Consider the following 288,358-nt stretch of genomic DNA (forward strand, 5'->3'; position numbering starts at 1 on the left):
CTCTGAGCCTTCGCCGTCAATTACGTCCTCGAGGACGTTTCCCGAGGCCAGAATGACAGTGTCGTCAGTTTCACGGAGGGGATCTGGTATCTCTGGTGTCTCGAGGATCTTCACTGACAGGATCTCTGTCATGGTAGGTTGCCGCATTCCCGTGTCCCGATTCCTGTTTTCGTCTCCTTTCCCGGGGTTGACCTTGTTCGCGTTGCGGACCTCCCCTCTACTTCCACTGCTATTTTTAGCAACCACGCTCGGTTTCCGCGTGTCTCCTTTCTTCACTTTCTCCGGCAGAGGGGGGGGGAATACTTTCCTGATCGCGCCGGTGTTCTTCCCTGCGGGAGTGTCTATTTTTAGACTAGCAGTTGTTCCTGTCTTCGCTGCTGCTGGAGGGTCCGATATCTTTTTTCCCCTCTCGCTCGCCTTCTCTTGATTTACAGAGCGGGTGGGTATTTTAGGAGCCATGGGATGTCCGTCTAGGAATCTCGTGATTGCTTTCTTAACTCGGATCCAAACCTGTCCGATCCGAAGCGCTTGCTTCTTGATGTGCTGAGCTTTAGGTATCCCTTTATGCCACCATCGTACGATCTCCATCAGGGGTAATTTCATGGATAGCACAGCATCTTACTCAGCAATTCATTCGTCCGGTGCGGGAGAGGGAGAGGATGCGACCTCTCAGCACAACATTGCAGCGGCCATCTTGCCCCCCTGTAGTAGCAAGTATCCCACCAGGGGACGAGGCTTTATCACCAAGCCAAGAGACAGGGCCCAGCCTCGGATCACTATAGCACTGTGTCAATGTAAAAAGAAGACCCCCTCACTGTGTAGAACAAAAGTTAAGTGTGGGCTTCCAAACTGCAGCAGATGTTGAGGATTGTGGTGATGGGGTCCAAACCCCCCTCATCACAGTGACCAAAAGGTAAGTGTCATCATGGTCAACCCCCACCTATAAGGCTTATGTTGCCCATCACTACTGCCACCCCCACCCATAGGGCATATGTTGCCCATCACTACTGCCACCCCCACCCATAGGGGACCTGGTGCCCATCACTACTGCCACCCCCAGCCAGAGGTGACCTGTTGCCCATCACCCCTGCCAACCCCACTCATAGGGGACCTGGTGCCCATCACTACTGCCACGACCAGCCATAGGGGACCTGGTGCCCAGCACTACTGCCACCCCCACTCATAGGGCTTATGTTGCCCATCACTAGTGCCACCCCCACCCATAGGGGACCTGTTGCCCATCACCCCTGCCACCACCACTCATACGGGACCTGGTGCCCAGCACTACTGCCACCCACAGCCATAGGGGACCTAGTGCCCATCACTACTGCCACCCCCAGCCATAGGTGACCTGTTGCCCATCACCCCTGCCACCCCTACTCATAGGGGACCTGGCGCCCATCACTACTGCCAACCCCAGCCATAGGGGACCTGGTGCCCATCACTACTGCCACCCCCAGCCATAGGGCATATGTTGCCCATCACTACCTCCACCCCCAGCCATAGGGCTTATGTTGCCCATCACTACTGCCACCCCCACTCATAGGTTGAGTGATGCACCACACATCCATCATACTCCAATATTAGGTATGTCCGCATAATACATCCCACTAACATCATTACAACAGTGTGTAAACTGTGACAAATGCCCACAACAGTGATTATGACTTTGAAGATACAATGCAACTAACAGCACATGTGTGGCCAACAAATGAGTGTGCCCTACACATGGCAAGCATCACTATAGCACTGTGTCAATGTAAAAAGAAGACCCCCTCACTGTGTAGAACAAAAGTTAAGTGTGGGCTTCCAAACTGCAGCAGATGTTGAGGATTGTGGTGATGGGGTCTAAACCCCCCTCATCACAGTGACCAAAAGGTAAGTGTCATCATGGTCAACCCCCACCTATAGGGCTTATGTTGCCCATCACTACTGCCACCCCCACCCATAGGGCATTGTTGCCCATCACTATTGCCACCCCCACCCATAGGGGACCTGGTGCCCATCACTACTGCCACCCCCAGCCATAGGTGACCTGTTGCCCATCACCCCTGCCACCCCCACTCATAGGGGACCTGGTGCCCATCACTACTGCCACCCCCACTCATAGGGCTTATTTTACCCATCACTAGTGCCACCCCCACCCATAGGGGACCTGTTGCCCATCACCCCTGCCACCCCCACTCATAAGGGACCTGGTGCCCAGCACTACTGCCACCCACAGCCATAGGGGACCTAGTGCCCATCACTACTGCCACCCCCAGCCATAGGTGACCTGTTGCCCATCACCCCTGCCACCCCTACTCATAGGGGACCTGGTGCCCATCACTACTGCCAACCCCAGCCATAGGGGACCTGGTGCCCATCACTACTGCCACCCCCAGCCATAGGGCATATGTTGCCCATCACTACCTCCACCCCCAGCCATAGGGCTTATGTTGCCCATCACTACTGCCACCCCCACTCATAGGTTAAGTGATGCACCACACATCCATCATACTCCAGTATTAGGTATGTCAGCAAAATACATCCCCCTAACATCATTACAACAGTGTGTAGTCTGTGACAAGTGCCCACAACAGTGATTATGACTTTGAACATACAATGCAACTAACGGCACATGTGTGACCAACAAATGAGTGTGCCCTACACAAGGCAAGCATCACTATAGCACTGTGTCAATGTAAAAAGAAGACCCCCTCACTGTGTAGAACAAAAGTTAAGTGTGGGCTTCCAAACTGCAGCAGATGTTGAGGATTGTGGTGATGGGGTCTAAACCCCCCTCATCACAGTGACCAAAAGGTAAGTGTCATCATGGTCAAAGCTCCCAATAACTAACAGCATGTATGATCCCTGCTCCCAACACATTAAACACTTCTGGGGCGAAGTAGTGGTTGTGTTCCATTCCCACAGAGATGTGGTGAGGCTAACAGTGCGGTGAAAACATAACACACTCTCTGCCATGTGCAGACAGGCACCACACATGGGGGCTGACAATGCATACAGTGTACAATGACACAAGAGCAGAAGTGACCATCACAAAGCAGACACACATCTCGAAAATAGACACACTAATCAAAACAACCTGTGTCGACTGTAGGTGTCAGCTCACAAACTCCCATTCCATGCCAGCAACCTAACAACCAGGATGAATGTGCACAATGATGTGATATGACTCACAGGGACAGCAGGGAAAATCACAGAAACAGCATCCAGACAATGGCCCATGACAGCAATACCAATGCACTGATGCAGATGCACAATCACAAACAGGCAACCTCACACTGCACATCTGACACAACATGTGTGTGTGTGTGTGTGTGTGTGTCTCAGTATCCCCAGGCAACTACACAACACATGAGGGGGGTTGAACAACAGTGAAACAGATGTGGACACAGTGCCATACAAAAGTAAACCATCATTGGGACACCCTTAGTGGGCAATCAGGCATTGTGAGATGAGAGGCAGCACAACAGACACATGTGACACATGCTGGAATTAACACCAACTAACACAGCAAGAGACTGAAACACAGCAGCATAACCCCCAGTGACCGGACATTCGGTTGACACAAGCATGCATGATACCTCCACTGGGATGACAAAGGCAGATGTCGTACAAACTGGGAAACCCAGACATGTGTCCTGTTCCTCAAACGTACATCACACATACACAAACACAAATCACTCAGCATGGCCCCTCATCCATGGACAAACGGGAGCTAGAGGACCATCCATGCAAACATTTACATCAGTCCACCCTCAACACCACACACCCTGAACTGCAACAATGTGCATCTGTGAAGCCCACATGGACAGGTGACATTGCACATGCACCCATGACAAACACAGGAATGTTGGGAGGAACTAATGTGCACAGACTCATCACACAAGGACAGTTTACAACCCTGGGGAATAACAGACATACTGCACAGTATGCGGTACCTGGCCATGACGTCAAAGCACACGTAACCTTCAGAATACCTGCCACAGTTCCAGGACAATGCAGAAGCCAAGGAGAACCACAAAGTACACATGCTGACACCTGCCAACATTGCGGCCATGAACCCGACAAGTGGCAGCAGTCACACACACATACACATGTCTAAATCACTGAAAGGTACCACGTAGGGAAAACTACATGATATTGTGAATAAACAAGTGCCTTGGGGAACCCTGACTGTGTCCCATCTGTGTCTGACAACATCATCACCACTCAGAACTGACAAATCCCAATGATGATACACCAATAAACAGTAGTGTGTCATGCACCCAGTACCACTCAGCAAGCATCAACAACAGGAACATATCAAGGGAACACTGCCTGTGTATGAAAAGGGATGTGGACACACACACATGCTCAAACGACACACTCCATGGGCCCAGGCTATGTCATGGGACAACACACTTACTTGATGGGCCCCAACTCCTGTGGAAGCCCAGCTGTGCCAAACATATTCACAGCACGTCTCACTCATGTCAGCAGAATACTTGGTCAGTCAGCCATCAGTTGAAGGCTCTGGTCACAATAGCCGGGGTACGTGAGTCTCCCCTAAGTCATCTGCACATACTCAAAACATATGTCTAGCAAGTTACTCAGAGGACCCAGTTGCTCCTATACCAATGATGCCCACACCTGTAGGTCCAGTGGTGATGCGCACAAAGTCTGTGAAATTGACAAATTGGACAATGGGAAGAACATCATATGTGCATGGGTGCAAGCCAGAGATGTGACCATGCAAATGAAATGTTCACAGAGATGTCCACAAATAGTTGATCATGACACACTCAGGTAGCTGCAAAGGAGGACATGGATACCCACCAGAATAGGATACATATCTCATGGACCACATGGAGTACCTCATATCAACACATCAGTATTCAACATTGGAAACCAAGCATTACAGGTGCAAGGGCATGTTAAACATCATCAACATAATGTACAGCTAAATCAAGTTCACAGGGATAAAGAAAAACGCTTTATTCAGTATATTAAAAGCTAAACGTCCGTTCAAACAAAAGGCCAATGGCCAGTCCATGTCCAAATGCCAAGGAGTGAACTAGAGTTTCCGTACTCCCGCAGGGTCGCATCAAACCCTGGTGGGACTCCAAGTTGAACGAGGAAGAGTGGTGCCGACCCCACGCATGCGCAGTGTCTCCGCAGGGTCCGTTCGTTGGTCTGACTGCTCGGCCGGTCGGCCCCGGAGAGCGGGGGAGAGCCAGTTGGTCCCCAGCACACGGGGCGCCGGAGAAGTGGAGCGGCCAGGCAGTAACTCTACTCTTGGAGACAGAGCAGTGGTAGCAACTGTATGAGGTTCTCTTTTCTTCGGCCTTTTCCTGGTCTTCCGGGATGATACGACCGTAGCAGCCTGCAACGAGGCAACGAGGCTGCAGTGAGGCGTGTATTACAATCTTGGCGTTTTTGGTGTTGTCAGCATGTGGAGTGGTTTCAAGGCAGCGGAGAGAGCGTAGGTTGCCTGCGGCCTCCGGCAGTGCTGTGACTGCCCTGTCTACAGACATGAGGTATCGGTGGCAAGGGTTGTGAGGCCAATGAGGGGCCGCGGAGCCAGCTGAAGCCGTCAGAAGACTCCCAGGGCAGGGGGACAAACAGAGCTGGTGATCTGTGGAAAACGCGCTGGCGACGGGCCAGCTATTATAGAGTTTGAGGAGCTAAGAGGAGCAAAGAGGACTGGGAGCCAGGACTGTGAGTGTGGAGTAGCGGCAGCAGCGGATTACCAGGCACTGCATTACTGCCACCAAGTCTGTGAGGCACGGTAGGACTTATTAGGGTGCTCCTCGAGTGGGGATTACTGCAGAGTGACATTGGTGACATTGGTGTAGGGGGAAGGGGGAAGGGACTGACCCCCAGATCACCGTGGGACTGCGAGGACCAGCGCGCAGTACGGCGTTCAATCTGCCACAGCGGGTCCTCTTCCCACCTCTATTTCCTTCTACTTAAACTCTATCTGATCCGCGCACGCGGGACGTGCGCGGGCGAAGCCAGGGCAGAGGGAGGGCCGCTTACGGCCGTCCAAGGACGATCTAGGCTGGGCTGAGCTATCTTATTTGATTTTAAGTTTTAATATTACACGGTGTCACTATATTATATATATACAGTTACAGTTTATACCCCTAACAATTGTTTATTGACTACTGTTGACCTGTCATTATGGCTTTACGGTCAGGGAAAAATAGATTGGTTACCTTGAATACAAACGCTGGTCTAGTTACGGGCACATTGGATCAGTTCTTCACAAGGACTACCAGAATTTTAGAGAAGGAAATAGCTCTTACAGAAAAGCGCCTGTCAATTGATATTTTGACGGGCAAGCGGTCCTCTTTGGGTACGATCGGGTTTGCTGTAACACCGGCCCATTGTAATGACCCGGCCCCTCTGGTATTCCAATCCCTTGCTCATCAGAGGAGGGGCCAGATGGTTTGGGCACCGGCTTTATGTTGAGTTCAAACTCACCTGGTTCTCTTTCCAGTGGCTTGAGCTGCAGGACCTCCACACCAATGTCTTCTACTCCTGCCCCCCGGTTAGAACAAGTACAAGATCAGGTGACGGGGGAGTAAATAAGAATTGTATTGTAACCTCTAAACTTGGGAAAAAGAAGAGAGGGGGAGGTCATAGGAAGGGTAGTGGCATGAGACTGAAAAAAAACCCAAAACTCCATCGATTCCCCACGGGTTGCGGTCCAGTCTCCTACCCCAAATGGTGTTCTAACTAACACTGTTCTACCTCTGAACCAACAGAATCCCAATGACGATCTTCTTGTCAAAATGGAATCACTAGTAAGTTCATTAACATTGCCCCTGATCAATCGAACGAAACTAATCAAAGTAAAATTAGATCAGTTAGAGTTAATGGCTAAAGGGAATACGTCAAAACTCGACGCGCTGATAAAAAGCATAGAAAGCAAGGATGTTAGAGTCCCTCCCACTGTACCCTCAGGAAATGTTAGGACTGCTGAAGCCGTTCATTCTGTGAGAAATGTAACTGCCATAGTCCAGAATATTCAATCAGCCACAGGGGAAAAAGGTGTAGCAATTAGAAAAGCTCAACGCACTGAGGTAGCCATGGTGGTTGACTCTAAACAGGCTCTTAATCCAAAGCAAATGGTCAGACAGTCTTTGAGTGATGTACCCCAGGGCAGAGAAGTGACAAGAAAGAGGCTCTCATGTGTAAATCTCCCCCCGGAATCTATGCCTTTAACCATTATCTTAACAGGGGTACCAGAAATTAGCCCAGAATCCCATGAATCAGATAGGGAATTTAAGAACAAAGTCATTTTTTGGCTTAGTAAGAATAGGAGATTACCCCTGGGTTCTAATACAGAGATCTTAGGTGTGAGGAGAGTGGCTTGGATAGGCCATAGTACTAAGGATCTCGAGGGAGATTGTATAATTGTTAACCTTAGAGATCCTTGGGGGGCTGTAGATTATATATGTAGGGAACCCAGGTTTGGTCAATCAGGAGATATCCAGTCAATAGGCCTACATTATTTTTACCCCTATGTGAATCCTGGTTTGCCACGTTTGTCACAGAATTCTGGTAGGGGCAGACTTTTTGGCAACAACAGATTGGATTGGGGAGTACAGTATCTACCGCTAAGAAATAGGTTTGACCCACTTATGGGATTGGAGGGGGTGGATTGACTCCGGAACGACTGCATCTCTAATAGCGGGGTTAGAGATACGGCTAGGGATATGGCTGTTAGCCCCAGAAGGAAAAACTCAGATGAAGCAGTTGGTCTTTGGGTAGAGACGGATAGCAATACAAGTCCATCTTCTAATCCGTTGATTGTCCCCATAGTGGTGTACAAGGGAGGGAGAGGAGAGGTTGAACAAATAGTAATGGCACCTTTGGGCACAGAAAATACTTATATGGCAGTAAACCAGAGTGGGAGAGATAAAAACAGACAATTAAAATTGGCACCTCTCGATGCAGTAATTAATCCTGTAGGAATAATTCAGGGTGAGAGCGATGTGAACCAGCCAAAACTAACAATATTCTTGGGGAAAGAAGATAGTCTGGCTGAGGGTTGCCCTTTTCGCTTGATCTCATGGAATATAGCTGGTTTCTCTCGGAGGCTGGAGGACCCGGTGTGGTTAAAATTCATCGAATCCTTTGATATAATTTGCCTCCAAGAAACCTGGAGTAGAGTGGACCATAGCTTGGACGGATATCAAATGTTTAATGTTCACGCTGAGCCCTCACATGCTGGAAGAGCTAAGGGTGGTCTTATGACAGCTATTTCTGTGAAGTATAATATGATAAAAACGGTTTCATTGGTGGAATCTCCTTGGTACCAAATGCTTATGATTAAGGATTTATTTCCAGTACCCCTGCTTCTAATAAATTGGTACTACAATATATATTGAAGCCCATGCTACATCGGTTATTGAAAAATTACAGGATGAGATTGTTTAAGTGACTAACATCGTATTTCCCCTTTTTATGATGTGGATAGGTGATTTTAATTGTGCTTTGTGTAAGTTTAGCGGGACTAGAGTCTGTGGCCTGGTAGATCTAAATGATCAGCCTTTGGCACATTTTAAGCACTCAAAACAAGGGGATGCTTTGAATAATATCATTATGATTAATGAACTTTGTGTCCTGAATATGCCTAGTTTTTCTAGACCATCGGGCATACCCACCTTTCAAGGTACAGGGGGCCAAATGAGCGTAATTGATTTTGCCATGGTCTCTAGCAGGTATACTCATCTTGTTAATGATTTTCAAATTGAAGTGAATCCTGCTAGCGACCATAATCCCTTAATCTTAAGCCTGAACCCCGTCCTGGAGAGAGTTCAGACCCCGGAACAGCCAATAAAATACAGCCAGAATCAAGGGGTCTCCTTAAGGTGGGATAAGGTAGATGTAAGGCAATTGGAGGTGGAGATTTTTAAGACAAATAAGGTAGGGATAGATGCTTGCTTAACCCACAACACCGAGCCAGATTTAATAATTAAGAACTTTGAGGCTCTTCTAGGCAATGTGGCATCCCACCTCATAAAAACCGTGGGGGGGAAAAAAGAATTTGGAAACAAATGCTTTGATGCTGAATGTTGCGCAGCACAATCAAGATTAACGAAGGCATTACATCAAGTACCACGGGATAGGGAGCTTGTTAGAAACTCTAGGAAAATGTATAGAGATGTCATCAATAGGCGAAAATCAGATTTAAGGACAAAGGCTTGGGAAGATTTAAGAAATGCGTCAGAATTGAGGGATAGCAGATTATTTTGGGAGGTAATAAACCGCCCATTTCTACAGAGTGAAGAAAAGGGCAATATGCTAGCGCATATACTGGAGGATACCTGGGAAGCACATTATGGAAGAATTTTTAATCCAAATGAGGTGACGTTGTCAACTCCTAATGAGGGGGTTGGCGATTTCCATTTGGAGTCAGCCCAAATGCTTAGCCTTTCACTCACTCTTTCAGAGGTAGAGGCTGCTTTAAGGAAGGGCACCATACTAAAGGCCCCAGGGCCCGATGCAGTCCCTTTAGATCTTTTTAAACACAACGTTGAGGTGTGGGCACCACTTTTATTAAATGTATTCAGAGCAATTGTGGTAGGCCGTATTCCAACTTCTTGGCAAGAGGCGGTAGTGGTACCAATCTTTGAAAAGGGTGACAAGGGTAATCCGCGCTGCTATAGACTGATATCATTAAGTTGATGGGAAGAGTGATACTGGCCCCTGGAAACATGGGCTGAGTCATCAGGTATTATCGTGGATTCCCAGTATGGGTTTAGGAGAGGTAAAGGAACCACAGAGCAGTGTCTTAATTTGGCTTTAATTATGGGTAAGTACATGAGGGCCAAGTATAGTTGTATTCACTTGGCCTTCATGGACTTATCCAGTGCCTTTGACACTGTATGTAGAGGTAAGTTGTGGCAAATGATGGAGACCATGGGGTTTGAAGAACCGTTGGTCATCCTGCTTCGCAGGCTGCATGCTGCCACAACAGTGAGGGTTCGATTTGGACCAGGTGGTGAGAAAACAAAATCTATCCCATCTACCGAAGGTGTTCGCCAAGGATGTATCCTGGCTCCTTTCTTATTCTTGGTGTACACCAATGGTCTAGAAAGTTTTCTGTTGAATAGCGGTGCAGACTTTCCCCAGGTAAATGGTAAACGGATACCGATGTTATCTTATGCAGATGACACGGTGCTAATGACCCTCACTGCCAACAGCATGCAAACTTGTTTGAATGACTTTGACATTTTTATGGAAGGATTAGATCTTAGGGTCAACTTATTTGGGGAATTTATTCAACAAAACGTTGAGTTGGAACCCTCTAATATCAGCTCGCGCTCAAAAGGCTACACAATCTATAGAGGCCCTTTTTCGTTTTTCCAACAAATTGGGTCAAAAGCCGATTGCAGAACTAAAAACTCTATATAAAGCAAAATGCCTCCCTGTTGCCACATACGGTGCAGGAGAGTGGGGGATACAAAATTGTGACAAGATCCAAGTTATGGAAAATAAATTTATAAAGCGCCTTTTATCTGTCCCATCTGGTACCTCAAATAGTTTCTGTCATACCGAGGTGGGTATTGATTTTGTGAGTGATATTATCCATGTCTCTCCTCTGTTGTTATGGAGTAAGGTTTGGCGGTCTGAAGAATTGAAACTCACAAAGGAAATCTTACAAGACTGCCTTAAGCTTGACTATTCTATGGAGATCCCATGGCTGTTATATGTAAGGGAAACCCTTTATAAGATTGGGTTGGAACATATATTTCAAAATCCCGAAATGGTTGGCAAGGAATCTAAGTTAATGATTAAAAAGGCTTATTGTACCAGGTTAGGTATGTTAGGAAATAGTGAGCTTGCACTATATAATAGGGGCAAGCTGCAGCAGCAGTTCTACCTATCGAATATTATGCATACTCAATGGCGTTTTTACTTGACAAGGTTTCGTCTTGGCTCTCTGCATTTTCTTTTTGCTTTCCCAAAACAAGGGGGGTAGTGTGAGAGACTACCCCCTTGTCCTTGTAATGATAAGGTTTCACAAAGCACTGTGCACCTCCTCCTCTTTTGTGCTTTGTATAAAGATCCAAGAAACCGGTTCATCAAGCCCGTTTTGTTAACCCTTGTATCCCGTTATTATAAAGAGGGTTTTGAGTATTTACTGTCCTTGTCAACTCCAGCTATATGTAGTGCTGTGCTTAGTTTTATTAGATCGGCACTCAGTATTAGAAATCGATATTGAACAGTATTATTATTGGAAACCTTCTGTAATAGACTATTATGTGGATTTGTACTTAAATGGAACGCACAAGCACTTTACAATATGTCTATATATGTGACCCTTTTAGTCTAAATGTATTGCAAATTTAATATGGATGAATAATTTTATGTAATCTTTTAAAACTGTGTATACGTTTATGATTCTATTTATGAATCGAAATAAAGTTTATTGAATCGAATCGAATCGAATCGAGTGACAAATGTCACACGTTGCTTGACTAACACTGCTAAGGACCGGGGTCATCCCCTCGGAAGGGCATACATGGGGGCAGGCCAGGCACCACACGGACAGGATCAGGGCGCAGCAGAAGGAGGCAGTGAAGAGGTGGTGGATGCAGGCAAGACACTTGCAACTGCAGTGGAGCTCACTGAAGTGCCGGGTGCAGCCACAACTGTGAGGCACAAGTCAGATGGGGTGGGTGCCGGCACAACTCCAGTGGGCAGGTCATATGGAATGGATTGGATCCCCACTGCAGTGACCAAGTCAGACGGGGTGGTTGTGGACTCCACTGCAGTGCCTACATCCATGGGAGCAGAATGGGGTGCAGGTGAGGTCGGCAGGACGGGGGGGGACACGGTCCCCACATCAGTGGCACTAACCGTCTGACCAGGTGTGGAGGAGGAAGTGGTAGGGGGGGAGGGCCTTAGCATTTTGGGGATGGTGTAACTGTGGGTGGGGGAACCCGGGGCAGGGAGTTGCAGGGGAACCTCTGGAGTGGTGGCCTGGGGGATGGAGGATGGAGACTTTGCCTTGGAGCTGCGTGGTGGCGGGGGGTCTTGCTCTTCCGGCTCCAGGGAGACTTGCGGGTGGGGGTCTCAGTCTGACTGCACCTGGGGGAGGGTGTCCGGGTGTGAGGGGCACTCCCCTCTGTGTGTGGGGACTTCCTCATCCCCTTGTAATCTGGATCTGCTGGGTCAGTGGGGAAGAGGCCAAGGTCACAGAGGAAGAGCTTCTGGAGAGATGGGGTTGCAGGTGAGGCAAGGGAAGGGGGCTGGGAGGGAGAGGTTTCGGAGGACTGCGGAGTTGTTGTGGATGACTTTGTGTGTGTTTGAAAACCCTCCCCTGTGAGTGTGGTATTAGTCCCCTGCGCTTGCTTGTGTGCACGTCTAGACCTTGGTTTGGGTGTTTGTGTGCTGCCCGTGTCTGTGGCTCTGTGAGAATGTGCAGGTGTTTGTGTGCTTGGGACAGGTAGGTTGCTAGGAATCGTGGGTGGTGCAGGGGTAGGAGGGGTACGGGACTGTTGGAGGAGGGACACTGCTGTCGTCAGGGAGGAGGCCATGGACTGATTGGTCCTCTGTAGGACAGACATGCCCGATGAAATGCCCTCCATGAACGACACCTGTTGTGTCAACAGACTTGTGTGTGCATGGTGGACCTTCAGCATCGACGTCTGCCCTACATGGATTTGTCTAAGTAAGTCCACAGACTCATCACTCAGGGCAGCAGGGGACACAGGGGCAGGGGGTGCGGTGCCTGGCACAATGGAGACATGCTCACGAACATGGGAGCCTACAGGGACCTCTGGGATGGAAGCCGATGGGAGGGTGGTGATGGTGGTGGTGGCGGGGACAGCCTCACTAGCTGGGGTTTGGTGGCTGCTGACAACCGCCTCTACAAGGGAGTCAACCTCAGATGACTCCTCTGTGTGGCTCCACCCCGCCCTCTGTGCCACTGGGTCCCCCCCGACTCCTCTCCTTCTGTCCCTGTCAGGCTCTATGGCTCCTCCTGGTCTGTGGAGCTATCCCCTCCTGTGGCCGTGGATGTATCTGGATAGGGATAAGTAAGAGAACAACATCAGTCACCTGCACTGACTGCACTCACCACAGTGAGTACATCCCATCACAGGGCAAGCCCTGGCATCATCAGCTGAACACAGCTCAAAGTGCCAACACTGTTTAGAATAAGCCAATTGTCATTCTCAACATCAACCATGGCACACAAAGACCTCCTTGACTTGCACACATATGTCTGTTGCATGTTGGATGCTAATACCCCAATGTTGCGACATGCATCACCCACACATTATTTGGACATGCAAGTGAACATGTAGGAGTATGTCACTATACACACAGCACATCTCTTGCTACTGACTCAGTGCAGGTGTCCGGATGAAGGGATGGGCAGAGACTCATTTCACATGTTTGTGATGCATGCCAGCAACACACACTATGATGTTCTCATGTCCTGATGGGCAATGCCACAATGGGGTGCATGGTGCACACTTGAACACAATGCAGGATCACTCATAGCAAGTTAAATGCCATGGCACTGGAATGCCTGGAAAGTCAGTCAACACTGTCTCTTGTCACAAGGGCAGGGCATCCAGACAACAACAATATGCACTGACTCACAATCCTAGCTCAGGGGTAAAGCTAATTCTGCAGATGACCGGCGCACTTGCCCATCCCCTGCAAACAACATATACAGGACCCAGAAGACCCCACATCATGCAAATCAGACATATGAGTCTCTGCAAACACAACTCCCTGTACATTAACACATCACAGTCTGCCATGCATGTAACCCAGCTGCATGAAGGACACAGTTGCATACACCATTGTGCGCTGTCAGATGATCACACACCTATATGTCACACAGGTCTTGTCTCTCACAGTCACATCTCAGATGTCCTGCTGACCCTCTGAATCATGGACACCCCAGTTGTACGTAACAACAAGCCATACCCTAATGACACAGAGGCAGACACCTGAGGGCACTTGTCACTAAGCACAACCTGTAATTTAATACACAGGAGTGGGATTACAGAGTGTTTCTAAATGCCCATGAGGAGGCATGACTGCCCGGGTCTCCATGAAACAGTGTTTGGCCTTGGACAGTAGTCAGGTGGCTAAGCAAGTGTGACATACTTGATATACATACTCCTAAGGCCCCACAATTGGAGTCCCCTGCTGCATGGATTTGTTTGGAATACCCCAGCCACAAGTGGCGAGTCAGACCAGCAATTGAAACACATATCAAGGGCACACACAGATCACATGTCAGATCCCAGGCATTGGGTAAACAATTGAACCACCCATGAAACACACAACAGAGTCATGGGAACAGATGCTGTCCGGTAGATGAAGCATAGCTGACTGCAGGGACAAAGTGCCCTAGTGACACAAGCAACAGACTGTAGGGGCCACACCTGTGGAACAGATGAGGAGGGTGCATCACACAATTGAGGGACCTGAGTATTGGACTACAAGACCTACGTAATGTGGAAGTGTGACCAGGTCAAACGACTGCAATTAGCATGTACACAGATTAGGCATGGACTTACCCCCTTCCTGCTGCTGTCTGGCCTTCAGCTGCCTGTCCAGGTCCGGGAAGACCACCGCCAGTATCCGGAGCATGTGGGGGGTCAGGGTCCGGTGTCCGCCCCTCCTGCGCAGAGGTGATAGTTTCAGCTGGACTCTAGCTATCCTTCGGGTCCAGCCACGAAGGTCCTGCCACCTCTTCTGGCAGTTGCGGATCCGGCGCTTGTAGACCCCCACCAAACGTACTACCCAGGCGATGGTGAGCCATATCTCCTGCTTCTGGTGGGCATCAACCTGTGAGGATGACAAAGTTAAAAGTACATTAACACACATGCCCCATATTTGTGCTGCACACATTTGGATATACATGTCATCATCACAACAGGAAATGAGTTATACAGGTAGTGCAACCATGGGGAAGGACAAATCACCTGCATGTCCGACATGTTAACAAATCCTGGATAGTTTAAGCTTGCACTAATGCACTTTAGCAGCAGGACACCTGTTCATTACATGTACCTACACACTTTGGGGGATGAAAGTAGTCAGTGAGAATGCTTGCCACTGGTGCACACACTGCTAGTACTGCTAGTCAGACAACATGCATAATTAGGAAGGCAATGGACTGCACACTCACCTGCTCCCCTGGTTTCCTATAGAGCTTGCTGTACTGTCGAAGGAGCCTGTACAGCAGGGCCTGAATCTCCTCCTCAGTGAAGGCTGGAGCCCTCTCCAGAGTATGTACCATAGCAGGAGCCAGAGGATGCAGAGACAGCAGCAGTGGTAGCAGGGATGTGGTCCAGTAGCATGTAGTGCAGGCAAGTGAGCTCCCTGGTGTCCAGCCAGCCCTATATCTGTGCTGCAGAGGCAGAATCTTTGCCATGTGTCCCAAGTGATAGGTCCAACACGGTTGCATTCTATGTCTCTGGCCAATCCATGGAAATGTACGACTCATACATGCCTTCCGCATCGTTCAAATCTTCACTTTCATGAAACACTTGAAATTACAACATTGTTGTAGGCATCCAACTGAATTTCCAGTGCACAGCTCATACAAGTTTTGAATCCGAATTCATCTCCATGACAGTCCAGAGCCAATGGGTGCGCCCGGCTCGGTCAACTGACTGTACAACACTTAGTTTGAAAATACACATGCACCCATCTCCATACGATTCAATGGCCAAGGCGTACGCCTGTCTCGGACCATGCTTGCTTGATGCGTATGCATGATAGTCACCCGTGTCGGACCTCATTGCACTCAATGGCAAAGCGTAAGCACAGCTCGGTCATGAACCGTGCAATGCGTACGCATTGTCATCCGCGTCGGACCTCATTGCATTCAATGGCAAGTGTACGCACGGCTCGGTCATGAACCATGCAATGCGTACGCATTGTCACCCGCGTCGGACCTCATTGCATTCAATGGCAAAGCGTACGCACGGCTCAGTCCTGAACCGTGCAATGCGTATGCATTGTGACCCGCGTTGGACCTCATTGCATTCAATGGAAAAGCGTACGCATGGCTTGGTCATGAACCGTGCAATGCGCACACATTGTCACCCGCGTCGGACCTCATTGATATGACTTTTCTACGGATTCAACACACAATTACTTGCCAGGGACACCTGTGCACACCTACCACACTACAGCATTGGCCACACAGTGTCCCATGGCATGTAAGGCTGCATTCCCTGGGTGTTTGGGGGGGGCCACATTTGGTTTGTTGGGTGGCACTTTTGTGCAGCCACTCCCAGGCTGTGCACGTGTACATGGGGGAAAAATCCTTTGTGTGTCATGCACATTACCACTGTAATGTACAATTGTACAGTAATGGGCATGAGTCACGGACATAGTTTCATGTTGGATATGTTTGGTGCATGTCACATACACCCTGAGTCCAGGGAGTGATGGCATGTACATCACAGTGAGACCTGTACCCACAATACTGATGTACACCCACAGTCGGTGTGCATGTTGTGTCTCAGATGTGTCTGATCAAATGTGCCCAATGGGTGAGTCTCCACGTCCATGTGGTATATGCATCAACCTTGATGGTGTGTTTGTGTCTAAGAGACGTACATGTAGGGCCTACAGGAACAACAGTGGCCACTACCTGTGGGACTTGCGCTTGCCTTGTGGTCTGTACGTGATACGCTATGTCCATGCCAGTGTCGATTTGGCAATACAGGGACCCTGGGTTTCTGCATGGCAAAGATCTGTGATGCCTGGGAGACATCAGGCCTCACTTGTCACTGTGGTGTGTGTTTGGAACGTCACAGCAGTTCATAGGTCGGGTGACACAGCTAGGTGATTGGCCATTGCACTACATGGGACTCATGTAGACATGTGGAATTGAGATGTGAGGTGATGGTCATGTAGGTGACATATGTGTCCATGCCCAACAGCACATACCTCAGTACATTGTGTAATGTCATGATCTATCATGTGATATTGAGCCTGGTCATGGCCACAGGGGTGGATGAACTGACAATCTTCCTTTGTGCATCTCTGTACTGCAGGGCACCAGCTGTCCATAGACCATTCCTAGACCTTGTGACCATGCAGGAACGTGACTGCATCAGACGGTACCGCTTCACTAGGCCACTGATTGAGGAGTTGGCGGAGCAGTTGGCGCCACATCTGCTTCCTGGCCGGACATACCCTACAGCACTGCCCCAGAGGTGAAGGTGATGGCAGCCCTGCACTTCTTTGCTACTGGTACCTTCCAGTACACTGTGGCTACTGCTGGTGGTATGTCGCAAACGATGTTTAGTCGGGTGCTACACGATGTCTTGGAGGGGATGTTGCATTTCTTAAACCTGTACATCAAGTTCCCGAGTCCAGCTGAACTCCCTGAAATAAAGGATGCCTTTTATACACTGGGGAGGATGCCGAACGTCATTGGATCTATTGATGGGACACATGTGACCCTGATACCACCACAGGCACATGAGCAGACATACCGGAACAGGAAGCACTACCACTCCATCAATGCTCTGGTGGTATGTCTTGCTGACATGTCTATCAGACATGTGTATGCACGGTTCCCTGGTTCGGCACACAATGCCTACATAATGAGGAGTAGTCGCATTGCACCGCTGATGTCATAGATGCTAGCTCTGCATGCATGGCTTGTCGGTGTGTACTGACTGTTTCTCATTGTGTGTGTAGGTGACTCCGGATACCCCAACATGCCGTGGTTGCTGACACCCCTCCGGAACCCTGTGACACCAGCCGAGATGCGCTACAATGAGGCACATGGTCAGCATCCTGAAAAGCCGCTTTCGCTGCCTGGACAAGACCAGAGGGGCCCTCCCATATGAGCCTGCAAAGGTGTGCAAAATAATCCTTGTATGCTGCATGCTACACAACATGGCAGTGCGGAAAGAGGTGCCTCTCATCCAGGATGGCGATGACGATGACAATGACCAACCTCTGGCACCTGTGGAGGATCCCGGCCTGGGCCAAGATGCCAGTGATGATGAGGGTGAACTTCTTCACCCGAATGTGAGTTTCCAGGGTTGTTATGTCAATGTATGGAGGTAGCCTGGAATGTGTTGTTGCTGCTCTGTTGCTGTCTGAGTACGTCTGTGTGGCACTTGACTGGATGAGTGCAGTGATGTGTCCATTCAGGTGGTGTGTACTTCACAATAGGGTAGTACTGCTAACTTGTTTTTGTGTAGGTTTCTTGTGACATGTTTTGTGCATGTGTATTGCCTTTCTCTCCTGTTCTGCTGTGCTTTTGACTGTGTCTTGTGTCTGTCCTTCCCAGAGTACTTTGCCTGTTGTTTGGTCAACACTGACTCCCAACACCCAGAATCCAACACCAGTGTGGAAGTTGTCAATTCCCATCAACTGATGTACCACACATCCCTGGACTTCAATTCTCCAACACTTTGTGAGCGTGTGTCCACTGTTACGTAGAATTACCTTGCAACTATTGTAAAATCAACATGTTGCTGATGTGTAATGAACCTGTGCTATGCTTTGTTATGTGCGTTGTCTGTCTTCCCACATCTGACTGACATCTGCTTACCTCACCTGTGGACTTGTTACCACTGACTGGGGTTGGTGTTGTGTCTGTGCATGCCAATGTGTTTCAGGTCACCATCATTGTGTGGGATGAGTAACACGGCCATGGTGAGTATGTGTTGTGGTGCCATAGTGGTGTGTCTCCCTCACATGTGTCATATCACCATGACTCACCTTACATTGGTCACATTGTTGCAGTATTTGACATGCACTGTGTTGTGTAGCAGATCGACATCTCCATGACACATGACAAGTTGGAATCACAACAGAGGCAAGTGTGGTGTAATGGTGAGTTTATTTTCAAACATGTGTGAGGAAAGTGCACAGGATGGTGGGTGTTGTACATTGGTTTTGGAATCCAAAGTTCACATTAGAGTTGGATGTGCTGGTAGATGAAATGTCCAGAGTAAAGTCCACAGTCATCTGGCACATTGGCCCAACATGAACCCTCCATGTCATGTGGGCGAGTTGAGGGCAATTGGACAAGGTGAACGTGTTGCGCACAAAGAACATTGTCCAGAACAGGTTTAGAGGCCCTGGGCGATGTGCTGGGACATCTGCCTCTCACATGTCCTTCTTCGGACGACCCCTCTTCTTTTTGGACGACCCCTCTTCTTTTTTGGGGGGGGGATCCTCTGGTGCAGGCCTCTGCGGTGCAGGGGACTATCCGCCAGAGTCCTCCTGCCTCCCTTGTGGCGCTGGCAGATGGTGTTGCAACAGATGTTGTGGCCACACAGGGAGGTTTGGACAGGTTTGTGTTGATCTGGCGGAGGCATTGGAGTATGTCCCGATGCACCGCAGTAAGGGCATCCCACTTTGCCTCCATGCGGGCATGGTGGGCAGCCTGCTCCTGGTGCATGTCCTTGAGAATCCCCACTACCTGGCCAAATCCTCCGGTGCTATCCTGTTACGCATCTATGATGCGTGCCAGGTGGGAGTCGTCATGCAGTCCAGACCCCTCTGCAAGGCACACCCTCTGCCTCCCACCCCTCCCAGCACCCCTATCCACACGGGCAGGACCAGCGGCGGGACACACAGGTGACACTGGGTCCCCTTGGGTGGTGTTGCTGGTGGTGTTTGCTGTAGCTTCCGGGGGGTCCTGTGTCCCTGTGCTGTGGGTGTTCAGTGGCCTTGGTCTGTCCGTGTTGGTGGGGGTGCCCTGTCCATTTCCAGATGCTGGAGGCGTGGGTATAGGGGGTGCAGATGTTGATGCTGCTGGTGCTGCATGATGACTCACACCGGAGGGGCCAGGTTGGTCGTCGTCATACGAAGAGGACAGAGACAGAGTCAAACCAGAGAGCTCAGTGTCTGCCAGAGTCTGGGACTGGGAATCCTCTTGATTTGGTGCTGGGTGCCCAGCACCACCTGTGTTTGGAAGAGACACACGATGTGAGTTATGTTTCTACATTCATCGATATTTCACAAACATGACATTTTCTACTTTACGAACAGATGCCTGCCTGCACACTGCTTTTTCCCAGCTTGTCACGGACAGAGTTTGATATTGTTGTTGCCCAGTTCCCAGCATGGCCTTGTGCTCCCCACAACAGAGCCCAGTGTCAGACATCCTGTCAGTCACTTCCCACTCCCTGTAGGGCGAGTATGGTTCAGTTAGAACTTGCTGGGCCATGTGGGTGGGTGTAGATTGTCTGTGACTGCAACTCCCATCATGCTCCTGGCTACACCCCCCTTACCAGCATGCCCATACTTCCTTCCTCTTGACTCTGCTTCCCTGTGAGGCGGTGTGACAGCAATGGCAAGATGGCTGACTGTGAAGTCATGGTGTTTGTTGTTGCCCAGTTCCCAGCATGGCCTTGTGCTCCCCACAACAGAGCCCAGTGTCAGACATCCTGTCAGTCCCTTCCCACTCCCTGTGGGGTGAGTATGGTTCAGTTAGAACTTGCTGGGCCATGTGGGTGGGTGTGGATTGTCTGTGACTGCGACTCCCATCATACTCTTGGCTACACCCCCCTTCCCAGCATGCCCATACTTCCTTCCTCTTGACTCTGCTTCCCTATGAGGGGGTGTGACAGCAATGGCAAGATGGCTGACTGTTAAATCCTGGTGTTTGTTTGGCTACAAGTCCAAAGAGAGCCCCTGTGCTTCACACAGCAGCACCCAGTATGGTGTTTCTTTTGCTGCTATTTCACAGAGGTGTGGGTCAATGCATTCTACCCAGTGAGTTGTGTGGAGTTTGTGTTGAGGGGTGTGTGTGTGTGTCTACATGCTGGTAAGTATGGTCAGAGCTGCCAGTCCTCCTTCCCACCCGGCCAGACATCCCACCATGAAACGTGCTTCCATTGTGGGGCGTGCAAGTTGTCTTTCAGGATGTCAGTCAGTGGTGTCCTGCTTCTGATTTGCGCACATGCCCTAGCAGGGCCTTGTGCTCCCCACAGCAGGAGCCAGTGTCAGCCATCTTGTCAGTCATTTTACACTCCCTGTGATGTGGGCATGTTTCAGAGAGGTCTTGATGAGCCAATCAGGAGGGGGAGCATTATCTGTGACTACAGGCCCCATCATGCTCTTGGATACACTCACTTCACCTGCATCCCGACAATTCCTTCCTGTCAGTCAGCTGCACTGTGAGGTAGTGTGTTTGCGGTGGCAAACTGTCTGGCAGTGTCTATTTAGATTTGTGCCACTGCCTTGCTCTATTTGTTTGTAGGTTGGTGCATGTCATGACACAGTTCCAAGTCACTATGAGATGGCAGGTATTGTGTTTGTCTGACTGGCATACACATCTTGGGATGATTATCTATTGGTTACTGTGGCTTTGCTTGCGGTGCATGGTTTCACTGTCCCCTTGCCACACAATCTTGGGTATGTTGTTTGTGTACTCACCAGACTCTGGTATGTCTGTTAGCCCATGGATGCTCTCTGGTGGTAGGATGTCCCGCACCTTCTCCTCCCAGGTCCTGAAGTAGACTGGTTTGGCAGGAGGGCCCCCGCCGGTGCACTGACTCAGGGCGTGATCTTTTCCGATGAGTTTCTTGATCCTCCTGCTCACGTCATAACACCTGTTCTGGATATCGTCCTTTGTGCGCCTTGCTGGTGCTTGAGCGTTCACCTTGTCCACAATCCTCGCTCACATCTTGGTTTTCTGTGACATGGGGGTCCTTTGGACCAATGTACCAAACAAATGTGGCTCTACTCTGATGATCTCGTCTACCAGCACTTCTAACTCACTATCTGTGAACTTTGGATTCTTCTTTGGGGGCATAGTGATGGGTGGTGGTGGTGAGGGATGTGTGTGAGAGGGTGCAAGTGAGGGTGGGTTGGTGTTGGTTTTGCTGGCTGTATGTGTGTGTGCTTTTGTATGAGGTGCTGATAGTGTGTGGGTTGTGTGATGGGTGAGTTGTGAGTGTGTCTGTGGTGGTTGCTGTGTAATGGTGTTTGCTGCTCGCTGTGTCTCCTGTTTGCAAGGGATGATGGTAGTGATTGTAGTCCTTTATATAGTTGGAGTTGTGGGTGTGTCTTTGTCCCAGATTTTTTTAATTTGATATTTATTGGTTTTGTCATTGCTTGTTTGGTCCTTTTTTTGTCTTTTTTCCTTTGGGTTTTGTAGGCATGAAGGAGACGTTCATCTGTCGGAAACAGATGCTGATGTTGGCTCGTGCGGGCTTCTCCGCCTCGTTTACACTGCCTATCTTCTGTGTTTCATACGTGTCAGTCGCGAAGGTCTCTATTGCTTGTGGGCCCGGTTGTCTGTGCGTGCCGGTCATGCGGCTTGGTCTGGTTTTACACACATTGCATCGTACTGCACGGATCGGACATCATGGGTACGGGTCAGTCAGGTTCATTCCGGGTTCGTGTCGGTCGGTGAAATTCGCGTCGGTTTTCCGGCCGGATCACTATTTTCCCTACGTCTCGGTTGTACGACTTGTATCCCGTACGTGTCGGTTGTAATTCACACGCGTTGCATCGTACTGCACGGGTCGTACGGCGCTGGTCGGTATTCGGTCTGGGTCCGTGTCAGTCAGTTCGTTCTGTGGCCGGAATCAGAATCGGCCACTTAGTGCCTCATTATGATGGTGGTCTGACCGGCTTTTGCAGTCCTGTCGCAGGCGGTCGCACTGCTGCGGTCTCATTGGAAGCAGTCATTCTGACCGCCGGATTACAATGCATGCAAATACGCAGAAATCCAACCATCGCAGTCCCTCCAACTCCACCAGGACATTTTTACTGCGGTGGTGTCAGACATGACCAATGGAGCAAGTTAGAGCGTGGACCGCCCTACGAACTGCCTGCCCAATTCTGATGCACCTTTCCGACAATCTGTCCATGGTGGTCCAACCACTTCATCAGAGCTGGCAGAAAGGGAGATATAGAATGGATGGCCGTAACTCATCTGTACACAGCTCATCATGTCTGATGCTGTCATGGAACCAATCACACATGTCCTGCCACTGCTGTACCTGCTTGATAACGCTCAAAATCGAGATCATCATGGAGGCAACCACTGGTAAGTGACACACATACCTGTGGACATATAGTCCTCAGCAAATTGATGGTCTGTCATGGATAAGCAGGGTCGAGGCATGGTCAGCACGAGTGGGGGTTGTGAGCAACCTGTGAACAAATATTCATTCACGGATATCTTGGCAATCAATATACATATCTGGAGAAGCAGGATATGAGAGGGCAGGAAGGAGCAGTGGAAAGAGCGAGTAGTGACAGTTGTGTAGCAGCCTATAAATTAGTCTGGGCCCTGCTGGTGCCTAGTATCGGCAAGTCACAAATGCAGGTGCTCAGACAAGTCCCATCTTACTCTCAATTTAGGCCCCCCATCCTCGGGGTGACAAAGTAATACATACTTAAATCAATAGAATTTGAAAAAGCATTTAAAAGAGTAAATATTCGACAACAGAAAATGTAATTAGGGGGATTAAGCAAAAGTAACGCTTCCGAGGAAGATCGTGCAGTTTAAGAAACATAGGCCTTAACAATTAACGGCAGTACATTAGGAAAGCAGGGCAAACAAAACATGCTTCTGATCTTGAAAACTATTTTGACAAAAGCTACAGATTTCAGAAGTTCCATACCATTTAGATGTTAGACAATTTAGGTGCAAAATATCCAAATGTAAGAGTGTCCAAAAACCTCTAATCCGATGTGGTATATTCCATTTGATATACAGTTGGACTTTTTTCATAGCAATGGTATCCTTTATCCTATGGAAGCCCCTTTCCTTAACACAAGCTTAGATATCCAAGTGAAAGCTGGGAGCTGATAAAGCCTGTTTTAAACAGGCCTTTTATTGGGAAGCAGAAAGTGAAATCACTATGCTTTGGTCAAGCCAGAGGTGGCCTAAGGCAACTTTGAAATTTGCGAAGAATAGAGTTTTTCTTTTTTCTCCATAAGAATTTCCTTTCTCATATAATAACTTACAGTGTCCCCTTCACCTTTCTCATGGCAAGGAGCCCACCGAACAATTCCACCAGACATTATGTATTGGTGTTTTTTTTATCCCAAATGTTAGCCTTAGGGCTGCCACTGATACTAAGTTGTTACAGGATATCAGTCTTCTCAAAATCTGCCCCTCTACCTTATTCAAAAAGCCCCATCTTGATGTATCTATGAGTTCCACTGCATACAATAGGGTAATGAGGATTTTGGTCTGATAAACAGATAGAAGATGAGAGAAGAGTCTTCTACTTGCAACATTATAAAATGCTCCCAATCCCCTAGCCTGAGACTGAGCGCTACATGCTATTCGAGATATGGTCAATATCACTCAAGTTGCTGTGCATAATTTCCCCAAAAGGATTAACAATTTCACCACTTCCAAATTTGTGTACCTAAATACAATGGATAATTGGCATATTTATTTTCGTGAATGCGGAGAATTTTGCTTTTGGAGGAATTAATTTTCAGAAAGTGTGCATCATTATAATTCTTCAATGCCCCTAATCGGCTATTAAGACATTCAGAGGTAAGGTCTAGGATCACTATATCGTCTGCATACAGAAGACATGATAATGGCTGTCCCCCAATGTTAGGTGTTAGGCCTGCACCGTGTAAGAGGGAATCAGGCAAATCAGAAATGTACAAGAAAAAGAGTAGCGAGGCCAGGAGACACCCCACTTTTTGTTAGAATCTTCCTGGAAAACCCGTGATCACCACCTAGTCGGACCTGGCTCAATGTAGCAGAGTGAAGGGCAATAATATAGTCGAATAAAGTTACAGGAATGGCGAGGTCAAGCAACTGCTTCCACAGCATTGGTTGATCCACCTTATGTGTTGAACACGGAGTTACCGAAAAACTCTGCACTCCGCAATGAAGTGGAGCTTTTTTGTTAACGTACTCAAAATGTCCTTTCACGTGTGTTGCAGTGACTTGCAGGCGCTCACCCATAAGATTTTATGAGTGAGCGCCAAGAGATTTGCTAGTCGGTTGCATGCTCCCACTAGCTTTTGCAGTCACCAACATGTCATTTTGGCACACCAGCGACTTCTGGTGAATATTTTCTGACATACATGATCCCAAACGTGCAGGATCTACCGCGGCTGCACTCTGGGGAAAATGCTCTCCTCGACTCGTGATGAAAATCCAGGGATGACACTAGAGGTTCTCCCTCTATACCTATTGAACCTGTAGTAAGGTGCGTGTATATCTTTCTCCTAATATTTTCTATTCTAAAATATTTTTCTTCCAAAATATTTGTCTCCTAACATTGATAAAATGTCACAATAGTATTGAGATTCCACACACTAATTGACTGCTTGCTGCCATTATTTGGTTTGTAGTTTTTGTCATACCAAGTATCTCAATAAAGTTTTTCAAAGTTCCTCTATGTGCCACACAACCGCCATTAGGACAACGCTTGTCTTTGTTTCACCCCTTTCACCATTTTTGTGCCTTTGCTATACCGTTGCCATTTATCAGTAGTTATCACTTTTTTGTTTCTGCGTATTTTAGAAGCCAAATCACTCAGAATGAAATATTTACCAGAAGTAGTCCAAGCGAATCCTTTCACAACAAGGTGCGCGGTCTAGTCTTTTTCCTTACCCTATCAAGGAGCACACAGCACGAACCGTGTGTTTAAATAGTTGCCTCTCCGTTGCTCCAGTAACATCTGAGCCTCGGGGAAGTACGGACAGGTCCACTGTGAGGGAGTAGCCTTGATGAAGTAAGTAGGGGCGTCCTGCCCATCTCAGGAATACGCTGACTATCGGATCGACCTGACCTCTTTTTCACACACTTCTCTACTTTTTGACCGCATTTGTAATGTTTGAATACAGGCCTCCCTCCTTTAAACTCCTCGATGGGCTCATGAGGCCTAATGATGGTCGCAATTTAAGTATGTAATTATTTTCAACACATGAATATACTGGTGACACCATATTGTATGTTTAATGTGTGTTTTGTCTTGTGTGTCTCATTTACCTGTGGGCATAGTTTGAAAAATATATTTCACCACCCCGAAATTATCACAACCTAAGGAATACCAGATGGACCTTAGGGTCGTGTATGTTTTTTAATCTCTTGTTTATCTTGATATCCTTGCAGGTCTTTTTTTATTCAACACAGACCAATTAGGTGCTGTATGTTTATTTTGTATTTTTATTAATATTTTTGTTAATATTGTGTTTATAATAACACTGGGAGTGGGAACATCATTTTCTCCTTTCTAGGTCCTGATGAAATGCCTTGGGGAGAGGCACGAAACCACTGAGGGAAACATTAGGTAATAAAACCTTAAGTTTTTCCAGGTGTCCCAAGATTTTAGCATACCTTTTTGGTGGTAAGAAATAAAATTGTGTTTATGGACCCACTAAACTGGTATTAACTTAAGTTTTTACTTTTGCATAAAAAACCCACTCCCTTCTGATTCACCATAAGCGGTTAGGTGTATAAGGACACCCCTAGATTTTACAAAATGAGTGCTCCCACGTATCCGTAGGTCATAGCGCGCCCCTGTCCATAGAGGGCAGGGATGGACCCTATGATGAAGCATGCCACCAAGGGGAATCCCAGGTGGGTGAGGGTTTTATGAAATAGAAACGTTTTTTCCTTTTCTGTTGTTTCTCTGCAAAGAAATAATAATTCTATCCCTTACTCCTCCTTCCTAAAGAGGGTACCTCTTTTGATGTTTTGTATTGATTCGTGGAGGATAAGTCCCTCGACTTCTTTACCTCTACTCTCCCTCTTGTGGTTTTGATTTTGAATGTGTGCTAGCCATCTGCCAAAAATGGAAGGTTCCCTGTGGGTCCTATTTTGCCAGAGGTTCTGTTTCAGCACTACATCAAGATATGCTGGAATTGCTGGAGCAAGCTTTGCAGTAGAGTGCTGTTCACACTATCCACCTAATGACAGACATGTGGACCAGTTGCCAAGCCACTAAATACATGTGCATCACTGCACACCGAATCTCTTTTGTGGGGGTTACAGAAACAATATTTGCACTTATTAGATTTTGAATGGTGCTCGGAAGCATGCAACAGCAGCAATGTTCTCCATGGAGATATCCTATACTGCTGCAAACATTTTGGAAGACTTTAACAACAAGGTTTTTAATTAGCTGTGACTAAGAGGGCATAACATTGGATTTGTTCCCATGGACAATAGAAGTAATGTAGCTAAGGCCATAGCCTATGGTGGCTATTGCAGGGTCCTATGTTTGGCGCACCGCATCAATATCATTGTACAGGACTTTCTCTAAAAAGAAGACCAAGTAAGAAACTAACTGACCACCTGAAGATTCAGTACTCATTTCAGCCATTCATTTAAAGCCCGGAAACAGCTCAGGGTCATTCATTGTGATAATAGAATGCCAGTTAAAGCACTAATACAGGAGGTGCCAAAACTTTGGAACTTAACTTATTACATGCTTGAACATCAATAAATATGTCATGCAAAGAGGGAATGGAACTGTGAAAGGCATGATCATTGAGATAGACCAATGGGGCCTAGTCAAATGTCTGACAGAGATGCTGCTTCCTTTTGAGGTGTTCACATGGAGGTCAGCAAGGAGGACAGTACCATGGCCAAGCTATCCCGTTGTTGCACATGTTACAGGAACAGCTAAAGGAGATGTCTGCAATGTACGCAGGGGTGGAGAGAAAAAAATGCACATGAGTTGGTGGAGAGATTAGTTCTTTGCTTATCTGTGAATGCAAGGGTGCAAAGAGAAATTGTTTCATCCAAACACTACATTTCTTAATTGATGGTTAAAACCATTACTGTTCACTCTCATTTCTTTTTCAGATGGGGATGTTACAAAATACAAAACATGGATATCTGAGAAAGCCAGTAAACTACAAAACGAACTGCTGGGAATTAGAGGCCCACTCCTCCAGGGCACAAGTTCTGTGGGTTAGCCTTCAAGTTCAGAGCTTGGGGGCAGTACTGTTGGCTCACAACAGCCAAAACCAACAACTAGAACAGCTGCAACAACAAGAACAGAAGCATCAGCCCCAAAATCGGCAACTGAATGTTTTTTTCTGGCCGGGCTTTCGTCCCGTGCAGAGGTGAAGGCAAAAGAGGTCGAGCAAGGTGGCGCACCAATGGCCATTGATCAGATGATCCAAGCCTATCTGGAAGACCAAACAGAGGTTTACCTTGATCAAAACTCATTGGTGTATTGATATGGGAAAGGCGCCAATGGCCAGTGCTTGCAGGCTGACAATAAACTATCTTGCTTACTCTGTAGCCAGTCTCTCACTGAGAGTGTTTGCAGTGCTACTGGTGCCATTGTCGCAGTGAGAAGGAACAGTCTCTTGACTCAAAATGTAGAGAGATTAAACTTGATTAAAATGAATCAGCACCTTATACCACTGCATTACTCAATACCTGAAGTATGACAGGAGGACGAGGGATACTCAAGTCATGGAAGTAGTGTGTTAGATGACCTACTTCTGGGCAAACCACCTAAGTTTGAGGACGAGCTTTACTTCCCTAACTTCTAGGTCTGGGCTAACAAACATAGAAATTTCTCTCTCTCTCTCTATTGTTGATCTGCTTTCTTTGATGCCCCCAAAAAGATAAAGCTAAATCAAATCAAATCAAATGAGCTTTATTCGGTAAGTTAATTTCAAACCATAAAAGCGTATACAATATTACATTTCGACATTAATACAATACAAAACATATAAATTAAAAAATAGTTAATAAACAATTTAAAAAGGATCTCATAAAGGCAGTACAGTTAGGATATGTGCAAAATAGCAATCTTTGGAGCGAGAAAGGTCAAATAGCATTTCTGATTAAATGTTCATAAGTTTAGCTCTCAGTATGTACAAATCTACAATCAAGATTTTAATTCTGTATGATATAAAAATAGATTGCGAAGTAATATAAAACAAAATATACAAAGCAATGAAATGTACATACAAAACCTCAAACATAGAAAAAGGTCAGATATTGTCGTGATGTATTGCGAGATCAAGGTTGAACAAGTTCATGACTCTTTGAAGCGGGAGGAAAAAAAATAAGAGATAACCCCCAGCTGCAATGTTAGGATGCTTTGGGGGATATATCCAAAACAACGTTTGGTATCTTATCATTACAGTACTCCAGCTTAACATCTATGCATGGTTAATTACTGTATGTTCAATGATATTTAAACACTATCGCTATTGTTAAGAGAGTCTAAAGCTATGCTATTACGACGTTTGATAAGATTTTTTAAAAAGGAAATGACATTTAAAATCATGCAATCATTATCGAGACATTGGAGAGCCATCAAAGCGGGACGGCATGCCCCAAATTTTCAGGATTGGAATTATCCATTTTCTTCTCAGGTCTTTATAAAATTTACAAAACAAAATAGCATGAATTGTTGATTGCTCAGAAATGGCGTCACATGGGCAGTTTGGTAAGTTTTTAGACCAATTATTAACAGATGGAAAGGTGACCAACCTACGAAAGATGTTCAATCGGAATCGGGTAAGAACAAATCTATCATAACCATTTTCAGTATTTTGTAAATACAATTGCATACCAAAGGAGGATGTTATCATAAGGTTAGAGCTGACAGACGATTTTGTAACTTCACTTGTAAATCTCAGCCTCTCCATATGGTGCAAACAAAATTTCTTAAATTCTTTCCCTGAGACGACTGACATGGAAAATGGGTTATTAAAATATTCAGGTTTTCCAATGTCTGTCATGAAGTCCCTCACATATCTAATCCATTCTATATCCATGAAATAATCCAGCTTAAGTGCATCCTGAAGCACTGACTGATTAAGATGATTGGTCTCTGATTTCCATATACGATGCCACAGGATCGCAGGTTGGATTTTTATGATATCTGTTAAATAGGGGGCTCCTATCTCAGCATGGCAGACATATTTAGATGTAGAGCCCGGCACAGCCAATAAATATCTAAAAAATGCAAAAGTGGCTCTCATAAAAAGTAGTTTTCTTGAAATAATTGCTTGGCCCCAAGAGCCCTTGTCGTCTATTAGTATCCCCAGATACGAGTAGGTAGATGTAATGGCCAGTTTGCTCCCATTTAGATATATATCCTTTCCTTTCTTATTGCCTTTGCCACAATTCATCACATAGGTTTTTGTGACATTTATCTTCAAATCAATGTCTTGCATAAAAATATTATAGGACTCCAATGCCCGCTCAACAGCCAATGGGGTCCTGGCTAAAATGACGGCATCATCCGCATAGAGCAATGCTGGTATGCGTCTGATGGCCGAGTTTTGTTGCACTTGGGGAACGTCCTGGCTTCCTTCCAATAAGGCCTTCTCAAGGCCATTTGTATAAAGGGTGAAAAGGAAGGGAGCCAGGATAGCTAGGGGAACATTATTTCATTTTATTTGTCTGTGTTTGTTTGACTAATTCAGCCACACTGTCTTCAACTTAGACACATTTTATTTATTACCGTATTGGAGTTGCAACAGTGTGCGGTGAAGAAGTCCCCCACCCGTTTCCCTCAAGGACATTGGAGATGCAAACGTATTTGTGCCTGCCTCCAGCCTAGGGGCGTGACTATCCTTTCCTAGTTTATTATTCCCATAGCCGGACTGCCCCATATTATTTAATTTAGACTGGCCAATGTCTGTTTCATGTACAATGGATGAGCAATGTACCACGGTGCCCACGCCTGAATTAGAAGAATAGGTAAATGGCATGCATAGCATGCTGAGTGATTGTGAGCGTGTTAAGATGATTCATGTGGTGGCAGGCAGTGACACTGGGAGTTTGTTTATCTGTAACTATTACGCTTAAATGTGTTTGTGATGATTTACAATGTTGGTGGCCTACCAACAGCTGATAATGTTTTCCCTGAAGGTGATTTTTTCCTTCCCCTTTGAAAGTTAGCAAGATTTGTACGTCAACGCTGGGTCCACAACACGCTGCTTTGATTTCTGCTTTATACTCCTCAAAGTGTCAGACCCAACCAGTACTTCATAACAGATAACACAAAACAAGCACAGATATAGTCTACACAAAAAAATTACTCAATGTTTCTCTTGTTGTGCATCAACAGCATTGTACTACAGGTCGATCAATTGTATTGGAGTCGGGAAACAGTCGAAAGGAAGATTTATACCTAATAGGGGTGAGGAGGATCAAGGATGATGTAAGGACTCAGAGCATGAGCGTGACTACTTTGAGATCTGCAACCAGAAGAAGGAAGTTTTCAGCTCCACTGAAACCAACCGATTTGGTGATGGCTTTAAAGAAACCTACCCAACTCTGTGGAGTGGTGGTGAGTGGTGACAGAGATGCAATGATTTTACTTGATTTGTAAAATGCAATGTTGCTGTGTGTTGTTGCTCAGTGCTGCCTGGCTCAAATTTAAAGCTAAGTGGTGGTTGGGTGGGGCCTGTTGTTGTAGGTAATTGGAGTCTTGAATGAGCATCACATTATGCACATGCTGTTAGGCTGCATATTATTTTTATGAATTATGATGATTAATTGACGATCGAGAAAATTGCAAGTTAGATCAGCCCTCTACCGATAGTTACATGCAGCCACTTTTGTGTGATTTTTGGTTGTTGTGAAATTACCCTCACCAGAATATTCACACAGTAGTCAAAAAATGAATGAGTGCAAAAAGTACTATTCTTCTCTTATTTGTTGCGCTGCCTCTAAGTCTTCTCGGTTCACCCCTTTTCCAATTTAACTCTTTCTTTCTCTTTGATTCTACAATATTATTTTAGTTTTTCAATTCGCAGGCCTTCTTACCCTGACCCAAAATGGAAAATCAACATAAAACTCACACTTACCTTACCAGACCGCATCCACCAGGCACTCAAGATTGACGGACAGACCAGGAGGAATACAGATGCAACTCCCAATTTGGCAATACAGTATAACTGTTTTCTTTTATAATCATTAGAACTGTGTGTGTTGTTTGTTTGACTCCTACATAACTTCTAATATTTCCTATCTTGCAAAGCTAGGTAACACAGGACATTTAGATATATAATGTACCTTGGGCTCTCTGGGGGCAGACAGCCAATTTGGTTTGGTTTGCATTTAAGTTACCTTTACTCATTCCTTCATTTCCTTTTCTTCCCATTACAGATTTATAATGATTGGCTGCTCATTGCCCGGATGAATGCTGTCCTAGTGTAGTGTTTATCTTTGTCAAACCTTTCCCCAAATCCCCCTTCCAGTCCATTTATCAAAAACCCCTAACCTTCTTCCCCTGGGCTGAGTGATTTGTTGAGGTGTAGCTTAATTTACACTATCAACACATCACACAATTGGTTGGGCAGATATGGTGAAAGCAACACCAACTCAGTTTAGGATCTTCCGTTTTACTGCTATTACTGAAACAATAGTCCACACTGGCACCATTTACCCACCCATGCATAAAAGAAGCTGATATTTTAGTTATAGAAGAACATCATTCATCAATATAATTATTCAGGCATTGTGTGTTGCATTAAACGCTTAACCAACAATAACCATGTCTTCCAGACTATAAGTCTTCCTCCTAATGAATCACAGTGCAAGACTAAGGGGCCGATTACGATGACATTTGGAAAGACTCCAAATGGGATTTGGATTCTCTGAATCCAATTTGGAATCTATGTTTCCGACCGAATCTGACACATTTCCGACTGACCAATTACGATGCAGGGAAATCATTCAGGTTGTCTGAATCGGTTCCGATCAGCATTCAGACAGCCCAAGTCATTCTGAGCCAAATCTTACAACTCTATGGACATGGTTTCCGGCCGAGCGATTACGATGGCCGATTCTGACAGAAGTTCAGAATCAGTCATCCTGACACAAAATAGCTGTCTGAATCTGACTTTGGGGGCCCATAGCAGGCCCCCCTTCACCCGGGGCCCTCCATTTGGGGCCTGTGGGGGTACCCATGTACCCTTCATTCCAACCATGCACAGTGCAGAAGGCACCATGAGGTGCCCACAAACAGGGTGCAAGGTTTTTCCCAAACACCCCTTTTTTTTAATGGGAGCCTGTGTTCTCATTCCGAACACAGGCTCCCATTGAACTCAAGGTGAGTCCAACTGAACGATGTGTGAAAGCATCGTAATTGGCTGGTCAGACTTGCAGAAACCGATTCGGACGGAAACAATTGCGAAACCGATTCGGTCAGAAGAGTTTTCGACCAAAATCGCAATCGCCCTAAAGAGTCACTTTTGTTTCCTCAAAATACTAGCTCACCAACCATTGCTCTGGCTAATTTTGTATTGTTTCTTGTTTGTTATTCTGCATCAGGTATTCTTTGTTGCGGACTAGTCTGGTCTCAAGTGTTTTATTATAAACACACTGTGATGGATATGCTTCGAATGATCTGCACTTCACTATGTATCCTCAAGTAGACATGTGCCGTTTTATCACAAACAATGTTTCTTAGCTTCGGGTGCATCCAAGATGTCAGATACCCATCCACCTTAGGTATCAAATTATCGGGCTCACCAAAGTAGCCCAGATACCATGTTAGAACAACAACATCAGAGCACACCTAATGATTGTTACTTTTATCCTAAACGCATTTAAGCGTCCCTGTGGTGCACGACACAGGGACGCAGACAGGCTAGCCGGAACTTTTCTAGTTCATGATGATACTTGTCATGATCTCGTGAGGACGTTTTTGCATTATTAAAATGAATGTTGCTCTTTTCAAACACTTCTGGTGAATGGTGATTCAGCATATTTTCATCCCAATTATCAAAATTAGACACTTGGATAATGGAAGCAGTGTTTAGAAAATACTATCCGTCAGATGTATGAATAATCTGGGGACACTATAAGTAAAGCATTGGATAGTAGAGAGCCTTGAGGAAGCCCGCTTGGGTGAAACGTGCGTCGGCTGCTGTGTTTATCTACAGAAATAAAGATTGAATTGGAATTACCTGACAACTGTGAATAATAATTTGGGACTTGGATGGTTGACATTACTTTTGAAATCCGTAACAGAAGACTTTGGATGATTCAGTGGATAGTGCTTTAATGCATTTAGGATAAAAGTAACAAACATTAGGTGTTCTCTGATGTTGTTGTTCTAACATGGTCTCAAGTGTTTGCAAAGCACACTAAATCAGTTTTTTTTTATTTCCATTTAGTTGCCTGGGATGAATAATCCTTCTGATTAAACACCTACACTTGGTGTTCACCTAGGTGTGAGTGTGTAGTATCCTAGTTTACTGTTCATGTTTATGTATGCCATTTTCCACCACATGCTCAGCCAGTGGTATGTTACTGTGATGATGTATTACGGAACGTTGGGAGTCTGTGAAAAAAAGCCACAGTTGAGAATCGGCTGAGCAGCATGCTGGCTGCTCCTGGTGGGCTAGATCAGGACCTGTACTGGACTTATCCATCTGATCTACATATCCTGTAACCATATTCAATAAATCATTCTAAACTACATCAACCTACGTGGACCTCGTTACTACAGATTGGAACCTGACTTCTGATTCCTGCACTGTTATTAGTGCACTAGCATGCTATTACTACCACCACGGCACCTTGGGAACCCTTGCAGCCCTCGCTTCTTTTATTCGGTAAGAGAAATATAGTTCTTTGTTCTACTAAGTTGTTGTAGGAAGGGCAATGGCAAACCCACAAACCCACTGTAGCGGTCAATATAGTTGCAGACTGCAGAAATAAGGAGTGTAGTATGGCAAAAGTACCACATAGGCATAGCACTTACCTAAGTGTTGTTGCACACTCTCAGCAAATGTTTTAAAAAAGTTGGGCTAAAAGGCAGCTTTGAAAAGTAAAACACCCCCAAAGATGTTGATTAGACATTAGAGGTAAGAAGGAACTAGATACAGTGCAGGATCTCCTCAAGGTGTTGATCCATTCTTCTCTGCCGGGCCTCCATGTACCCCTGCCTTGACAGGACGCGGCGCAGTAGGGTGCTGTCTGAGACTGAAAGGGGGGCAGCAATGTGTGGTCTTGGATAGCAGGCAGCTGCCTGCAGACTGCGGCACCAATGCTGTTGTTGGGATGTTGAAGGTGCTGGGGCCAGGCTGAGGCCCTGGGCTGAAGCCTCCTCCTGGGCCACCAGCAGCTGGTATTCAGCCAGCATTGCCTCCAGCCTCCACTGCCGCATCCAGGTTGCTGCATCTTGGTGCCCTGGTGACCAGGATCACCTAGAATGAAAAAAAGGACAAATTGTAAACAATGCTGTCACTCTGTGCCATAAAATTATGTAGTGGGTGGCATAGTAGTAGTATATTGATGGCCCTTAGGGCCATTAGATTTGATGTGATTAGAGTCACAGCCACCATTACCCGCTCTCATATAACTAAAGGCCAAAAGCTCTATCTGTTTGAAAGGAATTAAGGCAGAATAAATAAAGCAACACAACAGTTTGATAAAACTGCTATATTTTTACTTTTAAAGTATTTCCCCGTAAAGTGCTTAGATGGGTTTGGGCTTCATGAATTAGGCCCATTTGCCAATAAATGGTCTAGTTTTAGCTACAATAATAATGACTCTGATATGATCAGACGACTTTAATTTTCTTTTAGCATCCCTAGTCTGACCTTTTCATTAGCATATTTTTCATAGGAAATCATCCCACTACAAAGTAAACTGTTCATAGTGATAGGACCTTTCTCTCATTCTATTTGAGGTTTGGGAAGCCTAGTGGATCTTGGGTCAAGGTATTTAGATTATATCCTAATAGCTGGTCATACAAGCTGTGGACAGGGATTGCCAAACAAGAATCCTTGTGTTGCTATGTGCATGTTAATTTTGTTATCACCTCAGGTCAAGTTAATCTTTAACACTCTAAGCTAAAACCTGCATCTGTTTGAGGGAGTAGACGGTGGGAAAGCAATGTACTGCAATTCAGTCAGTGAAAGAATCAAGGAGTAGGTTATAGCTTTGGCACATCCGCCACTGACTATCCCATACACAGAAGTTAATCATATTACATTCTACATTCAGAATTGCATTGTTCTTCTAGTAATCTGAATCTTCACCCTTGGCTTTGATATGCACCATTTCAGCTTTACATTCTCTCATCCATTCTTTCGCCATAGAAAACTAGTCATCATTATCCGATTGAGTCATCCATACAAGCATAGCTTCAAACAAACCTTTCACCAGCATCCATTCCCCCATCCTGCTTTGCCTTCTCAAGCATTCTTTAGTTTCAACCATCCTTCACCCAGCCATGCAGATTGATTCCTATCATCATCACCTACCTAGCATCATTCATTTCACAGACTTATCCTTTCACTCATATATTATGTACACATCACCCATGCTTTCTCCTTCCTTCCTGGTTTGTCTTTCCCATCAAACTGCCATTTTTAAAATTCATTCATGGGGGGCGTGGCCAGCTGTCGAGCAGCGTAAATCCGCTCATTTATCCATAGTGATTACTGGCAACTTTCAGAGATTATATCCCCGGAATGTAGTGTTAGCTGGTCAATCCACTCCACTGCTGATACCAGCTGGCAGTGCCGGAAATCAACTTGACCACACACTCCACTATCGGCAGCGGTGTCTGCATGGGGGTAGGGGTGCGTTGGCCCCAGATGCGAGCAGTGGTTCTGTCCCCCGGATCATCGTCTGCGGAACAAGCGGCCATGCCAGCAACTGTCTGATTTTCACTGGGGTGGACCACCCACAAGTTCCCACTGACTACGGGCAGAGTGGCTTGGCAGTGGACGGGGCACGCACACTGCGGCAGCCTAAGCCCTCATAGCGGAGGCGGGGAGAGTCCATTACAGCCTGCGCCCCGCTGAAACGGTTGTATGCAGAACATCACCCCAGCTTGATCCATACGGGATCTGAGGGCTGCCGGTGCAGAGCCGGCCGTGACTGTGGCCCACTGTAAGTAGCAGAAAGGGGGCACCCAGTCGTTAGCTGTTTTTGAGGGTCGTGGCTGGAGCGGCCTGGAGGCCCTGGGCCTAAACCTTTGCTAGTGCGCATTGCACCCCCGTGCCTCACCCAGTGGCCGCCATAACTTCTGCCTCCCTGGGGGTTGCTTGAACAGTGAGGGCAGCATTGCTCTTGCTTCTCCTGGGCGCGGATCCCCTCATCGCAGCACACAGTCCATATTGTTTGCTGGCGCCAGGGAGTCAGGATAGTCAGAGCGGGGTAGGCACAGGATAGGTCGGTTACAGTGTGGGAGAGTGGGACCCCGCCCCCTGGAGTTGTGAAGGGGGTGACTGGGTGCTTCCTAATCTTGAGCAGCAGCTTACAACTTTGTGGGCCAGGCCTGGTGGCGCAGGCGACACTCTGGCATGTTCTAGCCCGATTTGCCCTCTCATTACTTGCTGCCTATACCGCCCCCATCAGTTTGAGTTGTCCAGTTGGGGCCAGAAGATTGGGTTACTACTCAGGCTGGTTGTGCTCAGTGGCCTTTTGGGGAGCTGTTGGTGGACTGGGGCTCTATCTCTCATCTCTGTTTTGGTCCCCTGTCATTGAGGGTGCGGGCCTGCAGACTTTGCTCTGGCCACGCACTGCCTACAGACACTGCATACAGCCCTGCATGCAAGTCTCGACCAAGCAGTCATCGTGCGCCAGGGGGCCGGCCGAGGCCCGGGGCCCCACCGAGGCCCATTGTGGCCAGGATTTTCAACTATAGGGACCGAGACATCATCCTGCTGGCAGCGCGGGTGGCACCCCCACTCAAATTTCTAAACAGCACAGTGACTTTCTTCCCGGACTTCACCCTCAAGGTGCAATGACAGCTAAGGAGCTTCATAAGATGGCGTCCGTGTGAGAGGTCGCTGTAGAGCCTGCTCCTGAGACCTGGGACCTTGCAAGATGCCCATATAGTATAACACTGGCTGTCAACCTCAAGATTCTAATCTCTAATCTTCTGCCGTCAGCTCTAACTCAACTGCCGGATCCTAAGACTCCCAGGCGATGACCACGTTCAGTGTTTGCCAGGATGACTGCGACGCGGCAAGAAGAGTGAAATGTGTAAAGTGAAATGTAAGCGGATACCTTTGCTTTTGCAGCCCTCTTCTATCATGTTTGATTGTGATTGATAACTGCTGAACATGAGCTGCTGAACATGAACTGTGTGTAATAGACTTTTTGCTCTGGGAGAAGAAGCTGAGGCTTGCCACATAAGGGGAAAAAAAAAGACGCGATTACGTGGCTTGTGTGTAAGATCCTCTAACTTCTTACAATCATCTATAACCTACCGGCTACCCCCGGATCCCTGACTTACTGCTTCCGTAGTGCTAGCAGAGTTTGCTGGCTATGTATGGCTCATTTATGGAAAGCGAGGAACGAAGATGCAACGAAGATGCAACGCGAAGCGAAGCCGGGATGTGATTGAAGCTTCTTCCTCGCGATTTCTGTTAATAGCTTCTGCCTTTCTGCCTCTCTGCTTCTCTGTCAATTTCTGTGCTCCGCTCCGCTGACCGCTGACCGCTGGTTGCTGTTGACTGACATCACCTGTCATCTGCAGACACGACTGCGGGGGATATGTAGGCGGGAGATCGTGTGAGACTGTGTCGTTGTCAAGGAGACGACGCATTTAATCCAGCACGCACGGGGGAGGCCAAAAAAAAAAATATATACACGAGGAAAAAAAAACAAGGGAAAGTAAGGGAAAGTAAGGAAAGTAAGGAAATACAAAAAAAAAAGAGAGAGCAAAAAAAAAACAAATATATACAGCACAACAGCACAACAGCACAACAGTAATTATATACCTGGAGTGAAAGGCACAAAAGGAGCAAAAAGGAGTAAAAAGGAGCAAAAAAAAAAAAGGATCAAAAGGAGCTGAACGTATGGGCTCTCTGGTGGTTGGCCTAAACTCTCAGGTGATCTATTTAGACCTACAACTGGGGAAAAACACAGGTCTTGTCATTAAATTTCTTTGGGCGAAAAGAGCGTATGCTGGACCCCCAAGGTTAATTAAAACAGCTATAAGATTTAAAGGTGGAGGTCTTGGGGCCAGAGGTCACGCAGCGCTGTTAGAAAATATAACGGAAATTACCATACAAATTTTGAACACAATCATGGAGAAAGATGTGGAAAAAGATAAAGAGAAAAACAATGATAGAACCAGTGACTCTGTTTCGCAAGATGCAACTCAAACTCAAAATCAGAATCAGACTGGGATAAAGAATGATACAACAACTGATACAACTGATACAACTGATACAAAAGCTAAAGCAAAGGCTCAGACCCAGGTTCAAGGAGGTGAGGCCGATCGAGAAAAACTGGAAATACAAGAAAATTATGAAAGAGAAGAGAACATAGAGGACTCAGAGGACCGGGACAGAGGAAATACTAAAGAGATCCTCAATTTACAAGGATCTCAGAAGATAAAAGGAACACAAAGACGACCCGAAAGCAGGGGTTACAAAGCAATGGAAAAAAACTACGAAAATAATGACGATGGCAAAATTAAAGATATCAAGTCTGATGGAAAAGATAGAAACATCGAGAATGGTCAGATTGAACAGAAACGGAATAAGGAAGCTGAGAAACTAAAAAAGAAAGCTAAGGAAAAACAGAGAGCAAAAGAGATAGAAAAGGAAAAGGAATTGGCAAGTAGTGAGAATCTTGACCTATTGGAGAAAAAGGCTAAAAGACTACAGACGATTAAAAACTAAAAGCTGTGGCTAATATAACTGGGCATTCAACAGGCTCCCAACCCAGATTTCAAATATATTCAGCCCCGCAATTAAAGAAAGACAGCAGAATGGCCCCTATAATGAAACTGTATCAATCACAATGGATCAACAAGGATTACAAAATAGGACCATGACTGCTGTAGATGAGGTTTTAGTCTCGGCAGAACATCTAGAACAGGGAAATATGCTGAAAGTGAAAGGCAGCACTACAGCAGAACTATCGAATATAAACCAACCTACGAAGGTGTATGCCTCGGCAGAAGTTTCCGATGGCTCTGAATCGGAGATCTATGAGACAGGAATATCAATTTCCAGTGAATACAGTGAATACAGCAAATCCAGTGAAGAGACCGATCTCGGCGAGAATCCTAGACAGGAGGAACTGGACAAAAAAGTACTTTTACCGACAGAAATCGGATCTAAAAATACTCTACTTTATGACTATATATCAACAAAGAAGACTGGGAGAAAAAGAAGCAAACCCAAAAGGCACCCAAATATAATTCAGGATGAAACAACAGATCCGGGGAGTAATCCAGAACAAAAAACAGCGAGAACCAAACTCTCACGCAAAAGTCCTCATCGCAAAACAAACGCAGAATCTGAAGAAATAAGAATATTTCTTTTGATAATCCGGATGACGATGAGCAGCTGAAGCATAGAGAACCTACACTGAGTGAAGTCTTCGAATCAATTAAAAATTTTCATCAAGATGTAAAGAAAGATAGTCAAAGAAACCATGTCGCTATTCAAAAATTGGAAGGTGCTATCAATAAAGTTGGCAATACATGTCAGGAAATCTCTGATAGAATGTGTTCGGTAGAAGTTCGCGCAGAAAACTTGGAATCAGACGTTGGCAGATTACAACTCCAAGCAAAGGAGCACGAGGGTATAATCAAAGACCTAATGACAAAGGTTGAAGACCAAGAAAATAGAACAAGAAGGAATAATCTTCGATTTCTTGGGATTCCCGAGGGCTCGGAAGGTAGCGATCCAAGAAACTTCATGATCAATTTACTAAAATCTTCTTTCCCGGAACTTAACTCCTGGGAAATGGATAAAGAAGTATGCCGAGCACATCGCTTTCCACTGACATTACCAAAACGGTCAGAGAAACCTCTTAAATATCCGAGAGCTTTCCTAGTCAACTTTGGAAACTTTGTGGTACGTGACACTATATACGACTTGGCTAGGCCAACGGCTCAAAGAGAATGTAGGGGTTTAAGTTTTTTGTAAGACCAGATTTTGCACACGCAACAGTTGAAAGACGATGGCGAATGAGACAGTTGTTTGCCCCTTTTGAAAAGCTTGGAGCAACAGTCTACCTGCAAAATCCGGCACGATTAAAAATAACATATAAAGGCACAACAAGGAGCTTCACAAGTGAGATACAGGCGGAGGTCTATCTTAAGGAGGTTGAAGCAAGAATGAAGCAAAACAATGGGAACTGAACAGAAGAAGACATTTAGTGTCGACAAACTATTATCTGATATAAGGTTGACACTCAGTATGATTATATAGTATCAGGCCAGGTAGTAGGCTCAGGCGTGTGGAACACACAGCCATCAACAGCTGGGTGAGTCTAACCCAGGATGCCTCGAAGGGTGGCAGGAGGGGGGGTGGCAAGAGGGGGGGGAAGTGAGGGGGGAAAAGGGGGTTGGGTGGTGGATCTGGGGGGAGAAAATAAAAAACCGAAGAGAGTTCGTACTGTTAAAGGGATTTCGCATGAAGGAGGAATTTTGAAACAAAGGATGGGTTCTTATTATGAATTCAGGTATCCGGACAGGTTGATGTTATGGAAGTATTTAAAAATTGGCAATGCCCAAGCTAAGCATTGGATCTCTTAACATAGGAGGATTAAATGATTGGAAAAAGAGGGGTAAGCTTGAACAGTATCTAAATATGATAAACTTAGATTTAATATGTTTACAAGAGACCCACCTACCTTGGAGCAAAAAACACTGGTTGAATTTTAAAGGCTATGAATTGTTGTCATGTACATCCCAGACTTCTATGATAAGAGGCGTGGCCATAATTGGCAAAGTGGGGTTAGGGGGGGCCAAAAGGTGTAAGGCGGATTCACTAGGAAGATGGGCAATATGCGAAATGAACTTAGGTTTCACTATTTGCACAGTATATGGATCTAACACAGATGAGCCACAAGTTTTTAGCCACATTGAAAATGAATTAATCGATTGGCATACCAACATAGTACTATGTGGAGATTTTAACATTTCTGCGAATTTCACGGATGGTAGTGCATACATAGGCAGGAAGCCAAGGGTGTTTAGAGCAATTATGTCAATGATGCAGTCACATGGCTTATACGATGTCTGGGGAAACTTATCGACTGGAGATCCAGGGTTCACTTATTATTCACATCCTTTTAATAAATATTCGAAATTGGATTATTTTATGATCTCGACTACCTTACTTAAGAGTGTTCAAATAAACAAGCTTCCCAAAATTATGTCAGATCACAACCCCCTAGTCTTAAATATGGTCATTAATAGATCATCCAAGGTTCCCAGACCTTGGACATTTGATAAAAGACTATTAGCGGATGTCGACTACATCACTCATATGAAAAAATGGTCTCAGTCCTTTTTTGACGCCAATAGGTATAGTGCATCACGGGGAGTGGTCTGGGATAGTTTTAAGGCAGGAATAAGAGGAGAGACCATAAGCTATACCACCAACGTATGGAAAAAGGCTAATAGGGAAAGGGAAGCATGGATGGGAAAATTGAGCGAGGCAGAGACACAACATAGACAAGATTTAATTACAGGTGATCAATCTGTTGAGAGCCTACATAAAGTAAACTCCTTAAAAGCTGAGATCCAGAAACAATTAGCAAGAAAGGCGGCAGCATACTATCAGGCACAGAAATCATGCCTTTATGAAACCGGTGAGCAAGCAGGTAGAGCTCTTGCCTTGCGAATTAGGCAGGTTGCAAGTAAAAATATTGTGACACAAATTGAATATCAGGGCCAAATATACAACAAACCTGGTGAAATTTTGGAGGGGTTTAGGAAATTTTACCAAGAACTATATCAGGAGGAAGCGGTTGGAGGGCACACGAACATAAGTTGGTTAGACATGGGCAGTAAGCTAAATTTAGTCCAGATTGAATTTCTGGAACAAGATATTACATTGACGGAGATATCGGAAGCTCTGCAAGATCTTGCAAGTGGAAAAGCGGCGGGCCCAGACGCCATACCGTTAGAGGTATATAAAAGTCTAAGGGAGGAAATAACACCACTGCTCTTAGATCTATTCAATGGTGTTATGAATACTGGAATAATACCTGAGTCTTGGCAAGAAACCAATATAGTAATCTTTCACAAAAAAGGGAAACCAAAGACCAACCCGGGCTCCTACAGACCAATATCACTGATTAACAGTAGTGATAACAAGCTATATGCCAAAATTATGGCCACTCGTATCGGGAGGGTTATTGCGTCCCTGGTCTCCCCCTGGCAGCATGGATTTATCCCAGGAAGAGGAACTACAAACCATATTAGGAGAGCTATTACATTATTTGACATCGGTGCTGCTAGGGGAGAGAGGGTCGCAATGATCCTCCTCGATGCAGAGAAGGCATTTGATCGCGTTAGATGGAGTTTTCTATGGAAGGTTATGGAGGCAAGGGGATTTGGCCCTAGATTTTGTCAAGCTATTCAGGCTATGTATTCATCACCCACGGCTAGAATTCAATCAATGGGGGAAAGATCAGACAGGATCAATATAACAAGGGGTACGAGACAGGGCTGCCCATGCTCTCCAATCTTGTTCGCGCTTTACATAGATCCCTTAATTACACAATTAATGAATAGTGCGATTATTAAACCAGTAACATCAAATGGGTTTCATACTAAAATTCTCGCTTATGCGGATGATTTAGCAGTCATCACAAAAGATCCAGAGCTAGCTATGAGGGAGGTAGTTAACATAACCGGTCAGTTTGGAGATGTGTCTGGCTACCGATTAAATGTTGATAAAGCACAGGTATTATGTTAAAAAAAAATAGCCAAGGTGGATGGAAGATATGTAGGATCTGTAGATTACCTGGGTATAACAATAAATGCAGAACCAGGTAAAATAATTGACGATAATTACACCCCTCTTTTGAAATCTATGGAAACAGACCTAAAACGAATGGACTCATTACAGCTGTCACTGATACGGAGGGCCAACGTTATAAAAATGACAATGTTTCCTAAGGTGCTCTACAAATTAAGATCAATCCCATTTAAAATTGATGAGAAAATTATTAGGAGGATTGAGGCCATTTTTATGAAATTTTTATGGCAATATGGTAAAATAAGGCGGTCAAATAGATATATGTCATTACCACAAGATAGAGGTGGTTTGGGACTGCCAGATATTAAGAGCTACCATCTTGCATGCCTCCTTACAGACATGGCTATTCTACTCCATCCGGGGGTCCAACCCTCAGACAGGCGGTAATACCATCAATTTTTCAGCTATTGGTAGGAGGTGAAGCCGTAGGGCTTTTATTAAGGCGAACTCAGAGGAGTTATTTCAAGAAAATTGGATATAAGGCGCTTGAGGATGTATGGTATATTTGGAAAACGGTTAAAAAAGCTCTAGATATACCTACCATCCATTATCGCACACCACTTTGGAACTCAACACTTTTTCCAAATTTTAGTAGGGATGGAACGTGGCGTCATTGGGAGAGTCATGGTATAGTGGAGCTGGGGCAAATAATGATTGGTGATCAGTGCAGAACACTTGAAGAACTTACACAACACTATTCACTACGAGGCTATCAAGAATTCAAATACATGCAGATTGTAAATAGAATTAAATCAATTAGGCCATGTATCACTCTGCAAGGGAAATATGAATTAATTGAGTATTTGAAGTCAGGGGGCCATAGAATTAGAGATATATATAAAATATTCAATGATGCAATGATAGATGATATTGGGAAAATCGAAGCTGCATGGTCTAAAAAATTGGGAGATCCCGAAATAGACGTTGATAAGGCGTTAGCTATGGATAAGAGGTTCTTACGCTCCTCGAATCTCAGAGCCCAACATTACAAAACCCTATTTAATTTATACTACACGCCCGAAAAACTATTTTCGTGGGGGAAAGCGACAAATAGTAATTGCCCCAGATGTGGAAAAGGTACAGCAGATCAAAACTGCAATCAATCAAAACTGAAATAACACGTTTTTTAGAGGGGCTACTTGATGTCAAAATTAACCTATCCCCGACCCTGATAATAATTGGCTGTGACGTGAAACTAAATATAAGTATCGAGGCTGAAGCTTTAGTTTTTATCTCTGTAGCAGTTCTTAGGATTCTAATTAGCGCAGCCTGGAAGGATACAGAAGCCCCAACTTTTCAAATGTGGTTGTGCAGAATGTTGGGTATACATAATATTGAGGAGGCATTATATGATTTAAAGGGAGCAAAGTTAAGGGATGTGGGCAAGCGACTCTGGGCCCCAGTGGCTACATGGAGGACAGCAAAATTAACCACAAATGAATGACATACTGGCTGTGTCGATATTTAACATGTCAATTTAATTCGTATTGTTTGTCACTGTTTATCAATCTTTCTGGTTTTTGTCTCGCATGACGGTATAATGCTATGCTTCTATTCTATGTATCTATGTACCCATTTAGTAATATGTATTTACCGGTACGAACTCTCAAATAAAATAAATAAAAAAAAAAAAAAAGACAGCTAAGGAGCTTCTTAGATGTCAAACAGGCGCTCCGTGAGAAGGACCTCAAAAACGCAATGCTCTTAACGGCCAAGCAGAGGGTGGAGTCGGGGGGAGGGCCTGGTTTTTGCCACCCCAGAGAAGGTCTGGGACTGACTCGGCGGCTGGCGCTTGGCAGGACGCAAGAGCAATCGCACCCCGAAACCTGGTGGAGCAGGGGTCCGAGGTAGTCCTAGTGGAGGTTTCCTGCCTAGCGGCCACAAGGCCCCATCAGGAGAGACTGATTGAATGGTTTGTATGGTTGTGACATTGGGATGTTGTACCCTATCTGTCAACCGATTGGACTGGGCTGCGGACGGATCCCTATTGTGGCCGCACCCGCTGCAGCATTGTGTTTATGGGACTGCTAAATTGTAGGAAAACTGCTATTTTGATTTCATGATGTAGTACCTCTGTATTGTGCTTGTCTTAGATTCTCACTAGTTGCCTTTTTGTCTGGGGCGGGTGCCTGGCTAGTTACACACACCTTCAAGTTTAAGGGGTGGGAGATAGGCACTCTGCAAGTTTGGGGTGGCGGGAAGTTTTGAATCCTCCATGCAGGGATGCGGGGGGGGGTCGAACTTTGTTCATTGGGGTGGTTGGGATCCTGTGCACATCGTCTCTCCGTCAAGAAACAAACTTAGTTTGGAAAACGCTTTTTTCTGTGTGCAGGATCGGGGGGAGGGAATGTTTCACTCACTTTTCTTTTATGTTCCATATGTATAACAAATATGACACTATTCATGGAAAGGCATTTTCTATGCACAGGCTTCTAGTAGCTTTCCCCATGGTGGGGGGGGGGTGGTCTACCATTACGATCCGCATCAGGGGCAGTCATGGGAGTTAGGCCCTGCATCTGAGCAACCTTACTCCTGGTTATGACGGGCACGGCTACTACACAGGGGCTCTAATTGTTGTCGTGGAATGTGAATGGGCTTGGAGACATAATCAAAAGGAGCATAGTGCTCCAATTCTTGAAGCGGCACTCCCCCAAGGTAGTCTTTTTGCAGGAAACACACTTGCACACCACCGCCTGCCCAGTTGTCCAACTTTCTACTGGAACCCTTTCATTCAAATCACTAATGCACAAAGAACATAGTACTTTGTTATACGTCGCGCTTCCAGACCACTCCACCATGGCCTCCGCCTTTTCTAACTTCCCAACGTCATACTGCGCATACGTGCACATGCGCAAGGTCTTCCTGCTAAGTAACGAGCATACCGGCACGTACTAGGCAGCGGCGCGCTCAGTGGCATAAAAGCACCAGCTCCCCGGCGCTTTACACCAGCCGAGACAAAGGGAGACCACAGCATGTTTAAAGACGGGCTACTCGCCAAGACCAAGTAAGGCTGCGCTTTCCCCCCACATCTAGGATATCAGAGCACACATGGACTTCCGTGCTCACCGTGCCTTTATCCTCCCCCTCTTCTCTCTAGATTGACACCTCCCGAGCTTCGATCAGCTGCCCTAACCTTAATATAGTGTAAATATGATTTCTGACACCACGTCACTAGGCAAACTATACCCACTGGTTTTAATTGTTTTTAACTGTGCATCGCGCCGCATGACCACCTGTGTCAGATTCACATGTGGCCTTTGCAAACTCTAGATAATGCGCCACCAAAACACATGGCTATTGCACACGTGTGGCTATTACCCGCACAGCGCGCCACATTACCACATTCTTTCGTGGCCACCACCGGCTCGATATAGCGCGCAATATGATCATATGTCATACACCACGCTTGTTCAGCACAACAAGCCTTGTGACCTATTGGACCTCACACAAAGCTTTTTCCTCCAGCTTCTTTGCCACGATAAGCCAGGCGCGATCATTATTTCTTATAGGCTGCAAGACACTACTCGCATGCAGCAATCAAGGCGAAGCATACAACCACTGTGGTAGTCATCCAGACAATGACTATAGCACCTACGTAAGATTGCATTTGATGTTGCTTAAAGTATGTGTATATATATATGTCTTGTCTCGTCTTTTTTTCCCCAACAGGTTTTTTTACAAGTGTCTGTAAGTACGCCGACACTTAGACCACACACTTTAGCGCATGTGTAGGTACTTCACTTATTTTAAACATGGAGCCTTCCACCTTTGCCACTCACTAGCCTCACGAACCGGTCCTGAAGAAAGCCCCTCTCACACACCTTTTTACGGGCTGAAACATGTAGACCAATTCACAAAGTCAACTAAGGATAATAATCTCCTAGTAGTTGCACCACACATTTTTAACTATATCCTGAGCTGCCATTAATAAACTTTACAGGCAAGGATCCTCAGAGATATTTTTAATAAAAACTCACAACACATCACACATTTACACCACACCAGCTCCGCTGCAATCATGCGTTGTAGCACAACCGGGGGGCATTCCACCACCCTGTTGAGACCCCAATGATGAAGCATTACACCGACCAGGTTGGTGTGTGAGGGGTCTTTTAAACACACCTAATGGGTCCATGTACTTACCACAATAGTGATTGTACCATACCGACATAGTGGGTCCGTCCACATTGTTTCGTCCAAATAGATTATATCCTGACGCTAGCTCATCAGATTGATAGTGTCAAAGAAATACAATATCTAGCCAGAGGAATTTCCGACCACTCACCAGTTCTGTGTTGCCTTGAGGTGGGGTAACCCACCCTTGGCCTCACAGCCCCGATCAACCCCTGGTTTATTAAGATTCCTCAAATTAGCGAAAAGATCCTGGAGGACACAGAACTATACTTCCAGGAGAATGAAGGGTCAGTAGACTGCGGTAATGCTCTGGGAGGCCTACAAAGCTGTTAATCGGGGGGTGGCTTTTGCCCAAATAGCGGGACTGCGTAAGGAGAAGCATGCCGGTATGACCCACTTGGAGGGGGACATTTTGCATTTAGAGGATTTACTTGGAGTGCAGGAATCAGAGGACGCACGACAGGCACTATGCATCAAAATCAAGGAATACACTGACTTAGCCACTTAGGCCGCCAAATCGCATTACAGAGCCACACTCAGTCGAATTTATGATGTTGGGGATAAGGCGGGCAAGTTGCTGGCATGGTTGGACCCCAGAGACCAGGCCCATCAGGTTGTGGTTGAGATAGAGACAGACTCTGGCACCCGCCTCACTGCCCCGCAAGACATTGCTGACGCGTTCGGCCAATACGTTCAGGCTATCTACACATCCCAAACGCTGCACACGGAGGAGGAGGCTTCTGCCTTCTTGCAAGATATCTCATTGCCTTTGCTCACCGTGGACGACCGTCTTGACCTCGACCTCGACATCACGACTGCCGAGGTTGAGAGAGCTATCCATTACTTAAGTAGCGGGGAAGCGTCGGGCCCTAACAGCCTGCCTATTGAACTCTTTAAACTCACTGCGGGTAAATCAGCCCCCTATCTCACTAAAATGTTCCTTGAAAGTAAGGAAGTGGGACTCTTACCCGCAGACCAGAGGCTGGCTAACATCATGGTTATCCACAAAGAGGGCAAACCGAGTAAAAAGTGCTCCTCCTACCGTCCAATTTCACTGCTCAATAGCGAAGCTAAGGTTCTCGCAAGGGTCCTCGCCTCTCACTTGTTAAGGGTCATAACCCGCCTGGTTCATCCCGACCAGTAGGGATTTATGCCCGTGAGAAACACCTTCCTCAATCTGCACAGACTCCATGGGGTGATGTGCTGTGCGGATATAATACGAGAGGAAGCGGTGGTGGTCTCTCTTGATGCTGCGGCGGCATTCGACACCTTCAAATGATCCTACATGTTCGCTGTCCTTCATAAATTAGGTCTGGGCCCTGAATTTATCGGATGGGTTCTACTTCTTTATCAGCAACCACTAGCCCAAATAGTAGTCAATAACAGGAAATCCTCCACCTTCGTTCTCAGCAGGGCACCAGGCAGAGATGCCCTCTGTCCCCGCCTCTCTTTGCCTTGACCCTCGAGCCGCTGGGAATGTGTGTCCGTAAAGACCCCATTATCAGGGGCCTTAAGTGGATCTCTGGATGGGAAGACCATATATCGTTATATGCGGATGACATCTTGCTCTATTTGGCATCACCGGCGGTATCCCTGAACAGGGCCCTGAATATATTTCGGGGGTTTGGCAGATACGTGGGCTATAAAATAAACTGGACCAAATCAGTGCTCTATGTCCTCTATGGGGGCACGCCCCCGCTCCCTCAGGACTTCCAGCTAGTGGAAACAATTGACGGCTTCAAGTACCTGGGGATATGGGTCTCTAAGGACCCGTCCAGGTTCTACGAGCGCAACTTCCTGCCGCCCCTGTTATGTCTTAAGTCTGATGTCCGACATTGGAAATCCCTCCCTCTATCTCTCCCAGGAAGAACGGCCTTATTCAAAATGATGTCCCTTCCCAGATTCTTGTACACTCTGCAGAACACTTCGCACTACGTAGAATCCTCGTATTTCAAAGAAGTTGACAATCTCATATGGACCTGCTCTGGGAGAATAATCCCCCACGCATAGCCACGCACAAGCTCACATTAGGGTGGTTTGATGGGGGAATCGGATTACCAGACATCAGGAAGTACTATTGGCCATCTCACCTTGCAGCAATTAACCAATGTACGTATAAACCACAGGGTGACCCCGCTATTCAGATCGACAGGTGGCTTCTGCTGGGAAATAGCTTTAAGGGGCGCTATATGTGCGCTCGTTGAAGCCCGCCCTGACCGGCACCACGGGGCACGCTGTGCAGGTGTGGAAGGCCACCATGAAAAGCTTGGGCTGGGAAGGAAAGATTACGCAAGACACCCCACTTTGGCACAGCAAACAGCTGGGTGGACTGATCGACTCTAAGTGTTTTGAACACTGGGACCTCATAGACATATCCAAGGTGGGAGACATGTGGCACACGGGTGATGTCATCCCTTTCACTCAGTTACAGCAGTAATACAAGCTGGCGAGTCCCGTACACTTTAGGCACCTCCAAATCAGGCATGCCTTACTTGCTGCAATCCCTAGAGGAGAGTCTCTCCCTGAGTCTTCCCCACTTGAGAACAGGGTCTTGGATGGCGAACTGCCTGAGCAGGCCATATCGCTCATTTATGAAAAAATGATCAACAACACAGCAGATCCCCTTGTCAAGCTGAGGGCAAAATGGGACTACGATGTGGCAGGATTGGATGATGAGGAATGGCTGGCGGCGGTGGCCTCTCCCTGGGAGGTGGCCATTTCCTCCAGGCTTCGCTTGGTACAGCTAAAGCTTCTCCATAGGTCCTACCTGTCTGGTCCCTTGATGGTCCGTATGGGCTTTGGCTCGGATGGCGGCTGTTCAAGAAGGTGTGGGCAGGAGGGGACCTTTATTCACACACTCTGGGAGTGCACGACTTTCCAGAGGCACTGGGCAGCAGAGGTGAGACTCATGAAAAGGGTGTTGGGGCAGGAGATAGACTGCAATATAAAGCTAGCCATTCTAAACGCTTGGGGCCTGACTGATCTAACTTCTAAGGAGCGGATGTGGGTGACCTTGGGGTTGATGGTGGCAAAGCAAAATATAACAAGATTATGGAGGGCTCAGAACCCGCCAAGCATAGGAGATTGGGGTAAAGACATGGACAGGAGCATGTTCACAGAAAAAAATATATACGAAGCTAGGGGGTGCCCCAACAAAAGGTCTCAGGTTTGGGAAAAGTGGAACACCCACAGGGGTGGAATATGCGAACCTCCAAAGAGGAGGGAAGAACCTGTTACACAGGGTCAGTGTACGCTTGGACTGTGATGGTCACGTTGTTGTTCTATACCTAATCTATACGGAATCTCCCTTGCAACATTATTGCATTGTCATTGCCTGTATCAATTGTTTTTGTTTTCTTTTTATGTCAAACCTTGTTTTCAATAAAAAAAAGAATTTACAAAGTAAAAAAAAATCATTCATGAACCTTTGTCTGCTAAGTTGCAGATAGAAGAGGACATAACTAGTCAACACCCACTGTATCTGCTTAAGCAGGGTGTTGTTAATGAGTCAGTCAACACCCTTGCAGTGACTATAATACTATTTGTCAATAAGTAAGCAATGTGCCTTACCACTGCCCGCCCCGGCTATGGCTGGTTTGTCCCCCCTAACTTGTGACCGCTGAAGCTGCGTCCCCTCCACTGACGCCTCCGTCCCTGGTGGTCTGTGTGGCTAGAAAAAACATTACATATTTTGAGATGCCAAATACGCATCCCCTGGGTTTTTTTAAGCAAAATATATAACCACAAAACAAAACATCACTACAGTTTGGTTACAGTTTCTTAATCTTCTATCAAAATGCAAAACATCATGTTCGGCATTTTAATGGTTGGCAATCATTTAAAGGCCAGGTAGTCAAGCCAAACTAGAACATTTTGCAATTATGGAAGGGCAGAGGTATAATGATTCTGAGCAATTGAAGCACATTGAAGTGGTTCAATAATGAGCAATGAAGGATATATGGTCCTTGTTGGCAAATGCAATGGTGCCATCCTCCTCATCATACTTCTAAGTTCCAGCCATGCTGCATGGTCATTACATTCTGTTATACCAATAATACATGTACAATACTAGGTGGTCCACCATGACAATGGCCGCTCTCTCTTTTTACAGTACTGTTTGAACATGAGCAAGAAAAAGAAAGCCTTCTCAAAAAACATGCCTAGAATACCTTAACTGCATGGAATCTTCACAGTGACCTGAAATGGATTTTCTGAGTCTTAATGTTCCACCAGTCAATAAGTAGAAAGGGAAAGCTTACTTACAAAGTAGAAGAAAAAGAAGATTACAGACTACTACAGTTAGTATTAAAGTCAAGTACAGAACCTTTAAAAATAGAGAAAGTAAGTCATAAATAGCATAATGTAGGGATAAAACGGATTTAGGAAATAGATCAAAGTGCAGTTGAAAACAAATTGGAAGACAGGCACAGTCAAAAGGAAAAAATGAATTCTGAATGTGGAGCGGTAAAAGAAGGGTCAAGATAGGAAAATAAATAATAATAACAGGAGGACTTACTGGGCGCAGCAGATCCATCTGTGCTCATGGAGGCACTTCCAGCCCCCTCACCCACCTGCTCCTCAGTGGTTGTACTTGCTGTCCTATCCCTCCTGCCCCTGGAAGCTGACAAAATAAAATAAAAAAGATTAGTGGTACTGTTAATCTCCCCCAAAATATTTTGACTGGGAGAGGCAAATGCAGTAACATTTGATTTACCTTTTATAAATCAGATCACATCTCCTGTGACTATCGTGGACCTAATCCTTAATTCCCTAACTCTACCCTATTCCAAATTTTCAAAACTACATTGGAACTATTAATACATTGCAATGACTGATCTTTGCTTCTTATCTCATTCTAAATCTCTCAACCTTTAACAGATTACCTCAGTCTGCATTTATTTTCAATGCATAAATGCGGATGCATGCATAGTTACTAGTTACGTAGGGCCATATGTAGGTACCTAAATACCGGTCGGTAACGGCCGAAAATTGGTAAATTTCAGGTTACCGAACGGTATTTAGGCAATTGAGATGTAGGAGGCTGGATTTAAGGATTCGGTAATTTACCGATTCATTATTTTAAGGAATCGGTAAAATACCGAATTGATAAATTACCGAATCCTTAAATCCTATGTAGGGATCACTCAAGCGAGTGCATTTTTGTTTCAAGGATTCGTTATTTACCACCAACTACAGGTTGGTGGTAAATACCGAATACCTTTTAAAAAGCAATTGTGTGCTTTTCTAGAAATGCCATGTGACAGACATACATGCCCTTAGGGCATGTATGTGCGCCACATGTGCACACATGCACGATTCAGGGGTGCGACAGGGTGTCAATGTGACACTCTGCCACCCTTAAATATGCTCCCCCTATTACCGATTCGGTATTTACCGAATCGGTAATCGTGAATGGCTTCCCATTCATTCCTATTGGCCTCCAGGCCCATAGGAATGACTAGGAAGGTATTCCTTATTACCGATTCGGTAAATACCGAATCGGTAATAACTAATATTACCGAATCGGTAACATTTACCGATTTTTTTTTACCTACATTCTATTTACCGAGTCTTAAATACCGAATCGGTAAAATTCGGTATTTAGGAATCGGTAACTAGAAATTACCTACATATGGCCCTTAATACTTTCTAGACATCACTGGGAAATCACTTGTTGTTGGGAGCTGGGAAAGTATGAGCTACAAAAAATAAAGGCACAGAGAAGTGAAATAAAAATGCGCTAGCTTACTGTCTAATATGCCACTATCTCAGTGACAGGACAGGGGAGTCGCTGCTTGACTTCTTAAATAAACAGTCCAAGCGAGCTCCAACAACATGAGTAGTATTAGGTTGCGCCGCCGAGCACCTGTCGACTCTAGGATGATCATATAGTATTTGTAACATAAACTTAACTTACCTGAGTGTGAGCATAGATAGAACACAATAAATACATTATTATTCCTCACCAAGCCCCTCAACCTCCATGCCCAGGAGGTCGAGCAGGTCCTGGTCCAAGATGTCTGCCCATCAGTGCGCCAGCTGTTGTTAGATGCGCTTAATACCTTAACAGCAGTGAACAACCCGGTGCACCCTCTCCAAACATTGTTTACACTCCCAGAGGGCGCAGCCACTACCATGCCTCCAGCCTGCTGCCAGGGTGGAGGGGAGGTGGCGCTGCACGAAAAACACCTCCACCTCAGTGAATGGTGCGCAGGGCTGCACCCCTTCTCTGAGTGGCCTACAGCTAGGTAGGAGGCTGTGGTTGGTGGTTCAGGGGGCCTGGCACTGCTCCTTCCCTGCTCTACCATGGTGCTGTTTGGGGGCCAGGGAAGAGAAGAAAGTAGAGTGAAAAAGAAGAACGGAAGGAAAAACAAAGTAAATCAAAAAATAAAGTGCAAAAGTCACGTAAAAAACACGAAAAATGTGAACTAAACATAGAATACAAAAACAAAAAACACAGGGTAAAGATATAATAAAAATGAGGAGTAGATAGGTTTTAGAGGGGTAGCATTAGGAAGATTAAGAGGAGATTGAAATATAGTCCCAGCACCATGAAAAGAACGAACTCATGCGAACTGCGTGTGCCGTTCATGTGCAATTTCCAATGCGAGAACACACATGTGTTACGTTTGACGGGAAACATAATGCGAAAGGGTGTGGCAAGTAAATCCGTACACTCACAGAGCTCTGTGTAGCTCACAAACATTTTTAATCACTTCACAAACTCCACCCACCCCTAGTTTAGGAATGCTTGTGCGTTAGCGAACACCTTGGGGTCAGTGAGCTTACTATCAAGTAGGTGTTGGCGCAGCTTTGAAAAATACATATTTAGCATACACTCAACAAAGTAAATTATGCAGATGACACGCAGCTGATTCTCTCCTTGGAGGGAGTTCAGTCGACCTCATTGGAAGTGTTTCACTGCTGCCTGCGTGACACAGCTCTGTGGCTGAAGGGAAACTCGTTGCAGTTTAATACGGGTAAGACCGAGGTGCTTTATTGTTCAGCTGACAGGGTTCCCTCTGTGTTGCCCAGCAACTTTTGGCCCAGCAAAACTTCAACCGTAGTTAGATCAGTTGAAACAGTCCGTAACCTTGGCGTTATGTTCAGCAATAAACTTAGGCTCAGGTTACTAGAACAGTGGGCAGCTGTTTGGCTATTATTAGATCTCTGCGGAAAATCTTTCCACTGCTGCATCCCCATGCGCGTGGGCTAGTGGCATGAAGCACCCTCCTAAGCAGATTAGATTACTGCAATGCCCTTTTGTTAGAGTCTCCGAAATTTCTTCTGGACAGACTTTTGAGGATTCAGTCAATGGCAGCCAAGCTAGTCTTAGGCTGGCCCAGAAGGTCCTCTTCCTCTTTGGCCTTGGCAGAATTGCATTGGCTCCCGTTGGGACAGAGAATTCAGTTTAAGTCCCATTGTTTAGTGTTTAAAGCCCTGCATGGGCTGGGACCTATCTCTATCAAGAGGAAGTTTGAGTGGTATGTTCCAGTTAGAAGCCTCCGCTCTTTGTCGGCGAGACTGGTTAAGACTTCAAGGTTCTGGCACATTTTTTTACACTGTACTCTGAGTTTGCTAGCACCAGGATGCCTGTTACATGACAGAGCTCTTTACAAATGAAGTAAATAAATAAAACAAATAAATTAATAAGTCATATAGTACATCTCTATATAGTCATTAACTTTGCAGCCCCTCACCCAGCCACTCAATGCCTTGCTGCTATCAAAGAAAGCCACCCAAGACTGTTTTGGGAGTTTTTGGATGTCCCTAAATCTCAGGCGGTACTTTTAAGGGGTCAACCCAAATTTAGCAGGTCAAATGTCCTTCAAGGGAGCATCCCCCACCTCTAGTAATAGAATGGTGTCCCCCATATAGCGGACATATGCTCACATAAGCTTGCTCTTCAATACCCCTACGGGGCTCTGTGCATTCTAAGGGCTACCTTATATTCGAAAACCATGTATCCATCTCATCTCACACCACATAGCAGAGCTTGTGGTATTTTGGCTCTCACCCCTCAGGTGGATACTGAAGGTATTCTGCCACCATTGGACTCTATTTGCTTGGCTTTGATTTCCAGCTCCCTGAGACTCTGCTCATGGCTCATTCTTTTATCCTCCATGGCCCTCTTTCCAGCAGCCTCCTCCTTGGTTGTCTCCAATTTTAATTTGGTCAGCTGCAGCCGGCGTTCTCTTTCCATCCTTCTGTCCTCCAACTCCTCTGTGGACAGACCATTGGAAGACACAATACTTCCTGCCCAGGCAGGTGGCTCCTCCTCTCCGGGCCCAGGTCCTCTCCCTACTCATCAAAGCCCTCAAAATATTTATAATGGGATTTTTTGTGTTACACAAATCACTGCATTCTGTGATACAAAGATAAATACTGGGGGGCAGATGTACAAGCCCTGTGCGCCACTTTTGCGCCGCCGTTGCATCACTTCTGTGACGCAGCGGCGGCATAAAGCTAGCGCCATGCTGCGGAGGATTTACAACGTGACGTATCTAGGGAGATGCGTCACGTTGTAAAGCCCTGTGCCACATGAAATCTGCGTCAGGTTTCATGTGGGCGTTCCAGCACAGGGTGGGCGTTCTGGCGCAGGAACGCCTCGGAAAAGTGCCTGAGTGAAATCTACAAGATTTCACTCAGCCACTTTTCCGACCCCGCTGCGTCAAAACCTTGCGCCTGCTTGAAGCAGGCGTAAGGTGTGATGCACCATGTGGAAGATAGGCCGGGTTGGCACAGCGCTGGAGTTGCGTTGCGCCCACGACACAACTCCAGAACTGCGCCAACCCTTCGCCGACAAATGCCACACGCATCTGTTTATCCTTGCGCCATAATGCACCGCATTGTAAATGTGGCACATCTGTGGTGGCACAAGGGTAAACTTGCATCACGCATCTTTCCTGGCGCATCCCTGCTGATTTGCAGGGATGCGCCAGGAAACGTAAATCTGCCCCTGGATGCCAGCGCTGCCACAAATGTGAGAAATTGGATTGTTGGCTGAAGGGGATGATGCCCTACTCAAGCAACGGCCACACTCCTTCAATCAGCATGTACCACAAAAAGTCACTCAATTAACCAGTGATTAACCCTCTGTTAGCTTGGTACAACAGCAGTCAGGCTTAACTTAGAGAGAATGTATAAAGTATTTATGCAGCACTCAAGCAGTAATAAAGTGAAAACACAGAAAAATAATAATCCCACATCAATTTAGAAAAATAGAAAATTATTTGCCACCAAAATGACAAACATCCAATCCCTAGAACCGCAGATATGCAATTTTGAAGATTTAACTTAAGGTAAGCAGAGCACCTGAAAGCACAAAGCACCACTCTTGGTTATCTAATACTCTGAGACAGAGGTGAAATTCACAAGTTCAGGCCGACTGCGAGGGAGCATGGTCCAGATACAGGGACCAGGTTAGTCCCATTGAAAAAGTTACCTTTTAAAGTCCAGTGCAAAGAGTCCCGTTCAGGATGGAGGAGGCCACGAGGAGCATGGAGAGAGTCACGGACGGTCATCTCTGTAGTGTGAAGATCCTATTGGGCGTGGTGGATGGTCATTGCTGGAGCTTCACATTGGCAGTCACCGTGGGCTGTTGATGCTGAAGTAAGAAAGGCTGATACATGACTGGCGGTGGCTGTAGCATAAAGAGTTAGGTTCACAGGGGCTTCACATTGGAGGTCAGTGTGCGCTGCAAGATCTTGGTGCAAAAGGGCCTGTTTGTGGTTGTGAAGAGTCCAAAACTTCAGGATTTCTCTTTCTTTTAAAGGTGGTGCTCAGTTGATGCGACTCAAAGGGTCCAGGACCTGGAAGCACCTGTTAGGGATCTGGAACTCACCCCAGAAGAAGCAATCAGGGCTCAGACAGGCCCAGTTGCAGGTCCACTGCAGCAGGTCAGCTGCGCAGCGAAATGGAGGACTCTGGAACTTGTTGTGTCCTGTAGCTCAGAACAGGAGGTCAGTCAGCTGACCCTTGAAGTCACTTCAGCCTGGGATGATGAGTGCAGATCCAGTCCTCCTTCTCAGACAGCAGGGCGGGCCTCAAGCAGCAGGGCACTCCTTCTGTAGTATCCATAAGTCCAGGAGTGTTCTCAAGAGTGAGTCTGAAAGTCCTATTTTTATACCTGGTGCACTTTTTGAATTGGAAGAAACTTCTGGGGTTTTCCCCCACAGAGGTAGCTGGAAATTCCAGCCTCCTGGCTCTGGTCCCTGTCTCAATGCAGGCACCATGGGCTAGTGTTACGTTTTTTCTGTGAGCGAGTTGTAGCAGAGCCTTTGAAGTGCAAGTAGGATTTGCACAGCTCGCCCCATCCTGCTTTGGATGTTCCATCCTGCAAACACACAGGTTATCTATTGTGTGGCTGTCTGAGATAAATATACAAGGGCCAACTGCCAACTACACCTAGATATATGACCAAGTAATAAAGCTGTAGGCAGCAAATGGTTAAGACAAGAAAATGCTAACTTTTCAAAAGTACCATTTGCAGAATTGAGCCTTAAAATCAGACTTTGCGATTGAAGAGGTTTTTAAATTGCAATTCCTCAGACACCACACATGATACTCCCACCTGCTCCCAAACAAACGTTATCACTTATTAAATGAAACAAGGTAACCAAGTTTGATCCTATGGGAGACGTAGGCCGCACAGAAGAGAAACATGAATCTAGGGTTTTTTCACTACCAGGACATGTAAAACGTATACATACATGTCCAACTTATTTAATACAATGCATCCTTCCATATGGATGGTTTAGGGACTCCCATAGGGCTCACTAATGTGCATCAAAAAGGGAGTTCTAGGCTTGCTAAATATAATTCGCTGTGTAAAACTGTATATAGGCAGAAATGGCAGGTCTGAGACATGCTTTAATATGGTACTTAAGTGGGAGGTATAATAAATGCTGTAGGCCTACTAGTGACATTTTATTTACAGACACTGGGTACATGTAGTACCATTTTACTGGGGACTTGCAAGCAAATGAAATATGTTAATTGGGTGTAAGCCAATTTTACAATGTTTAGAGGAGAGAGCACAAGCACTTTAGCACAGGTTAGCAGTGGCAAAGTGTGCAAAGTCCTAATGCCAACAAAAATAAATTCAGCAAAAATAGTTTTTTACTTGAACATGCACTTAGCAAACACAATCTAATATAAGCCTACAAATAATCAGACTTTCACTGTCAGTAGCATACTGATGCGAAATGATTAAACTAAGGTGATTAAACAACACATCCAATGTTAATAGATGTGACAGAGAAAACTATTTATGATGAAAACAGGTGCATCATTTGGCAGGTCAAAAATATTAGGTGCGAAACTGTGCACTCTTTTAAACAAACATGCTCAAAGCAGATAATCAAAGCACTTGTCTAGATGATAATTGGCCCTCATCAGTAAAATGAAAGTTCTTTAAATATTAAGGCCACAGATCTGTGGAATATTATATTTTGTTTGTGACTGAAACCAAACAGTCTTAAACAAAAGCCCTAAATAAAAGGATGACTTTGAAACAGAAAGCTGAGTAACAGATTACCTCTCAGGAGATATAATATATAGATACTGCCCAATAGGGTAGGACCTTTAGTGACGAGTGTCTCATCTTTAAAGAGCTTATATTGTCAATATACAAAATATCGAACCATTCAAGTGTGTGATGCTTTACACACCCCTATGTGTGCTCCTACAAGTATAAATAGAAATGAACACTGGGCAAACACATGTTAGGCCTCTCGCTATAGTTAGCAAACTTAAAGCTGGATCATAAATGCTTCTCACAGCTCAAATAGGAGCACAATTGTGACTGCCTTTCTAAAGACTGAACTATTTGGATCTAAGCAGCACAACTACAAATGAAGAAACCAAATGGTTGAAAAATCTGCATTTGGAGAAATACTACAAACAAATCTGCAGAAATACCCCATTATTATCATGCATCTCTGCTGCTTTAATTTTTACTCAAAATGACATCCAAGGTTGATACAGTAATTCCTATGATTAATAAATAAACACATCCATCCTCAGTACTCCACATTTAACTAATTCTATTTGTTACATGATGTGTATTACACAGGTGAATCTCCAGTACAGAGCAAGCTTCATTCAGAGACTTTGAAAACAATGTAAATAGATTTCCATAAATGTTACATGTTTAATACTTTATAACAGCTCATCCTATCTTATTAAACTGTTAAAAGGGAGAAAGCCGAATGACATATATATGTGAAGGTGTTATACTAGAAAGATGTTTATGTTTTCTAAACGACAAGCGTATGCACTTTGAAGTGTAGGAAAATATGAGAAAGTACCTCTTTTTGTGTGTTCAATCACCTTCCTTCTTTTGGGCTGATGCTGCTAGTTTTTTCTCAATTCTTTTTCATTAATAACACAAGTATAACCATAGTCTACTAAAATCATATGTGACATATACTGTGTAGTGTCATTGAATTGCTAATACCCCCACATCCCCTTCCCATTCCCCTGCACTTCTTGTCTGGTCCCTCCAGAATGTTCTTGGGCACCTCACCAGGCCTGTGCAGGGCCCCACAAATATTGCCCTTGTAGGTATTCCAGTCACTCCAGATCTTCACTAATTTTCGGGGAAACCTCTGCCCTCATAGAACACACTCAGCCATCATGCACCAGTCCATGTCCAATTTCCAGGACTCTAACAGGCACATGCATCAAGCTACGATTTTGCGAGTCTTTAATTGCGAATATTAAGGATTTGCAATTAAAGACTCGCAAAATCCTATGCATGTAGGAATCGCTATAATAACCTCTTCAATGCCCATGACGAGCTGGTCTCGTCATGGGCCGTGGTTGCGCTGTGCCCATGACGAGACCAGCTCGTCATAAACCCCGCCCGCTAATGCAACGGCCGGCACAGGGCGGGGAAAGGGGCGGGCACTGAAGGGGATAATAGCGGTTCCTACACTTTCCTTATAGCAAATCGCAAATAAGGAATTGGTACTCGCAAATTGCTCATGCAATTTCAAGGGTGCAAGGGTGTCAAAAGGACACCCTGTTGCACCCCTGAAATTGATATGTGCACAAATGTTGCACACACACATATCCCAAGGATATTTGTGTGTGTAACCTACAGCTTTAGAGCATTTTTCAAAGTTTTTCAAAGTTTTAGCAAATTACCATGAAGTTCAACTTCATGGTAATTTGCGCCCCCTACTAGCGAAATCGCTACTTCAAAGTGGTTCTTGCATTGCATTTAAGGAATCGCAAAATGCGATCCCTTAAATGCAATCGCAATTTGAGAACTCGCAATTGATTGCGAATTCTCAAATTGCGAGGGCCTTGACCCTTGACGCATCGCAAAAGCTAATTTTGTGATCGCAAACGCCCCATTTTTGCGAACGCAAAAAGCTTTGATGCATGTGCCAGCTAGTCCTGGGCTGGCTCACTCCCCATAAACCCGTAATGTTCCTTTTGTCCAACACCAACACTATTGTCATCCATAGTCACTGAGCTCTGATGACCTCATTGTCACCCCAAACATTCAGTATACACTGTTTTGAGGAGACACACGCACCCTCTCCTCCCACTTCCTTTACGCATTCCAAAACTGCAGTTCAGTAGTATTGCACCGCCGGGCAATCCCTTAATGTGTGTAGGAATGTGCCAGTTTGGCCACAACTGCGCACGTAGGGTGTGTCTTTCGCCCATCCCATTTTCACCATGGTGGTCGAGTGTAGTAGGAACGATGTAAAATTTTAAGTTGAATGAGCCAAAACCCTGATCGTATTGCCACCTCCCTCGGAGCTGCCAGTGCCTCCTCCCACTCCCTGTCCTCGAAGCCTTCCAACTTTGATGCTACTAGTTTTTTAACCCCGCACACTGGGATGCTACTGTGCAATTCCCGGTGTATGTGCTTTGTAAAAACATTTAAAAATTGGCTAACACCACATTGGCATATTTAACTTCCCAGTGAGGTCATAGTAACTATGTTTGGACAGGTCTCACCCTTTTCTCTTTTAAGATAAAGAGACTCCTGGACCCTCCCCAGCTTTCCTCACTACCAGATTGAACTGATTTTACGCATGGACTATCTTATCAAGGGTTTTGGACATAACACTACTTAACCCCTATTGTGGGGTATTCCCTAAATTGCAGCATGTATATATGGAGATATACCCTCCTATCTGACACCTCAGGAAATTGGATGAGTGCTTTTCTTGGCCTCCATTGAGAGGTTTTACCCTGAGCTATTTTACATGAATCCAGGAGTCTTTTTCTCTTAAAAGAGAAAAGGGTGAGACATACCCAGGCATAGTTAAGTGAGCCAGGGGAAGAGAAGACTTTTGTCCCGTAGACACTCTGTAGCAAGGTGTGGCACTAGCCTAATGGGAGAAGTGCTGGTCCCCGAACCAGTTTGGTGTAGCAGAGGAGGAGGAGGAGACTGTTCATTTCCCTAAACACTCTCCCTAGCTGTTACAAAAAGGTCCCTTCAGGGGCAGAAAGATACTGTCATGTTGAATTTGCCTTAGTACACTGTGGGAGAGTTTGCAATGAGGCCGATAGCATGTGCGGCAAAAGTGAGATGTGTTGCCACCGAAACGTTTTTCTCCTTGATTAAGGAGTTTCCAGGAGCTATTCTGACCCACTGGCTAGTGCAACCTACAAAGCTAGCCCCTCACCCATAGGTCAGCTAAATACTTTGCGGACATGCGAAAAAACAAAAGAGGACTAGACATGCTGTTTCAGATTTGTGGAGATCTGAAGTGCTGGACCCGCTTTTACTTTCATCCAGGAATAAAAGTTGGGCTCTAAGAGTATGTTGACCAGCCTCCTTTGTGGCTGCATGGAAACAACAAGCTGCAAGAGTATTTTGAGCTCCATAAAAAAGACGAGCTTTCAAGGTAGAAAGCCTCATTGGGTAGAAATACATAAAGTATCTGTCTGATGCAAGGCCTTTTTTTGGCTGCAAAATTTGAATTTCTCCGGCATGAAGCTTTTTGTCCCAGAACCGATGACTTCAGTGGTACCTTGTCCAGTGGCTATCCAGCTGCTACAGTACTTGGGTAGACACACTGAAGGATTTCGACTTCCATTTCTGGAACTAAGTCAGAATTTCAAATCTCTTACCGGACAAGCCTGCTGGTACATCTGACCTATGCTCCATCGCTGTCAGACTGAATTTTTTAATTTTCATATCTCTGGTTACCGTTATTTGTTTTTTGTCATTTTACTTTAAAATTAACTGATTTGTTACTGCTAAATACCTTACACACTTTCCTGAGTTAAGACTGTATGCTCTGCCCAGATTTAAATGATTGGAAATGGGTTTTACCTTAACAAGCTTGTGGTCTTGGTCCTTGTGGTGGACTCTGATGCCCACAAGTTTTAATCCACTTTCTTACATTGGTGTCCAGACATGTGCTTGGCAGTGACAGAACTTTTGAAGGTCAAAATTAAAAATCCCTGTACTAAATTGACTGCAAAAATGATTTTAGATTGACATAAGGTCTTTGATAGTTTTTTTTTTCCATATTCACTCCTGATTCCAATGTTTTCACCCTAACATTTTGGGAATGTAGAGGTGGACCTCTCTTTTACGAAGAGCTTAAGTATGGCAGAGCTGATGAGCATTTGGGATCAGAGAGAGCTGACCAGAGAATCCAGGATGTAGGATTTCCACACCGCCTTCATGGGAGGCGGTCCTCAAGCTAGATGGCAGGTCGCAGGAGAAAGAGGAAATTGAGGAAACTCAAGAAGAGGAGGAGGGAGCAAATAGCCATTCTCAAGATGGACTTTTTAGTACGCTTTGAAGGCTAGGAGTGAAATAGACTCTAATAACCCAAGAACTTCTGAGCTGACCATCAGCCAGATGGAGTATAGCAATAAGCAGTCAGAAAGTGAGCTTCAGGCCAAACTGGCAGCTATTATACCCTGGAGGAGATGAAACTGGCACTGCCACTCCCCAGAGAGTCAACTCTCCTTGCTGTGGCTGTGGCCCTGGTCCTTACTGGGCTTTATTCCCTGCTTGCTGTTGTTGCCATGTGTTTGGCCAACCACCTGGTCCTTGTTAAAGTAGTGTGTTTTCTGACTGATTTCCTTGTGGCTGAATGTGCTATGCGCTCAGGTTGATCCGGGCTTGGTCTAGTAGACAGGGATTTGCGGGACCTGGCCCAGGCTTATTGATCTTTGCTCATAAGCTTTCAGGTGGCATCGGTCGGTCATTTGGCCCAGTCTGCAGCAGTAAAAACATTCTCTAGGGTCTGGCTACCACCAGCCTACCTGACCTCTGCCTCCACAACTGGGCCAGAACCCTCTGGGGTTTCACGGTGGAGTGCCATTTAAGACTGGTGCACGCTTGCAGCCAATGCGACCTGCTTGGGGTTGGTTTTACTCAGTTTGTGGGGCGCCGGCTTAGTGGAGGGCCCCCTAGTCCCCTCAGCTTAGTCCAATCGAGACAGGGTCCCATTACCAAATTAAAGGAACCCCATTCTTCAACAACAAACCTCCAGCTAATTGAGTCCCCCTTTTTAGTTCCAAACGAGGTGAAGTTCCAAGTGCTATAAGCCAGGCTTTCTACACAGGCAGGATGCTGTGATACCTCATAGAACTCCATATTACAAGCATGAATAAGCAACAATGTGGCACCAAGTCAGCTGGGAAATACACCAGAACAATCAGTCATCCCAGCCCAATACCCGCATCACGACAAGCCCCAGCCGCGAACCTGACACCCATCGTAAGCAAGATTTCTTACCTACTCCTCTCCCTTAATGCTTTCAAACATCCAAAGTCGGCTCATTTCCATCCGAAACAGCGAGAGCAGCGTGACACTGGGTAAGAAGACCCTGATCCCCGCAGAGGGCAGCAGACCCAAAGCATCTTGGATCTGAGGGAGAGAAGGGTGCTGGGACGGAAAGGGGTTCTGTAGATGACTATCACAGCTCCCACACAATCTGCACGGATACACCCTCCACCAACCCCTGCTAGCCAAAGCAAAAAACAGAGGGCCTCACGAACATTGCCCAAGGGGAGCTGCAGACCTCTTACCAGTCATTACCACATCCAAATCATACGGGGCCACTGAGCAGCTTCCCAAAAACCCACAGGTATGCCACAATAAAACCAACACCATATGATACCTTAGGGAGGCACCCAATGACCTAAATTAGCCGAAAAACGAAGCTTCCAGTGGAAGGGCATAGTCAAAACATCAGACTCCATTAGTAAAAACCTCATTATATGGCACATGCAGAGACCAGAGGGGCATACATGTGTCCTCAGAACACGTTGCAGTTACCCACAACTCCCAAAATAGCAACAACGCCCCTTCCTTTCACTGAGCATTGTGTATGTGATGGTCAAGAGGTACCATTGCATCAATAAAACTACACACACATGCACATGTTAGGGAAAGTATGGTATTACAGGGCCTGTCATGTGTTTCCTGCATGGCCCATTGTCGTTTTCCCTATGTTAGCCTAGTTGTGCGCATTGTAGGCCTAATTTTCTTTTGCACATGTTATTATATAAACACACTTGCTTTTGCACCAGATTGTATTTTCACACAGACCCTGCATATGTTTTTGTGTTCTGTTCTTTTCTTGGGATTTTGACTGAACATCGAAGACAAGGTTAATTAGACTGAACACCGTAGACAAGGTTAAACAACAATGCCCCTTGTTATTCTCTCTGGTCAGACACTAGCACCTAAACATAACAAGAGAATGCAGCTGCTGTTTGTGAGCACACATGTCTTGCCATATAACTAAGGATGAGAGTTCTAAAAAACAAACACTGAGTAAAGGTTCTGAGGCAAGATTACTGCGTCAGCTGAGATGTAGAACATCCATCTGTGTATGCTATGTAACTTGGTCCGCCTGAGGAAATATGAATTTTGTGATCAGTTATGTCCCCTATCGTAGACCCCAACGGCTCCATGTACATGCTATAAGTACATGTATGTTCCCTCCTGCTCCAGTTTTGAAGACGCAAATATATGTGCGTCCACCGTCAACATGTCCTCTTTCAGATCCACCATGAATGGGTCAGATATTCCATTCCTAAGTATGAAAGGCCACCGACTTTATGTGGTTCACTTTCCACATTTTACAGATTCAGGCGAGTAGGCCCGAATTCTGTCATCAAGCCTTTTTCTGCCTTCTGCCTCTGAAAGCTCCAGTCTGAGCCTGCATCTGTATCCATGAACTTTGTCCTACTCCCTGCGCGGCTAACGGTGCCTGATCCAGCCCGTCGCCTGCCAAAAACTGTATTTCACCTTCAAGATTATCTCCTCCGCTCCTCATCCGATGCATTCCTGTCTAGTAGTTTAGGTAAACATTCCTCCAGCTACCGTGCACAGGGCCAGGCCTCGCTGCCCTCATGCAAGTAATTCATAGACCCGTTACCATGGAATATTCCTACCCCCTCGCATCTAGTGTAGACACTTAGACGCTTGTACACGCACTAACAGTCAGTATAGAATAGATTCTATCCTAGAGACCTCTCCTTTTGGATAACACAGTTCTTTAAACATAGGATATTAGATATGATTTGGGATTAGGTTGACACGACCCCCAGACTTCTGTCTCCACATGTAGAGCTAAATGTCAAGTCCCCTTCACCCTCTAGTTGCACGTCAATCACACGTCATGCGGCTGCGCGCGCATCTCTGCCAAATATTTCTGCTGACATTGCAGGATTCTCTTATGGATCCACCCACTTGTGACATCATGTATGATGACGTTTATTAAATTACGCCCATGTACCGCCTCTATTAGTTACGTATGCACCTTTTATCTACACTATCAGCTGTTACGCCTCTTGCATCTGTTTCACTGTAATGTATTTTCTATAAAACTGCCTATCTGTCAATAATGTATGCCCTTCCTTCCTGAACTTTCGTGGTGATGGAATAGAATGCCTACAATTCGAATTGTATTCCTTTGTATAGGAATAAAGCCTTTTAAAACCTCTAATACCACGGATTCTGCCTCTTATATTTACTGAGTTATTCTTAATAGACTTTACCGCATAAAAAATAGTACCGGTAACGAAATATTTACCACATAAATTGGCGCCCGAACAGGGACACTTTCTCATCTCACGCGCCGGCGGTGCGTTGCAGGCCCGGTCTCCTGCCACAGCTGAACGGACAAAAACGCGTACCCGCAGGATTTCCTGTATCTCCCTCCGGCCAAGCGGGGACGACTGAGGCTGCGATCAACACCCAGACGAGGCGGTGAGAAGTGCGAAGTATCCCGACCAGAGCCTAGCTGAGAGAGCAATATCCGAGGTATACAGAGACCCGCCAGGTTCCGAAGTTCCGAGTCCAGTCGAGTCGAGTCCAGTCCGGTCCAGTTTCAGTTCCGTTCCGAGGCCTTCCGTTCCGAGCTACCCGGTGAGTACCATTACCGGGGAGGCATTTAACGTGCACATAGTCTGTGCCGGTCAAGACGGGTTTGGGTACACAAATCCGGTCTGCACTGTTTTAGCAGTGTATCTGTACTGTTTAGCAGTATATATAGTATGTCTTGCATATAAATAAGTACTATCTAGTGTCAGTATTATGTCAGTAACTAGTTTTCTATTAGTTATCATTGTTCGTAAAACTGTTAAGTGTTAAATGTTTTAAAATACGTTCTATATACTGTGGTGTGAATGACTGTTCATTATTGTGTTTTTTTTGTTTGTTAAAAGTGTGTTCTAGTAATAAGATCTAAAAATGCCGCTCTTTTCGAAACTAAGACAGATCAAAACTAGAAAAGGTGTACTCGAAGAAGCTGTTCCCATCCCACCTAGGGACACTCCAGGGTACTTTATGTATCATAAGCATGGCCTAGATGCCGTATTATTTCTTGATTTATGGGTGGACTACACCAAAGAATTACCAGAGAGTCAGAGATGGCCCGCAGCGGGGACCTGGGATGCAGATTGCATCATGAGAGTAGAAGAAGAATTATGGAAAAAGAAAGCCAGACAGTCACAGAAAGATGCCATTGAATTATGGCGTAAAGAATCATATAGACGTACAGAAAAAGCACTCAGACAGGAAGAGAAAGGTAGAGAGAATTCAAATAAAACCCGAGAAAATCTATTACTTGAGGAAGGTACCCGAGTAAAATCAGAACAAGTAGATAGACAAAGAAACGCTCTTATGAATGGTATGTATCCTCTTCTGGCCGAAGGGTTACCTAAGGCTACCCCGGAAATACCAAAAGACTTAACTCCTCCATTGCTCCCGATAAAAGCGCATCCCAAAACACATCCCAAAACAGCAAAGGACGTTTTCCTTTCCTCCTATTTAGATGACGCAGCTCCCGAGTATGCTAATGCCATACCACCCACACCGCTTGTCGATGGTGTTCAACACCAAGAGCATCCGTCTGTATCCCCGCAACTACAAACTCCTACGCAAGTTCCAACAGGCCCGTCCGTTTCTACAGTTTTTCCCGCATCTACAATCTCTATCCTACGCCCAACGAATCCTTTCGTGCCTAGCACCTCAGATGGTGCTACAGGAGGTACGACAGACATGTTTGCCACACCGCCGCGAAATAAACAGACCCTTAGAGATTTAGCACTCCAACGTACACCCCAGCTAGCGACATCCGACATGTTTAAAGAACAGCTTGTGGATTGTAGATACGACCCAGTACCAGGTAGACAGGATAAATTGCTCATATCATCACTACGTATAAGACGAGCTACATTATATTTAATGACAATACCAGGAATGGGTGAACACCTAGACGAAATATATCGCTTTGTCCAAACAGGGCAAGGTCCAGAAAGTATTAACGAAGCTATGGAATACCAGAAAGTGGATGTCCAAAGACAACTACTACGTTTTTTCATAAATTGTGTAATTAGGAATCAAGACAGACCTGGGGCAGATCACGATACCATGCAAAGACTTGCCAAATGGGGTCAGAATATATCAGAAGAGAAACATGATAGACAGGCGTGTATAATCGCCATGTGTCGAAAGATCCGCAAGGAAGTAGAACGAATACATAAAGAAAGACGAGAAACTGACAGAGTAGAATCAGAAGAAGAGGAGGAGCAAGAATCAGAGCAACTAGAAACAATAGCTTATGTAGGTAGAGGAAGACCCCATAATAATACCAGAGGTTTTAATGACCCGATACGTCCAATACGTCCAGAATATAATAGACATTTTCCAAACCCTATGTTAAATACAAAATCCCCTGAACACCTATTCCAAGCCGCTGATAAATTACTCCGAGATCGAAGGGGGTACCACATGCTCGATTCCATGGACGAACAAGAATTAGCCAGGTCAGCAGTACAATGGGCTGACAGTCCCGGCGAATACAATGATGATGTACTTGCACACACGTTTCTGAATCTTGACCCATATGAACAGCGTTTAGCTAGTATATACATGATTCAACACCTCCTTATATTATATAAAAGCCAACACTCCGATCCAGGACCCCTCCCTGACATATTGACAGAACTACTCACGAATATATGGAGAGGGTCAGGTACTGATTTGATTAAGGAAATTCTAGAATCCCGAAACCATTATTTAAATTTCGTATGCCCAGAACACTTTCCAGTTCCCATCATGGGAAGAAAAATGTATCACATAGATAGACAGAACCCGTTACGCGAAGTGCACCCAATCAGAGGTGCCGGTGATAATTTTACACGCGTGTTTGTGTACACGCCTATAACTAAATTGGAATTATTAGAAATGAAGAAAGTAGTACCCAGCCATGACAAGGACCCAGCAGGTTTCCACCGTGAGATAAAAGACATGTTACTCATGGGAGAGTATACCTACCCCGATATTATGAAAATATTAAAAGTCCTATTACCCGCCGGTGTTTATGAGAAACTCAAAGAAAAGGAATGGGAGGTGGGAGACCAAAAGATAGATTGGACAGCATTAGAAAACGAAGAAAAGGCCAGAGCTGCAGGAGCAGGGCTTGGGGAAAAGACTACAGCACTAGCAGGATTACTAATACAGGTACTGCCACGTTTATTAACCACGAAAAAGGAAGACTGGGGTGCAATCTCAGCCTGTAAACAAAAACCAGATGAAGACACTAGTGATTTCTATTCCCGATTTGGAAAATGTTTTAGTATAAATAGTGGCATAAAAGCCAGTAGTGAGTCATATCCACATCTGTTTGTGACAAAATTAGTTGAAAATTCTCTGCTACAAGTCAAGAATAGAGTATTGAAGTTCGAAAGTACCTGGCAAGGTAATACCCCATCACAGATGTTACAGATGTTACAATATCACCACAATAGAATTAGAGAAGAACAAGAACACGAACAAAGACGTATGAAAGATACAAAAATGAAAATGCTTGTTGCGCAGTCAGTTCCAGCCGATAGTCATCAAAAGGGTGATTCCGCAGGTCCTGCGAAAGGGACATGCAACTATTGTAAACAACCAGGTCATTATATACACGATTGTCCAGTCCTGAAACATAATATTGCCACAGGTAGAACGCATGAGAGACCACGTCCACCTAGACCGGATCAGAATCAACAACAAATCCCTCAGAATGCACAACCTAGGTTAGCTCCGCAACAACTAGCTCCGCAACAGGCAGCTCCACAACAGATCGTAGTACCACCACAAGCGCAGCCTATTGCTGCAACCCAAGCAACCACACAACAGATGTATCAGTATGCACAAACAGATTATCCCGATTATCAGCGATACTCATGAGATAGCCTAGAGAGGGAAGTTGGCTTACCCCTTATTGAGGTTCCCGTAGACCAAGAGGGACCTTATGTACATAGTGAACTATTAGGGGAAGACAGAAAGTTTTTACTTGATACAGGGGCAAGCAGAACAACTATAAGACGCAGTGAAGTTCCAGGGGCACCCCTCTCAGGCTCACAGAATATTTCCCTTGGATTCTCAGGAAAACCTATAATTAATGACGTAACACAACCTCTTCCACTTACAGTCGGTCCATTGACACGTACTACAGATTTATTGCTTACTAAATCATGTCCAGAAAACTTGTTAGGCATAAAAACATTGAAAGCTCTAGGAGCCATAATATGTTGTTCTCCGGAAGGAGTACGACTATTTTTACGTGACTTTAAAGGTCACTATGTGTCCAGAGACATGGATCACCGACTGCAGAATTTACCTACACATTTATGGGCACAAGGCCCCACTGATGTTGGTTGCATGAACATTACACCATATCGAGTTACACTGAAAACAGGAATAGTACTACCACGAATGCGACAATACAAGTTACCACCAGATGCTGTAGTGGCTTTACTGCAAATCATTGACGAGCTCATTGCACAAGGAGTGGTTGTCGAAACTGACTCCAATGTATGTAATTCCCCGATAATTCCGATTCTTAAAAGAACGGATCCAAAAGCTCCACCAGTATATCGATTAGTTATTGATCTGCGCGAATTAAATAAATGTATTATACCACAATACCCTGTGGTCCCAGATATCTCTTCATTACTCACAGCTATTGACTCAGAAGCAACGTTTTTCACTGTAATTGATCTCAAGAATGCTTTCTTTAGTGTCCCAATCGATCCGGAAAGTCAATATTTGTTCGGATTCAGTTTAAATGGACGAAGTTTTAAATTCACAAGCGCACCTCAAGGATTTACAGAAAGCCCCAGCATCTATAGCCAAGCACTGAAACGAGAACTTGACAGTATCCACATGCCAAATAACACTGCCTTGCTTCAATATGTCGATGATCTGCTGATCACCGCCCGAAGCGAACCTGAATGTGAGACAGCGTCACTGACGGTTTTGAGATTTCTGGCTGACAAGGGGCACAAGGTGTCCCCTTCTAAGCTGCAATTCTGTGTCCAGCGAGTTGTTTACCTTGGGCACTCGCTGTCCAAGGAGGGAAGGCAGCTTACATCCGACCGCATCCAGTTAATTGCTAACATGCCACCACCCAAGACACAAAAGGAGGTGCGGGCTTTTATAGGCCTCACTTCATACTGTAGGCAGTGGATCCCTCAATATGCATTTCTAGCAAAACCACTCATCCAGTTGACAACACAGGAGGCAGCCACATCGACTGTCCTCCCTTGGACTCCAGAACATACACACGCTTTTGAAAGCTTAAAGAAAGCTTTATGCCAAGCACCTGTCCTAGCAACACCATGTTACAGTAAACAGTTTACACTCTTTGTTACAGAACGCGAAGGTACTGCCTTGTCAGTACTCACTCAGGAACAAGCAGGATCACATAAACCATGTGCTTATTTCTCTAGTACATTAGATCCAGTAGCTCAGGCACTTCCAGCGTGCCTGAAATCGGTGGCAGCAACAGCTTTAGCAATCAGACAAAGCGATGCCATAGTGCTAGGACATCAATTGACAGTACAAGTACCACACGCAGTAGAGGTTCTCTTGAACGGCACACAAACACAACACTTGACTATAGCGAGACTCACCGGTTACGAATTAACATTGTTTCAGCCACATATAGAAATCAGACGTTGTAATACGTTAAATCCTGCCACACTGTTACCAGTAGGCGGAACAGATCCATTGGCACATGATTGTGTCGAAGTCATTACTATCACGACGAAACCCAGACAAGACTTGACAGATATCCCTTTGTCAGATCCAGACTTGACATTGTATGTAGATGGGTCATGTATGAGAACAAGTACAGGAGAGTTAGTGGCCGCTTACGCAGTTACAACAGACACTGAAGTCATTGAAACAAATTGTATTAACACTTTGTCAGCTCAAGCAGCAGAGCTCACCGCTCTGACACAAGCCTGTATTCAAGCCACAAATAAAAAAGTCAACATATACACAGATTCACGTTATGCATTCGGAGTCGTCCATGACTTCGGCGTACTGTGGCGAGAGAGAGGTTATTTAACTTCTCACGGTGCCCACATCCAACACGGACCCCTCATTCAAGCCCTATTAGACGCAATTCATCTACCTACTGCAATATCGATTATGAAATGCAAAGCCCATACAAAGGTTACCGATATCATTTCTCAGGGTAATGTCCTAGCTGACAGAACAGCTAAACAGACTGCTCAGAATCAGACTCACCCAACTGACATGACAAAGACAATAGTTCCGACACCAACACATTGCATGACAGTTAAGGATCCCGCCCTTGATGTAATTGACATACAGACACATGCTACACCAGAAGAAATAAAGAAATGGACTGAATTAGGAGGGATCCAAACAGATCAAGGATGGATGACGAAGGAAAAATCTATATGGTTTCTTCCCGACTCAATGGTTCAAGTCATCATTAACACTATACATAGTCCAGCGCACCTAGGAGAAAAAGCTATGCTAGACAGCATTCAACACATTTGTTTCAACAAACATTTACGAGCCGCAGCTAAACAAAAAGTTCGTACCTGTATGATATGTTGTCAGTTTAATCCAGGTAAAAGCATCCCCGTAGAGCAGGGTGGATTCCAAACTCCCGATCATGCTTTTGAAGTCCTCCAGATGGATTATATCCAGATGGAACGATGTCGAGGATTCAAATATGTTCTCGTAGTTGTCTGTGCTCTTTCCCGTTGGACAGAAGCATACCCGGTTTCAGATTACACTGCCCCGACTACTGCCAAACAGTTAGTTCGAGAATTCTTCCCACGGTACGGTTTACCACGTGTTGTCTACTCAGATAACGGCCAGCCGTTCTCATCTGAACTAATGAAACACGTTTCCCTTTTATTAGGCTACCAATGGAAATTCCACTGTGTCCGACATCCCGAGGCGGCAGGTCTCGTGGAACGCCACAATCAAACTCTGAAAATTAGATTGTCTAAAATATGTAGAGAAAAAGGAGTCGATTGGATAGTAGCCTTACCAGTTGCGCTCTTTTACATGAGAATGGTAGCACATTCTCGAACAGGGCTATCCCCGTACGAGGTGATCTTCGGTAGACCACCAAATATGTGGGGGACGCCTATACCTCGCAAAATCACTGATGTTGACTGTAATATGCTGACAGATTACCTGGCTTCCTTGATGTCTGCACTACAATCTTGTCGTTCACAGGTATCCGCAGCTTTTCCCGACAATACTGAGGTGAAGCCCCATGACGTGGTTCCTGGGGACCTGGTGCTGGTCAGGAATTTTGACCGGAAGACCCAACTGGATCCTAGGTGGAAGTCACCGAAGTTGGTTCTACTCACCACAAGGACAGCCGTGAAAATCGAGGGACGGAAAGGGTGGTTGCACTCGAGTCATATCAATAAATGTTATGGACTACCATCCAGTGTAGATACTCAACCCTGTATTCCCTCACAGACAGACTCAAAGCTCCCCTTGGCTGAATTAACAAAACCAGAACTTTACAAACTAAAATTGAGGTCTAGTAAGTCAGACAATTTGATTGTTTAAGTCCTCTCCAAGGTGAATCGGTTGAATTTGTCTCTGACATGTATCCTCTAGACCGGAATAGAGAAAGAAATCATCAGATGCAGCTCAAGAAGCATGCGTATTGTAAATCATTTCGTAGTCACTGCACAGTAACGTTATTAATTTTGTTTTTCCTAAGTCTTCTGATCATCATTGTCAGCATACTATTGCACATGTATTGCCCTATTCCTAAGCGTGCTTACAATATAACTGCAGAACATTCTTTTAGCGAATTACCTCCACATGAGTTGTCCTATAGATTTGCGCTGCGCAACAACACATTCATTAGTATGTTACATCATTCCCATCAAACCAGCAATGCCACAAATTGTTGGATATGTGGCCGACTCCCTCCCTATCAGAACTATAAGGGAGTTTTGCCCCTCTTTCCCTATCCGTTCACACACAATGGCTCCTGTGGAGCATGGTTTAGTTTGATTAATTCCCTAGATTCAGATTCCGCAGTTTATCAAGACAACTGGGTATGGGGAAACCTGAACTTAGTTTTACTTAAAGTCTGCTACCCTAACAAGGAGGGACTTCCCAAAAGAACAGGAACTGATCTAGAAAATGAAGTATATGGATTAGGTAATTTTACACTTAACCTCATGATCCTGAACGTTGAATCTGAAGCTACACCAATCTTGCCCGCCATGTCAGTATTCCCAGTAAAAGGGGAATTATGTGTAAGAAAGAATGGTTCCATACACATGGGCCATAGTAAATGCACCACTGTAATAAAATTCAGTGATCAAGGCAAGTCTACATTTAGAGCTTCCCGTCATTCCTACTTTATATGTGGCCAGACCGCATATATACGTCTACCTCTAGATTGGGATGGTACCTGTTACATAGCATTCCTTCTGCCACCTGTTTTCCTAGCTCCTCCTGATTATCATAGAAATACCCATTTAGTACACAATAGACAGCAGAGAGATCTCCCAATTGTCGATTACACTGAAACAGCATGGGAAAAATACACAGATTTCAATAAAGGATTCTTTCCCTATATAGGTACAGTCACTAATAGTAAGCTGATACGTAGATTAACCAGAACCCTTGAAGCAGTAGTGAACGAAACTATTTCCGCCTTAGGCAATTTAACAGAAGAGCAGTCTGCTATGCGGATTGTTGTGCTTCAAAATCGTCTTGTCCTTGACGTCATCCTGGCCGATAGGGGCGGAGCTTGTAGGGTCATCGGATCAAGTTGCTGCATTTTCATACCAGAAAATTCGCCGTCAGTATATAAAGCCATAACTCGCCTTCATAAGATTGTAAGCCAGATACACCAGAGTCCAGGCACCTGGACTTGGTCCGGTTGGTTCTGGGGCGTGTGGTCAGCCTGGGGATGGAGAATCCTATCCTTCCTAGGTATTGGCTTTCTCATACTATTTAGTTGCTGCTTATGTCTACAATGTGGGCCAGCGATTTGTGGTCTGTGTGCCACCTCGTGTATCCCACATCCAAGTTTTCGTTCGAGATCCCGGAAGAAGAAAGAAGAACAAATGATGCTATATGAACAGATCGATGGATTGATGAAAATTGATATCTCCTGAGGGTCCGTAGGGGACAAGGAGGGAATGAGGAAATATGAATTTTGTGATCAGTTATGTCCCCTATCGTAGACCCCAACGGCTCCATGTACATGCTATAAGTACATGTATGTTCCCTCCTGCTCCAGTTTTGAAGACGCAAATATATGTGCGTCCACCGTCAACATGTCCTCTTTCAGATCCACCATGAATGGGTCAGATATTCCATTCCTAAGTATGAAAGGCCACCGACTTTATGTGGTTCACTTTCCACATTTTACAGATTCAGGCGAGTAGGCCCGAATTCTGTCATCAAGCCTTTTTCTGCCTTCTGCCTCTGAAAGCTCCAGTCTGAGCCTGCATCTGTATCCATGAACTTTGTCCTACTCCCTGCGCGGCTAACGGTGCCTGATCCAGCCCGTCGCCTGCCAAAAACTGTATTTCACCTTCAAGATTATCTCCTCCGCTCCTCATCCGATGCATTCCTGTCTAGTAGTTTAGGTAAACATTCCTCCAGCTACCGTGCACAGGGCCAGGCCTCGCTGCCCTCATGCAAGTAATTCATAGACCCGTTACCATGGAATATTCCTACCCCCTCGCATCTAGTGTAGACACTTAGACGCTTGTACACGCACTAACAGTCAGTATAGAATAGATTCTATCCTAGAGACCTCTCCTTTTGGATAACACAGTTCTTTAAACATAGGATATTAGATATGATTTGGGATTAGGTTGACACGACCTCCAGACTTCTGTCTCCACATGTAGAGCTAAATGTCAAGTCCCCTTCACCCTCTAGTTGCACGTCAATCACACGTCATGCGGCTGCGTGCGCATCTCTGCCAAATATTTCTGCTGACATTGCAGGATTCTCTTATGGATCCACCCACTTGTGACATCATGTATGATGACGTTTATTAAATTACGCCCATGTACCGCCTCTATTAGTTACGTATGCACCTTTTATCTACACTATCAGCTGTTACGCCTCTTGCATCTGTTTCACTGTAATGTATTTTCTATAAAACTGCCTATCTGTCAATAATGTATGCCCTTCCTTCCTGAACTTTCGTGGTGATGGAATAGAATGCCTACAATTCGAATTGTATTCCTTTGTATAGGAATAAAGCCTTTTAAAACCTCTAATACCACGGATTCTGCCTCTTATATTTATTCTTAATAGACTTTACCGCATAAAAAATAGTACCGGTAACGAAATATTCCGCCCCTCCTCCCAGAGATCTGCCGCCGTAGGCGGAGGGTGGGGTTAAGGCTGATAACATGGCAGGGCTTTTTAATAGTATATGGTTGCATAACCATGCCAACTGTATTTTTGGTATGCATTCGTTTTCTATTTGTGGCACAAATACTGCATATTTGAGCACAATAGTTGAAATAAATATAAACTTCCTTTGTGTCTCTTGTTTATCTTATTGTGGGCAAGTTTAAATGAGAGAGCGTAAGGGTGTGTCCCGCTGCCATGATGCATGAGAGAGTTGAGAATGGTGTGTTCTGGGGTGCCAACTCACGTGTCTCTCTGGAAGTTTAGGAGAGCAAGTGAGGCACCAAAGCGGCTCACAGATACTGAGGTGGTATGGCCGATGGTCTATGCTCCCAAGCATAGTTTTGTTCCTGACATTTTGGTCTGGTATTACTTATTTACGGAATTCCTGAGTAGTGCTTGTGCTTGTCCACAATACCCTTGCACCTTTATTACCAGAGACGTCCGTGGTATTGGGTATCTTTTCTCCACAGTTTTTTAGGTACCACCTCGTTCTGTTGGTTTTTCAAGCTTGAAGTAAGTCGACAGGCAGGCCCTGCAACCTTGGCTTGAACTGATATGCAGATCACAGGTAGGCAATCTGCATCTGACCCACACTCCATCACAGTCAGACTCAAACTGTTCAAACAAAACCAGATGTGTTTATTCTATAAAAACTAATATCTCCGGCTTCCTATATTGCATTTTTGTCATCTTGGTGTCAATTTAATCATAACAATATTATTATTTATTTACTTATTACTTATTTAATGTATTGGTATTTTTAAATGCTTTGCACACCTGTCTCCTAAGTTAAGCCTGCCTGCTCGTTGCCAGGTACCAAAGGTTGAGCAAGGGAATAATCGATTGAGATCTTGACAGAAGCTTATATTGGTGGTATTCCTACTAATAACCCACATTCCAACATAGACCATGTGTAAAGATTAATGCTCATTACATCTTCTGTTTAAACGAAGTACTCTTAAAGCTCTGGGACAGGGTGAGATTACATCTGTATTTTGAATCACAGGAAATAAAACTATGGTCACTATTAGATATTGGGTTTCGGATTGACTGGGTTATGAGGCCTGGTCAAGCAGTCACCACAATCCCAGTCTAGGCAAGGCACCAGCAGGATATAGCCTTACGGCTTGAGCGATCGACCTCGAAGCTTGGAGACCTGGTTTGAGTCTTGGCAACAATGCTCAACATCCTGTGATTCTGGGCAAATCACTTAATCTCCCCGTGCCTAACAAAAATGAATGTGTCTATCTGTAATGAAACTGGTGCTCATGTAAAGCGTTCTGATACCGGATGTCTTGGGTCTAGCTCGCACTATATAAAACTAAAAAAAATGTTCTCACCGTCTGGTAGCTTGACACAGAACAGTCAGGCATAATTTGAAAGCACTATGTAACTTATTTGTGCAACTCTTCATACAATAAAAAAAGTGAAAACACCAGACAAAAAGATCCCACACCAAGTTAGAAAAATAAAGGATATTTTAATAAATAAAATAAGACCACAATGACAAACATCCAATCAGGGAAACTGTTGATATTGAATTTTGAAGATTTAAGTTGGAATAGCAGCAAAAAGCGTAAAGCTCCATCAAGAGCAAACTGGTCCCATCAGACAGGGACAAAGTCACAAGTTCAGGCCAACCGTGGAGGATCATGGGCTGGCTATAGAGATAAGGTTAGGCCCACTGAACAAAGTACCTCAAATCCTGGTTGAGAGCAGTGCAAGGATCCGAGGTGAGAAGAGTTGCGCAATGGAAGCAACACATCGGCTCCGAGATGCGGAAAGACTGCAGTGCAAGGTCCTGTGCGTCATCATTGAGGACCCTGTTGACGGGGCTTGTGATGTGAAGAATGGGCGACGAAAATGTGGCTGCGATGGGGAGGCCAGCGTTGAGCTGCTGTTGAAGAGGGATGAGAGGACATGGGTGGGAGATGCCCTGTGCCTACAGCATTGCATCGGTTCTAAAGATGCGAGGTTGAGACAGACCTACTGTGCCGGGGCCAATCCCTGGAGCAGCAGCGATGCAGCAATTCTGCTCGAGAATGCACAGCACAGCCGAAGAGGTGCATTGGTTCTCTTTGAGGATGCGCTGCTCAGCAGAGAAGATGCATTGGTTCTGCTGGTAAGCACCTTAGGCTCACTTCTAAGGGTCCAGTTCTGGAGTGGCCACATTTAACAGGGTAGACTCACAGATTGCAGAGTCCAGGTCAAGAAGCAGGATGGTTGGAAGTCTTTTATGTTCCTGAACATCAGATCAGGAGGCCAGCCAACTAGCCCTTGAAGTTACTCTGGGTTGGAGAAGATTAAGGTCTAGTCCTTCTCATTCCCAGGCAAGAGGGCAGCAGGTCAGCATAGCAATGCAGGAGTACAGAAGAGTGGCAGTCCTTTCAGCAGCACAACAGTCATTCTTCCAGGTGGAGTAGCCACAGGTTCAAAAGTGTACTGAAGCAGTGGAGTATGTGTTCCTTGTTTCAAACACAGTTGTGCCTTTGAAGTGAAGAGACGCTTCTAGAGGCATGCCTTTGAAGTTAATGAATGCCCTGGCACCTGAAGTCTATGACTATTGTCCTAGTTTTCCAACTTTCTAAAAGTGGCATTTTTGGAAAGGTAATTTAAAATTCAACTACATTGTGAGTTAGTGTTAAACCTGGCACCATTGGCGTGGGTCTCCCTTCCATTTTTTGCTGTTGCCTCCTGTGGTTTTGCTAGGTTTTTGCTGGTCTAGATGCTTTGAGCACTTTGCCACTGCTGTTCTGTGCCAAAGTGCAAGTGCTCCCTTTTTAGGTTCTTGTAATGGATTAGTGATTCCATGATTGACTGATTTGATTTACTTATCAGACCCTACTACAGTGTATCATCTGTGCCCAGGGACTGTAGATCAAATGCTGCTGGTGGGCTTGCAGCACTGATTGTGCCACCCATTGAAGCAGCTATACAATGTGGCTCAGGCCTGCATTGCCGAGCCTGTGTGCAGTCTGGGACTGCCATGTTGACTTGGCAAATGCACACACTTGCCAGTCCCTAAACCTTCCCTTTTCTGCATGTTAGTCACCCCTAGGGTAGACCCAAGGTACCCCTGTGGGCAGGGTGCATTGTATATGAAAGATAGGACATGCCCTGATGTGTGTGGCATGTCCTGATAGTGAAATACTGGCAATTTCGTTTTTCACTATTGCAAGGCTATCTGTTCCCATAGGACATAATGCGCAGTTAGTTTATAACATCTTATAAACATAACTGGCCCTAGGACCAAGATAGGAAAATAGGGTTTAGTATGCCTGAACTCAGAATGTTAAAATGCATCTTTTAGTGAGGGTGATTTTACATTCTGTGTTTGAAAATACCACTTTTAGAAAGTGGGTATTTTCTTGCCCAACCATCCAGTATGCCTCAACTAGGTTTGTGTATTGCATGTCTGGCTTGTGAGTGACAGGAGCTGGGGAGAGGGTTGAGGCTCCGGCAGTCTGAGGAGTCAGGGATGGGCTGAATGGTACTTGGGTTGAATTTAGAATAGGGGGAGGAGATTTCCTTTCACCTGCCTGGACCTCGTCTGCCTTCAACAATGCTGTCTCCACCTCCTGCCAGGAAGCTGCACCAGTGAGGACAGAACTGGTTTTGGCTGGGTACAGACACTGCATTCAAAGAACAAAGAATTTGTGTGTATAAAAAGGTGGAACCAGACCCCAGACTTTTAGATCACTTCTGGGAAATCAAGAGGAACCTTTGCCAAGGAGAAGATCCGGACAAGCTAAGGAGGAATACTGCCCCTGTGCTGTTTGTTGTCCGGGGTTGGCCTACAGTGGCTGCTTGCTGCCAAGGAAAGGAGAAGAAGGACTTTGCTGTTTGCTTTGTCACCTGCTTGAAGAAAAAGATGTCGAAGGGGCTTGAAGAAAAAGATGTCGAAGGGCTTGAAACTGAGCTTGCCTCCTGTCTGAAGTCTCAGGGACACAAAGACTTAATCACCAGCTTCCCTGAATTTCCTTGCTGGGAATTATATCCTGCAAAGAGGTGCCTGCTGCTGTTTAGGACCTCTGGAGACTGTTTGTGGCTGGGAGCTGGAAGATCAACGCAACAAGAAGCGTGTTGCATCCGCACCGATTCCCGGCACATCACCAAGTCACGGGAAGAAGCGTGCCGCATCCGCACTTAGTTCCGATGCCTCACCGTGCAACTAGGAAGAAGCACGCCGTATCCACACCAGGTCCTGACGCATCGCTGAGAAGACCGTCGTAGCACCTGCCTTGCGGCTGCAAAGGTACACTCATCATACCGGATCGTCGCATCGCATCAAGTCGCATAGCACCGGATCGTCGCATCGAATTGAGGCGCAATCTTGTCGCATCGTAGCCGGAATGCAGTAAGAAACCGACGCATCACCTCCTCTCCGGTAAGCAACCGACGCATCACCTCCCCTGCGCTGCAGTAAGGAACCGACGGATCACCTGCCCCGAAGCAAGGAACCAACGCATCACCTTCCCTGCGACCCTTTTGTTTGTTTTGCGTGATGCATCTGAGGTACTTTGTTGGAAAAGTGTTGCATTTACAACTTGTATTGAAATGAACTATCTTTACCATTTTTTTATATTGTATTGTGGATGTTTGTCATTTGGTCTTCTTTAGATAAAGAATACTTATTTTTCTATACCGGTGTAGTGTCCATTTGTAGTGTTTTCACTGTGTTACTGTATGTGTTCACAAATGCTTTACACACTTCCTCTGAGATAAGCCTGTCTGCTCGTGCCAAGCTACCAAGGGGGTGAGCAGGGGTTATTTTAGGAGTATATTCCCCTTACGCTGACTAGAAGCAAGGGTTCCTCTGCCAACTAGCGACCCCCATTTCTAACAGTTAAGCATTTAAATGTGGATTCCAGAGACACCAAACATTAACACGTTATATTTTCTAATTTGGAAATTATGCTTATAAAATGTTACAAGGTAATAACAATGCTATCCTATGGGAGATATAGGCCTTGCCGTAGTAAAAAATAAAATTAAGAGTTTTTCACAGCCAGGGACAATTAAAAGTATATGCCCAGCTTTTTATATTGCACCCTGCCCTCTAGAATGTCCAAGGGCCTACCGTAGGGGTGACTTTTATGTAACAAAAAGGGAGGTTTGGCCTGACAAAAGGTTTAACTTGCCAGATCGACATGCAGTCTAAAACCACCCACACCGGCTCTGCAGTGGCAGGCCTGAGACATGTTTAAAGGGCTACCTAAGTGGGTGGCACAATTACTGCTACACTCCCACTAATAGCATTTATTATAAAGACCATGGGCACCTGCAGTGCACGTTACTAGGGACTTATAGGTAAATTAAATATTCCAATTGTGTATAAGACATTGTTAAAATATTTTAGACAAAAAACACAAGCATTTTAGCACTGGTTAGCTGTGGTAAATTGCAGAGTCGTAAAGCCAACAAAAAGGAATTCAGCAAAAAATTGGAGGAGGATGGCAAAAGGTTTGGGAGTTACCCTGCAGAGAGGGCTATTTCTAACAGTGTTGATTACAAGTTGCACAGTACTGGGGTAACAATAAAATTGCCTGTAAATTTATCATTACATTATGGTAAATCTGCACCAGTACAGCGCAGTTATGAGTAAAGCCACATGCGAACGACCTCGTTGTTACAATACAAACCACTACATCGCAAATCATTACAATGATGCTTTAGAGGGCAGGAGGTGTTGGATTTACTATACTATTCCTAAATCCAGCGCACCCCCTACAGCAAGTCATTGTAATGACTGGCGATGTAAAGGTTCCCTTTGTAACAACGCGGTCTTTGTAACAACCGCGTTGTAATGGAATGTGTTGTAGCGCATTCGTTCTAAAGAGATATATTCTTTCAAATAGGCTGTGCTTCATCCACACTGGGGAAATAAAAGGTCTGGAAAAACTACCCGCCCTCTAAATTAAGTAGACATAACAAAAATCCATGCAGTAATTTCACTCTGCTTGACTTAGAACTAGATCTATGTATTAAGATTAATCCTCCTGAAATAAAACGAGATTCTTCTACCTTATTCAAGAGCATCTCAGAGAAACCCTCACAAAAAGACTGATAAAATATGCACGGGGGCCTAGGAATAAGCACAATTAATAACATATATTGCTAACGACTTTCTCAGGTTAAAACGCAGTTTTGTAATGGGCAAATATCTCATGCCATAAACTGTCTAGAATGGTATAAAACATATCTGTTTTGCAGCGCAGCAGGAAAATAGATAATTGCAGTGAATTATTTGGAGCGAGTTAATTTGAAAATTGAGATGTTCAGGGCAAGCCTGCAATGCAACTATTTTTTTCTCTTTTGTCCTGAGTAGGGTCTAATACTATGAAAATAGTAACGGTGAATTCTTTGCAGATGATTTTGACTTGATATGAAAACTGGTTTTCCACACATGAGAAAAATATTTACTAACAGCAAGGAGGTTGTTTTATTTGATATTGCTAGCATTTTAGGTCCTAAATAAGCTTTCGTTTGTATTTGGTTGTATTTGCAATTTAAAGGAGGATTGAAATGGTTTAACAAGGCTAAAGTGTGGCTTTACACTATGCAGAGCTGTGCAAATCAACATTTGGTGAAACTCTTTCAAACTGTTTTTTCTGTTTAGTTTTTTTCAGGTCTCCCCTATGCAGCACGCATGCGCTGCCTAGGCAAAAAGACCTTTAGCAATCGCATCAGCTTTTCAGCCAAAAACGTGCACGCGTTCCATTGCCTTCAATGGCAACGCGTGCACGTCTGGCGATTCACTTGCGGGAGCGAGCGGCGCCATATGGTACAATTATCGCTCCTGGCGCTGCTCGCTCCCGCAAGTGAATCCCATTTCACTTTTGCAGACACTTTTTTTTACTTTTAGCGCGCGCTTGTTTAAAAATGTTTCCCCCATTGGTAATTTGCCTTCCTCCTGACTCCTTTTTTGTATCTATTGTGTATATTTTATGTATTATCTCTCAGCTGCCTGGATGTGAAGGAGGATGGTATTAAAGGAAGTCTAAAGCTCTATTATGAATCACCGCAGCATCCATTACAGTAAGCTCCTCCGTTACGCTCCCCAGGGCTGCCACTATGGAGCCTTCCAGATCTTTGATCAACCTACCCACCCCACTCATACTATAGGTGACATAGATCATACCCGCTGGGGGCAATAGGGCTCCCATCTCCTTTATCATGTTATCCACCCATGGTGCTGTTCTTTTACGCTGGGCTGTGAGGCGGCTCTGATATCCTAGCTGTGACAGGGAGGGGACATGCGTCATTTGTGGCCAAACAAATGAGAGGCAACAGCTGGCAAAAGTATGATGACAGCCCCTTGTATCCCACTAACTCTGGTGACAGTTGTAGGGGACCGCTTTCTATCCCTGTTTCCTCACCTATCTTCCAGTTTGACATAATTTGCACAGTTGCTATCACCTACAGAAATATTCCTCTTTGGTATTTCTGGCTAGTTTCTCAACTGTACAGTGTTATGGTCTCCTCAGCAATCAGGGCAATGTCTCTGGTTGTTGTCTCCTTATGCACGGAGGTGCATTCACTGTGCCCTCTACCCTTTGACTTGATACCTTTAGGTCTCTTGGAAAATACCAAGCCACTGGGTCTGTTCCCCCGCCCATACCCTGCATTTGGCTTGTTTCAAATCCCTCCAATGGCAACTGATCCCCCTTTTTTTCTGCATGTCCATGCATGTAGTGTATATAGTGCAGCATGCCCAGGCCCATGATTGTTCAACCTCCCAAATGAAGATGTCCCACTCTTCCTTGGGCACTCATATTTCAATTGATCTGTTGTGCGTGGTGAAGGGTATAGTACTGATCATAGTTTCACACATATAGTTCGGTGTATTACATTATAGCTCAATTTATCCACTGCACCAAGTAAAATGTGTGTGTGTGTATCTTTCATCATTGTTTCGTTTTTAATGTTATATCTAGCATTAGGGGCTGTTCTACCTTTGTTAGTGCAGCACTATCTTTGGTGGCCTTTGGTCAGTTTTTCAGTATACACCTGATACATTGTTATCAATTACTCTTAGACCTGGCATTTCTTGGCATGGTTACCCCTGACTTTTTGCCTCTACCCCCTCTATTTTTGATGCTGTGATGGATTTCGGTTTTCTGGCTTAGATGCTTTGGGCACTTTGCCACTGCTGATCAGTGTCAAAGTGCAAATGCTCCCTGTATAAAGTGTTATGGTAATTGGTTGTCCATAATTGGTATGCTTGTTAAGACAGTGCACTTTACTAGGGACTTTACTAGTAAGAGTAAAGTCCTTAGTAAAGTGCACTATGTGTGCCAGGGCTGGTAATGCAAATGCTACTAGTGGGCCTGCAGCACTAATTGTGCCACCCACATAAGTAGCCCTAAAGAGAGATCTCAGGCCTGCCACTGCAGTGCCTGCGTGCACTTTGTTAACTGCCTTGTTGTCCTGACAAGTGCACCCACTTGCCAAGCCTTACCCTTCCCTTTTTTATGCACATCAGACACCCCAATAGTAGGCCCAAGGTACCCCCCTGGGCAGGGTGTAGTGTATGTGAAAGGTAGGACATGTACTGAGGTGTGTACCATGTCTTGACAGTGAGATACTGCCAATTTCGTTTTTCACTGTTGCAAGGCCATCTTGCCCATAGAACAAAATGGGGAATGCTGTGTAACATGTTTCCAGCATATCTTCCCATCGACATAAGATGGAGTTCAGTGTGCCTTTTATGAAGATGGTTTTTAAATTGTCTGTTTAGAAACCAGACTTTTAGAAGTGGCTGATTTCTTGTCCTAAAGTTTTCAAAAAAGGGGAGGAGTTACCATATTGCAAAGCAAAGGGACAGGGTAGAATAAACTATTCAAAGACAATAGAGTCCCTATTAGTTTTTAAGCATTCAGGAGGAAGCAATGCGCTCCTAGAATACAATAGTATTCAAGTACTAATGTTGCCCTCTGGTTCAGATCAGATCATTAGAGAACATATAAGCACAAAACCAAATGTATAAAAAAATATTAAAAATGTATTGACAAAATCAATAATAGCAATTTGTACTTCTAGCCACTTTGTGTTTGGGAAGATATCTTCCTTTGCCTCCTTTAATCGGTTACAATCTAAGTCTTACAACATCTGTTAAAAAGTAGACGAACTGTGTATCAGTCTAGAATGGTCAGTACGCATGTTTAAAAACAATAGTGCAAATACAATATACAAAATTAAAATCATATACAATTATACAATTCTTTTATTCTTGTCTGTAAGGTTGTTAAAAAGAGTGTCGACGCAGCGTTTCGGTTATTTCTTTATAATTAGCACCTTCTTCAGGACTAACAACATTCAACATACATCTGTGTGGCAAAGAGATTCTTCAATTAGTAATCATTCGGAAAAAAGAGTTTATAAAACAATTTCTATTTTATCTTGCTTCGTTCTCTGTATTTAATGAATTTCTGAGAGCAACATATCAACAGTTTGAGTAGGTCAGGATATAATCCAATGGGAAATATCAATTAGTTAGCTGTCCTTATTAAACAGTCTTTTCTTATTTTATGCATAATTCTTATAATTTCTATGCATGGGCTTATATTCAAGTAAGCTTTAAAAGCATCCCCATTAGTATATCAATGTTAAATATCAATAAGCCATACCTCTCTGCTTAGGTAGCTTCTTGTTTATTTGTGGTAGCGTGTCTGTATTATTCTTGTACTCCGCCACTGCTGTATATATCTTTATCTGGTATCAATATAGAGTTCACTTAGTTACTGACAGATATTAGTCGGAAATAATAGACATCCCTTAATATGATGGGACTTAGTACCTTATATTCCTGTGATTTCTATTTGGATTCGTAGGAGCCACCGTATAATTTCCTCTGGCTTGCTGTTTTTCGTATTTTCTAATTATTTTAGCTTCTAACTCTTCATTTTCATTCCTGTATTTATTATAGAAGAAATAAGGAGAGGCTAGAGGGATTTGTTTTTTTATTTTAGTATCGGGGGCTTACTATATTGTTTTCCCAAATCTCACTCCTTACCATTGCATCCATGGATACCGATCAGATGGCTTGGAATTTAATCCTCTTGCAAGATTCCCACTTGGTTCTCATTTGGGTTCTTGTCCGTATGCGCTTTCTCAATTGGCGCTTTGGGTGGCGATAATTCCGTTGGATAGTGTCTGTGGGATTGATAGTATAACTTTGTTAGTCTATATCTACTTATCTATATTGTGCTGTTTGATCTTATAAGCTATTTTACGGGTTCATTACGACATATTTAAATTATGGCTGTCCTCTTCTTTCTGTCATTATATATACCATCTAATAAAGGGATATTTTTTGAACCTTTCTTTTACTCATGCTAGTCTATATATGCTTACTGTTTAATCTATACTTTTGCTAATTAATTTTGTCGGCAATATTAGGAATACATTAAAACATATTTCAACTTTGGAGGTCCTCCTCTTCCTGTTACTATATATTCAATTTCGTGCCGTGGTGTTTTAGAACATTCTTTTATGTCATGATATCGACAATGTACTAGGGTTGTTACTACTTTGGGAAGCGTTTATGATTTACCGGGTATATCTTTTACATCTACCTTTATTTAAACTTTCCACATACCCTTTAGATCTTAAAATTGCTCTTTTTGTGCATCTGCTAATCGTGGGGCTATCTCTATAACACCGGTATAACTCTTGAGCCTCACTTGTATCGAATTATTTTACCGTAAGGTTATCCGGTGCGATTTCTTGTAGCCGTTATCTAGATGGCGGCGGCCATCTTGAAATGGTAATATTCTCCATCGCATTACTAGCGTTAAATATGGTCTCGTCATACTGGTTGTTTTTTAGCTTAATGATATCATTTATTATTAATTAAGGAAAGTTGTTATCATTATCGAGTCAAGTGGTATTTCCCAAAGTATGTTTTATATATCAATATTCATTAGGGCGTTAAACTCCAATTCAAGCTCTTGACCCTGCATTTTACTTCCTTCTATTTATCGTATGGTAATCGTGATCATAGTAGTATAACTCTTAAGATTACCTCAGGCAAATGCTCACTAATAAACGCTCGGTTATTGCAGTCTTACCCGATATGGTTTCTGCGGCCTCCCTGCTCCAAACGAATCTCAGGAAATCTTCTTGTAAAGAACTTCCGGGGCAGCGGACTATTTATATCCTTTTAGTCCACCCATTCCTTACGTCACTGATCTGATTGTTCTAATTGTATATCGTTCCTTTAATAACTTACTTTCTTAATTTTTCTAAATTTTTCAGAGAAGCAGATTTATGAGTCGTTCCTATTTAGTTTATAATTCGCTCGCGCTCTTTACTCTGTTTGATTTTTAGCGTCATTATTTCCATATTGGCGGCCATCTTAAGATGGTGTTTCTCCTCCCTATTGATAGTAATATATATATGGGCACTTCAACTTATTATTTCTTATCATAGACATATCCCTTGTTATTTAAGGGATATTTTATAAATATCAACTGATGTAGTTAGCTCCACATCTTATTATATACAACTTCGAGGTTTTCTTCGTGGAATGTTATAGTTGCATCATTCATTTCAGCGGCCATCTTAAGAAATATTACTCATAGTTTGTAACTATTGATTACAGCGACTAATCTTTCGTTAAACATATGGATATAATTTTTACCGAATTTGAAATTTGGCTCGTAGTTTGGTATACTCATAAGATATATTTTGCGGGTAACTTATAAGAGTTATCGTTATTCTTTTATAGCAGGCTATGAGCAAACACTAAATTATTTGAGGCGTAATAATCATTGCTAAGTATATTTATAAAGTCTTGCCTTAAAAAAAATTATTTGAGGCGTAATGATTATTGCTAAATATATTTATAAAGTCTTGCCTTATCATTGGTAGACTAGTTTATTTATTTTCCAACCCAGCATGATCTATTGACAATTTGTGACGGTTGTCGTTGTTACTTTGATCATAAGCTAAGTGTTATCCAAATTCAATTGCAACATTATTGTTAAGAACTATTAAAGGTCTATTACTTATCGGGATAACTTTCAATTGTTTATGGTTATTGTTGTGTCTCATTCTATTAGTGAATATTTAAGAGCAATTTATACATTCTTAGGTCCACATTAAGGTGGTTTATAATGACAAGTCATCTTACATTATGCCGCATGCTTATTTTCTTATTTTCTTTCTTCCTCCATGGTATGAAAGAAAAAAAGAAAAATTGTCCAAGTCGGGGCAGCTAAATACTGCATTCTTTATAGTTTTTTTATATATGTATTTAGATGAGTCTCTCCCACTCTTCTTTATTATTTAACCCAGTTTTATATGTGTTGAAACGGGACATGTAGAATTGTTCACGTTTTTTCCTCTTAATTTCATGGTTTCCGCCACGGGCATTAACTTGAGTGATTTCTATTCCGCACCATTTAAGATCTTCTACAGCATGATTTTGTTCTATCCAGTGTTCCACTAGAGGTGCTGTTCTCTTCTTAGTTCTAATGGCTGATTTGTGCTCTGTTATTCTAGTCCTTATTTCGCGTGACGTTTCACCGATGTAACCTTTGTTACATGGACATATTATCATATAGATAATATCTTTAGTCATGCAGTTAATAAAACTTTTTAATTTATGTGAGATTCCCATGTATGTAATCTCCTTGCCTTTGATCATATTGTTACAGTTTTTACATGAATTGCATGGGAAATTACCTACTGGGAAAGGAGCGTTAGTTATACTGCGTTGTTTGCATGTTGATTCATTCCTATACGTATGAACCACATGATTTCTGATGGTGCGATTACGTCTGAATGAGAACATTGGTTTGGGAAGTCGTGCGTTGTTTTTCTCATTTAGTAGGTGCCAGTTTCTCGTTATGATGTTTTTCACTTTATTACTGGCACTACTGAAGTTTGTAACAAAAATGAGAGGAAGTTGTTGTTGAGATTGATCTACTTTTTCTTTGAAGAGGGATTCTCTGTCATAATATTTGGCTCTTTTATAGGCTTGTTTAGTCAGCCTTTTAGGGTACCCTCTGTCTAACAGTTTTTTAGTTAAAATATCTGCATGGTAGTTAAAAAAAGTCTCTTGTGTTTGTACAGTTGCGTTTTATTCTCAAATATTGTCCGAATGGTATGTTATCCTTCTGACATTTGGGATGGTTGCTTTGATAATGAAGCATTGTGTTTCTATCTGTAGGTTTAGTAAAAAGCTCTACTTGTAATGTGCCATTATGATGTTTAATTTTAATGTCTAAGAAGCCACAATGGTTTTTGTTAATTGTCAATGTAAATTTTAGATTGGTATCTCCCAGGTTTAGCCATTCAATACATTCTTTTAGTGTTTCTTCTGCACCTGTCCAAATAAAGAAAACATCGTCTATATATCTTGACCAGCATGTGATGTTTTCAAAAAAAGGAGCAGCTTCATTATAGATGTGGGTCATTTCAAAGTCGGCTACGTATAGGCAAGCTAGACTAGGAGCACAGGTCGCGCCCATGCTGGTACCTTTGATTTGTTTATAATATTCAGTTCTGAATAGAAATATGTTGTTTTTCAAAATGATTTCTACACAATCTAGAATGAATGTTGAGTGGGCTGACATGTCGCCTGTGTCTAAATTTGATGTTATTTATAAAGATCCCTGGCCAGGGATCTTTATAAATAACATCAAATTTATTGAAAACTGGACATTTATCGCCAACAGATGTAGCAGAGATTGGATGCTATTGATTATAGAAACAGCTCATGAAGTCTTAATAATTGAAAGAAAGGAGATAGAAGAAATGGAAAATAAACTAAGGGAAAACACTTCCTTAGAGGACGCCAAAAAGAAATTAGAAGAAATACACAATGACATCTCAGGATATAAAGAGTATTTGATAAATAAGAAATCCAACAAACTACGAAAGGACGTGAATAAATACAATCTAGAACACGTTTATCCTTATTTACAAAAAGACTACTACGATAGACCCAGAGAGGATAGTTTCAATAGCTTTAATAGAAATAATTGGCAACAACCAAGACGGAATTTTCCAAAAAAGGCTGACTAAACAAGCCTATAAAAGAGCCAAATATTATGACAGAGAATCCCTCTTCAAAGAAAAAGTAGATCAATCTCAACAACAACTTCCTCTCATTTTTGTTACAAACTTCAGTAGTGCCAGTAATAAAGTGAAAAACATCATAACGAGAAACTGGCACCTACTAAATGAGAAAAACAACGCACGACTTCCCAAACCAATGTTCTCATTCAGACGTAATCGCACCATCAGAAATCATGTGGTTCATACGTATAGGAATGAATCAACATGCAAACAACGCAGTATAACTAACGCTCCTTTCCCAGTAGGTAATTTCCCATGCAATTCATGTAAAAACTGTAACAATATGATCAAAGGCAAGGAGATTACATACATGGGAATCTCACATAAATTAAAAAGTTTTATTAACTGCAGGACTAAAGATATTATCTATATGATAATATGTCCATGTAACAAAGGTTACATCGGTGAAACGTCACGCGAAATAAGGACCAGAATAACAGAGCACAAATCAGCCATTAGAACTAAGAAGAGAACAGCACCTCTAGTGGAACACTGGATAGAACAAAATCATGCTGTAGAAAATCTTAAAAGGTGCGGAATAGAAATCACTCAAGTTAATGCCCGTGGCGGAAACCATGAAATTAAGAGGAAAAAACCTGAACAATTCTACATGTCCCGTTTCAACACATATAAAACTGGGTTAAATAATAAAGAAGAGTGGGAGAGACTCATCTAAATACATATATAAAAAAACTATAAAGAATGAAGTATTTAGCTGCCCCGACTTGGACAATTTTTCTTTTTTTCTTTCATACCATGGAGGAAGAAAGAAAATAAGCATGCGGCATAATGTAAGATGACTTGTCATTATAAACCACCTTAATGTGGACCTAAGAATGTATAAATTGCTCTTAAATATTCACTAATAGAATGAGACACAACAATAACCATAAACAATTGAAAGTTATCCCGATAAGTAATAGACCTTTAATAGTTCTTAACAATAATGTTGCAATTGAATTTGGATAACACTTAGCTTATGATCAAAGTAACAACGACAACCGTCACAAATTGTCAATAGATCATGCTGGGTTGGAAAATAAATGAACTAGTCTACCAATGATAAGGCAAGACTTTATAAATATATTTAGCAATAATTATTACGCCTCAAAGAAATTTTTTTAAGGCAAGACTTTATAAATATACTTAGCAATGATTATTACGCCTCAAATAAATTTTTTTAAGGCAAGACTTTATAAATATACTTAGCAATGATTATTACGCCTCAAATAATTTAGTGTTTGCTCATAGCCTGCTATAAAAGAATAACGATAACTCTTATAAGTTACCCGCAAAATATATCTTATGAGTATACCAAACTACGAGCCAAATTTCAAATTCGGTAAAAATTATATCCATATGTTTAACGAAAGATTAGTCGCTGTAATCAATAGTTACAAACTATGAGTACTATTTCTTAAGATGGCCGCTGAAATGAATGATGCAACTATAACATTCCACGAAGAAAACCTCGAAGTTGTATATAATAAGATGTGGAGCTAACTACATCAGTTGATATTTATAAAAAAATCCCTTAAATAACAAGGGATATGTCTATGATAAGAAATAATAAGTTGAAGTGCCCATAGATATTACTATCAATAGGGAGGAGAAACACCATCTTAAGATGGCCGCCAATATGGAAATAATGACGCTAAAAATCAAACAGAGTAAAGAGCGCGAGCGAATTATAAACTAAATAGGAACGACTCATAAATCTGCTTCGCTAAAAAATTTTGAAAAATTAAGAAAGTAAGTTATTAAAGGAATGATATACAATTAGAACAATCAGATCAGTGACGTAAGGAACGGGTGGACTAAAAGGATATAAATAGTCCGCTGCCCCGGAAGTTCTTTACAAGAAGATTTCCTGAGATTCGTTTGGAGCAGGGAGGCCGCAGAAACCATATCGGGTAAGACTGCAATAACCGAGCGTTTATTAGTGAGCATTTGCCTGAGGTAATCTTAAGAGTTATACTACTATGATCACGATTACCATACGATATATAGAAGGAAGTAAAACGCAGGGTCAAGAGCTTGAATTGGAGTTTAACGCCCTAATGAATATTGATATATAAAACATACTTTGGGAAATACCACTTGACTCGATAATGATAACAACTTTCCTTAATTAATAATAAATGATATAATTAAGCTAAAAAACAACCAGTATGAGGAGACCATATTTAACGCTAGTAATGCGATGGAGAATATTACCATTTCAAGATGGCCGCCGCCATCTAGATAACGGCTACAAGAAATCGCACCGGATAACCTTACGGTAAATTAATTCGATACAAGTGAGGCTCAACAGTTATACCGGTGTGATAGAGATAGCCCCACGATTAGCAGATGCACACAAAGAGCAATTTTAAGATCTAAAGGGTATGTGGAAAGTTTAAATAAAGGTAGATGTAAAAGATATACCCGGTAAATCATAAACGCTTCCCAAAGTAGTAACAACCCAAGTACATTGTCGATATCATGACATAAAAGAATGTTCTAAAACACCACGGCACGAAATTGAATATATAGTAACAGGAAGAGGAGGACCTCCAAAGTTGAAATATGTTTTAATGTATTCCTAATATTGCCGACAAAATTAATTAGCAAAAGTATAGATTAAACAGTAAGCATATATAGACTAGCATGAGTAAAAGAAAGGTTCAAAAAATATCCCTTTATTAGATGGTATATATAATGACAGAAAGAAGAGGACAGCCATAATTTAAATATGTCATAATGAACCCGTAAAATAGCTTATAAGATCAAACAGCACAATATAGATAAGTAGATATAGACTAACAAAGTTATACTATCAATCCCACAGACACTATCCAACGGAATTGTCGCCACCCAAAGCGCCAATTGAGAAAGCGCATACGGACAAGAACCCAAATGAGAACCAAGTGGGAATCTTGCAAGAGGATTAAATTCCAAGCCATCTGATCGGTATCCATGGATGCAATGGTAAGGAGTGAGATTTGGGAAAACGATATAGTAAGCCCCCGATACTAAAATAAAAAAACAAATCCCTCTAGCCTCTCCTTATTTCTTCTATAATAAATACAGGAATGAAAATGAAGAGTTAGAAGCTAAAATAATTAGAAAATACGAAAAACAGCAAGCCAGAGGAAATTATACGGTGGCTCCTACGAATCCAAATAGAAATCACAGGAATATAAGGTACTAAGTCCCATCATAGTAAAGGATGTCTATTATTTCCGACTAATATCTGTCAGTAACTAAGTGAACTCTATATTGATACCAGATAAAGATATATACAGCAGTGGCGGAGTACAAGAATAATACAGACACGCTACCACAAATAAACAAGAAGCTACCTAAGCAGAGAGGTATGGCTTTTTGATATTTAACATTGATATACTAATGGGGATGCTTTTAAAGCTTACTTGAATATAAGCCCATGCATAGAAATTATAAGAATTATGCATAAAATAAGAAAAGACTGTTTAATAAGGACAGCTAACTAATTGATATTTCCCATTGGATTATATCCTGACCTACTCAAACTGTTGATATGTTGCCCTCAGAAATTCATTAAATACAGAGAACGAAGCAAGATAAAATAGAAATTGTTTTATAAACTCTTTTTTCCGAATGATTACTAATTGAAGAATCTCTTTGCCACACAGATGTATGTTGAATGTTGTTAGTCCTGAAGAAGGTGCTAATTATAAAGAAATCACCGAAACGCTGCGTAGACACTCTTTTTAACATCCTTACAGACAAGAATAAAAGAATTGTATAATTGTATATGATTTTAATTTTGTATATTGTATTTGCACTATTGTTTTTAAACATGCGTACTGACCATTCTAGACTGATACACAGTTCGTCTACTTTTTAACAGATGTTGTAAGACTTAGATTGTAACCGATTAAAGGAGGCAAAGGAAGATATCTTCCCAAACACAAAGTGGCTAGAAGTACAAATTGCTATCATTGATTTTGTCAATACATTTTTAATATTTTTTTATACATTTGGTTTTGTGCTTATATGTTCTCTAATGATCTGATCTGAACCAGAGGGCAACATTAGTACTTGAATACTATTGTATTCTAGGAGCGCATTGCTTCCTCCTGAATGCTTAAAAACTAATAGGGACTCTATTGTCTTTGAATGATTTCTTGTCCTAACCATCCTGCGTGCCTCTGCCTGGTTGTGTATTGACTGTCTGGGTTTGGATGTGACAGGGTCTGGGGAGGTGTCCTGACACGAGGGAGGAGTAGGTGAGACAGCACCAGCCTGGCCTGCATTTGGTGTGGTGAGAGGAGTAGCCCCCTGGATGTGAAGAGGGCTGTGCTGCTGCCACAAAAGGATGTCTCCACCTCCTGTGGAGCGTCTGAGGCCCAGACCCTCACTATCATAGGAAGAGGGTGTGCACTGGCAGGAAGACACCCAGAACTGGTTTGGACCGGGGTCAGAGCCCCCTGAACACAAAGACTTCAAAGGCATTTAGGGATATAAATGTGAAAGCTGAAACCCCTGAACTAAAGACTGAAGAAGGATTGAAACTACTTTGTAATCAAGAGGAACCTCTGCCAAAGAAGAACAGCTGAAGAGACTGAAGAGAAGGACTGTCATTGCTGTGTGTTCTGGGGCTGGCCTGCAGTGTGCTGAATTGACTAAGGAGAGGACAAGGGACTTTGCTGTGTGCTGTGTCCCCCTGCTTGAAAGTACTTTGCTGTGTGCTGTGTCCTGAAGTAACTTGTCTCCATTCCAAGGGCCCGAGGAGAGCTGGCCCCCTGTTGTGGAATCTCAGGAACATCAACGTTTTCAACCCTGTCTCAGCGACGCTTGGTGCTTGTGCTTTTGCATGCCTGAGACTGCTGTGGGGTCTGTGGTGCTGTTTACGAGGTGCCCCATGACCACATTGCCCCCGCAGCATGAAACATTGTCCACGCTGCTGCATTGCTGTTTGATGAGTGTGTATTTGTTTGGTTGTTTGAATGAGTGAGTGTGCGTGGGGTAGGATGTGCTCTGTTGTCATTAATTGTTTATTTAATTATTCAATATTATGAACTTATTATAAATACATTTTGATATGTTTTGATATTCCCATTGTGGCATGTCTCTGTCAGTTGGCCAGCTTTTTAGGTGTTTATGAATTTTTGACATATTGCGCATTATGATTCACACAGGTAGAGGGCGTGGCTAGGCGCCCGTAGGAGATGGCGGCGTTCGGGTGACGGCTCCGTCCGAACCGGAGGATACCGGCGGTTCGCGCACCTGTTTCCAGTAACGGAGGGAAGCCCCTTACACCGGAAGATGCCAGGCTCACTTTCATTCCCCTTTCGTTCCTAAGGCACAGCTATTTTGGACTTTACAGCCCATTTTACCTCCGGTCGCGGCTTGTCATCGGCCGCGACCGCCATTTTGTTTATTTTTGCCCGCGAACGCTTCAGCAGCGCGTCCTAGCGCGCATGGGATTCCTGGATGCCTCGTTCGCACTCAAATGACCCCAGCATCCTCTGAGGCACAAATGTGGCGGATCAATATTCTAAGGTGACTTTTCTTTATTTTTCTTCTGTAAGGGTGGCCTTTTTCATGGTTCTGACTGGAATTTTTGGCTCTCCTCATGCACGGCGGCCATTTTATGGCTTTAGTCTTTGATACTTACGTCTACAGTTTTTTGTCTGGCACGCCTCTACATTAATTTGTCCTTTGGAGCTTTTTTAGTCGAACGTTGAGATCATCTTGCATGTTTTGACTGGAATTTTCACCTCTCCTCATGAAGGGCGGCCATCTTTAGGACTCCACTCTCCAACACCTATGAGTCCAATTTTTCGGCCTGGCATGTTTCTGTATTAATCTGCTTTCTGATCCTTTTTGAGTCGGGCAATAGGATATCTTAAGACCCCACGCTCCATAGGCGTGCTGATGGCGGATTGCTCCAGCAGAGTTCAAAAGCGTAATTTCATTAAAAATTCCAAGTTATTCACGGCACTAGCCCATTTGGAAGCTTCAACTGAGATGACGTCGACTGCGGACACCCCCTCACAACCCTCAGCAAAAGCGAACTCTAAGAGGTTAAAAAAGGACCCTCCTTCGCCTCCTAAGTCCTCTTCGCCCATCTCTATGGAGTTACTTCTCGAAGAGATACGGGCCTTGCGCCCTTACATGGAAGAGACTAATGCTAAGTTGCAGATTCTCACTGACAATTGGGCTTCGATGGATGAAAGAGTATCGTCGGTGGAGCGTGATGTCTCCTCTCTTCAGGACTCTGTGACCAAGGTCTCCCACATGCACACGCAGATTTCCTCTCTTCAGAAGCAGGTGGAGGACCTTGAAAATCGCAACAGGCGCAACAATCTCTGTATTTACGGCTTGGTGGAGGGTTGTGAGGGAAATGATCCCATCAGCTTTTTCAAGTCCTTTCTCCCGAAGCTTCTTCACCTACCTGAAGACACCTCACTAAATATCCAACGTGCCCACAGGCTTGGTCGAGCTTCCTCCTCTCCTTCCACGTCAACGAAGCCTAGAGGTGTAATAATGTACTTTCTAGAGTACACAGACTTGTTGAAAGTCCTCTTAGCCGCCAAAGCCTCCCCTCGCCTCACATGGTCAGGCTCCACTTTGTTTTTTGCGCAGGATTATGCCAGGACCACTGCAAACCGCCGTAAGGCCTTCCTTGATATGAGACCTGACCTTCGCTCCATTGGTGCCAGATATGGGCTTTTTCATCCTTGTCTATTTAAGGTCACTCATAATAACAAGACTATGACATATGAGGATCCAGCGCGCCTTCGAAGCTTCCTGAACTCTTGTGGTCAACATGACATGGAGACAGCCGGTCCCTCTTCTCACCCACCATGACTTGTTTTTGTAGTTGCAATTTGATCCTCTAATTTGTTCTGCTTTAATGCCTTCATTTTTGCAGGTTCTTCAGATTGTATGACTTCTAGTTAAGATTATATTTCTCATTTTATCGTCTGATAGTGTTGTTTTAGTTCCTCAGTTGGTCACATGTTTCTTTCTTATCTTCGTTGTGTTCGAGTTTCTAACCATGTTCTTTTTCTTCCTTCACAGATCATTGTTTTGCGTTCCGTTGTGTTATCTCTGGTTGGACGTCTCCCTCATCCCGATTGCCCTGCCTCTCCCAGTTGGCCCTACCTCCCTCCCCTCATCTCCACATGTGTTTCCGTTTGTTCCCAGTTCCTGATTGTATTTTTCCCATGCTACCCCTCGTAAGTACTCTTCATTCCTTATTTATCATGTTTTTTTACGTTCTATGTTTTCTTATCTCACCTTTCCCCTCGTTGTTTTCAGATTTATTGGTGTCATTACCTCTTCCATGGTTCTTCTCCACTTCTCTTTCGCCATTCTTTCTTCTCCCCATTGTTTATTGGCTCTCTTGCTTATATTCATCTCCCTTTACCTATTTGATTCTCCCTCGGACCTTACTCATCATTATCTTTAAGAATTACTGTATCTTCTTATCATTCTTTCTATTTTCTTGGCTCTTTCCTATTTCTATGGCTTCCCTGGTTCCTCTCTCACTTTTTCTTCTACCCCTGTTCCATCACGTTAGTTCTCACCTTACTCTCTTTTTCTCTTATGCCCTTACTCGCTGCGAGACATTTCCTTGCTGTCCTACCTTCCAATTGATCCACTTTTTGATTAATCCTTAATGTCAGTTCGAATTGTTTCCTGGAATGTTAAAGGTCTGCATTCTCCTATCAAGAGACAAAAAATCCTCTCTCATTTAGCCAAATTGAATGTAGACATTGCCTTTTTACAAGAAACCCATTTGTCTGACGTTGAGGCTGCTAAACTTAAGAGAGGCTGGGTGGGTGCTGTATTCTCATCTCCGGGTGATGGTAAGAGAAACGGTGTGGCTGTATTAGTTCGTAAATCCTTTGCTCATTTGCTCCTGACTTCTGAATCAGATCCTGAAGGTAGATGGTTGTACGTCAAACTCTCCTCAAAGGGCGCCCCTCTCTCCCTTCTTAATATCTACGCCCCTACTGGTGGTGATCAGATTTTTTGGCGTGCAATGGCCTCCCGTATCACTGAATATATTGATGATAATTTTATTTTAGCTGGTGATTGTAACCTTCCCTTTGACCCTTTTTTAGACAGAAACTCCAAGGTACCTTTTGTCCCTAATAAATCTCACAAGCTTTTCGCTCAAGCGATATCCCAACATAAACTCATTGATGCTTGGCGTCTCTGCAATCCTACCTCTAAAGAATTCACCTTCTACTCCCCGACTCACCATTCCCAGTCGCGTATTGACTACATTTTCCTTTCCCACCATTTGTCCCAATCCCTAACCCACGCTGATATAGGCCCCATCTTATTTTCTGACCATGCCCCCGTTCTGATAAACATTGACATCCTACCCAAATCCACTGGACCAAAGAGATGGCGCTTTAACAACACTTTACTCCTCGACCCCAAATTCTCCGCCTCCTTTGTAGATTTCACCACAGAATTTTTCACCATTAATGACACACCCACTGTGCCTAACCACGTTGTTTGGGACGCCTATAAAGCAGCAGCTAGAGGTTTTATTATCAGCTTTATGGCTACCAAACGCAAGATTGCTCGTAAACGCACCAGTGACCTCCTTTGTACGATTAAAAAGTTAGAGCATTCTTTCTATACATCTCATTCGCAAGAAAATCTGACCGCCCTCATTGCTGCTAAGATGCAGTTTAACAAACAATCCACTGAGGATGCTTCATTGTATTTGTTGAAATCCAGTTCAAAATTCTATGGTGGTAAAAATAAGGCGGGGAAGATCTTAGCCAACTATTTAAAAGTTAAACAAAACAAACTGAATATTGAATCTATCTATGTTGCTAATTCTGTTTTAAAGCATACAGATGTTGAAATTTTAGAGCAATTCTCCCAGTTTTATTCCAAACTCTATTCTTCTGAGACGCACCCCACTGCTCATTCTCTTGCTACTTTCTTTGCCACCATCCAACCACCTTCCAATTTCCCTGTTGATTTATCTGCCCTTGAATCACCAATATCCGGTGATGAATTACTCAAAGCACTTCAGTCACTCAAGAAGGATAAGGCCCCTGGGCCAGACGGATTCACAGTTGAATTTTATCTGCATTTCTCCAAATTGTTGTTACCCAGACTCCACTCCCTTATTGATTCCTTCATATTAAATGGTTCTTCCTCAGGTACATTCTCAGACGCCCACATTTGTATTATACCCAAAGAAGGCAAAGACACCCAGCATTGTAAAAATTACAGACCAATTTCTTTGGTCAACATTGATTATAAACTGTATGCCAAATCTCTCGCCATTCGATTAGACCCTTATCTTCCTGAACTGCTAGGCCCTGAACAATCTGGCTTCGTTAAAGGTCGCTTCATCACAGATAACACCAGACTTTTGTTTAATGTCCTCTCCAAATCCCCACAGTTCCAACACCCACTAGCAGCCATTGCCCTAGACGCAGAAAAAGCGTTCGATAGAGTGGAGTGGACTTTCCTCTTCTCCGCCCTTAAATGGTTTGGATTTGGCCCACATTTCATCTCCTTTATCTCCTTCCTTTATTCCAGTCCTAGAGCGGCGGTTTGCGCCAATGGTCTAGTTTCCTCTTTTTTCAATCTAGGTAGGGGTGTTCGTCAGGGATGCCCTCTTTCCCCTTTTCTTTTTAATTTGGCCCTGGAACCTTTTCTTTCAAAGCTTCGTCAGAATCCCAACTTACATGGTTTCCAAATCTCCCACACTAATATTAAACTTGCTGCCTACGCAGACGATATTCTATTATTCATGTCTAATCCCGCAACTTCTATTCCCGCATTCCTAGCTGAAGTTCATGACTACTCCCAGATTTCAGGTTATAAGCTAAACAATGACAAGTGTGAGATTTTACCCCTTACTAAGTTCACTTTTAAACCGGACTTTATGGCATCCAATTTTACTTGGAGCCCCTCACACATCAAATATCTAGGTCTACACATTACTCCCTCCCTCTCCGACACTGTCTCGCTGTGCCTCAATAAATGCACCCAGAAATTATCCGACCTCACTTCCAGATGGCACCCATTATACCTTTCCTGGTGGGGTCGTCTTGATACGATTAAAATGATGCTCTCCCCGTTAGTCCTTTACACCATCTCCAACATCCCAATTCCTATCCCTGCTAAGTTCTTTAAGAAAATTAACACTATTCTCTCTTCCTTTCTTTGGTCCGGCAAAAAAGCACGTATGTCCCTGCTTAGATTGCAACTCCCCAAATCCGAAGGTGGAGTTAATTTCCCGAATTTTCCCGCTTACCACAAAGCATTCCTTCTGCGGCAAGCTTCCCATTGGCTGCAGGACCCTGCTGAGCCGTCCCCCTTATGGGTTGCCATTGAGCGACTTTCTTTATCCCCTTTCACTTTTGCTGAATACCTCTCATTCTCTCGTAAGCCTCACTTTTCCTCCATTCCTATTCACAAGTTTACCGCCAAGTTGCTTCTTTCCACCTCTCCAAGCCCCCCTTCCTCTATAGCAGAGTTTCTCAATTCCACTATCTGGCACAACAATAGTATAACCATCAATCGCAAGCCCTTTTATTGGAAAACCTGGAGACAGAGGGGTTTAATCTGGGTATCTCAACTCTTCTCTAATTCTGATTTCTTATCCTTCTCCGTTCTCAGCCAACACTTCCATCTCCCCCGTTCTTTTGCCTGCAAGTATCTTATGCTTAAAAATGCAGTCATGTCCACTTATGCTCTTCTCTCTAACCCCCTCATGCATACCCATCCTCCAAATCATACCTCACAGCTTCATTCCTTCTTGCGCACTCACCCTGCAGCCTCCTCAATATACCACTCATTTCATACGACTCTCACACCTAGGCCGAAGTCCAAAGTTGAGGAACAGTGGGAATCTGACCTTGCCATTTCTTGGCCCACCTCCCTTTGGGATAAATTATGGACCAAACTTCGCAAGACATCTAGAGCTGCTTCTCTTACACAAACTCTCTTTTTCACATACAACAGGCTTCTCTTTTCTCCCCAGGTGTTGAATAAGAGATTCTCTTCTACACCGGATCTTTGTTGGTCCTGTTCTGCTCCTAAGGCCACTCTCTTCCACATGCTTTTCTCTTGCACTTTCACGCAAAATTTCTGGACACTAGTTTGGGCCCAAATCAATGCCATATTCCGCACTACATCTCCCTTCTCTTTTGTCAATATTTTTTTAGGTAGCCTTTCTCCTTGTTGGGATGACACTGATCTTAATACGCAAATTGTTGACTTGTTGTTAGCTGTTGCTTTCCAGCAAATCACCGTCAACTGGAAAAACTTTACGAATATTTCTTTTAAAGCATGGTGGTACAATGTTTGTTACAATCACAGGCTAGATACTGCTTTTGTGCACCCCCTTAGTTTGGCTGCTAAACGACATGATTTATGGCTTCCTGTAACCTTGTATCTAGATACCTGTGCTAAACGTTCCTCTCATGTTTCACCCATTCAGCAAGAGGTCTCTAAGCCTCCCTGAGTGACATTGCTTTTCATTTGTACTACTCTTTTCATATAAGCTACTTTATCGTTCATTATTACCAGCGCTGCTTTTTGTTACTTAGCCTTAAACTTCTGTTATCCTCTGATTAATTGTATATTTTCATTGCCATGTTTTACTTTTCTCCTCTAATTGAAGATATGTTTGTATTCTTTCTCATGTATTGACACCTTTACTTATCCAATAAAAACCTTTTGAACTCAAAAAATGATTCACACAGGTAGAGAACTCTTGTTTGAGTAGTTTTTTTTTCCCCTGTTGTTCTCTACCTACATTCTGTTTCAGGGGCCCCCTCTGTTAGAGTAAGCATTGCTGTTTGTGACCCGAGCCATCATCGTAACTGAGGCTGTGAGTAAGGATCGCCGCTGCCGGCCCAAGCCGGAAAGTGCTAAAGGATTTCTTGAAGCAAGGGAAGCTGCAAGGTGAAAAGGGTTTTGATCATTGTTCACCAAGGGAAATCTGCCCAAGATCGTCAACGAAGGCGAAGGCAGCGCCGTAACCCGTCCGGCTACAGCGTCGCCTAGCAATGGAGCTGCAACATACCCCCCAGGTAAGGCTTGGACTCCGGTAGGGAGCCACAAGCGAGTGTGGCCTGGGGGGGCATGCAGGAGGAGCACAGGAGTGCTCTCATCTCTCTCCTGCTACACCACGTTAGATGTGCTGAGTCCTCGAGCAGCCCATACCTGCCCAGCAGTACCAGGGCCGCCCCTTTAAACATATGACCTTTGTCTCTGTTGTTGGGGCCTAGTGGTGCCCGAGCTGACCGTGCAGATTGTCTTATAGCATTATTCCTTGCCTTACAAACTGCCTTATTCTTGCCTTACGAACTGCATTATTCTTGCATTAAGGACCGCATTATTCTTGCATTACAAACTGCATTATTCCTGCGTTACGAACTGCATTAGTACTTGCATTAAGGACTGTCTTATTTCTACATTACGAACTGGATTACGTACTGCATAGCATTGCATTAGGACTGCATTAGATCATCGTGAACTGCTCCTTAATACCGCAAGAACCTACAAGTGATTGTTGGCCTAATAACCGGCAAAAAGAAATATTACGAAGATGCATATGTTGGATTTCTATCGTTTGGTCTCATCGTATTTCTTTTGATAAAGATACCGCTATTTTTATAAAATTAGTGTGGTGTCCATTTGTGGTGTTATCACTGTGTTACTGGGAGTGTGGTTGCAAATACTTTACACATTGCCTTGGAGATAAGCCTAGCTGCTCATGCCAAGATACCAGAGGGTGAGCAGGGGTTATCTAAGAGTGTGTCCCTCCTTTCCCTGACTAAAAGGACTGCCCTTGCTGTGTGTTCTGGGGCTGGCCTGTAGTTTGCTGATTTGACTAAGGAGAGGACAAGGGGCTTATTGTGTGCTGTGTCCCCCTGCTTGAAAGGACTTTGCTGTGTGCTGTGTCCTGAAGTAACTTGTCTCCAAGGGCCTGAGGAGAGCTGGTCGCCTGTTGTGGAAACTCGGGAACAGCAAAGTTTCCAACCTGTCTTAGTGACGCTTGGTGCGTGTGCTTCGGCACGCCTGAGACTGCCGTGTGGTCTAGTGGTGCTATTTAAGAGATGCCCCATGACCGCATTGCCCCTGCAGTGTGAAACATTGTCAACGCTGCTACATTGCTGTTTGTGACCGGAGCCATCATCGTAACTGAGGCTGTGAGTAAGGATCGCCGCCGCCGGCCCGAGCCGCAACGTGCTTAAGGATTTATTGAAGCTAAGGAAGCTGCAAGGTGAAAGGGATCGTGATTGTTGTTCGCCAAGAGAAATCTGCCCAAGATCATCAATGAAGGAGAAGGCAGCGCCGTAACTAGTCCAGCTACAGTGTCGCCTAGTAACAGAGCTGCAACGTCATTGAGGCCGCCCAGCAGGACGTACAAAGAGTGGGGATAGAGAGAGCAAGGCAGCGCACCCCCCCCAGGTAAGGCTTGGACTCCGGTTGGGGCTGCATGCTTGTGTGGCCTGGGGAGGCATTCAGGAGGAGTGCAGGAGTGCTCCGATCTCTCTCCCACTGCATTTAAAGTGTGTATCCCCACTTACTCTGACTAGAAGCAAGGGTCCCTTTTGGACAAAGGTACCTACCTCTGCCAACTTGAGACCCCCATTTCTAACAGTCCCTTTTCCCTCCAGGCAGGGGTTCCATTTGAAATTCAAAGGAGCAGTGTCATTAAATGTTCATATTTCAAAGTAGACGTCATCTCTTATGAACTCCGCAGGCACCATGAGCAGTACAGTAGCACAGATAACTGTTGTTGCCAACAGTCATTTCTTGGGCAATAAATATTGTAAAATGAAGGTAAGGTGCTCTGGAATGGATGTTCCAGCAACATCCTTCAGCCAGAACGGCATGATGATGAAGGCTATGAGGTCAGAGCTCCTCTGTCCTCGTCGGTACGTCAGCGGTGGGGCACTTGGTTGGTGGGAGAGCCGGGTGTACAGAAGATCAGCCCCTCACACTTGACGGCTGTAAATAGTTGATCAGATGAACAGCTGGGAAGGCAGTGATATCTGATGTGGGTGACAGGAAGAGCCTGCAGCACCAGATGATGAAGGCATAGTTGTGTAACTCATTGGAAGATGTACAGCAAAGCTGAAGACAGTCCACCAGGCCCTGATAGTTCTGTGGATGCATAAATACTCCCCATTTCATTCTTCAACCCACCATTTCACCGCTCAACGTCCTCTGCTGCTGGTGGGTGATGTGTGCAATGTAATGCCTTTGCTGCACAAGCCCTCTTAGCTCTTCGGCTGTTCCTGTATCACCATTCCCAGGGATGGTGTACTTTGGCCGTTTCCCTGAAACCTCTTTTATTCTTGCCTGCCTCTGGCTTGTGGGCACTGGGTTACCTTAACTGTGCCGCCACACCTCCTGGAAATATTGTGACTGTGGAGGGGCACAAGCATGCACCAAGGAGACTCATTCTTCACTCTTCCATCTGTCATCGTCGCTGCTACGGATTGTGTAATGTTGTTGGTCTTAGCAGTGGCATGTGCGAAATATGTCTTTAGTTCATTGCAATAGCATCAGAAAGACAGAAAATAGTCAAACCACTGGGTTGATGAGTCCCTCATAAGGGCAGAAAATGCTAGTCTTTGACTAAACAACTCATCATATGAGAGAAATCAGTTCCATACCTGCCCCCTTTTTGCACACCTGATCCACAGCCCACTATACTACATGTGTGGTCTACTCTGTATTGAACACTTCCTGTCCATTTCCTTTGGCTAGTAATTGTTGTTCAGTATCACACATTTCTGACTCAATTGCTTAGTAATGTAAATCACATTTACAAATTATTGGAATTCCTAACCGGACATGATAGGGTGGAAACATTACCAGGGACCAAATGTATCAAAATAATTTTCAAATCAGGAAACCATTACAGGTGTATGATGGGAGCAAGCTCTCTCGCCTGTTCATAACTGCATCACCCCTGAATGGACATAACATCTTAACACATAGCATCTATCGAAGAATAGAAATAGCATTTCTCTGATCACCTCCTGAATCAACAGTTAACACATAAACCGTCCTAATTATACTGCATAAGGAGGTGAAGGAAGGAACCTGTAAATGAAATTGTCATCAGTTTGCAAAGCTCAAAACATCAATCAGAGCATAGCTATCTTAATAACGTTGTTTCACCACAGTCCTTTAAAAAGTCAGTTTCAAGGGGGCGTGGCTTGGACGCCGAGGGAAGATGGCGGATCTCCGTTAGCTCCGCTCGGACGCGGTGCTCTCTAGCTGTGTGGAAGGCTTCCCAGCGAGCTGCGGGTGCTGTCTCCAGAAGAATTCACCAGCGGAACATGGCGTGATTCAGAATTGTCCTTCGCCGGTTGTTTATATCACACCTATTCCTCGGAGACGTGGCGGTTTGATTTCCTGAGGTAATGCCCGACGGCGGCCATTTTATATCAAGGCGCCTGTATCCCACTCCTGAGGCACCGCGCACGCATTTCCTGGATCATGTTTTGATGCTTTACTGCTTCATTTTTCTCCGAGAGGGAGTCTGTTCCAAGTTCAACAGTTTCCATTAGCCCCCGGCCATGCTTGTTCTATACCGTTTTTCTCTCAGGAGATGATCTCATAATTTTGTCTTTTCTTCAGAAGAGCCGTGATTAACCCCTATTTCCTGAGCAACAGGTTGGATGCAATACAGCTTCGTGTATCTTTTTCTTTTTGTTTTTTTGTCCTAAGGTGATGCTGTAATGGCTTTATGAGTATTTTTGCCAAACTATTCAGCGTATGAGAGAACTCCGTATACTTTTTCCCGCCAAGAAAGCGTCTACTCGAATTGCCAAGATGTCTAATGACTCCCATCCTCCGAGTAAACCATCTTCTTCTGGCGCAAAGCCTAAAAGGCTGAAGAATGACCCGCCCTCGCCGATTCTTTCTTCGCAAAGCCCAGTTCTAGATAATATACTAGAGGAAGTGCGTGGCCTTCAACCATTTATGGCCGCCACAAACGAAAAATTGCAACAAATAGAGGACCGATGGATTGTCATGGAAGGTAGGGTGACTGAGTTAGAACAGCGTGTCAGTGACGTTCAAGATGTCGCCACAAAAATACCGTTATTGGAACAAGAGATTCACAAACTACAGCTCCATACTGAGGACTTGGAGAATCGTAATCGAAGGAATAACCTCCGTCTTTTTGGCCTGCCAGAGAATATTGAGGGTCCTGATATGTTGCTCTTCCTTCGAAAATTCCTTCATGACCTCCTGGGCCTTCAGTCATCTACACCTTTGAATATACAGAGAGCTCACCGCCTAGGTCGCCTTCAACCGAATTCCACTAAACCTCGTGGCATTATCATGCTTTTTCTGGAGTTCACTGAACTTATGACTGTACTCAAAGCAGCTAAACTTAAGCGTCACCTATCGTGGTCTGGTCACAATATCTTTATCTCACAAGATGTCTCCAATGCGACCAATGCCCGTCGCAAAGAATTCCTTGCACTGCGTCCACAAATGAGGCATTTGAACGTCCAGTATGGCATACTTCACCCCTCCATTTGCAAGATCACCCACGACGGCCAGACAAGATCCTTTGATGACCCGGGAAAACTGAAACTGTTTCTCAATAACATCTCCTCTCGCAATATGGACACAAATCATTGAGCGTCTCTTCTTTTTTACCGCTTTAGTTTGGTGCTCTTAACAGCTTTTAACAGCTTTTTTCTAGTTACCTTAGATACCTCTTATACATAGTTTTCTATATGCTCTATTGCTTATTGCTTATTGTATGTTTGTTAATCACGTTTCTTCTTCTTTGTTATTGGTTATTCCTGTTCAAACTCTCTTTTCTCCCTCATCTCTTTGCTCCTTTCTTATAACTACCTAGGTTATGTCCTGCTTCCAATTTTATCCTTGTGATTTACACCGCTGTCTTCTCTCCGGTCTCATCACGCTCCAACTTTACTTTTCTATTGCTGTCTTTCAGGTCTGGACTCTTTTCCTTGACCTGTTTTCCTTCTCTACTTTCCTATGCTTTTTACGTCTGTTCACCTCCTTTTCTTCTCCTGCTCTTTCCCGCACTTTCTTTTTTCAGTCTTCTTCCGGTCGGTGCGTCACTCTCTTCCTTTTTCGAGACTTTCCATGTTTTCTCTTCGCTCTTTTCCCTTCATTTTCTCATGATTATGGTGCTTGCGGACCTCCCTTCATTTATTACATTGTCAAAGGTTTGTTGATTCTTCTTAGAAATGTGATTTTTTGTTTTGTTGTTCCCGTTTGTAACCCTTATGCGCATTTTGTCTTCCAGTGTCGTTTTGTCTCTGAAGTATTCCCACACCATGTGTATCACATTCCCTTGAACCTCGCGTATGTGTAATTTTGTTACGTGGAACGTACGTGGTCTTGGAAATCCTGTTAAAAGACAAAAGGTAATTTCTCATTTATCTAAACTCAATTCCCAAATTTCCTTTCTTCAAGAAACTCATTGTAATGATGTTGAGTCGCTGAAATTAAAAAGGCAATGGGTAGGCCAAGTTGTTTTTTCCCCTGCTGTTGACAAGAAGGGGGGGGTTGCCATATTGTTTCACAAATCTTTATCTGTGCAAATTATTTCCTCTCAAAATGATGACGCAGGTCGATGGGTAATGGCCAAGATTGTTGTTTATAATAAAACGCTAATCTTGTTAAACATTTATGGCCCTGTGAAACCGGATCCAAAATTCTGGAATGATATTAAAATTCTCCTTTCCACCGCTGATTGTCCCAATATTATTGTAGCAGGCGACTTCAATCAATGGTTGGATCCTTTCTCGGATCGCTTATCAAAGTATAAATTTCAGCCGGATAAGACCCATAAATCCTTTCAATCGGCCATTGCCTCTCGCCCACTGTATGATGTTTGGAAAACCTGTAACCCTGATTTGTTGGAATATACGTTCTTTTCTAATGTTCACCAAACCCGATCCAGAATAGATTATATCTTGGCTAGCAAATCCCTTCTTCCATGTATCCAAAAATCTGAAATTGGTTCTATCTTTATTTCAGATCATGCCCCTGTCTATGCTGTTTTTGACCTGTCACTCACCTCCACCAAATATAATCGCTGGAAGTTTAACACTCACCTACTTTCTGATACAGCTTATCTTAAAGAAGCCACTTCCTTCATTAATGAATTTTTCACCTTTAACAACCCCTTAGACACTTCCACTTCTAATAACTGGGATGCTTTTAAGGCGGCGCTCCGTGCTTTTACTATTTCCTTTGTGTCCCGGAAGAAAAAGGCCAATGTGAAAAAGTATAAGGACCAATTACAACAGTTGAAAAAATTAGAGCATGACTACTTTTCCTCCAAAAATACTGACTCACTTAGGAATTTAATTACAGCCAAAACCAACCTTAACAAAATTGCTACTGTTGATGCCTGCAATGTTTTACTTAGAATTAAGTCTAAATTTCACGGAGGGCAAAATAAAGCAGGTAAAATGCTAGCGAACTATTTAAAAATTCGCTCTGAACGTAAGACCATTGGTCCTATCATGGATGAATCCACTAATAATCTGGTGTCCTCTGATGAAGAAATTGCAGCGGTTTTTCATGACTATTATCGATCTCTTTATTCAGACGATACATTCCCCTCCTCTCATAATCTTGATAAGTTTTTTTCTGGACTCCCTGCTCCCCCATCTCTGAGTGCTGAGTTTTCCGCTTTAGAGGCGGATATTACCCTTCAAGAGATTCTTACTGCCCTACAAGCTTTAAAGAAATCAAAAGCCCCCGGCCCGGACGGATTACCGGTGGAGTTTTATTGCACTTTCAAATCTTTGTTTGCCCCTAAATTATTGCAGCTGTTTAATTCCTTCATTACTGATGCGAAAGCATCTGGCTCCTTTATGGATGCCTTGATCGTCATCATCCCTAAGCCTGATAAGGACCACTCTTTTTGTAAAAATTTTCGCCCAATCTCCCTAATCAATTACGACTGCAAGATCTTCGCTAAGATTATTGCTTCTCGACTTGATTCTGTCATTCCCCTTCTGATCAAGACGGACCAGGTGGGCTTTGTCAAAGGTAGATTGGCTTCCGATAATGCTAGAATGTTCATGAATATTCTGTCCCATGGTAAAAGTTATAAAGATCCCCTGGCTGCTTTGTCTCTGGATGCGGAAAAAGCATTTGATCGTATAAATTGGCAGTTTATGTTTCATACATTACAATGGTTTGGTTTTGGCCCTAATTTTATTTCTTTTATCAAATTGTTATACTCATGTCCGAGGGATAGTATTTTTGTTAATAACCAATTCTCTCAATTTTTTCCCCTATCTAGAGGCACCAGGCAAGGTTGTCCTCTCTCCCCATTACTTTTTATCCTGTGTTTGGAACCCTTCCTTGAGCGTATTCGAACCAATCCCAAAATTAAAGGTTTTGCCTCTGCTTCTGTTGAAACTAAAATATCTGCCTACGCGGACGATATATTGGTATACATGTCCAATCCCAGTGAATCCCTTCCCCCCTTTTTAGAAGAAGTCCGCCTTTACTCTTCCATTTCTGGGTACAAACTCAACCTATCCAAAACGGAGGTTCTCCCTTTAAATTCGATATGTTATCAATTTATGTTTGCTGATACTGCCTTTGCATGGTGTCCTTCCAAAATTAAATACCTTGGCATTTGGTTTGCCTCCAATATTGCGGACACTATTAAATTCACTTTTAACGCACTAATGAATAAATTGAAATCCCTTCTCCTCGTGTGGTCCCCCTTATTTTTATCATGGTGGGGTAGACTTGACACTATTAAGATGATGGTCTCTCCCCATATCCTTTACACGGTTTCTATGCTCCCTGTCAAAATCCCTAACAGGTTTTTTTCCCAATTAAACTCTTTATGTCTTAAATTTTTGTGGAACAATAAACGCTCCCGCATTGCCTTAAACAAACTTATTCGCCCCAAGGAAGAGGGGGGAGTGCGCTTCCCTAATTTTAAAATATACCACTCGGCTTTTTTGATTAAACAATCTTTCTCATTGGCCTTCGACTTTGGGGATACGCCTATACCTCGTTGGATTATCTTTGAGCGGTCGCTCCTAAAAGAGTTTCAGTTTCAGCATGTCACATTTATGTCTAACTGCACCTTTTTGTCCAAAAGTCCTGTATTAAAATATTCCCGTGAATTGCTGTGCAATACATTTCTTAAGGACCTATCTCCCATCCAATGTTTTTTAATTTCTACCCTATGGTATAACAAATTTCTCAAATACAAAGGTAGATCTTTCTATTACAAATACTGGAAGGAAAAGGAGATCTTTTTTGTCCATCAGTTTTTGAATAGGTTTTCTATCATCCCCTTCCAAGAATTACAAACACGATATCTGCTACCTGACTCCTTTCACAAGGAATATATTATTATCTCTAATGCTATACAAACCCAATTAGCTGCCTACTCTCTCCCATCAACTTCACCTTCTTTAACACCCTCTTCACCATTGTATCCTCTATTTCCGGCGCATAAACTTAAAGCTGCCACTGTTTACAAGTTATTGTTATCTAATGCCAATGTTCGTTCTAAAACCACCATTGAAAGTGCATGGGAAATGGACCTATCCACCTCTCTGCCTATTGAATGTTGGGACAAATTATGGTCGAAATTATTTAAAGTTTCGGCTGCAGCCAGGATAACCCAATCTCTGTTTTTTCTGTATCATAGAGCCATTATTACTCCTGTTACTATTTGTAAGTTTTCCCCCACATCCTCTCCCCTTTGCTGGTCCTGCTCTATCGAAACTGGTACATTAATCCATCAGTTATATGAATGTGCATCTGTTCTATCTTTTTGGAATTCAATTTGGAATGTTTGCATGTCAGTTTTCAACTTTAATGTAACCTTATCTTTTGTAAATATCTTTTTAGGTTCTTTAGCTCCTGATATGGAAACTGTTTTACCTAGTTCTAGGTTATTTGATCTTTTTATTGCATTAGCTTTTAAAGTGATCCTGTCTGCATGGAAAGATAATTCTAAACTGTCGTCAATTACTTGGTGGAATTTTATTTGTGACGAACATAGGATTGCTTCCGTTTCCTCCTCTTCTGTCTCCCAAAAAATCAAAGCTGATCTTCTCTGGCTCCCTTTTACTACTTATCTCTCCTCGCACCCTCCCATGTGATAACTCATTTTCTTTTTATTCTCTTCTCTCTTTGGCTTTCTCTCTTATCTTTCCCTCTCACCTCTTTGGTCTTTCCTCTTTTCTTCCCTCCTCCCCCTCCTATCCCATCCACCAGTGCCTTATTCCTCAATTTATCCTATTATTGATTCTTTTTTCTTTTTGTCGACCTAGTCAGTGTAAACCAACTTCGTTTATATAATATCTCTTTATGGCGCTATATTGTATAATTGTTTTATTGTATCACTTGCTTTTTCTTTTTCTTTTACTCTGAAAATTCAATAAAAACTTCTTAAACAAAAAAAAAAAAGTCAGTTTCAAAATCTAAGGCAGGACCAAAACATCGGCCATATTGGCCCTCAGCAGCAATGTACATATAAGAATCCTGGTGACAGCAACACATTGTGTAAGGAAAATAATGCATAAAGTGAATGAATTGTTTCAATCTTTCTCCCCGTACATGGAACACTTTTGCAACGTCCACCAAACTTCTTCATTACATGAGGAATAGGGAAAACTATCAAATCAGGGATGCAGGAAAGGTGTCAGCAGCGCTTTGAAAACAATATTCATGTTCGAGGTGAACCGTCCCAACTGTAAGCTTATTGTCCATAGTATCAATAAGAAGGAATATTATTCATATTATACTGTAGCTTTACATGTTAGCACACTTTATTAAACTAAGCAACTATCCACCACCTATCTATAGTCAACACTACTCCACATTTTTTGTTCCTTCTAGTCCTTGGCGAATGCACTTCCCCAAAAGAGCCTTATAGCGCTCCCCCTTTCAATCTAAGCCCATGGAGCACCACCATCATTCATTCTAGTTACATGCACACACATGTATATGTATCCCAACACACAATATATTCACTTTCAAATGAACTGGAATTATTCCCTCTCACTTAAAAAAAGCGTTCTCACAATAACATTTCTCTGTAACACTTTTCCACCATCACTCCACTTTACTTTCCTTCGCATCCTTTGGAACCCACGTGTTCTCTTCTCCAAAGTCCATACTCCGACAAGACTGTCTCCTACTTAAATCAATAATTCCATACTTCACCCACGCTATCCTGTCTTAATACACATTCAACCATCTATGGGGCATATCTACAAGGTGGCGATATAAAATTATGGCCGCTTTTGAAGCCGTTTTCGGCTGAAAAGCGGCAATAATTTTATCGCTATATCAGCAAGGTGACGCTATCGCGTGAAACCTTGCCTTAGCGGCTGAATTCCTAACGCCCATCTTTGCATCTCTAATGAGATGCAAAGTGGGCGTTCCTCCCCAGGATAACGGGAGAAATGTCGCTAAGCGACATTTCTCCTATTATCAAGCCTCACGCAAAGCAGCATAGTGACAAGAAAAGTAGCGATAACCTCTGGTATCGCTACTTTACTTATGCCTGCTTTGAAACTGACTTAGCCATGATATCCTATGGAAGGTGGATATCATGGCTAAGTATGAGAGGGCCGATCAGCAAGCTATCGCCAAACTTCATGGGATTATCTCTGGGTTTCCAGCGATAATCTCACGTTTGGCAGTTAGCGCTAGTGGGCGTTCCTCCCCAGGATAATAGGAGAAATGTCGCTAAGCGACATTTCTCCTATTATCAAGCCTCACACAAAGCAGCATAGTGACAAGAAAAGTAGCGATAACCTCTGGTATCGCTACTTTACTTACGCCTGCTTTGAAACTGACTTAGCCATGATATCCTATGGAAGGTGGATATCATGGCTAAGTATGTGAGGGCCTATCAGTAAACTATCGCCAAACTTCGTGGGATTATCGCTGGGTTTCCAGCGATAATCTCACGTTTGGCAGTTAGCGCTGGGATTTTTATCGCTTTTGAGATAAGTGTTGCTAATAGCACGCCATCTCAGCGATAAAAATCCACGCTAGCCGGCGATAATTATCCTAGCGCTAAGTGCGCTTAGCGATACTTATCGCCGGTTGTTGCTGAAATGCCCCTATATTCTCGTCAACACATCTCCGCCTTCCAATGTTGTTGGGGAGAAAGCAATAGTGAATTAATAAAGAGGTCTCCATTGGCATCTGGCAGAGCTGTGTTACTAAAGTATGATCATACCTTAATGTGTCTGTCAGTCACGCACACACTAGCATCTTTGCTCAAAAGGCTGATATGTCTTAGGGTGTCCCCAGTCAGCCTCCTAGTTATGGCCCCCCTCTTCCGTTGTAGAGCAGGAGGAAAATCCTTGGTGGCATGCCCCACTTGTATAGAATGCTATGTTAGAATCCCTGGACCACAGCGTGATGTCTGGAACATATATGTGTGTCCAAGCCTGCGGTAGTTCACCAACCTTCATGGTCATGGTCGGGATAAAAATGTGTTATGGTGGGACGTGCATGTATATAGTGTGATTTCGCACATAGGGACATAATCCGTCATTGAGCCACTATTTATCATGCTCCCCCCATCAGTGTCACAGAGCCCATATGATTCCCTCATTAGCTTTGTCTCTTGCATATTGTAATGTGTCAATTATTCGGGCATGTGCTGAAAACTGTGAATGTGGCCCCTGGAAGCTGAGCTGTGGCAAGGTCTTGACGTGCTGTGCATAAGGGAAGCATACCTTGGGGCCCTTTCCCATAAAAAACTAGCCCATACCAAACCCAGCACTACATCTATCATGCTTTCTAGCGGGCTGACCTACATGCAACTTGCCCCCTACTAGGAAATGTAGTAGCACAGTGCATTTCGAAATGGCAGGCTGCACAACAAAATATTTCTTCCCTGTGCCACTGGGGACCCTGTGAGGTAGTTGGCAGGGGTGAGGGATCTTGACATGCCATCTTTCTGAGCCTCTTGTCCGTACTCTTTGTATCACCTCTGCAGTGAAGGGGGTATCAGCTGACAACAATCACAACATAAAACAAGACATCGATAGGCATGCACGAAAAAACATCTCCTTGTTCTTGTACCTAGGATATACCATGGGGAGTAACAAAACACTGTGGTGCAGAACTTATTACAAATACAAATATATATGCACATCCCTGCGTCCAGGGATTATGAACTTTATCCAAACTGTATATTCTAAGAAAATATAATTTTTGTATCCAGACATATTTAATTTTGAATTCCTACCTATTCTCCACTACAAAGAATACATACCAAACTGACCACACTATTCCGTGTCGTTCTGTCATGCCTGCAGTCACAGAATATTGGCACACTGCGCAGCTTTGTTCCTGATACAAATGCCAAAGTTTGTGGTTAGCCAGGGGCATCCCAGCAAAAGAAGAAGTTAAACTCCACTGCTACTATTTGAATATGCAAGTGTTTGTTTATTCTGTTAATATCATAATTCAATTGAAACTTTGCATTGACAGCTGCTCAGTGTGCTCTGAGCTTTGATAATTCTGGTAATATCATAATTCAATTGAAACTTTGCATTGACAGCTGCTCAGTGTGCTCTGAGCTTTGATTATTCTGTTAATATCATAATTCAATTGAAAGTGTGTGTGGACAGCCGGTCAGTGTGCTCTGTGCCTATTACCACTCCCCCTACCGGTGGCACTCATTCAAACTCCAGAACCTTAATAACTTCACTGAAAGCCCAATCCTGCTCCTCCATCATCATTCTTCCGTCCCCTCTATCTAAGCCTGGATACAGGCTCAGCACCGCTGGAAACTCATTTCCTCCCTTTTCCAGTCTAAGGATGTACCAGGAATGCTGAAGGATTCAGCAAAAGTACAGTCTTGTATCTGCCAATATAACACTTGGCCATCGAGGAATGTAATACACCTCCCAAACCTTTGTGTTTGGGCTACAGCCTGCTGGAGGTGAGAGAGTATTTCCTCCAAACTCCAAGAGCACACCTCGCTGGAAGTAAGATGAACAAATCAGAAAGTGCATTATATTTGTCATGCAAATTCTGGTCCCTTATGCTCTCTTTTACCAATGCTCCTGGTCTAGTACAGCATTGCTCTAGACTGGGCCATGGAAGAGACAGCTATTCTGTTATCTCGCACCAGGAACCCACGGATGGGAACCATCCCAAAATCTCAAATTGTACATCAGTTAATTTATCTGAAAGTTCTGCACATTCATTCACTTCTGTCCTATTAAGCATTTGTTGAGAACTACGTTTTCTATCTCATTCTCGTCCTTTTTATGACGCCTATCCTCTTCTAATAATATCTTTAACAAATTAGACTTGTACATACACCATTCCCTGTTTTTAGCAGCCGTCACCAAAATGATGTTATTAAGCGCATCGTTGAAGATAAGGATCAACAGATCTCTGAGGCCAGGGAAGACGATGTGTCCGGCAGGAGTGAACTTCTATACCTTCTTGTGAGCACTGGTGAGTAACATTGTGCAGGGCTTGACGTGTGCTTCCCATGTCACCACGAGCAGTCGTAAACATGTTGGACAGTGTACATTCATGCGTTAAGAGCTGAAAGTCACTTGTGGCAAGCTCCTTATCTGCTAATTGGGAAAATGCATCTCCTACATTCAGTGCTGGCAGTAAGGCGTCTGGTTGATGTCACTTTCATTTCACTAACTCAGTTCCCTTAGTGTCTCCTGAGGTTCGTGCTTTTAAAACCGGGAGACAAGAACAGGGCGGTGCATCTATCTCCTCTTGCTGCCTATTTGAGCGATCACTTTTCAAAATATATCCTTCTCTGTGGTACGGGGGAGTTTGACTGGGTGCTGTTCTTGGAACTGGAGCTAGTTCTGGGAAGTGATGTACTATCCCTCTACCCCCTGTTGCCATGTGTGACATTGTCGTGCCTGGTTATAGTTGCAATATCATGAGCTGTGTGGTGCGCGTATGTACACATGTCCCACATTAATGTGCACAGGCCCTCAGCGTCTGGTGTATGGTCCATTGACCATTCGTCAAACTGCTGTAGCCACACATGGGTAATCAATAATAGCTGTGCTATGCCTTTTGCTTCACATATTTCCAGCAGTATGCCATGCCTTTTACTCAGCCTGCTGGCAGTGTGTGCCACTTTCTCATTTATGAGCCACAGTGCCAAAGAGTGGCTGTCTGCCTCTTCTGCAACAGTTAGCTCTGTCAGTTGTGTGCCTGTGGAGGAGTATCCATGCACACAACCTTTGTTTGGAAGGGTAGCTTTTTCTACCCCCCTCATCCCTTTGCTGTGCACTTGCGAAAGGCATACAAGAAAATAACCCCAATGACATCCAATTGCTTTTCTCTCCAATTTTCCATAATCTTCTCATCTGCTTTTTGTCTCAAAATTCATTTTTCAATTCCAACAACACTTAATGCACCTTGTCCTTCACATAACTGGTCACTCAAGAATCCCACATCCCCAAAAAGAATCCCACTCCGTGGGCCTTATTTTCTTTCCCTTCAAATCAACATTTGTCTTAAATATAACAACTTAGCCAGGGCATAGGTGCCATGTAAAGGAAACTGCAGGTCCTCTCTTTGGGCTGTTAGCGCTTGGCACTTCTCTAGAAAGAGACATGAACTAAGGCAATTGCGGATAGCCACTTGGTAAGCGGGGGAGTTGTTTAGTGGATCGGGGTGACCATGGTGCAAGCGATCTTTGCCCAGTGGGTTACTCCTTGGGGGCTGCGGAAGCAGCTCACCCTGTAGCATTACAGACAATTCAAATATACTGAGCACAATGGAACAAAAAGGGGCGTCAGTAAACCAACTACCACTCATACCCCAGGTGACAGTAGGGGAACGACCATTACATTCAGAAGCTCCTCAGGCACTCAATCAGCCTGTTTTGTTAATTGAAGCAGAGTGTGCAATGCAACATTCAAATGACACTACATTTGCTACCAGTTCACCATAAAGCACTCACAAGTGAGAGGGGAGAAAAGAGCTGGTAGGCTTTGGATAACATAATCAAAGTCCTTTAAGCTGAACATATGAGAGGACAGGAAAATGAGAATGAGTACAGGATTTGCACTCCCTTGCAATCCTCTCCCTAAGGGGAGTTTGCAGCTAAATGCAAATGAAACTGACTGAATCCACAGCTTGTGGCATACAGAATGTGGAGATAAGGGTGAACTCTGCATGCACTCACAGATTCATACACCTAAATTACAAATGAGCGATGAAACTTGCCCTGTAGCAACACCGGTGTACCCTAATACACCGTAACCAGGGTTGTACTCCCATTAAAGGAGGAATGGAACATGAGTAGCATGATGGGAGTATTTGTCAGCATGAAAAGAACAAAGCAAGTCATAGGTGCTGTGCAATATAACAGAAAAATGAAGAAGTTGTCTAACCAGCAGGTATCATATGCTCACAACACATGGTTGATATTAAAAAAAAAACTCTTTGTGACGGTGCCAAGTGCACACTGGAGCAAAAGATGGGAATGTGAAGAACAGCAATAACCAACATAATAAGGACAGCCTCAGTGTGTAAAATAACAGCACATAGCTGTCAGTTGCCTAAATGGCAAGAAAACTCCAAGTTCAACATTCAAGAATTAGTATGTAGGGGAGACGCGCGAGCACGCGATCCATGATGGACGCCGCGTGAGAGTCTTCGCGCGTTTTAAGCCAGTTTTTCCTGTATAAACGCCGAATTTCGTCAGAAAAATGCCCTGGAGGAGATCGCTGCATCTTTAAAAGACTTACCAGTATTGTGGAGCAATTTCAGTAGATTCTGCATTGGGTCGTTTCACCGCCTAGTTCCAGCTCCCTGCATAGCATTCAGGTACAGCCAGGCTTTCTGTCAAGGGGGCAGCGTGAGCTTTCAGGAAAGGGTCTGGCTTGGGCCTAGCCACTCCCCCAGCCCATTTTAGCTGCTGCACCAGTCATTTCTTGGTTATTTTCACAGCTTTCACTTTTTCATACGTTATTTTGCTTCTGCAATTATAATTCTGACTCTTTTCACTTGAAAATGGAAAACGAAAGGTCTATTAATAAAAGAAAGCAGCAAGTTTCTCCTCCTCCTGCTAAATCTAAAGTAGTGGAGTCTTCTGAACCCTCATTATCTTTAATATTGGAGGAAATTCAAGCACTTCATGTCAATACAGACTCTATTGCATCTGAAGTAAAAAATGTGCGTAAAGACATGGCTAGCCTGTCAATGAAAATATCGGATAATTCCATCAAAATACAGGATAATAATGTCAAAATTGACACATTTACTCCACTTGTAGCAAAGATGTCACCTATGTGCTCAACATTATTGGACTTGGAAAACCATAACAGACAATATAATCTATGCATATTTAATTTACCTGAAAATGTTGAGGGAAATAACTGTAGATTATATTTGGAGAATTTATTACCTGGTCTTTTACAAATAACATTTTCAGAAAAGTTTGAAATTGATAAGGCTCATAGGTTCTAATCAGAAAAGCAGCTAGAGAAATACCTTCATTGATGGTAAATCGGAATAGAATATTTATTCATCAAGACTTCGCCAAAGAAACTGTCTCAATTCGCAAAGAATTCACTGCTCTTCGTCCTCAACTACGAAGTCTAGGCTACATATATGGACTCTTTGATCCATCGACGATGCGCATTTGGAAGGATAATTTCTCGAAATCTTGTCAGCGTCCAGAAGGTTTGAGACATTTTTTGGATCATCAGTGGCAGCACTCTATGGATACCAATGACTCTGCTACTTGATTATTACCAGTTATGCCTTTTCTGACACAGTACTGAAATTTCTCTATAATGTGCTCCAGCGGTTCCGGTCATGCTTGTAAAGCGTGTGTGCGTTTCACATGTCACATTTATGTCTTCTGTTTGTCGTTTTTTCCATGTTTTTTCATTTTTCCTTTCCTTCTTCCTTATCTGGAGCTACCTTTTTCTCATTCTCTTGATCTTCTTTTATCTTCCACTTCTTGAACTCTTTTCTCCTTTCTTCTATTATGGCTAATATACATAGTATTAAAGTAGTTTCATTAAATGTTAAAGGATTGTGCCATCCAGTTAAACGTACAAAAATGCTATATTATCTAAGTAGTTGCAAAGCTGATGTTTCTATTTTTATTAAATGTTTATGGTCCTACAGCAGATGACCCAGTTTTTTTGGACTAATCTTACAACAGAGGTTTTAAAGGTTTGTAATGCCCCTTTAATTGTTGGAGGTGATTTTAATATTATCTTTGACCCTTTATTAGATAGATTATCTCTTACTAAGTTTCACCCTTCTAAAGTTTATTATGCTTTCAAATCATTTATTCAAGCCACTAAGTTAGTTGATATTTGGAGATTACATTTTCCTACAGAAAAAAGTTTTAAATTCTTCTCAAATCCTCATAATTCCCATTCTAGAATTTATTGTTTATTGTTTTCCAGGCAACTAATTCGTTCAATAACTGCTCCTAATATTGGTTACATTGACAATTCAGATCATACTATGATTTCTTTGGTTTTGAATTTGGAATCAACTTATACTAAATAATCTAAAATGGCGAATGAACACTGGTATCATTTTAAATGAGCATAACAAGCCTAAACTTTAAGCCGCCATTCAAGAATATTTTATACTCAATCCTGAAGGTTCTACTTCTATGATTAATAGATGGGATGTTTTCAAAGCTTATATTAAGGGTGTAATAATATCTATTATGGCTCACGAAAATAAAACCTTTCATGCTAATGCTAAAAACATACAAAAACAGATTGCGAAATGTGAACAACTTTTTATTACATCCAACAATCCTCAATATAAATTTAAAGTTTTAAACTACAAAAATTGCGTTATGAATTAATTCAATCCTTAGTAAAAGAGCAGGTATTCAAATCTCTAATGCCAAAGCCAGATTTAGCTTCAATGCCAATAGATCCGGAAGACTATTAGCTAACTATTTACGCATAAAAAAAGATAAAACTCAAATCAATTCAATTCATGGTCCACATGGTAAAATCGCTCTCTCTCACAATGAAATTGTTAATGAATTTTTGAATTCCTATTGTGCATTATATAATAAATCCGATTTTCAGGATGTTTCCTTAATCAACTCCTTTTTAAATTCCTGTAAGTTACCCAAGATTTCACAATCATATAAAATTGGACTTGATGCACCTATTACTAAAGATGAAATCTTATCAGCTATAAAATCTCTTAAAAAGAACATATCTCCTTGTCCTGATGGGATTCCAGCGGAATTCTTCAAAGAATTTCAGTCACACCTTTTGCCTTTTTTACACCAACTATTTACGTTTTTTGGATCCACAGGATCTACCTCTGATTTTTTTACAGAAGCTTTAATTATAGTACTTCCGAAACCAGATGAAGATCCCACCCTTGTGTCTAATTATCATCCTATATCCTTAATTAATCAAGACTGTAAATTATATGCTAAAATACTTGCTACTAGATTGGGCCCCATATTAGATTCTATTATACACCCGGACCAATCTGGTTTTATGAAGAATAGATATTCTGCTAATAATGCAAGAACTTTGCTACATATTATTGAACAAAGTCCTACTTTAATGGTGCCATCTGGAATTTTAGCCTTAGATGCTAAAAAGGCATTTGATAAAATCCATTGGCAATTTTTATTTCACACATTATCAATCAATCAATCAATCACTGCATTTGTAAAGCGCGCTACATACCCGAGAGGGTCTCAAGGCGCTGGGGAGGGGGGGGGGGGTGCTACTGGTCGAAGAGCCAGGTCTTGAGGAGTCTTCTGAAGGCCAGCAGGTCCTGGGTCTGTCGTAGGATGGTGGGGAGAGTGTTCCAGGTATTGGCGGCGAGGTAGGAGAAGGATCTGCCGCCGGTGGTGGTTTTTCGGATGCGAGGGACTGTGGCGAGGGCGAGGTTGGCTGAGCGGAGGCTTCGGGTGAGGGTGTGGAAGCTGAGTCAGTTGTTGAGGTAGGTGGGTCCGGTGTTGTGCAGTGCTTTGTGTGCGTGGATCAGGAGCTTGAAGGTGATTGCAAGGAAAACGGTCGCAGTAGCCCTTATCACCTCCCGCATCGACTATTGTAATAGCCTATATGCAGGGACTAACAAAGAAGTCCGCCATAAATTACAAATTGTACAGCATGCGGCTGCCAGATTAGTACTAGGATGGAAAAAGAGGACCTCAGCTACGGCAGCAATGAACCTTTTACACTGGCTGCCCATTAACAAAAGGGTGCTCTTTAAAATTCTACTGATCACCTTTAGGGCTTTTAATGGAAAGGGACCCAACTACATTCTAAAAATGTTTAAACATTATAACCCCATGCGATGCCTTAGGTCTCAAACGGCCAATCTTCTTACCATTCCTAAGTTCAGACTCAAGACTAAAGGAGGAAAATCTCTGGCAGTACTTGGGTCCAAGGCCTGGAACCTTCTTCCCTCCTCCCTCCGTCAAATCCCTACAGAAGCGACTTTCAGAAAGGCCCTCAAGACTTGGATTTTTGCTCTCCCTGAATGGCAGTGCAAAAATCTAGTCTAATTACCTTCCGCTTGTTTCATCATCAGGATCTGATTCTTCTCTATAGCGCAAAGATGCTCCCTGGAGTGCAACCTGCGCTTTATAAAAACCCCATTACATTACATTACATTACATCCTTTTGTTGACGGGGAGCCAGTGCAGGCCTCTCAGGTGGAGTGTGATGTGGCTGCGGCGGGGGACGTCGAGGATGAGTCGGGCCGAGGCGTTCTGGATGCATTGGAGTCGTCACAGGAGCTTGTTTGTAGTTCCTGAGTAGAGGGCGTTCCCGTAGTCGAGTCTGTTGGTGATGAGGACCTGGGTAACGGTTTTTCTCGTGTCGAGGGGGATCCATTTGAAGATCCTGCAGAGCATACGGAGGGTGTTGAAGCAGGACACGGAGACGGCGTTGACTTGCCTGGTCATGGAGAGAGTGGAGTCGAGGATGATGCCCAGGTTGCGTGCGTGGTCTGTGGGTTCCGGGGCTGTGCCTAGTGACGTGGGCCACCAAGAGTCGTCCCAGGCTGATGGGGTGGGTCCGAGAATGAGGACCTCTGTCTTGTCTGAGTTCAGCTTCAGTCTGCTGTCCTTCATCCAGTCAGCTATGGCCTTCTTTCCTCTGTGGAGGTTAGCTTTGGCGGTGTGGGGATCTTCGGTGAGGGATATGATCAACTGGGTGTCGTCGGCGTAGGAGATGATGTTGAGGTTGTGTTGTCGTGCGACGTGGGTGAGGGGTGCAATGTAGATATTGAACAGCGTCGGGCTGAGGGAGGATCCCTGTGGGACGCCGCAAATGATCTCGGTGGTTTTGGAGCGGAAGGGTGGGAGGCGGACGCTCTGGGTTCTGCCGGAGAGGAAGGATGTGGTCCAGGCCAGGGCCTTCTCTTGGATACCGGCGTCATGGAGGCGTGCTGATAGGGTGCAGTGGCAGACCGTGTCAAAGGCTGCTGATAGGTCCAGGAGGATGAGGGCGCCTGTTTCTCCTTTGTCCATCAGGGTCCGGATGTCGTCAGTGGCGGCGATGAGGGCGGTCTCGGTGCTGTGGTTGCTGCGAAAACTGGATTGGGAAGGGTCCAGGATGTTGTTAACTTCGAGGTAGCGGGTCAGCTGTTTGTTGACAATCTTCTTAGTCACTTTTGCCGGGAAAGGGAGCAGGGAGATGGGCCGGAAGGTCTTGAGGTCCTTGGGGTCCGCCTTGAGCTTCTTCAAAAGGGCGTTGATCTCGGCGTGCTTCCAGCTTTCTGGGAAGGTTGCTGTCTCGAAGGAACAGTTGATTGTTTTCCGGAGGTGGGGCGCGATGGTTGCGCTGGCTTTGTTGAAGACGTGGTGAGGGCAGGGGTCCGATGGGGATCCGGAGTGGATGGAGTTCATGGTTGTGATGGTGTCTTCGTCGCTGACGCTGGACCAGACGGTCAGGCGACTGGTGCGAGTGGTAGTCGCAGGGGTGGTGGATTCGGTAGTGGGTGCGGGAGGGTCGGAGTTGAAGCTGTCGTGTATGTCGGTGATCTTGCGGTAGAAGAAGGTGGCCAGGGAGTTGCACAGGTCTTGAGATGGCGGGATGTCGTTGGGGTTGGAGCTGGGGTTGGAGAGTTCTTTCACGATGCTGAAGAGCTCTTTGGTGTTGTGTGCATTGTTGTCTAGGCAGTCCTTGAAGGCGGTCTTGAGGGCTGTGTGGTTGTCTGGTGTTCGGTCGTGGAGCCATTTCTTCTCCAGCTTCCGACAGGTGTGCTTGGAGATCCGGAGGTCCTCGGTGAACCAGGCGGCTTTCTTCTTGGTGTGGTTGGTTGTGGAGGTCTTGAGAGGGGCGAGGGTGTTGATCCACTGTGTGAGGTTGGTTGCAGTGGTTTCTGGGTCGGTGGGGTCGGTGGGTGGTCTCAGGGCGAGGGCAGTAGTCAGTTGGTCCTCGGTGACCTTGCCCCAGCAGCGGCGTGGTAGCTGTTGGGTGCGGTGGTGTGTGGTGGGTTTTCTGAAGGTGAAGTGGATGCATCTGTGGTCGGTCCAGTGTGGTTCGGTGGTGTGGTTGAAGGAGACGTGGGGGCTTGCGGAGAAGATGGGGTCAAGCGTGTGTCCAGCGGCGTGAGTAGGTGTTGTTACGAGCTGTTTGAGTCCGAGGTTGGCGAGGTTGGCGATCAGGGCGGTGGAGTTGGCGTCGTTGTTGTTCTCGAGGTGGAAGTTCAGGTCCCCGAGGAGGATGTAGTTCGTGGAAGCGAGGGCGTGGGTGCGGATGAGGTCGGCGATGGTGTCACTGAACTGTGGGCGGGGTCCGGGAGGTCTGTAGATGAGAGCTCCTCTGAGGTTGGGGTCGGTGTGGATCTGGAAGTGCATGTGCTCCTCATTTAATTTTGGTGATCATTTTATTCACATGATTTCAGCTTCATATTTTGCCCACTACTGATCGTTTATTTATTAATGGCCAAGTCTCAACTCAATTTTCGCTTTTTAGAGGTACAAGACAAGGATGTCCTCTTTCTCCTCTCTTATTTTTAATTGGCATTGAACCTTTTCTTACCTTAATTAGAAAATGTGATAATATTAAAGGAATCATTATTAAGGATGCTACTCTTAAAACCCTTGCTTATGCGGATGATGTGCTTTTATTTGTTAGTGACCCTATATCTTCGTTCCCCTCATTAATGGATATTATAACAAATTATTCTACAGTTTCTGGATACACTTTAAATACCAACAAAACTGAATTTTTCCCTTAAATGTTTATTGCACTCCTGATATTCTTCCCATGCATGAAATTATTTGGCAAAAAAGAACATGGCGGCAGACGGCTGATCTGCCGTGGGCTCCTGTTCCCCCGTCTGAGCCACTGATGGCAGATACTAATTCAGCTTTTTAGCTTTTTACCTGTATTTTGTGCATGAGCCTTCGGTTTGCTGTTTTTTTTTGGAGGTTTGGGCGTTTGGACGTTTGGCGGTTTCTTTTGAGCCTCCCCGGTTCCCTCGGCGTGCAGCGGACTGCGGGTTGCTGGCTGGCTGGCTGTCGTCCATGCGGTGGGAGCTCCTTCCTCCTTCTTCCCTCCGGTTTGGGTCTGTTTTCCCTCTCTATGATTTGCTGTTTCGGCGGCAGTATCCTTGCCGGTGGCGTCCTTGGTGTTCCTGGAGGCACAGTTGATACTCCTGTTTGCCTCGGTTCTCCCATTTCCATCGGCTGTCCACTGATTCTGTGGTCGTGGTTTTCAGCCGCCCTGGAGCTGCGGCACGGCAGGAGAGCACGGAGTTTGGTGCGCGCTGTATGTGTTGGAGACACCCTCGCTCACCATTGGGGAGGGTCTGCTCAGGGTACAGCTGAGAATACAGAGGCTGTCACGACGGAAACAGACGGACACAGTGGCACGAAGGCACAGGAGTTAGCCTCAGATTTACCTCAGTGTGGAGTACTAAAAGATTCAGAAGGTTTGCACTTTCAACAGCACCAATACTATCAAGCGCCCAGAGGTGAGGGGAGAGGTGGGAAATCTGGTCGAGGACGAGGTAAGGTGCAGGCTAGAGTGCCTACGAGGGGGCTTGTTACCGGTTCCAATTCATCTGCCCCCGTTATTTCACCCCAAAATGGTAAGAGAACCTCTTCCTATTTATCTAATGAGGTGAAATCTAAGGGAGCCAGAGGGAAAGCAACACGCAATCTCATTGCAGGAGCCGAGGCTGCTTCTAAAATTACACCATCTCTTCGCTCGTATTTCAAAGTCGTCCCACAGGTCCTGCGCCTTGTGGAAACTAAGGCAATGACCACACTAAAGGACTCTGTTGAAGTGATTTCCCCTACTTTACCTCCACCTCTTACAATCCCCCCCCCCCTTTAGTTGTTGTGCCAGCCCTTTCGGTTCTTGGTGATTCCGGGATGACTGTAAGGGATTTAGCACCAGCTGTCTCAGTTGCTTCTGTAGTCTCAGTACCTTCCCCACTTAAAATTATACCCAAGAATGGAGTTGTTTCTAGTGATGTGGTGGGGGGCTGGGCAATACCTATTAGTTCCGATGTGAGGGGCGACTTAGCAGAAGCTAGGGAGGGGGCCTTAGTCACTCCACTTCCTGTGCTCCTGATTTTATCACGCAGGACTCTGGGGGGGCTAGTGTATTGAAGTCATCTGTCGAGCTATCCATGGCAGTGTCTGTCCCTATCCCTGTGCCTTCCACCCCATCTTGTGAAGAAGAAATACCAGAAAACATTTCGGCAGCCACTTTATTTGCTATGCTTACTGCCTTGTCTCGGGACATAAAAGGAGGGTTCGAGCAATCCTCAGTTATGCAGAAGGAGATTCGCGATTATTGCCAGCCCTTGGATAATAAGATCGATGGGCTATCAACAAGGACAGAAGTCTTGGAGGAAAAGCTAGCTATGATGTCGGTACATCTAGATAAGGCAGAAGAGGACATTACTAAACTTAAAAGAGATGAGCAGGCCTTGTTAGACAGGAAGGAGGTTTTGGAAAACAACGCTAGAAGATGTAACATTTGTATTCTTAACGTTCCAGAGGGATCTGAGGGGGCTGACGTTAAGCAGTTTATTGTCCGCCTGCTGAAAGAAGGATTATGTTTGGATCAATCCCTGGAGCAGCTGGCAATCGAAATTCAGAGGGTCCATAGGGAACCCTTTAGACAGAACCCTCAAAGGCAAAAACCGCGTAAAATCCTTGTTAATTTTCTTACGTACACTCTCAAAGAGCAGATCCTCAATGCAGCTCTTAAACAGAAGTCCCTACCTGGTAAGGGGTTTACTTTTCTTATCAGGTCTGATCTATCTAGGGTTACACTTGAGAGGCAATGGGAGTTTGGGAGGCGGCTGGAGGCCTTTAGGAAGATGGGCGCTTCTGCTCAATTGGTGTTCCCGGCCTCTTTGAGGGTCATGTATAATAATAAGATGGTGAACATTAGGTCAATTCAAGCAGCCGATGAATTCTTGTTGGACATAGGTAACAAGTCATCTGGTAAATAGCGCCTAATTTTCTTGGTCGTTCTATACTTGCTGTGCTCGTTTGTAGCTATTGTAGTATATCTTTTGCCCCAGCAAAAGAAAAAAGGAAAGAGGAGAGAAAAGAAGAAAAAAAAAAAGAGAATGGAAAGGAAAGAAAAAACAAAAACAAAAAACACCCATATAATATTATGACTTATACAATACATATAATATACATATTTATGGCGGGAAATATTCTTTTATTTTTTTTCTTCTTAGCTGTTGGTTTCGGGCGGGGGAGCAACGGGAGTCTGAAGTAGGGGTGCCATTCACTGGACTTGATCCGGTTAGGTACATCACGGGTTCTCCATGGGTGGGTTGAAGGGTGGAAGGGTGGAAGGGTGGGGGGGGGGGGTTCACGGGTAAAAACTCTATAAAATTCCTCATCAGCCAATTTTCTTATTTGTTTTCTATTTTTGTTAGTCTGATTCTCATATTGTACTGCAGATTTTCTATAGAAGCGGGTCGGTTTATATCTGATTATTTTACAAAGGCAAGGTTGGTTGTGCTCTGGTTCAGCGGGGATGGCTAGTTTAAAGATTATGTCTTGGAACATCAATGGGCTTCGTACTAAACCTAGAGCTAGAACATTGTTGCAGTACCTTCGGGATTCAGATGTTCAGGTCATCATTCTCCAGGAGACACATTTGATTCAGTCTGAAATTGATATTTTGGTTAAAAGGAATAAATGGATTGATTTCACAATATCGACCTCTCAATCCATGACCTCCCGAAGTGTGACATTGATTTTCAAAAAGCACCTTGATGCCAGGGTATTAGATTTTAAGGTTGACCCTATGGGGAGATGGGTTATTGCCTCCGTGGCAATTTTGGGTGCTTATTTCACGCTGGTTGGTTATTATGGCCCCAATCTTGACGATTTTACATCCTTGGAAGTGATTTTCTAGCATCTTCTGTCCTTCCCGGAACCAGTGATACTAGCTGGCAATTTTAACATCGTCTTAGATCTAATTCTGGACAAATCTCATAATAGTAGATCTCGTATCCCTTCGAAATCAAGATCATTCTTGTTGAATGCAATGAAACAGTATGGATAATTGGACATTTGGAGATTAAGGGCCGGGCAGCAGCAAGGGGTCTCATTTAGAAATTACAAATATAATCACCAGTCCAGGATAGATTTTATACTAATCCATCATAGCTTAACTCACGCTGTTAAGGATATTCGATATCTTCCCTTACACCTATCCGACCACTCAGCTGTATTCCTGGAACTTAAGGCACCAACTTCTGCTGTAGTAAGACCTGGTCCTTTGACCACACTTTTCTATCCCATCCTGAAGATGTCACCTTCTTAAAAACTGAGGTGGGGTCCTTCTTAGAGGTAAATGTGGGTTCTGCAGGGCTCGGTGTAGTCTGGGACTCACTAAAAGCCTTTTTAAGAGGCCTTATCACGGGTAAGGTGTCCTATAGATGGAGGGAATACAGGGAGGCCATTGCCTCTGTGGAGGCGAGCTTGTCTAAGGCGCAGGATGATATTGATGCCAACTTAGAGTCCACAGATGATGTTTTGACACCTCTGCGGGCTAAGTTACTTACTCTAAGGGGCCAATTGACCTCGATCCTTAATCAACGGCTACAGGAAAGATGCGAGGCCAGTAAAATTGCACATTTCCAGTATGGAGAGGGCGCTGGTAAATTATTGGCATGGAAAGCCAAAACCGATCAGGTTCGTAATAACATCAACCAGATCAATGTCAATAATGTTCCTCTTTCTTCAGACGTAGTTATTAGAGTAGCATTTAGAGACTACTATCAAGCTATTTATCATGAAGATATGAAATTGGATACTGTCTCTATCAATGATTGGCTTATGAAAATAGATCTTCCAAGTCTTTCTACCGAACAATCAGTAATGCTAGATAGTAAAATTTCTGAAGAAGAGGTAAGGTAAGCTATTCAGGAAGCCAAGAAGGGTAAGGCGTCTGGGCCTGATGGCCTGCCTGCTGAAATATATAGAACTTTGGAGCAGGAACTCGTTCCTTTCCTGGCTGTTCTGTTTAATCAGATCTTGCTGGATGGTGTGCCACCACCCGTCTTATGGGATAATGCATCCATAACTGTTATCTTGAAACCAGGGAAGCCTCCAACAGCCTGCAGTTCTTATAGGCCAATCTCTATTTTGAATGGAGATTATAAGATCTTTGCCTCCATTCTTGCAAAGAGATTGGCCCTAGTCGCGCCCACTATATTACATACTGATCAGAAAGGATTTATTAAGGGGCGTCAGCTCTTTGAACTGACCTTTGATTTGATAGGATCAATAGATATGGCATGTTTGAAATCTTTGCCCTTGGCGGTTCTCACGTTGGATGCCGCCAAGGCCTTTGACAGAGTTAATTGGTTGTACTTGTCGGAGACCTTGGCGAAATTGTGCGTGGGAGGTAGATTTCGTCAGGCGATTGGTCTTCTTTATCGGAATCCTAGTGCCCGTGTATTGGTCAATGGTATTTTATGTGACCCATTTGACATCTCGAGGGGCACAAGACAGGGCTGCCCTCTCTCCCCGCTCCTTTTTGATCTGTATGCTGAACCTTTTGCTCAGAATCTGACGGATTGCGTTAACATCAAGCCATTCGCATACAGGGGTTGGGAGAGAAAGGTGGCCATCTATGCCAACGATATTCTTATATTTACCTCTGAGCCACATGAGGCCCTTCCAGTAATACTTAATTTGGCTTCAGAATTCGGGAAGGTCTCCGGTTATGAAATTAATACTTTAAAGACTGAGATGATGACCTGGAATATTGACCAAAGTACTTTTAATTCTGGTATCCGGCCGTGGAATCAGATGAGGTATCTGGGTTTGGATATTGTAGCTGACCTCGATCAGATCGCTTCTATTAATTTCTCAAAAATTGCAAAACAATGCCGTAAGCTGCTCCAAACTTGGGCCCATCTTCCGCTCTCCCTACTGGGTAGGGTCAACCTTGTTAAAATGTCCATTTTGCCTAAAATTTCTTTTTTGTTTAATACAATACTCTTATATTTTGACCCTGCCTCTATTAGAAAATTGCAGTCTGATATTAGTACTTTTATTTGGAATAAACACCTTCCAAGAATCTCCTGGATAAAAATCAGGAGGCGTAGGGAAAAAGGAGGGCTTGCCTCCCCTGACCTCCAGGCTTATGCCTGGGCTTTCCAGCTATCTCACGCTAGGATCCTATTAAAGTGTCCAGCAGCTTATGGTGTGGGGCGCATCTATTCTATGTTATTGGATGCAGAAAGAGTAAACCAGTCAGGGTTTCTTTTCAAATTTGGTAACCCTAAGTTCTTCAAAAAAATCAAATTGAAAATGATAAGGGGTATGGCTAGATTATGGGCTCAGTTGTCTAAGGCCATTAAAGTTGGGTACTATGGTAGCAGGACGCCGCTCTGGGATCTCCCTGACAGTCCATCTTGGTTAGGGGATGCACTAGCTATGTCTATGAGAGAAGCTGGACTAGAGGAGTAGGGTGACCTGTTTGCTGACGGGGTCTTGCTACCCTGGGAACATCTTTACACTAAAATTGGCCCAAACTTCTCCAGGCTTAAATACCTTCAAATTTTGAGTTGGTGCATATTCTGTTCATCCTCCACATGGTGGTAAATACCCCTTGGGTGCGTATAGTCATCTTACAACGCATTTGACAGATAAACTGCCTGCCAAAAAGGAAATTTCACTATGGTATAATCTAATCTTGGAGGAAATAGATGGAGTATTTTCATTGCCAGAGGAGCTTTGGTCTTTACATGTCACCAATCCTGACATACAACATCTTTGGATTTCGTCTTGTACGCTGATGTGGGACATTGTCAAACCAGCTTGGTTACGCAGGAACCATCTCTTCACTATTCACCGTGCATATTATTCCCCCCTTCGTCTCTCCAAATTTACTGTGGGGAGTAGTGTGGCTTGCGTGAAATGCGGTTTGGTGGCAGCTTCTGACATTCACTTGTTTTTTGAGTGCCCACATTTGTCCTCATTTTGGGAAGCCATTAGCAAGACCCTCTCACTCTCGTTTGGTGTGAATATTTCCTTGGATCTTACATCAGTAATATTTGGCAGTTATCAAGGGGTTCCTTCCTTGGCAAAAAAGCTTATTTTTTACGCCATATTGCTTGCCAGGAGAGAAATATGCAGGAAGTGGAAGGACACTTCATCTCCTTCTATTAACGACTGGTACGCCTCTGCTCTGATTTTTTCTAAGTTGGACCTGGCTAGATCTGGTAACCCAGATAAAAGATCTTTTTGGCATCTTCTTAATTGGGTCCACTGAATAACTGGGTTTTTTTTTTTTTATTCCCAGGTCCAATGATTTTGCCATTTACCCCAGTTTGGTGGGATAGCCGCCTTCCAGGTGCTTTTATTGGTACCTTGGTTGGATTCTAGCTACCCCTGTCTTGTTTTACAATTGCGATCACTGTTGGTTCCAGTATGGAGAGGGCGCTGGTAAATTATTGGCATGGAAAGCTAAAACCGATCAGGTTCGTAATAACATCAACCAGATCAATGTCAATAATGTTCCTCTTTCTTCAGACGTAGATATTAGAGTAGCATTTAGAGACTACTATCAAGCTATTTATCATGAAGATATGAAATTGGATACTGTCTCTATCAATGATTGGCTTATGAAAATAGATCTTCCAAGTCTTTCTACCGAACAATCAGTAATGCTAGATAGTAAAATTTCTGAAGAAGAGGTAAGGTAAGCCAAGAAGGGTAAGGCGTCTGGGCCTGATGGCCTGCCTGCTGAAATATATAGAACTTTGGAGCAGGAACTCGTTCCTTTCCTGGCTGTTCTGTTTAATCAGATCTTGCTGGATGGTGTGCCACCACCCGTCTTATAGGATAATGCATCCATAACTGTTATCTTGAAACCAGGGAAGCCTCCAACAGCCTGCAGTTCTTATAGGCCAATCTCTATTTTGAATGGAGATTATAAGATCTTTGCCTCCCTTCTTGCAAAGAGATTGGCCCTAGTCGCGCCCACTATATTACATACTGATCAGAAAGGATTTATTAAGGGGCGTCAGCTCTTTGAACTGACCTTTGATTTGATAGGATCAATAGATATGGCATGTTTGAAATCTTTGCCCTTGGCGGTTCTCACGTTGGATGACGCCAAGGCCTTTGACAGAGTTAATTGGTTGTACTTGTCGGAGACCTTGGCGAAATTCGGCGTGGGAGGTAGATTTCGTCAAGCGATTGGTCTTCTTTATCGGAATTCTAGTGCCCGATAAACACTGTTGCTGAGGGGTGAGCTTTCCGTTCCATTACTGCCCCATCCAGTTATACTAACTGAGGCAGCGCAATGTGTGTAAACCTATAAGCTTGCATACTGTTACCTGTGTGGCAGATGAGGACAAAAAAAAAAGAAATTATTTGGCAAAAGAATAAGTTAAAATATCTTGGAATTTTATTTTCCTCATCTATAAAATTGACAATAAATTTAAATTGTGATTTCATCCTAAATTATATTAAAGATAAAACATCTAAATGGTCATCATTACATCTTTCATGGTGGGGTAGGATGGATTCTATTAAAATGACTATAGCTCCCAATTTTTTTTACCCCCTTGCCATGGTTCCTACTCAATTTCCATTAAAGTTTTATAAAGATGTTGATACATTTTGTCACAGTTTTTATGGAACAACAAATCTCCTCGTATTAATTATAAAAAATTAAAAGTTCCTAAACGTAATGCTGGATTCGGTATCCCAGACGTTTTTCTTTATCATAAAGCTTTTATTTTAAAACAAAGTTCATTATGGTTTCATCACTCCTTTTTAAATAATCCTCCTGCATGGCTCTGTATTGAGAAATAAATAGTAAGTCAATTTCCATTACCTACTTTGGTGTCCATGCATAACAATACTCAATTTTTTCAGAAATCAGTTATTATTAAATCTACTAAAATGTTATTTAATGATCTTGACTTAATTTTTCTTTTTCCCATGAACAATACTGATGAGTTATCACCATGGTATAGTAATGTTATTAAATTAAACAGAAATATTAGTGCCTGGTTTTCATGGATTAAGGCTGGTATTTTTTATCACAAAGATGTTTATTCCAATAATACTTTTATTTCTTTTGAAATGTTGCAAGTAAGATTTGGTTTAATTAAATCTGAACTTATTAAGTATCAATATTTGTGCAATTCAATTTTAGACTCCTTCCCCAATGCCATTCCTTCTAATGTTACAGCTGATTTATCAATTTATATTCAAACAGTTTCTAAATCATCTCATGTGGTTTCTAATTTAAATAAAACATTATCAGATACTCTAGGTAGCAATATAGAGATGATTTCAACTTTTTGGAACAATGAATTTTCACTTTCTTTATCTATTGACACGTGGAAAGATATTTGGCTTAGTAGTATATCTGGTTAGCTACCTGTTTCAATCTACCAAACCAATTCTAATATCCTCTACAATCGTTTATGGACCCCATCACGTTTATTCCAAGCTAAACTTCTTCCCTCTGCAGATTGTTGGAATTGTAAATTACATCCAGGTACATTACAACATATGCTTTTTGATTGTCCTTTGGTTTTAAAATTTTGGTCAGAAGTTTGGGATATCATAAAAAATATTTTAAAACTTCAAATTGATGTTTCCTATCAATTAATAATATGTAAATCTGCTATTATATCACAAAATGTACCTGATTTAGAAAGCAAACCTTTCAATTTCCTAATCTCAGCAGCTTTAAAATCCATTATTTTTTGTTGGAAAGATGTTTCTATATTATCTGTTAATGCTTGGTGGTCGTGGGTTATTTTTTCTAGAAGAGGTGCTCAATTATCCATGAATGGGATTACTCACAATTCATTCTCTTATCAATCTTTTTGGTTTTCTGTTGATGTATATTTATCCTTTTAATGTTGTATTAATAATTTTTATTTTTATTTTAACTCAACTAGACTATTCTTTTTCGGAAATATAGTAGCTCTGTATGCATCTTATGCATTAGTTGTTATGTTTGCCCCTCCCTCCCCCTCCTTACCTTCCCCCTTTATGTATCTTTTGAATTTGTAATATCTCACTACCTATTGTAATGTTTTAATGACTGTATGGTTACGGTATGCATTGTTATTTAGGTATTTTTGCTAAATATTAATATTTTATGTATTGTCTTTATTAGTTGTATATAAGCAAAATTCAATAAAATATTTTGAGCTGAAAAAAGAATTAGTATGTAGAAGAACACCACAGCAAAATAACCAAGTACAAAAACCTTACCAACCCCTCCCTATTTATAACTGGGTTGGACACCAAGTTACATCTGGAGGCCCAACCAGCATTCAGAGGAGGTAGCGTAGCTGAGCCCAATGCCCTGCACCTACCCTCAAGAGGGGCACGCGGTGCCCAGCACAAAGGTTCGCAATAACAAGGATGTGGAGCCACACACTCGGCCCAAGAGGGGGTGGCTCTCGTCCAGCCACAAAATTTTCCAGCAGAGCTGTCCTAGCCATGCGCTACAACCTAAGCAGCACTATCTCTGAACATATCCTAGGCACAGGCAGCTAAGTAAATTACCAAAGCAACAAACCCAAAACACAGCGTGAAGAAAGAAATTGTAACTAGCAGTTCCATTTCCCCATCCATGTGAGCTCTAGGGAGTCCAGGGAGGTGTGGTAACAAGAAACCATGCTATCAAGGAAGAGCGACGAAGGGCTTATGAAGGTCCAGCATACAGGCCCTAGTCTAAGTACCAAAAAAATGAGTATGCAATTCCTAAGGGGGGGGGAGGGTTTAAAGGTCAAAAGGAGTAGGCGAAGGTTCCTATGGCGGCTTAGGAGAGGAGGGATGGGGAATCCTTAATTTCGGAATGAGGGCACTTACACACCCAGCCCTCTGGGTGTCATGCTTCATCATCGGGCATCCTCCTTGTCGGGTCGGCGCTGCAATACCCGACAGGCACCCTATGTAGGGGCTCTTTGGCGGAGATCTTTTATTGCTTGCCATATGGTGCAGTGGGTGTAAGGGGCCCTAGAAGTGTAGAAGTGCAGGAAGTGTAGGTTAAAGTAAACCATGTGAGTTAAAACAGTGAATTGGAAGAGTCAGTAAGACTAATTTTAATGGTCCTGCCTCCCACCCTGGTTAAAAAATTGTGTGGCGACTCTCTGCAATGATGTTGCAGACTGTTGCACTCAAATTACTTTAGTGTAGATACATCACTTTTTATTAGGTCCGGAAGAATACCCGCCAGATCCACCAGACTAATAGGCAAGAAACATGTCGACCAAAGTAATTTGAGCGCAAACATCTGCAACATCATTGCAGAGAGTCGCCACACTATTTTTTAACCAGGGTGGGAGGCAGGACATTGGGTGTGTGAGGGCTCTCATTCCGAAAGGAACAATTCCCCGTCCCTCCTCTCGTTAGCCACCATAGGATGCCGCCTACTCCATTTGACCTTTAAACCCCCCCCCCCCCAGGAACTGCATACTTATTTGTTTGGTAGCAAGAAACCAACCACGAAGTAGTCAGGAATCACTGGAGGTAGCCAAGAATCTGGGAAATAGGCCCTCTGAACAAGGGCCGGCATTAGCGCTGGTGACTAGGCCTGGGCGAAAATTTCGTTCCGTTCGCGGAAATTGCGATAATTTGACATTTTCGCGTTCCGCGGAGAGCGCGAAAATGTAAAAAATTCCAGTTTCCGCAGCTTGGCGATAATTTGTTTCTTGCTCGCGCTGTAAAATAATACATTCTCGCGCGCGATCGCCTTACCTGAATCCCTGCGTTCGCCGACAAGTTTTCTTGATCCGGTCGCGTTCTCCATGAGATGTTGTATTGTTTTTAGCCATTTGCGCTGTCTCGCGACAGTTCGCGCCCGCAGTGACGTCATGCGTCGCGCGATCACGTATTTCTTCTCGCGATCATGCACCGCGAGAACAACTCAAAACAAGATGGCCGCGCCCGCAAGCAACCACATGGGTAAGTTGGCGACCCGCAACCATGCAGAAAATCTCGCGAACATGCCGGAAAAAAACTTCCGCATCTTCGCGATATTTCTGCGATAATTTTAAACATTTTCGCGATAATTTGCGAAGGTTAATTCCGCAAATTCCGCCCACCCCTACTGGTGACACCCTGAGCGACAATCACTTCTGGCGCCCCCCACCTTCCATGACGCCTCCTCAGATTCTCTCCCTACCATCTGCAAAAGTGCCCCTCATCTATCCAATCGTAAGATATTGCTAAACACAGCGCCCCCTTGAGGTCACAGCGCCCCCCTCCACAGGTCAGCCACCAGAGCAGCCGCACCAGTCGCACTGCCCTAAAGCCGGCCCTGCTCTGAACAAGTGTGAAGACAGCAAAACTGTCAGCAGTATTCAGACATTTAGGATTCACCTCATTCTCCATCAAATGTAGTAGTCTACATGAAAATCAGAAACCAACTCTATTAACTCACAGAAGGAAAGACATGGTTTATTAACGTGACACAGAGGCAGTTGACCTGGTCTACCAAATGCCCAATTTGCAGAAGTACATCACAATCTTTTGTTCTTGCAAACTGCAAAAACGTGTTTCATTATGTGCTAAATAAAATCACAAACACAGCGGAATTTCTCAATAATTATGGACCATTTATCAAATGTACATTGTCGGATGGTACGTATTACACAATCATTATGTACGGAACCTATCAGAAGAGACCAAGAGCATGTAATACCTGCATGATGCAGGGTGGTGCAACCCCACATATTCATGATTGTGGCATTGGGGTATGTTCAAGCTTTATGTTAATAGTCAGCAGATTTAAGGTGGATGCTTGGTCTCATCCATATATGGTGAGCTGATAGGGCCTACCGCTCCCTTATTGTTGAGATAGCATGCAATTGTAAATCCTTATATTAAAAGTTGTTTACTTTAACAGAGTACATTATTTCATTGTAAGCTGTACACATTCTACAGGCCTTGTCATCATTGAGTATCACAGAGCTAGGCAAGACAAAATGGATTCCATGCAAGACAGAAAAATATGCTTCCACATCATCACAGATAGGCAGGCTAAAACATGTTAGAGTAAAACTAGTTTGACGCAGATCTTGAGGAAGCCAGTTATCATCGCGCAGGAGGTGGTCCTGTTTGAGGCATACGTCCTACACAGGGTCCTGTGTATAAGCCTTCTGTAATCATTCAGAGGCGGGGAAGTACTATTACAACTTTAGTTATCTTTGGGTGGACTGATTCACACCATGTGACTACATTAGAGGAAGAATGTCTATAAATTGTGGAAGCTGAGAATGCCGTCTTCCAAACGTTTCTACCTGGGCGACTATCACCAGGTGGAAATATCTTATCTGGAGGCAGCAGAATGAAATGAAGGGCCATGTGGAGGTAGCTTAAATTGGTAAAATTAGACAGTTACAGGTGGAGGTATCTTAAATTGGTGGAATCACACAGTTACACATTCAGTTTGTGTGGCACTCTACCTATTTTCAAACTACACACACTTCTCAGGGGCTGTTTAACCATTATCAGCATTTATGTGACTTCCAACCTTATCCTTGTGTAATTTGGTTAATCTGTTCCTTTAGGAAAAATAATGAATGAACTTGATATTGTCTAGACTGTTATCTGCATATCAAATTTTGGGTGCTTGTGATTTCCAACATATATTGCCTAACAGTGTATTACCTTTGTTTATGTTGTTTAGTGGATTTGTAATGCAGTTTACTATAGAATAGTCAATCTTAGAGGCACTTTAGGTTATTACACGTTATTATCTGCTACTGGGGAATGGAAATTGTATTCCAGATTTTCTATATATACTCATATTCGTTCACTAAATTGCCTTTTTTCTCGCCATACCTTATATATACTTTAAGATGGATGTGTCTAAAATGCCCCAACCACCATCATTTCTGAATGAAGGTGGAGAACACATAGTACCATTGAATAGGTGGGAGAAACTATTTAATTCCTATCAATCGAGATAGATTTTTCAAAGTACTTAAACAATCTATTTTGTTGCATAATTTAGGAGCACAAGGAAGAAACATTTTTGATGATTTACCAGAACCCAGAACCTGTGAGTGCTGACGATGAAACTGGTGGTGGAGAAGGAGTTGCAGGTCATTTAGATATATACCAAAAAACTTTGAAAAAATTAAAAAGACAGCATAAGTTTTTCTCAAGGTCACAAGCTAAAAATGGAAAAGGTATTAAGTTACATTACTGTACTAAAAGTGTTAGTTTGGGTCCTTCACAGATTCTCTAATTAGAGATCAACTTGTGAAATGAACAGATGATGTTTAAGTACAGAACATAATATTAGGAGAACATTTCTAATTATCAGAAGTTATAAACAAATAAACATAGACGATAGTATAGAATACACTGCAATGTGTATCAACGAAATTAATATGTTAAGTGAATTGCAGAAGGTCATCACCGAGGTTAATAATGTAATGGACTCCGATAATATGGTATGTACAATTACAGGTGCACCAATACACAATCAGAAGTCTAGATCAGAAAACCTGGGAGAGATAAGATGTTATAGGTGTGGCAATACTAGTCATCTGGCCAACAGTTGAAATACAATGTAGTTGTGGTTTCGTTATCGCACCTCGTGTGCCGACATATATTTACTGTGGATATAGTAGGTTCAACGAAAATCAATTTGTTGGTGTGGTGATAAAATGGTTAAACACACCCTACTACCAAAGGCGGGATAACACATTGGAGCTAGATCCAGTACTTTTGAATCATACATAATGAAAAACCAAAGCACTCTAAACAGTACGGGAACAAAAAGTACAATGTCCAAACAATCAGGACTTCTTTTACAGAGCAGAATTCTTGTTTATTTTAGAGGGTAGACAGTCATGAAATCTTCAAGTGCAGATATTTCACAAATTCTTTCTTCAGAGATGAATAGCCAACACATGTTTTGTCACAACATGACTTTCTCAAGGCTGTGAAATATTTGCAATAAAATACATGTAAGGTACTCTTGATGAGTGTAAAAAAAAAAGCAGTATAGAGTGAAGGTTTGCAAGAAGAAACAAGAAAAAAAGTGATGACCAGAGACAAGCAAAAAAGCCAAAGTAACAATTAAAAGACACATAGAAAGTAGGTCAGCAATGTGAAGGTATGAATCTACATCCATAAAATTATTTAGGGCATTATTATGATGTCAGTCGCAAAGCCCCAGACCGCAGGTCGGGATCTTTTCGACCGACATCCCTGGTTTAACTCCCAACCACCAAATTACAATGCAGACAGTTGGAAGTCAAACCGGCTGGTCATTCCAGCTGGCCTCCAACGGGCTCAACGAGCCCATTGGCCAGTCGGAACCACAACGTAATCCCCTCAGGAATGAGTTTCCACCATCAGGATTACGATGTCGGTTTCACACAGCCTTTCCATGCCGGTGTTTCTCGCAGGAAAAGGCTGTCGGAAAGTGACTTGGGGGTCCCTAGCAGGACCCCTTCGCATCTGTGGCCTACTGTTGTGGCCCTGGGGTGCGCCCCTGTAAATCCCTGAACCCTGTGGCAGGCACCGTGATGTGCTTGCCACAGGGATTTATACAAACTCCCATTTCCCTATGGAAGCTTGTGCTATGGGCGGTTTCTGACTGTAGCCGAAGATTCCCACGGCAAATGGAAGTGTGGGACGGCACCATGTGCAGTTGCATCGTAATAATGCGGTCGGGACCGCCGACCGACCGCGGCAATGTCAGTCAGAGGCTACTCCTACCAACTATGTAATCAGGCCCATAATGTTACAAATCGGCCAATTTGCGTACACAAAAAATGCTTTTCACATGTATCAAACTTATTTTGCGATTCAGTAACCTGTAGGTCTAGCGTTTTCGACCTTTTATCATTATCACCAGGCGGCTCTCCACCCACAGTCAAAATCCTGCAAATCTTCGAGTCCCCATATCGGGGCAAACAGGTTTCGCCAGATGCCATTTAGATTAGCATTAGATGCGGCGGTATTCAAAAGAGTTATGCAACAAATTTTACAAGGCATAAAGAAAGTCCTACACTTTCAGGATGACATATTATCTTGTGTGTCAGAAGCAGATCACAACAGATTTCTGAGAAAACATCTAAACAATCTAAAGTAATCTGAATTCACAAAAAATGGAAATGGGCAAAAAAGTTATCCAATCTGTTGAATACTTAGGGCATACTTTCTATGGGGAAGACGTTAAGCCTGAGTATAGCCTAGTGGATGCTGTAAAACTAGTGCCAACTCCCACAAGCAAAGAAGAACTTAAATAATTGTTATGTCTGGTAGAGAATATGGCCAAATAAGTTCACATTATTTTTCACAATCAAGTACAACTGTTAGGATCCCTTCTAGAATAAACGAGTTTCCTTTGTATGGAAGAAAGAATGCGAGGATAGTTTAATTAAGATCATGGTACAGTCCTAAATAGTCCCAAAATAGGATTTTTTTATGTTAGATGTAAGACGACTGGAGGCGTCGGCTGCAGGGGACGCCAGATCTTGGGTCAGGATCGCCGGGGGGACCTCCTCGTGGTGTTGGCCCACTCCAGCTCGGGCCGTGGACGGCGGGTGCAGGCTGGGCCGGATTTGCGGTATCCGGCCGGAGCAAGATGTTGCAGTTGAACAAATCTGGTGTTCACGGGAGAAGCAGTCTTTGAAAGTGAAGGTAGGCAGGCCCTCCGGGTTATTGAGGTTGCTGGCTGCAGGACGCACCAGGATTTCGCAGGAGCAGGTTTGAGGGGGAGACAGGCCGGTAGGGCTGGGGCCAAGTTAGTGGGCATCTTCCTCTTGTTAGCTGCTGCGTGCTTGTTGGGTCCTACTTCTTATTTTCTTCTAGTTTGTTGTCTGGATCTGAGGAAGCAAGGTTCAGGGGTGCCCCTAAATACTAGATTTAGGGGTGTTACAGGTAGGTAAAAGGCAGGGACCAATGGGTCCCTTCCCTGGGGCGGGTACAGCCCCTATTATGCCACCCTCCAGTGGGAGGGGGCATGTGCCTGTCCCTGGTTGGCTGAGTGCCCCCATCTTCAAGATGGTGTGGACTGAGAGTTGTGCTTCACCTTGCCTCCCCCACCTTAGGGGTGGAGTTGGCCGAGGTGGGCACACCTCTCTTCCTCACTTGTTTTGCCCGCCGGTTTGCCCGCCCAAGGTGGGGGTCAGAACCAGTGGGGACCCTTTGCTGAAAACAGCAATTGGCCTGGGGAAGCTCACAAAGGTGGCAAGCCTTTGAAGCATCCCCTTCGTGAACCCTGCCCAACCTGGGGGAGGAGGCTTGGCACCTCATCCCAGGATGTGCATTGTTTCAGGCCCAAGAGAGCAGCAGGCTCTCGACCCAGTGGTCCAGAAACATGTCTGGTGGTGGCAGCTGAAAGCAGCCACTTAGCCTGGACATTAGTGGTGGGTTAGTTTTCAGGGGGCATCTCTAAGATGCGCTTTATGTGCATTTTTCTTTAAATCCCACACTGGCATCATTGTGGGTTTAATGTGCTGAGAAGTTTAATACCAAACTCCTCAGTTTTCAGTGTAGACATTATGGTTCCTTGGAGTTCGTAGTGACAAACTCCCAGAACCATAGACTCCTAATGGCAGCACTGCACTTATAGGGCCCGATTCACAGAACTAACTTAAGACAAAATCCTAAACTTACTACCATTTTCGTATTCACAGAAGGCACTTACTCATTTTGGTATTCACAGAAGGCACTTACTCATTTCGGTATTCACAGAAGTTAGGAGTCCTAACTTTAGGACTCCTAAATGCCTTCTGTGAATACCGAAAGTCTTAAAATTAGGATTTTTCTCAGTTTAGTAGTAGTATAGTTAGGACTACTAACTTTAGGACTCCTAAATGCCTTCTGTGAATACAGAAAGTCTTAAAATTAGGATTTTTCTCAATTTAGTAGTCCTAAATTTAGACTTAGGACTACTAAATTGAGTAAAATCCTAATTTTAAGACTTTCGGTATTCACAGAAGGTATTTAGGAGTCCTAAAGTGAGGAGTCCTAACTATACTATTACTAAACTGAGAAAAATCGTAATTTTATGGCTTTCGGTATTCACAGAAGGCATTTAGGAGTCCTAAAGTTAGGACTCCTAACTTCTGTGAATACCGAAATGAGTAAGTGCCTTCTGTGAATACCAAAATGAGTAAGTGCCTTCTGTGAATACCAAAATGGTAGTAAGTTTAGGATTTTGTCTTAAGTTAGTTCTGTGAATCTGGCCCATAATGTCTAAGAATGGCCTTCGTATGCCAGGGCATTGGGTTGTAGGCATGGCACACAGAAATGTGTGCCATTTCAACTCTTCACTCTTCGCAAAGGCAGTGTGTGAATGTAGTGGTACAGGACCCCTAACGGTGGCACAATAAGTGCTGCAGCCCTTAGAGGCCTTCTCTGGTCCCAGTGCCCTGGAAACCTGAAGTACCATTTACCAGGGACAGACCTGGGGCGGACCTGTGGCCAGAGATGCCAATTGGGTTAGTTTTGGGTAAAGAACACAGGCCCTGGGAACTTGATTGGCAGGGACCCAGGGCACATCAAAGAAAAGTGCATCAGTAGTCTAGCAAAAGTGGGGGGGTTACTGCAACAGAAATCCACTTTCCTACAATGTCTTAGTGAAACTCCTCTTTACTGTGCCAGAGCCAATGGTTTGGTTGACAGCGTACATTTGATGCTGAAGGAGGCCTTCCAGTTGGCTCATACAACTGGCAACTTTGTGGATCTAACTATCAGAGATATGCCATGATCCTGTCACACGACACCAAATGCTGCTTCTGGGGTTTATCCTTTTATTTAACTCAAAGGACATAAACCTTGGTCCAAACTTGAACCTAATTGGTTAAATGGAGGAGGTCCCATATGGGTTGATAGACAGGATGTTGAAGCTATTGTGGATCTACACCAAAATAAGTACAGGAAGTGCATTAGACCTGGCTTTTTCAGTAGGTTTACCCCCAAACGTTTTGCTTTTAGGCCTCCTGTTTTTGTCGGTTTTATGACTCCGGGCACTTTATCACTCCTGATCAGTGCTAAAGTGCATATGCTCTCTATGTAAAATGTAAATATGGATTGGTATTTCTATGATTGGCTTGTTTGATGTATTACTAAGTCCCTAGTACAATACACTGTGTGTGCCCAGGGCCTGTAAATCATATGCTGTTAATTGGCCTGCAGCAATGATTGTGGCACCCACACAAGCAGCCTTGCAAAAGGTTATCAGACCTACCACTACAGTGTCTGTGCACAGTCTGGTATTGCCATGCTGACCTGGCAAGTTCACCCTCTTGCCAAGTCCTAACCTTCCCATTCTTACATGTGAGTCACCCCTAAGGTAGGCCCAAGGTCCCCCTGTAGGTAGGGTGCAGTGTATGGAAAAGGTAGGAAACATCCTGATGTGTGCAACATGTCCTGATAGTGAACTAAAGTGAATTTTGTTTTTCACTAATGAAAGGCTATCTGTCCCAAAGGATAGAATGCAAGTTATTTATAACATCTTATAAATATAACTTCCCAATGGGTCAAGATAGGAAGGTAAAGTTTAGTATGCCGGAACTCAGTATGTAAAGATGCATCTTTTAGTATTCTGTTTGAAAACCAATCATGATAACAATTTACACAGGGAGCACTTGCACTTTGACAATGATTAGCAGTGGCAATGTGCTCAAAGCATCTAAGCCAGCAAAAAGGAAATCCAGCACAGCACCAGAAATGCAGAAGGTAGAAGCAAAAAGCCAGGGGAAACCATGCCAAGGATGCCAACACTAATAGGAAAAAACTCTCAAAAAGGGAGTTTGTTTCTGAACAATGGGAGTTTGTTTCTGAAAAACAAAAAAACAAATGACCCTCTCACCCGGGAGTTTTCTCACAAAGTTTGGGAGACATTATTTGTTGTTTCCGTCCCTCATTTTCAGGTTTTACCTAGAGATGATGGACAGAAAAAGAACATTATTCCATTAACCCTAAAGGGTTGGCAGTGCAATGCACTTCCTTCAACAGCACCTACTCTGTAGGGTAATTGAAGGAATCTTTCTGTCTGCTGAACCAATAGGAGCTCAGTGGGAAGTTTAGGGTCCACTTGTCTCTAAATGAGGTGGGTGGACTAAGAGTTTTGGTGGCAGAGTACTCTGTTACAGTTGTGATGGAGTACCCTGTCTGCTAAACTTTAAATCTGGCTCTAACTTTCTGTTTCTAGGTTAAAGCAATCCCACATACTCATTAGATAAAGATTACTTATCTGATGTGGTGTCCATTTGTAGTTTTTTCACTGTATTACTGTATGTGTACACAAATGCTTTACACACAGCCTCTGAGATAAGCCTGTCTGCTCATGCCAAGCTATCAAAGGGGTGAGCAGGGGTTATTTTAGAAGTGTATCTCCCTTACCCTGACTAGGAAGAAGGGTCCCTACCTGGACAAGGGTGCAAACCATTGCCAACTAGAGACCCCCATTTCTAACAAAGTGGTACAGCAATAAATGGGGAACGGCATGTTACAACTGGCAGGTTAGTCATGGCTAAGAAACACTTAGCCATGCAAAACAACTTCAGATCATTTTTTGGGCCTTTAAAGATCAAACAAGTGAAGTTATTACTTACTTACTTATGCCTACTACCCCTCCTGGGGTTTAGGCCATCAACCAGGACTCTCTAGCCATCCCTGTTCTGGGCTATTTGGAGGACTTAGGGAGGAACTGCAAGGAGATGGGAGATACCCATCTCCTTGCAGTCAGCCTTTAGGCCTCAGCACCAGGTGTTTCTTGGCCTTCCTCTTTTCCTTTCTCTTGCGGGGAACAGGTCAAGGCTTGTTTCGTGGTGTTTGATGTGTGCTTGCTGTGGGTGTGAACTATCCACCCCAGCAGCTTTTCCTGATTTCGTCATGAGCAGAGAGTTGGAAAGTCTGCTGTTGCTGATGGTGTTTGGACAGAAGATTTGGAGGAAATTCCTCAGACAGGTTTTGATGAAAGTTTGGACTTTGTTGGTGGTAGTCACTGTTGAACTTCAAGTTTCTGCTCTAGAAGGACCAATTTTAAATTGTTTGCTGCAGGAGGTTCTTGGAGTACCAGATCTTCTTTAGCTGAAGAAAGGCAGCCCTTGCTTTGCCAAATCTTGCCTTGACCTTGACGTCTGTGCTATGCGGCTTGTCTGTGACAGTGCCCAGTGATTTGCCTTCTAGAGAGCCTGCAGTTGTGCTGGGCATTTTAGCCTTCATGATCTTGCTTTTTCCCCTGTGGAAGTTGCGGCCAGGTTGTTCTGATGTGGTTGCCACATTGTAATTCTTCTCTTCCATCTGCAGATGGTATGGAAGATGAGGACTAGATCATCTTCAAAGTCGGGATCATGAAACTGTGGTCAGGGGGTCCACTGGATCCCATTTTGTCTCCTTTCTGTGGATGTCTTCATGATCCAGTCAGTGGCCAGAAGGAAGAGAAAAGGCAAGAGTAAGCAACCCTAGCAGACTCTGGTCCTCACTTGGAAGGCTTCGGTGAGTTGTCCTCCATGGACTTTCTTGCAGGTCATTCCCTCATAAGAGTTCCTGATGATAAATACAAGTTTATCTGGTGCACTGTAGTGGCGGAAGAGTTTCCAAAGGTTCTCTCTATCCACATTGTTGCCTTCTCATAATTGATGAAGTTAACATAGAAGGGTGAGGTCCATTCCATCAACTGCTCTATGATGTACAGTGTTGCAATCTTGTCTGTGGAAGCTCTATCTTTGCAGAACTGGGTTGCTGATCTCACAACTGAACGCAGACTTGTTCCTTCATTCTGTTTAGGGTAACTCTGTTGAACTTTCCAGTCTGAATGCAACTTTTCCTCTTCCCAGATCCTTCCAAACATGGCAAACATGGGGTAGAGTAGGTCTACTGATGGCTCAATGTCTGCCTTCAGTGCCTCTGCAAGAATGTTGTCAGGTCCTTCTGCCTTGCCATTTCTCAGATGTTAGATGGCTTACCATATTTCTACCTTGGTTGGTCTGCTAAAGTCGATTAGTAAGTCCTTGTCAGCTGACTGTATGTCTGGTGGAGACTGCTGCATGGGCTGGTTCAGCAGTTCTTCATAGTGCTCCAACCATCTTTATTGGTGGCCTTTGTTACCCATGATCGTTTTCCAGGCTTTATCTTTAATAGGTCTTAATGGCTTGCTGTACCTGCCGGACAGTTTCCTTGTTATCTCGTAGATTTCTTTAAAGTTTGAATGGCTTGTTGCTTACTGGGCTTCCATGGCAATACCATTGATGACTCTTCCTTATATCACTCTGACTTCTGTTTGCTTCCGTGTTGGTTTTGGTGCATTCGCCTTAAGCTTTCGCTTTGTCTGCTCTTGTTTGACTGGCATTAACTGCAGTTTTCTTTTCCTTTTTCTCTTGGATTTTGCAGAGAGTCTCAGTGGGGATCCATTCTTTATGCTGGTGTTTCTTGTCACCCAGTACCTCCTAGCAGGTTGATGTCACTGTTGCTTTGATATTTTTCCACTGACTTTCTACTCGGTCTCTGTCATCCTCTGGTTCTTGCAGGACTTGAAACTGAGAGTGACTGAGTATTCACTCCATTTCTGTTTGTCTGTAACGCAGGTGGTGTTATATTGCTGCCGTTGGTGTGTCAGTTACATCATGCTTTCGTCAGCTTTAGCCTGCCTCTGACAAGATGATGGTCTGACGCCATGTCCGCCCCTCTCATCACTCTCACATCCTGCAGGGACCTCTGGAACTTCCTGGCAATGCAGATATGATCGATTTGATTCTCTTATAAATTGTCTTCTATATTATTTTGTGTGGGAATACACTACCACCTATTATCAGAGTATTCAGGACACAGAGATGTGCAAGCCTTTCACTAAATCTCGTTCATGTTGCCAAGTCCATGGTTGCCCATGACTTCTTTGTACACAGTGTTGCAGATTCTAATCTTGGCATTGAGATCCCCCTTCACTGTGGTGATGTCACTCTTTAGGAATTTCCTAAGAATGGACTTGATTCTGTTGAAAAACTGTTATTTTACCTCTTCTTTGCTGTCATTTGTAGCTGCATACCATTGGATGACATTCATGTTGATTCTCTTTCTTTGTGGTGAGGTCACTGTGATGATTCTGGGACCATAAACTTCCCATCCCATTAGGCTTTTGTTGTCTGCTGGCATTAGCATCAACGCCTATTCCTGAGTATGTGGAGGGTACTCTTCTTCATGTCCAGAATACAGCAAATTTTCTCCTGGAGCCAGTCTTTTCCATCCGGACATTGTTCATCTGGTCTCACTGATGTCAAGCAGGGCAAGGTTGTATTTTTTCATCTCCACTGCCACTTGGGCTGTCTTGCCTGTCTCGTACATGGGCCTCACATTCCATGTCCTGATGGTTTTGGTCGATATAATCCAGTGAAGCAGCAATATTACCTCCAAACCACGATAGCAAAAAAACCACCAATGAAGGAGTATCATAACATAGTTCTGAACGGCAATGAAAGCTTGCTTACGCTAAATCTTTAATATTCAAAACATTATTGGATTCAACACATTCAAAACTGGCTTTGCAAACCTAAATTGAGGGGGAGCGCTAAAGCCACTGAGCCTAACAAAGCAACTTGAGATGTTTGTACAGGAGTGAGACGAAAATCGTCTTCTAGAGATAGTAATACATATATTTATTGCAGTTGCTCTATAAGTTGCCATGAGACTGTGCTGTTTCGTGTCTGCATTCATGACCTCTCAGGAATTACCCTGACTGTCACTTAATTAATCTGGTCTGGGGGGAGTGAAATGTGGGTTTCACTCACTATTGAGTGTGTATGTCCACACACTGTGAGATCGAAGGGAGCGCAGAGATAAGTGAGGCTAGAAAAATCTTAAGCCTTAATGAAGTAAAAAGTTATCAACCAAGACTGCCTTGAAGTTGCAAGCAAAATGAACGGAGTATACTATATTGGCTCGTACAGCTGGACAAATAATGAGTTGAAGGTGAGAACCAGATTTACCCCACCTAAGGGTGATCAATAAGATTGCTGGGATTCAGGATGTTTGGAGAGCCACAGTACTGCTTCTGATCTCTACAAGCAAAAAAGCATTGGCAAAGCCAAGAGGCCGGCCCGTTCATATTTTGTCCTATTTTTTTTCAAACCTTTATTGTTTAGTAATATGCTAGGCTCTCATAAATGTAAAAATAAAATTTGCTACAGGCAAAAAAGCTTTTTTGCTCTCAAAAAAGCACATAATACCATAGTACTCTGTGGCACTGAAGATAACTATTTAAAATGTAAATCAGTGTGGCATTGGCTGCAAGCCTCAAGAAAGAGAGAGAGAAAGAAAGATAGGAACGAAAAAATTGAATAAAAAAAGGCAAGATTGAAGGATGGAAATAGAACAAATGAAAGATAAAGAAAGAAAAAGAATGAAAGAAGTGAAGAAAGAATGGGAAATAATGAAGGTAAGAAGGTAAGAAAGAAGAACAGAAAGAAAGAACGAACAGAAAGAAGGAAAGAAAGAAGGAAAGACCGAAAGAAGGTGAGAAAGATGAAATGTATGAAAAAGAAAACAATACAGAGCAGTTTCAAATGAACACAATCTGGTTTACTGTGAAACAGCAACAGTCAGAAAAGCGAAATACTCCAGAAGGAATTTACAAAAGCATTGGCAGGCGATGGAAGATGATACAGATGGAATGCACATCAGAGGTGTCCTGCTATCACATCAGGCTCTAAACACAAAGGCCACATTAAAGTAAAGTCACAACGAAAACTGGCACTGAAGGGAACTGGCTCATGTGTGGATTTGCTTCTTTTGAGAGAGCACAATGCAGTCACTTTAGTGAAGTGCGCTAGTGGCTTACACAGGCTGACCCACTGCCCCCTGGTATATGCTGTAGTGGGCGGAAGCAATATGTGAAGGACACAGCAAAAGACCAATAGATGAAGAGAGGTGGCTGACATCCCCCATATTTAAGCATATTATACATATTTTAATAAAATCAAAAGGTCTTGGCTAATGCCAAACCTACAAAGGCATCAATTATAGATTGTTGGTTATGCTAAAACCATCAAGAACCCTTTTAGCCAAGGTAATCTGGGAACATCAACTGGACTAGGTTTAGAAATCTAACCCTTTGTTACCTGAACAGCCCAGGTTTTGCAACAAATGTCTGTAATGCACCCTCGCTGTTACTAATAGCATTGGCCAATAGATCCACACAAATCTCTCTTCTAGGTTTAACAATTTTGATACTTTTTGACAAAAGCAACTGAATAAAAATTGAGTCGCAAATGCCTGTTGCTAACAGCGTACACAAATCGCAATTAAAGCAAGAAAGGGTGAAAAAGTGCAGACCTGAATAAAATTTGCACGGTGGAGTGAAACATGGCTTCACTGGCCTGGCCATTAATAAACATTCTGCTTCCATAATAATGCTAATGAGAGAGAGAGTGCCTGGGAGTTGGGAATGAGCATGCTTTGCCTTTACGATGAAGGGACGACGCAGTCCTCTTAGTTCATATGTGATAAAACTCATAATGATTTGATACTTAATTTTACCAAAAATGGGGGGTTTACTTGAAAAGATACATCAGAAACTGAGAAAGAAGGGTATTCAGTTTGACTGTGATCTATCTTGGATTCGTTTGAAGGAAAGAAAAAGAGAGGCACATTTCACATCTGGCTGACTAGATTTTTTCAGGTACACATCTTGTGATTCAGAATGTGCAATATTGCAAACCAATCATTAGCAACGCCAATAGGTCTGGCTTTAATATGATAATGCACATGACACATGCATGGGCAAATGTTCACTTGTTGATTCTATGTTTCCATGGACTAGCAGCACATGAAAGCCAGACCTATCAGATTTGCTAATGCTTGTTTTTAAGCAGCCATTCTTGATCTATTCTTGTTCTGTCTGATGTATCCAGCGGACGTGAGCGGGTTTCTGAGTTCCCTTGGAAACAACAGCTATAACTTCACGTCCCCGTTTCTGGCACTACCTTCAACTGAGCATACTATATAACTGCATGTTTCTATGGTAACCTTTGGCAATGAGGAACGGTTTTCAGAGGTGAAGGGGTCCAGTAATTGTCTACTCTGTCATAGCATCCAGACCGTTTTTTTCAGGTGTAAGGATCGTAAACAGTTTTTGTCACTGAAAGTGTATTTAATTTGCAAGGCTAGATTATTGGGGTTTGTATTGCATTTTTATATTAAGATTGTTTTCACAAACTTCAGGAAAGTATGCAAAATTCCAGAAAGCGCATATTTTAAAGCCTTTGTGATACAAATTACTCGCATGGTCATATAGTGTTTTAGCCCATCGCCAAGCCCTACCACCAAATTGGAAAGCTAATTGCACCAGTTAAATATCTGGACAATGGTGTGGGATTGGTTATCCAGCCATCCAGTCAAGGCTTAGCAGAGAAAACAAGCAATGGCAAAGCCATTTGGTCTTGGCAATCCGAGAGCTATTGGCTGTTAGCCACGTGTTATGTAGTGGCAGAACCTATTGGCTCTTATCGCAGTCCAGATAGAGGAGGCAAGATGATGGCATCTATTGCTCCATTGTGTGTGCTCAGCTGCAATGCTCTCTGAAACAAGTCATTGTCTTGTAACTGCATTTATATAGTGATTACTACCCCTGATGAGGTGGTGAATCACTTTACTGCAAGTAGTACACTACTCAAGAGCCCCAAGGTTAGTGTTTGATCTAGTGGGTATTTGTTAATATCGGTTATTGGGATTACTAATATGCTCGCAAAGAAACCACTCCATGCATTTATTACAATTTCTTTGTGCCAAGGAAAGGATTAACAAATGGTTCCTGTAAAAATTAAGAGTAGCATCAAAGACAGAGTACTTTCGGTAGACCAATACATCACATGCACACATAGGGACACAGCACAGTGAATTATTACAGCAATCATTCCATGTGTGTTGTACCATGCAGGGCTTCTTGGTTGGAAGGGTCCCAGTAGGGTTCCAACTCACAGTGTAATTACGTTGAGTGATCCTTGCTGTAGGCAGTTGCATGTTGTGGGTTTTACTGGAATAGGTGAGGCAGCTGTGCATAAATATTTGTTTAGAAAGGGATGCAGCTGTGTCATCAGCCCTCAGAGGAAGCGATACACAACCAGTTTAGTGTGAGAGTCAGCAATGGAGCTGACTCGTACAGACCTCATATTCTGAAGATATGGCTCCGTGGAGCAAACAGAGTGCAAAGATAAGGAATAAAATAAAGCATTGTCTCAGACATTGTGGAAAATGGGACCGCAGCCCACAGCAAGCGATAAACAGCCATTGGAACAAAAAAGTAACTGAAGATCACTGCGGAATAGATCAACAAGAGGAAAAAGTTGGCTAGATGGAATGAGCGCATGGCTCTTTTCTGTGTGATTCTTCTCATTTCTGTAGCTTTAGAAAGTAATCGAAACACAACTGTCTCCAATGCACTGTGCTTTGAGAGCTGCTCTTAACCAACAGCTTGCACATTTGTTAGGCTCAAAACACTTAAGACAATGTCACTTTCAGAACGTTGCTTCTCAATGTAGGGGCGAGGATGTAGCCTTACGGCTGGAGCTGCCGACTTTGGAGCTGGGAAACCATGTTTGAGCCTCTGCCTCGGCTCAACATCCTGCGATTCAGGGCATATCACTTAATATCCCTGTACTTACCAAAAAATGAATGTGTCCTTGGAGCCGGATGGATGGTCTATCGCGCTGGCGTAGCTAGAGCTTCTGGCGCCCGGAGCTATCTCTCAGATTGCCGTCCTTGGACGGGGGGCTGGGGAAAAAGGACGGCGAGCAGCGGGGGTGGATTGGCAGGGTTCAAGTTACAACGCCACTCTCTACTCCACTGCAGGTGAAAGCAAAGGTCGGAGCGGAGGTGCTGCGTGCGTCCACCCACTATTTTCACGGGGTGAACGCTGTCCACCCTGCCAAGAAGTTGGGCCTCACAGAAATATGCTGAACTTGTCCCGGTGTCATTTTTAGACTTCTGGACACGTTCAGCAGCACCTGCACATTGTCTGCTTTTCATTCCCATCAGTAACGTGCTGGCAGCGAGGGGGGCTTTTTTATCTTCTTTTCCAGCTGGGCCAAAGATAAAGGCCAAGTTAAGGGGCCATAAGGGAAACAAAAGCACACAGCTTGTTATTTCTTCAGAAATACTTAAGAGAGGCATGCTTCTGACTTTGTTAGGTCCCTTTATGTAAGCTGCCAAGGTTTCAGATTACTTTTATGTGACATTTTAATAATTTCAGTGTAATTATGAGTGACATTCAACAACTAAGAGTGACACTTTCTCACAAGGTAAAAATCAAGCAAAGACGACATTGGAAACATATAAATATCAGAATTAACACCCATAAAAAAGCCCAAAATAATCAGCCCAAAACTGTCACTTCAGGGGTTGCATTGGAAGCGAGCATGAAAAGAAAACTACCGCCTCAATGTCTCAACAAGGTATAGATGGGAGAGTGCGTGTATTTAAGCTTGCTGCAGGACATTTTTTTTTATAAAGTCAGGAAATCAACAGTAAAACCCTGCACAAGAGATTTAACAGGCCAAAACATGTCAGCCCACAAACTGGCCTGTTCAAGACCTTGGTTTCTCCAAATTGATTGTTTTCCTTTTTGCAGTTTTATGTAGCACCAGCTCAGCCAAAAGGTATTGAATGGCTTTAAACAAGCACCAGTTACATTTCATGAGCATGAGCTTATTTGCCCCAAATCACAGGATGTTCAGACTATGCCGGGAGTCAAACCTCTTTCGGTGACTGCTGCTGGCATCAAACAGGTCGCCACACTACCCTCTACCTGCAAGATCAGTGGCACCACAATCAGTGGAGCTAAGTCTCCTCGGCCCAAAACAAGTTTGCACACTGTCACAAAAACCTACTAAGACAGACTGCGTCACTGCACAGTTCTCGGTTACACGGCCGCACACAGATCCGGATGACCACTGCGCATTGTTAAAGGCATAAAGTTAAGTACAATTAGAAGTCACAGTACCTTACTTCTTTGCGAGGCGAGCCAGTGCCCCACCAACAGGCCAGCCGAGTCTGTCTCGCAGTCATGCTTACTCCCGCGGCAACCAACGCCAGGCCACGTATTCTAGCAGGTATTGTGAACCGTAGTGGACTGTCGACAGTGCCCTGGCCTGAGAACAACCACTCCTGCGGCCGCCGCGGTCCATGGTTCTCTCTCAGCCTGGCCGCCGGTGTGGGGTCAGGTCAATCCGGTCATGGTGCCTAGATCGATGTAATTAATAAATACTGCCACTATGCGAGGGCCTCTTCCATTTCGCCAGAAGGAGGCACTTTCACAAGACTGCCGCTGGTAGTATTGATAATCCCGCTCGCGGAATCATAACCGCTGCAGTGCCATGATTGCCTACTAGTGTAAACTCCCAAACATCTCGCCTGTTCGCGCCGCAGACGGTTTGTTATTAAGGTGACTGGAAATGGAAGTAGCCATTGGGCAGCCGGGCACTGACTCCTGACGAGGTTTCTGTACTGCTGGGTCTGATGAGAATGCGAGTCAGTGGCATCTGAAACCACTATGCTAGGTGGTGCAGGATTTTCCTGCAAGCAAGTGCGCTTGCACTTTCAGATACACGTGCATACTGGCTGATCAGCAACAGCCGCCACCCATGTGCCCACCGCTCCCAAAATAGTGCCGCCTGGGGCGGACCGCCCCCACCACCCCCCCTAGCTACGCCAGTGGTCTATCGTGCAGTCTCCTAAAGCACTCACCTCATCTTTATTAGGTCTGCTCGCTCTGTGAGGCATGCTGTATTGGAGTATGCACTTGAAGCTCCACCCACTCTCTGCCCACATTTGTCATTGGTTTATGTCATTACCCTTCGTAAATGCTGGCTTCTGATTTGTACATAGGCTTGTCCCTCCATAGTACAGTCTTGTCTTTGTTTGTAACCTCCCACGAGGACTGTCCCTTTTACTTCGGTTGTTACACCATCTGCTTTATAAGTTGGTGAGTACTATTTTTAGGTCTCGGCCTGACGTAAGCAGCGCATGCGTTGCACTCGTCATACGAGGCTTCTTGGAATCGATAACGATTCCAGAAGCCTCGTCCCAGCTCCGCCCTCAGCTTTCATTAGTGCGCGTCGTTTAGCGTCACAAATTATGCCAAAGGAAGTGCAATGATTGCACTGAAGGCATGTCAATCCTTCCTTGTTGCCACCCTGTCTCCTTTTAGGCACGCCCCCCGGGATTGGATCTTTTACCCTCGGCGTTATATTATTGCCTTAAATTACTGGGGAAGCACCATTTGTTTCCCCTTCCGTTTGTCTATCTCAGAGACACGTTGCTTAAATGTTGCCGTCTACCAGAATACCAATCTCTCGCCCCATTTCCCCCTTCTTGCGATTTCGCCTCTTTTCCTTTCAGTTCCTGTCACGCTGTAATGTCGTCTATCCCCCTTCCCTCCACATCTGTCCCACAGCGGTTATTTTATTAATGTGAGGTATGCATTTTTATTTATTTAACGTTGCGTGCTCTCTGAGGCATTTCCTGTTGCTGACCAGACCGAGAGTTGGTTGCCGTGTCAATTATGTGGCCACATATGTACATGGCGCTAGTGCACATAAAGGTGCCGTTGTGGGGCTTGTTTGTGTTTACTCCCGAGCCGCGTCATTCGAGGTAAACCCCAGCCAAGGCACAGTTGGGCTCAGTGAAAGAATAGCCACCCCCCATCTCCTCCCCCATCCATTAAGCAACCCTGCCCCTCCCTTTTTTGGCCTCGCTGTGCTTTCACTTCCGCTCTTTTCTTTTAGAGCTGCTGTCCTGGGGCAGTGACACAGATGTCCCTCGGAGACAGAGGCATGCTTTCATCTTCAGAGCCTGTCTCTCTCTATCTACCTCGCTACCTCTCTCTACTACTCACTCTCTACTACTCACTCTCTACTACTCTTTACTACTCACTCTACTACTCTCTACTACTCTCTACTCTCTACTACTCTCTACTCTCTACTGCTCTCTATTACTCACTCTTTACTCTCTACTACTCACTCTCTACTGCTCTCTACTACTCGCTCTCTACTACTCACTCTCTACTACTCTCTACTACTCTCTACTCTCTACTCACTCTCTACTACTCTCTACTACTCTCTCTCTACTACTCACTCTCTACTACTCACTCTCTACTACTCACTCTCTACTACTCTCTACTACTCTCTACTACTCTTTACTACTCTCTACTCTCTACTACTCTCTACTACTCACTCTCTACTACTCTCTACTACTCTATACTACTCTCTACTCACTCTCTACTACTCTCTACTCTCTACTACTCACTCTCAACTACTCACTCACTACTACCCACTCTCTACTACTCTCTACTCACTCTCTACTACTCACTCTCTACTACTCACTTTCTACTACTCTTTCTATACTACTCTCTACTACTCACTCTCTAATACTCTCTACTCTGCTCTCTACTACTCTCTCTCTACTACTCTCTACTACTCACTCTCTACTGCTCTCTACTACTCGCTCTCTACTACTCACTCTCTACTACTCTCTACTACTCTCTACTCTCTACTCACTCTCTACTACTCTCTACTACTCTCTCTCTACTACTCACTCTCTACTACTCACTCTCTACTACTCACTCTCTACTACTCTCTACTACTCTCTACTACTCTTTACTACTCTCTACTCTCTACTACTCTCTACTCTCTACTACTCACTCTCTACTACTCTCTACTACTCTCTACTACTCTCTACTCACTCTCTACTACTCTCTACTCTCTACTACTCACTCTCAACTACTCACTCACTACTACCCACTCTCTACTACTCTCTACTCACTCTCTACTACTCACTCTCTACTACTCACTTTCTACTACTGTTTCTATACTACTCTCTACTACTCACTCTCTAATACTCTCTACTCTGCTCTCTACTACTCTCTCTACTACTCTCTACTACTCACTCTCTACTACTCTCTACTACTCACTCTCTACTCTCTACTACTCTCTACTACTCTCTGCTACTCACTCTCTACTACTCTCTACTACTATCTCTACTACTCTCTACTACTCTCTTCTACTCACTCTCTACTCTCTACTACTCACTCTCTACTCTCTACTACTCACTCTCTACTACTCACTCTCTATTCTCTACTCTCAACTGTCAACTGTCAACTCTCTACCTCTCTACCTCTCTACCTCTCTACCTCTCTCTACCTCTCTCTCTTCCTCTCGCTCTACCCCTCTCTCTACTACTCTCTACCTCGCTACCTCTACCTCTCTACCTGTCTACCTCTCTACTTCTCTCTTCCTCTCTGCGCGCACACATATGCACATATATGTATATATATGCATATATATGCATATGCATTTATATATATGTATGTGTATGTATATACATACATACATATATAAACATATATATACATCTGCATATCTATATAAATACAAATATAAATGCATGCATACATATACATATACATATATGCATACATATGCATGCTATGTACATGAAAGTTTGAAAATCACTAATAAAAGCAAAGCTAAAAAGCCATCTAATTACAAACAGAATTGCTTTAACTTAAACGAGGGCGAGACCTATTGCATTTTCAATGCTTGTTTTTAATGCTCTTCCTCTATTCCACCCATGAAATCGTAGCGGCCGCTTGCTTTTTTTAATAGTCATGTATTTTTATTCAAATTACAGCGCGGTCCGCTTTCACTTTGGCACAGCGTCAATTTAATTATTTAATTTATTGTGCGTGCCGCTTTCACTTTAGCGGCTGTGTTTATTTAATTATTTAATTTGCAGCGCAGGCCGCTTTCGCGGTCGCGCTGCAGAACCTTTTGTAATAACTTTTTTTTTTACTATGGGTGAAAGCACCATGAGCGCTTTCACTTTAATGTTGGCCATGCCCCTTTGTTTCGACGCTGCTCACGGTAACCTGAATATGCGAGCAGGGTCTAAAAAAAGGGGCGTGGCCACCATTATAGTGGTCTTGCGTTTGCGAGAGTTTGAGCTCTTGGCATTAAAAACAACAATTCCTTTTATATATGTGTTCCTTTTAAAAACACATAAATAAAAGGCATTGTCATTTTCAATGCTAATAGCTGAAACGCTCGCAAATGCGATGCAATGCGGCCGTCAGGCTGGGTGCATGTTTGTAGCATGTGTAGTAGTCGGGTGGCTCATTACATTCCATCAAACATTTGGAAAATTAGACAAAAAAGTTTACCCAATGGGTAGGGGGTGCGGCAATGCTCTTTAGGGATTGCTTTCCCTGTACATCAATACCTATTGTGGGCCTGGAAGGAGCAGTGGCTATGGGATTCTGCCTCACCCTTTCCCCCAGTCAATCGGTGGTGAGAGCTTTAGTGTACAGACCTCCTGGTCTGGCAGTCTCTTTCCTTAACTCTCTGTGTTGTGCTTTATCACCTCTGGCATTGAGATACTCCCACTTTATTCTCCTAAGTGACTTTAATCTACATACGGAGATGACTGAGGAGAAGGAGGTAATATCCCTGCGGGAGAGTACCTCTTCACTGGCTATGACCCAGTTGGTATGTATGCCTACTAATCAAGCTGCGCATGTTCTGGATAAGTTATTTTCGAATGTACTACTGGAAGTGGACACTCCCACCCTATTAATTTGGTCAGACACTACATGATTAAGTTTCAGTGGGCCAGTAGAGGGAGGAATCTACCTCAAGCAGGGTCAATTTCTCGAGTGCCGAGAGTGTTTCATAAAATTCATTCAGAGGCTTTTTTTAGGACATTGGAGGAGGAAATCCCTATTCTCTCGGGTAATGTGGACACCGATGTTGACCTCCTAGACAACTGGATTCGTTCCTCTACTGTGATTTAGCTCCCAAACTGACACAGCCGTCTCGCCAAATTAAGTCTTCCTGTCCATGGTACACAGACTCCCTCACAGAGGTTAAGACTGAGTGCAAGCACCTAGAAAGACAATAGAGAGTGTCAGATAGCCCAACCGCTAAAACCAGGTATAGAGCGGCTCTAAAAAAGCATCAGAAAGAAGTTAAAATGGCAAAAAAAACTACTTGGAGGCCAAATTTTAAATGCTTGTAATAAATCGAGAGAAGATCAAAAATAGCGGAATCCTTTATGGCCCCAGTGGACTGTGTAGGATGTCAAATGCCCCCCGTGGAATGGTGTGAACAACTTGCTCACTACTTCCAGGATAAGATTGGTAAGTTCCAAGCCAGTCTCCCATCCTCGTTGCTGGTGGAAGAGAGAATAGATGACAGTCAGTAGCCTAGCCAAACTCATGATTTGAACTTTTCACTTGATAAATTTGATCCGATCTCTTAGCAAGGATGACTATCTGCAATTTGCAGTGTTAAATTGGGCTCTCCCTAGGACCCATGCCCCACATGCCTTCTTTCTCTGGAGCGGAGATTATTAATCCTTTGGCTAACAATCTCTTAATTGCCCTACTCTCTGAAGCCACTGTACCCAAGGCCTGGCAGCAGGGTAAAGTGGTGTCTATGCTGAAGGAACCCCAGGCGGTTGTCACAGATCTAAATATAGGCCTATTTTGTAACTTCAGGCCCTTTCAAAAATTTTGAAAAACATGTCAATCAGCATCTATTTCACTACCTGGAAAGCAGGGATCTGCTGCATCCAAGTGAATCTGGATTCCGCCCCAGCAGCGGTATCAAGACGGCTCTGGTGAAGTATGATTACATGCTATTTATGTTGGGACTGTCAGCTGCATTCAACATGATGCCCCACTCCACACTCCAGGCATCTCTCCAGACTTTCTGGATAAGGAGCCAGGGGTGGAAATGGCTGGCTTGTTTTCTTGAAGGTGATGATCAAAAGGTGTGGTATCCACCGTTTGCTCTGGCGCGCCGTGATCTTCAGGTGGGAGTGCAACCGGGCTCTGCCTTGAGCCCTATGTTATTCAATATATACCTCTGGAGTGCTTGGCTGAGACCCTGGGTGCTGAAATAGTTTCATATGCTGACAACACCCAGCTACTTTTCTCCTGGGGCAAGGATGAAACATTCCCTGGTGAAAAATCAGACCTTGTCTGTCGGAAGTTTTCAAGTGGCTATCTCACCATCAGCTTAAGTGTAATGCAGGTAAAACTGAGCTACTTTTCTACAGTTTAAGATCGGAAGAGCCTTAGCAGTCCTTTTGGCTGGAGGATGCTCCCCCACCTCTAAGCCACACTAGCTCAGTTAAAAATCTTGGTATCAAGTTTGATGGTGGGCTTTCCTTTATAGCACAGCTTAATGCAGTAGGTAGGACTTGCTTTGGTCTTCTGTGAGTGCTCAGAAAGGTCCTCCATTTTCTGTCCTTTTTGGCTAGGAAACTGGTATTTAGAGCACTGATAACATCTAGACTTGACCATGGCAATGCACTGTACCTTGGCCCACCTGAGTACTTGATCAGTACGTTGTAGGTGGTCCAATATGCAGCAGCCCCAATACTACTCAGCTTGCAGTTGAGAAATAAGGTATCCCCATATCTTAGAGAGCTGTATTGACTTCCTGTTAGGAAGAGGATTATCCTATAACACCTTTTTATTGATAGACAGAGCTTTGCATCAGTCAGGTGCAGAGTACCTGAGAGCGAGAATTCGTTTGTATGCTCCCTCCAGATGTCTGCACTCAGCCAACCTCTTTCTGGCAAAAATCCCTCAGATTTGCAGGTCCAGAATGGGGGGCAGGTCCTTCTCTTTTTTTGAGACCCTCTCTTTGGAATAAACTCTGTTTGAAATTAAGATGCATCTCATCCAGCCACAGTTCAAAAGAAGCTAAAAACATGGCTTTTCTGAATGATTAATCTGGGTTCTCTCTGATCTCTCAATTCCCACACTGATAGTGCAGAGCACCAGGATTCTCTTTGGAGTAGCAGTGGCCTTTAGAAATGCCTTTTACATTACATTACACTACTTTTTAGTACACAAGACGGTAACCTCAATTGGATTCTGATCACATGTGTCACCATAAACCACACTTATACCATGAGATAACTAGAGGAAGAGAGAGGGAGAGAGATAGATGGGGAGTGTGAGAGAGAGAGAGAGAGAGAGAGAGAGAGATAGAGAGAGAGAGAGAGAGAGAGAGAGAGAGAGAGAGAGAGAGAGAGAGAGTGAGAAAGAGAGAGAGATGGAGAGAGAGAGAGAGAGAGAGAGAGAGAGAGAGAGAGAGAGAGAGAATATACGAATCATATTTGTAACAAGGATAGTATATCACCATGTCCACTGAGAGCCACCACTGGCGGAATGTTGCATGTTCACTTGTCATTCTTGGCTGCCCTGTTGCTCACAGGAAACATAGTCTCTGATTCTCTGACTGGGTCCAAGGGTTGGCCCTCACATGGTATGGATGACCTCAGATGTCTCTATCCCCAGATGGCGAGGCCATGCCACTCTCGACTGGATGTTGGTCTCTCTGTCAATAGGATTCATTCCCGCTCATTTCCTCTGGTGCTGGAGAACCAACATCACCAAGTTCTTGAGTCACGCCACTGGCATCCAGTTGACACTAGGAACTGGTCTCCTAGACCCCCTCTCGAATTCCTGGTTTACTGTCTGGAACCAGGACATTTTTTTGGTTACTTCAGTGTCTCCCCTTTTTTGCGGTCACCAGAATCCCCTTTATATTTACCACTTCCCAAGGCTCTCTTTCAAGCGGGGTCCTGAATTTCCACCCTGGGTGGCAACCTTTGATGCTCTTATGGTCCCCTCCTCTTAACGTTAGTTCTACTGCTCATCTGTCTCGACTAGCTCTGTCATTTGTAACCTTTCTTTTCTCTTGGGCAGCATATTTGGCAATAAGTGGTCACTGCCAGGAGTCACTTGCAGGTAGTAGATCCCAAGTGTGCCTTTTCATCATCTAGTCACTTGGTGCACATGTCATTGTACTATGGGGTGTTTGGCGGTAGGCTCTCAAAAACTGGTGCAAACAGCATTCAAGGTTCTCTTTCTGATCTACTCTGATCTGAAGTGATTTGTTGAGTGTCCTCATAAGCCTTTCTACCTCCCTATGTGCCTACAGCCATTGAGGGCTCATACAGTGATGCCGAACGTTGAGCTGTTGTAGATAGTCTCAAAACACCAGAACTTGAAAAGATACTTTTAGCACTAATAGCACTTGATGGACTTGGGCTGCTGACCTTTGTCAGGGTACAATTTCTTCTGGTGGCCAGATTGGGAATTTGAATCAGACCCTTTCTCTTGTGAGTTGTTTCCTCGGCCTTTAAAAAACTTAGTCATTTTATCTCCTTCCTCCTTCTTTTGGTGGAAGACCCTTTTAGGAGTCCACCACCCCAGATACCTTTCTGGACACTCTTGTGCTGGCCCAGAAGTCTGCCTCCTCAGCAAGGAGTCAGGAAGATTGCTATCAACTAGGTATTGATGCAGCTCTCAAAAGAAAAGTATAAAGAACGTGCTCCTTTAAAAACAAGTTGTACAACCCTTCATAATCCTTAACTTTTCAGTCTCTCACCCAAACTTTCATTGCCTTACTATTATTGCCCGAGAAATCCACCCATGTTTGTGTAGAGAGTTTGTGGCTGGCCGTGAATTGTTGTATGTACTTCTTAGTTGTCAACCCAAACTTACTGACTAAAATGGTCTTCATGGCAGTGTAGTTGGTCTGGTCCTCCACCTATAGTGTAAGGAGTGTGTCCCTCCCTTCTGTGGGCATGTACCACCATAAGCTATCCCCACAGGGCTCCTCTTGAAGCCTGTGCACTTTCAAATCCATTCCATAGGCTGCCAACCATTTATCTATCTCATCCCGCACATTAAAATTGGGTATATGAAATTAATTTGGAGTCACTTGTCATGTGTTTCCTAAGTGGCCCATTGTAGTTTTCCCTATGTTAGCCTGAATGTGCACGTCGTAAGCTGCCTTTTCATTTGCACACATTACTATGTAAACACACGCTCTTTTTGCCACACTATACTTTCACACAGAACCTGCATATGTTTTCACGTTCAGCTCTTTTCCTGGGGTTTAGTCTGAACATCCTAGGTAAGGTTAAACAACAATGGCCCGTGTTATTCTCTCTGGTAAGGCACTAGCACCTAGACATAACACAAGAGCACAGCTGCTGTTTATGAACCCTTTTGTCTTGTCATATAATGGAATGCAAGAGAATAAGAAAACACACATGGAGCGAGAGTTCAGAGACAAGATCACTACATCAGCAGAGATGTTGAACGTCCATTATATATGCTAAGGTACGGGGTCCACCAATAATCCCAGCGATCTTTGATGTATTATCATTTACCTTCTGTGTGATGGTGGGGGCTTTAGACTACTCTTTCTTATATCATAATGGGCTTTTTCTAGTATGTGGTCCAATAGCTATACTAACAGTGTTTCTGATATGTATTTGTTTTCGAATTGTGGCATGAATACTGCATTTTAAGACATGATAGTTTGATAGTGCGAACAAACATTCCAAAGTTCCTTTGTGTCTTTTATTTATCTCATTGTGAACCATGTAACAAGGTAACACAATGCAAGCATTCAGTACACTTTAATATGACCAATATTGGAACAGTTGGGGAATGAAGTACAGAAGCAGTGCGGTGGGGACTTCCTTCACCAAAAACTCGACAGCCACAATATTGTTGAAGCTTGTGCAATTTTGCATAGAAGTAGGAGCTGCTGGCATTTCATGTAGACTTGCTGAGAGCCACAGCAGAAAACCGGAGTTCCCCTTGCTCATGAGCCGTGAACTGTCTGCAGATCTTAGCAGCATCCTTTAGCAACGCGCTGTCGGAAGTGGCACCATGGTGTATAGGAAATGGCATTCGTTAATCCAATTCAAAGAGGTTGCCATCCACACAGGTGAACAAAATGAAATGATAGTTCACTTTATCATCAACCTGGCAGTTGCCCTCTTCAGCAATTCCATCATGAGCTGCTTGAATAGCTTTATTCCGCTCAAGATGCTTGCCCTTTTGCTCTGGAGCCAGATCTGCGGTTTCAGTCAAAAATTTCTCAAGAACAGACCCTTCACCAAAGCTTAATTTGTCTCGGTTGTTGGCAACTGCATGAATTAAACCAATGGTGCCACACGAGTTGCCAATTGTTTGTTTCATAAAATACACTTTAGGGTGGTTTTCTTTCCCACTCAGGTCTGCAGCTTGCTTTTCTCTGAAGCTTTCATGCTGAGCAGTGAGGGGGAGGAGCAGAAGCAAGGCACATACTGGGCTCGGTACAGATTCAAGGGTCTCATCTGAGAACTTCAGTATGTCCACGAAGTGCCACCCAGAAGCCTCGCCCAGCTGTCCCAGCATCTTGGTCAGCATCTCTGGGTTCCGTTAATCTCCATAGGCTTCCACTGCATTTTGGCAATGTCGGCGACAGTATACAGACTAATGTCAAAAGAAAACAAAACACTCCAATCCGTGCAACCGTTAACGTGGGGAGTATGTGACCAACAAAATCTTGGCCAGCTCTAATCCTGCCAAGACAATCTTTTCCCTGCTCAAGGGCATGAAAAGCGCGGGTCTATCTGCGGTCTCCCCGATTTCTTCAAATCATCAGTGTAATGAGCTGTCTCATTACTTTGTGAACAAAGTTGAGAGGATCTTCCTCAACCTGCCTGTTGGGGCCCTGCCTGTTGAGGTGGAGGCACCTCTGGCCATTGGTCCTACGGTGGGCAGTAGCTTGTCTTCTTTTCCCCCTTTGTCATCTATGGAATTTGAGGCTCTTTGCCTGAAAATCAAGTCGGGCTCACCGGTCGACCCTTTGACCCCTACCCTTTTTCGCCAGCTTCACTCTCTGATCTCTACTTGAGATATTGACCTGGTTAACCTGTCCCTTTCATCAGCATCTGTACCTAGGGCATGGAAATTGCTAAAGTCATCCCGTTACTCAAAAAAGCTTCCTTGGACCCTGCTGAATCAGGCAATTATCGTCCGATTTCCCACCTGCCTTTTTTGGCGAAGTTGGTGGAATCACACGTGAATTCTATCCTTTCCAAGTTCATCGAACAGAATGCCATTCTTGATCCATCTCAGCATGGCTTCCGAGGTCGTCATGGTACTGAGTCCGCATTGCTGGCAGTGACAGAAGCTATTAGGGGTAGCTTGGACGGCAGTGATTCAGCGGCCTTGGTCCTTTTGGACCTAAGTGTCGCGTTTGATACCATCTCCCACGCGACCTTGTTAAAACGCCTTCAGGAAATTGGTATCAGGGATGTGGCCCTGGATTGGTTTCGATCTTTCTTGTAGGGGAGGTCTTTTCAAGTGTCTGTGCCACCATTCCACTCACAGGAGTTTGCTCTGCATCTGGGGGTGCCACAGGGCTCAGTATTGAGCCCCTTATTGTTTAACATCTATGTTCGCCCCTTGGCTGCAGTAGCAAAAAGCAGGGGTTTGTCATTGGTGTCGTACGCCAATGACACCCAATTGGTGATCACTTTCTCTAAGAATTATGGTGCCAACTTGGTTAAGTTTAAAGAGGACCTCCTAGCGGTTGCAGATTGGATGATAACTGTTTGCAGCTGAACGCTAGCAAGTCCGAGATTTTACTGTTTGGAAAGGATCGTGAGTTGTAGTCTAAGCAGTGCTGGCCGGAGCGTTTGAAATCTGCCCCCTCACCCAAGGTGGTTGTGAAGAACTTGGGGGTATGGCTCGACCAGGGTCTGACTTTCGACTGTCAATCAAAAGCAGTGGCAGGGGTGTGCTTCGGGCTTTTGCAAGGTTTAAAACCGTTGCTGGACTTTTTTCCTCCCAAGGTGCGACAAACCATCGTTTAGGCATCAATTTTGTCCAGATTGGACTATGGGAATGCCCTTTTTCTGGGTGCTAATAAGGCCAGCATTAAGCGCCTGCAAAGGGTTCAGAACGCAGCAGCGCGCTTGCTGGTAGCGCTTCCAAAGTCCTGTTCAGTTGCTCACATACTCCCTAAGCTCCATTGGTTGCCTGTTGAAAAGCACATTCAGTTTAAGGCGCTCTGGGTGTCGCATAAGATCTTGACCCTTCAGGCCCCTCTGGGGCTGTCTAACCTGCTTGATTTCTATGTACCCCGGCACCCTTTGAGATCGGCTGACCCTGCGCTGGTCTGTATCCCTCGTGTTTCGAAAGCCAGAGCTGGTGGTCGCTCCTTTCGTAGTTTGGCAGCGAAACTCTGGAATTCGCTTCCTGCCCCCATCAGAGCCATACAGAATCATTTGGCCTTCCGTAAAGCCATAAAAACTTGGCTTTTCCCCGGCCACATTGGGTAATACTGCATTTTTCTCTCCTAGGCTCAGGTCTTTGGTCTTTGGCTGCGCTGGGACGCCCCGTCGCTGGGGCAGCCATGCGCAATCCAAGTTTGACTAATAATAATAATAATAAGAAGAAGAATAATAATGAGTATGAGTGAGGGAGCGAAAGGGTGTATCCTGGTACCATAATCCTTTAGCGGGTTAAGAGTGTTGTGTTCTGGAGTGCCGATCCACTTATTTCTCTGGTAAGGTTAGAAGGGCAAATGAAGCACTATAACTAGTCAGGCTTGGGCTCAAAGGTACTGAGGTGGTATGGTGACTCAGTCCCTACATGCCAATATTCTATGCTCCCAAGCAGAGTTCTGTTCCTGAGCAGAATCCCTGCAACAATGTGAAGACACTGCAGGTATGCTGCCACCATGATTGTTGTTGCTGGACCACACTTGGAATGTTCTAATATCCAGCTCTCTGAAACAAAGCTCAAGCGCCATCTTCCTTTCCTACATGACCAGCCTCTTCTCTTCTACAGCTTGCTTTTTCTCCAGGGGCCTGCTTCTTCTCCAGTTTGACAAGGGCTTGTTCCTTTTCAATCTTAGCAAAGGAAAGCTTGCTGTCAATCTTTTCAAGCTCTAGTCTCAGGTTTCTCTCCTCCCTTCTGTCCGTCAGCTCCTATGGAGACAGGATCTTTGAAGACAGGCTGCTCCCCCCATCTGTAGGCTGCATAACAGTACCCTCTGTCTCGTCCCGCTCTGATCCTTCCTCAGACACGGATCCATTCTCCTCATCCACTTCTCCTTCTAGGTGGGCCCCTGCCCATGCTCCTACAGCTTACTGAAGCTCTGCCTTCTTGGCACTTCCCTTATGGAACACCCCTCTCTACTGGCAGGACCCCTTGAGCCAGCCCACTGGGTAGGTCTCCAGGTTGGTCAGTTCGTATTCCCTATTGCCAGGTAGGACCACAGACATTGTAGAGAAAATGGGACTTGGGCAAAAGGACATTGGAAAAACCAAAATATGCCAGAACAGGAAGAATTGAAAAAAAGCTTGAATTGGTCTAATATGGAGTTGTAGTGAACAATGAGTTACTATATGGTATTGTACAAAGACAAATCCTATCCTTACACCTGATTGCCAATGTTAGAAATGGGATTCCTGGTTGGCTGAGGTATGCAGCTAGGCCAGAGAGGAACCATCACTCTAGTCAGGGTAAGCTAGATACACACCAATAATAACCTGTGCTCAACCTCTGGTAGCTTGGCACAGTGCAGTCAAGCTTATTTAGAGAGGCAATGTGTAAAGTATTTATGCAACATACACACACAGTGACACAATGAATACACCACTAAAAGACTCCACACAGGTTTAGAAAAATAGAGCATACTTATCTGAGTAAAAGAAGACCAATATGGCATAAATCCAATCAGTAGAAGTTGAGAAAATATTTTTTAAAGATTACATGTTACTTCAGGTCACGAGGGATCGGTGCAAATCCATAGCTTAGGCTGAATTCAATGGAGGGCAGGCAGGCTACAGGACATGCACAGGGCTGGCTGAGAAAAGACCTTGGATGGAGCAAAGCGTTGACACTGAGGGCACGATGAATCGATCTTTTCTACACAGTCGGGTTGCAGAGTTGTCATGAAGCTTTGCTGAGGTGAAGGCAATGCGTCGTCGTCAAGTCACGCAGAGCATCTTCATGGGGCCTCGCAGGCTGTAGAACCACTGTCGTCGAATAGCCTCTGCATCAGTGTGAAGAGTGATGCGTCAGTTCCAATCGGTGCAACGGTGACAATGTGTGGTTTTGTAGCAAAACAGCTGCAGAACCCACTTCTGGGGCCCAGAACTTGGAGAGGGCACCTCAGGCAAGGGTAGGACTTGCAGAAGGCAGAGTACAGCAGAACCAGCAGAATTGCAGGGAGTCTTTTGTGTCCCTGAGACTCCAGAAAACAGGAGGCAAGCCAGCAAGCCCTTGGAGATCACTTGGAGGAAAGGCAGAGTCTAGGTCCCCTTCACTAAAGCCAAGGAGCAACAGGCAGCAGGGCAACAATGAAAAAAACAGTTGTTCCAGAAAAATACAATACAGAAGATGGTAGCAGTGTTTTCTAGACAGTCGCACTTCAGAAATGTGTTACATCAGAAAGGGTATTTACAAATACGGTTATGTATCATATTTCTTAGAACAAGCAAAAATATAGTTGTTAGTGGTGCCACTAGGGGTAAAGGTGTACCCTACTACCTGGGGTGCACAAATGTACAGGTACTGAAAACAGTCACTGTGCAACACAATGAAAAATGATTATACCCCGGCACTCAAGAATTTAAATCTCTTTTCATATATTGCTTTAATAAGCTTTTTCCATAGTATACTCCGTCATTAATATATCACTGGTCAGACAGCATAAATACATTTCTCAATTGTTTACTCATGAAACAAGGATAATTAAATCAAAGTTACAAGCAGACCCCTGTTACAAAAAATGAATTTTTTTTTTTTTCCGTTATTGATCAGAATAGTGGAGGCCCGCGTCGCATATTGGCTCCATCGGGCCTCTATATAGCCCAAGCAGGAATCCCGAATATGGATGCGACTTATGATAAATACAGGACTTGAGAGTGGCTTGTATATTTCCAAGCACCACATACTGTGACGCGCATTAGCTCACGGTAACCAACAAACTTTGGAGTGAAAAGGATTTGGATTTCCACTAGTGAAATACGTTCTTTTTTGGACACCATCTACATGGACTTACTATAATACTTTTTTGAGCTACATTTCCACTTCATAAATGAAGAAGCAGGATTGGATATAGTCGCGGATATCATTGCTTATCTTGAAAGCCTTGAGGAAGTCACTGGATGTGACGAAACACGTGTCGGCTGTTCTCGTGCATCTTGATTGGAACTACAAAATTGAGAACTCTTTGCGCAAGCTTTCTCCTTTCAATATATTCCTTGCAACAGGGGTCTGTTTACAACTTGGAATTGTCAACTGTGAACTTTCTGTACAAAATTTCTTCTTCCAAAAAAAAGTTTTTTGTAACAGGGGTCTGCTTGTAACTTTGATTTAATTATCCTTGTTTCATGAGTAAAGAATTGAGAAATTCATTTATGCTGTCTGACCAGTGATATATTAATGACGGAGTATACTATGGAAAAAGCTTATTAAAGCAATATATGAAAAGAGATTTAAATTCTTGAGTGCCGGGGTACAATCATTTTTTGTTCCAGAAAAATAGTTCAGTTGAGTTCAGCAGAGCAGTCCTTCTGACAGAGGTTCTGTTCAAGATCCCGAAAAGTTTGATTTTATATCCCAAAGTGCCATTGATGTAGGGGGTTACATCAAAGCAGTTTTATGAAGTGCATATGGATAGCTTTTAATCCAGTCCTGTCTGCCAGGCTATCTGTGGGGGCTTAAGCAGTGCTTTGTGTGTGCACTACGTTTTGAAGTGTGTCAGCCTCTCTCATTCCTCCCTACCGTGAAAGACCCATCCGAATGCAGATGAGTGCTCAGAATGGAGATGAGTCTCACATTCCCATGTTTGTGGCTGTCCAGAGGTAATGCACAAAGTGTAGCTGTCACCCACCCCAGACGTGTATTGGAGACTGGCTCTCAGGCAAATAGAGCTGTAAGTGCAGAGAAATGTCCACTTTCTAAAAGTCCCATCACAAACTAATGGGGAAACCCAATCATAGTTAAAGGTCCTGGATATAGTATGATATGAAAAACAAATGGTCCTAGACTGATTTCACCAAGTGGTCCCTTATACTTTTGCTTTTTCTGAATGCATGCATGCGAGGATCAGGGATGCCTATGTCGTCAGCCACAAGGTGTCAATGTCTTTTGACTGTTTTTCTGATCTCATTACTCTTAGTATAAAAGGTTGTGATGCAAGTCAAGCATTCTTGTGCAGGGGTTTTCCTACATCTGGGTTCTAGGAGGAATTGACTGTGGCAAACCCAGGCCCGTTTGCACGCTTTCTTGAGGAGACTTAAAGGGTAGCCCCTTTCGGTCAAGCCAAATCATTGGATTAGCTGATTCTAAAAAGTAATCATACTTCATGGTGCAGTTCCTTCTAATCCTGAGGAACTGCCCAAATGGCAGATTGTCCCTGAGACTGCGTGGGTGATGGCTTGAGTACCTCAGAAGAGTATTTCTTTCACTAGCCTTCCTGTATAGAATAGTGTGTAACTTGCCTTTGTCGGCCCTGATCTGAATGTCCAGGAAGTGTATCTCTTCTGTGCTATATTTTAGTGAAAATTGGATATCATTAGACCTTTTATTGAGCCAATCGTGGAAGGTTTTAAGATGTTCCTCACTCCTTTGCCATATCACGACCACATCATCAATATAGTGCCTCCAAAGCTCAATGTTCATTCTAAAAGGGTTCACATCATTCAGCACGTGAGTATGTTCATAGTTGTCCATGTAGATGATGGCCAAGTCTGGAGCAAAACGTGCTCCCATGGCCACCCCTTTTGTCTGGAGATAGTAATTGCCCTGGAAAAAGAATTTTTTTTTTGTAACAGCAATTTCCGGTAGATTTAGTATAAATTCTGTGGGGACCTGGAATGGTCTAGGTCTATTGTCCAAGGCCGCTCTGATGACATCTAGAGCAGCGCTCTGGGGGATGCTCCTATAGAGTGACGTTATGTCCATGGTTGCCAATATTTCCTCGCTGGGATTAAACAGAAGATTATCTACCAGCTTTATAGTTTCCATTGTGTCCCTAAGATATGCAGTGGTATTAACAGTAATAGGTTTAAAAAAGATGTCCACATATTGGCATAGTGGCTCAAGGATGGACCCGCAACCTGAAATGATAGGTCTGCCTGGTGGGTTGGACATACGTTTATGAATCTTTGAGAGTGTATATATAGTGGGCATCCTGGGTTGTGAATTATTTAAGTAGTCATGCTCATGCTTGCTCAGTAAACCCTCCAACAAACCCACTTCAGTTACGTTCTTAGTGATCCCCAAGATTTCTTTCGTGGGATCTGCTCTTAATCTGGTATAGTTATCCAGTACAGCTAGTTCGTCCAAGATCTTTTGTTTATAGTCTGATGTGCTTTGAATGACTATAGCCCCACCCTTGTCCGCAGGTTTTTATAACAATATCAGTGTTTCTCTTAAGCAAATCAGGTGCTTGACGCGCAGGTTTGGAAACACCACTTGCTCGAATGCCAATATCTTGTGTGACATCAACTGGGATGGTGGAGTAAAATTGGAGGGTCGTCGTAGACCCATGTTAGAAAAATTGTGATTGAAGGGGATTTTGTTAAAATAGTGATTCAAGCGTACTTTCCTAAAACTTTGGTGTAGTTCCATCTTCAGATTGAAGTTGTTGGGTAGTTAGTTGGAACAAAGGATAGACCCTTGCGGAGTACTTGTTGCTCCTCTGATGTCAGTTCATATCCTGATAGGTTAACCACAGGGTTTTTTTTTTAAATTGGGGAGGTTATTAACCAGCTGTAGTGCTGATGACATGTTTGGATTTCTCTCTGCACTTCAGGTTGGAAATTTACTTGTTTCCTGGCACTGCCTCTGCCTCTGCTCCACAATGGTTCTCTCAGGCCCCTGGGTTGACCCCAGGGTTGCCCTCTTCCCCTGTGTTCTGACCATTGTCCTTCTAAAAAATTGTTCCTTTGCTCAGTATATGGGCATCCCTGTGTGTGTGTTTTCCTGCACTGGTACCTGGTCTTTCTGTCTCACTGTCGGAGCCACTCGCTACGGAGGAGTTGGAGAAGGTTGTATATCTCCTGTATCCTACACATCCTCTGCTGAAGAATCTGCCTTGCATGTCTTATTTGTAGTATCCTTCCTGCAGATACCCCCAAGCAAGGGCCTGTACCATTCTTGATTACCATGCCCTATTATTGAATGTTGCATTTATGTACCTATAGAATGATGACAAATGTGTTGTAAAAAAGTATGTTGTGGACAGGTCTTAACATACTGGTTTTTCTTTATAACCAGCATCAATGAAAAACAAGAATTACTTTGATACTCTACAGCCTGTGATCTTAACCTCCTTTTATTCCAAGCACGAGCACTTCTCTCCCCTACTTTTTTTCCCTTGAGCAACCTCTTTACCTCTTAAACCTACGTGGTAATGTCTTTACCATGTTTTTTTTCAGCATTTACTATTGAAATATAATAAATTAATATATTTAGCAGAAAACTGTGGGTGTAGTTTGTATTTTTTTCTTCTTTCTTTCAGGGTGCAAATGTATTAAATAATTTGTGATCTATTAGTATTGATTACTAGCAGTTTATTACCCAGGCAGCCCCCATATAATACATTTCTCTCACTTTGAGTTTTTTCTCAAATCAGTCTAGGACCATCACTTTCTAAAAGTGGCATTTATGAAACAGTAATTATAAATCCAACTTCACCTCTCCTCACTGATCAGGAATTGCAGCTTAAAAGTGTATTAAGGAATTCCTAATGCTTGATATTAATGGTCTACATAAGTTACTAAATTCAAAATGTAAAGATCTGACTTCAGTAGGTGAATACCTGATTCCATTCCGTTTACACACAGATGATGTAGTGTTAATGACAAGACCAGCAAATCGCTCTTCAAAAATCTCCTGATGGGTTTACACAGTGCATTTATGAGTTAGACCTAAAAACCAATTTAAGTAAATCATATACTATGATTTGTGGATAGGGTGTAGAATCGACAGGTTAAGATATCATTAAGGGCATTCAAATTACCAAAGGTTTCAGTTTTTCATATCTCAGCTTCCAAATCGATTATTCTGGAAATTGGCTACAGCTACGGCTACAAAGAAAAAAAAGTTCACTCAACCATTGAAGCCACTTTTAGATTTGCTGCAAATTTGAGTACCAAACACTTAAACGATATGACTTATAACAGTATGTGGTCCTCGCTTGAAAATAGGGCCCTGGATTGTAGGGATAAATAGAATGTCAAGCCCTTTAGAAGGTAGAGAATGCCTTTGAAGGAAGGCTGCTGCCAGTTCCTCAGAGCAGGTCTTTCCTCATATGTGATCAGGTATTGAGAATTAACTACTTCGAGGATTATATTAAATTGTGACTGATCTTGTTGTGGCACTCAATTTGAACAAATAGGGAGGCACACCTTCATCAAACAAATATACAGAAGTGTTTATAACTAGATCACTGTGTTAATGTACCCTAGCTTAGTTATATTAGGAAAATGTATAGGCTTCTTGTGGAGAGTGTGCCTTTAAAAGATCTAGAGTCCATTAGTACTATTTCTAAAGTAGAAATCACATGTCTACTAAGTCAACTAAAGAAGAGCAAGAGGACCTGGATTGAGCGTAAAAAGGCATCAAGAAAAGCACATTGGTTTTTATTATCCAGTGAAAGTATTCAACCTTAACTAACGGTAATATCAAACCTACAGAACAGATTTATACTGACTCGATTTTGGCTTAAACACAGAAAACTTTATGGTGGACTACTCGAGGGTGGATTAATGAATGAGAGATCTATCCTCTTGTCTCTATGATGGGTGTTCCAAACACGGCATATTGCACTTTGCTTTTTGTAAATACTACCTAACTCCATGGAAGAGTTACATGAAGCCACTGTTTAACCGTTTAAACTTTTTACAGTATAGAATGGCACTTGTGTATCTCCAGTAATTAGATTCTATGCACATTTGTTATGTGGTTATTCATTATATCCAGCAAGCTGTCAGAATGAGAAAATCATTTTTTATTGTTAAATGAATTAAATCACATTTTAAAAAATCGAAAAACATTTTAACCTATTTATATTTATTTATTCCATTGTTTTTATCTTTTATGATTCAATATATGAACTAAATTAAGGTTGATTTTGTCTGCCTGACTGGTCTCTCTATATGTATACTTACTTTTGTGTTTCGATTGATGACGTGGACATTCACTGCCGCAGCTAAATATGGCCATATCTTGGCCTTTAAAGTGGCTCTTTGGGGCAACTGAATCTTCATGCTTTTGTACAAGATTGCTACAAGCGAAAGGAAGTGATACTGTTAAGATTAATTAATTAATTCATCTGGGTATTACTAAGCACAGAAAAATGAATACAACTGTACTTAACTCTAAATGAAGGAAAGTTCTAGAAGATTTCTAAGAAAAAAATTAATGTAAGGAGTGGCTGGCACCCGAAGGCAAATAATTCAAACAATTAATGATCAAAAAATTTGGAAACATGTGTAAACTGATAAACCAGTAAAAAAGTATCAAACCAATTATCAAGTAAGAGCCAAAAATGGTGAGCAAAAACACGTTATAATGAAGAGTTTACAAAGCAAAAACTAAAATCCACTGAAATTTGCCAATGAAGGTTAACTTGGCAATCCATAACTCTCTCAGCAGCCATTCAAACCTTAAATAGACCACCAAATGCACCCAACCAACCACAGGCAGCCAATCCTGTAGAGCACGATGTTTGCTCTTGTGCAGCAGGGGTTGACTGACGGGCCTGGCTTTCAGCCAGGGCCTGTGCTCAACCTGCCTTCAATCATACACAATTGGAATCAGATTCTGCACCCACCCTGGCACGGGCAACCAACTTCTGCTACGTATGACTCCAGGGAAGACAAGAATGGGCTAGCCCAGGCTAGACCATTTTTTAAATACAATTCTTAGTATTTTCTTTATATTTTTACAGACCAAAAATACATTTCTTTTTTTTAAGGATTCACAAACCCTGATGAGTCATATCAAATAGTAGCTAACATGATGGGGATGGTTTAATGTATTGCTTAGTAATGGATTGTTCTGGCAGCGTTCGGCTAGATTATGTCATGGGTCTACATAGAGCATTATCTGAACTAATGCAGGGGCCAAAAGACATTGCCTGTTGTTTGGTTGTGGTCTTATATATAATTGTCGATTTCTCAGCAACAGGCTGTTGTAAAGTTTCAACACATCTTTCCCTACTAAGTTGTTTTGATTGTAGTCCATATATATGTTGGGGTGTGCGGTGTAAATTAATTTAATCTGAATGTTTAATAAGTGTACTGTTGAAACAGCAGAAGCTTACTATCTTGGAGCCATGTTTGATTTAAAAATTACAGAGATTGTTTCTAATGGATGGTGTCTGTGACAGGTGAGAAGTGAGTATGGCTTCACCTGGATCTGCCAGCGAGCTGGCCAACGCTATACCATAGGGCTGCGACCAGTGTTGTCCGTATGATAGTGCTTGGAGTTGTTTTTGCTGTTTTGAACTATAATAGGCTATGTGTGTATGGCTTGGTCTGAGGGTGCCACAGAGGTTCTAAATATTGTGTAGGCATCCAAGTAGAACTTTAAACATGCTTAGCAAACTAAATGGTTTGAAGATGTCCTGTGCATATGATGGTGCTGGGACTTTTGTCTAACATCACAACATTTTTAATAATTGGCACTGCAGTCGCAGATAAATTTGTAGTATACAAATAAGGGAAACGTGTACCATCATTCTCAAAAAGAAAGAAAATGTCCAGAGTGCCTGTCCAAGTGAGGAGACATGAAAGCTGGATCAGGCTGACGTCCACTGGAGTTACTGGTCACCTGATTAGTCCAGAATGATATTCCATCTAAATATCGACTAAAGAATATTATCTGACTTATTGTGGTCACAATATTGAGACTCCAAAAATAAATTGGAGGCAAATATCGAAGGTAAGTCCATTATATTTTTTACTTGTTTCACAATTACATCATAGTTGAAAATATTGTTTAATTTAATGTAGTGTTTATGATTGTGTTGTATTGCATTGTTTTATGTTTTTATTTTATTATTTTTTATTGTAAAATGTGCTTTCTGAAGAAAATTGTGACAAATTGTGTGTGCTGTAGGAAAAATGGAGGAAAAGGTAGAACAATTTAATACATATTAATTTATGTTCATTTGCAACTATCTTTCTATCGTTATCTGTTTAAAAGGTTGATAATTTGCTTAATTGTGTTACATGTTTTTCAGGTGTTGGGTGGATAGAGTTTTGGGTATCAATTATATAATATTAAATGTTGAATAATTTTTTGATGATACATATTTTTTTCTATTTTTTTCTTTTTAGTTTTACATTTTAAGTTTAGGTTGTGTGGTGCACTAGATAACTAGTTTCATATGTTCATTTTTTAACATGTTTAAATTATTTATTTGTTTGAATGTTCAATAGTTTGTTGAGTTATGTATTATATTTTAATTTCAAGTTGTGGAGTTTATTGGGGAGTTGAGAGGCAAGTTTTGTAAAGTAAAATATTTAAAACTAAGATTGATTGATTTGTGTATTTATTATGTTAACTTTTCAATTGACAAGCAATTAATTATACTTTGCAGTACACTCACGGTAAAGCTTTTTTGAAAGGCTAAAAGAAAGATGTAACATGAGTGTGCTATAAATGTCAACATTTTGAGAGGCCATAAATAATAAGAACCAAACTACTTCAAGAATGTCAAAATGATTCAATAAATCATCAATAACTAATGTAAAGCCTTGACAGAGCAGTACAATCGGTGAAGCATACTGGTTGTGGATATATAATAGATTGAAACTGTAATGATTTCTGGAAAATACTCTGATCATGAATTGGAATATGATCCTCTTTAGCTACGTTAAATAAGAAGATAATAAAGGCATTGAAAGAAGAAAAGATAGTGGAACTTAGGTCTTTTTTACGATACATATTTAAGTCTCCAGAAATGTAAATTTACTGTTAAAAAAATACACCAGGAGGGTAACTGGTGTAGGAAGGCCCAGCACTGGCAAAGATCACTGATACCCAAGTGTCTTTAATGTATATTAGTTTTAGTAAATCATTTTTGAAATTTGAGTTTTTATTGTTTATTAATTAGCAAGTTTGTTTTTTAAAGAATAATTAATTAAATATGTTCGTGTTGTGTTTTATTATATAAGCAATATGTGTTATATCTTATTCATGAAATATTTCATTTGTGCATTTTAATTTGGAATGTCATTTTAACAATTTATGTATATCAATTGTAAATAATATTATTGCTACATGTGTTAATATGAATTTAAATGTTAGATATATTTAAATATATACACTTTCCTATACAATGTTGATATTTTGATCTATTATATTTTTGCAGACACTGATATTGTACTTAATTTTACAGTACAAGTAAGTAAAGTCAATATTTTAGCCTCAATATTATTTCTACAATAGTTTTGTGCTGCAATATTTTTGATGTCGATATTGTGCCTAAAGCCATCCACTATAGGCACAGTATGGGTAGCCATGATGTCCTGCATTACAGAGAAAACAGAGTATCAGAAGCTCCCTACAACTTTGGTGTGCATATGAGATTGCAAGTGTTCTTTCTAATGCAGAGAGGCCTTCAATAGAGGGCCTGAATTGATCTTAGGGGGTAGGGGGCACAGACACTGGCCAATAAGAACATTGTACTGAAAATGTTGTTGTGTTAGTGAAAAAAGCATGGGTCATCAGTAACTTCATGCGTTGCTCATGTACAGATTGGTAGTAGGTTCCAAAAGTGGATGGGGGTCTTCAAATAACCATCAAAGCCCCTACTCCATTTCTGATAACTGATGACGTTGTGGATTCATTTAAGCTTTAGGGACACTAGGCTTCTCCCACCAAAGGGATATCTAAACATACCTGACAATTGTATAGTATTATTGTGAACAAATATGTTTTTCATTTGTGAAAACATTTGTTTTTAACAGAAAGTTGTAGACAACACAGAAATAAAAAGTTTGGAGACCACTAGTCTGAAGATGACCATTTGTAGGTGTGTAAGAATGAGGTATGGTGATTTTTGTGATTGGAGAGTGTTGTTGGAAATCTAATGAATTCCAAATGATTTTGGAACTGGTTTCGCAAGGGGGTCACCTGGGTTTTTGGCCCCAGGCTCGACAACCATCTTGGCAAACAACCAAACCAATAGATTTTTGAAAACTAGACACCCGGGGGAGTACAACGAGGTATGAATTGTGTGGATCCCCCAAAGTTTTCCTACCCAGAACCCCCTGCAAACCTCAGATTTAGCTGAAAAAACACATTGTTCATATATTTTTGGGTGTAATCACCGTTCCAGCACAAATGTACTACCCCACAGCGTTCCCCTAGGTCTCCCAATAAAAATGGTACCTCACTCTTGTGGGTGGGTCAAGTACCCACGACAGGCAAGGGCCCAAAATGTATTGTGGTGACATCAAAATTAGTTTTTGGTCCAGGGCTTGCCAGCCTTCTAGGGAAATGTGTGGGTTTGGTAGGTTTCCCAAGATGGCCGCCGAGCCCGGGGCCAAAAACCCAGGTGACCCCCATTGCAAAACCAGGTTGTTTTGTGATAGGTAATTTTGATGTCTCCTCAATACGTTTTGGGCCCTTGCTTGTCGCGGGTACTTGACCCACCCTCGCGATTGAGGTACCATTTTTCTTTGGGGAATGCGGGATGGATGAAATTTTGTGGATTCACGCCGATTCCAGAACTTTCCACCACATGAATGTGAGGGAAATGTGTTTTTTTTGTGCAAAGTTTGAGGTTTGCTAGGGATTCTGGGTAATAGAACCTGGTGAGAGCCAGACAAGTCACCCCATCCTAGATTCCCCTGGGTGTCTAGTATTTTAAAAAAGTATAGGTTTGCTAGGTGACGGTAGAAGTAGGGTTCAAAATCTACAGCTAAGCACTTTGCAAAAAAGGGTCTGTTTTCACTGGGAAAATGTGGTGTGTCCACGTAGTATTTTGGGCCGTTTCCTGTTGCGGGTACTAGGCCTACCCACACAAGGGAGGCACCATTGTTCTCGGACGACTTTGAGGAATGCGGGGGGGCTGGAATTTTGTGGATCCGCGCAGATTCCAGAACTTTCCACCACAGAAATGTGAGGAACATGTGTTTTTTTTATAAAGTTTGAGGTTTGCAAGGGATTCTGGGTAACAGTACCTTGTGAGAGCCAGACAATTCACCCCATCCTGGCTTTCCCTGGGTATCTGGTATCTAGGGGCCGGCAGAGCTCGGGTTCAAAATCTACAGCTAGGCACATTGCAAAAAAAGGATCGGTTTTCACTGTGAACATGTGGTGTGTCGATGTTGTGTTTTGGGCCGTTTCCTGTCATGGCCATCAGGCCTACCCACACACGTGAGGTACCATTTTTCTCAGAAGACTTTGGGGAATGCGGGGTGGGTGGAATTTTGTGGATCCACGCAGTTTCCAGAACTCTCCTCCACAGAAATTTGAGGAAAACTTGTTTTTTTTACAAAGTTTGAGGATTGCAAAGGATTCTGGATAACAGAAACGGGTGCAACCCAGACAAGTCACCCCATCCTAGCTTCCCCTGGGTGTCTAGTTTTAGAAAATGTATAGATTTGCTAGGTTTCCCTAGGTACCGGCAGAGCTAGGGTTCAAAATCTACAGCTAGACACTTCGCAAAAAAAGGATCCGTTTTCACTGTGAAAATGTGGTTTGTCCATGTTGCGTTTTGGGCCATTTCCTACCATGGGCACTAGGCCTACCCACACAAGTGAGGTACCATTTTTCTCAGACGACTGCGGGGTGGGTGGAATTTTGTGGATCCACGCATATTCCAGAACTTTCCACCACAGAAATGTGAGGAACATGTGTTTTTTTTATAAAGTTTGAGGTTTGCAAGGGATTCTGGGTAACAGTACCGTGTGAGAGCCAGACAATTCACCCCATCCTGGCTTCCCCTGCATATCTAGTTTTAAAAAATGTATAGGTTTGCTAGGTTTCCCTAGGTGCCGGCAGAGCTAGGGTTCATAATCTACAGCTAGGCACTTCGCAAAAAAAGGATCAGTTTTCCCTATCAAAATATGCTTTGTCCATGTTGCGTTTTGGGCCATTTCCTACCGCGGGCACTAGGCCTACCCACACAAGTGAGATACCATTTTTCTCAGAAGACTTTGAGGAATGCGGGGTGGGTGGAATTTTGTGGATCCACGCAGATTCCAGAACTTTCCACCACAGAAATGTGAGGAATGTGTTTTTTGATAAAGTTTGAGGTTTGCAAGGGATTCTGAGTAACAGAACCTTGTGAGATCCAGACAAGTCACCCCATCCTGGCTTCCCCTGGGTGTCTAGTTTTAAAAAATGCATAGGTTTGCTAGGTTTCCCTAGGTGCCGGCAGAGCTAGGGTTCAAAATCTACAGCCAGGCAGTTTGCAAAAAAGGGTCAGATTTCACTGTAAAAATTAAGTGTGTCCACGTTGCGCTTTGAGCCGTTGCCTGCTGCGGGTACTAGGCCTACCCACACAAGTGAGGTACCATTTGTATCAGGAGACTTAGGGTAATACAGAATTGTAGAGCAACTGTTAAAACCTATTGACTTTTGATGCATTTCTGCCTTCCAAACGAAAGACAATGTGTAAAAAAGAAGTCACTTTAAAAAATGTCCTATAATTCTCATGCTAGTAAGGGCACTTACAATTTCGGAAATGTGCAAATAGCTACTGTTTTTCAGAAATACATAAGTGTCTTTCATACCGATTTTTCTCCATATATATTTTCCCAAATTAATTTCTATATACCCAGTACATAATAAAAAAGCATTGCAAGACGCTGCTCAGTTATTGGCTTTGGGTTAGTCGGGATCTTGGTGAACCTACAAGTCCCATATGTAGCCACTACCAGAAAGGTCCAGCGGATGTAACGGTACATTGCTTTCAAACATCTGTCATAATTAGAAGAAGTTACAGGTTTTAACGCTGGCACAAATGGCTGTTTTTTTCAACTCATTTTCAGTTTTTCCTATTTTCAACTGTTAGTTTCTATAAAGAAACCTTGAAGGATCTACACAAATGACACCTTTCTAAATTCAAAATGTTGTCTTCTTTTCCAAAATGTATAGCTTTCCAGGATCCATTATTTCTTTCATACCCAGGTCTACGATTAACTGGAATAAGGTTGAAAGCACAAACAATAGCAAAAATAGGCTATGTCCCAATAAAATGCCAAAACTGTGGATAAAATTGTGGTTTTCTGACAAAGGTTTGTCAGTCCCTGAAAGGTGGGAAAATTGTGATTTCAGTCCCACAAACCCTTTGTTGATACCATTTGCAGGGGAAAAAACAGACACTTTCATTTGCAGCACTTTTTTCCCATTTTTCCAAAACAAAACAAAATGTTGCTGTATTTTGGCTAATTTCTGGGTCCCCTCCAGGGGAATTCACAAACCCTGGGTATCTTCAGAATCCCCATGATGTTGGAAGAAAAAGACGCAAATTTGGCTAAGAAACCTTATGTGGTCAAAAAGTTACAGGTGCCTAAGCGCGATCTACCTTTGAGAGGCAAAAAAAGGCTTAACGGGGGACGGGGGGGAGCCTAGCAGCGAAGTTGTTAATGGTGCTGGTGAACCATTGAAAAATTTGGCGACCAAAGGGCCAATTCGAAGATCTGCTGAGTGTTTGTATGAGGGCTCTGAGTCCTCTAGGATGTAGTAGGACCATGTCTGCATTGCAGCAGGGTGTCACTTCAGCCGGTTGATGGGCGAAAAACCTACCAGCCACACAGGTGCTCGGTACACTTGGTACTCAGTGGCGTAGCTAGGGGGGTGCGGTGGGGGCGGACCGCCCCAGGCGTCACTATTCTGAGGGCGGCGGCCGCGCGGCACTGTCCCGTTACCACGGCCTTTATAATTTATTTGGGGACACTATTGTCAGTCAGTGTACTACCCAAATAAATTATAAAGGCCGCCGCAACGGGCCAGTGGCCAGTGCCCTGCGGCCGCCGTTTGAAATGCAAGCGCTGTGCACCCCATTCCCGAAGCTGACGTCATAACGCAGACGTGAGGTTAAAGTCTGACATTGGTGTGTCGCCCAAGTTTCACTCCTTGCCGTGCACTCTTTGTTTCTGCGGCTGTCACTCCAGCCTCCCGTGCACATGATGTTCTGACATTTCCCCATGCTGGTCGGGGAAAGTGAATAAGTGAACCATCCCACCACAACAGGCAAGGCTGTCACCCGATACCTCACCTCACAAGCACACAGGAACTAGAAGGGGCCTCTCAGAATGATGAATGATCGAATAACACCTGAGTTTCCGAGCAGACCCAAAAAGGTCGGCTGTCTTGAAGGGAGGGGATTTTAACTAAAAACGGTCGAAGATCTAATAATCTCGGCTTTAAAGAGCAGAGTTATCTAAAGATAAACACAATTTACAGACCTAAACAGCAGAGCACAGCTAAGGTACTCTGATTTGAAGTCCCAGACTCGAGACAACATTTGTGCCTAGTGATAATTACGTCATAAAAAGATGTCTACTTTTAAAGAAATGCCTCAGTTAGTCATAGGATAACTAGATCAGCGTCAAGAACGGATCGTATGAGAGCAACAAGGCAACAAAGTCAGCAATTAAGTGTGAATTATCATTCAGATGCCAGTTTGAAATATTTTGTAAATGTAATAATTTTGCCTGCAAAAAAAGTTTTTCAAACATTGACCTATTTTCGCCCAAAAACAGATTTAACTAATGATAAGGAATACTTTTAGTTTTTTGTCTAATTCAAGCACATAGCAAGAATTGTACTTCAAACACAAGCTTTTCATGTTTAGCATAAAATGTTTTTCTTATCAAATGCTTTCTTTTGGTTTTATGAAATTACACTAACTTTATCCCAAATATCACCTTATTACGGTCAATGCCGTAATGAGATCACGTAATTCCCATAAACCAACTATGCGGTTTTATTCCCACATATGCCGCCCAGCCTCCATGAAGTGCTGGAGAGAATTTCATGTGTCACTGGGGGCCTCAATCAGGTACCGCGGGACGGCCGGAATTACGCGTGTCCAGGCTGGAGCGGCGCGCAGGAAACAGAGGAGGAACTGGGCGAGAGGGCCTCCTAAGTAGGGGGGCAAGCCTCGCCCCCACCCCCAACGGCCCGCCTCCACCTACACACTATTGGGAGGTCTCCTCCCTGGGCGTAGCCTCGCGCGCGAGGCAGAAAAGGGGGAAGGCTCCGACGGGCGGCCACTAGAGGGCTGCCCTGCTGATGTCCCACTGCTTGGGACGCGGGCAGCGGCATTTTCTGTCCCTGCTACCCTCGTAAGTTTACAATGTTGAGCTCCCTCCCTCTCATGCCAGTCATGCCATGGTATAACATGCCCTTTTCCTGCAGTTGCATTCCTTTGTATGTTATCTATGATGAAATGCGCACGACCCCACCGTATATACAAAATAAATGTGTCCGTCTGTAACACAAATGGTGCTCATGTAAAGCGCTCTGATACCTTCCGGTCGAGTTTGTGTTACATGAAACCCCCCCCAAAAAAAAACACCTGCCGTATCCATAGCTGGCAGAAAGGGGACACTGTAAATGTCCAGTATTTCTAAAGCAAGAACAAGCACCCGAGGGAGTCAAGGCGCTGGGGGCTGTCGGGAAGATTAAGCAAGCTATTGCCCAGAGTCACATGGTGCTGGGCTGATCTGCCACCAGCGATTGAACCGTGAGCCTCTGTGTTCCGAAGTCGGCCGCTGCACCACAACTAAGGTATGGCACAGCATTCCTGCAGTAAAGGTACAGGAGGGTGCCCGCTCACAGCCAGTGTTCCCCTGCCACCAGCGACGTAGCTAGGGGGGGGGGGGGGGCGGTCTGCCCCAGGCGTCACTCTTTTGAGGGCGGCGGCCGCGCGGCACTGGCCCGTTGCGGCAGCCTTTATAATTTATTTGGGGACACTCACTGACACTTCTGTCAGTCAGTGTACCCAAATAAATAATAAAGGCCACCACAATGGGCCAGTGCCGCGCAGCTGCCGTTTGAAGTGCAAGCGCTACGCACCTGCTTGCCAAAAGCAAAAAATGCTGCCTGCAGCGCACGCACCAAGGTGCGCGACGTACCTCAGCATTTGTGGTTGTGTGTGGGTCCGTGACATCCGTCCCAGGGCGGTGCACATTGTTAATACCCATCCAGCACATCCGGCATGTATATATATATATATATATACACTTTAAGTTAAGTCGAAATGATATGGCTTACGTCAGACCGAAAAACATTTACTAGAAAGATACATTATCTCCTCACTCTAATGCCCATCACACACCTTTCCATTAGTTGCTCCTGAGTCGTTGTGCTCTATGTACCTAGAGGTGATTGAATTTGTGGTGCTGTATGATTAGAAATCAATTCCTTCCAGTACAATATAAAACCATAGGCGTTTTGCACCCCGCGTGGTGTAAATCAGTGCCCTTACACATTGGTCTTATGTGAAGATCTCTGGGGCTTCTATCCTTCCCATGAAAGCTTTACTATGATGTGCATTTTTCACGCTCTTGCCCACTAGGGCAAAGTCCTATATATGTTATGTATTTGATTTATTTCATAGAAATATTTCATATTAAAACGTGCTACCAAATCCAACCATAGTACTAGGGGAAAAAATGCCATAAATGCAGAGAAGTAAATTCCTTTCCTCTCATTCCTGGACTCATGCCTGCGGCATGAAGGGTGCCACTGCGCCCTCTCGATGACTCTGGGGGCAACGAGGAGCAGGCCGAAGTCCTGGCATGAGAAGGCAGCCTGCGCCCTTGGTACCTCAGACTGGAGGAGGCCGATGAGGACTCGCTTCCTCTGGCAGGGAGATGGCGGTGTCCCGCCACACAAATGCCCGCCCACGCCGAATGCCAGCCAATAGCCCACCACAGCGGAAGTAGGCCGTGATTGATAGCGGGTATCCTAGTAGTAAGCACCCCCTGCGGTCCAAGCCGGCTCCTCGCCCGATTCCTCCCCAGCCCCTCTTCAGAGCCGGGCCTCGGCACGGTCCCGGGGGCCCCATTAATTAAAAACACGTCCAATTAAATGGCAGGTGTAAACGTGCAGTGGCGGGCGTCTCTGCCCTGCACACCGTGCTCCCTCCACGGGCTCAGCTGTGCACCAAGAGGCTCTCTGAAGCAGTGCCAGTCTGCCAGGGTGGTAGAGTGCCTGGCTAACTCCTCCCCCGTCTGTTGTTTGTAGTTATTAAATTTTGTCAGCTATGTCCTGCTGCCGTTAAAGGTGTATTGTGCGCGGCCCCTGGTTCTCCCGCCTGCGCCCTTCTGTCAGGGCCATCAATCTTGTAGCATGCCAGCGCTACCAATGACGGCCTTGGACATCATTTTTGGCCAGCCCTCACGCTGAGAACGTGGCAGTGACACGTCATGCGCTCCACCACTACGCGCTCTCGTGAGGAGTCGAGTCTGTGGCAATGGCAGTGCTGGGGGATTTCCTGCTGCAGCAGGAGAGAACCAACCCCTACATAGAGACCCTGGCTGCCACCACTGTGGAGTACTGGAGGCTGAGTAAGGTAAGAGGGAGCTTAAACGGGTTTCAGAGGGGAGAAAAGGATCTTTTGTGAGTGGCAGTTCACAAGTCCTATAAAAAGAAGTGGGGGGTCAGAACTTATTTTCAAGGGCAAGATTTAGGCAGTAAAGTGAAAGATGGTCTGGACACTTTTAAATATACCCCCATGAGTTTGGATGGGCATTCCTAGAAGTGGCACTTGTCCATTCAGTATCGCATGGCAGATAAACATCACAGGACAGCAACATTTGTGGGCAATAGAAGGAGGGCAAGTCAAGGCTTCTCAATGGCTTTAGTCCTCCCTCCGTTGCACACAAGTCCTAAAACGACACAGACAAGCCACGGCACCTTAATACCTCTTGGGAGTAATTAGCTAGAAAAAATCTCTCAGGGACGCTTTCATGTGCTGCTTTATACCACCCTCTTACCTTTTCTAGGAGTAGTAAATGACACGTGGTACTCGGTTTATTTCATAGTGATGTACCAAGGGTACATTTTCCTCCACCTGCAAGCGTGGTTGGGTGAGAGTGGCAGCCGTAGGGTGACCAGAATAAAGTTCACCTTTTTCTGAGATAGAAAAGGATGACTGAGCATTCGGCACAGCGCATTTTGTAACTGACATCTGTGAGGTAGGCAAGGAAGGTCATGTGTTGTGGAACAAGAACTCATTCACAGAGTGATGCTGAGTCACGGAGAGAGGTGGATTCTAAATAGGGTTTGAAGACACTTAAACCAAGGATGAGGGCAGCCCCGGTGGGTGCCGCAGGACCCAGGTAAGGTCTTGAGAGGCAGGGGAGGAGGGAGGTTCTTGTAAATTTAACCAGATCAGCACACCCTAAAACCAGTTCTCTACAATCGCAGTTTATGCCTAGAGGAGTAGGTGTTCGTGCCACAGAAGCTGGGCACATGATAGGGTAGGTGGCTTGAATATGACCAGAGGACAGGGGTCCTGCACTAGCTGTGATGTCATGGATGAGATGTCATGGATGGGACAGATAAGGAACAGAGGTCCTGCACATGCTGTGATGTCATAAGTGAGATGTCATGGATGTGGCAGATAGGGGACAAGGGTCCTGCACAATCTGTGATGTTATGAGTGCAATGTCACAAACAGGGTAGGTAGAACTGATGTAAGTTTTGGGTTTCCTTCTGCTTTTCCTTCAGCGGCATAGCTAGGTGGGGGCAGTCCACCCCAGGTGGCACTATTTTGGGGATGGGGGCTGTCTAGCCCTGGACCGTGTCATGTATGTGCATGTAACTTGCATGATCAAGGTAACTATTAGCGGCGATACTACGTGTCTCTCGGACCTCTTTCAGGTGCTCGCCGTCCATTTTCCCCAGCACCCCCCCAGGGGGCGGCAATCTGAAGGGTAGCCCCGGGCGCCACAAGCTCTAGCTACGCCTCTGTTGGTACTTGTGTCCAGGATGGTGTCTAGAGTTATTTTTGTTATTTTGAGTTATTGTAGGCTAAGACTATGAACAGCACACAGCCTCTGACAACAATACGATATAGGAGGGGCGGTAGAGAGTATAAAAAGAGCTGGGAGAAGAAAGGATGACAAGTTTAGCCCCAGGCTGTGAATGGAAGTTGGTTACTTTCAAGTCAGGAAACCTCTGAAATCAGAAGTTCCTAATGTATTTAACTAATTCCACCTGTGACATGACGCTTACAAAGTGAGGGCAGATTTAGGACCATTTGGCTGGAATCTCTTTGTTTACTACTTTTCTGTCTGCTCTAGAACTAGTGTGCTAGGTGAAGCGTGGTGCTGTATAAAACATCAACTACGTCAAAATCATCAGCAGGAAGATGCACTTACATTTAAGGGCTCCTGATAGTGGGTTTCAATGTAACTACCAAAGTTCCTGTTAAAAATATGAATATGTATTCATTTCTCCATAATGATATGAATGAAAATGTGCACTCGGAAAACTGAGGTTCACAAAAGAAGAAAAAATTGTGACTATCCAGCAGGCTTTGGTGTTGCAAAGAAAATCGTAAACGTTTTCAGCGAATAGACAACAAAATGATGGATTCAGAAGCTCGGCACCGATGGGACGGTTTAAAACTCGGTATTCTTCAAAGACAATGTGTATGATATTTTTAAAAATAAAATATTAACTTATGGAGGTATTATTCTTAAGTATTTGCTCGGAAATCATCAGACACAAAATATAATACAGTAGTAATACTCTCCCAGTGGACATATGGACGTTGCTAACAGGTAGTCAGTTATATTTCGATCAGTAATGTCAAGATCCTGTTTGGAAAAAATTCTAAAAAGTAAACCAGGTGTGAAATTGTGATTTAAGTCAGCAGATGTCAAATGACAAATGTTTCCCAACTGCTTAGGAAAAGCCTTGCATGGAAACGTAGATGGTCGCTGACTTTCAGTTTTACACCTGACATTCACAGTTTCTATGGCAACTGGGTCTCCTTGTGAGTGACAATCACAGTCCTGATTGAATAGAGGAATTCTGTTTTACCAGAAGCACACTGATGCACACTGCAGTGAGCAAATTTCAGTTTTGCTTCCGGGATTTGGTGCATAATTGTGTTCGCAGCTTTACAACAATAGATTTTTCCAATTTGTGGCAGAAACGTTCCCCTTCAAAGTTCAAAACAAAAAGATGCTCACCTGTTGGATCATGTGTGAAGAGGTGGAGTACACAGAGGATCTGCTGAATTACACCCAAAAAATGGCCACAGTATTTGACAGTGGTATAAAACACTACTGTAATATCCCATTGAATACATATACAACCTGTTTTATGAACTATGAAAAAGGTTAAATACCAAATGTATAATTTGTGGCTGTAAAAATCATCAAAGAATCACTTCAGCCAACTTGTTGTCATGAAGCAGTCCCCCTTGCGTGGTTCCGTTTGTGGTGGGTGGAGCTAAAGCCGAAACACTGAAGAAATACGTTTGAGCCTGTAAAGGAAGGCCTTGAGTGGCTGTCACGTAGAACGTCTAAAAACAATAGACCATTTATAGGACAATTTTTGCGCAGATCTGCCTATTTACCATAGTTTTAACAGACATGTTTGAACTAAACTACTGTATCGTAACAGCAAATTATACATTATGTACCAATTTCCTTGACATAGCCCCATCCTCCTGGCACCTCAAACCCCCCGTTTTTATCACACTCCCTGTAGCTGAGGCCCTGTTTTCCCTCTGGATTCCCTCTTCCTATCCCGCCATCTCCTACTGGTGGACCCACCCATCTGCTTAGCCACTCCAGTTCCCTCTAATAAATTATGCCATCTCTCCCCTATTGGGTAGGGTTCTGTGTTCATCCTCCTCTATTCTTCTTCTACATTACATTGTATTCCATTTTGGTTGGGTGCATGTTTGTGAAATATTTTTAATTGTCTATCTTTCTGTTTTTTCAATTTTACAGCACATTGCAAGGGTAAAAATGTTGAAACAGGGGCCTGTAAGAAATCTACATTTTTTCGTGGTCACCCCTGTTTTCTTTACCTATTGTTGGCTTGAGAACTCTGTGCGCTTTACCCTTGATAACCTGGAGTAGCGTGCCTGTGTTCCCCTTTTTAAACATGATTACATTGTCACATTCAAGTTGTCTCTCCATCCCTTGTATACGGTGCAGAAAGTGCACCTAGACCCAAAAGTTAAATTCCCCATGTGGGCTACAGCACCTATTGTGGCATAGGTGCCACTGTAAGAAGGTAGGTTACTGGTTGAGGGTGTGTGAAGACATTCTCAACCAGCAATCCCAATTCTGCTCAGGGTGAAGTGACATGCAGTCCCTAAATTAACCTGTGCTCAACCCTCGGGAAGCTTGGCACAGAGCAGGCAGACGCGAAAGAGTGAAAACACACTACAAAAGGGGCCCACTGCAGAGTTAGAAAAAACAAAAACAAAATGGCAAAACCCCAATATGTAGAACCAGAGATATTCAATTTCGAAGATTTTAGAGAAAATATCACCAACAGGCATAAAGTGCCAACTGTGGATATCCAGTTGCACCAGATCAAGAGAAAGGCAAACGTTCAGGCTTACTGAGATAGCTCGTGGGGCAGCTGTAGGGAGCCAGCTAAGCCCGCTGAACAGAGTACCTTAAATCTTGGTTTGCGAAGTGTTGCAACGATCCACCTCAGATGCGTCAGGCAGCCAAAGCGATGCAACGGTCCCGAGATGCAGCAAGACTGTGGTGCAAGGTCCTGCAGAGTCATCGAAGATTCCATCGAGTAGGTCATGCATTGCATAGTTCGGAATCGAGGATGCGCAGTGACAATTCCGAGGAGCTGTGAAGTTGCAATGAGTAGTCTGCCATCGCTACTGAGGTGGCCGTCAACAAGAAATGTGAGGGCCTGCTCCGAGGATGCATTGCACAGCGGCGGTTTCCATGTAGTGACGGGCTGCTATGCGATGTGTGTCTTTGTGGTGATACCAATCCACGCAGTAGCATCGATGTGACAGTTCTGCTCATGGTTGCATCGCGTGGCAGAGGAGATGCATCGGTTCCTCTGGATCTAGAGAGGATGACAGAGCACCCTAAGCCCGCTCACAAGAGTCCAGGACTGGGGTGGCCCCACTTGTTGAGTCACATGTAACACTTGGGACACACTTGAAAGGGAGAGAAGAAGGTGCCAAGACAGTTTTTGTGTTATCCCCTGTCTGGTTGCTGAAGGGCACTGCTTTTGCATTTCTGTCTCTGGATTTGTTGTGGAGAAAGTTCCTGCTTCAAACTGGGTCTTAGTGTTAGATGTGGAAGTAGACTGGAGATTTCCCTATGACATTCTCACACACACAACCAGCCCCCTGAGTCCAAATTTAGTGTGATAGAAGAATATTGCCACATTGACAATGCCCTGACACATGTCCATTTGGGTCAGCTTGCTGTAAGGCAAGCAGAAAGTGATGCAAAAGTGGGCAGGGTAATCGCAGGAAACTTTTACTCCATTTGTTAGGGAGGGGACAAGAGTCCCCCTGACCAACTAGCTGGTACCAGGCATAAAGTGGCACCCTTAGGCATCCACTTTGGATCACCTGCTGGACCTGCAGAAGATGAGAAGAGGACTGGACCTCCTCTCTACAACCTGAGAGAAGTCCTGAAGGACTAGTCTTTCTCTGTCTTGTACCCAGGACAAAAAAGTGGGCTCCACGGGCCTGTTGGCTGACCTACTATGTGGTTATTGGAAGACAAAAAGTTGCAAGATGCCCTTTCCTAGAAGTACCCTGCGACCAGGAGCAACTAGATTTGGACTGGACTCTTATGTTGGCATCTGCCTGACACCCTGCAAGTCTCTAAGTGCCTCCCCTGAGGTCCTGACGAGCTTCAGAAGTGTAATTGTCTGGTTGATTGGGACCTCAAAGAATAAGCCAGAAGGTAAAATCTTTGACCGAGATGAATCTGGTTGGTGTGTCCAAACTGTGCATAGGTCCTGGCCTACCATAACCATAGACTATTGCTGGCTCCCAGTGCTTTTTGACGGTGTTCCAACTTAAAATTCTACAAATTCAAATCTCCTGTTTTATTTTTTTTTATTTTGGTGTCATTTTGTTTCTGATATTTTACTCTATTTCTCTCATTGCTAAATTAGTAATTTGGAATTTTTGTTGTTTGGAATTGTTTATTCATTACTGGTTTGATATTGCAGAAATGCATTATACATTACCCCAATTTAAGCCTGTCTGTTCTATGCCATACCTAAGAGGGGGTTGAGCTCAGGTGAATTTAGTGAGTTTATAGTTTCACCCTTGCCAGGGTTGTGATTAGTCCTTGAGGTGAGCAGTTGCCCACCCCGAATAATAATTCAACTTAGTACAGCGCCCATTCATTTGAAGGAAGTATAACAGAAATAAAAATGATTGGAAGCATGTTTATTCAGGCAGAAAAGGCAAATGAATGTGAATACAAGCACTGCTAACTAATAATTGACCGACAGAACAAAGTAAACACCTTAAAGATTAGAACACATTAACGATAATAAAATGATTTGGTAGTCACACCAAATATATTTTTGTTTTAAACAATGTGGAAGCTTCTGCTTCTGGAGTGTGTGTACGCTGCAGCCCAAGACATAAAGTCAAGTGATTGGCAAATACCATGAAATTACCGTTTATGACCTGGAAATATAAGGCACATCACATTAAACCTTACAGATGGGGAAACCATTAAATAGTAAACTGTTCATAGTTAGTAAACTTTTGGAAAATCATTACTAAGATTTTAAAATATCCAACTTGTCTTAACTTCATTTACAGCATCCACAAGTTCGCCAAAATGACAAAATGGATGTATTCTGGTGTTTGGCCCGGCAATATGGCAACTTAGACGTGCCTCTGGGGAACTCCATGCCCAGGCACAAAATTCCTGTGGTATCCTGCCATATCCGACGATTGTAGCAGCCAGCCATACATAATGTGGACTAACTTTGACTAAGCTTGGTGTCCCATTGGTGGCCCCTAGAGTTGGGTAGGGCCGATAATAGATGTCAGTGGCAGTTCCGGGGGTCGGCGATAGCTGCAGTGGCTGTTGGCTAGGAGAGACGAGTGCGGCCTGGACAAGGGCCTGTAATGTCTGAGAAAGACCGCCAGCAGCCATCAGGACCGTACTGGGAAACGAAACCAGCCCTGGCAAACTGCTCGAGCTGTTTGCAGGGGCTGGTTTCGAACGATTTTGTTACAGGGGGCCGATATTGCTGGAACGGGCAACAAAAAACACCCCCCCAAGGGGGCCCAAACCGGCCCCCACACTGGAAGCCCACCGGGGTAATGCCTGGTGCCCACTATGGCCAGTCCGGCCTTGGCAGCCATGACTGGAGGAGCACTGTTGGCCAGTGGGCAGTCTCCAGAGTCACCAGCTGTGCAAGTGTGGAGTGCTGAGCGATGTTGTGGAGCTGGTCCACTTCACAGAGAGTAAAAGTGGTGCAGCAGAGCCCTGGGGTTATGGACACCGATGAGCAGAGCCTGAAGTGGCGTGCTGGGGGCCTGGAGCGGGGGAAGTGTCTGAGGAGTAGCCTTTCCTCAATGTCAGAACAGGTTGGCCTATAGACTCACTCAAATGCCTCACAGAGGTGGCGGTCTGGAGGAGGCATCACTGACATCAAAGGTATTCATGGGGAAATGAAGACACTGTCCCCTACATGACACCTTATCCAGTGAGGTTGGTGGACTGGGATTGAAGACCCATTCCCTCACACACTATACTGGGGGTGAGGAGCATAAACTGAGCCCTGAGTGTGGCGCGTCTGCAACGGTGGTTCTGAAGGCTGAGGGGGTGGGACACCAAGAGCTGGGTGATGAGATAGAACACCATGCCCATGAAGTCAGGGTGATCAGCGAGGCCGGGACTCCCCCCTCTCCTACCAGCCGAGGATTCGCAAGCACCCCTGTATACTCACACAACATAATGGTTAAAGCCAGAGCCCAGAAGGGGGTGCAGCCCAACAAAACAGTAAATTATACAGTCCAAGGACTAGGCCCTTTCGGGGCTGAACAAAGAGAGCCACCCCAACCAGAGAACAGAGAGCCAGCGCAGGGAACAGTCAAAATACCAGAGGCTGAACTGAGCCCCAGGACCATTGGGCTCAACCTGACCTTCACTCGCCCGCCGCTGGACTGTGGTGTTCCTTCCCTCGCCGGAGTAGTGACTCTTGTGCCCCCCCAGCCCCTCCTTGAGCCGTGACCTGACTGCTTAGCTGCCCCTGCCTTGGGAAGAGCCTCGCTCGATCTGAGCCGCTCTCCCGACGCGGTGCTGGGCTGCCCCGTCACCTCGCTCACCGGAGGCTCGCTGCGCACCTTCACCCCTCCCACCGGAATCGGCGTGTGAGCATCTCCAAGCCTCGGACGGCCCGGACGTAGACTGCGTGCCCGGCTGCCCCGCTTTGTTCACTCGCCACCTGTAAACACCCCCACTCTTGCCATGAGCCTGAAGGATCAGACACCCCTCGTGAAGTGTGGGAGCCCCGAACGCCGCCTCGCCCTTCTGACGAAGAGCCGCTGAAATCCCACACCCGCCTTCACGTCAAGAAACAAGGTACTGTACTTACGAACTCGACCGCGAGCTCGCATCGGATCCACGGTCCGCAACGTTCTGATTTCCCTGTCGTCTACCGCGTGCTTCCCGGTTGCCGCCTCAGCGCGAAGTGTGCTGAGACCCGCAGTCACCTTTGTGACCGCATAAGAACTTTCCGCATAAAGAGAACTTGTTCCGTATTTATAGAAATTGTGGCCCCACCGTTTCACCGTTACTGGGCCTTGTACTGAATCTGCTGAAACTATATAAAAGCCTTATTTTCGTATACAACCTGATTGGTATCCGTTTGTGATGCATGCAAGGGGTTTACTGTATGTATAATTGCAATTGCTTAACCGTGTACGCCTGAGGTTTAGCCTAGACTGCTCGCGCCACGCATCTAGAGGGTGAGCAGGGGTTATTCTGAGGAGTCATCCTTCGCCCTGACTAGCGGTAAAGGGTCCCTGCTTGTCGCTGGCATTTGCCTGCGCCAACCAGAGTCCCCTCATTTCTAACATCTGTGAAGTTTCTCATGGACTCAGTCTGTACCCTGAACTGTCCACTGGCCTTGTTGTTCACTGATGTGTGCCCCCAGCCTGTGCAGATTCTCATGGACTCCGTCTGCACTTTGTCCTGCCAACTGGCCTTGTCGTTCACTGCTGTGTGCCCCCAGCCTGTGCAGCTTCTCATGGACTCAGTCTGCACTTTGTCCTGCCCACTGGCCTTGTCGTTCACTGCTGTGTGCCCCCAGCCCGTGCAGCTTCTTATGGACTCAGTCTGCACTTCATCCTGCCCACTGGCCTTGTTGCTCTTTGCTGTGTTGAACTCTTCCTTGTGCAGCTTCTCATGGACTCAGTCTGCACCCTGAACTGGCCACTGGCATTGTTGCTCTTTAATGTGTTGAACTATTCCCTGTGCAGCTTCTCATGGACTCAGGCTGCACTTTGTCCTGCCCACTGGCCTTGTCGTTCACTGCTGTGTGCCCCCTGCCTGTGCAGCTTCTCATGGACATGCTCTACATCTTGTGCCTTGCTCTTCTCTTCTCATGGTACCTATCTGTGCAAAATGTGAATAAAGAAAGTTGCTCCTGTTGTCTATTCTGTCAGTGTCCTTACTGAATAAAGTTATTTTGCTGTGTGTAAATGGTTTACTGTGCCACATGGTCTGTGTGGCACTTCAACATAGTCAATGTTTGGGCTCACTTACTCTCTTTTTTCAGGAGTGACAGGGTCTTCAGTTCTTCTTGACCCAGATACTTGTGTGGGCAATGGTGTCAATTTCGAATGGCTAGCAGTAGTCATTTACTTGATTAGTTCATGTCGGCTATATTGTACCCATGTCAGGTGGGGGGGGGCACTGCCAGCACAGAGTAGGTTTCTGCACACAGTATTGCAGGCAGGCTGTCCAGGGTCATCATGTGTGTGTGTGTTCTTCCTACATGTGTGTCCAGTGGTGTATGTGTGTGGTCATCTTGTGATGGCCAGTCATCCTAGTCCCATGGCTTACTTTCCATTTTGTGCTCTTGGATGGCCAGGTAGTGTGCAGTGTGAAGGGGTGAGTTTATGGGGAGTGTTGATGTGTACATACCTCTGCAATGTCAACTACACACATGTGTCACCCAGGAGTTGTGTGCCTGTTGTTTTGATTGTTCATCTCTGTGGATGTGGTTGTATGCCCATGTGTGAGTTGTATGTTGTGCACTGTGCAGTGTGTTGGTGTGTCCTTGCAGTTCTGTCTGACTTCTACTTGTTGTTTTTGTCACTTGTGAGTATGCAGTGAGTGTTACTGGCAAGTCAGTGTTGTGTTTTGTTGCACATCCATGTGTCTGGTGGCTGTTTGTGGGGACTGTGCAGACCTGCTGCTCCACACTGCCATTGTGGTTGTGTTTTCTCATGCCTTGCTGTCACATGGTGCCTTCTTGCCTCCAGTGTGGCATGTTGTGTGTGTTGTCATGCCATCCCCTATCTGTGCTTCAGCTGCCTACCCATTGTGGGTCTGCACTCCCTCTCTTTGTGTATGGTACAATCCTGCCATGTCCCCTACTGACATGCAGTACACTTCACTTTGGTGTGAGCTGTCCCCTTGGTTTGTATGTGTGTGTGCTTCCCCATGAGTTCATTTGTGACACTGTGCTTTGTGGTGCATTTCTTTGGCCAGGGTCAATGTGTCACTCAGGGCATTTCCCCAATGGGTCATGTGTGATGTTCTGTTGCTGTTTGTCAGTCATGGTTGCTCCTATGCAGTTCAACTGTGTGTGCTGCCCAGTCCTGTGGTCAAGTTGTTTCCATCTTTGTGTCCCAGACTTGTGCATCTATTGGGTGTTGTGTTGAATGAATGTGTGTTGTTTGTGTTTTTGCTTCACTTCCTGGTTGTGCTGTTGTCTTTGTGCTGTGCTGTATGGTGTTGTGTGGCTTGCTGTTCTGTCACTGATATCTGTGTGTGTCTGGTATGCTTGGTGTGCACACACAGCTTGTTGTGCATGCAGTGCTGTGTGTGTATGTTGCCTTGTGATTGCCTGGTGTGCATCCCCTGATGTTGTGCTGTGTTTGCTATGTGATTGTTCTCCCTGTGCATCTGTTGTTTGTTTGCTGTGGCTGTGTTTTTCTGTGATGGTGCACTTCGTGTGTGTGTTGTGGTATGTTGTCTGTGCATTGTTCCTGAGTGAGGAGGTTGTGCACTCCTGTTGTGTCTGTGCTACCATTGCCTTTCCCAAGTTTAGATGTAAAGGGCATTTCTGTTGTTGTTGTTGTTGTGGCTCTGTGTGTGTTTCTGTTGGGCTATGTGTTTGTCTGTTGTATTTGTTTCCACATTTGTGGTGGTATCCGTGTGTGTGTGTGTGTGTGTGTGTGTGTGTGTCTGTGTGTGTGTTCCTTGTGTGTGTGTGTGTGTGTGTGTGTGTGTGTGTGTGTGTGTGTGTGTGTGTGTGTGTGATGTTTGTGGCTGAGCCCAGGGTGTGTGGATGTTTGTGTGTGTATTGACTGTCAAGTATTGCCAGCCTTCATTGTGTTTGACACTGGTGTTGTGTGCTGCTGGTGTGATGGGGGTATGTGTGTAGATTCTTACTGGTGTTTATCAGTCCTGAAGTGTGTAGATGGACCCTGTGTGTAGTGCTGCTGGTGTACGCCTGTGAAGTAGTTGTATGGATGTGTGGCTGTTCACAGTTTGACTTCAGGGCCTTCCTTTCATCCTTGTGCCTATAGGTGGTTTGCCTTGCTGTCGCCCTGTGTTGTTGCACTGAGCTGTCTGTGGTTTGAGTCCACTGACTGTGCCAGCCATGTGTGCTTTGATGGTGTGAGGGTGTTGTGCTCTGTTCCTTGTGTTGATGTGATGTACACATGCTTGTTGTGTGTCTCCATGGCATTCCATTTGTGTGCAGCCCACCTTGGTTTCCATATTTGTTGTGCTCCATTGCTGTTGGAATGTGGGGTATGTATGTGTGTGTGTGTCAGTCTGTAGTATGTATGTGTGACTGTGCAGGCTGTGTGTCCATTTGCATGTTAATTTCTTGTATGTGTTCATTTGTTGCTTGTACTCATTTATATTTCCCTGAGTGTGGTGTTGTTGTGGTGTGTGTGTTTCCCTGGCCCTGTGCTCCTGTGCTGTCTGTTGTGTGTTCCTGTGCAGCCACCCCTGCAGTGTGTGTCTCCATGATTGTTTGTTGTGTGGTGCAGGGTGTGTATTGCCCTGGCTTGTTGTTGTGCATGGGGGGCATGTGCCTTCATGGGGTGTGCTAGTGTGTGGTGGGAGGGGGTGTGGCCCTGTGGTCTTTGTGCCCTGCCCATGCCTGGTACTGGCCCTGCCTTCTGCATTGTGCGCATGTATTTGCTTGTGTTCGCCGCTGTAGTGACGTGACCGGGACATTGCTGCATGTTGGCGGTAGCTGTGTGTCCAGGATCCAGCTTGGTGACTTTGTGTCAGGTGGATGATGTGTGGGTGCGCTTGTGGATGTGTCCCTGTCCCCCCTAGGGTGTCTGATGTGGGTTTGGACCCTGTGTCAGTCTGTGTGTTGTGTGTTGTGTTTGTGTTGTTGCCTACCTGCGGCGGCGTCCATGGTAGTCCATGAGATCCTGGTGATGTAGCAGGTGCAGCACTGGAAAGACGTGTAGAGCTGGGTCCATGGCGGTCGTGACCGGGACTCTGGTTTCGCGCTCCGCTGTCTAGCTTCCGCCGTCTCTGGTTGGGCGCTGTCTCCGCTGCGGTGGGTCTACTTGCTTGAGTCATTCTAATTTGTGGAGCGGGGCGGACGTCATTCCACACGGCGGTGAGTCTCCATTGGCTCACACCGCCGCGGTGGCGGGCGCACTTTGATGGCGGTGCGTGTCGCACCGTGGCGGTCGGGAAATGGACTATGTTTGACCATACTAATATGGCGGGCGTGAGGTCCGCTGCTCACGGGCGGAAAAAGGCATTTTTCTGCACCGCCAGCGCCGCGGTGGTGCCACCGCCCATCATCCTAATGGACCCTATTGCGCCAAAGCCGAGCCCTCAAGTACCGGGGGATGACACAAATGCGCCAGACAGCGCAAACTATGTGTTGTATTGCGGGTTGGGATGAACCCAGACTGGTCAGGATGCACCAGCTGGGTCATATGCGGCAAGAGGCGGGCCGCCAACACTCCGCTCAAAACCTTCATATCAATATTGAGGAGAGAGATAGGGCGATCCCTGTCTGGTTTAATAATCATGGAGACCAGGGCCTCCATCAAAGTGTTAGGTAGTGTCCCTGTCTCGAAGGCCTCCGTATATACTGCTAGAAGATAGTCAACCAAGTCACCGGCAAAGATCTTATAGAATTCGGCTGGGAGGCAGTCGCTCCCGGGACACCTCCCATTTTTCAGCTGCTGAATTTGCAGCAACAGTTCTTCCCATGTGGGGGGCGCCTTCAAAATCTCTGCCTCCGATTCGCCCAATGAGGAAACCTCAATATCTGAAAAGAAGTCCTGAAATGCGAGAGGCCCAGGACGTACCTCCGCAGAACACGTTTGTTCCAGGTGTGCCGCAAACATCCTCACGGGTGTGCAGCAGAATCCCGTTACTATCCCTGAGCTGCAAAACCGTATCATGAGTAGTCTCTGATTTGATTAGCTGAACTAAGAGTGCCCCAGACATATCTCCCTCCGCATACAATCTCTGACAATACGTGGTGTATTTATACTTCTCAAGACAGAACCATGCTTCAAATAATTCACTCTGCACTCTCTCCCATTCCATTCGACTCTCAGGGACTTTTTGTAATGTCCCTTCCAAGGTCTTCAATCACCTCTCCAAGAACTCTATATCTGCTAATAGTTGCCGATATACACCTTATGCCGTTTTCATACAAACCCCTCTAATAATGGCTTTCATAGCCTCCTATTCCGTGGATCTCGCATTAGCGGATTTCCAGTTCTTCCCAAAATAGTGTTGCAGCTCATGTTCCACCACCTGCACAAAGGAAGGATCCTGTAAGGCTTCGGCACGAAGTCGCCACAAGGGGATAGGGGGTCTGCCCGGACCGGATTGCACAGTCACTAATAGTGAAGAATGATCGGAGAGATATCGTGGCAAATAAGAGACTGCCTCTGTTGTGGCCAAAAGATGGTTGGAGAGATAACAGGTACCGATCCTCGAGAAGTGTTGGCCGCCGGAGTAAAACAGGAAAACTCCCGCCGTACCAGGTTATGGAGCCGCCATACATCCTGCAGTCTCAAGCCCTGCAGAACATCGCGAAGAACTACCACCATTCGCGGCTTGGTGCTATCTCTGGGGGGGCTCCCTATCTAGGAACCCGTCTAATAAACAGTTGAAATCCCCCATAAGAAGTATCTCAGCACCCAGAAACAGAGTCGCCACCTTCAGCACTGCTTGGAATAAGCCGGGACAATCACAGTTGGGTGCATACACATTAATAATACATAATCCTGTGCCTTCCCATCTCCCAAGCAGAATGACATATCGCCCATCCCGATCGAGTACATGGTGGAGATGCTGGAATGGCACTCCAGGTGCCAACCGTATCAGCGCCCCTCGGGCGAAGCCCGAGTAGGACGTGGCATATATTTGCCCCCTCCAGCTTACGTAGGCTTTTGATGGAGTCCCCCATATATGTGTCTCCTGGAGGCCGGCCACTGCAACACCATCCCATTTTAAAAAGGCTTGTATTCTGCGGCGCTTAGCAATGTTACCCAACCCGCGGACATTCCAACTAAGGAACTTCAGTGTTTGAACTGCCATAATAGAGCGATATGAAAGGTGCAACTCTGAACTTCTCCCATCCCAGGCCCCCGGTCCTGCTCAACCAACACTGGTGTAGTATGGTACATCCCTTGGTGACCCTGAAAAATCCCAAACAACAAATCAAACATATACAAAACAAAACTTGCATGCCCCGTCCCCCCACCCCGGGCAGTCATGTGAATGAACATATATATTACTATACAAGCCGTCCTACAAACCGCCCAACACCTCCCCCTCTCCCCCTTATCCACAACTACTAGAAATTGCTGTACAAGAGAGTTTGCTACCCCGGGGCGCGAGATCACTCTCAAGCCTCCCCGGTAAACTGAGTCTCTGTAGGGGGCGCTGCTGCACCGCCAGCAGCCCAGAACAGACCATTTTTCCCCCAAATAATCATAACTTCAGGCATAACAGTGACCCAACCCGAGACTCGGGACCCAGGCCGAGGAGGGGGTATGGAAATCCACAATGGTACACTACACCCAGAACCCCCCAAACATCTCACTTTTATCCACATTGATAGCTCCCATCAACCTGTCCTTCCTATCAAACAGAGCTTTTGCAGAGGCTACCCGCTTGTGCCGGTTCCCACACTTTCAACTTAACAATACAAGAGATACATTACAGCTTCTTGGTCTCAGTCCTTTCCACTGCTGGAGCCTCCCGTGTCAGGTATGAGTTCTGGTGAAATCTCCGCAGAATCTGAAACTAGCTCCTTGTCTGAAACTTGTAAGGTACCATCGCGCTGCACCATGATCCGGCCCAAACTCATAGTGCGCCGCTCAGACTTGTGTTTCGGAGGTTGCCGTCTATTCCGTACAGGTGATCTGGTGGCACGGGAGTCCGCCATACCTGATGCGGAGACCAGTCTTCTACCTTCCGGAGCTTTAGTGTCCAGCCAGTCTCTCGCCTCCTCCGCAGAGAAAAAGAACAAGATCCGGCCCTCACTCACCACCCTGAGCTTCGCCGGGAACATGAAACTGTATTTTAGATTTAGGTCTCGGAATCGATGCTTGATGGAAACAAAGGTCTTCCTCTGTGCCTGGACTCTCTGTGTATAGTCCTGATATATCGCAATAGAGTGTCCCCCAAAGAAGAAACGTCGTCCACTACGGGAAAGCTAGAGCAAGAGGTCCCTATCCCGAGAATTGAACAATTTAGCGATTAGGCCCAAGGAGGGGCCCCAGGTCTCGGGTGGGGCACCAACGCTCTATGCGCCCGTTCCACACTGAAGAATTTCGACAACTTTTTGGGTGCCATTTCTGTGGTAATCCAGTTCTCCAAGAAGAGATCCGCAGCCTCCCCCTCCGGAAAACCTACAAATCAGAGGTTCCCTCTTTTCGACCGCCCTTCAGAATCTTCTGCCCGGTCCTCGAGCTTCACTACCTTTCGCTTCAGGTTCACCACCGTGACACTAAGACTCTTAACTTCACTCTTCAGGGCCTCTGAATCCTTTTCATTGATCGTCACCCGATCTGAGACCTTACGTACGTCGTATCTCAACAGATTGACATCAATAGCCACGGCGTCTATTTTCCGGATCATGTCGTCCCCAGTCGCTTGCACAGCTCGGATCACATCCATGAGGAACAGAGTATCTGCCCCCACCGGTTCAGACGCCCCTTTCTCTGATGCGTTGCCATCTGCACGATCGTCCAGGCCATGTGTAACTGGCTGAGCATAGTTCGGGATTTTATTTGCTTGCGATTTTGGTGGGTTACCTATGCCCATCTTCCTTGGCTGACAAATGGATACTGCGAACAGATGTTGACGCAGCACTCAGGCTGTCACTGAGTGTATCACAGCGTGGAGACGTAAGTCCTATGGAACGGAAAGGAATGGCGGCACGGGCAATCAGTCCTTCACATCTACAACAGGGTCAGATAACCCAAGTTATACGTTGTATGTAACAACGTCTCTCCTTTGGGCAGTGTGAGGTCCAGGAAGCATCAGGATCCGTTAGATAACCAGTCCAGGACCGCCGGTACCGACTGTTCCTTCAGAGTGCCAGCTCCACAACTATGCTTTATACCCTAGGGCACCACCATTACCATTCTATCTGGCAATTTCTTGGAATTTGCATCATGGTGTCTCGTGGGGCATGCCAGGAAGGCCACTCTCGCGCCCCAGGGCTGTGCACAATTTCCAGCGCTCCGAGGGATAACCCCGGGTCTACCGGGCACAGGACTCTCAGCTGAACTTCCTTATTTAGGCAAAGACATGCTGTTATTCTAACAGCCACGGAACTCGCTTTCCGATTGATCCGCCGAGGCCCAAGAGGTACTCTCAGTAGCACCGAGCGCAGTCACTTCTCTCACAGCTCGGCGTCTTGATGCATTCTATCACTGGTAGGGCCCAGGCCCCGAGAAGCCACGGCGCTCGGGTTGGCAGAACGCCAGCAGCCCAGATGAGCAGGAACAGGGACTCAGTGCTCCCGCTGGGTGGTGTGTGCTCTCTCTGCACTGGGCAGCTTTCCCCCGTGAATCTGGCACATCCCCTCAGGGACCTTAAATCCGCAACCCCTTCAGCGGCGCTAATCCCCAATGCACAGCGGTGGGCTCCGCTGTCAGCGCTGTGTGGGTCCCGAGCCGAACTAACTGACGGGCCTCACCGCCGTCGGAGCCACGCTACTTCAGCCGCCGTTGCTTCTCACATAGAGTGGCTATCCAAGACAGGATCGTCCAGCACGTTCCTCTGGCTATCCTCCATCACTGTAAGTCCTCCGATTAACAGAATTTACACATTGGAGGCAGGATATGGCAGGATTTATTTGGCCGCCGCTGAAGCTCGCTCAAAGCACGACCATTTACGAGCTCGGCAAGCCACGCCCTCCAAGTACATACAATACTTAAATAAAAATATAGAACACATACATTCAAAATACATACTAAAATACATAACAGTAATATAAGCATCAATTTTATTAACAACAATAGTTTTACAAACGATATTACTGTCTTTGATATTAAAAAACAACAATATTTCTTACCTTACTATCGATATTCTGGTCCAAAATATTCTTGCTGTCGATATTCTTGTACCTCGATATTTACAACTCAATATTCTTGTACTTCGAAATAAAAAACTTGATATTTTGTCTGTTCACCAAGTTAAATGTCACATTCGTACTGTGGTATGTAACTAAATGTGTTACAAAAATATGTAACTGCAAAACCCTCATGAGTGATTAATATATAAAAAGTGGCACACTACATTTTTGAAATAGGTACCCTCATAGTGACTCAAGCTCTCCACTGAAAAGTTCTGGGCTGCATTCTACAGGAACAGGCCTATGTATAATGGGCTATTATTTGAGAGGGGGGCAAGTACCCACCTCAAGTAATAATCACATTTTTTGTCAGTGTGAACCAATATAGTCACTAAAGAAACCTGTGCTTAACATCCAATAGCTATGGACAGAGCTAATACCTGGATGTTGAACTATCAACAGTGAATCCATGTATAAATATTGTACAATGTATTTTCTAGCGAAGTGCGAGCTTAATGCTCATCACAAACACACAACCCTCACAGATATTTAACCAACTCTGGCTCTCACCACAGCAAAAATCATAAACGTGGTATATCCAGCCATTAAAATCGATTTTCTGTTTTTTAAACAACAAGGGCCAGATTTATAAATATTTCACACAGCCAAATGCAGCAAGAAAACTTACTGAGCTGCGTCAAATGGAGTGGGCCGGAAGGCACCATATTTACTAACATATGGCACATTCCAGCTCTCTTGCTGCGCTGGCGCTCTATACGTCAACGTAGCCTAGCGCCAACTTAGGCATCCTTTGCGCCATGGTGCCAAGGTTTTTTTTTTTTTTAAATTTTTTTTATTGAAACTGAAAGGTGTCATACAACAAAAAAATATATAAAGTTACAAAACCCAGAACATCTCAGAAAGAATAAACCAAGATCCTTCTAAAATAACGGAAACAATTAAGAAAATAACCTTGATACAAAGAAAGTCAAAAGAAATTTCCCCAAATTTTTTCGAATTTTCTCCCCCCTCCAATCCTCGCTGCATAGTTACGCTCACTGATCTTGACTCTGCGCATTTTACGTAGCCATTCATAAAAATATGGTATCTGGGTTGATCGCCAATTCTGAAGTAACAATGATCTAGCCACAACCATACAAATGAATAGAAGTTTGGCAAGTGAGACAGAGAGATTAAGATTCTGATCAAAGCCATGAAGCATCAAAATAGAATTTACGGATATCTGAATCTGAAAAATCGAAGTTAAGAAAGCAAAAATATCTCCCCAGAACTCTTTGACCATGCAACATTCAGCTATGAAATGTGTCCAATTGGCGGGGGTAAAGCTTTGACAACGAAAGCAAATCGGTGTAAAATTACTAAACATTTTGGCAATTACCGCCGGGGTATAGTAGAGGAGCCATTTCCCAAAAAATATCATTCTGCGCCAATTGGTTCCCCGTAATGTGGAAAAATTATATTTATTAATAGTCCGCCACGTCGTTAAAGATAAAACCTGTTTTTCTTGTTCCCACCATTTTTTAACTACTTTGGATCCTAAATCTTCTTGTTTAATCTGAGCCAGATGACATTTCCATTCACCGGGTTTCCTTATTAAAGTACTATTGAAAAAAAGGTCGTTGTTAAGAGGGGAAATCTGATGAAAGGAGGTGGGTGCAAATGGCTGCAAAAGTTTATAAATTATATTATAGGACCCGGCTAACAAAAAATTTCCAGAAAGTAGTTGGCGCATCTCGGACGGAGTTAACCACCGTGGAATGATGTAAAAAATCGCCCACTTTGCTAAAGCCGGCCTTAGTCCAATAGCGCATTAAATGCGAACTTACCCCCTGCCCTCTTGAGGAGAGTAAATTAGTCAGCAAAGAGGAGGTATTGAAAAGAGAGAGAGAGTATCTGCTAGTCATAGCCGAACGCTTCATGAAAAACCAAGCTAATATTTTATACCGAACCAATTTTGGGGATTTGGGTATTTGAAGAGGGAAGGATATTTGACTCTCCGAAAAAATTAAATCGAAAAAAAAACTAATATAGTAATTTGGGTTCGGAGTAGGGACCTTGAAACGAGTTAAATACTGAGCAAAGTAGGCGAAATAATAATCTCTAATGTTTGGAAGTGCTAGGCCACCATTATCTAAACCGTCATAAAGAGTGGTTATCGCAATCCGGGGCTTTTTATGTGCCCAGAGAAAGCTTGAAAATAAGGATTCTATTTTCGAGAAAAAAGACCCTGGGAGAAAACACGGAATTGTTGAAAACAAGAAATTAAATAATGGTAAAATAGACATTTTAATCAGGGCGACTCTACCCAGTAATGATAAAGGTAATTTATTCCAGCGGGTTAGCATTGACCGAACCCTTTGAAGAAGGGGAACAAAGTTCAAACTGAAAAGATCCATAACTGAAGAGGAAAAAAACACCCCCAGATATCTTTTAGGTTTATTATTAATACAGCCACGTAGATCGGGATATAATTCTGGAATATGATTGCCACAAATCAAAATTTCAGTCTTTTTTTTATTAATCCGGTAGCCCCCAAAAGACTCAAATTGCTCAAAAATCTGAAATGCCTGAACTTGAGACTGCAGATCGGAATTAATAAGTAGCATGATGTCGTCCGCATAAAGTTTAATTTTAGACATAAATGGAATTGGGGGTGAAATCTCTACAGACTTACGAATAGCTATTGCGAGAGGTTCGATAAAAAAAGCAAAAAGAATAGGTGATAAAGGACACCCCTGACGGGTTCCACGATTAACTGAGACAGATCCAACCGAGTGTGAATTAATGATAATATTAGCCTTAGCACCCGAGTAAAGATTACGAATAAAATTAATAATGTTGCATGGGATATGAAAGTGCTTTTGTGGGGTTTTTGTTTTTTTTAAATATAGATTAATAGCTGTGACGGATGTGCTTAGACGGGGAAACTGTCTTGTTTTCTTCCTGTTGGGTTTTGAGTAGGGGGAGGGGAGGATCAGTTGCACAGGATGGAGTGCGGAATCCAGGGGGTCCAGGGGGTGCAAGATGTCACCCGAATGGCAGGGGGTTGGAACCATTGGTCCGCGTGGGCTGGGGAATCCTGGCCAGTGGTGGGGGTGGGAGGTGGTCAAGGAGGTGGTCACGGAGGTGATGGGGTTGGGGTTGTCTGTGTATGGGAGGGCTCCGGGGGGGTGGGGTAGCTGGGGTTGTGGGTGGTGGTGGGTGGTTCGAAACAAAAAGGAAACTGATGGTGTCTGTTTATCTTTCTCTATTTTTTTTTCTCATTTGTCAATATGTATTTATTGTATCCAGGGGGCAAAAGCGGTACGGTGATAATTCTTCATAGTCAATTTAATTCCGATTTCAATGTCTAACAAGGATAGTTTGAAGTTCCTTTCTCTTAATGTTAATGGCTTAAACAATATTAAGAAAAAGCGCGCTTTGGAAGTTTGGTTAAAGGCTGAGAATCCCTCCGTTATTTTGTTACAGGAGACTCATATTCCCTCTTCCAAGCTTGATGGGTTTTCAATGCTCAAATCCTGGGCCTCGTTTCGGTGTTTTGCATCTTGCGATGTATCTCAGCGAGGGGTGGCTATATTTTTGAATAAGAACTTATGTGCAGATATCATCCAATCACAACAGGGAGGCTTAGGACGTTGGTGCTGGGTCTCATGCAGAGTTAAAACCAGGCAGAAACCTTTTAGTTTTGTATGTTGCTATGGACCTCTAATAGACGATGCCAGTTTGTACGAAGACTTGTTCCAATCTCTTTTGATGGTTTCAGGAGATATTGTCATTGGTGGGGATTTTAATGTGTTAATGGACCCGCATTTGGATACATCATCTCAATCATCCAAACAACTTAAACCGAAAGTCTTTCAAACCATTTCACACTATATCAAATTATTCGATCTCTCTGACCATTGGCGGGCTGATAACCCCTCTAAAAGAGATTATACCTGCTGGTCGGGTAGATTTAAATCCTCATCCCGCATCGATTTTTTTATAGCCTCTCGCAATCTTAAACTCGGCTTTTGCAATACGCTGTTCAACGTATTCTCAGATCATGCTCTGCTTATTAGGGAGTACACTTTTGGGGATTTTAGAAGATCCCCCAAAAGATGGGTTCTTAATCGAGCTCATCTTAATGACGATAAATGGGTCTCTGATTTAAAAAATATGATTAAAGAATTTATAACTCTTAATATGGGCACCGCCCCCATAAGTATTATCTGGGACGCCCTAAAGGCCTTTATTTGCGGAATCATCATAGGGAAAGATGCGGCCATTTCAATTGTATCCAGGGCTCAAATTAAACTACTGGAATCTCGTATACATACACTGAGCGTTCTAAGGCAACAAAATCCCTCACGATCGGTTATAGAACAATTAAATGAAGCTAAACAAAAATACACTACTTTTTTATATGAACAGGGCGAAGTTTTGTTTCGTACTCAATATCAAAAAATATATGAAGAAAGTAATTTTACTGGGAGATTCTTGGCCTGGCAGGCCAAAGAACAAGCCGCATCTAATCTCATTAGGGAGTTAAAATGTCCGGTTTCGCATCAATCTACTACCGATCCAGATAAAATAGGTGCGATAATGCATCGTGATTATCAAAATATAAATTCTCATCAGCTTAAAATCAATCAGTCTAAATTAAACTCCTTTTTACGGCAGGCTGAGATCCCTTCTCTTTCCCACTCCGAAGAATTAATTATGGCGGATGAATTCTCTCCGGAAGAGATAGAGGCGGTGGTAAAAGATCTTCCATCAGGGAAAGCCGCTGGTCCGGATGGACTACCAGCAGAGTTTTTCAAGGTTTTTTTTCCCTCTTTTTCCAATCTCTTTCTACTTTTGCTTAACTCCATGCTATCTGGAGCCTCAATTCCTGACTCTTTCCGTGAGGGCACTGTGGTCAGCTTTTTGAAGAAGGGGAAAGATGCTACCGATCCTAACTCATATCGACCCATTACTCTTTTAAACCCGGATTACAAGATCGTCACTAAATTACTGGCTATTCGATTTAACCGTATTTCTTCTGATCTGATTCATAAAGACCAAAACGGCTTTATTTCCGGTAGACAGCTCATGACTAATACTCACTATCTGGCAGAAGCTTTGGATTACTTGGAGACACGGAGGATCCCCGCACTTATTTTGTTATTTGATGCAGAAAAAGCTTTCGATTTGGTGGTTTGGGAGACACTTTTCATTATTTTGCCATGGTGCCAAGGTGTTTGCATTACAGAAAGGATTTTTTTGTGGAAGGAACACCTTCCTGCCGAAAAACAATCCTTAAAGGTGTTTTCCTCTCTCTGAATGCAGCACACTTAGAAAGAGAAAACAACGCAGAGAAATAAAGATATTTCTCCTCATTGCTTCTCTATCACCCAGGCATACCATTTTGACACATTTCCAGGTTTCACTGTCTTGGTAAATCTGGGAATACAACAAAAACCATCACCCATGTAATGCCTTCCCAAGACAGAGTAACACAAGGCTGCCTTGTGTTACTCTTGATTTACTGAGCTGCAGAGGGCCACATAAAGTGGTCTTGTATTGCTTGGTATATGTAACTTAGAAATTGCGTTGCCTTGGCGACACCATGAGTGAGGCAAGGCCAATGCAATACCTTGATAAATCTGTCCCTAAATGATTTTCAATGCCTCTTACGTGACTCATGCATACAGGATTAGTGCTTTCTATTCATGATGTGGACATTTGTCAACAAGAAGCAGCGCTACAGGGCGTGTGTACAAATTGCATTACATGTCATGATGGAGCGTTCCCAGCTGAAATATTGTTGTTTGCAAGTGATCTGTATATTGAGGGCGGGACTGGCAAGGGTGACTGTCTGACGACATTAAACAAAGTGAAACATCCAAGTAGTAGGCCAACATGAGGCACAACAACAATAATATTGAAGTTTGATATACAGTGCAAAGGCATAACTTTGTGTGTTTCTGTCTAACACTCTTGTGTAAATACTATTATCAATTGTTGATATATTTTGTTGCCTCATGGAACAGTACTTTGCATTAGAAAACAAACTTCTGAGATAAACACCCAAAAGTTAATGAAAATCTGAAACATAACTGATATGACATATCAGATTATGTAAAGTGCAAAAGGCACCCATACTGTTAATCAACATACCTATGGATTGAGTGTGTCATCATCACATGATGCATGTCACACTGTACATGGGAACATTGAAGACATACATATGACATTAGAGGTGCATATGCACAGTGATGATGGGTATTAGATCACTGTGTTGACATATGTGAGGATTGGCCAAACACATATATTAATAATTATGCAGATGGACTGACTGGATGGTGATTACCCACACTAAAGGTCATACTTCCAGAAAGATACATTACAGTACACTTATTGCATATTAAATTTCAGATGTGATGATGTTGAGTTCCAACTTAGACATAAATTAGTAATGATCCGGCTGCAAACAAGTTGTTAGGAATGTTAGTCATATATATATTTTTGGTAACATAGCGTTTTTGAAAATATGTCTTACACACTCATGTAGTAAGCTTTGAAAGGAAAAGAAGTACTGCTACTTACCTTCAGTATTAGGGTCGGAGAAGGATGTAATGTCTCCAGCAGCAAATGGAATGTGTCTCCCTGAAATTGTAGATAACAGAAAGTTGTCTTATGTAGGCACATTTGTCGTACACACAATAATACATCAGTAGCAAGATAATATTGTATAACTTTTTTTACAGTCTTTGCACAGATATGTAAAATACTCAGCTGCATGCGATTTGATCATGATCTCTGTAGATTACTGACAGAGAATCATGAAGTATGACATTTTTAGTGGCAGGAACTAATAAATAGTAAAGCATATGTAGAATTTATCATATATAGACATGAATTTAAATATCATTGGATTGCCCTTGTGTCATATATGTTGAGCCATAGGCAAGAAAGAATTATAGTTCTAACCAAGACCGCCTTGCTCTGCACAGACCGGTTTAGTTAACCCCTTCAGCGCTGCGCGGATTCCTCCGCGGTGCTGAAGGGTTCGAGCGCGGGCGGGGCCATGACGGAACGGTTCCGTCATGAGCACAGCTCAACCGATGCTCATGACGGAACCGTTCCGTCATGGGCATGGAAGGGGTTAATCCTGGATAATGCAGGGCATCACACATCCAGTCCTTTACTTACTCTGGGTGGGGAAGGGGTTGCATGGGTTGAGCTTGGGTGTTCCCACACATCCAGCCATGTTTTTGGGGCTCATTCTCAGAAAATCCATGAATAGTTATATTGGGAATGCCTCACAATAGCACACCTTCAACATCAAGATCCAACATTTTATTATATATATCTCTTTTTAAGTTTGAAAAAATATTTTATTAAATAACAAAGCTAGTGAGTACAAAACATCTCTTTAAGTGTAAACAGAACAAAGGCAATATATATTATAAACAGATGAAAGAAAGATAGGGGGAAGAGAAGAAAAACAGAAAAAGGGGAAGGGAAAAAAAAAATATATATATCAATTGATATAAGATAGTTTATACAATTTAAATATAGCAACCGACATATAAGAAATCCTCTAAGAAAAACCATATAACATAATCAAGAAAAAGATCACCACATGCAAAAAATTAATCACAATAACGTCAAGGAGGTTTGGGAACTTCTTCAATGCGAGGAGCATGTAAATTTGAGGTTTGAGCGGATTTGTTCAAAAAGTCAGTAATGGGTAACCACAATAAATCACGTTTAATGGCAAGTGAGATGGGGTAAATGTAGGCCCTGTCTAATCTATGATTATAACAAACTCCATACCACCAAGCTTGGAAAGAGACATCTGATGTGGTCTTCCAAGACTTAGTGATCTGTTGAAAGGCCACAGCAATAAGTAAGTCAACAATAGAAGTATTCACAGTGGAGGAGGACCAGATCTCAGAAAGACTACCTAAGAAAATATGAGAAAGAGAAAAGGGGAAATGGGTAGAGAAAATAATATTGATTTGATCCCACACTCTAGACCAAAAAGTAGAAATCAACGGGCAAGAAAATAACATGTGTTTAAGGTCTGCCACTGCACAAGGACAAGTCCAACAGGTAGAAGGGATAGATGGATCTATAATGTGTAATTTGGCAGGAGTAATCAGAAGCCTGTTGTATATTAAAAAATAAAGTTTGAGTTCTGTTCGCTGCTCTAGAGGATTTCCTTATTTTGATCCAAATTTTTTGCCATATCATAACTACGTTGAGCAGCATTACAAAGTGACTTAAATTTGAATTCAAAAGATGCTGGTAAAGAAAATTGAGTCTGCAGAACAGAGAAGGGCAAACAAGACCCCTCATGAAAGAGCTGGTGAGTCCACATTAGGCCTAAATCTCTCCAATCCTTCCAAAAAAGAGTTTTATTGTTGAGTTTAATAAGAGGATTATACCAAATTGGAGAAAGTAGAAAATTGGAGCGATCCTCAATACCCTGTGAAAAAAGAGGAGAAAATGTTATACGAGAATTTTTGAGAATAGGAAGCGAAAACTTCTGCGGAATTTGAGGCAATACTACAAATTCCTCAAAAGTAAAAGGGTGAAAAAAGAAGGACTCAATCTCTACCCAGAGAGGCTGAGAAGAGAGATCATGTATCTGATCTGATAACAAAGAAACAGAGTGATAAAGAAAAAATGAAGTATGATACAGGGAGAAATCGGGAAAATTAACTCCACCCAATTGTTTAGGGCATTTAAGTTTTGCAAAAGACATCCTCGGTTTCTTATTTTGCCACAAAAATTTTGATAAAACAGAATAAATATTTTTGTAACAGGATTTAGGAATATTAACCGGGAGATTCGATAAATAAAACAGAATTATTGGAACTAACATCATTTTAATAGAGTCCAGTCTACCCCACCAGGATAAGTATAAAGGATTCCAACGCGTCGTGGAATTGATTAAAGTTGTATGTAGATTCTTGATATTTAAAGTTACCGTATCTTTAATAGAAGGAGTAAACCATAAACCCAAATATTTTATCTTAGTGGGGCTCCAATGAAAGGAGGATGACAAAAAATCGGCATGAAAACAGAATTTATTTAAGGGAAGAATCTCACATTTATCAACGTTAAGTTTATATCCAGACACCTTTGCGAAATCAGAGACTTCTAATAAAAAAGCTGGAATGGAAGCTTGAGGATGAGAAATGAATAAAAGAATATCATCTGCATAAGCAGAAATTTTTAAATGTTTATCCCCATAAGGAAAGCCTGTGATACGCTCATTCAAACGAATTTTTGTGAGAAAGGGCTCTAACGCCAGAATAAATAATAAAGGAGAAAGAGGACATCCTTGCCTAACACCTCTGAAGAGAGGAAATGAAGAAGAAATAAGACCATTTGCTAATATAAATGATCTAGGAAAGGAGTATAATAACGAGATATAAGAAAGGAATTTTGAGCCGAAACCAAACCAAGTAAGGGTTGAGAAGATAAATTGCCAATCGACCCTGTCAAAAGCCTTTTCAGAATCCAAGGCAACCGCAGCTAAAGAATGCTTGTAGGAAAAGGATCTGCTAAGAACATTAAAAAATAAACGGGTGTTATCGGAAAGGTGACGGCCTTTGATAAAACCGCATTGTTCTCTGCCAATTAACTTCGGTAGAATTTTTTCTAAACGAAACGCGAGGATTTTGGCAAATATCTTATAATCTAAATTAATTAAAGAAATAGGCCTATAATTCTTACATAAAGTATGATCTTTATTATCTTTGGGAAGAAGACAAATCAAAGCTTCTTGAAAGGTGCCTTCAGACTTATTGGAAGATATAAAAAAAGAAAAAAGGTGATATAGTTTAGGAACAAGTATGTTGGAGAAGTGTAAATAAAATTCTATAGTGAAACCATCCGGCCCAGGGGCCTTCCCCTTTTTAAGAGCTGGAATGGATTCTAGAATATCTTTAGGACATATATCAGAATCTAAGGAAGAGAAATTTATATCTAGAGTGGAAGGAGGAGGAACTGAGGACAAATAATGATCAATATCAGAGATTGAAGGAGAAGACTCCGGAGTGTAAAGATTCTGATAGAACGAAGTAAACTCCATCAGAATATCTTCATCTTTATGAAGTATGATATCAGGAGACCTAACAATAGATTCAATTTTGGTACGTTCCTTTTTAACTTTGAGATATTTAGCAGGAAGATTGCCAGCTTTATTCTGTGCACTATAATATTTAGCACTAGATTTGAGTGGGTATAAATTTGCAGACTCTGTAGATAATTTATTAAAAGAAAAATTTGCTTTGAGAAGAGAATCTAAGTCAGAGTGAGAATGAGATAAATAATAAGAATTCTCCAAATGTTTAATTTGCGTAGAGAGTGACTGTATAGACTGAGCGGCTGTACGTCTCTTCCGAGCAACAAATGAAATAATGAAATCCCTAGAAGCAGCTTTAAAAGTGTCCCACACCAACTGAGGGGATGTTTGAAAAGATTCATTGTCACTAAAAAATAAATCTGCAAAAAAAAGCCGGTGTAAATTTAGGATCCAAGAGGAGGGAGTTGTTAAATCTCCATCTCCGAGTACCCTTTGTGGGGGGAAGTAAATCTAACCGTAAAGAAACCGGAGTATGGTCAGAAATAAGTATGGATCCTATGTCAGAGTGAGTAATGTGTTGAGTCAGAGCTTTAGAAATGAAGAGATAGTCAATACGAGACTGGGAGGAATGAACAGGCGAGTAAAAAGTGAATTCTTGTAGTGTAGGGTGGCAAAGTCTCCATGAGTCAACGAGTGATCTTTGAGAAATAGTAGAAGTAAATTGAGCATGCATGGAAGAGGGGGAAAAACGAGATTGAGACCTTCTATCTAAATAGGGATCCATGATAATGTTGCAATCACCTCCTAAAATAAAATAATCATCAGTGTGTTGCATCAAGAGGGAAAGAATATGTGGCCAAAATAATTTGACTTGCAAGGTGGGTGCATATAGGTTGAAAATAGTTACAGGAGTTTTATCAAGCAACAAGGATATTGCAACCCACCTGCCATCAGAATCAGTATCTTGGTGTATAAGTTTGACATGTAATCGCTTGTGACAGAGAATAGCAACACCATTACGCTTCCCTGAACCATTCATCTCTGCAAGTATTCAAAAAATGTTGGAGAAGTGCCGGATCCTCATAGTTAGTAGTTTTGTTATTGTATGTCACTTTGAACAAACATGGATGAAATAAACCATAGCGGGCATCAAAGCACGGAGTGCCGGTCTCATATCCAAAAACTTCTTCCGGCGATCTGCTGTGGCTTTAGAATAGTCTTGAGCAAAGAATAAATTAGAGCCATTCCAAAGGATCTTCCCTTTTTGTTTGGCAGCCTGAAGAACTCTGAGCAAATCTGTGTATTCCAAGAAATATAAGATAACACCTCTAGGTTTCACAGAAGAAGACGCAGCAGAAAAACCCGGACTGTGACCCAAGCGGTGAGCACGCTGGATGTTGAGAGGAGGTGATTCAGGAAAACCGAGAAGCTTTGGTAGGAAGGATCGAAAAAATGACAGGGGATCAGGACCTTCAAGGCCCTCCGAAAGGCCATAAATGCGTAGATTATTACGCCTATTTCGGTTTTCCAACTGCTCCACCTGCTGTGTAAGATGCATGATCTCCCGTCGCATTTCAGGAACGTGATCCGCGATAGCTTAAATAGATTCTACATGAATCTCAAGGGCATCAACCCTCTTCTCTGTGTTTGACCAGTTGTCTTCAAGATTCTGAAGGCGAAAGTTAGTTTCTGTCATGTATGGCTTAAGAGAGCGTATTTCTTCTAGCAAAAGCTCCATTGAAATTGTAGGTGAAGTAGTCGGAGGAGATGGAGGATTCACCTTTGTTCTCTTACCAGAAGAAGGAGAAGCAGACGGAATTTTAGAAGCTGGTTTAGAGCTGGAGCACGATGGAACAGAGGACAACAGTTTAGAACTGACGGAGTCCGAACTAGGCTCATCCATAGTTTCTTGCAAAACGCTGAAAGGATTAGAATCCTCCATTGATGAAATTCTGGGTTGCTGGGCGCTACTGCGGTTAGCGCGAGGCATTGCCATGCAGACCAAAGAAAAAGATACCAAAATATATTGAACAGTCACAGAGAAAATGAGGGTAAAAGAAACACAAAAAGCATCAATGAACTAGGTAGAAAAATTTCATCACCAGAAAGATGGAGCGTCAAACCAAGAGCGCTAATGCCTCAAAACATATTTTGAAGTCCACAAAAACAGTGTCAGGAGGAAGCAACTGTGAAAAAACAGGAACAACTGAGGCCATAAATGCTCACCGCTGGTCATAAGTTCCGCCGGGTGTGAGGAGAAGCTGCAAACAACGAAATGCGGGAAACCGGAACTTTCAAAATGGCGGCCGCAGTTTTCATGCCGCAGTGAGAGGAAGCAAAACTAAAACAGCCAGCTCTGTCATCGCCGGAGGTCACCCATATTGCAGGCGGTACAGGCGAGTGTCCGCCACATGTCCCCACCGTTGAAAAGATCCCGAAACAACGGAAAGATGCCCTGGGGGAAGTTCAACGCGCTACCTCGGCACGGAGCTCCGACGAGCAGCGGCCATTCTCCTCGGCGTTCAAGCCTTGCCCCTATTATATATATCTCTAATATTCAACATTGTTTACTTTGCCTGTGTGATGTATTCAGAAGCACACTTAATAAGAGCGAACTGCATATAAGGATTATTTGTTGTGAATGTAGGCTGAACCCTCATGCACAAAAGCTACCCTTGCTTCAAAACATGTACCATTGGACCATGGTACAAGTGTGCCTGCATTAGCTGTTAGCCAGCACCGTGTGTGCCAGGGAAGAGAGAGATCAGTACATCATGTGTGGCTAAATGTGGCCCTTTCATGCCCTCATAATTGGACACAGCCCTAAACAGCTAATTGTCTAGCTGTATTGAGCACCGTCAGAAAAGAGCAATCTGTCCCAAAGTGTATAACTCATGTTATAAAGGAAGGTTTCAATTCACACATCATTTGCAACATATGTAAATGTATTTGTATCAGCACCATACTGCTTTCCCTCTGTCACTCTCTGAAAAATATTATTTGTTTATGCATGTTTAATGAAAATGCCCGTCATAACTCTTTCATCTAAGTCATATTTAGGTCAACTGCATTAAATTATAATGTCAGTAAAACGATACATACCTTCAGACCCAGCTACCTCCAGCCCCAGTCGGACCAGTATATCAGCCTCACAGTACACTACATCCACCCAGCGATGCTGTTATTGGTGCACTGTGTGGTTCACCTTTGGACGGAGAAAAAACGTTCTTATGTGCTCCAAGCAGACATTGAGCTCCTTCCTCGGGTATCCTTGTTTAACTCTCTCTCCAGACCCAAGCACATGAGGCCTCCAAATCATTGCACCAACCTGACTCTCATCACATTTGCATCCTCTCTTCTTCCCAGACAGCCTTCAATCGCACCCTATGTCTACACAGAAAAATAGAAATGAAGCCAAAAAACCCTTAAATCCCCTGACTTACTAAACTAAACCCCTTATAATACCCCACACGGACACACAACACTTTTAAGACACAGCACACATTTAGAGACACAAACAACACACAGAAAATACAATCAGACTAAATGTAGGCACACTTAACACAATAGACAAGCCAAACAATTCAATAATCTCTCCAAATTCCAAGAGCGGTTCTCCATACCTCCAACAACCTCAAACAGAAGGTGAAACCAAAGTTTCACACTCTTCCTGTTATCCAGTTATGTTCATTGTTTCATTTCCTGGGTGTGGCCCGCATTAATTTGAGTAGCTTTTGGTCATTTTTACCCATGTAGGGTGAAGCAAGAATTGGTTGCACAACACAACTGCCTATATTGGTGAACGACCTTCACCCCGCATCCGGAACCCCGCATGCTGTCACAACGCGGTTGTAACAACAACCGCGTTGTGACAACGCATACCATTACCCCACAAGTCGTTACAACGACATGCGGAGGGGGGAGAAGGTGTTGGATTTAAAATCCAACACCTTCCCAAGAGTTCGCACAGACTGGAATTGGAATAGTAAATTTTACTATTCCAACATCCAGTGCCCCCCCTCTGCAAGTTGTTGTAACGACTTGCGGGGTAATGGTATGCGTTGTCACAACGCGGTTGTTGTTACGACCGCGTTGTGACAGCATGCGGGGTAATAGTATGCGGGGTGAAGAGACATATTCGCCTATTTTGGTACGCATTGCCCACATAATACCCGTATAATCTAGTCAGTATCCTGTAGAACTACACAAAACCCACCCAAGACATATAATAATGAAGCAGTGTCCCACAGAACTAAGCAAGGCTCATCCAAGACGTGGTATGCACTAAGCAGTATCCTATAGAAGTGTGCAAGGCCACCCAAGACATGTATGAATTAAGCACTGCCCTACAGACCTACGTAAGGCCCACCCAAGACATGCATGAACTAAGCAGTGTCCAATAGAGTTACGCAAGGCCCACCCAAGAAATGTATGAACTAAGCAATGTTGTGTGAAGTTACCTGTAATGCAACTGAGGGCTGCACACACCCTTTGGCTAACATTTCTTCGACATTACTAAACTGCCCAACAATGCACCTTGCTGCACTGAGTTGCCCATAAACAGCACAGGAGATGAGCAAGACATGTTCAGAGTAATGCTGCGTATCTCCTTCCTCATTGAAGTGTAGCATTATGTGTTGCTTTGCACCAACATATGCTAAATTGCACCGGAGTGCTAATGTGGAAGGCTTTAGAGGCATGTTTGCTGTTAAACAGCTACCAACACATCCCTGAACAGCATTATTTACATCACTTTACTTTGCCCATTCTATGTGTATAGTCTCAAGCATCACATATTGAAAGTGGAAATTGAGGAGAAGCCATGAATTTTCTATGTAAATTACATAACAGGTGTCAAATTATTGCATTTGTGACAAGTCCAAATTTTACAACCACTTGTACAAATTTTACAACCATTTGTACAAATTTTACAACCATTTTGCTGGAAATATGTGACAAAGCACTAATACTTCTGTAATGTAAAGTGAGGTACTACAAGCAGGTGGCATGTGTTACGATAATTTACAGTGCCACGCAAGCCCTTATCTCTGATTACATATACCCCTTAAGCATACACACAAATGTTGTGGAATGTGTTTCATTTTACTTAAAAATTCCTGTGTTTCTGTAAACTTTTGCGCATCGAACTTAAACATTTTTGGTAAACTTCACTTATTATTATTTTAATGATGGACAAACTGTCTTGCGTCAGTCCTTTTGTTCACACTCAGGTTACACTTACTACAAGGTCCTCATCCACAGCATTTCTTCTTTACCATGTCGAAAGCTCTGGATTTTGATGCTATATCAAATCAATTTTCTGAACACATACATCTTTGTATACAAAGGTACACAGAAATTCTGTCCGATGGATGCCATTAGAATGCAAGCTTGTGAAATTAAGTTACTGTTTTTGGACCACATTATTTTAGATAGCACAACACACACCCAGCAACACTGAGTGTGTTACCACAACTTGATACATGACACTTGTGTGCACATGTAGAATTCATACACTTATATGCCTCAACTATTTAGTTTATATTGTCATCAATATATGCCACAATTAGGCTATGCCTGATACTACATAACTTATCTAACAGTCTTACAAAGATAAATAACGTAGATAATTTCTAAATATCACATTATGTGCGACACATGAGCTTTCTTGTGAAATGTAAAGGGTACTCCACATACACACTCACATATATCATCTGTTATCCTTTGTTAGAATTAAACACATTGTGTATGATTCATGAAGTTTGGACCAGTATCATGGACAGGCTATTTTGATTCAGACGGTGTGAAACAATATCAGTTATACTACCTTGATATCATTATATTTGGAGTTCATTTTTATATACACAAGTTGATGTGTCTTAGGTTACTATACTCAGCTATAATCATACATCCACAGATTAAAGTTCTTTGATTTGCTCATGACTCAGATGTCTGGCACTGCATAAGAACCACTCTAAACACTTATATATCATACTTTTATAACATCACTCATATATGTATAAGTGTAAGGGTCTTTTAATATACTTAGCACAATTATTGTTCGACATTCACACAAACAAAATAACATGACTTCATCTTTCTTGTTGTTAAACTGACATGTATATTTACAATGCACAAATAGCTTCAAGTTGTGCATTTATTTATATTACATTATGAAAAAGAAATTGGAGACAAGACATTCATTTCTTGCAAGGCCCGGCATTGAGTGCACAATTTCTGGCATTGGACATTCAAAGTGATATTATACACTAGTTTTAACAAATATACAAGGATCATTTTACACACCATTTGTAGTGTAAAAGCCGCCTTCCGTGTGAATGATCCAGGTAATGAAAACAAGATTTCAGTATCCCAAACATCCTTTCCACAACATTGCAGGTTTTCCTCAATGCAGCATTGTATCAATTCTGTCCATCATTCTGTGGAGTTGTAAATCGAGCCATCATCCTTGATCACCCAAAGTAAGATATAGGATAACTTATTAGATGTAGCTGGCAACTTATATGTGCATCCTGGGTTAATGACATATGTTGGACAAGTATAAAGCAAGTGTTTTTATTTGTATTTTATCATTCTTAAGTTTGTGTGAACAAAGTCAAAATAAGGACTGTTTTGCACATATGGCTGTATGGAAGTGTTTTTATCAGCTTAAAATGAAATACTATTCAAGATAATTAGCATATTGAAAACTTGACAACACAGGGATACTGAAAATTATACAATAATGAGATGTGTTTAGTTAAGACACATGGCATTTAGTAGATTATGTATTTTGGTAACATTAACAGAGAAATTCTGAGTTACACATACATTGCTTTGGTTTATATTCAGACAAGAGCACACATGACTAGAAACATGTCTGTGTAAGGAAATGCCTCTTTTTGACTGGTACCCCCACGTTTTTAGACTTATTCTACTGATTTTTCAACTCTGAGAGTGATCTGAGGCCTGCTAACCAGACCACAGTGCATGCACCCTTACCATTAAAGAGGTATGTTGAATTGGCTCATACCAATTGGCTGAGCTAACTTACCTGTGAGTCCCTTGTAAATGGTACCTACGGTACCCAGGGAATGTATGTTATAAAGATCCCCAGTGATTGCAGCACTGGTAGTGCCACCCTGGGTGTGACACAAGTAAAACTAGAATCCCAGCAATCCATTTGCAGGCTAGAAGAGGAGTTTAGACCGCTAAACCAACTGTGCCATTTCAAATAATGGCAACACCAGACTTCCCCCTGTGATATGTGTAAGCCATCGCCAAGGCCTGAAATGAGCTCCTCTGTGAGCTGCGACGGACCGTTTCTGAGCCCGTCTTCCAGAAAAAAAGTAATACTTGTTTTTTTATCTGGGGAGAAGTAATTCTTCCTGTCAGGGGCTGTGCACCTGGGATCTCCTGCTAGCGCTGGGACTCTCCTCGGAGTAGCCGTGTGCTTTATAAGTTTGTCATTCATGGAAGACCTATTGAGTCCTAAGGCAGGGTGCAACATAACTCATAGGAAGACCATGTAATTTTACATGTTCTGAGAGTTTAAGCGTGTAGCTGTAATTTTTACTGTGGAAAGGCTTGGACGGCCAATACAGACTTATGTGCTGTCCCCCCAGCTATGCTTACTCTGGAACGGTGCGACCTAAGTGAGTTGTCCAAGGTATAAAACAACTTGTTCATTAAGTATGACTTGATTCTCAGGTCACAATTATTGTAACAAACTGGAATGTGCATCTTTAGCAAAGTTGCCACTTTGTTGTCTTTAGTCCCCTGTGCCCATACAGTTTGCACAATGGGGTCCTGTCTGCATTACGCCTAGGAAAAGGATACAATAGGGGCCTGCTCTGGAAGTAGGTGTCACTTCCCTCCTGCAGAAAGCCCCATGGATGTTGGCCCAAAATGCAAGCTTCAAAGGAGAAGCCACCTTTGAAGTATAAATGGGTGACACTTGGGAGAGGGGCTGCTCCATTGTTCAGGTTGTCATGCACTCACCTGGGGGCATATTATCAAGGGAAGGCGATAACATTATCGCCGCTTTAGCGTCTGTTTTCGGGCAAAAAGCGGCGATAATGTTATCGCTTTATTAACAAGGACACGCTAGCGTGTGTTTCCTTGCCTTAGCGCCAGGTTTCCTATCGCCTCGCTTCGCTAATGAGATGCAAGGTATGCCCCTTACAACTACATTATAAAATATCGCTAACGGAACTTTGCTGTATTTAAAACGAAACCCCGTCAGGTTTAGCGCTGATATTTTTCGCGCTAACTGGGCCTTAACGCTGGAATTTAACGTCTGTTAAATTCCAGACTAAGGCATACCTAACAAGGGAGGTGGATTGTGGATACTCGGTCCTGCTTACAACTATATGAAGATTAGTGCATACTTATAAGTACCAAGCCTAATTCGTCCACTTGACTGAGCTTTGAAGAAGATCTCAAGGCTTTGACTCAGGGAGATGCGGGCGGTCCGGAGTAGCTATGCAGGAGGCAGAGAAGAGGAAGATGTCAGCAGAGCTGGAGCCATGGGAACGACAGGTGCAGATGAACTTGGCAAGTGGAAGTCTGGAAGGTTCTCCAACCTTGGAGAAACATGTGTTAATACACTCTCTTTGACCTTATAGAATGGGAAGGAATAACAGTAAGCAAATGTATTGTTTTCACTCAAAACGTTAATATTGGAAACAACACCAAGACCCCAGTAACAGCGGGAGCAAGGCTTGCAATTGGCTCACGGGAATCTTCGGAAAGCTTGTAGGGATTTAATGGAAAAGTACACCAAGGTAACATTGGGTGCAGATAATCTATTTGTTCACGGGTTCTGGGGGATGCTTGCAGGGGTTCAAGTGCAATTGAATTATGCTTTCTCGAGACGCATGCAGGAATTCAAGCGCAATCCAATTATGGCTTCTGGGGGATGCTTGACAAATAATCAAGTGCATTGGAATCAAAGGTTTTGGGGAACATCAGTCATCGTATCATAGCACACCATAAGGAGCCACAGGGTAAGGCAACATGAGTTGTATGTGGTAGACCACTGTGCAGGGGGCAGAGGAAGGGGTTTTGACAGAGAGGGCATGGGGGGGATTGTGGCACAAGCAGACAGGCTGGCACTAGTAACAGGAGAGAGAAACTAGTTGCCACACCATTTTTCCTAGGTCATGTAGTCCCCTTGGTTTTAACAACCCTGAGTTGGGTTAGGCGGGAGAGGAGTCCTGCCACGTTGGAAGTGGGCAGAATAGTGAATGCTCGGATGCCTAGATGCCACATTTCACAGAAAGTGGTCATCGTAGTCCATTGACTACCAACCACATCTTGCCCTGAGGTCATTCTCTGAGCATAAGTAGGGTAACTCTGGCACCCCAATCTCATATCTTGACAAGACTGGAAGAAGGGCTGGGGAATGTCTACCCTGATCCACAGTTGAACTGGCAAAGAGACGCTGCACCGTCGTGGACTGCACCTGCTGCACCTGGCGGTTAGCAAAGGAGATGGACTGTGCCTGTCATGTCCTGCTCAAGGAGAAGTCATTTCCAGAGCCAAGCCAAAGTTAAGAGACACCAAGAGACAGCTGACTGGCCTCCTGTTTGCAGGAACACAACAGTTGAAGAAGCCTACTGGGGCAAATAGTAGCTTAAGTCTTCAACCTGCCCCCAACCGCCACCTCAAAGCACCAGGGATCAGGACCTAACATACACAGATGCACCCAAGTTCGCTGAGCATGGGAGTGCCAACGGAGTGCAGCTATGATAGTAGTCCAGTGGCGACTCGACTTCTGTCAGCATCAAGAGGAGTTCAACGGAAGTCGACCAGGATTACCTCACCCCATTCGTGGACAGAAGTAGCCGCAGCAAGACCCCTGTCAACTGCATCACATCCACAGTCTCCGTGAGCATCTTCAGCATCCTCCAACCCTTGCATCATGACCACTTCTATAGGAAAACCCTGCAATTGATAACAGTGTCTGGAACTGACTAAAGACTGCTTCACCTGCTGAGTTAATGGTTTCTGAGGGGCTTGATGATTCCCTGAATGGGTCCCTATTGGACTTAGTCATCTAAAGTGACTCCAAGTGACCACAGTCCAAACCTTTTTGTGAAAAAGTTTCCAAGTACTGAATTTGTTGAATTTGACAATACTTGTTCATGGTTGAGTAAAATCCTTTGATTTTCTATAATTCATTGTAGTGTCTAAAAATACATAAAACTACAGTCTATTTTTATAAATTGGTGTAGGACTTCTTTGGTGTCTTGTCGATTTCATCGACAATTGTTTTGGTGCGGTTTAAATGCTTTACGTTCCCTTGTGAAAGCCTTGCTACTCAGAGTCACAGTTGCCCAGAGTTGAACTGACGGTTGTACAAACAAAGGGTCCAAAAGTAGTTGGCAAGAGTGTCACACAGTAAGGTCGCACAACCACACCATCAAATACACAACATTTCTTCACAGTAGGTTAGGTACACATATGCGATTACACAGATTTGATTTATTTTGTACCATGGACCATTATTAACTGCTCTGTATATCCCTTCATATAACTTTGTTTATACACCAGCAATAAGCTGTATATTTCATAGAACGTGAACAGAGAGCAATTTCTCAGCCAAAGTAGTACTTTACTGATTGATACAATCTCATTGTTCATGAATTACAAGTATATTGCAGTATTGTGCAAGGGTGGTTGTATCCTTAGTAGAGTGCATGGGGTGCATCAGCACACGGATAGTGATGGAATGTCCATAACTGTGCAGGTGGGGTATAAGTGCCCTCTCTCTCTTTCACATCACACTGGACAAGTACTTTTGTGCTGCATTGTATGTGACAGTAGTAAACTTCACACCTAATAGTAGACAATTGGCTATCTGATCTGTTTCAATGCGCTCACTGTGCGCACATTCAATTGCTTATTTATACTAAATTGAAAAAATATAACATTTATTTAAGAAAAAGACAGACTTATTTATGTGTGTTTTGTTACTTATCAATCAGTAGCCCGTTTCTATATCTTCGACTCTTAAAAATGCTCATTGATGGTACTGTGCCTCAACATCTAGGCAGTTAGCTCCTGAGGCTTGAGCCGGGAGCAAGTGATACGCCATTAATTGGTACTGTTTTATTGTTTACTCTGTTGGCATTATTTTTAACTCTGTTATTTTAACCTTGTTTATACTCATTTTTAGTTAGTGCACCGTGTCTTAAACTTGTAAGCATCCACTTTTAAAACTTACTTGAGTCAGCGTAGTGTTGTTGCGGGCGGTGGGTGAGGCTTGGGATTCCGCATTGACTTCCCCGAGACGGTCGGAGCAGCTCCGCCATCTTGGATAGGGGGGAAGTTGGCGGTGTAGTTGCCCGGCCGGACCCTCCCAGACGCCCATAAATGTTCACACTGCCGCGACCGCAAGCCTGTCTGTGACCGTCCGCGCCGGACTGGCGCAGGGCGCTGGTACTCTGGGTAACACCGTCCCTGATCCCATCAAATATTCACGGGAGGAACTTATTGCCCTGGCCTCTACATGTCCTTCATTACTCTGGCTTCCGCATGAACAGTCTTTTCACTGTAAACTATGTTCATTTGAACTGACTCCGGTTCAGAGGGCTACGTGCCCATCCGGGTTTAAGGAATTTAAATTCCTGAGCCTTAATTGCCGCTCTTTGATAAAGCACCATGCTGAGGTGTTTTATCTTTTATCCGATGAGTCTCCAGATGCTCTCTTCCTCACAGAGACCTGGCTTAACCAGGACGTCGTGGCAATACCTTGGCTGGCTCTCCCGCCTGGCTATGTATTGAAAACTCTGAATAGGGAGGAGGTGGGGTGGCAATGGTAGTCAAGGAAGCATATAGGGTCAGCTTGGAGAGTGAATTTATAGTGGGCTGTGAATGTGCTTCGTTTAAAATCAGGCTAACACATAATTTTTCACTGGCCGGTCTCCTGATCTATAGGCCTCCCGGTCCAGCAAACAGTTTTAAGGAAGACCTATTAAATATAGTGGGTCACCTTGCCAGCAAGGCAGCCAACTTTCCCATTCTGGGCGATCTCAACCTCCATTTTGAGAACATTGAAAAAGTGGAGATTGTTAGTTTTTTGGCAGACCTAGAAGCCTTTCAATTAAGGCAGTACGTGCTTGAGGCCACTCATGTAGCTGGTCATTTATTAGATCCAGTTATTTCTAATCTTCCACAGATTATAATGCGCACTCCCATCCCACAGGCTTGGACTGACCATTTTTTGGTCTCTTTTCCCTGCAATTTCAGACTAAGGCTGATTCTTGCTGCCCCTCGAAAACTCTGAAACGCGCTTGGCATAGGTTCAACCCAGAGGTTCTCTCTGTTTGGTTATCTAGCCACCAACCGCAGCTACCCTTGTGCGCTGATGCAGCGAATCAGTGCTATCATGATTGGCTGACGGGGGGCTGGATAATCACATTCCTGCTAAATGGGGAAGGAAACGTCGCGGGCCATCTAATCCATGGTTTAACGACGCCCTTTCCCTAGCCAAAAAGGGTTGTAAACAGTTGGAGCGCGTCTGGAGACGCACTTATGCTGTGACTGCAAAATTGGAATATCAAACAGCCCTTAAGTTATACCATAAAGATATTCGTAGAGCGCGGGCGGATTTTGTGGCCAGCAAAATTCTGGGCAGCTCCAACACAGCCAAGACTATTTTTTCTTTACTGGGCGACATGAAGAATCCTGGCGGCAATGGGGTTTCTCCGATTGCCTCCAATCACCAATGCGATGAGCTAGCCCTACACTTTATCAATAAGGTGGAACTGATCTATCAGGGACTTCCGCGAGTAGCTCCCCTGTCTGCAGAGCCGGACCTATTAGGGGGTGAGATTGTGGATGGTCGTAGTCTGGTGGTATTTCCATCCATCACGCCTTTGGAGTTTGTGGCTCTATGCTCAAAAATCAAATCTGGCTCCCTAGCAGACCCAGTGACTCCCACTCGCTTCCGTCAGCTCTATTCTTCCATCTCAGAGGTTTGCCTGGATGTGGTTAATCTGTCATTGTCTACGGCATCAGTCCCACGAGCTTGGAAACATGCTAAAGTCGTCCCCTTGTTGAAAAAACCCTCCTTAGACACTGCCGAACCAGGAAACTATTGCAGTTACCCTTTCTGGCTAAAGTGACGGAGGCGCATGTAAATTCCATCTTGGCTGGCTTTGTTGAGCAACATGCCATATTTGACTCCACTCAACACGGCTTTCGACCCCGGCACAGCACTGAATCTGCGCTTCTGGTTGTGTCGGAAACAATTAAGAGCCATTTAGATGTAGGTGATTCAGCGGCCCTGGTCCTGTTAGACTTAAGTGCCGCTTTTGATACGGTATCTCATAAAATACTCCTGAAACGTCTGCAGGATATTGGGGTCAGGGACTTGGCCTTGGGCTGGATTAAGTCATTTTAATCAGAAAGATCTTTTCAGGTCTCGGCACCTCCCTTTGCCTCACAAGAGTGTGCTCTACATCAGGGGAGCCCATTATTATTCAACCTTTATGTCAGCCCATTGGCGGAGCTGGCTAAGGGAAGGGGGCTGTCATTGGTATCATATGCTGATGACACCCAATTGATGATAGCCTTCTCTAAGAAATGTACCACCAATTTAAATAACTTTAGGGAAGATCTGCTGGCTATTTCTGACTGGATGGCAGTAAACTGCCTACAGCTGAACTCCGGGAAATCTGAAATCCTGCTATTCGGGAAGGATAGGGAGTTATGGACTGATTTCCATTGGCCGGACCGTTTAAAACCTGCCCCAGTCCCTAGGGACACTGTAAAAAATCTTGGGATATGGTTTGACCGAGGAATGACCTTTGAGAAACAAACAAAGGCCATTTCTGGGGTTTGTTTTGGACTCCTGCGGGGTCTTAAGCCATTGCTTGGTTTTTTTCCCCCTCCGGTGCGGCAGACTATGATCCAAGCGTCAGTTCTCTCTAGATTAGACTACGGTAACTGCCTTTATCTGGGAGCCACTAGGGCTAGCGTAAACCGCCTCTAGAGGGTCCAGAATGCAGAAGCACGGATCCTGGTTTCACTACCCAACCATTGCTCAGTCGCCCAGGTGCTTCCTAAACTTCATTGGATGCCAGTGGGTAAGCGGATACAGTTTAAAGCATTGTGTATCTCACACAAGATTTTGGCAAAGCAGGCTCCGCCGGGCCTTTTACATTTGTTGGAGGCTTATGTACCTGAACGCTCATTGCGATCTGCTGAACTAACCTTGGTCTGTGCTCCTCGAGTGCGAAGGGCTAGGGCAGGGGGCCGCTCGTTTCGATACCTGGCAGCCAAATTGGGGAATTCACTTCCGACATCTATTAGAATTATTTCTAACCATCTGGCTTTCCGTAAGGCTTTGAAGACTTGGCTTTTCCCCCTTCCTACCATTTAACTACTGTGACCTGCTCTCGCTCTCGTTTCTGGTTCCTGCAGCTGCGCTGGGACGCCTCGTTGCTGTGGCAGCCATGCACACTATAAATCTCCTAAATAAATAAATAAACTGAGAAATGTGTCTGATTATGCGATCTGTCAAATTTGACACCTAAGTGATAATATCGAAATAGGCTTCATAATTGATCTGTATTAGTAAAAAACTTAAAAACGATTGGACACAGCTTGTTTATAATACATAAAATGTAGAGTATGGCACACCATATTGAATACCATATTAAGGTTTCACTTCAAAATGGCTGATGCATTGATTTAAGTAAAATGCTGTTCTCAGTATAAATATATATTGCAAAATATTGAGATTATAATTACATGAATTCAATCTCATGTGTTTGTCTATATAACATTGTTGTATATTAAGAAAAAACTTGCCGCTTTTCTTAAAAAGAAATTTTGGCTCTACTTGTATGTATGAGATAGTCTCTAGCTAATGAAATCAATGTTCTCGTGAAACAAGCCCATTTCAAAATGTCCGACGTACTTTTTTGAGTAAAATGATTTTTTCAATATTAATGCACACTGCAAAATATTGAGATTATAACTACATAAATTCAAACTCATGTGATCGTTTACATAATATTAGTGCTCATTAAGAATAATCTTGCCGTTTTTCCCAAAAAGAAACTTTATTTTTACTCGTGTCTATGAGTATTCTCTAGCTAATGAAATTAACATTCTTGCTAAATAAATCCATTCTGAAATGGTCGACGTGTTTTGTCAAGCCTGAAGCGAGTTTTCTACGTAGATATTGCCGCTGTCGATTTTTTACTAAGAAATGAAGAAGCTTATGAGATATTCTTCAGCAAATGAAATTAACATTCACGGTAAACAAATCCATTCTAAAATGGCCGACACGTTTTGTCAAAGCCTGAAGCGAGTTTTCCATCCAAATATTGCCGTTGTCAATTTTTACTCAGAAATAAGGAAGCACAGGTGAAAGTAATTGAACAAACCTGTATAAATACTTGCTTAACACATGAGGTAGGCTCTAATCTATTAGACCAGGACATCGGAACACATGTGTCTTTTCTCTTGCTCAAGTAAGTGGAATATGTTGGAGGGGGCAATAGTCAGTAATTTTAATTATTACGGCTTCGCTTTAATAGTTTTGAAGTTTTGTGATATAAATGTTATAATTTACAAATTTTTACGTAAAGACTACTGACAATTTTGTTTAAGAAATAGATATAGGTACTTATAACGTACCATAATGAATTAGGATATACCAATATGGCGCTCATTTTATGTACGGTCTGTATATTTAAGATCAATGATTAAGATTGGTAAAAATATATGCTGGTACTTTTCTATCTTTGACTTGTAACAAAATATATAAACGTGATATTAGGAAAGGTTAATATCCGCTGGTTAGAACGTTAAAAATAGTCCCTTTTCAAAATGGCGCCCGTCCTTAGTTACATAAGACGCATAAATTTGCTATCGTGAAATTGTCTTGGGTAGTATGTTCTTTTATATAAATATCGTTTCTCAATATATGCAATAACGTGACCAAGTATTAAGAAATACAAATACATTTTGTGGAGACTGATTCACTTAAAAAGTCATTTTGTCATCACAAATCGAAAACACAAGAAACGCTTATTATTTGTTTATGTAGGACAATCTCTCGAACTTTGTCTTTAATCGGCCTATTACTTTTTGCTTTTAAGTGAGCCAATATTGTATTATCTGGTGTGTCATTATTATTAAATCAGAACAATATAGTATCAATACGATGATATGACATGATTAGTTGATATACAGACTTGAACTAAGCCATTTATTTATTTTCAGATTAGGGGCTATTATACGCCTTAGAAGAATGAACATAAAACCAGCTACAACAATAAATAACAGTGTTGTTTTGTACTATGAGGTATGTCAAACACAAATACCATTGTATATAGAATTTGTAAATATAAATCAAGAAAATAGCTAAAACGTGCCGGACTTGATAATGTAGATTAATAAGTGCCTGTTTCCAAAATACAATGTAACTTTACATATTTAGCTCAGTAATCACATTGAATAAGAATTTTATGTGTTTTGGTTACAGATAGGTGAGCCATTAACATTTTTCATCGTCTGAATTTAATAACAATGGTAAATTTAAACTATGAATAAGGTATTTCCAAGAATTATGTGTAGAATATCATTAGGATTTCGGTTCCAATAAGCAGGCTATGAAATGCTGATATATTTTCATTTCAGAAATAAAATTGCTGTAAAAGAAAATACATTTTCTCATTGGACACATCAGGAACTGATTTCGTATACTATGATCGTGAATTAATAAAAACACAAAGAGGTAGGCAAGGCTCTTAGATTGGCTGCTCAATAGCAAAAAAAATAATATTGATATATAAGGAAGAAAATTGATAATAAATGATTAATATTATCTTTGACACAGTAGAGATGTGTTTGAAAAGAGTAGTGTTGCCTTTTTTGTTTATTTTTTTACCTCGTTCTCCCATGGTGTGTATTTGAAATCTAGGGTCATAAAAATATGCGTATATGTTTTCAAGCTATGTTCTGATTAATTCATATTAACATAAAGATCTCCTGGAATTAGATATTATTTTGCTACAGTTGATGTTCAACCAAAGATATGTGTTTTTTTGCCATTAGCACTGACTCGTAGTACAATAATCTCTTGATGTGTGGTAATTTCTTTTTCACTATTGCATTATGTCATATATATGTTGTAGTATGAATCATTAGTATATAGATCTCCTTGTGCTTCTTCTCTCCTCTTGATAACATTTTGAAGTATATGTACAAACATCTCCCAAAGTAGCTTAATTTTGTGCTTGTAAATGCGCCTGTAAATGGCTTTGTACATTTTCTACTTATGTAATAATATCTACATGTCTATGTATTTAATAATTATAATTGTCTTATATGTATATATTTTTATAGACGTGAAGAAGTCCCGTGGGGACGAAACACGCCGCGTCGGCTATGAACATGTATTGTTTTTTTAATGAAGTCTAATGAAGAATTACCAGAATAAAAGAAGAATATTTCTTTACATGAAGTGGAAGTCTCAAGTCATTCATTTGGAAGATTAGTTTGTGCTTTCTATCTGTCAATTCAAATATTGTATCATATTGTTTGTTACTAATTCTTACATTTGGGTATGTGCTCAGCTATTCCTATTCTGTACCATATAGGCATTGTGTGCAGTTCCTGTGTGCTTTCCTAGGACATTGGTAAACAGTCCATTATGATCCACAATTGCCTGCACATTAATGGAGTAATTGTGTTCGCAATTTGTAAAAATGTGTGCAGAAAATCGGTCAGATTTACGCGTCCTTCCCTGGTGAACCTAGCGTTCCCGAGATGACTAAGCCCACAAATGGGAGCAGACTTCTAGGCCAGTTTTCTCAGAGTTTGTGGAGATCTTTATTGAAGCGTCGCTGACTGAGCTTCAGAAGTGAAAAATAAGGGTCCCCTGGTGCCCCTTGGCCAGCCAAACATTACAGTGCCCTAGCAGAATGCCTTCATCCTCATTTAAATGCCATCTGGAATAATTCAATCAGACAGGGTGTCTACCTGGCAGCTTGGAAGCATGCCTTTCTTCTACCTATATTGAAGAAAGCCAACACCGACCCTGAAGTCATTAGTAACTACAAGCCTATTTCTCTGCTCCCCGCTCCGGTGAAGGTTTTAGAGAAATGAGTGCACCAGCAATTGGCAGGCTTCATCGAGTTTCACAGCCTCCTTCATGAGTTCCACCTGCAGCAACTAATAATAATAATAATGGCATTTGTAGAGCGCGCAGCTACCCGAAATGGGGTGTCCCGGCGCTATTACAGCCAATAGGCAGGGTGGATTCAGCACAGAATCTGTTTTGATTGAAATGGCTGACTCCATACGTTGGGCGGTGGATGGTGGCTCGAAGGCCATGTTGGTGCTGTTAGATTTATCTGCAGCATTCGACACGGTATCACACCCCATCCTATTAGATCAGCTGAAGAACATAGGCATCCAGGGAACAGTTATGAATTGGCTATCATCTTTTTTACATGGCCGTAACCAACAGGTCCTGACTCACCCTTTCACCTCCCCCACCAAACTTCTTAAATGTGGAGTACCTCAGGGTTCAGCCCTGAGCCCGCTCCTCTTTAATGTTTACTTAAAACCTTTGGTGGAGCTCATCTCCAAAATGGGGATTAAAGTAACATCATACGCGGATGATACTCAGCTACTGTTCACTTTTAGCGGTGTGTCAGTCTCCACCTTTGACCCGCTAAAAGATTTCCTCAAAATCATCGCCGATTGGATGAACCACAATTTTCTAAAGCTCAACGGGGACAAGACCGAAGTCTTGTTCTTCAATCAACCCTCTCCTCCCCCATCCAATGCATGGTGGCCATCTGAATTGGGCATCGCACCCACTCCAAAGGACTCGGTCAAAAATGTAGGTGTGAGGCGGGACAAAGATTTGTCCCTCTCGACCCATGTTCAAACAGTCTCGGCAGTTTGCTTTGGCAAAATTAAAACTATTAGAAAATGTATAAACTTCCTGCCTGATGCAACCCGCAAAACCGTGGTCCATGCTCTAATCACCTCCCACCTTGATTACGCGAATGGCTTGTGCATGGGCCTTCCGCTCAGTTTGATCCACAGACTCCAGATCATTTAAAATGCCGCAGCGCGTCTGGTCTGCGGTGTCCCGCTTCGACACCACATCTCTCCTTACCTCAGGCAACTACATTGGCTACCTATAGCCAAATGGATTGAATTCAAGGCCCTGACGTTTGCCTTTCGTGCTGACAAAGGAAGAGGGCCGATTTATCTGAGGAGGAGACTCCGACTCTATCAACAAGCCAGATCCTTAAGGTCTAACAAAAAATGCTGTCTCTTCATACCCCGTTTTGCGAAAGCTAGAATGGAAGGCAGAACATTTGAGGTGGGTACTACCAAATGCTAGAACAACCTCTCCCCCCAACTATGCATGATACAGTCCGAACAGGAATTCAGAAAGTCTCTGAAAACCTGGCTCTTTAGTTGGAATGACTAGTTCTGCGCGGCCCTCCACCCTGCCTATTGTCTGTAATAGTGTCGGGACACCCCATTTGGGGTAGCTGCATGCTCTACAAATGCCTTTATTATTATTATTAGTTGCTGCAGGTGACACCAACTGCAAATGGGTGCAATCTATAGCACCAAGCATATGAGACAATCCTTCAATGTCATAAAAACTTTGCTTAGTGGTTAGTTTGTTGTTGTTGTATGCTGGTTTTTAGAAATGACAGGTATGGTGAAATACGTTTGATGATGGCACCCAACACAAATGACAAAAATGCAGAAAGGGCACCCTGTGAAATGCCAGGCAAAATTGCAAATGTCTTCTGGAATGAGTCAGAGCTCAACATGTGTAGTACTGCTACCACTTTTACATATGGTGAGATGGCATTGGTCCTTTTAGTTACTGGTTGAAGACTTGAAGAGATCTTCTGCAACAACTCCAGGATGCTCTCCTTCTTCAATCTGTATACCTCCTCCTCCTTGAGATCAATGAGGCTGATCCTTCATGTGAATATGAGCTCCTTCCCCCTTCACCGTCGCTGTTGTCATCGCACACCAACAGCCTATTGCAAAATAACTACCGCCGCGGCATAGGTGAGCTTGCCAAAGACTATTGTGATGGAATTCTTTATATAGTGATGCCCCTGCAACATTGGAAGTGACTGCATTTCTGAAGCAGAGTCATCCTGATGCATTTCCATTGTTGAGTTACATTGCATGACGATGCGTCATGCAGTGGTATATTGATAAATCTCACCATGTTAACGTGAATTGGTTTTGGCGTGGGCACACCTACCTTGCATACATTAATACCTGCATGACCCTGGCCAGCAAAGCACCATGGGAGCCCCTATAAATTATGCATGCACCACTTGATAAATCTGTATTAAGGATTGCGTTGCATTTGCATCACCCAAGGGAAATGCACGCCTGAAAAATGTGGCCTTCGATGTGTTATGATGCCCATGTAGTCTGCGGTTGGATAACTGGTACACATGTCTGTAGTGAGATGGATGGACTGCACAGTACTCCACCAATGTCATCACTTAATGGTGCAATTGTGGCTCAGTTGAAAAAGAATATCTGGTTTGGTGCCTCTCTATTTTGGACAAGGGGTCACCATAAATCCCACCCCCCCCCCTATCAACGAAGAAGAAAGAGATCAAGCGTTAACATTTTGGCCTGTTTCCCATTGTATAAATGGAGCAGCTGTTGTGTGCGTTATGTTGTATGGACATTCCCACTTCAACCTTCTACATCAGGAAGAAAAGTTGTAGCAGATTCTAGTTCCTATTGAGATTCTTGGGAATATTTGGTTTTCAAAGCAATTTATTTTTAGGCTCACTCGTCTTACCCTTGACGGAAGTCACTGCAGCCTTGACAGATATCTACTTTGGTTTGGTGATGGTGGTACCATTGGTGGTCTTCCCAATATCTTCCTGCCTAGAAGAAGGTGTAGCAGGTGCACTGCTTTGCACAACTTGGTTGGAAATGGAAGAGAACTTATTGTTAGTGGTGGTAACAAACTTCCTCTACTCACTGTCTCTTTGTTTGGTATAAGCCTCTTCGTTAGGCACCATTTTCTTCACTTGTTTAGCATTAGCAGTAGCCCACAGCAGAAGCCCTCAGCAGAACGGTCTCTGGACTCTTGTTGTAATCTGTTCTGTAGTTGTCTGTCACTTTCCCCATCTGTCACTATCTTGTCTCTATGTAGTTCTAAATCATACCTAAAGTGGCTTCATTTTGTGCTTTTATTGTTGCATGCTCCCTAGTATGCCTCCACTTAACCTCTTTCTTCCATGTTCCATGGTGATGTCCTGCTCAATGTTTGCTTGATGACCCTTGGAAATGGTTATTCTACCCTTGCTGCCAAAATGATGAAGCACAGTTAAAAGCATTTTTTTTGGGTGCTCCGACCATGCAGAGGCAGGCAACAATGGGAAGATAAGCGTCTTTGTTCTGTGGTAATGACCTGCGCAGCTTTTGTTCTGTGACTGTTGGAACACGTATGTTTAAGGCAATCCCTGTCTTGGCATGGTGGAGGACCTAATTGTGTTCAATTTCCTCCTGCTTTTTATTGTGTTTCCGCACTACGCTCTGTTTCAGTCTCGTCTGATTGCAGGCAAAACAAAACAAAAATGAAGAGTCAAACTTTTCCATTCTAGTCAATGCACTGCAAATCATAACAATACCATACTGTTTTGTAATCAAATTGTTTAGATAGATTGGATATTAGTTAGGCAACAAGTCACTAAAAAGGTACATAAGATATACATTATTGGTGTTCATTTTAGGGGCAATGGGACCTCATGGAAGTCACAGAGAGGCTTTTGAAAAATTATAATGTTAAATAAAATTAAAACAACCATGGCCATGATGGCCCAATCCATGAGGCAGAACATTTGGGAAATATTACCTGGTGCTTCACCAGGATCCAGCAAATAGAACCCTTATAGAAACTAACAAAGGGTAGGAAAATATTTACATTATTTGAAAATAATAATGACCATGAACTACAGGCTACTACAACCAGCCCACAAGTACAATAAAAGAACAAGAAAAGGATATGGAAATAAATGAGCAAAAATATCTCTGGAATCCCAGTTGGCCAATAAATGCAATGCTCCCAGCGACATCTGTTAAAAGTGCCATAAAATGTTAATAGTCAGTGACAGTGAAACATGCACACTATATTTACAACATGATGGATGAGCACATGGTGTTGCACGTCAGAAGGCATGGAGAATACAAATATGATTGCACACTGGTTTCAACAAATGGCACATGGCTTGGCAAGGTGGAAACCAAAGACAACATTAAATGGCAACCTGCAAGAGACTGAAGCACGTTCTGGGTGAGAGCGTGTCGCTCGAATTGCACTCCGATATAGAAATCAATCATTCAATGGTGCATACGAAGGCTTGAAGTTTTATTCATGTAAGTAGTTCGAGTGAACGTTCTTCAATTTCAAAACATTCCAAGGTCATAAACGAGTGTATTTCATTTCATATACTCGGTATTGCCCAAGGTGCCCAATGCATTTCGGGCCAGTGTGGCCCTTCGTCAGGGGCAGCACTGAAACAAGAGGATACAGGAAAACAGCCTTAATCTAAACATATCTAAGTTATTTATGCTAGTACAATTCACGGGGAACATTACATGCAAGAGTGGGGAAACCTTTATATGCCAGTGTATGTAGGCATTATTTGAAAATGAAACCGAGTGGTGTTAAATTCAAAGAGGTGAAAAAGTAAAGAACCGAAAGAAACCAAATACTTCATGTGTAGTGGCATATCGTGAATATCGATGAAAAGAATCCAAAATGTGCATCAGGAATAAATAACCTGAAAGAACTGCTAAACAAGAAAAGTCCAAGGTGAACCCCAACATAAGTTCGGAGGACAAAAAGTCCGTGAAAGGTACCGGATGGAGTGTAGAGCACTTACGTGTTTCAAGAATAACCGAGCTGGTTAAAAGCTGAAGAATCACAGAGTTACGGCGTATCCGGAAGTGTATCTCGTACTAAGACGCGGTAAATTTGAGTGTATCCGATAATCGCAGTAGCAAATCGGAAGAAGCTTGAAACAGTCAGCCAATAGTATGAACTCTCCTAATGAAAGAGAAGCCAATCTGTGTATACATAGGGAATGGAATGGGTGTGTCATGTGACAATGCGAGCCAATCGCAATACAGTTAATAAAAGTTATATGTAAAACGTGTGCTTGAGAATGTTGGGAGTAAATACGAGAAATGAAGAAAAACGAATAAAAGGAGTGATGAAAGAACTACAGAGAAAAAAGACTCGTAGTTCGGATGGTGGATCAGTATGGGGTAATGAAGTTATACGTACAGGAAAGTAAATGTGTAAACATGCACGCCGATCGGAAAAAGCCGGTGGGAGAAAATAAACGTGATACAAGTGGTGAAGGTCAAATAGACAGTGGTGTGCGTCCTGAAAGGTATAAAAATGTGAGCATTGCCCGGATATGTAAATGGTGTACAAACACAACAGTGTGTCCATATGTATTAACAGTTACAAGTAGAGAAATTATTTTCGAGGTAGTGAAAGTGTGTATGATGGAAACAAAAAAGTGTAAATACAGCAAGACAAGTGGAATGAAATTATACAACAGTCGTATCATCTAAAGGGAAAAAAAATTTGGGGGAACATCAAGGTACATAAAGTTACAAGATCCCAGGTCTGTGGGGATGAAACCCATGAAGAAGTCACAATAAGACTAGGAGAACATGTCAGCAAAGTTGTTATAGAATCAATAGATTACGTTACAGAAAACAGCCAAGATTATAACGTTCATTGAGCCCTTTCGGGTGGATCGAGTCCAGTTTGTTGATCCAAAATACTTCCCGTTGTAGTAAAAATTGGGTATTATTGCGTCCTTTGATAAATGGAACTTGTTCTAAAATAAGAAAACGTAGTTGGCAGATATTGTGTTGAAAAAGATGAAAGTGATTGGCAATTGGAGATTTCATCTGTAGGGTACGTATATTGCTCTTATGTTCATTGAGTCTAATACGTATTTTTCTCTCTGTTTTCCCAACATAAACCAGTCCGCAAGGACATTTAAGCATGTAAATCACATTTTGTGTGTTGCAAGTGGCTGTGACCATCAATTTGATTGGGTAACCCTTGTGAGGATGTGTAATGTTGTTACCTTTGATAATTGAGTTACAATTGCCACAGTTAAAGCAAGGAATGGTTCCCTTAAAATCCGTACTCGTTTGGATGTCCGAGGTAGACAGAATCTGTTTAAGGTTGCGTGACCTTTGATAAGCGAATCTAGGCTGTGAATCAAAGATGTGTTTGAAGTCCATTTCATTACTGAGTATCGGCCAATATCTTAAAATGATTTTTTTGATTTGGCTACTTTTTGTGGAAAATTTTGAGACAAATACAGTCCTGGATTCAAGCTTTGTTGGGGATTTTGGTTGAAGCAGTTTCTGTCGTGTTGGTTTGTCTGCTTTGGTAATTGCATTTTCCAGGATGGTCAATGGATAATTGCGTTTTCTAAATTTCTCAATGCATTCAACTTTGCTGGATTCATACAGATCATCTGTACTTGCAATTCTTTTTCATCTTAGAAGTTGGGAATAAGGTAAATGTTTTTTAAGGGAAGGTTGGTGAAAACTGTCAAAGTGCAATAAGTTGTTACGATCAGTCGGTTTGGTATAGACTTGTGTGCTCAGATGGTTGCCTTTGTTGATGACGAGAGTATCCAGGAATGTTTTGGAATTGTGACTTATAGAATGGGTGAATTCGATTTGATGGTCAATTGAGTTTAGTTTTTCTATAAGTTGTTCTAGAAGATTGACTGAGCCTTTCCAGATGATAAAAATATCATCTATGTATCTTTTATATAGGATCAAGTTGTCCATCCAGTCTTGTTCTGTCAGAATGTTGTCGAGTTCGAAACGATACATGTATAGATTGGCATATGTTGGCGCAGCACAGTTGCCCATAGAGGTACCGGAGCATTGGATGTAGTATGTTCCAGACCATTCAAAATAGCTGTGGAAAAGTGTAAAATGAATGAGTTCCCTGATGAAAATTTTCAAGTTGTTGGGTTTGTCAGTCAGTAGTAAAAAAGATTCAATCGCCTCGATTCCTTTGTCATGGGGAATCGATGTATATAATGCCTTAACATCAATGGTACACAGTGTGGTTTCTGGGGTAATTTGATTTTGTATTGTTTCTAAGATATTAAGAAAGTTGGTGGTGTCTTTTATGTAGGTTTACATGGATTGTACAAGCAGTTGTAAATGGTTGTCTAAGTATCTTCCCACAGGTTCATGAATTGAGTTGACAGTAGAGACTGTGGGTCTGAATGGAGGTTTGGTGGCGTGTTTATGGATTTTCGGTAACATGTATATATATGGAGTGGACGGATCATCTTTGATTAAGTATTTTTTGTCATCATCTTTAATAGTTCCATTATCATAAGCAGTGTTAATAATAATCTTAAGAAAACTCGTGAATTCCTTAGTAGGATCTGATGTTATTGGCATATATATCTCCAAGTTTTGTACATGTTTGTTGACATTTTCTTGATAAAAGGTAGAATCCATTATTACTAGGGCGCCCCCTTTGTCTGCTTCTCTGAAGGTTATTTCAGGTCTTTTTGCTAGTTGTTTCAGTGTGTCTTGTTCTTTTTGTGTAATGTTGTTAAAGATACTTTTGGTATGATAGGTGATGTTTTTGAGATCTTTTTTGACAGTTGTTTCAAAAGCGTCAAGTACTTTGTGGCTCATAGGAGCCATAAATGTACTTTTAGTACGTAAACCTAGTAAAGTGTTGTGACGTGGGACGTCCGGCATACTCATGATGTTGTGGAAAAAATGTTTCAATCTCAAGGATCTCATAAATTTGAAAAAACTGACTTCTGTTTCAAACTGATTGGAATGATACGTGGGTACGAATGAAGTTCCTTTTTGTAAAGTTTGTATTTGAAATTGTGTGAGACACACACTGATTTCATTAAATGGTGGGCAAACACACATCATGTAAGAAGGAGGCATGGAGTGCACAGAGAACATTGCTTCCTGCCCAGGTTGGAACCCATACCTCCCCCACCACCATAAATGCTTGTAGCAGTGCAGGTTTGGACAAATATTTATACAAAATGTGCCTGGGCATATCTATTGGCCTAAGCACCACCAGCAATCCAGCAATCAACAAAGATATAACAAAGTAGCAACATAGTAACATGAAACTCACCAGAATATGTTTAAAAAGCTTTTAAAAAACCCAAACACCAACAGCCTCATGCAACAATCACCCAAGACTTTTAAAAGATGCAGAAACTGCACATTAGCCATCCATCTCACACACACATAAAAAATGATAGGTAATTAGATGAAGAAGAAGGTGGCTGAAAACAAAAGAAAATATCTGGTTACATGACCATGGTCTACCTAGGCTATCCCCACCCCATCCACCAACAGGCACATGCAGATGAAAAATAGTCAAAATTGACATGAATTTTAAGGCTATCCCCATAACCCATAAAATTACACTAGCACAGCAGCAGTGAGCACATAAACAATGCATCTAAAAGCTACAGCAGACTAAGCTTCAAGCAGTGAAACACCGTATAGTAAATGCAATTGTTAGACTTTGGGGTCTCTAGTTGGCACAGGTATGCACTTGTGACAAATAGGGACTCTCGCCTCTAGTCAGGGTAAAGGGGTACACTCCAACCCCTGCTCACCCCCATGGTAGCTTGGCACAAGCAGACAGGCTTATCTCAGAGGCAGTGTGTAAAGCATTTGTGAATACATACAGTTATCAAGTGACAGATGGACACCACACAGGTTTTATATCAAAAATAAGTATTCTTTACATAGATTTACCACAACACCATAAACGACAAAAATCCACAATACTGTTACTTTAAGATGGTAGCATTTAGCTTAGTTCTCTTTAGTTCTTAAATGCGACACTTTAAGTCAATGTACCTGTAGATGCGACACGCAGGGCAATGAAAGTGTTGCAACGATTTTTGATGTGATGAAAGTTTGGTGCAAAGAAGTAAAGATGTGAAGATCTTCCAGATGCAGTACACTTCTCCGATGTTGCAAGAAGACTTGACTTGATGCGTCAGCTGTAGCGGTGAAACCCCTTTACGTGATGCGACGACAGCAGCTACGACGGCGACACTCTTCTCCGACGTTGCGAGACGCTTCCGCTCGATGCAACAACTGCAGTGGCGACACCCATTACGCAATGCGACGACAACAGCTCCGATGGCAGCACACTTCTCCTTCTTGGGTCACGCTTCCAGCTCCTTGTGACATGCAGTCCCTCAGAAGGCCCCAAAACAGCAGCAGGCACTTCCAAAGAACTCTGGGGAGCTGGTGGTTGAAGTCTGTTGTTCCTGAGACTTCAGTAGGAGGCAAGCTCTTTTCCAAGCCCTTGGAGATCCTTCACAAGCTGAGCAAAAGTACACACACAGTTTCTTTTTCCTCCCTTTGGCAGTAAGGCAACCACTGCAGGCCAATCCCCCAGTTTCAGGGATAGTCTCTCCTCAGTTTCTTCTTGGTTCCTCTCCTCAGCAAAGGTTTCTTCTTGTTTTCCCAAAGTGATCTAAATTCTTGGGATCAGAGTCCCAATACTAACACCCCAAAATCCTACCTCATACTTACAATGTACCCTGCCCTTGGGCCTACCATAGGGGTGTCTGATATGAAGAAAATGGAAGGTTTAGGGACTGGCAAGTGGGTGCACTTGCCCAGTCAGCATGACAGCACCAGACTGCACGCAGGCTCTGCAATTGCAGACCTTAGACACACTTTTACAGGCCGCAACTGTGGGTGGCACAACCAGTGCTGCAAGCCCACCAGCAGCATTTGGATTTACAAGCCCTGGGCAGTCCTGGTGCACTGTATTAGGGTCTGACAGGTAAACCAAACCAACCAATCATGTAATCACAAATTAATACATCAATTTATAATAGGGAGCACTTGCACTGTGGCGCTGGACAGCAGTGGCACAGTGCCCTGAGCATCTAATACCAGCAAAAACACATGAGGCAACAACATAAAATGGAAGGGAGACCCACGCCAAGGTGCCAGGTCTAACACGTGTCCCCTCCAGCTGAAATGTGGGGAGAACTACCCTACCTCCTGGAAGTTCTCAACACTAAGGCGTAAAAATCTGGACAGACCATCAGCAGTGGCGTGTTCTGTACCAGGGCGATGTTCCACCATGAAATCCATCCCCTGTAGGGAAATGGACCGCCTCAACAGCTTTGGATTCTTCTCACCCCTCATCTGAGGGGCCTGTGGTCTGTCTGAAGCCAGAAGTGAGTTCCAAACAGGTATGGTCTCAGCTTCTTCAGTGCCCAGATCACAGCAAATGCCCCACGCTCAATAGCACTCCACCTCTGTTCCCATGGAAGTAACCTCCTACTGATGAAGGCTACGGGTTGATCTAGGCCCTCCTCATTCATCTGTGCCAGAACAGCCCCCACACCATGCTCTGAAGCGTCTGTTTGTACTATGAACTCTCTGGAGAAGTTGGGTGCCAAGAGCACGGGCGCTGTGCACATAGCAGTTTTTAGGGCCTCAAAAGCTTTCTGACAGGGGTTAGTCCAAATCACTCTCTTTGGCTGCTTCCTGGAAGTCAGTGCTGTCAAGGGCGCAACAATGTTGCTATACCCCTTGACAAACCTCCTGTAGTAACCCGTGAGTCCTAAAAAGACTCTCACCTCTGTCTGGGTTTTGGGCGGCTCCCAAGCCAGGATGGTTTCAATCTTGGGCTGCAGGGGCGCCACCTGGCCGCTCCCCACCTGGTGTCCCAAGTACACCACCGAACACTGCCCGATCTGGCACTTACTCGCCTTGATCGTGAGGCCTGCCCTCCGCAGCGCCATCAACACTTCCCAGTGGTGGTGCAGATGTTCTTCCCAACTGGCGCTGAACACTGCGAGGTCATCCAGGTAGGTGGAACTGAACTCATCCAGTCCAGCCAACACCTGGTTGACCAACCTCTGAAAGGTGGCAGGGGCATTCTTCATCCCAAAGGGCATCACCCGGAATTGGTAGTGCCCATCTGGTGTGGAGAATGCTGACCTCTCCTTTGCCCCCTCAGTCAAGGCGATCTGCCAGTACCCAGATGTTAAGTCAAATGTGCTGAGGTACCGTGCAGCCCCTAGCCGATCTATCAGCTCTGGGAATGGGTTGCACGTCAGTTCTGCTAACTAAATTGAGCCCTCGGTAGTCCACACAGAACCGGAGTTCTGGTGTGGCACCCAGTGCGGCAGCGTTTGGGACCAAGACCACTGGGCTGGCCCGAGGACTGCTAGAGGACTCAACCACCCCTAATGCAAACATCTTGGAGACCTCCTTGATGCAAGCTCTCACCCTGTCAGTCACCCTGTAGGATTTGTGCCTCACAGGTGGACTATCCCCAGTGTCCACATCATGGACGCACCAATCAGTGACACTGGGAACCTGGGAGATCAGATCAGAAAACTGTCCCAGCAACTGGTGGCAGTCATTCTATTGCTCAGGGGTCAGGGTGGAAGAGAGGTTGACACCATCCGCTGACCCATCTTGCTCTGTCGCCGACAGGAGGTCTGGAAGAGGCTCAGTCTCCTCCTCCATTCCATCATCTGTCACTAAGAGCATGCCCACTTGGAACCTCTCCAAGTGGGGCTTCAGGCGGTTGACATGCAGGACCCTCAAGGAGTTCCTGGGAGACCGCAAGTCCACCAAGTAGGTAACCGGACTTTTGCGCTCCACAACCTCAAATGGTCCGGTCCACTTATCCTGGAGTGCGCAGGGCTCCACTGGGGCCATTACCCACACTTTCTGACCAGGTTGAAGCTCTACCAGAGTGTCATTCTGGTCGTACCACCACTTCATCTCCTCCTGGCTGGCTTCCAGATTCGCCTCAGCGAGTTGCCTGAAACGCCGAGTTTGGTTCCTAAAGGCCAGCATGTAGCTACATACATCCTGGGGAGGTTTCCTGGGAGATTGCTCCCACCCTTCTTTAACCAAAGTTAGAGGTCCTCTCACTGGGTGTCCATAGAGAAGCTCAAAGGGACTGAACCCTAGAGATTTCTGTGGCACCTCGCGGTATGCAAAAAGCAGGCATGGTAGGAGGACGTCCCACTTACGCCTCATAGGTTCCTCAAGACCCATAATCATGCCTTTTAGGGTTCGGTTGAATCTTTCAACCAGCCAATTTCCTTGGGGTTGGTAAGGAGTGGTAAACTTATAGGTTATACCACACTCCTGCCACAGGGACTTCATATACTTGCAAATGAAGTTGGTTCCCCGGTCAGACACTACCTCGCGAGGGAATCCAACTCTGGAGAATATTCCCATCAGTGCTCGTCCCACCACAGGGGCCGTCGCTGTCCTCAGAGGTCTGGCTTCCGGGTACCGGGTGGCATGGTCCTCCAAGACCAGGATGAACCTGTTGCCCATGGCTGTCTTGGAGTCCAGTCGCCCCAAAATGTCAATACCCACCCGTTAAAAAGGGGTGCTGACTACAGGGAATGGCTAGAGAGGAGCCTTGCACTTCCTCCCACTCTTTCCACTTGCCTGGCAAGTCTGACATGTCCTGCAGTGAGTGTCTGAACTCCTGCGCATTTGGGGCCAATAAAAGTGGGTGACAAGCTTCTCAAAGGTCTTGTCCTGCCCCAAATGTCCTGCCAATGTAACATCATGAGCCAACCCCAGTAGGAAGGCTCTGAAGCGCTGGGGTTCCACCAGCACACGGGCTGACCCAATCTCAGCAACCTTAGGCTCAGTATACAGGAGGTCCTTCTCCCAGTAAATCCAATGTGACCCAGACTGATCACCTGCTGCCTGGTCTGCAGTCTGTTGCCGCAGACCCACAAGAGAAGGGCATTCTTTCTGCTCCTTGCAGAATTCCTCCCTGGAGGGTCCTCCTTCTTGCTGCCAATGGGTCAGCTCAGGCAGGTCCCCCAGTTCAGCTACCTGTTCCCCTGTAGGCTCCAGGGCATCCCCCTCAGGGTCTGCTCCCTCCTGGACCATGGGAACTTCGGGCCGGTTTCCTGCACCCCCTGCCTCTACTCTTGACGGCAGGTAGCTGGGCCTCCCTCTCAGGCTCCAGGTCCTCTTGAGCCCCTTTACTCGCTGCCATGGACTGGGTGGTCACACATGCCCAGTCAGGCAAACCCAACATTTCTAAATGAGCACTCCTCTCCACCTTTGCCCAAGGGGAGCTCTCCAGATTGTTCCCCTAACAAATAGTCAACAGGCATGGCGGGCCTCACAGCTACCTGAAGAGTACCAGAGACCCCCCCCCCACTCAAAGGGAACCTGAGCCACCTCGCAGTGACTCTCTGTGCTGTCAGCAGCAACAACTGGGCAGAATGCACCAGGGACAACCTGCTCTTTAGACACCAGGTGACACTTGATAGCTGTCACACTGGCTCCTGTATCTCTAAGAGCCTCCACTCTATGGCTTTTGATGGTCACCCACTGCCTGTATTTTTTAGTGTTATCAGGCAGCTGGGTCCCGGGGACCACCTCACAATCTTCTAATGAGACAAGGGCATCTCTGCAGGACCCCACCCACCTTGGGCACCCATCTCCTCACCCAGGGCTACACTAGCCATCTGCCGGGGGGCTGCACGAAGGGGTGCTGGTTTTCCAAACAGGTGACACTTGTAACATCTTGGGGCTCCTCTTTAAACAGGTGGACCTATCGGGACCCCTGATGGTTTCTGGGGGGGAGGCTGAGAACCTTTCCCTTGGTTACCTTGGGGACTACTTTGGGGCCTTCTATAAAACTCCCTCTGTTTACCCTTGTCCCCCCCCACTCTTCTGCTGGGACCGTGCCCACTCTTGGCTGAGTCTCCCACGTGACCCTTGTGGACCTTGGTACTGACCCAGCGGTCCGCCTCCTCAGCAAGCTTCCTAGGATTAGTCAGCCTACTATCAATCAGGTGCTGGCATAGCTCAGGAAAACAGTTACTTGACAAGTGCTTTAATGCAATCAAATCAAGAAGTCCCTGAAAATCATCAACTTTGCTACCCTTCACCCAACCATCCAATGCTCTGCAGAAAAAAGTGACATATTCAGCATAGGTACTGTTCGCTATCTTTGTGCAAACCCTGAACCTCTGTCTGTACATTTCAGGAGTTAAACCATATCTGGACACTAATGCATCTTTCTTGTGGGGATAGGAATTATAGACATCAGAAGGCAAGTCTAGTAGTGTGTCCCGCCCCTCACTGAGGAACCGCCCCCACAATCCCACTCCCCAATCCTTCTCAGGGACCCGGTGGGAAGACATGGCTACCTCATAGGCCCTGAATCACTGCCCAATATCATCTTTTTTTTTTAATTCCTTCACCACATCTTTAGGGATATACACTCTAGATTCCACCGGCATTGACGGTGTGCTGCCACCAGAGGGAGTAATCTCTAAACTTTTGGCTTTCAACTCCAACTCCCTCAAAACCTTTTCATGTTCAAACTGCAGTTTCTTCTCTTCTAGGGCTAACTTTCTAGTTTGCATTTCAAAGCCTAACTGCCCACTTAACTTGAGCTTGGTCAGCTTCATTTTGTGCATCCTACACTCTTTTCTCTCTGCCAATTCCTCTGGAGACAGACTCTTAACAAAAAAAATGCTACCGGCCGGGGAAGGGGTTCTCCTTCCTCTTGGGCCCACTGGCCCTTCCAGCTGCTCCTCTGCATTATCATCATCAGTGGCATTCCTTGCTTCTACCCAGGCCCTCAGCGCCTTGTAGAACTCTGCCTGATTTTTAAATCCAGTAGTGCTTCAGCTGCTTGACTTTGTAGCTTTCCAGTTTCTCTTCTTCCCACTCCCACTCATTATCAACAGAGACTACAGATTCTGCTCTCTCCATCATGATCAAACTTGGCAGTTCTCAAAAAAATAGAAAGTCCCAACAAGAAATCTACCAACAAGTATGTGGTCGCGTTTTGGTCTGCACTCACTAGTAGTGTTCACCAATCAGTGTACATGAGTCACAAATGCAAGTCCAGAATCCCACCGCTGCCACCAATGTTAGACTTGGGGGGTCTCTAGTTGGCACAGGTATGCACTTGTGACAAATAGGGACCCTCGCCTCTAGTCAGGGTAAAGGGGTACACTCCTAAAATAACCCCTGCTCACCCCCTTGGTAGCTTGGCACGAGCAGACAGGCTTATCTCAGAGGCAGTGTGTAAAGCATTTGTGAACACATACAGTAATCAAGTGTCTTATATGAAGATAAGGGAAGGTTTAGGGACTGGCAAGTGGGTGCACTTGCCCAGTCAGCATGACAGTACCAAAAATCTGATTGGCCGCACTCTGCTAGTGCTATCAGCGTGTTGCCCCAAAGAATTGTGGTCCATGAAGTAGCGTTGGCGGGTACGCCTATGCCAAAAGTTTAAAATGAAAATGAGTGTCGCATTAGCCATCCCTGGACATGTGTTTTGAGGTAGTTGCCTCTTGTCAGCAGGGAGTAGGTATGTGTGTGGGGTTGCTGCGTAGGCTGCCAAAAAATATTCTCAGGTAAAGTACCACTCAAGACGCGCAGGTGCGTAGCCATGGGCTCGTCAGCCCCACCGGCTCAAGGGAGCCTGAATATAAACAAAAATCCGATTGGCTGCACTCTGCTAGTCCTATCAGCGTGTTGCCCCAAAGAATTGTGGTCCATGAAGTAGCGTCTGCGGGTACGCCTATGCCAAAAGTTTAAAATGAAAATGAGTGTCGCGTTAGCCATCCCTGGACACGTGTTTCGAGGTAGTTGCCTCTCGTCAGCAGGGAGTAGGTATGTGTGTGGGGTTGCTGCGTAGGCTGCCAAAAAATATTCTCAGGTAAAGTACCACTCAAGGCGCGCAGGTGCGTAGCCATGGGCTCGTCAGCCCCACCGGCTCAAGGGAGCCTGAATATAAACAAAAATCCGAATTGCCGCACTCTGCTAGTCCTATCAGCGTGTTGCCCCAAAGAATTGTGGTCCATGAAGCAGCGTCAGTGGGTACGCCTATGCCAAAAGTTTAAAATGAAAATGAGTGTCGCGTTAGCCATCCCTGGACACGTGTTTCGAGGTAGTTGCCTCTCGTCAGCAGGGAGTAGGTATGTGTGTGGGGTTGCTGCATAGGCTGCCAAAAAATATTCTCAGGTAAAGTACCACTCAAGGCGCGCAGGTGCGTAGCCATGGGCTCGTCAGCCCCACCGGCTCAAGGGAGCCTGAATATAAACAAAAATCCGAATTGCCGCACTCTGCTAGTCCTATCAGTGTGTTGCCCCAAAGAATTGTGGTCCATGAAGTAGCGTCGGCGGGTACGCCTATGCCAAAAGTTTAAAATGAAAATGAGTGTCGCATTAGCCATCCCTGGACACGAGTTTCGAGGTAGTTGCCTCTCATCAGCAGGGAGTAGGTATGTGTGTGGGGTTGCTGCGTAGGCTGCCAAAAAATATTCTCAGGTAAAGTGCCATTCAAGGCGCGCAGGTGCGTAGCCATGGGCTCGTCAGCCCCACCGGCTCAAGGGAGCCTGAATATAAACAAAAATCCGATTGGCCGCACTCTGCTAGTCCTATCAGCGAGTTGCCCCAAAGAATTGTGGTCCATGAAGTAGCATCGGCGGGTACGCCTCTGCCAAAAGTTTAAAATGAAAATGAGTTTCGCGTTAGCCATCCCTGGACACGTGTTTCGAGGTAGTTGCCTCTCGTCAGCAGGGAGTAGGTATGTGTGTGGGGTTGCTGCGTAGGCTGCCAAAAAATATTCTCAGGTAAAGTACCACTCAAGGCGCGCAGGTGCGTAGCCATGGGCTCGTCAGCCCCACCGGCTGAAGGGAGCCTGAATATATACAAAAATCCGATTGGCCGCACTCTGCTAGTCCTATCAGCGTGTTGCCCCAAAGAAAAGTACCAGACTGCATGCAGGCATTGCAATGGCAGACCTTAGACACACTTTTACAGGCTGCGTCTGTGGGTGGCACAACCAGTGCTGCAAGCCCACCAGCAGCATTTGGATTTACAAGCCCTGGGCACTCCTGGTGCACTGTACTAGGGTCTGACAGGTAAACCAAATCAACCAATCATTGAATCACAAATTCATACATCAATTTATAATAGGGAGCATTTGCACTGTGGCGCTGGACAGCAGTAGCACAGTGCCCTGAGCATCTAATACCAGCAAAAACACATGAGGCAACAAAAAAAATGGAAGGGTGACCCATGCCAAGGTGCCAGGTCTAACAGCAATCTTGACAAAAAACACAAGGAAAAGTAGAAGAAAATACCTTAGGCCTTCCCCATTCCAAAATGTCCATCGTATTTAAACTCTAATCACTCAATCCTACATGGGTCTGCCCTGCATCCTTTTTCCAAACTGAAGGCCTTCTAGGAACAAATAAATTAAATGAAAATCAAACATAAGCGAAACAAATTGTGTTTCCCCTCCTAAAAAGCATCAAATGTTTTTTACTGCGATGAAATTATTTGATTTTCGCAAACAAATCCTAAGGGTGGGTGATGCGGATGAGATTGAATGAATGGTGCTTCCTCTCCAGAATCTAAATCCAAAAAGAGAAGGAGTCCAACAACAAAATACAGATAGTTTTCAGGACATGAAGAGAAAGATGATACAGTATGTACAATATCCTCATACATATGGTGCTTCCACTGTAAGAACACCTGCAATTTGCTCTAAAACGTTTTCCTGAGCACTCCACTCAATAAAAACTAATAATCAAATTGAATTAAAAGTTGGTTTTCAGTGCTCAGTACTAAAAACCAGAAACTCTTGTGTATGGTAAATCCTTCCGCATTCTCTCCATGACCCACAGTAGTTTTTTTAACTGAAAAACCTTGTTTTTGTGAAGTTGTATAGTAGCAAACCCAGGAAAGGGGTATAAGGGTGCATTCCCCCACCCACATGTCGACACCATCAGTAGACTCCTGGACCTGAGGAATATTCAGAAGAGGAACTGCCCTGCTGTCTGAAGAAGGAATCCTTGAACTGCTTGCCTTGAACCCAGGCTCCTCTGAAGTGTTTGAGCTACAGGGGCACAATAATCTTCCAGCAGCCTTCCGGCAACTGCCCAGCTAACCAGAACCAACTAGACCTGCCTGGACTTTCCTGACCCCTGCAGCTGGCCTCCGCTGGAGTGAGTCCTGATCTCCAAGAGGTTCCCCCCACATTCTGGACTCATGGCTGGTATCATAGTAAATGGCTCCTGATCACAAGGTGAAAATACAGAAATGTTGCACTCCTTGCTAATATGAAGTTGCCTCTTTGCGCCAAGAAACGACCACCTATAATGACTGCCAACATGAAGCTCCAGCAGGATGTGTCCTTTCCACTGACACCTTAGCGCGACAACACAAACGTAAAGCTCCAGGGAGACCTGCACTTCATAGCAACAGTTTGCGTTGAGCACCAACTCGGAGCTCCAGTGATGACTGGCTCTGCACTCTAAAACAGAAAACGTCTGCGTCATCCTTTGTTCTTTGACTCCCTCCAATCTGAATGCCATCTTCTCGTGCTGACTTGAGAAGGTATCTTTTCAGGAGCTGCCAAGAATGTAGAAAGGAATATACAAACAACACCCGGCAAACAGTGAACACTGGCATGCATAGAAGGCAACTGAACAAATATTCTGCCTACAAACAAGAAGCCCCACTCCAATCCTGCCGAGCCTGTGAGACTTCTAATGCTTTAACAGAGGGTTTTGACCCGGCACTCGCTGGGGTGGGGAGGAGGGCACATACGTGCTGGAGTGAGGAGGGGGTTGTACCCCTTCAGAATTTTTTTATACAATAACAGAGGGAAAGGTGCAACACTCACAACTGGAAGCTCAGCTCATAATTGCAGTTCAGGTCTCCTTACTTTATTGCTTGAGGAATGAGCACACACCGAACGAACAAAAGCAGCAAACTCAGATGGGCAGAGGGAGTGCTGGGGGCACGGCAATAACTTCCAACAATGCCAGCTTCTCACCAACAGCAGTGGAAACCAGCCCTGGGAGGAAACTAAGAAAAGACACGTTTGGCAGAACCCACCTGATCTGCACAAGTAAAGCAGGGAGGATCAGTGCCTTGTCCGTGGTTGTATTAAGATCAGGCACTATTTGATCAGGATTATTTTCAAGTAATTTATAGGTGGGTGCCATAGAACTCCGCTATTCGACGGTGCCAAAACTTTGCGCTCCAAGCAGATGGCAGAGTAACAAAAGCTCTGTGAACTCAACATGCATGGCGGAGTTTACCGCCCAGTCTTATTTGTGACTTTACCCTGGTCCAGAGTGGCCAGATAACTGCAAGTGGCTCTTTGTGCTTTTTTGGCGCAATTTTTACTTAGGACTTTCGGTTCCACTGATTGTTTTTTTGTCATTCTGGTGTCATTATATTCATGAAAAAAAATATTTAGCTTAGTAATTTGGTTTGAGTTGTTTCTTGCGTTGTATTGTAACTTTATTAATGCTTGAGTGCTGCATATAAAATGTACACATTGGCTCTAAGTTTAGTCCGACTGCTTTTATGCCAAGCTACTAGAAGGTTGAGCCCAGGCTTATTAAATACTTTTGTGGTTCACCATGATGGGAATTTTCTTTATTGCTTGATTAGGGCTTCCACACTTCTCAACTGAAAACCTAATTTCTTAAATAATACTTTACTAGCTGTTCATTATCTTTCTCTTTAGGAAGTGTGTGCTGTCTGTCTTTATGATAGGCTAAAGTTTCCTCAGTGCAAATCACTAATCACATGTTCATTTGTTCATTTGTTTTACTTTGCTGTCATGATAATCAAATCCCACTGCAAGCAACTTGAACTCAGATGAAGACAAAACCGGAATAAAACAGACAAAAGCACTTACAAATCTACCCTCGGAGGCTACCATCAGCAAATCAGAGTCGCCAAACGATTTGTGCTCACTGACCACATCAAAAGCAGCATCAACAGTGGCAAGGAAAACTTTGCAAAGCTGAAAGACCTCACACAGTACAGTGACCAACCTCATTGCTGCCATGGTCGACATCTGGATGATCATGGAGAGAGGTGAAACCCTGACTCTCATCCTACTGGATCTTTTCACATCCTTCAATACAGTCTCCCATCCCACCCTTATCCAACAACTGGTATATAGCTCTTTATTGTTTGATTTTAAAAACCATTTACAACTGTACATGCTAATAATTAAATGATCTGATTTAACTATAATAAAGAATTTAAAACAGTACATGCTAATAATTAAATAATCTGGTTTGACTCTAGTAAAAAAATTTAAAACAGTTGATCAGTAAAATAGAGTTCAGTGGTCGTGAATGTCTTAGTAATATTCTGGTGCAATACGTCGCCCTAGGTTTCATGTAGTTTGAGATAAAACATCTTTTAGTTCAGGATCTCGACTCTTACTGAAGTGGGGGTTTGGCTTCAAGAAATCTTGACGCTTTATGAACGAATTTCGCAAGCCCAATATTTAACTTGGTGTTCGCAGGGTTAAGGGCAGCCAGTATTGCTTGACGGCAGGAACGTACACCCAATTTAATACATTGGCCTCTCAATAACTGCCGTCTGGCTTGAAGTAGTACTGGGCATGCACAAACAATATGTTCCATTGATTCGGTGTGGTAACCGCACAACCTGCATGCAGTGCTACAGCCCGACCGGCGCCATGCCGGGAGATTCTTCAAAAAGGGCCATTCTCCCATCCTCAAGGCTAAGAACTTACGCTTCCAATAAAGTGCATATGTGCTAGACAAATGAGGCAGCTGGACACCCACTTCGTAGTTGGTAATCACTGCCCAGGCATGTCCCCTCTTTGATAGTGTTGTCCTATCTGAATGGAAGGACCACAACCTAACAGATTTCTTTATGGCAGATTTTAACACTGATGGGGAAAGATTTAAGTCCCATAGGTCTTTTGCGCCTAAAAGCTGTAAGCTGTGATCCAGGTATTGTCGGTACTTTTGACTAGTGGGCTTTTTCTGTATTTCCTGCCAGAGTCGCGCCTCCAAAGAACCCTCCCGGGCCTGACGCAGTCTATGGCACAGTTTAACAAAGGCGCCTGCCTCCACACCGAGGTGATCTTGGAGTCCCAGTTCTAATCTCACCTGGGCTGGCGATGCAGATTTTGGCAGCCGGAATGCTCGTTTGAAGATTTTTGTAATTAATTTGTTTATTAATTTACTGGTTGAGCCCTTGGTGATCTCGTGACCATATGTTAGTGCGTTGATTACTTTGGCTTTCATTACTTTCAGCATAGGTGTAAGACTGGGACCTAATAGCTGGTTTGATAGTTTTGCAGCGGCCACCTCTAATGAGAGTGCTTTTATTTGTAATGCTTCCTTGTGCTTGCCAAAGGAGCCACTTGCCTCCAGGAAGATGCCCAAATATTTATAACTGGAGGTTGAGTCCAGCTTTGTTTTATTGAAGAACCACCTTTCTATTGTCCTTTTTTTTTTCCCAAAGGGGATAGTTTTGGTTTTTGACAGGTTAAGTTCTAAATGATTTTTTGTCGAGTATGGTAACAATTCGTCCAATAACCTCTGTAGACCCACTTTTGTGTGGCTTAATAGCACCAGATCGTCGGCGTAAAGTAAGTTGGTAATGCGGGTCCCATCGAGTTTTGGGGGATGACAATTTACTCTATCAAGTGCTGGGGAAAGGTCCGATATAAAAAGGTTAAACAGGAGTGGAGCCAACACACAGCCTTGTTTAACGCCAGTCGCTGTTTGGATCTTCCTGGAAACATGGCGGCCTTCGCCCAGTTTGATTTTAATCCAAGTTTCAGTGTGGAGCTGAATTATTGCCTGTAGGAGAGACTGTGGTAATCCCCATGTTTTAAGTTTCTGCCATAACAGGCTTCTGGGAACGCGATCAAAGGCTGCTTTGAAGTCTACAAAGCAGCAATGTAGCTGTGTGTGTTGACATGCTGCTTTATCTATCAAAACTGTTAGTGTTAGCAGATTAGTTATTGTCCCAGTTTTGGCTATGAAGCCTGTCTGATTAAAGGGGAGACGCGCAGTTGTTTCGACCCAGGCCTGCAGCTCCTCTAGTAAGATGTTTGCAAAATACTTGGACTCCACGTCGAGAAGTGCTATCATTCGGTAATTTTTTGGCTCGTTTCGCTTTCCACCTTTGTGGATCGGGTGAATGACTGCTCCTCGCCAGGATTCTGGGATCGTGTTGTTTAATCTGCAATAATGGAACAGCGGGGTCAAATAGTCTGACCATAAATTAATGTCGGATTTAAACATTGCTTGGGGGAGACCATTCGGACCGGGGGCTCCATCCACTCTTGCTTTCCTTATGTGGTTTGAGATCTTATTTTTTAATGCTACTGGCAACACCGTGGGCTCTGGTTGAGTGTCATTCCATTCCGTAGGGTCCTTTTTTGCCGAGTCTTCTGAGGGTGTATTTTCGGGCAATGCTCGCCCCTGGCTCTCTAGACTCAAGAAGGGGGACTTAAGGCTTGCTGGACTGGCAAGATCGAGGCCAACTTTATTGTCGTGTACGTCTCCAAAATGGAGAGATAGAAACTTGCTCCAGTCTGCTTCGCTGATGTTTGCGCTACAGTGTCCGGTTACACTTTGGTTACTCCTGTTCACTAGGGACCAAAATTGCTTCGGATTGGGATTTTTACTTTCGTGGATGAGCTTCAGCCAATATCGGTCCGAGACCTTTAGTTTTTCCTTTTGAATGGTTGTTCTGAATAGGGCTTGCGCTTGCTTGTAATTATTAAAGTAGATTTTGTTGCTGGGGAACTTTCTTGAAAGACGGAGTGCTCGATTCCTCTCGGTTCTTAATTTCCTTATGGCTTTTGAGATGAAGAATTGAGAGGTTTGATTTCTCGGGCCCCTCCTTAGGGGAAGTTCATTGAGAAGAAGATTTATAAGAGAGGCCCAGCCGCTGACCACATGGAAATTTGTGTCTCGAGATTGATGTAACAAAACTCTACTTTTTTCTATCAGAGATGGGGCCATAGAATCTGACCACTTTAGCCGCTTAAGATCCTCTGAATGGCTGCCTGAGTGGGTATGAGCCAGTTCCTGATGATGTGAGTCACCAGAAGATAGTGTTATTATTTGGGCCCGATGGTCACTGTCTCCCTGTTGGGCAATTTGATAGCTCTTGATCCTGGGCAGTATTTCTCTGCTCCCCAAGGTAAAGTCCAGAAAGGAGTGGGAACTGCCATTTGACCAAGTCCATGCAGGCGGAGTGTCGAAGGAAAATCGCCCGTTCAATAGAGTAAATCCCAAGTTGTTAAACTGTGATCCCACATATTCCCCCAGTTTTGATGATTTGTTCCCGGCGGGGATTGCCTGAGGTAGAAAATGTGGGGGGGTTCTTGGGGAGTCCAAGCATGTGTCGTCTACGAGGTTACAAAATAGATTGGTGTTAAAATCACCCGAGATGATACTTGGTGTGCTTCCGTACTTGCTGATGAGATCGCAGATGGAATTGATCAAACTGTCCATTTTGGATTTTTTCTTTGTGGTGCCGGGGGGGATATAGACGTTAAGAATTAACAACTGAGGGTCAATAGTTGAGGTTCCCAGGGTTATTCCAGAGAGCCATTCCTCTGCAAAATCGATCTGTTTGACACTTGTTGATATTTTTGTTGATACATAGATCGAGAGACCACCCTTAAGGCGGCCGAACTTGGACTGCCTGGTGGCGGGTGTCCTAAACTCCAAGAAGCCCACTATTGGGATACTTTCTCCTGCCCAGGTTTCCTGTAAAAGGATAACGTCGTATTCTTTTAGAGAGTCAATTATTGCTGGAGATTGTTTTTCCGAGCCGAATCCATTAATGTTCCAAGAACATATTGTCAGGTTGTGATTAACTATGGGTCAGTCGGTCTGGTTTCGGGATAAGGCCCCCGGCAACCATGACCAGTCTGCAGTGCCACTGTTTCGCTGGTTATTTGCTGGCTCAGGATTGCCTTTGGGCGAGCTGCCTCTGGCAGACCTCAGTACTGAATAAGGGGCTAGGGAGGAACTTACAGTGTATGCCTGATTCGTTTCGAATATTGAGGGATAACGAGGAACACTCGGGGTTGTTGTTATAATGCCCCATGTTTTGAACTGGTCGGTTTTGGTCAGCACTAGATCCCGAATTGTGGACGTTAAGAACGTTATTTGAGTGGCTTCGCCCGTGTTGGGTCCAGTGCTTGAAATAAATTCTATAGCAATTATATCCCCCGATTGAAGATGATTTAGGTCTGGTAATGATTTGAAAAGTTTTAATATATTTCCTCGGTTAAGAATGTCATGCGGGCCCCTTGAGGTGTATTCTGGGGTGAACAGCAATTTGGTGTTTTGAGTGCTGTTTTGGGACTCACAAGACTTGTTGGCCGCTGCTGGCTGTCTTTGCTTGGAGTTTGCTTTGGAGAACTTTCTTGGCAATACAGATATGGTGGGTGAAAAAGAGAACTTTTCCATGTGATTTGTGTTTACAGAGTGTGGAGCATGGTTTTTGTTTGTGAGCTCCAAACTACAATGGTTTGCTGAGTTTAGGTCTCTTTTACAGCCAGAATCTAATGCAATACTTTGTGTACATGGTTTACTTTTGTTGGCACCGGTAAGGGGTTGAAGTGAACTGAATTCTTGGGCAGTTATTTGAGATGATGCAAGGCTCTGATGAACAACTCCCGAAACTGGGTGCTTAAGTGATGGTTGTATGAAGACAGGTTTTGCTTGAGTTGATGAATGAATAGAAGGTTCCAAATCTTGGGATGTTGCTGATTGCCTTTTAAGCCGGGTTGAGGAGGCTGTCTGTGTAAGTGACTGATTTAACGGGGGTTGAGGACTTGTCCATTCTCCTTTCAAGGAAGGTATTGGTGTTGTTGATGGTGCATTACCTAAGGGGGCTGCCTCGTCCCTGGGAGGATTACTCGTGTTAAAAGATGTTAGGCCGATTGTCAGTTTGTTACGGCTTTTTCGTTGTCTTTTCTTTTCCCTTTTCGACAGGCGATTTGGTTTTTTGGATGTTTTGATGAAAATTGGTTCAGCAGCTGCTGTGTCGATTGGGTTGGGAGACTTTGTGCTGGAGCGGACTATCAGACAAGGTGAGTCCTGTGGCTGACTCATGGCCTGATTGGGAGGATCTTGTGACTTGGACACCGAGGGTTTCTTTATTTCCGTTAAAACGGCTGAGAGAAATTGGGGTAAAGATGAAAGAGAGTCTATGATAGGCGAACAGCAGCACACTGATTGCACCAGCTGTGTTTGGGCTTGGGCTTTTTTAATGAGAGCGTTAAGTGCCTCCAGTTTTTGGTCGATCCCGGCGGTGTACACTGCAAGCGTGTTTAGCAAGTGTACCTGCATGTCCATCTTGTCTGAGTGGTATGTTAAAGCAGCTGACGTTGTTTGGAAGGTTTGTAATAATTGGGACCATAAGTTATTGGGGTTGGCCGGTAAGGGTGTTTTTTGCCTGTCCGGCTCTTTATGCACGGTATTGAAGAAAGGTAGGTCCAAAGAGGTGTTTATGATGTTAATATTTGGGTCTTCAGGTATCGAGTCTTGCTCAGATGCCGCCCCTTGATTCATTCTGTTCAAACAGGGGTCTAATTCGGATTGAGCTGAGTTGTTAAGGGCCACTTGTGAAAGGGCCCTTGCCTGTAATGAAGTGGCTATTGGACTCTTTTGTGATTTGTCCTGATTGGGGTTAAATGAGGAATAAAGTATAGACGGAGAAAGCAGACTTGGGTTTAAAAGTAGTTGAGTGATTGAAGGGTCAGCATTACTGTGGGTTGTTGCCTTTAAAGAAACTTGATCTGAATAGGTTGAATGTTGAACTGAAGATTGAGAATGAGTCTGTTGTGGTTGGATGGAGTCCTGGGCTTCGAGGGCATCCTTGCTAGGAAATTCTGTTATTGAGGAGGCGCTCTGTTGACTTAAATCCATTGGTCCTCCATCGACCCTGTGGATCAATGGGAGAACCGTTATTTGGTGTGATCGTGGCTCGAGGGCTACTTGAGCGGGTGCCTGTACCTGTTGATTATTCTGTGTACCTGTGGCACTCTTCTGGGTTGTGGCTGGAGCTATAGACCTGAAGTAGTCCCTTAGGGAGACCATGTTTTTTGCTGGATTTGATTGTTTTGTAGAGCCAGGTGTTGGTTCCTCACTCGTTGGGTGGGCATGTGCAAGCCCTGGATCTGAGGTTGTCCTTGTAGTTACTAATGTATGAGGTGGTGTTGACATCTTTGGGGAGGATGCCAATAACTCGCAGAAGTCCGTGTTGTTTGCTCCTCTTTTTGGCGGTTTTACCAGGGCTTTCCTTACTCGTCCTGACCTCATTCCAAGCGCCCTTCCTTTTCCCCTTTATTATATATATATATATTTTTTTAATGTAATTTGTGTTTTGAATGACTGACTGACTGACTTGACTGAAAAGCTTCCAGGTGGTCCAAAGGAGTTGCGATTGAGTGGCTTGGTGGTGGACCAGATCGATGGAAACACTGTAAACAGACTTAATTGAAGGGGGACATTGATTTCGCCTTTTGTTTAAGTGGGTAGCAAAGTGATTGCTGAGTTATTGAGTTGTTAAGTTGAGTGGCGCCTGCTCTAGCAGTTCTTTTACTTTCAAGTGTATTCAAACGAAAAAGAAAAAAGGTTTAGATTCTGACCTCAGAGGCCTCAGGAGTCTCAGGGACCAGAGCTAGGACCGGTGCAAGTTCGAGCTTGTGGGCTGGCTCGAGGCCCCGGATCAGGCTTCGCTCCGACACCTCCGGCGCCCCCTGGCAATGGCCGACCACGATGTTGCTCGCTCCCTCTCCGTTATCGTGGCCAGAGTCGTGGTCGTAACCCGTGACCGTGGTCAGGAACGGGCCCGTGATGGGTAGCCGTCGATAGCCGCCACCACGTCTCTGATTTTGGCGGGATTTGACGGGATTGTGGGGAGTGCGGGGGGGTTAGCGGGGTCACAGTGGCCACCAACCTGAAACTGACCCCTGGCCTGCCACAGGACCACCTCGCCCCTCCTTGCTCCTCGCTCCACACACGACTCTGCTCCGAGCTTGAGGCTCCGGGCTCCGCGCGGCTCCACACAGCTCCTCCTCCGTTCTGCCCTCGGACGTGCACGCGGGTTGTGACAGCTCTCGCCTCGGACTGAATGAACACGGCGGGCTCCCCTGGCTGATGGCCGGCTGACGGCTGGTGTTTGCGATGATCCGGCAATCTGAGGAGTCCGGCGGTCCAGTTGCAATGGAGAGGAGGGTGGACAGAAATCGCGCCTGGAGGGCTCCTGCAGCCTGCTGCCGCAGCTACTGCCGCAGCTACTTCGCTGCTTTGCTGTCAGTGATACAGGTGGGCCCAATCAGCAGCGTTGCTCTCTCATGCTCGCCTCACTTTCGCCAACAACTGCTTAAAGCCGGCATTCCTGGTCCCACATTTTTCTTAATTTGCTTCTTCCTGACAGACCACATCCAGTTGGTCAGCCTGTCACCCTTCAGCTTGGATGCAGTCTACCTCATCTGTGGAATTCCACAAGGATTCTCAGTCAGCCTCACTCTTTTCAATGCCTACATGACCCCACTTGCCAGCATCCTCTACACCATGGAATCAACATTATATCCTATGTTGATGACACCCAGCTCTTACTTCACCTGGCGCCCTGCCAAACGTGGACCCTCACCGCTCCCAGCAACCCATGCAAAAAAACTTTGAATAGCAACTCACCATGATAGGCTCACCCTCAACCTCAACCTCTAACCCCGCACTCACTTCACTTGGCACCTCAAAGAGCTCCACTCGCTCCTTATCCATAAAAGAGCACTCTTCACCCGCATACAAAGCCTTACACAACATTGGCCCCAGGTAACTCAACAACCACTCAATAAACTTCCATAATCCTACCAGCTACCTACGCTGAGCCAGATTCCTTCTTGCATCCCACGCATAGATACAACTAGATTGGCAGCCCGCCTTCTCCTAACTCACTCCTAAAGCTTAGAACTACCTGCCCCTGCACATCAGACACTCCTCCTGAGTTGTTGAATGCCACAAGAAACTGAAGACCTATCCCCAACCCTGCATTGTGCCTTACATCTCTTGCTTCAGCACCAGGATACCCTCCTTGGTGAGTTGTTTGATGCAGAATTTAACAGAACAGAACAGAATAACACATAACAGAACAGAACAACATGCCATGTCAGCTGTTTCTTTTTTTTGTTCACAAAGTAAAGATTTGCACATATAGGATTTTTTAAATAAAATGTATCAAAATGATGTCCCTTTGTCAAAATATCTTATCCAATATTTTACGTTATATGTCTTTTAATTAAGTGACTTACAAAGCAACTCTGATCTTGTAACTCTGTTTTCACTAAGACAGTGCAGTCAATTTAATTAAATTCAAAGGTTTTTCGGCAGCATAGTAGCAGCCATAAAAGTTATTCACGAACAGAAAATGATAACAACATTTTACATCATCACAATTTCAATTAAGATTTAACCAATACCTAAAATGCCTAAGCTAGAAGGATAAAATATCTCATACAGTATCAAATCGCAACAGCATATCTCATCAGTGCATTATAGTTCGCGCCCATGTGGCTGCCTTTAAAAATGTGTCCACATTAAAAGAAACTACATTATTATGAAAGAGTAATAAGAATCTAAGAGTGGGTCTGCATTGGTTTAGGCCATAACAGTACTTCTTTAAAATAGGGGTTATAAACTACTTGTAATATTGTGAATAAAATTTGCAGAAAAAGATCACATGAAGCATGGGCTGTTTAGAAACATTATAACACGGGCAAGATATGGAATCAAGGTGCTCTGTGTAGCCCAGGGGAAAGAATAACACGAAATGAAAGTGAACGTTCCTATCTGCTGCAAGCAGTCCATAGATAATTGTGACATTATCAGTATTGTATAAGTACAAATATCTTATGACAGTAGGACATGTCTGGGGACTCCTGAGCTGCTGAGACGCCTCGAGCTGGAAAAATGCCCTCGTTACACTCCTTTTACTTAATGAAACACCGGACGAGGGATCTCAGAAAAAAGATTTCATCCCTATACGACTCTAAATGCTCTTAACAAAACCAAACCAGGAGGTTTTCAAACCTTTATCCAGGGAGAGGAATATAATAAAAAAACGTACCTTAGCACCGGGTTCCGTGCCTCTGCTCTTCTCATGGAACTCGAGGAACAGGAAGAACAGCAGCTCCCACTGACCAATCAAAGCGCTGCAATGCAGTGTTGTGATTGGTAACCACCCAGGCTCCCCTTACCAATTACAGCGTTGTGGATGGTTTCGAGCATCCTGATTCGATGCTCAACCAGGATATGAGGGTCTGGGCATATTCTCCACGCAGGCTGTAATGCAGCCAGCATTGAGAATGGGTGAAGTGCGCATGACTGGTTTGGGCGGCTCAAGAGAGCCAACCAAACAGTCAGTGCATACTTAGGAGTGGGCAAACCACTCCTCCCTGCCCTGCCCTGCTCCGAGAGAAGAGAAGTTCCGCCCACCCGCACAGTAGCACGAAGCATAAAATGATAATAACACAAAGTTACTGTCATTCTATGTTTCTACTATGCACTACTTAAAAGCAGTGGGGCGACGCACCACCGTGATAGCGGAGGAGCCGCCACTGCATAAATTAATGAAAGCCTTCACCACCTTTGAGCTGTGGGCCTTCTCACACAGGCAGGAGAGTACCAACTCATAGCTAGCCTGGGTTATGGAGTCAAAGTATTGTGCAGGTTTGTGCAATTTCCAGGCTACTCTTAGTTGTTCTGATAAACATTGGAAATTTCAAAGAGCCGGGTTCCTCCCTGTGGTGTGACATTATTTTGATTTCTGGTGGGATGTGGTCACTCAAAGTTGTTGGGACTACCATGCCATTTAAAAGCTGTCCAGCTAAGTTATCATTAACAAAAACATAGGGGCATATTAGTAAGAACCTCGTTAAAATTATCGCCGTTTTAGCGGCAGGAAACTGCCGCTAAAACGGCGATAATGGGCTTGCTAATATGCGTTAAGGAATTCCAATAGAAGCCCAGGTTAGATGTGCAGGACTTCTAACCTGGGCTTCTATTGGAATTCTATAACGCATATTATCAAACCCATTATCGCCGTTTTAGCGGCAGTTTCCTGCCGCTAAAACGGCGATAATTTGATCGCCGGTCTTGCTAATATGCCCCAAAAGTTGTCCGACTGTCTAGTGATTAATTCTAGACACTTGCCCTAACGAAACAGACCTATTGACTTTGTCAATACTTATTTCGATTGTGCTCCTTATTTTTTTCAAGTGTTTTCATTAAACAAGGTCTGTACAAAAACAAATTATTTCAGAGTTGCTGCCCTTGAGGTCATAGTAGATGGTTGTTGACTCTGACATATTGTGTCATTTGGAACGACTGAAGAAGGCTCAACTTTCAATTTGCTTGCGCCTACACATTGAGGAGATGTAACGATGATTTAATTAATCGTCTATTGATGTGTGCAATACTGAAATAGATGGATCTGCATATTTGTCTTTCATTGCCCTGCTCCCTCAGCAAGCCCTTGGATATATTTCTCCGTGATACATGGATACACAGAATCACCTTCAAGGAACACCATTTCCATATTCATTTTGGTGCAAAGTGCATGGGTCAGCTAATACCTTTACATTAAAATAAATAAACACTTCCCACACAATGTTTAGTTTTTGTAAGTAAACAATACCAAATGTAAACTGTGTACTTGACTTCCATTCTAGCATCAATTCACGTTGCTGAGCGGTTGATATCTTAATTTCGGCCAGAGTTGTGTTCCAATTTGGAATATTGCAGTTTAATCTGAGTTTCGCATCAATCCAACTTCAAGACCGAGCACATTAAATGTAATTAGAGCTTTGCTTTTCTGATGGATTGCCGATTTCTTCTCAGTGCCATGTCGGAGGATGCGGAGTGACGCACAGGTTTAGTGGCAAAGGAGACATTGAATTACATTTTTAGTCAGCTGATTAACAAACCTTCGTTGATTTTAATGGAACTTTCGAGGAAAGCGACAACTAACGTGGAGCCCAGCACGACACACACAGCAGGGAATAAAAGAAAAAGATAAATAATCCAGGGGATAACGCTGAGGTCCTCCGTGTACATGTCTGTGGTGTCGCCCTGATCTGAATTAATGTCCTGCTCTACGCAACTATGCAAAAATGCAAAAGAAAGGGGGCGAGATTTTACATGAATGCAATGCTTGAAAAAGGTCTGGCGCTGATAATGTATACACTAGGCCAGCAGTTCTTAATCTGTGTTCTATGGTCCCCTAGGGGTCTGTTACTCTTTAGAAAATTAGAAAATATTGCAGAATAATAAAGTCTATACACATAAAAAAGCAAAATATGTAATTTTATTTTTTACAACGCTCTGTAAATATGAAGTATTTTAAATTAGAGGCTAAAAGTGAGGTATCCTTAGCCTAATTCATGTGAGCAGAACAAGTACAGCAAACAACAGTATGGAGGATTGGTGACTTAGTAAGCAAAAAACGAAAAAAGATCCATTTGGATCAAAAAACACCAAGGGGCATATTATCAAGACAGGCGATACAATTATCGCCGCTTTAGCGGCAGAAAACTACCACTAAAACGGCGATAATAGGCTTGATAATATGCTCTATGGAATTCCAATTGAAGCCCATGTTAGATGTGAAAGACATCTAACATGGGCTTCAATTGGAATTCCATAGAGCATATTATCAAGCCCATTATCGCCGCTAAAGCCGCAATCATTTTTTCGCCTGTCTTGATAATATGCCCCAAAGTGGTATGACAGATCCTAACATATCGCTTTGACTTCCACTAATAACACCAAATTTTGAAAACCTCCAACCTTCCCATGAGAATTAAATAAAATAATTTATAATTTGTGTATTTGATGTATACTTTTGTAGGTACTGTTTTGAGGTTTAAATCATAGAAATTGCTTAGGCGGGGTCCCCGGCTTCCGTAGTGCCCAGCTGGAGTCCACAGACCTCAAAAAATTAGGAACCACTGCACCATATCATACACCCGAGACTGACAAATGACAATGCAATGCAAGTGAAATTGCTTAACCTATGGTATGTTTGAGGTCATGATCATTTTATGTATTTCTGAGTAATGACCAAGTGAACAGTGTGAGTAGGCGTCTCTATCCCTGCCAGTCTTTTCTCTGACAACACCTACCAAGGTCAAAGGTGAGATAGCATTCATCTCCACTAACTAAGCCTTTGGGTGCACCTTCAGTAAATGGAGTATGACTTCAACCATCCTGGACTTGCAGGTTTGCTTGGGCTAGCAATCAAGGCAGAGTTCGTAATTATGAGAGCTACATTAACTGCGAAATGTGTTTTTTTTATGTAAAAACACATTATTAACACATACAGACGGTTGGCTATATGTACAGTGAAAATAGAAACCAAACAATAAAACTCAAGCAATCAAAGAAGCAATAAAATAAAACTCGTTAAATTACAGTTCTACCTTTGTTACACACAATATATACTAACACATATACTATTCTCTTTGTGATGCAATTGAAAGACATATGATTGTAATATTCCAAACTTTTTTACCAGCGTTTGTACTTACCATCTGATTACAATCTCAGGAAAATTGGAAAGAACACACATATAAATGCTGCAACCTATACGGAGCAGCCGCGGCCCGTGGAGGGAGTTCCGTGGGGCGGTAAGGCGGGGCGGGGGAGGGGCAGGGTGGGGGGTTCTAAAAACCGGAATATGGATAATTACAGGTAAGTAAACAATTAAATAAATAAAATGAATTTCGTAGCGCACGCTGCATCACAAAATGCACTTATTTTCAAGGCCACATCAAGTCACCCTGCATGACTTTTCATGGTCTTGTAAATATGGGCCCTTTTTATGCATTACTCAGGCAACATCCATGGAACCTGACAAATTCCCAGATTTCCAAAGCGTCCAAAACCTGAGGAGGCGCCAGAATCAAGGAGTGGCGCAATGTTTAATGACTGTTTTTGTGCAGGAAGGTGCAATCATCCCTGCAACGCAGGCACCCTTGCACCATGGTGCAAGGGGGTCTGCATTGGCGCACAGCTGATGTTTTTTCACCGGCGCAGGGAAGAAGGACAGGAATGCGCTGTATCTAGTATATACAATGAATTCCTGGGGCTTATTTCCAAGTCCCTTGCGCCATCAGTGCTTCACATTTAATATATGAAAAAGTGACGTAGTGGTGGCGCGAAGGGTTTGTAAATAAGCCCCCTGCCTTTTCATTTTGACGCACTGCAGCACAGCAGAAAGGCTTGCTGCTTTGCTGTGCGTTAAAATATAGTAAATGAGAACCCTAGTTTTTTGTGCTAAAGGTTATTGGACTTAATCTCATGACCAACAGGTGGTAATGTAACCAGGAAATGGCTCGGTGTCAAGATGGGACAGATCCAGGTTCTAAGGAGCCGAGAGAGAGAGAGAGAGAGAGAGAGAGAAGGCAGACAAACAGACAAAGGCAGACAGAGAGAGTTGAAATGCGAGCCTATAGGCACAAGGGCACACCGAGGGGTAATAAATCAGGGTAGGGGTCAAGTTTGACTGTAGAACTCTGCTAAGAAAAAAAACATCAGGCAACCCTAATATTCCAGCAACCAGGCCACAAAGGTTGGGGATTGTTACAGACCCGACCCCTGCTGGGTAAAGACTAATGTGTGTCAGGAGAAAGCAAGTGGGGATTCACAAAAGGTCTCATCAACAGTCGCAGTTTGGATGTGGGCATCCCTTCCCGATCTTTGTTGAAGGGTGAAGAATGCTTTTGTCATGCTGTGTTCATATCTCTTGAATTCTTAGGGTGACTGGCACCACTCACACAGACAAATTGAGGAGCATGGGAAGGGTGGGATAGTAATGCAAAGCCTTACTACTATTCCTGAGGTTAAGTGACAACACTCAGCTCCAATTTCTGAAACAGAACAACATCCTCCACATATGACCACATGTTTTTATGTCTATGGCAAGCTGGTGTGGGGCTCTTCCTTATATTTAAATTGCTAAGCTGTTAGGCAACAGTTCACTGGCAACCACAACTAGTAAGTCCAAAATGTTAGATGTTTTAACCACTTAGGGCCCAATTTAGATGTTGGGCGGAAAGCAGTGATGACAGCAGTCAGAGGGAAACCCATGGGGAGATTCCGCCCCTCTTCCGATGGTCTCGGAAGAGGAGTGGAATCGTAATCCCATAAATGGAAAGGCTGTCCGAAAGTGACTTTGGGTGCCCCTAGCAGGACCCCCTTCCCCCTGGCCCACTGCCACTGTTTCAAGGTGCCAGGCCCTTGGCAAAAGTAATTAAGCAAGGATGTATCTCAAGAATACAGAAAGTGCAAAGCAATCTATTGGCTCCTCTAAAAACATAGCTACAAATGAAAATATACAACGAGCTGCGATAAAGTGAAAAATGTGGGGATTCAACAACTGAACAGATCCTAATGGTGGTTATAAAACAGTCTTCTTTAGCCAGCGAACATTAAATCAATCAGACCATCTGGCTTAATAACATTAGTGCATATTCAAGTCCCCAATATCACCCACAAAATGTGTACCCAAACTCAGTGTCTCAGAATAGAAAACTGCAGAATAAATGATGGTGCATAAATAGGACAATAACAGGGGCAAGTTTGTTGTATTGCATTAGTGTCAGTGATCTGCTCTGGAACTGGAACAAGATTTAGAAAACCATCAAATCCTGAGTTAAATCACTGCACTCTTTGAGTGAGAATCAGGTGGCTGGCAGCATTCATTAAGAAAGAATCAAAGCCTGTTCAAATGTATGTTATGTATGTATATAGCTATATGTAAATAAACCATCCTAGTTATGAAGCAACAGAGCATCTGGTAGACGAGTACCCAAGAATATCATTCTGTTCATTTGCAAGAAGTAAGTAATTGGCAGCCACTCGATAGCCACTAAAGCCATTGTATCAAAAATGAGTTGTATGTCTACTTATTAAGAGACATCGAGCTCATGTGTTCATAGCTGTGCATGTAATGGAAACAAACATAAATCTATCTAGAGAGCAGAGGACACTCAGCTGAAGGTTTGTGTAGATGATGAAGGACTACACAAAATTATGTGCATAGTGTAATGCATGGAATAGACTTATAAAAAGGCCAGAGCTATCTCTACTTTTCTAATGATATGACAACTTTCAGTCAGTAGGGTATTCCCAATTTCATTTGATGCAGATATGTAATATAGAACATTTCCCAAGCTCAGTGGTTCTTAACCTTTTGAATTCTGTGGAGGAGCCCCACTGAATCACAACTAGAAGCTGAGGACTCTTTCCTAAGCAGTTTCTACTACTTGAACCAAAACAAAATACAGCCACAGAAACAAGTATACAATATGCAAATACCTAAATTGTGAAATATTGTTTTTAATTCACAAACAATAAACATACAAAAATTAGAATTTTAATGGGAAAGTTTGAGCTTTTGCAAACAAAACAGTATGCTAGATTCTAGCGTTTCACTTTGTCCTTTTGATTTTCTTTTTCAATTCCTAATCCCTTCTCTCTCTTTTTGTCAGTGCATACCCATGCTTCAATAAAGACCACCAATTGTGCATACTGCTATTTACTGTACTTGCGTTGCTCCCATGAATCAAGCTAAAGATACCAACTTTCAAATTCCTTCACATTTACAGTGTTTTAAAATGTTTAATTTTCAATTTGCTGCATCCCCTGCTAAAGAGGATATAAGGAAAGATACCCTAGCTTGATTGGTGGCGAAAGCCTTCGCTTTACAATTAAAATGCAGCATGACTTGCGTCAAAAAGACCTGGATTTTATTAGCGCCGCCGTAATACCTTTCTGGGGGTGCTAAGGATATAGGCGTGGGGACTTCTACCGTAATAGGGGAAGGATGAGACATGGCAAACCCCCCTGCGTCGAACGGATTCCTCTGTAAACGTTCTACTTTGGCTTGTAAATTGGCTGTCTCTAGTCTGGAGGCCGCCAATTCCTGCTGTACTACTTGTAGGGCGGCCACCACATCCTCCAGGGTAGCCATACTAGAGTAGAGGATTCGATCGGGAGGAGCTAATTCCTTGGGCCGATTATTCTGTCGGGTTCCTCACCTCCTCAGGATCGGAACGATGCTCGTTATGGTACACCCCTCGATAGCTTCAAGTCTGATGGCTATTACAGCGCAGATCATTGAAGTGATCGAGTGAGGGAAGGAAAGGGAGGGGACAGCAGGGAAGGAGACCTGAAATGATATAAGAACAGCTCGTTATAAACACTGTTCCTCCACCCACCATTCTACCCTACTAGGTTATATGTGAGTGCGGTTCCCTTAATATCAACACTACCTGTAAAGGAAAATAACGGAGTGCAACTTTCATCAAGTGTGACCTTTGGTTTTTTCACCCTCAGCTCGAGGGTCCTGAGGACTAGGCTTGTTTCACCTAAGAACATTTATGTACCACTATAAGAAAGAACACAGGATTAGTTACACGCCACCACTACACTCAGGGTAGTCTCACCGTTCAAGTATTTCTTTTCTAATCTCCAACGTACCCATATGTTATAGGTGTTTTGCATCACAGAGGAAGTATGAGCTCTTCATAACTCAACCACATACCCCTGCTAAGGAAACACAATCAGGACAGTTTATATGCGAGTACCTTTCCGCACGTGATACAAACAATAAAGGAATCAAAACAATTCCACACTCCTGTGTGAGGACTGCGAATGACCAAAGTTCCGTGTTAATCACCACACGGTCTTGTTGTAAGTTCAGCATATACTTTTATGCACGTAGGATGGATATGGCTCCAACACCGGTATTCCTGCGACTCGCAATAGCCTACAAACATGTGGCTCTCCAACGAAGAGGAACACCAGGTGCGGACTATCCACTCAGAGCCCTGCTTTCATCAAGTACAGCTATGCGTAACCGGGTAGTTATAAACTGTATCTTTCTCAAGCTGTGGATGTAGTAGAAAGCGAGGCGGTGCGCAGCACCCTTACCACAACTGCAAAAGGAGAAAGAGTAATGCCAACTCTTCGAGCGTTACCCACTGACAAAGCTGCTGCGTAGCGAGGACCAAAACCGGAGATCTCCCCAGAGGACTTCTCCGCTCTGCACTACCACCAATTCCCTTGGAATCGCTGAGTAATTTTCAGCCGAAAGAACGAGGACCGCAACCAAGACACGCTGCGCCCTCACTGCAAACAGGATAATCGGCAATGCCGCCAGTGCAGAAGTGCTCTATGAAGCCTTCCGCGTCTGCGCACGCATGCCTGAGGTGCTAATGCTCATGGGACATGTAGTCTCTGGGCATCTACCGCGATAACCAGGAAGAGACTCCGTTGTTTTGGTGTTGGCAGCGCGTGTCCTTGACAGCATGTAACTCAGCTGCCTGAAGTACACAGTTGCATACACCATTGTGCGTTGTCAAATGATCACACACATATATGTCACACAGGTCTTGTCTCTCACAGTCACATCTCAGATGTCCTGCTAACCCTCAAAATCATGGACACCCCAGTTGTACTTAACAGGAAGCCACACCATAATGACACAGAGGCAGACACCTGAAGGCACATGTCACTAAGCACAGCCTGCAAGTTGATACACAGGAGTGGGATTACAGAGTGTTTCTAAATGCCCTTGAAGAGGCATGACTGCCCAGGTCTACGTGAAACAGTGTTTGGCCCTGGACAGTAGTCAGGTGGCTAAGCAAGTTTTACATACTTTATATACATACTCCTGAGGCCCACAAATTGGAGTCCCCTGCTGCATGGCTTTGTTTGAAATGCCCCAGCTACATGTGGCGAGTCAGACCAGCAATTGGAACTCATATCAAGGGCACACACAGATCAAATGTCAGATCCCAGGCATTGGGTAAACAATTGAACCACCCATGAAACAAACAACAGAGTCAAGGGAACAGATGCTGTCCGGAAGCTGAAGCATAGCTGGCTGCAGGGAAACAGTGCCCTAGTGACACAAGCAACAGACTGTAGGGGCCACACCTGTGGAACAGATGAGGAAGGTGAATCACACAATTGAGGGACCTGAGTATTGGACTACAAGACCTACATAATGTGGAAGTGTGACCAGGCCAAACGACTGCAATTAGCATGTCACACATAGTACACAGATTAGGCATGGACTTACCCCCTCCTTGCTGCTGTCTGGCCTTCAGCTGCCTATCCAGGTCTGGGAAGACCACCGCCAGGATCCGGAGCATGTGGGGGGTCAGGGTCCGGTGTCCGCCCCTCCTGCGTGGAGGTGCAGCTGCCACAACGTTCACACAACGTGCAGGAGGAGACACAAGCTCAGCCAAACGGTGCATGGGCAGATGAGCACATAAATATTATAACAGTCACCTCACGCACTGGTGAATTGCCCATAAACTGGCAAAAAAGCATAAACTTATCAAATAAATATACATTGGCCACAAAAAAATGCTTCTAGCACACTTACTGTACTATGTCCTTCAGACACCAACAGCAGATCAGTTAATCCAGCTGGGCAGCAGCATCTGCTTTCCCCATGTCTGCTTTCGATAGATTCTTTGCAACCAAATTCTCCACTGGTTTCAACAAGTTGGCATTGCATTGTGTCTCCTTGATGGCCTACTGCTGCCAGAAGAGATGAGGTAGCGACAGCTGTATGGCTACAATGTTGAGGTCTTCTGATGACTTCTGATGGCTACCAATTTCTCAATATCCTGTCCCGTCCTGTTGCCAGTGTAACTAGGTGCCTTCACAATAAAAGGATTACTCCAGACAGTAACTTGTAACGTGAAGATGTTTTATTCATCATACAGAAGACCTCATCCATCCAGCCTCTTGTCACCCTTTCTCAGGTCCAGCTGTCACCTCTCTCCCTGAGGCTCCTCTATGACCTCCCTACATTCTAAGCATGCCCGTTGTGTATTAAGACATAAGCCATCAGCATATTACAGCCCTTCTTAACACATACAACCAACTCTCCTCTGATGGAATTGAATGACATTTTATGACAAAAAATCTCCAGTAAGAACGACCCAGCTAATAAGTTTGACCCATTGAAAGCAGTGTCCCTAGATGGTACCTGTCCACAGATATTGTAGTAGGAAACTGAACTATTTTTCTGAGACCCATATAAGATACAAGCACCTCTCTAAACCCTTGAAACACAAATCAGACATGCCTTTTTATAAATGGGTAGCCCCCAACGGTAGAGTTAAATTCTGCAAAATCCCTGCTCAAATCCAGAATATCATAAACTGCATGTAAAATCTGAATGCCACTCCTGTTGTCTCCACTGTGTTTTTTAACCCTGGAAAAGTGTGTAAAATATTGTAGTCGTCCTGTATCAACAACATCAACCCTGTCGTTTTGCGTAGTTAATAGCTCTTGTAATTGTAAGCATCTAGAGGGATTTTCATCACTGGTACAAACTGCAATTCCACAGAGAAGCCGAAATGATTTCAGTATTCATTTTCATGATATTTCCTTGTGCGGTAGATCGAAAATATATATTTAAAAAAGTAATGCTTTAATGTGAGACTCCTATTGTCTACAGTAAACAACCTTTATCTAACAAACACTACTTAAATCAATAGAAGTCCATTTAAGCTAAATGTGTATTGATTTTTTAATTTCCCTGGTGAACGTCCACAGTAAGGCCACAGCTTTCAATTGTATATCTTGTAAGCACTGTCCGAGTTCCCAGATAAGGCTGCTTAATGGAGGGTCACTAAAATGCAATTTATGCGACTATGTTTGAAATCGGTATCTTGGAAGACAAATTACCTTTCAAGTTTCACTGTTTTTGTAGTTGCAATTCTAACTATACATTATTCAAAATTAAACTAAAGTAATAAATAAACGGAGGAGATAAATAATGTCCATATAACTTGAAACTACTCAGAAACAGATTGAAAGGTTATTGACTATTTATTAAACTACTGTTGTTCCTTAAGTGCAAGAATGGAAAACAAGTTGAGGCACTGTTTGAATCCTGTATCGTGAACATATTTATAAAGGAGTTTGTCTTGTGCAGCTCATTCTTGGAATAAGGATATAGGGCACCAGTAATCGCTGCTGGGCTGGCCGTAGTGGGCACAGGCGTTGCCCCGGTGGGCTGGAAGGGTGGGGGCTGGTTTTGGACGGGGGGTGGGGGGCAGTTTTTGTTAGTGAGGCCCGGTTTTGCAGCAGTGCTGCAAAATCACCCCTTTGTAACCAAAGTGCATGCAGCAGCGGTGTTCCTGCTAGAATCTCCCCCACCCCTGGGCCGGTCTGACCTAATTGCTAGGGCTGATTTGCGATCCCAGTCCAGCCCTGCCAGTAATGCTTCTCTTCCACATATTGACTGGTAGGAGTTTATGAACTATTGAATTAGCCCTCACTGAAGGGTCACACCTGAGCTTTCTGCCTCTGCCCCTCCAGTTTTCTAAAATTTGTTTTTGTTGACCTTGGGACTCTGTGCACTTTATCATAGCTAACCAGTGCTAAAGTGCTTGTGCTCTCACCACATGGTGCGATTGACCTATACCTGAATGGCACATTTCCCTAGCGTATGGTGCTACATGTGCCCAGGGACTATAAAATAAATGCTACTAGTGGGTCTGCAGCGCTCATTGTGTCGCCAACTAAAATAGCCCTTTCAAACATATCTCCGGCCTGCCATTGCAGCCTTTGTGTGTACATTTTTGACTTGGCAAAATCAACCTTTCACCAGACCCAAACATTCCTTTTAAACACATAAATCACCTCTGAGGTAGGACCTAAACAGCCTATAGAGCAGCGTGCATTATATTTTTCACCAAAGTTACCATGGTGGGTAAAGCAGAGGCTACCTCAGTGTCCCTGGGTGACAAAGAAATAGTGCCCAAAGCCCTCAAGCCTTCAAATAGTTATAATTATAGGCAGTGGGCCACCATCAGTGGGCTGGAGTTCTTCTGACTTATGGATCTAGTGTCCCTGGAATGGGGTGGGGGGTGACCCAGAGGGGGATCATAGTCAGTCCTTAGATGCCTATTTCCTGCATTATGAGAAATTAGTTACCCCCAGTGATAGACAAGTTGAGAGGGGCATCCGCCGCGGGTGCCCTGAAACCTTGGGTTTCTGCAGGTACTACTCCTAACAGGAGAGTACTGAGGCCCATATGAAGGGACAGGAGGTGGAAACAGTCCACAGTGGGAGGACCAGTGGATCAGGGGTTGCTAGCTCTGAAAACAGACCACCCCACTTCTGATTTGGGTCCCCCTGCACTGTCACAGAGACTGAGGGCTGCAGCCCTGCACCAGGGAGACCCCTTCATAACACAGAGTGTGTCTCCCTTGAGAAGGTGGTGGTTCCCCCCTGGAAGTCCTGGCTTTCTAGGCACCTGTTCAGCCTCATGGTATAGACTTTGGGGTGGGTGGCCAGTCTCAGGATACAACCACTGGACTGGTGGGAAGAAGACTGGAAGATGGTGGATAACACCCGGGGCTGTTACCCCCTCAGTGGTCTGGGGACTCTCAGGAGCAAATAAAGAACTCCTTGCCAGCCTCAAGTCTGGAAACAATGACTTCCCAAGGCCACCGATTGGAGCCTCCCCCTGGCTGTGGATGGACGGGGTCTGGCTCTTGACACTGACATCTGTCACTTGCCTCTGTTGGTTGCTGTCCTTTGGGCAATTTTCCTAGGATTGGGCGGAATGGGCCTATCAATTTGTTGTCCATGGTGGTACCGTCTGCTTAGTGGGATGCATATGTAAGCAAATTAAGGTTAGATGCTTCATAGAATGCGCCCATAGGTGAGGAGAAGGGCTCCCATGTATCAGTTCAGTCGCTTAGGAAGGTAGTAACATAGGGATCCAACTAGGTTCAGAGGGGTACAGGAACTGACAAGTCCCACTGCAGAAGAGGCCCATTGTCCATGTTCTATGGGCTAAGCAGTGAAGCCCATCAAATATTGATTAGAATACCTTGACTTTTGGCTTAAGGGAGTGTCACGTGGTTCTTGGCCCTCTCTGCAGGGCCTCCCACAAATTGCTGCTTTCAGCCCTCTTGTTTTTGAGAAAATAGATTTTGTTGGCATTAGGATTCTGTACACTTTACTACTGGTCATCAGGGCGAAAGTGCTCTCTCCCTCAAACATGGCAACATTGGCCCATACCTGATTGGCACATTTAATGTACTTACAAGCTCCCTGTATATGGTACTACATGTACCCACAGCCTGTTAATTAAATGCTACTACTGGGCCTGCAGCACTCAGTGTGTCACCCACAAAAGAAGCCCTTTAAAACACAACTCAGGTCTGGCATTGCAGCCTATAGCACAGTATTAAACTGCCATTTAGCCTGGTAAACAAAAAACTTTTGCCAGGCCTCAACTTTTCTTTTTAATCCATATGTAATTCCTAAGGTAGTCCTTAAAGAGCGTATATATATTATCAAACGACATAGCATAATAAATTACATACACAATAACACAAACGATATTACATACAATTATATTTTCTAAATTGATACTTTTTACAACAACATTAAAAACAACACTTATATTCGTACAAGATATTCGTACCAATGATATTCCTGTCAATGATATTTCTGTCATTCCAATATTCATGGCATGATATGTTTGCATAGAAATATTTCGTATTCAATATTGTGTCCAAACACCCACTGATTACTGTGGTATCCACGTCCATGGTTTTGACATTGCTTATCTGACCTGAGCCTGGAACTCTGTGATGTCATCTGGAGAGCCTGGCTCAGGAGATGGAATGTGCAGAATTTGATGGGTTTTACGGCTGATGATTTGCCTGAGGTCGTAGCTGGATGGGATTCTCTTCTCCCAATTAAGATACCTGTTCTTTGACACAAAACGGATTCCTGCTTCTCATCTGCCGCATCCTAAAGTGACACAATTACATCACTGATTATAATATTAAATGAGTGTGACAGTTTGCTATACACATGTGACACTGAAAGGTATTTAGTGAGCATCATCTAAAGCAAATATGCTCAACTCTATAGTTTATGCATTTGCAACATGCTTCGACTCCTAATAGGGCTTTGGTGTGTGGAAAGTGTGTGCTCTCTGTGAAAAATTGTCCACAGGACAAAGGCTGTGCATAGCAGGGGCTTCACCACCAGATAGGGTTTGAGAGTATGTAGCTAGTGGGCTCGCCATGAAAAGTTATTCACAGGGCTTAGTGACTTAATGGGGCATGGGTGTCTTGAGGGGGTCGCCTCTCTGAAGAGCTGTGCACTGGGTGAAGGCTTTGGTAGTAGGAGTTTGTCTGCCTATTATGGCTTGGGTGTCTAGAGAGAGTGGCATCTCCATGAAGACCTGTGCACAGGATGAAGGCTTAGCATAGTAGGTGCTTGGTCACCTAATGGGGCATGGGTGTCTGAAGGGAGTTGGCTCTCCCTGAATAGCTGTGCAGCTGCTAGACTGTCTCTGGGTAGGAAACCAATCATGAAAACTAGGTCACATGGCGATGGGTTATGTAGCAGGGGTCTGGCCACCAAAGGGGGCTAGTCTATCTAGAGAGAGAAGGTTAGAATGTTGTCATTTTATATAAGGACATATATTAATTTAGTGCTTTTTTACATATTTTAAAGTTTGTTCTGCTTTGTAGAGTACATCAGTGAGGTCATTGATGGTACTGAACATGTCATGTGTAATGTAACATGTGAGGTCATAAGCAGCACATGGGTGGAAGTGCAGGGGTGGAAGTTATAGATAACTCAGTACACTATAGCTGGTGAATTTAGGTGTTTTTATTGTTTAAAATTGTATTTTTAAGTGACATTTTCATCAAACTATAACATCACTTTAGCCTTTGTTTCTTGAGTGAATTTTTCAGGTTTTCTTCACTCACATATTCAAATATTAATCCATGCAGTTGCCCACTAATTATCCGTTTAGTTAACCACTAACCCATCATACATGTACTCACTCATCTCTTCATATGTGTATGCATTCTCACATTCATCTATTCATTAGTACGAAGCCACTAACTTGCCAATCAATGAAGAAGCAATTTACTTAGAAAATAACCACACCTATTGGTTTTTTCAATATCCGTCTACTATAAAGGATATTCACAGTAAATCTACAAACTATACAACCAAAACAGAGAGTTCATTTAATTCTGCCTACATGCTTTACAACAGTGTTGTGGCCAATTTTGTAGTTTATGTTGTTAAAACTAACCATGGCATTGCCTTTGCTATGTGGGTGTATGCAAGTCTACATTCATCACATGTTGCTGTTGGCTGTGAACTATGTGTTGTGCTTGATGGACATTCGTCCTTGAATATAGCAAGTTAAAGGCTCTGAAACCAAAACGTTCATGTACGTCTTAGATTCCTAGATAATTAGACTGCACCTTGTGGGCTTCATTTATTGTATTTTGGCATAGGGCAGCGAAGCAAGGCACCTTTCTGCACTGCCCCACTGCCAAAGTGAAAGGGCAGGAATGCACTGTATTCAAGAAATACGGTGCATTACTGTCCTTTCTGCCTGCACTGGTGCCGTTTTGGAAGCCTAGCGCCAACGTAGGTGCACTTGCTCCATGGTGCAAGGGTGACTCCGTTGTAGGCAAGAAGGAGGACCCTCCTGCACAAAACAATCCTGCGTGGTGTTTCCCTCTTTCAACGTGTTGCAGCACACATGAAAAGAGGAAATATTAGAAATGGGGATCTCTAGTTGGCAGTGGCTTGCACTATGTCCAGGTAGGTACCCTTCCTTCTAGTCAGGGTAAGGGAGTTACACACACAGATAACCCGTGCTCATCCCTTTGGTAGCTTGGCATGTCATGAGCAGTCAGGCTTATCTCAGAGGCAACGTGTAAAGTATTTGTACCACAAACACAGTATCATAGTGAAAATACTATAAATGAACACCACACCAGTTTAGAAAGAGAAACAATTTTTATCTAAACCAAACAAGACCAAAAGGCCAAAAACAATCCAACACACAGAACTTACAATATCACTTTTTTAAGGTTTAATCAATTCTGTCCATAGAACTCTATGGATGCAGGGATTTTACATAAAGTACAGTTGATGTGTCAAAATCCAAGGAAGGAAAGCATTGAAAAACACAGGGATGCATCAGTTCTTGAGTCCTTGGGGAAGCAATGTGTCAGTTCTGCTGCATGCAGGAGAAGGGTTGCTTCGGATCCGGACTATGTGGAGAACTGAACCGTCAACATCCAATGACGGTTCTGTCTTACGGGTGATGGAGTGAAAAACTTGGTGCACAATTAATATGCATCGAAATGCAGGCATGCTGGAGTCGATGCAGCGGTGGCAAAACAGGGGCAAGCGCCGATTCTTCTAGCCTCAGACGTGTGATGCATCGATTCTTTCAGCCACACAGCAGGGCCTTCGCAGAAGTCGGAGCAGGGCGTCTCATAAGTCTGAGACTCAGTGCTTGGGACTCGTGCTGCAGCTGTTTATTCAAGAATGCAAAAGGTTTTATTGCACTCAAATCTTGAATCAAACTTGAAATGGGTTCTAATGTATTAAACTTTGTTTTCACACTGTGATGGGCCCCACCTTGGCCATGTATATCAACATTTTCAAGATTACTAGAACCTGAGTTACAGACACTATGTGCACTACAGTGCCCCAAAGGGGGCTGCCAACTAATCTTAGTTTTATCAAACTTTTACATAAACATGAACAGTTGAGAAAAACAAATCATTTTTATCACAAATTTAACTGGATGAATCCATTTTTTAATCCAGTCGATTCTATTTAAATGACAAATTCTTTACATGAATCATCCATGAAAAAAGTATGGTTGCAGTATTCACTTGTAGCTGTCAATTCAGTCCAACCCAATGCATTTTGTGTCAAAGAAGACCCTTTATCAGGGGTATCTATAAACACAAATACAATAATTCAAAATTTAACAAGAATCTCAAGTAACCTCATACTATGACAGACATATGACAAATAGATGTCATGATATTTAGAAAGCTTATAATAGAAAATACATAATAATGAGATGACTAACTTGCCGGCGAGTCGGTGAATTTTTGAGACTAGGGAAAAAGGACACTGAGGAAACAGACGACTAGAAATAGAAGATGAGAGGTTATCGTCCCCAACATCGACCAGCAAATGTGTTAAATTACTGAAAACTCAACCTTGATGAAGAGTCTATAAAAAAACTCAAGCTCAGTGCTTTATTCAGCCACGGACAGGTGCTGTGTCAATTTCTTCAGCCGTACGGTGGCAGTGCATGGAAACTTTTCCCGAACAGTGGTGCAGCATTGGAAAAACAGGCGCTGGAAGGGTAAAGCGGCAATTTTGAAGACTTGACGCAGCAGTACAACCTACAAGCGCCCAGAACTGGAATTGGCACCCCAAGGCAGGTCAGAACTCCCAGCAGTGGAGATCAGGGAAGATGTAGCTGAAGTATTTGATAGCCATGAGACTGCCAAAAGGGGGCAAGCACACACAAGTCATTGAAGATCCTTGGAACAGCAGTACTCAAAAAACAAAGTACAGTTCTTTCACAGCCCATAGACAGAAAAAGCAACTGCAGGCCAATCCAGCAAAGCAACACACAGCAAAATCCTCAGTCCAGAAGTGCTCCAAAAATGTGGGGTTACAGGCTCAATACTGATACCCTTTTTGTCCTTTGAAATAGGTATACTTCAAAGGAAAGTCTTTTTTGTTTATAAGTTCCTGCCTTGCTCTGCCTTGACTCCAGACATACTCCAGGGGGGTGGAAACAGAAACAGCCCTATTCAGGTGTCAGCGACAACTCCTCCCACTACTCTAGCTCAGGAAGTCCCACCAGCCTGGGATTGGGCCATCAGGATATGTATGGCATACCTCAGCTCCATTTTTGTGACTGTCTAGAGTGAATGCACAAACAGCCCCTGTCTGTCTAAACCAGACCTGGACTCCATAGGCAGGCAGAGACACAGAATGGTAAAGCAAGAAAATGCCCACTTTCTAAAAGTGCAAAAACAACAGTTGATGGACAGAATGCAGAACAATGTCATACATTCACCCCAGTACAGAGATATGGGTCTAAATCCATCGTTTTTTTGCTCACCATGCTGTTCCAGTTTGAACCCAGCCACATGCAAATCAGTCGTGACCCTGTGCCTCATGGGAACAGTCCGGCCCGAACTGCCAAACCAGGTCCTCCCTGGACTGGAAACAAGCATCATAGGACCGGTTTCAGGGTTTCACCCCTCTTCAGCCAGGATAGCTTGAATCCAGTGGCATGGAGAGCACGGGCCCCACGTCTGGGCATACCCTTCCCACTCGGGGTAACAAATGCAAAAACAACAGTTGATGGACAGAATGCAGAACAATGTCAATCATTCACCCCAGTACAGAGATCTGGGCCTAAATCCATCGTTTTTTTGCTCACCATGCCGTTCCAGTTTGAACCCAGCCATATGCAAATCAGTCTTGACCCTGTGCCTCATGGGAACAGTCCAGCCCGATCTGCCAAGCCAGGTCCTCCCTGGACTGGAAACAAGCATCCTAGGACCTGTTTCGGGGTTTCACCCCTCTTCAGCCAGGATAGCTTGATTCCAGTGGCATGGCGAGCACGAGACCCACGTCTGGGCATACCCTTCCCACTTGGGGTGACAAATGCAAAAACAACAGTTGATGGACAGAATGCAGAACAATGTCATACATTCGCCCCAGTACAGAGATCTCGGCCTAAATCCATCATTTTTTTGCTCACCATGCCAATCCAGTTTGAACCCAGCCATATGCAAATCAATCTTGACCCTGTGCCTCATGGGAACAGTCCAGCCTGAACTGCCAAGCCAGGTCGTCCCTGGACTAGAAACAAGCATCCTATGACGGGTTTCGGGGTTTCACCCCTCTTCAGCCAGCTTAGCTTGATTCCAGTGGCATTGAGAGCACCGGACCCACGTCTGGGCATACCCTTCCCACTTGGGGTGACAAATGCAAAAACAACAGTTGATGGACAGAATGCAGAACAATGTCATACATTCACCCCTGTACAGGGATCTGGGCCTAAATCCATCGTTTTTTTGCTCACCATGCCGTTCCAGTTTGAACCCAGCCATATGCAAATGAGTCTTGACCCTGTGTCTCATGGGAACAGTCCAGCGCGAACTGCCAAGCCAGGTCCTCCCTGGACTGGAAACAAGCATCCTAGGACCGGTTTCGGGGTTTCACCCCTCTTCAGCCAGTATAGCTTGATTCCAGTGGCATGGAGAGCACGGGACATTTTCAAACACCCAATTTCAAAACTGACTCCAGTAAAATATGTATATTTAAATTCTGGGGTTAGGGAGCCCAAAATCCAAATCTCTATCTCTTCCCAATTGAAAGTTACACTTGTAAGATGTTACAAGGTAGCGCGAATGACAACCTATGTTAGTGATAGCTCTCACAATAGTCAAAAACGTATTTTAGCTCTATTTCACTATCAAGACATGTAAACAACATCAGTAGTTGTCCTACCTTTCACAAACACTGCACCCTGCCCATGTGGCTAACTTGGGCCTACCTTAGAGGTGCCTTACATGCAGGAAAAGGGAAGGTCTACATGGACGTTTAAAACTGCACCCACAGACACTTCAATGGCAGGCCTGAGACCAGTTTATAGGGCGGAAGGCCCAATAGTAGCATTTGATTTACAGGCCCTGGGCACACACAGTGCATTTTACTAGGGACTTACCAGTAAATCAAATATGCCAATCATGGATAACCAATCACTATTTGCACAGGGAGCACTTGTACTTTAGCACTGATCAGCAGTGGTAAAGTGCCCAGAGTACCAAAATCAGCAAAAATGAAGTCCAGCACACAGTCAAAAATACAGGAGGGACTGACAAAAAGATAAAGGTGACCACACCAAGGAAGCCAGGTCTAACACATTTCCCCCCTAGTTGAAAGTAGGGAAAACTACTCGACCTCCTAGGAGTTCTCATCACCAAGGTGGAAGCACCTGAACAGACCATCAGCATTTGCGTGTTGTGTACCAAGGTGGTGTCAAGTAAAGTTAATTCACTGTAGGGAGGTGGACCAACTCAACAGTTTCAGGTTCTCACCTATCATCTGCATCAACCATCTAAGGGGCCTGTGGTCTGTCTGAACCCAGAATTGAGTACCACACAAGTAGGATCTTAGCTTCTTTAGCACCCAGACAACAGCAAAAGCTTCTGTCTCAATTTCGCTCTACCTCTATTCCTGGAGAAGTAACCTCCTGCTACTGAAGGCTACAGATTGGTCCAGGCCATCTTCGTTTAGCTGTGAACGTACCACTACACACCATGCTCTGAATCATCTGTCTTCACAATAAATTCTTGGGAGAAGTTGGGTGCCTTGAGCACTTGCCCCATGCACATAACTGCCTTCAGGGCATCAAAAGCGGCCAGGCAACCCTCAATCCAGATCACTTTCCTGGGCTGCTTCTTGGAAGTCAATCAAGGGGAGAAACAATGGTACCCTTGACAAATCTCATGTAGTAACTGGGTAGACCTAAAAAGGCTCCCACCTCAGGCTGGGCCTTGCGCTGCACCCAAACCAGAATGGTGTCGATCCTGGGTTGTAGGGGCACCACCTGGCTGTTTCCTACCTTGTGTCCCAAGTACACCACTGACCCCTGCCCTATCTGGCGCTTACTGAACTTCATAGTGAGGTCTGTCGTCTGCAGGGCCTTCAACACTTCCCAGAGGAAATGCAAGTGGTTCTGCCAGCTGGAGCTGAACAATGCAATGTCATCCAGGTAAGCAGCACTGAAATCCTCAAGCCCATCAAAACCTGGTTGACCAACCTCTGAAAATGGCAAAGGCTTTCTTCAACCCGAAGGGCATGACACAAAACTGGTAGTGCCCATCTGATGTTGAGAGCGCTGACCTCTCTTGTTCCAGGGATTCTGCTCAGGAACAGAACTATGCTTGGGACCTCGGAACATTAGTAGATAGAGACTGAGTCGCCATATCACCTCAGTTCCATGAGCCCGAGTGCGATTAGCTATAGTGTCTCACTTGCCCTCCTACTCATAAAAAGAGAGACAAGGGAATTGACACTCCAGAGCACAACACTCCTTACCATCTCGGGGATCGACGTGACAGGACACTCCCCTGTGCTCATAAACTGGCACACCAAAACTTGAAAGGGGCCCCTGCAAGGTTTGTGGAGGGGCCTCCTCAGGGCTCAATCAGGAGCTCTCCAGGCCAGAGCATTGTGCTGAGGGAGCCCTCTGGAGCTTGGGACCCCATCCATACCAGGGGAACAGTGGGGGCCTGTGTTACGACACTGCACTCACACACTCGTACTCGTCCACAATAAGATGTCACAAAGGAAGTTTAAAATACAATTTAAACTAGCATGCTCTAGAAAGCAGTATACTTGCAACAAACAGAAAACAACTGCTTAGCAAAAATACCGTCAGCATTGTCAATAAACCATCTATTATGAAAAGCTGTGTCATATTAGACAGAATAGCCTAGACCCCCTTCTACAGAGGAAAACTGACTATACAGCAAAGATCTCTGGCTTTAGCAGTGGACCCGACACCTTAGCATACACAGATGAACATTCTATATCTCAGAAACAGCTGCGCTCTTCTCTCAGAAAATATCGGTCTCTCCCTCTGTGTTACAATGCTGTACATACCTATATGACAAGGTTCACATGTTCATAAACTACAGCTGAATTTCTGTGTTGTGTCTAGGTGAGAGTGACTGACCAAACAAAATAAAAGGGACAATGGACCTGATTAAGGTGGTGGACAGACTTCTATCCATCCGCCATCGTCCCGCGGATGGGGACCGCTCGCCTATAAGGCATCGGTCCCACATATGGCATTACAATGCAACTTTTGAAAAAGTCTATGAAACTTGTATCTAAAAGAGAGGTTTGTGTCTTAAAATACTCTACAGCCGCCACAGCAATTAAACGGTGCATTCACAAACGTTGGAAGACTATTGAACAAGAATACGATTTCAAAGGAGTCTTTTTCGGCACACCTATTTTTGCATTCTCCACATCAAAGAATATCATAGAAATTTTGAGAAAAAAAACTCAACAGATTAGCAACACTACCACACTGGGCATGAGGAAATGTCATAATTGTGGCCATTGCGGCAAAGTGATGGTCGGGCATAAATTCACACACCCACACACAGGGAAACCCATTCAGCTGAAACACACATCTGACTGTAATACTTCCATGGTGATATATGCCATCAAATGTCCTTGTGGACTAGTTTATGTTGGGAGGACCACCAGGAAGATTAAAATACGAGTGACCGAGCACAAAAGTTGAATTCGCACTGCCAATTTGAAATATTGCCTCGCAGTACACCGGTCTGCACACAAACACACTATACCACAACTACGTTTCACCATATTAGAGCAGGTATCGGTACTGCCACATGTTGATCCTAATAGGTATCTGTCACAAAGAGAAACGTTTTGGATAAGATTCCTTAAAACCTTGAGTCCTTGTGGATTGAATGACAAAATCGAATTTATACACTTCTTGTAAATACACTTTGCTCAGTTTGTTTGCATTATTGATTTGCTCATTTTGAATTTATCATCTATTACTTGTACAGTATTTTTACTAACTGTGTTTGTTTTTTAAAAAACATGCAGAACAGCAACATCATCTCTAATAGTGGTTTTTGGCCACATTGGTTTGGGTTTACAGATATGGGATACCGGTTTGTCTTGTCAGTACTCGTTGCACTCATTTTTGTGTTAGTTTTTTTGTGTATACACCTGCATTGACATAGTTACTAGTGTTCCACATGCACTTTAATAAGTATATTGGGTTCACACGCATTTCAATTGCCTCACGCTTTCAGTGTCGTTCGTTGAACTTTATTAGCTGCATTAGTCTTATCTCTACTTCGTAATTAAACCAGGTAGTCCTTTGTTTATTTTCAGGGAATATGTATTTGACTTGGGTAGTCCTTCCTTTATATTTAGGGCGCGTTTACGCTCACGTACACGCAGACGTTCAATTCAAGGAAACGGCAGCGACCTAGCATTATTGACGGAACACGACTGGTGCACCGCAGGTAATAGAATTGGAGTTGGGTGTACCCGTTATTTCAGCTTGTTGAGTTTCAGGTGACCAGTGATTTAGGGTTCCTTATTAATTTCAATTATTGTTCACAGAGATAGCTATGAGATTGAGGATTATACAACACCACGTGAAAATTGTGACCTACGTCTATGCCTTATGCCTTCATGTTGTGAGTAAGTTACATACTTGAGCGGTTCGGAATTATTTGAATTAATTTTTTGAACTCCATGAATTGATTAGTTACACCCAAGTGTTTTGTTTGCTTTTTTCATCCTGTGCATAATTGATATTTAATAATACACGCTTGCAGCATTTTGACAGTAGTTGTTTTGGTAGTCATGGAGGTGAGTTCGCTTGCGCTATGGCTCAGGAGACTCACATGTACACGTTGGTTTGACACTTCAGAGGTTTGGGTGATTCGATTTGGATACTTTCAGCATTCACGGAGTTGAATCTCACAACTGGTCCTTTTTCAGTACACTCTGTTACACAGTGCATTTCACTGGGTATTTACAGAATCCTATAGGACTTCATAAATGCTTTCTGCATGATTTTTAATGGTTTCCTTTTGTGATTTATTAATGTACTTAACACAAGGTTTCTGGTAAAGATAACCGGAGTCTGAGCCTAATATCATCTTTGTGGATTTTCACTCTTCAAGATCCAAATAACATTTGTTAACTATTTGTTCATTAAGATTGTTATATGTTCTATACACTGTGTATATATATTTTTACAGCATTCCCCTGACGAAGATTGTTATACCGAAATGCATCGGGACACCATGATGCTGATTTGAAAATATTTCTTTCATTGAAATGACACAGAATAAGAAAATAAAGAAGACCTCAGTTGTTGTACTGAGATATTTTTTCCTTTGGAGCAATTCTGATGATTACTCTTATTTGTTTCGTATTGCTTACTTCGTTTATTTTGAGCTGTGCTATGTTTATCAACTTTTCCAACATTATCTGACCGAATGTTTTGAGTCATTGTTCTCTAGAAATCAGTAACCACGGAGCATTGCTCACTATTGCTTTACTCACTTTTTTGAAACTTTGTACAAAAGTAATTTGCACCTTATTGGGCTTGTGGACAGTGCGCCTTTGACTTCAAACAGTTCTTGTTTGAAATTCTGTTGCATTTATTTGAGCCTGATGGGGGTTAATCAGGTTTTACAAGGGCAGCACCTTTCTTAAAATACTTATACTTTTTGATAAATATTGATTATAATTGCTAGAATAATTTCGGAGTGCAGGTTATCACACGCTAGCTTGTCATTACAATGCAGCCGCCACCACGGCCGCATTGATATCAACATTAAATACAACATAACATAATTAAACAACACATAACTAACACTACATAACACTCTACTTCTATCCAACACTACCAAAGCACCTAAATACACCAAAAGCAAACAATTAACATCCTAACAAATCTAACTACACTACTACTACCTCGCCTCTACCTTAAAACTACCTTAAAAGTAAAATAAATCAAACTTACCTTAACCGACGACACACAGCTCCCAACCACGAGGTTTCATCTTGCTAAATGACCTAAAAATGAAACAGATAATCAGAAAAGTGAGAAAAAGGGAAAAAAATGGGCGCGTAATAACATTTTTAAAAAAGACTGACTCCCCATAGACAAGAATGGAGAAATAAGAAAAAAAATCCAAACAATTAAATGTATATTCTTATTTATTTTAAGCAATTTTTACAAATGTACAAAATATTGTAAACCATACATTAAGGGGTCGATTCCGATTCCGGATGCAAATCGTACCGACCGACACGGACCCGGACCGGAGACCGACCGACACAGACCAGCGCCGTACGACCTGTGCAGTACGATGCAACGCATGTGAATTACAACCGACACGTACGGAATACAAGCCGTACGACCGAGCCATAGGGAAAATAGTTATCCGGACGGAAAACCGACGCGAGTTTCACCGAACCCGGAATGAACCCGACCGTCACGTACCCGCGATGTCCGACCTGTGCAGTACGATGCAATGCATGTAAAACCAGACCGATTCGCACGAAGATCAAGCTGCACAACCGACACACACAGAAAACCGGGCCCACTAGTAATAGAGATCTCTGCTACCGACACGTATGAAACACAGAAGATAGTCAGCGTAAACGAGGCGGAGAAGCCCGCACGAGCCAACATCAGCGTCCGTTTCCGTCAGAAGAACATCTCCTTCATGCCTTCAAAACCCAAAGGAAAAAAGACAAAAAAAGGACCAAACAAGCAATGACAAAGCCAATAAATATCAAATAAAAAAAACCTGGGACAAATGACACACCCACAACTCCAACTGTATAAAGGATTCTATCACTACCATGATCCCTTGCAAATGGGAGTCACAGCCAGCAGCAAACACCATCACACAGCAACCACAGACACACTCACAACTCACCCATCACACAACTCACACACCATCAGCACCTCATCCAAAAGCACACAGACATACAGCTAGCAAAACCAACACTAACCCACTCTCACTTGCACCCTCACACACACATCACTCACCACCACCACCCATCACCATGCCCCCAAAAAAGAATCCAAAGTTCACAGATAGTGAGTTAGAAGTGCTGGTAGACAAGATCATCAGAGTAGAGCCACATTTGTTTGGTACATTGGTCCAAAGGACCCCCATGTCACAGAAAACCAAGATGTGGGTGAGGATTGTGGACAAGGTGAATGCACAAGCACCAGCAAGGTGCACCAAGGACGACATCCAGAACAGGTGGTATGACGTGTGCAAGAGGGTCAAGAAACTCATTGAAAAAGATCACACCCTGAGTCAGTGCACCGGCGGTGGCCCTCCTGCCAAACCAGTCGACTTCAGGACCTGGGAGGAGAAGGTGCAGGACATCCTATCACCAGAGAGCGTCCATGGTCTAACAGACATACCAGAGCCTGGTGAGTGCACAAACAACATACCCAATATTGTGTGGCAAGGGGACAGTGAAACCATGCACCACAATCAAAGCCACAGTAACCAATAGATAATCATCCGAAGATGTGTATGCCAGTCAGACAAACACAATACCTGCCATCTCATAGTGACTTGGAACTGTGTCATGACATGGACCAACCTACAAATAAATAGAGCAAGGCAGTGACACAAAGCAAAATAAACACTGCCAGACAGCTTGCCACCACAAACACACTACCTCACAGTGCAGCTGACTGACAGGAAGGAATATTGGGGATGCAGGTGAAGTGAGTGTATCCAAAAGCATGATGGGGTTTGTAGTCACAGATAATGCCCCCCCTCCTGATTGGCCCATCAAGACCTCTCTGAACCATGCCCACATCACAGGGAGTGGAAAATGACTGACAAGATGGCTGACACTAGGTCCTGCTGTGGGGAGCACAAGGCCCTGGTAGGGGTTGTGTGCAAATCAGAAGCAGGACACCACTGACTGACATCCTGAAAGACAACTTGCACGCCCTCCAATGGAAGCACGTTTCATGGTGGGATGTCTGGCCGGGTGGGAAGGAGGACTGACAGCTCTGACCATACTTACCAGCATGTGGAGACACCCCCCCAACACAAACTCCACACAACTCACCGGGTAGAATGCATTGACCCACACCTCAGTGAAATATCAGCAAAAGATACCCTGTACAGGGTGCTGCTGTGTGAAGCACAGGGGCTCTCTTTAGACTTGTAGCCAAATAAACACCAGGATTTCACAGTCAGCCATCTTGCCATTGCTGTCGCACTCCCTCACAGGGAAGCAGAGTCAAAAGGAAGGAAGTATGGGCATGCTGGGAATGGGGGAGTAGCCAAGAGTATGGTGGGAGTTGCAGTCACAGACAATCCACACGCACCCACATGGCACAGCAAGCTCACACTTAACCATGCTCGCCTCACAGGGAGTGGGAAGGGACTGACAAGATGTCTGACACTGGGCTCTGTTCCTCCAAAGAGATCACAGGCATACCAGACTGTGACCATGTCGTTCCAATACACCAATGTGGCACACAAAGACTAGCAAACTCTGCTACCACACATGCCCCAATAGTACAACATATCCCCAGTGGAAGAGCACGTATGTCCTTGTTAAAGCTCACATGTGTACAGGGATGACACACCTGTGTCAGAAATGTGATGGCCCTTGAGTAGCAATGGTCATGTACAGACAAATCTATCCATGAGCTGGGCATGCACACACTTCGACATGCACATTGAAATGTTTCTTCATGGCTGGGCAATGTGCAACAACAATATCCGGAAAAAAGCAGTGTACAGGCAGGCATCTGTTCGTACAGTAGAAAATGTCATGTATGTGAACCATTGATGCCTGTAGAAACATAACTTACATTGTGTGTCTCTTCCAAACACAGGTGGTGCTGGGGACGAAGCACCAAATGGAGAGGATTCCTAGTCCCAGACTCTGGTGGACACAGAGCTCTCTGGTTTGACTCTGTCTCTGTCCTCTTCGGATGACGACGACCAACCTGGCCCATCCGGTGTGAGTCATCATGCAGCACCAGCAGCATCAACATCTGTACCCCCTGTACCCACGCCTCCAGCATTTAGAAACTGACAGGGCACCCCCGCCAGCATGGACAGACCAAGGCCACTGAACACCCACAGCACAGGGACACAGGACCCCCCGGAAGCTACAGCAAACACCACCAGCAACACCACCCAAGGGGTCCCAGTGTCACCTGTGCACCCCGCCACTGGTCCTGTCCATGTGGATAGGGGTGCTGGGAGGGGTAGGAGGCAGAGCGTGCACCTTGCAGAGGGGTCTGGACTGCATGATGAACCCCAACTGGCACGCATCATAGATGTGTACCAGGATAGCACCGGAGGATTTGGTCAGGTAGTGGGAGTCCTCAAGGACATACAACAGGAGCAGGCTGCCCACCATGCCCGCGGTGCAACGGGACATACTCCAAAGCCTCTGCCAGATCAACACAAATCTGTCCACACCTTACTGTGTGGCCACAACATCTGTTGCAACACCATCTGCCAGTGCCACAGGGAGGGAGGAGGACTCTGGCGGAGAGTCCCCTGCACCGCAGAGGCCTGCACCTGAGGATCCCCCCAAGAAGAAGAGGGTTCATCCGAAGAAGGACATGTGAGAGGCAGATGTCCCAACACATCCCCCAGGGCCTCTAAACATGTTCTGGACAATGCTCTTTGTGCGCAACCCGTTCACCTTGTTCAATCGCACACAACTCGCCCACATGACATGGAGGGTTCATGTTGGTCCAATGTAGCAGATGACTGTGGACTTTACTCTGGACATTTCATCTACCAGCACTTCCTACTCGAATTTGAACTTTGGATTCCAAACCCAATGTACAGCACTCACCATCCTGTGCACTTTACTCACACATGTTTGAAAATAAACTCACCAGTACACCATACTTGCGTCTGTTGTGATTCCAACTTGTCATGTGACATGGAGATGTCGATCTGCTACACAACACAGTGCAGACTAAATACTGTAACAATGTGGCCAATGTTAGGTGAGTCATGGTGATGTGACACATGTGAGGGAGACACACCACTATGGCAACACAACACATACTCACCATGGCCATGTTACTCACACAATGATGTTGACCTGAAACACATAGGTATGCCCAAACACAAAACCTATCCACAGTCATTGGTAACAGTCCACAGGTGAGGTAAGCAAATGTCACTCAGATGTCGGAAGACAGATAACGCACCTAATAAAGAATAGCACAGGTTCATTACACATCAGCAACATGTTTATTCAAAAATAGTTGCAAGGCAATTGTACATTACGGTGGGCACATGGTCACAGAGTGTCTGAGAATTGGAGTCCAGGGGTGTGTGGCACATCACTTGATGTCAATTGACTACTCCCACACTGGTGTCAGATTCTGGGTGTTGGGGGTCAGTGTTGACCAAACAACAGGCAAATTACCCTGTGAAGGACAGACACAAGACACAGTCAAAAGCACAGCAGAACAGGAGAGAAATGCAATACACATGCACAAAACATGTCACAAGAAACCTATACAAAAACAAGTTAGCAGAACTACCCTATTGTGGAGTACACACCACCTGAATGGACACATCACTGCACGCATCCAGTCAAGTGGCACACAGACACACTCAGACAGCAACAGAGCAGCCACAACACATTCCAGGCTAACTCCATACATTGACATAACCCTGGAAACTCACATTGAGGTGAAGAAGTTGTTGATGAGCTGTGAGCGGACGTCACCCTCATCC

The 288,358-nt window shown here is 44.0% G+C and overlaps 1 pseudogene; it reads right to left on the reverse strand.

Moving 5' to 3' along the window:
• Window positions 1-162,972: 162,972 nt before the first annotated feature.
• On the reverse strand, window positions 162,973-163,775 carry LOC146860221 (ubiquitin carboxyl-terminal hydrolase isozyme L1 pseudogene; annotated as a pseudogene).
• Between the last annotated feature and the right edge of the window lie 124,583 nt (window positions 163,776-288,358).

This window comes from Triturus cristatus, chromosome 3_1, assembly GCF_964204655.1.
Source record: "Triturus cristatus chromosome 3_1, aTriCri1.1, whole genome shotgun sequence".
Lineage (NCBI taxonomy): Eukaryota > Metazoa > Chordata > Amphibia > Caudata > Salamandridae > Triturus > Triturus cristatus.